Source organism: Schistocerca americana, chromosome 8, assembly GCF_021461395.2.
Source record: "Schistocerca americana isolate TAMUIC-IGC-003095 chromosome 8, iqSchAmer2.1, whole genome shotgun sequence".
NCBI classification, from domain to species: domain Eukaryota; kingdom Metazoa; phylum Arthropoda; class Insecta; order Orthoptera; family Acrididae; genus Schistocerca; species Schistocerca americana.
Genome location: NC_060126.1, coordinates 237,865,568 through 238,153,925, shown reverse-complemented (window position 1 = coordinate 238,153,925; position 288,358 = coordinate 237,865,568). Strand labels below are relative to the sequence as shown.

General features: G+C 41.3%; 2 protein-coding genes and 1 pseudogene across 2 annotated transcripts; 1 reads left to right on the top strand and 2 right to left on the bottom strand.

Moving 5' to 3' along the window:
- Positions 1–71,149: 71,149 nt before the first annotated feature.
- LOC124546158 lies at positions 71,150–71,267 on the bottom strand (annotated as a pseudogene).
- A 95,813-nt stretch (positions 71,268–167,080) lies between these two features.
- Positions 167,081–213,480, top strand: LOC124544983 (protein odr-4 homolog). The gene is made up of 9 exons (XM_047123732.1): positions 167,081–167,279; positions 167,356–167,523; positions 172,026–172,231; positions 182,886–183,063; positions 201,715–201,891; positions 204,913–205,032; positions 208,359–208,449; positions 212,257–212,439; positions 213,211–213,480. The coding sequence occupies exons 1-9, from the start codon at positions 167,184–167,186 to the stop codon at positions 213,417–213,419; spliced, it is 1,428 nt and encodes a 475-aa protein (XP_046979688.1). The 5' UTR covers positions 167,081–167,183; the 3' UTR covers positions 213,420–213,480.
- Positions 213,481–228,117: 14,637 nt separating this feature from the next.
- Positions 228,118–287,926, bottom strand: LOC124544772 (nuclear migration protein nudC). The gene is made up of 6 exons (XM_047123449.1): positions 287,755–287,926; positions 286,744–286,821; positions 278,080–278,301; positions 255,135–255,323; positions 231,545–231,942; positions 228,118–228,725 (listed from the first exon to the last, which is right to left on the bottom strand). Exons 1-6 carry the CDS (start codon positions 287,830–287,832, stop codon positions 228,674–228,676), a joined length of 1,017 nt encoding a protein of 338 aa, XP_046979405.1. The 5' UTR covers positions 287,833–287,926; the 3' UTR covers positions 228,118–228,673.
- Positions 287,927–288,358: the final 432 nt, after the last annotated feature.

Sequence of the window (288,358 nt, the reverse complement as noted above, 5' to 3'; positions counted from 1 at the left end):
GACTCAAATCTACACTTAGTTGAAGAAGCAACGCAGCAGCATAGATTTTCAATTGATGTAGGGGCGATTAACTAACAGCATTATACATCTACCAAAAAGATTCACTGGCGCAAGGTATCGTCAGCTCTTATCAAACGGCTCCCTTGTGCTACTAGATGAGGTACTATTCCGACAACGCCTGGAGATATGGTTCATGCATGATGGAGCACTAGTCCTATCCGAAGTGTCCGAGAATACCTCACATAAGACCTTTAATGGGCATTCGGGGAGGTCCAGTATGTTGGCCAGTCGTTCTGCCGGTCTTAATCCCATTGGATCTTTTGTTGTGGGACGCTTGAAATCTGGAAATGATGAGCGCGCGGGATTGGCCGAGCGGTCTTGGGCGCTGCAGTCATGGACTGTGCGGCTGATCCCGGAAGAGGTTTAAGTCCTCCCTCGGGCATGGGTGTGTGTGTTTGTCCGTAGGATAATTTAGGTTAAGTAGTGTGTAAACATAGGGACTGATGACCTTAGCGGTAAAGTCCCGTAAGATTTCGCACACATTTGAACATTTTGAGTAATGAGAAGCAAACAGTACAGTAATGCGTCATCAGTGCCTGTCAGGGAATTCATAACCTGAAGTTTTTCAGAGAGTACGTGACTACCTAAGACGTAAGGCAGAAGCATGCCTTAATATGAATGGATACTATACTCAGCACCGTCCTTAACTATGGCTCACAAGTGCAGTAGCAAGCAGATTACTCTGGAAGCTGACCTGTTTCGCAGTAACAGAATAATGTGTTCTCATTAGTTTATTACACACTGTAGGTCGTTCGTGATAGAAAACGGCTTGAAGAGGTGTCCTTCACAGCAACGAAGATGAACAAGTGCTCACACCTCTTAAGGTATGCATTTAACATCCCATGTTTACTATACACTTTTGTCTTGATGTGGTCTGTACTGCCACCGCTTAAAATAAAGAAAACTTTTTAACGCTTTGAATAAATATGTATATCATGAATGTCCAAATAAAGATCACGGTTCACGTCTCCGGAAACTTGGAGCAGACCCACGCTATGGTAAGCCTCCAAACAGGCGGATTAAACGCCTCATTGATCTGTTGCTGACCACTACGCCTTGCATCGTTCAGGGGAAAAAAGCAAAATGTAGACTCTTTGGACCGCACTAAACACCTCTTGTCTGCAACTGTTCGGTTTCTGTGTTATATGGCCCGTTTAAAACGTGCACAGCTTTATGTGTTCCTGTGAGTAATGGACCTCTGGCTGGTATCCTGCTCCAGATATTCACTGCATACACTTACGATCGCCATGCTCACTCGGTGAGTGGTTGAGATGGCTCTGCGTTCACTGAGAACAGCAGTTCTTGTCAGGTTTGAAACCAGTTGTCATCGGCATGTCGTGACACTGTCCGTTAGGATGTGCATTCGTTTTTCTCAGGTTTTGTGAGGCCGTTACCCCTGAACGAGATCATACAGCATCCAAGACGCCCAAACAAAATCTAGGACCAACTGAAACATTAGAGGGTAAAAAAAAATTTACATTTCTATCTTTAGAGCAACAAATTGTTTATAACAGTTGTCATTCAAAGTCATTTATCACTGGCAAGTAAAAGTAAATCAAAAAATAATATGTCAATGGTGTGTCTGGTTCTACTTATTTCTAAAAATCTTTTTTTTTTTTTTTTTTTAGCCTTTCCGTGCATCAGTCTATAGAAACGGAACCCTCATAGGATGGCTTCGTCTGTCTGTCTATCCGAATGTTCAAAACCCTTTTGCTCAAGAACGGTTAGACGTATGAAGTTGAAATTTATAACTCATAGTGAGGTCCGAGATCCCTTGGCAGTATATCGCATAGTGAGGTCCGAGATCCCTTGGCAGTATATAACATTCAAGCTTCTACGTCAGTGCAATCAAAAGATAAATCCATTTATGTCACACATTTTGATACTCGCAAACTCACTCAAAAAAAAGCTATAAGGTACTTCCCGTCGACCAAGAATAACGAAATTGGACAGAAAGCAAAGCTTCAGAGTAGAAGCAAAGGAAAATCCTAAAACTGTTACTTCTTAATTATACAGGGTGTCCCAGCTATCTTGTCCACCCAAAATATCTCTGGAACAATAACAGCTATTAGAAAACAACTTTCACCGGTATCAATGTAGGGCTGGGGCCCATGAATGTACATATTTGGAAACATTCTAAAACGAAAGCATATGTGTTTTTTAACACAAACTTATGTTTTTTTTTTAAATGGACCTCCTATATTTTTTCTTCAGCAATCCATAGCATGACAAAGCACATACAGAATGGCGTTGATTGCATCGCAATATTCCCATTACATCCCGAGATATTGAGACGCGAAGTTGACGCTTGAAACACCCGACATGCGCTGCTAGCGCACGTCCTGAGGCTGAGGCGTGAACCCCATGCTGCCCGTAATCGCGATGTGATTGACATGTGTACTCACACCTCCATACTTATCAAGAGGTCTGAAACGAATAATACGGTCTGCTGCCATCAACTCTCATAAGTACATAATGGTTTCCCTCTTGCACGTTTTACGTATCTACGTACACAATATGAACCAGTACCGATCGGTGTACACCCGTCAGGTTGTCTTATTTATCCTGCACACCCAAAATAAGGTTTATCTAATGCGTTATATGACCCATTGTGCCTGTCGCGCAGGGCCTGGCTCTACCTAGTCAAGTGTCCAACGTAGTTCGCACTACTGCCGCAGTTACCACTTCGCCTTGTTTATGATTTGCGACCCATGCAAACTCCTGTACTCCACCGCCCTCCGAGCATACCATTTGTTGTTGCTTTGGCGTGCAGTACACCGCTTGCCAGTGTAGTCGTGCATCAGAGTAATCTAGTGACGGCACGGAGGTAGTACACATTGTGAATAAACGTTGTGTTGTGGAACTTATACTGTACAGTATAATGTACACACATGAAGATATGGTAGAAATGCTGCTGATCTATGGAGAATGTACGTTGACGGGAAATACGTTATGAGATTGCTTGTTTGTTGATAGTACTGTTAGCGAACATTATGATTATTAAGTTAATATGTCTGTTTTCTACCCTACTCTACATATCTGTTCTGTACCCTGCTGTAGGTGGACGAAATGCTGTTCAGGCAGAACGACTATACAGAAGACGATTCCCTCACAAGCCATCGCCTTCGCGCCGGATGTTTGGTCGTCTCACATCTCGTCTACGAGAAACGGGAAGCTTAAATCCAAGACCTCGACATCGTCCTAGAACACGCACAGATGAACGTGCTGAAGTTGCTGTGCTCGCTACCATAGCTGTGAGTCCTCAAATCAGCACACGTCAAATTGAATGTGAAGTTGGTGTGTCGAAATCAAGTGCACAGCGTATTCTTAAACGTCATAAATTTCATCCTTACCATGTTCATTTACACCAGGATCTTCATGGAAATGACTTCCGCAGTAGTGTGACATTTTGTCGGTGGGCTCAGCAAAAACTTCTGACTAATCCAAATGTTTTTGCAGATGTTCTCTTTACCGACGAGGCATCATTCTCCAACAAAGGAATTGTCAATATGAGGAATATGCATTATTGGTCCGCAGACAATCCAAAATGGCTCCGTCAGGTAGAGCATCAACGTCCGTGGAAAGTTAATGTTTGGTGTGGGATTATTGGAGATACCATTATCGGACCTTTCTTTATAAATGGCATCCAAAATGGCAGACAATACTCCAGATTTATACGACACAATCTTCCTGTTCTCTTGGTCACCGTACCTCTGAACCGGAGAATGGTCATGTGGTATCAGCATGACGGATGCCCTGCACATAATGCCTTACGAGCACAACGACTTCTGGACCGTAAGTTCGCTGGTAGGTGGATTGGACGAGGTGGCCCAGTTAGGTGGCCTGCCTGATCTCCGGACCTTACAACGCTGGATTATTTTCTTTGGGGAGAAGTGAAGGATGCTGTTTACCAACATGAACCAACAACACCAGAGGACATGAAGCAACGAATTATTGGTGCTTGTACAGCCATCAAAGAGGAAACAGTAGCACGAAGTAGGGCATCCTTCATCCGCAGAGTGACCCTATGTATGCAAGCCAATGGGCATCACTTTGAGCATGAGATGTGAACGCTATGTTTAGTATGTAGTGCTGGTATCACAGTGGAAGTTTCTGCAAAGGGCCATTTTACCCAGTGATGTTAAGAAACATTTGTTTGCAACAATTTGTCATTTAACGCATTAGATAAACATAACATTGATAATTATGTGATAATAAAACTAATTGGTTAAACATGTTTACATTCATCTCCTATGTCCTACCTGAACTTCCCAAATCAAAACATTTTTACCTAAACAACGGTAAAACTTTTAGTCCACTTGCTCGTTTCACTAAAACCATCAACATGAATTTTACTATCACTTGCGCTAGATCTACAGTAAAGTAAAGTTTTAACGTTGAACGGCATAACCTTTTTAGTAACAAATTAACGATAAGCGAAGTTAACTTTGTGACTGACGTTGCGGTACACAGATATGTTACAGAACCGCATCACCCCTAGCCTATGGGATAAATACCTGCTGGAATGTAAGACGTTAATGCTGGATGGCAGGAGACCGTATTATTCGTTTTGGACCATTTGATAAGTATGGAAGTGTGATTACGCATGTCAATCACATCGCGATTACGGGCAGCATGGGGTTCATGTGAAAGTCGTTTTCCAATAGCTGTTATTGTTCCAGAGATATTTTGGGTGGACAAGATAGCTGGGACACCCTGTATATAAGAAAAAAATATTTCTTTTGTCATTCGTTATCCGTCGTCAAACTTGAAAATAAAACAACCAGTAGTTCTACATCTACATCTAGATCCATACTCCGCAAGCCACCTGACGGTGTGTGGCGGAGGGTACTTTGAGTACCTCTATCGGTTCTCCCTTCTATTCCAGTCTCGTATTTTTCGTGGAAAGAAAGATTGTCGGTATGCCTCTGTGTGGGCTCTAATCTCTCTGATTTTATTCTTATGGTCTCTTCGCTAGATATACGTAGGAGGGAGCAACATACTGCTTGACTCCTCGGTGAAGGTATGTTCTCGAAACTTCAACAAAAGCCCGTACCGAGCTACTGAGCGTCTCTCCTGCAAAGTCTTCCACTGGAGTTTATCTATCATCTCCGTAACGCTTCCGCGATTATTAAATGATCCTGTAACGAAGTGCGCTGCTCTCCGTTGGATCTTCTATATCTCTTCTATCAACCCTATCAGGTACAGATCCCACACTGGTGAGCAATATTCGAGCAGAGGGCGAACAAGTGTACTGTAACCTACTTCGTTTGTTTCCTGATTGCATTTCCTTACGATTCTTCCAATGAATCTCAGTCTGGCATCTGCTTTACCGACGATCAACTTTATATGGCCATTTCATTTTAAATCACTCCTAATGCCTACTCCCAGATAATTTACGGAATTAACTGCTTCCAGTTGCTGACCTGCTATATTGTAGCTAAATGATAAAGCATCTTCCTTTCTATGTATTCGCAGCACATTACACTTGTCTACATTGAGATTCAATTGCCATTCCCTGTACCATGCGTCAATTCGTTGCAGATCCTCCTGCATTTCAGTACAATTTTCCATTGTTACAACCTCTCTATATACCACAGCATCATCCGCAAAAAGCCTCAGTGAACTTCCGATGTCATCCACAAGGTCATTTATGTATATTGTGAATAGCAACGGTCCTATGACACTCCCCTGCGGCACACCTGAAATCACTCTTACTTCGGAAGACTTCTCTCCATTGAGAATGACATGCTGCGTCCTGTTATCTAGGAACTCTTCAATCCAATCACACAATTGGTCTGACAGTCCATATGCTCTTACTTTGTTCATTAAACGACTGTGGGGAACTGTATCGAACGCCTTGCGTAAGTCAAGAAACACGGCATGTACCTGGAAACCCGTGTCTATGGCCGTGTGAGTCTCGTGGACGAATAGCGCGAGCTGGGTTTCACACGATCGTCTTTTTCGAAACCCATGCTGATTCCTACAGAGTAGATTTCTAGTCTCCAGAAAAGTCATTATACTCGAACATAATGCGTGTTCCAAAAATCTACAACTGATAGACGTTAGAGATTTAGGTCTATAGTTCTGCACATCTGTTCGACGTTCCTTCTTAAAAACGGGGATGACCTGCGCCCTTTTCCAATCCTTTGGAACGCTACGGTTCTTCTAGAGACCTACGGTACACCGCTGCAAGAAGGGGGCAAGTTCCTTCGCGTACTCTGTGTGAAATCGAACTGGTATCCCATCAGGTCCAGCGACCTTTCCTCTTTTGACCGATTTTAATTGTTTCTCTGTCCCTCTGTCGTCTATTTCGATATCTACTATTTTGTCACCTGTGCGACATTCTAGAGGGGGAACTACAGTGCAGTCTTCCTCTGTGAAACAGCTTTGGAAAAAGACATTTAGTATTTCGGCCTTTAGTCTGTCATCCTCTGTTTCAGTACCATTTTGGTCACAGAGTGTGTGGACATTTTGTTTTTATCCACCTACCGCTTTGACATCAGACCAAAATTTCTTAGGATTTTCTGCCAAGTCAGTACATAGAACACTACTTTCGAATCCATTGAACGCCTCTCGCATAGCCCTCCTCATACTATATTTCGCTTCTCGTAATTTTTGTTTGTTTTCAAGGCTTTGGCTGTGTTTATGTTTGCTGTGAAGTTCCCTTTTCTTCCGCAGCAGTTTTCTAACTTAATTCAGGCTGACTGCCGCAGCGGTAAAAGTCAAATTTCAAGCAAGAAATTACCTTATCATTCATACGATGAATTTCGCAATCTATCAGTCATCACATATCCAAGAGCTATTACTGCACGTAGATACGGCGTTTCAATTTGTGCCGGTCGTAGTGGCCGAACGGTTCTAGGTGCTACATTCTGGAACCGCGCGACCGCTACGGACGCAGGTTCGAATTCTGCCTCGGGCATGGATGTGTGTGATGTCCATAGGTTAGTTAGGTTTAAGTATATAGTATGAGGAGGGCTATGCGAGAGGCGTTCAATGAATTCGAAAGCAATGTTCTATGTACTGACTTGGCAGAAAATCCTAAGAAATTTTGGTCTGATGTCAAAGCGGTAGGTGGATAAAAACAAAATGTCCACACACTCTGTGACCAAAATGGTACTGAAACAGAGGATGACAGACTAAAGGCCGAAATACTGAATGTCTTTTTCCAAAGCAGTTTCACAGAGGAAGACTGCACCGTAGTTCCCTCTCTAGATTGTCGCACAGATGACAAAATGGTAGATACCGAAATAGACGACAGAGGGACAGAGAAACAATTAAAATCGGTCAAAAGTTCTAGGGGACTGATGACCTCAGAAGTTAAGCCCCATTGTGCTCAGAGCCATTTGATGTTTTTAAGAAGTGATATTTTAACATAAAGACCATTTAAAATTAGAGTGTGGCTCGTCAACTAATGGAGAGATCCATATTGTAAATTAATGGGAGAGACAGGAAAGCAAATAAATGGATTAGGGAACAGACCAGCATGGGAGAAAACTATGATAGTGACTAATAACAGATGAAAGTAGGATGGGTAGTAGCCAGGGAGGTGCGTGGCAGATGACCAGGAGAAGATCTTTTCTGAATTCTAAGAAATAAGAAAAGACTGAGTAGACAAAGTTTGGAAGCTTGGAACTAGCAGACAGCATCATAAGATATGGAGAAACAACACTGATTCTTATTGCTGAACATTGCAATGTACAGATATATGTAGAGGTGAATTTTATCAACAGTGGATATCAAATCGCTGCTGATAATGATGATGTATTATGTAGCGTGTAAAAGGTATTGAGTGCAGATATTTTAATATGTGGTACCTTGATATGTAAAGTGTGCTGGTTGTTTTTCTCTCCATCAAACAATCTTCCCACGGACGCGTCACAAACTTTACGGCCTAAAGTTTCCTATATGGTCGTAACCGCACCACCTGTCTGTATAGACTACCGATTTGCGTCTATGTGTCCACACTTCAACACCTGACCTACTGTTCAGGGAATAATAAGCGTTAATGGTTTTCTCTTACCACGTGTACCTGGAGATACAAACCAACCTAAAAACATACTACTACTAATAGCTATAATTATTAGTCCTCAAATGACGTAATTACTGACGTAATGTTGCTTGGTACATCGTCGTCAGTCACCAATAGAAATACACCCATTTGTACCTGTTACACCTTGTATATTAAAATCTACTGAAAGTTTGATTGGCCGGCCGATGTGACCGAGAGGCTCTAGGCGCTTCAGTCTGGAACCGCGCTGCTGCTACGGTCGCAGGTTCGAATCATGCCTCGGGCATGGATTTGTGTGATGTCCTTAGGTTAGTTAGGTTTAAGTAGTTCTAAGTATAGGGGACTGATGACCTCAAATGTTATGTCCCGTAGTGCTTAAAGCCATTTGAACCACTTGAAATTTTGATAACGGAGATGATTTTTAGCAAATTAATTTTCAGTCCTCACAAAATCTTCATTGAACGCATTTTGTTTTTACCCCTCAGAAGTTTTCATTTCATCCTGAGGTTGATAACCACTGATCTACGTCCACTGCTCTTGCGGCATGTTTCTTGGCTGCGAGTGGCACACCATTCCTTGTGGGCGAGAACAAATTGGGCAGCTTCATTCACAGTGAGGTCATAGGTGTTAGCGCGATGTCTCCAGTGGGTGATAAATTTCTTGTGTGGTGTGTATGTCTCCCTTGAGCTAGACGCCCGCGCTGTTCGCACCTAGAAGGCAGAGGTTCGACAGAATATGCGGGTCCGCTGTGTAATCACAACGGTTGAGAGGGTTTGTTGTGAATCAGAGAGTACAGGGAGGAGCTGTGACGCAGGTGGCTGTTACCCCGCCCTGGAGAGCCGGTCTGCTGGAGGAAGCCATCGACCTCGCAGCGCCGGCGGTCGGCGGCGGGCAGCGCCGCATTTGCATAAGGAGAGACCTGCCGACACTCGTTTGTTTGCATCGCTCCTCGCAGGCCCCCGGCACAGATGCCTCCGCAACGGTCGCTGGAATTCTGCTCGTCCCACACGCCGATTCGGACAACTTCCTGGAATCCGGAGCTGGAGCTCGAAGACATTGCCTTTCGTGTCCACATACCTACTCCAGCATCCGTAAGGACTGGGCAAGCACTAATACTGAAGGACCATACAAAAGGAAAATAAAGGAGCTACTTTCGTAACAGATGACAAGTGCCTACTTGTTCGGCCGTAAATAGTGACTGCATTGGACAGTTACTTGCTGTTTCCTGTTGGTGTAATTTTACATCGTGTGGTATCCAGGAATTATATCTACACTACTGGCCATTAAAATTGCTACACCACGAAGATGACGTGCTACAGACGCGAAATTTAACCGACAGGAAGAAGATGCTCTGATATGCAAATGATTAGCTTTACAGATCATTCACACAGGGTAGGCGCCTGTGGCGACACCTAAAACGTGCTGACGTGAGGAGAGTTTCCAACCGATTTCTCATACACAAACAGCAGTTGACCGGCGTTGCCTGGTGAAACGTTGTTGTGATGCCTCGTGTAAGGAGGACAAATGCGTACCATCACGTTTCCGACTTTGATAAAGGTCGTATTGTAGCCTATCGCGATTGCAGTTTATCGTATCGCGATATTGCTGCTCGCGTTGGTCGAGATCCAATGACTGTTAGCAGAATATAGAATCGGTGGGTTCAGGAGGGTAATACGGAACGCCGTGCTGGATCCCAACGGCCTCGTATCACTAGCAGTCGAGATGAAAGGCATCTTATCCGCATGGCTGTAACGAATCGTGCAACCACGGGTCGATCCCTGAATCGACAGATGGGGATGTATGCAAGACAACAACCATCTGCACGAACAGTTCGACGTTTGCAGCAGCATGGACTATCAGCTCGGAGACCATGGCTGCGGTTACCCTTGACGCTGCATCACAGACAGGAGCGCCTGCGATGGTGTACTCAACGACGAACCTGGGTGCACGAATGGCAAAACGTCATTTTTTTCGGATGAATCCAGGTTCTGTTTACAGCATCATGATGGTCGCATCCGTGTTTGGCGACATTGCACATTGGAAACGTGTATTCGTCATCGCCATACTGGCGTATCACCCGGCGTGATGGTATGGGGTACCATTGGTTACACGTCTCGGTCATCTCTTGTTCGCATTGACGGCACTTTGAACAGTGGACGTTACATTTCAGATGTGTTACGACCCGTGGCTCTACCCTTCATTCGATCCCTGCGAAACCCTACATTTCAACAGGATAATGCACGACCGCATGTTGCAGGTCCTATACGGGCCTTTTTGGATACAGAAAATGTTCGACTGCTGCCCTGGCCAGCACATTCTACAGATCTCTGACCAACTGAAAACGTCTGGTCAATGGTGGCCGAACAACTGGCTTGTCACAATACGCCAGTCACTACTCTTGATGAACTGTGGTATCGTGTTGAAGCTGCATGGGCAGCTGTACCTGTACACGGCATCCATTCTATGTTTGACTCAATTCCCAGGCTTATCAAGGCCGTTATTAAGGACAGAGGTGGTTGTTCTGGGTAGTTATTTCTCAGGATCTATGCACCCAAATTGCGTGAAAATATAATCACATGTCAGTTCTAGTATAATGTATTTGTCGAATGAATACCCGTTTATTTTCTGCATTCGTTCTTGGTGTAGTGATTTTAATGGCCAATAGTGTATTTGTACTCACAGATTATTAAGAGCTTAACGCACTGATTGGGTATTTAGAATTTCTCTTTACTGAAACGTACCATATGATTGGTACCAAGCAATGCCTTCTACAGATAACACAGAGGAGATCCTCCTTTTTTTCCGAGGCACCCGTCTTCTTACTGGATCCCACTAATTCCACTCTTATGCGAATCTTTTCATCTCAGCGTATCGCTTGTACCCTGTGTCCTCAATTATTTGCTGAATGTATCCTGTCCTCCGTCTTCCTCTACAGTTTTTACCCTGTACAGCCCCATCTAATACCATGGACGTTATTCTCTGACGTCTTAACACATGTCCCGTCATCCTGTCTCTTCTCCTTCTCGGTGTCTTCCGCATGCACTTTTCTTTGCCTATTCTGTAGAGAACCTCTTCATTCTTTATCTTACAGGTCCACTTTATTTTCAGCATCGTCCTATAGCGCCGTATCTCATACTCTTCGATTTCCATCTCTTCCAGTTTTCCCGAAGTCCGCGATTCACTGCCATTCAACGCTGAGTCCCAATCGTAAAATCTCAGATAACTTCCTGTGATTCCAACGTTTGGTGCTAGCAGACTTCTTGACCAAGCATGCCCTTATTTTCTGTGCCTATGCGCTTTTAATGTTCTCCTTGCTTCGTACGTCGTATGCTATTTTGATTCTAAGGTAGCACAATTCCTTCAATTCATGTACTTCGTGGTCCTAAATGTCATCAGTGAATCTTATCAGCCATCTGCTATGACTGAGCGGTTCTAGACACTTCAGTCCCGAACCGCGCTGCTGCTACGGTCTCAGGTTCGAATCCTGCTTCGGGCATAGGGTCTGTGTCTTGTTCTTAGGTTAGTTAGGTTTACGTAGTCCTAAGTCTAGGGGACTGATGACCACAGATGTTAAGTCCCTTAGTGCTTAGAGCCATTTGAACCATCTTATCGTTGATATCCTTTCACTCTGAATTTTAATTCCAGGCTTGAACTTCATTGCTTCTTCGATGTAATTGAAGAGTAGTGGCCACAGACTACATCCCATCCTTAGATCGTTTTCCATCCAAGCACTTCATTCTTGTTCATTCTTATTGTTCCCTCTTTGTTCTTGTACATACCGTATATTATCCGTCATTCCCTACGGCTTACTTCCATTTATCTGAAATGTGACATAGATTAACACCATTGAAATTCTCACCTGTCATGTTATCTCTGAATGCTCGAAACTTCAGGAAGTTTAACAAATATCACCTCTTCTTGGTAATAATTAATTTTATCAGTTGAAGTTACATTTCAAAAAATGTGAGATGTTTGAATACTCAAACAAGCATAGATTTCATAACGCTTGGATATTCATCCATGTTCCGAAAACAACCAAACTTACCATAGTGTAATACAGCTATCTCTCTCTCTCTCTCTCTCTCTCTCTCTCTCTCTCTCTCTCTCTCTCTCTCTCTCTCTCTCTGACACACATACACACACACACACACACACACACACACACACAGGCACACATACTACCTACCTATCTGCTCGAGCGTAAGTGGTTAATAACACCGTCATGTTCAAGGTGCTAGAGGCATTCTTGAAACATATCAAATAAAAGATTTTCCTTATATTTTTGAACATCTTCGAAGGAAAATATGTGCTTCAAAGTACCTGCCTGCTATTTCTTGCAGGGATGCGATTACATTGTTACTAATGCAATGTAGGCTAAGTTTTTTAAAGAATATTGAAATTTAAAAGTTAATCAATTAGCTAACATAGCCAGTGGCAGACATGTTGCCGGGGACGTATCTGAGCCTTCTGCTTCTTCTCAGACGCATAGGTGTGCTATCACCAACGTCCAGAGAGTTCGGTACTTGTATATTAATTCGTTTTCCTATGCTTTCGATTTATGCAGTTTTAACAAATAAACGTGGAAACCTTTTAATCAGTATCACTGGCTATCTTTTCCGGCATGTTCTGATGGGATATAGAAAATTATTTTATTATCAGCTGCGTTTTAGCACTGATTACGTAAGATCTAGACCACGAAGTTATCGTGGTACATTGCTTGTGAAAGCAACTCCCACTTCGAACGTGGGAACTCGACCTGCAGCTGTATCACCCGCTAAACACTTAATGCAGATAACTATACTAAATCACCGTATGTATATAAACTATAACAGGAAGTAGTTTAAAAAGAAATTATGAAATTATGTGACTATCATATGAAATCATCCCCATTTGATGTTAGCTCCGAGACTTTGACACCAATGGTGATTTCATTATTTCTAGCAGCTTTTCATTTAGCCTCTCGAACTCTAGAAACTTCGGAGAATGTCATCTTGAATCATCGCACAAGCTGCATTGTTAGCCACTATATCATTTAGGTGCTCAATAAAAGAAAGGTAGCAAAATTAGGAAGTCGATGAGGATAGAGATGTTACACAGTGGATAACTTTCTAACAGAATTTTTAACTCTGAAGCGATGATCAAGGGACCTAACAAGAAGAAAAAGAGAGCAGCAGGCTTATAAATTTAAAATAAGTAACTGCCGTGAGACTAGGGCCTCCCGTCGGGTAAACCGTTCGCCGGGTGCAAGTCTTTCGAATTGCCGCCACTGCGGCGACTTACGTGTCGATGGGGATGAAATGATGGTGTTAAGGACAACACAATACCAAATCCCTGAGCGGAGAAAATCTCCGACCCAGCCGCGAATCGAACCCGGGCCGTTAGGTATAACATTCCCACGCTCCGGTCACTGAGCTACCACGGGTGGACTATAAGTAACTAACTTAACTATTTTCTTCGAGTGTTGCCACTGTGTACATCATCATTCCTCTCAAATTTCACGTATGCAGGATGATCAGTAGTTAGTAGCGAATACCGACACAGGTGAAAACCCTTCCATGTCTGTCAGCTGTAGTCAGTCGTACTTCCGCTGGGAATGGGGAAGAGGGAATGGAGGAGAGGTAGGAGAGAAGGGAGAAGGGGTGGAACTGGAGAACGGTGTGTTAAACATTTGTGAAAGGTAAAAGTAACATTCAAAAGTATTCCAATGTTATATGTCCATGCATGTAAAAGTTGTACCCTTGCACACCAAGAATTTTTTTTTTTTAAATCACAACATATTTTGCGCTCTCCAGTGCTTAAAATTTGCTTCACGTTTCTATCTTGGTTCATGTAGAAGACATAGTCATGTAATATCACGTGAATACTTTTGATACAGCCTTTGCATTTGAGTAATAAAGGTCTAATAACTATCCGTATTTAGATTTATTTACCTACTTGTACTTAATAGCGAACTCTGCATCGTCAAGGTTTACAAGTCACAATAGAGCTTCTGCATCTTTGGAAGACACATACAGGATGACAGTTACTGAACTGTATGAAAAAAACGTAAAGTACTTACAAACCACGGCGTGCACATACTTTATTCAACGTGTAAACGTGACTACATATATTTAGATTTAGGTTATGACATGGACGATATTGGCGTTGATGTGACGCAGACGAATAGCGAAATCCTGCATGACCCACTGAAGTGTGGGAACATCGATGCTGTCGATGACCTGCTGAATAGCTGTTTTCAGCTCAGCAAAGGTTTTGGGTTTATTGCTGTACACGTTGTCATTAATATAGTTCCACAAAAAGAGCGTCGCATGTGTTCAGACCCGGAGAATATGGCGGCCAATTGAGGCACGCGCCAGTGGCCTTCGGGTACCCCAGAGGCAGAATGCGGTCCCCAAAGTGCTTCTCCAGGACATCAAACACTCTCCTGCTTCGAAGGGGTCGAGTTGCGTATTGCATGAACCACATATTGCCGAAATCAGGGTCACTTTGGATAATGGGGATGAAATCATCTCCCAAGACCTTCACTTACAGTTCGGTAGTCACCGTGCCATCAAAAAATATCGTACCGATTATTCTGTGACTGGACATTGCGCACCACACAGTCACCCGTTCAGGATGAAAAGGCTTCTAGATCGCGAAATGCGGATTGTCAGTCCCCCAATTGCGCCAGTTTTGCTTATTGACGAACCCATCCAAATAAAAGTGGGCTTCGTCGATAAACCAAACCTTACAGTGCATACTAATTCCCATAATGCCCCTCGGCCAACCGTGCACTTTGAACGTCCTAACGCAAGTGGTTCAATTACTTATTGAACGTCCCTCGTACATCGACGCCGACTGTCTAACTTGTCTACCTCTCGCAGCCATATTACGCGGTATAAGAACAGTAATTATAAAAAGTAACCGACGGGCTATGGAGACGGGCGTCACACCCTGTCGATAACTGGTTTCAAACCTGAGATGAATGGCTGCTATCAGTGAATGCTGGACCGTCTCAGACTGTTCCCGGGCGAACACTGAAAAGCGAACGGCATACAGGTTCATTTGGGGACGAGTACGTGGCAGAGACCGCTGTCCACAGCGTCAAAAAAGTTGCACGTCTTCAATAGGTCATACAACGCAGATTGGAGACGTGTAGTGTGGTCTGACAAGCCGCTATGTTTTCACACAATGCAGAGCGTCGAGCCTATCGACAACTCATTGAGGCGTTCAACGTAGAGTGAGTGAGTGAGTGTGTGGGTGAGTGAGTGGGTGGCTGGGTGGGTTGGAAGTCCAAGTCAGAGGACGTTCTGTGATTTTTTGGGTGTGGTCCACACATTCGGGTTATGGTGAAATCAACCAGTATAATTAGTTCAACATTCTGGATGACTTCTCGTCTAATTCTCCATGACGAGTGTGCTGTGGACACATGTTCCAAAATGACAATACCCATGTTCGCAGGGCTGCAACAAACGTTCCTTGTTTGACGAACACTCCTGCACACTATCGCACGTCGACTGGACTGTTAAATCACCCGATCTTGATCGCTTAGAAAATGTCTGGGACTATTTAGAGCGGCGGGTGAAACGTAGGAGGGAACAGCCCCGCAGTCTGGTAACGTTACACGGTCTAATCATCAGTGAGAGCCTCCAGTAGGATATGGAATACCTGGAGGAACTTCTGGTCCCCAAACTAGGGCCTTTACCAGGGGTACGTGCACTTACACGGTATTATCAAGTCTCCTGTGGAGACAAAAGTCTTGTGCAGTGTGATTACTACATTGTCCACTCACATTAATGTGACCATCTGTCAATAGCCTGAATAACCAACTTTTGAAGTGTGAGCGGCTGCAAGACGTACAGGAGCAGAGTGAGTGAGGTTCTGGAAGGAACCGACAGGGATGTGGTGCCATTCTGACTCCAGTGCCGGTGCCCGCTGCACTAGGTTTCTCAGATGATGATCCATGACGCGAATAGCCCGATCGAAGTGGTCCCACAGAGTCTCGACCGGGTTCAAACCCGAGTAGTTTGAGGAGTTTGGAGGCCAGCGGAGGATGGTAATCTCATCGCAGTGCTCTCCGAATCACGTGTTTACACTGTGAGTTGTGTTGCACGTTGCAGTGACCTAATGATAGATGCCATTCTGTCGCGAATGGGTCGCGTATGTGAGTAGAAATGTATAAGGTTGCATAAGATGAACATGTAGGAAAGCAAGTTAATGTCAGCCAGGGCGCTGGGAAGCAGGAAGGTTTTGTTTTTGTGGCAAGGGACGCTGGAGCTACATCACCAGCTACGACAGAATGTTCTGGAAGGACGACAGAACACGGGAGACGCGGGTGATCACGGGAGATTGCATCAGACGAGCCTATATAAGCAGGGCCGCTGGTGCTGCTAGGGATTCGTTCGACAGTTGCCTCAGACGTTAGACCTGAGTTACTCTGCCCTCGGGACGGGACTTAGTTTCTCGTGACACTTAGCTGCAGATGGTACATGCAGGACTCTCCAACTTACATTCAATGTGTTGGTGCCTCTTAGGGTTCCACAGTGGTTTTATCCTACCTCGTGTTTCATCTCAGTTATTTCATCAGAAGTATACATCCCTTATCCCACCAAGTTCCCTTATCTGCAAAGAATTTCCAGCTTGTTTTCCAGCTCCAGGACTTCGAGTTGGACGAGCCACCTCATTACTGGATTTAGCGTCTACCTCCCATCCTGATCCCCTGGCAGGAAACTACAGACGCGACAATTGTGCCGAGGAAAATCAGATTGAATGTAGAGGTGGACATGGTCCCCAAGCAAAGATACGTACCTGTATCGATACGCTTCCTTCCAGAACGACGAGATCGCCCAGGAAATGCAGGGAAAACATTCCCCATACCAAAAGGCTCCCGCTTCCCACCTGAACGCTTCCGACGATTGATGCAGGATGTTTGCTTTCAGACATCTCACGTCGTAAACGTCAACGGCCATATGCCCAATAGAGCACAAAATGTGACTCATCTGGAAATCCCGTCTGTCGCCAGTCGACGTCCAGTTGGGATACTGGCAGCCTTCGACGCCCATTAACAGCAGTCAGCTTGGGTATATGAACCAGACAGCTGCTGCGAAGGCTCACACGGAGCAACTTTCACTGAACGCTCTTTGAGGAGACACTGTTGGTAGCCCCTTGGTTCATCTGGGCGATTATTTGCTCAACATCTGCACGACTATTCGGCCATACACATCTCCGCAGCTGTCCTTGACCTCCTGTCATCTGTGTCCCATGGTGCAACACAGTCGCCTCGGCGCCATTTTGCCATGTATGGTATACTTTCACAACCGCGGAACGCGAACAGCTCTACAAACTAAGCCATTTCGTTAATGCTTCTACCCTTGCCCCGAAAGCCAATGACCATACCCATTTGGACATCACACAATCGGCAACGACTGTACTGTTTTCTGCATCTCCCCGGTATGCATTATATAGCCTCCACTATCAGTGCTGCCAACTGCCAGTTGTGAGTAGTTGTTACAAGTTGACGTAGAATGTAGGCGGTGGTCACATTAATGTGACTGGACCATATGTATTGGATAAAGGGTGATTGCTGTAAATGACTTAACTACTTTCTGACAGTATATATGAAGATGGTGTCTGTTCTTTCGGGCATGTTCGAAAGAACAGATACAATCTTCATATACATAGTTAAGCCTCACCGATCATTTGACCATCTTCTTCTGTGCGGATTCACATACAGTGCCCAAACTCTTACGGGAATCGGCAAAAAGCCGTGAGTAATGAGTATAATGGGCAGGGGCACTATGAATAGAGTGTTGGACAATAAGTTGGGAATGTGGGTCTCACGGGGAGCGTGCAAGGGTTAAGTCTATGCAGTCGCACTATCCTATGTGTCCTTGGTGGCTGAGATGGATAGAACGTCTGCCATGTAAGCAGGAGATCCAGGATTCGAGTCCCGGTCGGGGAACATATTTTCAACTGTCTCCTGTAAGAAGCTAGGGGTATTCATTACATTGTACTTTCTGACAACTAGGAATACCGATGTAAATCATAATCAAAGAAAACAACGAGCAATTCTCATGTAAGTAGTCTTCGAAAAAATATTGACTAATTGTATTTAGGAAGAAGAAATGTAGACAAGAAAACCATGAAACAGGAGCTTAGAGTTGGCGAGATTCTTATCACCAAAGGTTCTTGAACTCCAGTTTATCGAATGTCCGTCTATTCATTAAGCTTGTAAAAGGGTGTGATTTTGTATTTGAAACTTTCAAGATGTTCTACAACATCCAGTTTGCGGCTTTTGTATTCAACTCGTAGGACCTTTGAGTTATTTTCTGTGTTATCTACAATGTGTCCAGTTTCAAGCAAACGAGCAGCTATTGCTGATTCATTTTGTTGTTAAAGATAGAAAACTGTGAGGTGTCCATTAAACTTCGCTGCGAAAGGTTCCTGTCACTTTGACCAACATTGAAATGATAGCAGTTTTGGCAGATAATTATATATACTCTAATGTGTGACAGTCTGTTACGTTATTTAATTTATTGAGTGACAATTTATTCTTTGTATAATTCTAATGCTTTTCTAGATCTAATTTTCCCTCTGCAGGAGAGTGTGCGCTGATTTGAAACTTCCTGGCAGATAAAACTCTGTCTGGCACTGGGACTAGAATCTGGGACTTTTGCTCTCAGGACTTTATTTTTGCCTTTCATTAAGTACTAGCTCGGCGTGTGAAGGATTGTTCTGTGCCGTGCTTGAATAGCTCAGTCGGTAGAGCACTTGCCCGCAAAAGGCAGTGGTCCAAGGTTCGTGTCCTGGTCCAGTGCACAGTTTTAATCTAATATTTATAGAGAGTTAATAGAAATTCTTAGTTACTTGGTATGAGAAGTTGACATTGTATTCCAGACTACAGCTAATGTCAGAGGCGTGTGAACTTGTAAAAACTGTGTCATTCTTTCCTTATTTGTGTGCAGTTGTCTCATGTCTTATTGCAAATTCATTTAATAATGTTAATCCTTTATTTTGTTTAATTAACTTCATTAGAGGGTGCCGAAAATTCTCTAATAGTACTTCCAAATGCTGAAGATTCAGTTTTCATCCTCAAATATGCAGAGGTATTATAAAATGGCTGACGGACTTTTATTCACAAAATATATGCCCTTATTAATGTTTAATAATGATCGCTCTAAAGCGCTGGATACGAATTCCAGACTGGATCCTTCTCGAAGGTCACAGCTAACTACATCCTCACTCGATTCCTCAATTAGGCAATGCGATACGTCTCAAAAGGGAGAAACACCACAAAGAAGCGAAATATTAAAATCAACAGAAATGTCCTAGCTTCAAAATGAGTGTATCTTCAAATCGAGACTTTGTACTCGTATTTAAATCTGCACACTTATGCTACTGAAATTAAACTGATATCAAAAATCAGCTGCTGAAAATAGCTGGATAAAGAAAATTGTGCCACACAGAGAACCGTATGGAGAACCCTATTATTCATAAGTCACACTACCTTGTATGAATGTTTCGCTCAGTAAGTACAATGCAGCACATGTCTAACTCTTGACAGTCGTTCCATTTCGCATAGCTTTATTTGCTATAAGGCGATGACTTCATCCCATCCTGCGAGCTTCAGAGAATAAACAAGCCTTTATTCACTACCTGTATCTGTCAAAGGTACATATCGTTTGTATGCTGGATATCTTAAGGCTTAGACGCTCCTGCCCAGTTATCTTCGAGAGTTGGCACGAGGGGCCACTTCGAAGATACTACTGCACCCACTCGAGAGAGCATCACATACGTATTGTACTTGTAACACATATTCGGTTAACGTTCTACAGTAAAATAATAGATGGAGAGTTACCGAGCTACATTTTTCCTGTTTGAATCGGCATATACCCACATGTGGGCGTTTTCTTTAGCTTAGGTTTCAACAACGATATGAACGCCCAAGAACGTGTCTGTCGCAAAATATATTCTACTTCTACATCTAACTAACTAACCAACTAACGCCGTCCGGAGAGGCTATGAAGGTCCAAAGGCACCGACCGGCCGCCGTGTCATCCTCAGCCCACAGGCGTCATTGGATGCAGAAATGAAGCGGCATGTAGAGAGCACACCGCTCTCCCGACCATATGTCAGTTTATGAGACCGGAGCCGCTACTTCTCAATCAAGTAGCTCAGTTTGCCTCACAAGGGCTGAGTGCAACCCGCTTGCCAATAGCGCTCGGCAGACCGGATGGTCACCCATCCAAGTACTAGCCCAGCCCGACAGCGCTTAACTTCAGTGATCTGAAGGGAACCGCTGTTACCACAGCGACAAGGCCGTTGGCCTATTTCTACATCTCCTCTCTCTAATCCATTGTACAACTGGTTAAAGACAATACCTTTTGTAGCAGAACATAAGCCGCTGAGGAAAGGTTTCCACCACATGCATATCTACAAAAATGTGTGTACGTCTATTCAGGTGTAGTAGTAATAGACAGAATAAGTCTTGTAGAAATAATGAAACAGGTCTTCTGTGAAACATAAACTATTATCAGAATACTATTCCGAAGGACACACCTTTGCATTCGAAGTGATAAATCACGCTGTACGCTGTGGCAATCTGAGCGATGGGTTTGGATTTGGTGAACGCTTGGAGAACGTCACCAAACATCATGTGCAGTGCCAACAGTGAAGTACGGATGATGCGGTATTACGATATGGTACTGCTTCGTTGTTCTTAAGAAAAGACTAAATACGGATGGATGTAAACGTATTTTACAGCGCTTTGTACTACGTACACTGTATGAACTGTTGAGAGACGATAATTGTTTGTATCAGCATGCCGATGCACTCGACCATAAGACATCATCTGTGAGGCATGGTTTGTGAGTAATAACATTCCTTAAATGGTCTGGAGTGCCCAGAGTCCCAACCTAAATCCAATGAAACGCCTTTGGGATGAGTTAGAATGTCGACATCGCTCCAGATCCCAGCGTCCAACATCAGTTCCTGAAAAAGAATGGGCTGATTTTCCTCCAAAGACATTCACAAACCTCATCGGAAGTGTCCGTAGCACAGTTCAAACCGTCACAAAGGCGAAGTGAGGACACACTCCTTATTTACTCTGAAGCGTGAAAAAGTGGTGTAGGCATGCGCATTGAATAACTCACGAAATAACCGTCAAACGAAAAAACTACAAAGAACGAAACTTGTCTAGCTTGAAGGGGGAAACCAGATGGCGCTATGGTTGGCCCGCTAGATGGCGCTGCCATAGGTCAAACGGATATCAACAGCGTTTTTTAAATAGGAACCCCCATTTTTTATTACATATTCGTGTAGTACGTAAAGAAATATGAATGTTTTAGTTGGATCACTTTTTTCGCTTTGTGATAGATGGCTCTGTAATAGTCACAAACATATGGCACACAATTTTAGACGAACAGTTGGTAACAGGTAGGTTTTTTAAATTAAAATACAGAACGTAGGTACGTCTGAACATTTTATTTCGGTTGTTCCAATGTGATCCATGTACCTTTGTGAACTTCTCATTTCTGAGAACGCATGCTGTTACAGCGTGATTACCTGTAAATACCACGTTAATGCAATAAATGCTCAAAATGATGTTCGTCAACCTCAATGCATTTGGCAGTATGTGTAACGACATTCCTCTCAACAACGAGTGGTTCGCCTTCTACAATGTTCGCACATGCGTGGTCAGTGGATCACGATAGCAAATATCCTTCTACTTTCCCCACAGAAGAAATCCGGGGACGTCAAATCCGGTGAACGTGCGGGCCATGGTATGGTGCTTCGACGACCAATCCACCTGTCATGAAATATGTTATTCAATACCGCTTCAATCACACGCGAGCTATGTGTCGGACATCAATCATGTTGGAAGTACATCGCCATTCCGTCATGCAGTGAAACATCTAGTAGTAACATCGGTAGAACATTACGTAGGAAATCAGCATACATTGTACCATTTAGATTGCCATCGATAAAATGGGGGCAAATTATCCTTCCTCCCATAATGTCGCACCATATATTAACCCGCCTAGGTCGCTGATGTTCCACTTGTCACAGCCATCGTGGATTTTCCGTTGCCCAATAGAGCATATTATGCCGGTTTACGTAACCGCTGTTGGTGAATGACGCTTCGTTGCTAAATAGAACGCGTGCAAAAAATCTGTCATCGTCCCGTAATTTCTCTTGTGCCCAGTGGCAGAACTGTACACGACGCTCAAAGTCGTCGCCATGTAATTCCTGGTGCATAGAACTATGTTACGGGTGCAGTCGATGTTGATGTAGCATTTTCAACACCGACGTTTTTGAGATTCCCGATTCTCGCGCAATTTGTCTGATACTGATGTGCGGATTAGCCACGACAGCAGCTAAAACACCTACTTGGGCATCATCATTTGTTGCAGGTCGTGGTTGACATTGCACATGTCGCTGAACGCATCCTGTTTACTTAAATAATGTAACTATCCGGCGAACGGTCCGGACGCTTGGATAATGTCGTCCAGGATACCGAGCAGCATACATAGCACACGCCCGTTGGGCATTTTGGTCATAACAGCCATACATCAACACGATATCGACCTTTCCCGCAATTGTTAAACGGTCCATTTTAACACGGGTAATGTATCACGAAGCAAATACCGTCCGCACTGGCGGAATGTTACGTGTTATCACGTACTTATACGTTTGTGACTATCACAAAGCGAAAAATGTGGTCCAACTAAAACATTCATATTTCTTTACGTACTACACGAATATGTAATAAAAAATGGGGGTTCCTATTTTAAAAAACGCAGTTGATATCCGTTTGACCTGCGGCAGCGCCATTTAACGGGAAAACCATAGCGCCATCTGGTTTCCCCCTTCAAGCTAGACGAGTTTCGTTCTTTGTAGTTTTTTCGTTTGATGCTTATTTCGTGAGATATTTGGCCCGGTCACTATCAATGGACCACCCTGTAGACGTTGCGGACCGCAGCGCCGTATTCTGCCTCTTTATATATCTCTGTATTTCAATACGCATGCCGACACCACTTTTTGGCTCTATCACTATCAATGGACCACCCTGATAATAAGACAACAAATGTCTGGCGCAATTAGATCGGTTATTGCTGCTACAACGCCAGGTTATCAGGATTTAAGTGAGTTTTCACATGGTGTTATAGTAGTCGCACGAGCGACGGGACACAGCATCTCAGGGGTAGCGATGAATTTGGGATTTTCCCTTACGACCATTTCACGAGTGTACCGTAAATATAAGGAATCCTGTAAAATATCAGATCTCCGACATCGTTGAGGCTGAAAAAAGGTCCTGCAGGAAAGGGACCAACGACGACGAAGAGAATCGTTCAACGTGCAGAACTGTAACTCTTCCGCATATTGCTGCAGATTTAAATGCTGGGACATCAACAAGTGTCAGGGTGCGAACCGTTCAACAAAACATCATCGATATGGGCTTGCGGAGCCGAAGGCTCACTTGTGCACCCTTTATCACTCCAGGACACAAAGCTTTACGCCTCGCCAGGGCCCGTCAACACCGACATTGGGGCGTTGATGACTGGAAACATGTTGCCTGATCGGACAAGTCTCGTTTCAAATTGTGTTGAGCGGATGGACGGGTACGAGTATGGAAACAACTTCATGGATCCAAGGACCCTGCATGTCAGCAGGGAACTGTTCAAGCTGGTGGAGGCTCTGTAGTGGTACGGGACGTGTGCCGTTGGAGTGATATGGGACCCTGAGATGTCTAGATACGACTCTGACAGGTGACACGTACGTATGAATCCTGTCTGATCACCTGCATCCATTCACGTCCATTGTGCATTCCGACGGACTTGGGCAATTCCAGCAGGACAATGTGACACCCCATACGTCCAGAATTGCTACAGAGTGGCTCCAGGAACACTGTTCTCAGTTTAAACACTTCTGCTGGCCACAAAACTCCCCAGACATGAACATTATTGAGCATATCTGGGAATCCTTGAAATATACTGTTCAGAAGAGATCTCCACGCCCTCGAACTCTTACGAATTTATGGACAGCCCTGCAGGATTCATGGTGTCAATTCCCTCCAGCTCTACTTCAGACAGTAGTCTAATCCATGCTACGTCGTGTTGCGGGAGTTGTGTGTGCTCGCGGGGGGCCCAGACGGTATTAGTCAGGTGTACCAGTTTCTTTGGCTCTTCAGTGTATTTAATTCCTAAATGGTTTATGTTACTTTAGTCATGTCTTTCCCTAAAATTTTTTGTGTTTCCTTCCCTCGTCGCTCAATTGAAATGGATCCTGCGCTGCGAAACCTTTCTCCGAAGTGCTTTCTTGTACCTATGTTTGCCTGTCCAGCTTCTGTGATTGCCCTTTGTACACATGTCGATTACGTTTCAACTAAACTACCTTCTGTGGTATTCATTACACTAGTATCTACAGCTTTAGAGAACTTCAAGCGCGTGTCATCTCTCTTCAGTACTTCAGTGTCCCACTTGCTTCCATATTGATTCTTCCGGACGATCTTCTTACACATCAGGTATAAATTGTGATCCAAGTCTATATCTTCTCCTGAGTTCGCCTTACAATCCAGTATCTGATTTGTGAATATCTGTCACACCACAATGTATTCCAGCTGGAATCCTCCCACGTCTCCGGCCCATTCCCAAGTAGACGTCGTCCTCTTCTGACTTTTCTGCCAGTTTATTTGCAGAACTCAGTGTTTGTGCCCTATTTTTCATACTAACAAACCGATTTCTTGCGTGGCTCTTCCTATTCCCCATTCCTTTACATCCTGAAATACCTGTTCAGTATCTTGTTATAGTTGCTCTATCTCTTCATCTTGTGCTTGTGGTGTCGGGATGTACACCTCTACTATTAAGTCTCCTTTAATTTACGTCTATGGTCACAAACTATTTGTTAACAGATTACCGGTTTCGGTCTATAATGACCATCATCAGATCTGCAGCAAAAAAATGGGAAAAAACATAAATACACTCGCAGATTGTCTACAGCTTAAAAACAATAAATAGACCATAATAAAAAGTACTACTGACATATATATGCGTTTGTGCGCTTTAAGTATGAAGAGGCATATATATTTAATAAAATCAAAGTCCTAATGTACCGCAGCGATAGCGGCATTGTCAAATGTTAAATGCAAAATCAGCACCTGCATCGTCAGATTTATGTAAATAACATCATATGCACGAGTCATGTTGTCAGTAGCACTACTGTTCAAAACAAGCTGCCGTACAGTAGCCACAATATGTTTGTGTTGTAAGTTCACCAGATGTCGCTAATGTAGGCATACACTAGTTTCCAGCGATTAATTGAACAGCGTGAAATAAAGGCGGATACATTAGTTGAGGTCTGTAATGAGCTTATAACGTATAAAAGGAAATACAGTAATAAAAACCTATGAAATAACGCGACAAAACTCAGATTATTAAAAAGAGGAAGAGTTAAGAGACGGTAGTTGGCATATGCTCAAGTGCCGATATTCTAGATAATGACATAAGTGCACGGAATAATAATAAAATTATTTGTGACCACAGACATAAATTAAAGGAAATTTATTGTATATACGGGTCACTGTTTTATTCTCGACAATGTCGCAGCTTGTAAAACCTCTACTATTGTTGTTGGCGTTGATTTGCTGTCGATTCTTATCAGAATAAGCCTACCACTAAGTTTTTGACAGAAACTCACTCTCTGTCCTGCCTTCTTATTCATAACGAATCCCACTCGTGTTACAGCACTTTTTCTGCTGTTGGCTTCATCCTATATTCCTCTGATCAGAAATCCTTCGAAGTTTCAATTTCATTTCACTGACTTCCTTTATATCTAGAGTGCGCCAATGCATTTCCTTTTCCAGATTTTCTAGCTTACCCATCACGTTCAAACTTCTGACGTTACAAGTTACGACCCGTGGAATGTCGCGTGGATATTCAGTATTTTTGTGATTGTTACCTTCCTCTTGGGAGTCCTCTTTGATATACAAATGAAGGACTAATCCGTAATATTTTACGAATGGAGAGATCATAATTAAACTTTTTCCATTACAGGCCACATGTTCTGTGCATACATACTGTGTGTCTTTAATGCAGTGGTTCCCATTGTCTTCTGCATCCTGATGTCGTTGATCATTGCTGATTCTTCCGCCTTTCAGGGGCAGTTTCCCGCTCAAAGTGTATATGAAGTTGTAGTGAAAGTTTGTCCACTCCTCTGTCCTGTTTGACAAGGCGGTTGGTAGAACGAGAGTGGCTCCTTCTACACGAAGTGCTTCTACCGTCTTTGCTGATAATCCTTCTTTTTTTTTCAAAATTTAAGAAGTGACTGGGATTGAACCTGGAACTAAAACGTTATAATTATTTGCCAAAGACGCTACCATTAGACAACGGTATATAGTTTACACGTCATGTAATCCGTATAGCGTACTGAACTAAATTCTGTTAAGTTTCGCGATCGGAGGCAAAATTTTGTCAAATTACGTAATTGATCAAAACAGCAAAAGCATAGCGTCTGGAAGGAATATGGATAACACAAGTTCAGTTAACGTAATATTAACGTGCAGGCACCTGAGTCCGGCAACATACTGACCCAAGACGTTTCCCCAGTTAGGTTTTACCTTTCTTTTCTTAAGTAAGTGAATGAAGCAATAAAGTGTGTAACATCATAAAAATTATAGAAGAGTGATAACAGTTCTTGCGGCAAACGAGTTCACACGAAAAGGTCTCGTAGTCCTCCCAGATGTCAGCCTCTAGAGAGGCGAGACGTCCCACCACTGACAATGAGACTTGTAAGCATTCCACTCCCCCGAATTCTGAGCGAGAAATCCGTGGTGCCAGTGTGTCTGAAAATACTCTATGGATACTTTGATTTCAGCAATATATGTCCATCTCAACATCAAGAAAAAACAGGATGTTTCAAAAAGATGCATCCGATCTCACAAGACCACATCTCCTACATGAATGAATATGGAAGCGTGGCATAGGCGTACGACAGTTTATTTTTTTTTTTATTTTTAAGACAGGCATCCGTTTTTTCAAAGATATATTTTCCAAGAGTATGCATACATTACCTTGGAGTACTTTTTAAGCTTGTGTTTAGGATCTAATTTTACATTTATCTTTCACAAATGTTCATTGTATCCTAGACTGAATGCACGACAAACAACCAGATAATAGTCAAAATCGACCTAAGCTTTTGCAGGTATGTTTAGAGTTACTATACTCACTGCTATTGTTACGTGACATCGCGGTTTATTCAAAGTTCGTCACAAATATTTTAGCACATAACCACTAATATTAGGAACGTAATCCAAAGAGACGGGTTTCGTGAGTCAAGCTTCCATCCTCTGCCTGTCTAAGTTAATCCTACACAAAATGCACTTAAAAGAAAGTTTTATTTGTTTTTATATTTTGACATCGAGTGCTTTTAAAGTGCATTTTATGTAGGATTAACTTGCCAGATGATGGGAGCTTGGCTTCCAAAACGAGTCGCTGTGAATTATGTTTCCAATTTTAGTGGTTGTATGTTAAAAAATTACCTTCACAGCCGCAGTCCTTGTTCCTTAATATGGCCACTATTAGACTTACTCAGAGTTGTTGGAAGGAGACACACAAAGACAGTCTACGACACAACTACTATAAAAATCATATGAGACTGTGGATCAGTTAACTTTGCAGTTCGATGGTGCACTACGTGATCCGTGCATTCCTTGAGGCCGATCCATCGTTGACTTGCACACTCTGCTAAAGGCACATTGTGTGATGAACAAACGAGCGAATTACTTGCACCAGGAACGCCACTGTGCAACCACAGGAACCGGCAGGTTACAATTGGCATCAACGAAACTTTAAGTTTCGAAGCGTAAGTTAAAATTTGCATCAAGTATTCGTCTTCATTTATGAGTACGACTAAGATATAATCTATATGAAGATGGTATCTGTTCTGTCGGACGTGTCCGAAAGAACAGATACCATATTGATATGGTAAGGCCACTGATCTTCAGTGCGGATGCACTCACTTTGCTCAAACTCTTACGGGAATCGGTAGACTGACTGCCGCGAATAAAAAGTATAGTGGGCAGGGACACTACAAATGTGGTGTGTGGACAGTAAGTTGGAAATGTGGGCCTCATGGGGAGCGTGCCAGAAATAACTCCCTGCAGTCGCGCCATCCTCTGTGTTCTCGATGGCTCAGTCGGTTAGAGCGTCTGCCATGTAAGCAGGGGATCCCGGGTTGGAGTCCCGGTCGGGCACACATTTTCAACTGTCCCCGTTGATATTTATTAACGCCTGTAAACAGCTGATGGTTTGGATTTCATTGTAATTTCATTCAAGATATAATCTTGTGGAATCGGATGAATCTCTTTGAAATATCAATAAATGTTGAAACGGCGTAACTATAAAATATTACTTTCAATTTTCATTAATTGGCAGAAGTAACCGTAGTAGTTGTGCCAACAGTGACAGCGGAAGAATATCTCGTAACGACAAGCAGTATGAACGTATATTTGTTAAAGGTTCAGTGTGCTACTGATGCTTGATATCTTAACTGCAAGCCGACTTCGGCAGTGGCTGTTTCTACAAGACTGCCAAAAATTACCTTTATTCTTCAGCTTAGACTGGTATTAATATTATTTTCTCAAACATTTGTAGCTGCTATACTTCCCCACATTTGCTATACGAGTATGCTGGGTATTTCTCTACTATAGGCACACACTAAAAGGACGAGCAGAGGATAATGAAGCAGGCAAATAATCCTAGTAAACGTACGTCTGGTAGCCAACGGTTTACCCAGTACGACATATGTACAAATGCAGTCTGGTCAACGCTACAAACCTGACAATGTGTAATGTTACGATTATTTCGAAAAAGTGCAAGTGAAGCGTAAATTACAAAGCGATATGATTTTTATCATAGCTCCAGATACCTATATAAGGGTTAATAACGTTTCGAAAATAAGTGTGTTACTCGTGGCTCGCCAATACCACGGACTCCCACATCCCCCGACTTGAACCCGCCGGATTGTTGCTGTTTTGTTTGTGGAAATTTAAAAGCTTTGGTGGATGCTAGCTCTCATTGAACTGCGGAAAGCAGAGTAGGCGGATATTTGATATAAATTTCAACTTGATACCTCTACTAGTTCCTGAGAAAAAGGAGTCGTAACATACGGACAGACACACAGAAAGCGAACGGCAAGCAAAAAAATTTGTATGATATAGTTATTTTTCCTTTACTTTTACCGTGAAACTTTGCTTCTTTCGAAAGTTCATGATTATAGTGCAACTTTCTGATAACTGGGTTTTCCAGTATCAAAATATGTGACATATTTGTGGTATCGTCCAAAAATCGCGGGCCGTAACAAAGTCGACACCTCGCGTCGATACCACAGAAGATAACGATGTCTCGCTACGTGCTGAAACAACGAATGGGAGGCGCAGACGGAGCCACGCTTTCGCTACCAGCTCTGCAGCGCCACCGCGCAGAGGTCGATAGACAGAGCAGCGGGAAACTCATCCCAGGTCGTGAACTTGGATCGAGCAGAGAATATCGTCTAGTTAGTTACTCATAGCTCAGACTGAATTGTCACTCTGAACTTTGTGACCTCTGTAAATCAAAAGAACAGTTGAGTAAATGTGTGCGTCAAGATGCTTTAATATTGAAAGACAGCCGTTAATATTCGGCACATCCTTGTGGCAATGGACTGTATAAAGTTAAGTAACTATTTTTGATTCGTTCGCCCCCGCCTTTCGTTTTTCCTCTCCTCCCCTCTTTTTTCCCCGCTACCGTGTCCAAGTCCCCCCATCTGCCCTTGCCTGTGGTATGTCATCTTCGAGCCGACTTTTAGTGCAGTGTTTCCAGTGATTGTTAAGTGTTGTGTGTCATTTCCGAAGTGTTGCCAACGGACGTCAAACCATCGCAGGGTGTGATTTTTGTATCTCTTGCGAACAGAAACCAGACTGTAACCGTGTTTTTTAATTATCTGTATACTATTTTTCCTGTCTGCTTCCTGTGTATTTTATTATCATAGCCCGCCATTTGTTTTATGTTTTAACTTTCCACAATTTTCCGCCGTTTTACAATTTACGTCACCATTTTATTGCCTGTTTTTATCGTCTCTTATCTCCTTACGTTTTAAAAATTCTGTAGGTTGAAGAGCAGCGTACTATGCTGGTGCCAGCCAGCCCCCTTGGGGGGAATCGAAGTCCAATAAAGGAAAAAAAAGGGGGGTTGTCATTATTGTAATAAAGTAAAACAATATTTCATAGTTGCATTCCACCATTTCTAAGAGCAATCAGAGAATCCACAGTTATACCAGACGATTGTAGTTTCGTCAGGTCTTGTCAACAAAGTCATATTTTTAATTGCATTAATTTAGACGCTTAAAAGATTTACGCCTGCAAGGCACCGTAGACCTTAGTATTTGACATAAATTTCGACGTGATAAGTTTTCCCCTACCTTTACCAGACAGACAAAATGGTTCAAATGGCTCTGAGCACTATGGGACTTAACAGCTGTGGTCATCAGTCCCCTAGAACTTACAACTACTTAAACCTAACTAACCTAAGGACATCACACACATCCATGCCCGAGGCAGGATTCGAACCTGCGACAGTAGCAGCCGCATGGTTCCGGACTGAGCGCCTTAACCGCTAGACCACCGCGGCCGGCCCAGACAGACAGATGAACAAAAATGTGATCCTGTAAGGGTTCCGTGCTTACTGACTGAGTTACGGAACGATAAAAGGGGGATATATCCCAACTGGGTCAGGTATGTAAATGGTCCCCCATGTTAGTGAATGTATGAGGGAGGCGATGTAGAAGCTGTCCTGGTTTGACCCTGACAATATTTTTTTATAATGTGCGATACTAAAGTTTATCTCACTTGAATCATGCAACAGAAAAATCACCACACAATATCTACATTTATTCATGAAAATATGTATTACTGTTTAGCTGATGCCTTAAGGATTTGATAGAACTGTAACACGAAAGACACAGTCTTGTTTTAAACATTCTGTTCAAATAATTTACTTCCAAGGTATGATTGATATGACTGAACCCATTCAAAGAAAATATACTTTATACCATTGCAATTGCATGGTTCTCACTTTCAATAAAGAATTAAATTTACCACAGTACAGCATGGAATACTTAACCCTCTATGCACAGTACGTTCTAGCGCAAAGGCCAATGTGGAGCGGGTAGCTCACTTGTCAAAGAAATAGGAATTCAAGTGAGTCTCAACTACTGATAACCACTATCAAGCCTAATTGCATAATCGGCAGAAAAGTTATGGCTGAAACCAGACCGCGCACCAAATTGTGAAAAATTCTTTTAATTACACATCACAAAAGAAAATTAATCCACACCAGTAGGTATTCGTTCTACGTCGCAAGTTTAGACTTATTTTATGTTTACAAAAGAAATGATATTTTATGTACTCTGGCTACATATGGTGAATGTACACATTGTGCAGACAAAGAAAACCCATATATTCACAAAAAATCTACTTAAATTCGGAATTGTACACAAATATCACCTACATGTTGAAGGTGAAATTGTTTACCAAAGATTAATGAAGAAATGCACTGGATGCCTACCATTGGTCATATGCAGCTGTAGCCAAAACGAAGCCATCAACCCTCAGCTTCGTAAAGAACATGAAAAATACGAAAATTCAGCCCGTGTTATGGACGACTATACCTCATAAATTTTGCTTATACCTTAAAATCAGTTCGATCTTGCTACGAGAAACAAAGTTTATTTCTGCTGTGCTCTACGTGGTAGCAAACCAACTCACATACGAAGTACTTCCTGCCAAAAACATACGCACACGAAATTACCCGTACAGTATGATTTCCCCTTGATGTCCAAAATGCTGAAATAAAGGTAAGTGAGAACAAATATCACACACTTAGTATATCCAAATATCTCAGTCCACAGACCACCCGCAAGACATACCTGTTCCTACCAAGTCTCAGACGAAGACTCTGCCAAGTCTCAGAAGAAGACTGTCCCATACCACACGAACCGTAACTGCTCTCGCTTTTTAATGAAGTGGATTTTGCCACCAAAGAGGACCACGTCATCTCCTGGCAACGTCATTGAATCTACCTGACCATGTGTCTGTCCTGACGGTGCAGTTGCATCACGTTGCCTTTCCGCCTATGCTACTATTAGTTAGCAAAACTGCAGCTGCAGCCTACCGATACTATCCAACCTTTAAAACTCACATCCATTCACCTCATTTATGCACACAAGGTTAGATTTCATCAAAGGGATATAGGATAGGAATGATTTAATACAGCATCAAAATACACTACTGGCCATTATAATTGCTACACCAAGAAGAAATGCAGATGATAAACAAATATAATATACTAGAACTGACATATGATTACATTTTCACGCAATTTGGGTGCATAGATCCTGAGAAATCAGTACCCAGAACAACCACCTCTGGCCGTAATAACGGCATTGATACGCCTGGGCATTGAGTCAAACAGAGCTTGGATGGCGTGTACAGGTACAGCTGCCCATGCAGCTTCAACACGATACCACAGTTCATCAAGAGTAGTGACTGGCGTATTGTGATGAGCCAGTTGCTCGGCCACCACTGACCAGACGTTTTCAATTGGTGAGAGATCTATAGAATGTGCTGGCCAGGGCAGCAGTCGAACATTTTCTGTATCCAGAAAGGACGGTACAAAACCTGCAACATGCGGTCGTGCATTATCCTACTGAAATGTAGGGTTTCGCAGGGATCGAATGAAGGGTAGAGCCACGGGTCGTAACACATCTGAAATGTAACGTCCACTGTACAAAGTCCCTCAATACGAAGAAGAGGTGACCGAGACTTGTAACCAAAGGCACCCTATACCATCACGTCCAGTGATACGCCAGTATGGCGGTGACGAATACACGCTTCCAATGTGCGTTCACCGTGATGTTGCCAAACACGGATGCGACCATCATGATGCTGTAAACAGAACCTGGATTTATCCGTAAAAATGACGTTTTGCCATTCGTGCACCCAGGTTCGTCGTTGAGTACACCATCGCAGGCGCTCCTGTCTGTGATGCAGCGTCAAGGGTAACCGCAGCCATCATCTCCGAACTGATAGTCCATGCTGCTGCAAACGCCGTCGAAACGTTTGTGAAGATGGTTGTTGTCATGCAACGTCCCCATCTGTCGACTCAGGGATCGAGACGTGGCTACACGATCCGTTACAGCCATTCGGATAAGATGCCAGACATCTCGACTGGTAGTGATACGAGGCCGTTGGGACGCAGCACGGCGTTCCGTATTACCCTCCTGAACCCACCGATTCCATATTCTGCTAACAGTCACTGGATCTCGACCAATGCGAGCAGCAATGTCGCGATACGATAAACCGCAATCGCGATAGGCTACAATCCGACCATTATCAAAGTCGGAAACGTGATGGTACGCATTTCTCCTCCTTACGCGAGGCGTCACAATAACGCTTCAGCAGGCAACGCCGGTCAACTGCTGCTTGTGTATGAGAAATCGGTTGGAAAAAAAAAGATTTGCACGGGGAACAGGACTTCCGACCAAAAACACCATATGCAACCTTTTTCTCACGTACGCAGTCGTAATACGCCGTATCGATCAAACCATAGAAAAAAATCTGTAGACAAACGGAAACCTAAGAATCGTATTTCCACTTAATGGTCACCTCTCACGTAATGGAGCCTAGCGCCTATGCTCCTTTCGACCAGAGCAGACCCTTGGCAGCGCTGTTACCAAGACCGTATTTAGTCAGCGCAACGACAGCAACGTGACTGAAGCAGTCCGCTGCTCTGGGTGCGGGGTCCGTGCCGGCGGTCACCGCTTCGATCCCTGGCGCCTCTGCACCCTCTGCTGCAGCCAGCACTGTTGGGTCCGCCTCCACCCACGTTATCAACTGAAAAACTAAATAAAATGTATGACGTCCAATTAAGCTGTCTTTCTCCGTCAGGCATTGCCCGACACAACCACCCTATCCACGCATTTGACTTGATCGCTAACCTTGTAGTCTACTGATAACGATGACCGTTATCAGAAGACTACAAGATCAGGCTCTAGTGATCGAATGGTATCCTTACGTATGTCTGCCCATCCGTATTGGCAGGATGCGAGCGCATTCCCGAACACTAATAACATTATTTTGCTCGTCAAGGATGATGATGATGAAGTCCCGTTGTAAGTAGGCTGTTTGGGTTTTTATGTTGGTATGTAAGTAGGCTGTTTAGGTTTTTATGTTGGTAACGGCACGAAGCGCTCCGTATGAAAACCACTGGCTGTGCTGTGTGCAGTCTGTGGTTGGTTGGCATTGTTGGAATATTCGCTATTGCGGTGTTCGGTAGTTGGATGTGAACAGCGCGTAGCGTTGCACAGTGGGAGGTAAGTCGCCAGCAGTGCTGGATGTGGGAAGAGAGATGGCAGAGTTAAGAGAGCGGACGATCTGGACGTGTCTCCGTCAGAAAAACGAAATTTGTAAGACTGGATGTCATATATATATATATATATATATATATATATATATATATATATATATTCCGTGACAGCGCGTAGGGGAACGATGCGGGAGACCCGCACCGCCGTACTGGGCAAGGTCCTAGTGGAGGTAGTTTGCCGTTGCCTTCCCCCGACCGTAATGGGGATGAATGATGATGATGCTGAAGACGACATAAGAACACCCAGTCATCTCGAGGCAGGGAAAGTCCCTGACCCCGTCGGGATTCGACCCCGGGACCCCGTGCTCGTCAAGCGGGAACGCTAAAGCGAGACCACGAGCAGCGGACCTCGTCAAGCAAGAAGGCAGTTAATAGGGCGCTAGTTGTGTGGAGGCAGCCATTACAGAGGCTGCCGCTGGCAATGAAACAAGGAAGACGTATTCTGCATAGGCCGGTATAAGAATGATGGAAAACGTACTAATCACCAAGGATACCCTTGACATGTTTACGATACGCTCGACGACAATAGATCTCATGTCATGTTAGACTGTATGATAGATCAGTAAATACGAGCAACAGAATAACACAATTTATTACCATCTGGCAAAGCACTTCATGGGAGGGACAGTTCGAAGTTTCACTAGTATGCTGGATTTTAGGCGATTGAGGTTAACAAATCCTAAAGGATATTTCTTTTTCTTCCACTTCGAGCAGTGGGTGTTGACTCTTCCCGAAACCAAAGGAATTTAACAAAGCTATTTTCTACATCTCTTCATTAGCTGTCCTATATTCCGTTTTACAGCCTTGTTAGAATGCCATGGCAGGCGCTTCAGTGGCATCCTTTTGATGTGATCACACCATTTTCAGGATTCCGTACCACAGTCGGTAGAAACGGAATGCTCATATAATAGGATAGGTTTGTTGTCCATCTGTCTGTCTGTGTGTCAGACTGTTAAGGCCAATTTTTCTCAGGAACGGGAGGAGGTATCCAGTTGAAATTTATATTACATACTAAGGTCTGTCGTCCCTTTGCGCTGTAAAAAAATTTTAAGATTTTAAGTCAATGAAATACTGCCATATATTTCACACCTTTTGAAACTGGAAAACTCATTAAAATCTGTTTAATTTGCATGTCTGAAGGAACAGACATTGCTGACGATTCACATTTGTATTAAATATTACGAAAATTATTCGTAGATCGTGAATTCATTTGACGTCAGCTGTACTAGGAACCGATATACTCCATCGGCGACATATGAAAGTCTTTAGCGGGCTGAGACTCGAACCTAGATTAACGTTTATCGCGAGCAGTCACCTTAACCACTTCAGCTCGCTGCCCTCACTGATCCAAATTTCCGATCAAAACTTATGTATGAACTATCTATACACATGATGAGCCTGGTAGTCTAGCCATAAGGGCAACCTGGAATGCGAGAGGTCGTGGGATCCAATTTCGGTCTTAATTTTTACCTAGCCTTCACCTCTCAACGACCTGAGGAGTCCCCATGAATAACACACTGTTCGGATTGCACGTTAAACTGTAGGTGCCCTTGCCCCGGTTGGATAAATGGGGTAGGTTACGAACACACAAGTCGACGACGTGGCGCCCAATAGAAAGGACTGCACTAGACCATTGAGACACACAAAATTATTGTTATCTACGTACAACTTTGTACGGGACCCTCAGAGCGCTTGTTCAGTGTTCTTTTTTTTAATGTCTAATCTCTTGTGTCGTTGTTGTTTTTACGTCTAGGTGGACCATTATATCTTCACCCCGCACCGTGTCTCTTAGCGTTAGTCCAACAAGTGACCTCAGAAACCTCATCTCAGTTGCATCAATTTTTCGTTAATCTGCTCTTCTAAGGATCCAGTTTCCATTACCACAAATAAGAGTAGGCTTAGATACCACGTTGTGTAGTTTTAGCGTTATATATATTTCTTCATAGTTCTACCAAGATATCTACTTATAAAATTCTTTATAGCATTATATTTGTGTATATTTTGAACCATATCTGAATTAGTTGTATATTGCTATCCGTTCCTAGATATTTAAGCAAATTTACAGTTTTATTATTTTATCGTTATCACTATTTTTGCTCTCCTTTTGTGTTTCTCTTTCACTGCCATTGCTTTTGTTTTATTTACAGGTACAACTATTTTATATGTTCCTAAAACGGTATTCAGTTTAAGTTCATTTACTTGGAAAGTGCTTTCACTATCTTCTAGGGAGAACTTGGTCGTCTGCAAATAAAACAGTGTTAGTAAATTTGTTCTCCGTCTTGGTGGAGAGTTCAGTTGTGTATTTGCTAAACAACAGAACCCGTTTGCTGATGTCGTATGTTTTATGTCTGTTCGTCTATTCATCACTTTTAAATATAAGTTACAGAACTGCATGTTTCAGTAAGAGAACCATACTTCACATCAGGTAAACGGCCAGAAAAGTATGCCAGCGATGTTTGATTCTCTCTATTAGCATCGTGCGTCGTAAATGTCAGATCCCCGAAGTTGAAACTAGTCAGTTTTCGGGCACTTCATACTACCAAACGGAAGAGAGACATAAAGTGGTTATGGAGTGGGAGATGGGGTGTGCCAAGGGGCAGAGCATCAAGGGCCCGTTACCAGTCCCACATGACTTTCTGACACACCTATCCAAATTTATGGGATTGCCTTAAATATCGTTTCTACTACTTAGTAGTAACCGAATCATTTAGAATTAAATGCTCGTGTATCAGATCAGAGTAGATATAATCTGCTATAGTTGCCTAGAACACAAGTCTTATCTGAAATGTAGCAACTCAGTGACGTTAAATTATCACTAAACTAAGAGGACAAATTCCTGTCGACGGAGGGTGCAGAGTAAATATGCCAGTAGCTGACTGCCTTGCGGAGATTCCGGCTCCTGTTTCTTTTGTGCCAAGGTAGTTCCTTCTGCAGGACACAAAAAGAGTCCAGTAAGCGTGTTGGCGACAACTGAAGAGAAAATGGAAGGAGAAGTAGCGGTTTCGAATCCGCAAACCGACACTGATCGTTTGAAGAACAGAGAAAAGTGTGTGCTACCAGTTTCACTGTCCGGTGATTCCCTGGACAGATGACGAATCAGCAGTCTGGAGATATCGTCGCCTTGAGTTCAGTGGTTGGCAAAGGAATTCAGTTTTACCTAAAAATTCGGTTCAGTGATTAATGAGTGCAACTGCAGATTATCAATTTTCCTTCAATAGGCAGTTATTAGAGGTTTTGTACAGATATCTCCGCAGATTATTCGCTCACAAAGTATTAACTAATTTACGAAGAAAAACCCGTGTAGATGCGGTTATCCATGAAGACGTATGTAGGCGGGTATTCGCAATAATAATTACTTTACGGCTAAAACTTATAGCATAGTGTGAGATTATTATTTTGGTCACAATTCAATAATAGCTATAACTTGTAACTTCTTAAATTCGCAAAACGGGTTTCAGCAATTGTGACAGAAAACAGTAACTTATGGGACGTACAGAGAATACGACCACGCTATGTTGTTTTCAAATGTGATCATGTTCGGCGTCTACAATTTTAGCCAATGGAATATAAACTACGGAGTACGACTTCGGCAGGCAAAAACTCCTGCCTGGCGCAACCTTACTTTCAGCGCCCGGAAGATTTGCTGATGCGTAATGAGCCGTAACCGGATGCGGTGCGGATGTGAGAACCATTTCTCTCATCCGTGAACACCGTTAACCGTTGTTGCTTTGGTATTCTTCACGTTTTTTGCGGTGTGACTGATAAATCCTTGTACGGCTGTTCGATGGTTCCGCTGAGCGTGCGAGATCCGACTTACCGGCGCTGGCCGCTCCTTCCTCTCCCACTCTGGTGTCCGGCGCCATTAGCGTCTGAGCGGCGGACCGATCAGTCCTTATGGGGAGAGCTATGCGCGCTCCTGCGCTTCTGCCAACACCGCAGTACTTAAAAGGACCTCCACAGCGAGCCGGCGTTAGGCAGCATACTGGCTCTCCGGCACAGAACACGTTCTTAGTTCTTTCTATTACGTTCTACCTGTTATTATAGCCTTGGATTTATTTATTCTGCTTATTATCATAATTTAAATACACTGGTGTCCAAAATTAAAGCAACAAACCGGAGTTTTGTGAGGTTGTGTTTATTTTGCCACAAAACACTATGATGAGTTGATAGTAAAGTAGAAACAATATAAGGAATATAGAATGTAAACAACTTCAACATGCGTAACGGTGGACAAGTGTTCTCCTTTCTTCCAACTTAACTGATTGGCACACATATTCCGACAACTGGATAATATACTCAGCATGGGATGTGACCACTTCTGGCAGCAATGCAGGCCTGACAACGATGATGTAAACTGTGAACGATGTCATCAGTCTCATCAATTTTATCCATAGTGGATGCTGTTGAACTGCGTGACTGTTCCTCTACATGGTGTATAAAAATTTTCGCTTCCATTCGCAATAAAAGGTTATTTATTTGTCACACGACTGGTTTCGGGCTTACGCCCATCTTCAGGTGTTTATACATTCATGTACATGTTTATATCCTGGAGATCTTTGTATAAATACAAAACAATTATTTGCTGGTGATGAAACAGATACAAGTGGGACAATTGTAAGTGGCAAGGCAGCATTTGTCGAAAATATATCTGTTCTTACTTAAAGCTGAAGCATCATTATTATAGTTACGCTCTGGTGACAGTTTTTCCACTTAGTTACACACTTATTATCATTTTCACGTCCATATTTCACTTTTATAAAGTTAAGCTGCATATTTCACTATTACGGTGTGCACTCGTGAAATACACTGTGTTTACATACAAACATGTGGGCTGTGGTCAAAGAACTCAAGACGTAGCAGGTGTAAAGATGTTGCTCATACAGAAACATGTAGGCTATGGTAAAAGCACTTAGCAACAGGATGTGCAAGGGTGTTTCACATATAGTAATTTAAAAAGCTAATACAGACTGCGAAGATTTTTGATACACATTATGAAATTTTTTGATCCACATTTTTGTCGGAGAACTTAGATGTGGGAAGTACAATGATGTTATATATATGAAACTACTAAAAGCAATTATAAATTAAAAAATGACAGCTAGAACTGTTTTGAGCCACACTGTTGTCAGAGAATTTAGATCTAGGAAGTACAATGATGTTACACACATGAAATTTTGAAAGCTATTACAAATTATACAATGACAGTTACAGCTTGTGTTTACAATATGACTGTTACAAATTACATAACGACACTTGAACTGTTTTATGACTGCTATATCGAATTTCCGCAGAATATTACTTTGTTATTATATCAGAGGATAATTAGTTTTTGTTTTTGAATATTTCATTAAATATGTGTAGATAAGATTTGTTTCCAAGCTCCACATGTTCGTTGAGATTAAAGTCTGGTGAATTAGAGCTGTGGATATAAATTTCTGGCTCTTCGAGTAGATTCATTCTTTCCTTTGTTCACAGTGTGTAGTATTTGTAGGTTGCCTGTAATGCCTGTGGCTGAGCGACCATGGTCTTTTAGATGCATTGCACAGGTGGATTTATCAAAGTTATTTAGCCATAAGGCATCCATATAATCACGGTATCTTATAGTGAAACTCCTTCCAGCTTGGCCTATGTAGAACTGTTCACGAGTGCACATCGCAATAGAGAAATATGCAGCTTAACTCTATAAAACGGAAATATGGGCGTGAAAATGTTAATGAGTGTTTAACGAAGTGGAAAAACGCTCACCACAGCCTAACTATAATAATGATGCTTCAGCTTTATGTAAGTACAAACATATTTTCGACAAATGCTGCCTTGCCACTTACAATTGTCCCATTTGTATCTGTTTAGTCACCAGCAAAGATTTTTTTTTGTTTTTATGCAGTGATCTCCAGGATATAAACACGTACATAAATGTATAAACACATGAAGATGGGCGCAAGCCAGAAACCGGTCGTGTGAGAAATGAATAACCTTTTATTGTGACTGGTAGCTGAAATTTTTGTACATCCCATCAGCCTCATATTTCAGCAGTGACGCCCACTCTTGCTACAGGGCTGCTCGTGGTCTTGAAGAGCGGATGGTGGATGCTAACATGATGCAATCCATCTCCCTAGTGTATCCCAGACATGCTCTATGGGATTCAAGTCGGGAGGGCGAGCAGGCCAGGCCAAGAGTGCAGTATCTTCCGTTTCCAAGTAAACATCAATCACCCATGATTTATGAGGGCGAGCATTATCACCCATCAGTACGAAGCTTGGGCCCACAGCACATCGCAACAACCATAAATGAGGTCCCAAGATCTCGTCACGATGCCTGACAGCAGTTAAACCTTGCCGATTTAACCGAACAGTTTCATGAAGAGGTATTCGGGTGGTCAACATAATCCCTGCCCACATCATTAGAGATCCTCTTCGCGGTCTTAGAGGGTGGTTGGTGGATGCTGACATGATGCGATCCGTCCGCTTGGGTCCCGAAACCGTCTTCCAGGTTCCCTCCAGATGCGATTCAATTGAGGATCACTTTCCAGACTAAACGGAGACTCATCTGTGAAAACAACATCGGCCCACTATTCGACTCTAGATGTTCCCTTCTGTGAAGACGCGTCAAAGGCAGACATACAGCAGGTGTACGACAGTAAAGGCTACTCTGCGGAAGCCTTCTGTACATTTTTTGCTTCGATACAGCACGTCCAATGGACATGCCAGGTGACGACCAGTAGTAAGGCGCTACCGTCGTACCCTTACAGTCAAATAACTGTCCTCTCCTCTGAACTCATACTTGGTCGGCCCTGTCCTGGCCTTCCGGATACAATTTTGGTCTCTATACGCTGTAGCTACATCCGAGAAACAACAGATCGACTCACGCTAAGCCATCGGGTCACATCAGTGTGTGACTGTCCTGCTTCCTTTCTTTCTCTGGCCCTCCACCGCAGAGGATCTGATAGGCAGCCTCTCTGTGCATTGTCTGTGACTGTGTACAAAGCGATTGTGGATGCTTGGTTACCCGGCAAACACTACCTCTTTTCATAGACGTCCTAACATGGTTGTCCATTGACCAGAATGCCATGCGCACATCTGGTTGAAAGTCTGTATGCAGGACGGAAAAATAGCGGTTTCTTGATTTAATTTTGAACACCAGTGTAAGCTGCGTACTGGTTAATGTCCCGTTACCAAACACTGTGAACACTTCTCAAGTGAATCTGTAGCACATTACAGTACCTTACATTAAGCATATTTAAGTACTCATCATTTGAAAAGCCACCCCCCGGCCACAATGAACCATGTACCTTGTCGTTGGTGGGGAGGCTTGCGTGCCTCAGCGATACAGATAGCCGTACCGTAGGTGCAACCACAACGGAGGGGTATCTGTTGAGAGGCCAGACAAACGTGTGGTCTGAAGAGGGGCAGCAACCTTTTCAGTAGTTCCAGGGGCAACAGTCTGTATGATTGACTGATCTGGCCTTGTAACAGTAACCAAAACTGCCTTGCTCTGCTGGTAGTGCGAACAGCCGAAAGCAAGGGGAAACTACAGCCGTAATTTTTCCCGAGGGCATGCACCTTTACTGTATGATTAAATGATGATGGCGTCCTCTTGGGTAAAATATTCTGGAGGTAAAATAGTCCCCCATTCGGATCTCCGGGCGGGGACTACTCAAGAGGATGTCGTTATCAGGAGAAAGAAAACTGGCGTTCTACGGATCGGAGCGTGGAATGTCAGAACCATTAATCGGCCAGGTAGGTTAAAAAATTTAAAAAGGGAAATGGATAGGTTAAAGTTAGATATAGTGGGAATTAGTGAAGTTCGGTAGCAGGAGGAACAAGACTTTTGGTTAGGTGAATACAGGGTTACAAATACAAAATCAAATAGGGGTAATGCAGGAGTAGGTTTAATAATGAATAAAAAATAATAGGAGTGCGGGTAAGCTACTACAAACAGCATAGTAGACGCATTATTGTGTCCAAGATAGACACGAAGGCCATGCCTACTACAGTAGTACAAGTTTTTTTTGCCAACTAGCTCCGAAGATGACGAAGAAATTGAAGAAATGTATTATGAGATAAAAGAAATTATTCAGATAGTGAAGGGAGACAAAAATTTAATAGTCATGGGTGACTGTAACTCGATAGCAGGAAAAGGAAGGGAAGAAAACGTAGTAGTTGAATATGGAACGGGGGGAGAAATGAAAGAGGAGGCCGTCTGGTAGAATTTTGCACACCGCATAACTTAATCATAGCTAACACTTGGTTCACGAATCGTGAAAGAAGGCTGTATATATGGAAGAAGCCTGGAGATACTAGAAAGTATAAGATAGGTTATATAATGGTAAGACAGAGATTTAGAAACTAGGGGCAGATGTGGACTCTGACCACAATCTATTGGTTATGAACTGTAGATTAAAACTGAAGAGATGGAACCTGGATAAACTGAATAAATCAGAGGTTGTACAGAGTTTCAGGGAGAGCATAACGGAACAATTGACAGGAATGGGGGAAAGAAATACAGTAGAAGAAAAATGGTTAGCTTTGAGGGATGAAGTAGTGAAGGCAGCAAGGGATCAAATAGGTAAAAAGACGAGGGCTAGTAGGAATCCTTTGGTAACAGAAGAAATATTGAATTTAATTGATGAAAGGAGAAAATATAAAAATGCAGTAAATGAATCAAGCAAAACGGAATAGAAACGTCTCAAAAATGAGATCGACAGGAAGTGCAAAATGGCTAAGCAGGGATGACTAGAGGACAAATGTAAGGATGTAGAGGCTTATCTCACTAGGGGTAAGACAGATACTGCCTACAGGAAAATTAAAGAGACCTTTGCAGAAAAGAGAACCACTAGTATGAATATCAAGAGCTCAGATGGAAACCCAGTTCTAAGCAAAGAAGGGAAATCAGAAAGGTGGAAGGAGTATATAGAGGGTCTATACAAGGACGATGTACTTGAGGACAATATTATGGAAATAGAAGACGATGTAGATGAAGATGAAATGGGAGATATGATATTGGGTGAAGAGTTTGACAGAGCAATGAAAGACCTGAGTCGAAACAAGGCCCTGAGAGTAGACAACATTTCATTAGAATTACTGTCAGCCTTGGGAAAGCCAGTCCTGACTAAACTCTACCATCTGGTGAGCAAGATGCATGAGACAGGCGAAATACCCTCAGACTTCAAGAAGAATATAATAATTCCAATCCCAAAGAAAGCAGGTGTTTACAGATGTGAAAATTACATGACTATCAGTTTAATAAGTCACGGCTGCAAAATACTAACGCGAATTCTTTACAGACGAATGGTAAAACTGGTAGAAGCCGACCTCGGGGAAGATAAATTTGGATTCCGTAGAAATATTGAAACACGTGAGGCAATACTGACCCTACGACTTATCTTAGAAGATAGATTAAGGAAAGGCAGACCTACGTTTCTAGCATTTGTAGGCTTGGAGAAAGCTTTTGACAATGTTGCCTGGAGTACTCTCTTTTAAATTCTGAAGGTGGCAGGGGTAAAATACAGGGAGCGAAAGGCTATTTACAATGTGTACAGAAACCAGATGGCCGTTATAAGAGTCGAGGGGCATGAAAAGGAAGCAATGGTTGGGAAGGGAGTGAGACAGGGTTGTAGGCTATCCCCGATGTTATTCAATCTGTATATTGAGCATGCAGTAAAGGAAACAAAAGAAAAAATCGGAGAAAGAATTATAATCCATGGAGAAGAAATAAAAACTCTAAGGTTCGCCGATGACATTGTAATTCTGTCAGAGACAGCAAAGGACTAGCAAGACCAGTTGAACGGAATGGACAGTGTCTTGAAAGGAGGATATGAGATGAATATCAACAAAAGCAAAACGAGGATAATGGAATGTAGTCGAATTAAGTCGGGTGATGCTGAGGGAATTAGATTAGGAAATGAGACACTTAAAGTAGTAAAGGATTTTTACTATTTGGGGAGCAAAATAACTGATGATGGTCGAAGTAGAGAGGATATAAAAAGTAGACTGGCAATGGGAAGGAAAGTGTTTCTGAAGAAGATAAATTTGTTAACATAGAGTATAGATTTAAGTGTCAGGAAGTCGTTTCTGAAAGTATTTATATGGAAGCCATGTATGGAAGTGAAACATGGACATAAATAGTTTGGACAAGAAGAGAACAGAAGCTTTCGAAATGTGGTGCTACAGAAGAACGCTGAAGATTAGATTTGTAGATCACATCACTAATGAGGAGGTATTGAATAGAATTGGTTCAAAATGGCTCTGAGCACTATGCAACTTAACTTCTGAGGTCATCAGTCGCCTAGAACTTAGAACTAATTAAACCTAATTGACCTAAGGACATCACACACATCCATGCCCGAGGCAGGATTCGAACCTGCGACCGTAGCGGTCGCTCGGCTCCAGACTGTAGCGCCTAGAACCGCACGGCCACAATAGAATTGGGGAGAAGAGGAGTCTGTGGCACAACTTGACTAGAAGAAGGGTTCGGTTGGTAGGACATGTTATGAGGCATCAACTGCAAGGGATCACCAATATAGTATTGGAGGGCAGCGTGGAGGGTGAAAATCATAGACGGAGACCAAGAGATGAATACACTAAGCAGATTCAGTAGGATGTAGGTTGCAGTAGGAACTGGGAGTTGAAGAAGTTTGCACAGGACAGAGCAGATTGGAGAGCTGGATGAAACCAGCCTCAGAACTGAAGACCACAGCAACAACAACAATTAAGCTCCAACACTCACTAACGAGACGTTAACTGACACTAGCTCTAAAGTTAAATTAGTATAAGCAGGATTAGCGACCTGAGGGTTCCGTTGGTTGGTTGATTTGGGGGAGGGAACCGAATAGCGAGTCATCGGTGCCATCGGATGAGGGAAGAACGGGGAAGGAAATCAGCTGTCCCTTTCAGACGACCCATCCTGGCATTTGCCTGAAGAGATTTAGTGAAATCACGGGAAACCAAAATCAGGATAGCCGGACGGAGGTTTGAACCGTCGTTCTTCCGAATGCGAGTCCAGTGAGGGTTCCGTACAAACTTACTTATATTTATGTAGAAAGTTCATTCATCTCACGAATCGAGAATCTCGACGATTTTTACTTGTTATCGATACTGATACAGGCAGGGTATTGGTTCCGGGAAGTCCTAGACTACCGAGAGTGTTTTAATTGTAAGTTTAAATTTTTTGTGTAATTTCGCATACACTATTGTAATTTTTCATTTATTTTATTAATATTGAGTTATATTAACATGCTGTTCCAATTAGTGGTAAGACTTGTCTGAAGTCTCCAGAGGCGGAAACACTACAGCCGGCCATAGGGCTATTGCTGTTGTACAGATAGATGTTGCAGTGTTCCGTGCAATATTTTAACGCATATTTTATGCGATATCGGAACATCACCGTAAACAATGGAAACGCAATCCCCCATCAGTTGCCAGAACTACTGTGATTTCATACATTACAGATGCTGTAAGCGTCGTAGGCATTCACTGTTAGGGGGATGTTTGTACGTAGAATGAGCAGTTAGTAAATGACCTGCATCGCTAGCGGTGGCGTTACACGGTAGTAAAAAAAAAAAAAAAAAAAAAAAAAAAAAAAAAAAAAAAAAAAAAAAAAAAGTTCAAATGTGTGTGAAATCTTATGGGACTTAACTGCTATGGTCATTATTCCCTAAGCTTAATACACTGCTTAACCTAAATTATCATAAGGACAAACACACACACCCATGCCCGAGGGAGGACTCGAACCTCCACCGGGTCCAGCCTCACAGTCCATGACTCCAGCGCCCTAGACCGCTCGGCTAATCCCGGGCGGCACCGTAGTCAGGCGGCCTTAAGCTTATTAATGTTAGACGGTAAAGGCATCTATTTATAGCAGCAGCGGACTTCATTTCATCGTGGCTCAGCCAATTAGCACGAAATATTTGTAAGGCCTTCCTCGTGAATCACTCCATATGTTACTAAAAACCAGTTCACAATCGCTACTTCCTGAGAATTTTGACAGATTACGAATCCAATGTAAATTTGCAATGATAAAAAAATATATATTATTCATGTGATATGTTTAGAAATCGAGAAACTTCAGACTTCTTCCTTTACTTGTTCTGTGGAAGCTTGCTTCCTGCTAAATTTTATGAGTCTACAGTATCGGAAGTAGTATATATGGTTTGGTGAGTGACTTTGCGAGTATCAAAAATGGCATCACATTTTGATTTCATTGACTCAGAAGTTTAATACACCGCTAAGGTGCCGTAGACATTAGTTTCTGACGTAAATTTCTATTCGATACATTTACCCTTTCCAGAAAAAATGAGATTTAACAGCCGCCAGATAGACACACAGGCACGGACAACAAACTGATCCTGTAAGGTTTTCTTTTTTCATAGTCTGGCGTACCTACCCCGAAAATAAACACTGAAATCTGTACAAACGTCTCCGTAATAAAATCTTATTATTATAACCTCTTCGAGAAAAATAATAGTCTCATCGTTAAAATAACAAGCCGGTCGATTCGGAGCGCCGTATCCGGAGTAGAACTGGTACAAAGCGCAATGTATGGATTAACAATCCACTATGGTATTTCCATAGTGAAAACACCCTCAAACCTAGTTTCGAGGTCTGTGTGAAGGACGCTTAAATGATGAACGTAGGTTGAAACGTCACCATCTTGACGGTTTATCTGTGAGAAAATGGGGAAATTTTGAAAATTTGCATCGCCCAGTGTTTAACTCCGTTAGTTTAATTCCCTCAAGGAAATCTGAAGTGCTGGACTTTCGTTTTATCAGATTTATATTGTCTCCTTGTAAATGTAAGTTAACCTTATTAAATTTAGTGAGCAAATGTGTTAAATAAGCACAGACTGGTTTCTACCTGATTAAATCTTATTTCGAAATTGGATGTTTAGTACATGAAACCTCTGAAGCAGTCTCTAAAAGTGAAAAAAATCTTGTCAGAACAAACCTTTTGACGCCACCGTTCTTCAGTGCGAAGAAGTAATCGATCAAAGTTCTTTTTATTTTCTTCATGTAACTGCGCAAACTATTGCTTCCAATTTTGTTTACGATGTAAATGACAAATTGAAGAGATTGATGCAATCTACGAATCAGATCCAGAATGAGATTTTCACTCTGCAGCGGAGTGTGTGCTGATATGAAACCTCCTGGCAGATTAAAACTGTGTACCGGACCGAGACTCAAACTCGAGACCGTCGCCTTTCGCGGGCAATTGCTCTACCAACTGAGCTACCCAAGCACGACTCACGCCCCGTCCTCACAGCTTTACTTCTGCCAGTACCTCGTGTCCTACCTTCCAAACTTTACAGAAGCTCTCCTGTGAACCTTGCAGAACTAGCAGTCCCGAAAGAAAGGATATTGCGGAGACATGGCTTAGCCACAGCCTGGGGGATTTGTCCAGAATGAGATTTTCGCTCTGCAGGAGAGCTTCTGTAAAGTTTGGAAGGTAGGAGACGAGGTACTGGCAGAAGTAAAGCTGTTAGGACGGGGCGTGAGTCGTGCTTGGGTAGCTCAGTTGGTAGAGCACTTACCCGCGAGAGGCAAAAGGTCCCGAGTTCGAGTCTCGGTCCGGCACACAGTTTTAATATGCCAGGAAGTTTCATACGAATCAGATGTTTAGCTACTAAATATTGTCGATGGCTGAGGCAGTGTATCACACATATCCCGAGTACATTTTCTATTGAATGAATCATCAATGCACAACAGCGCCCAAACTGCCACCGATGTTATACAGGGTGTTACAAAAAGGTACGGCCAAACTTTCAGGAAACATTCCTCACACACAAAGAAAGAAAATATGTTATGTGAACATGTGTCCGGAAACGCTTACTTTCCATGTTAGAGCTCATTTTATTACTTCTCTTCAAATCACATTAATCATGGAATGGAAACACAGCAACAGAACGTACCAGCGTGACTTCAAACACTTCGTTACAGGAAATGTTCAAAATGTCCTCCGTTAGCGAGGATACATGCATCCACCCTCCGTCGCATGGAATCCCTGATGCGCTGATGCAGCCCTGGAGAATGGCGTATTGTATCACAGCCGTCCACAATACGAGCACGAAGGGTCTCTACATTTGGTACCGGGGTTGCGTAGACAAGAGCTTTCAAATGCCCCCAAAAATGAAAGTCAAGAGTGTTGAGGCCAGGAGAGCGTGGAGGCCATGGAATTGGTCCCCCTCTGCCAATCCATCGGTCACCGAATCTGTTGTTGAGAAGCGTACGAACACTTCGACTGAAATGTGTAGGAGCTCCATCGTGCATGAACCACATGTTGTGTCGTACTTCTAACGGCATATGTTCTCGCAGTAAGGTAGAGTATCCCGTATGGAATCATGATAACGTGCTCCATTGAGCGTAGGTGGAAGAACATGGGGCCCAATCAAGACATCATCAACAATGCCTGCCCAAACGTTCACAGAAAATCTGTGTTGATGACGTGATTGCACAATTGCGTGCGGATTCTCGTCAGCCCACACATGTTGTGAAAATTTACTATTTGATCACGTTGGAATAAAGCCTCATCTGTAAAGAGAACATTTGCACTGAAATGAAGATTGACACATTGTTGGATGAACCATTCGCAGAAGTGTACCCGTGGAGACCAATCAGCTGCTGATAGTGCCTGCACACGCTGTACATGGTACGGAAACAACTGGTTCTCCTGTAGCACTCTCCATACAGTGACGTGGTCAACGTTACCTTGTACAGCAGAAACTTCTCTGACGCTGACATTAGGGTTATCGTCAACCGCACGAAGAATTGCCTCGTCCATTGCAGGTGTCCTCGTCGTTCTAGGTCTTCCCCAGCCGCGAGTCATAGGCTGGAATGTTCCGTGCTCCCTAAGACGCTGATCAATTGCTTCGAACGTCTTCCTGTCGGGACACCTTCGTTCTGGAAATCTGTCTCGATATAAACGTACCGCGCCACGGCTATTGCCCCGTGCTAATCCATACATCAAATGGGCATCTGCCAACTCCGCATTTGTAAACATTGCACTGACTGCAAAACCACGTTCGTGGTGAACACTAACCTGTTGATGCTCCGTACTGATGTGCTTGATGCTAGTACTGTAGAGCAATGGGTCGCATGTCAACACAAGCACCGAAGTCAACATTACCTTCCTTCAATTGGGCCAACTGGCGGTGAATCGAGGAAGTACACTACATACTGACGAAACTAAAATGAGCTCTAACATGGAAATCAAGCGTTTCCGGACACATGTCCACATAACATCTTTTCTTTATTTGTGTGCGAGGAATATTTCCTGAAAGTTTGGCCGTACCTTTTTGTAATACCCTGTATAAGCGGCGATCAAAAAGTTTCCGATTGACGGCGTTGCTGCAGCACATATGCAACGTAGCGCGACTCCGATGCGGGTCTATACCTACATGCAGGCAAGGGATTAGTGTGGAATTAGTTCCTTTCCGACGAGCATTCAGTAAATACGGGAACGTGGACTTCGGCGACGTTATTACCAAATGCTTCCAAAGAGGACCATCGTGCTGTTATTCCTTCCTCGTCTGCCGAAGGACTAATACCAGTAGACATCCACTGGAGAACAAAGAACGTTTATGGGACAGCATGTCTGTCGAAAACCACGGTTTTGGAACGGTGCACCAAGTTCAGTTCGGTACAAGACGCCGGTCGATCTGAGAGGCAGCCTCATCCATTACGTGCTAATGAGAGACTCTCGGGCACCTGCCGTATAGTCTTGATCTCTCCCAGTGCAGTTACCACGCCTTTGATCCCTTGCAAAAAGCCTTGAAGAGTCGACGAATCCTGTCGGATGAGAATGTGCGGCAGGTAGTTACGAACTTGTATCAATGCATGGTGTCTGTTCTTTCATATAACTGACTCGCCCAGATGGGGAATGGATCCACCTTCTTGAGTGTGGACACTTAGTTGCATGACAGACACATGGGTAGTTGTTTGGCCGACAATGATGGAATTAAGCCAAACTTCAAACAACCAAAACTGTACTGTGTACAGTTCTTTTTGGATTCGGTCATATTTAATATTACTTATAACTGAACAATAATTAAGTTATTGACGTAAAACTGATAAGACGTACCAATCACAACCAACCTTCTCATCCTTAAGTCATGAGCGGTGCGTTCCTATGCATAGAAAACATGATTGGGCCGTGGTAAAAATTGCTGTTTTGAAGAGCGCGCCGCAGCGCATAGTGTGAAGCAGTCGCCCTCCGTTTCTCCCGGTGGCGCCGCTGTGGCAATCGCAGCTTTGGTGTCTCCCTCTGGTGGGAAAGGGGAAAGGTTGCCTGTTCACGTGCATTTAAGGGGCGCTATGAGCTCGTCAATCAGTCTGTCTTGGTCAGTCAGTGAGTCTGGGGTCAGTCTCTCGTCTCCAGCTTGCTAGTCTGTCCCTCGTCCGCATTTGTTAGGCAGTTAGTGTCTGTCTATCATTCGGAGTGCTAGTATGTCTGTCGTGCGGATCAACCTTTAAAGCCCGGTCGGGGCTTAGTTCCTGCATCTGAGTCTGCGCGTTAGGTCGCCAGTCTGCTCTCGTTTGCTCAGGCAATGCTCATTAGCGGTTGGATCGATCAGTTGGTCGGTCGCACACTGAGACACAAGATGACTTGTCCGTCTTGAGCATCGGCGCATGTGAGGTCGCCACGAGAGTCCAGTGGGCCGCGGAGTATAGCGAGGGGTAGTGACTTCGCGGTGGACACGAGAGCAACAGGAGTCAAACCACGACATCAGTCTGGCAGGTGCGAGCTGTGACGCCGTGAGACAGGAGATAGGCGCGCCTTCCTGCGTCCGTTGAAGCGGCTGGCAGCGGACGGTTCGGGAGAGCGAGCTGGGGGTGCTGCGCCAGGACTTCTCGAGAAATCGCAGTTAAGTGATTGGTGATATGTTGTGTGATTTACTCTTGTTAAATTGTACTTTTTTTCTTGGTCAGTCTCTAGTCCCCAGTTTATTCGTCTGTCTCTCGTCCGCATTTGTTAGGCAGTTATTGTCTGTCTGTCGTTCGGAGCTGCCTCTGTCATGTTTGTCGGATTTGGTGTGTTAACGAATTTATTGCTTGGAGTGTAACCGCCTAATGCCTGAAATATGTTTCGATCTTGCCTATCACCTTGAGAGGCGGCATCTGTGTCCTGTAGAGCATCTTAACTTGTTTGGCCAACCTTGTAGAATTTTACATAAGATTGCATTTCATGGGCTTTTATTTAAATGATCATTTTAGTATATAACGTTGCCATCCTTCACCGTAAGACTTTTCTTAGAAGTTAAAATCAAGTTGCACCTTCGGTGGCAAAATTAACATTTTATTTGTTAGTGTTTTGTACCATTTCCATCCCTCCTACGGGGGCGCATAGTCCGTGTGCTTGTGTAAATCGTTAAAACTTTTAGTTTAAAGTAATCTGGTGTGTTGTAGATTTGCACCAGTGTAGTCTTGCAGAGGCTGTTGTGAGCGGTCGTAACTACGGCCGAGTCAAAAGGGAGTGACAAGGTTCTCTGCCTGAAAGCTCATACAGTCAAAACTTGTTTCTTTCTGCCTCTGAATAAATTGTAACCTTGATATTTAGTGGGTGCTTTCTGATTATAATTTTAAATGTTTCTTTTAAAAAATGCTTTTAGGCACTATTAAAGTGAATAAAATTTCCATTTGTCAAAAGGAATTTGGTTATGATTTCATCAGTTACTCCCTAGCAACTACATCCACGCTTACATAGTGTGATTAAATGTGTTAATGTTCTTGAGGAATCGCTAGTAAATAAAATAAATTCTTAAGAATATTCTTCGAAAATAAACCACGGTTCAATGATTTTTAAAAATTTACTCACTTTTCTCTGGCACTCTCAAACAACACATCATCACTTCAATGTAACTTGTATGGTATTTAACTATGTTCACAAACTGATGAAAGAGTGCTCCCTTATTTTGGATCAGCAAAAGTTCGTATTTTGTCCGGCCGCTGCCAGGTTCAGCTATGTAGCTCAGAATCTTGCGTATGTAGCCATTGCGAAGTGATTGTTGTACCGTATCGCTATATTTCGCAAATTAATACATCTCTCAATCAGTGACGAAGTAGTTCTTGGCTTGTCACGGGCAATGCCAGATACTGTTTCGATTCCTCGGAAAAGGGCAGGGGGTAGAAACTTACAGAGTGGAATTAGAAAAAATAATAACTAAAATGTTGCTCAATGTTGCGAGCAAGTGAGCGAAAATAGGGAGCTGTTCCACGCTCTCTCTTAGCCGATGAGACGAACAATCCCATACACGGGAAAAAGCTTTAGCTCTGCGAAAGAATTCGTAACTTTGATTGTGGCCTGGCTAATTGGAATCCACCCTTTTGTACCCCATTTACATTTAATGCATCCTCATTTTTTTCCTCTGACATGGACCCCTTGCAAGTATGAGTCGATATAGGCCAGTTTGGGAATCCTTGTTTTAGATTTTATTGTTATGGAAGTAGAATGGTGTGAAGCATTTAGTGATCAAAGCACAGTGGGGTTCCAGAAAGGCAGTGCAACCTTCATATATGTGCTAATGGGAACGTAATGAGAGAAATGACACGAACGTTCTTCAGTACATGGAAGTTTTACTTCGGAAAGGCCGAAATGGTATTTTACATCTGTGCGCGTAACCGTTGTACGTCGCAAGAAGCCGACCTGGACAGTCCCACACTTACTGACAGTGATTACTAACGTTCGAAAGCCTCTGCACCAGACTTCCCTGCAATTATACTAACGAAAGTACCGTAAGTCAGTGCGGGCTAGGTGTGACCCCGCAATTACTGAGAACTCTAGGTCGCGTTTTCGGCACCCTGACCTTTCACAACGGACGCGACCTCTTCTCCAAATACATAGGTCGCGCTGTGTAGAATCAGCAGGAACGAGGAACCAGTCGGCAACGGTATCGACAGCCCACGGCCGGTGCGTGTGACCTACAGGGCAGCAGACGCTTACCTAACTACGAGATAACGGACTCGTCTTCGTTTGGCATATGTGTGTGGAAAGAGCAAGGACTGCCCGTTCGAAAGAACACCTAATGATATTATTCCAGGACGTAATGGGCTAATAAAGTCTGTCGAAAGAACACCTAACGATATAATTCCAGGACGTAATAGGGTAATAAAGTCTGCTCTGACAGCAGCCAGAAGTACCATAAATACCATATGTCGATGGAAAGCAGGACAGATGGAGAGCAAAGGAAAGAAATGAAGGTTAGAGTTTAAAGTTTCATCGACGGCAATGTCCTGTTAATGATGTAGAATTTCGGATAGGACAAAGATGGGCAAGGAAATCGACCGGGCTCGTTTCAAAGGAACCATCCCAACATTTGCCACTTGTAAAACCCACGCGCTAAATCAGGTATTTATAAAAACAACGGTGGAACATACTCAAAATCTATGCAATCAGAACGGAAGACCCTGCAATACCAGTTACACTACGTGATCAAAAGTATCCGGACACCTGGCTGAAAATGACTTACAAATTCGTGGCGCCCTTCATCGGTAATGCTGGAATTCAATATGGTGTTGGCCCACCCTTAGCCCTGATGACAGCTTCGTCTCTCGCAGGCATACGTTCAGTCAGGTGCTGGAAGGTTTCTTGGGGAATGGCAGCCCATTCTTCACGGAGTGCTGCAGTGAGGAGAGGCATCGATGTCGGTCGGTGAGACATGGCATGAAGTCGGCGTTCAGAAACAACCTAAAGGTGTTCTATAGGATACCGGTCAGGACTCTGTGCAGGCCGGTCCGTTACTGAGGTGTTATTGTAGTGTAACCACTCCGCCACAGGCCGTGCATTATGAACATGTGCTCGACCGTGTTGAAAAACGCAATCGCCATCCCCGAATTGCTCTTCTACAGTGGGAAGCAATAAGGTGCTAAAAACATCAATGTAGACTTGTGCTGTGATAGTGCCACACAAAACAACAGGGGGTGGAAGCCCCCTCCATGAAAAACACGCCTCCGAATTTTACTGTTGGCACTACACACGCTGGCAAATGACGTTCCCCGGGCATTCGCCATACCCACACCCTGCCATCGGATCGCCACCTTGTGCACCGTCATTCGCCACTCCACACAACGTTTTTGCACTGTTCAGTCATCTAATGTTTACGCTCCTTACACCAAGCAAGGTGTAGTTTGGCATTTACCGGCGTGAGGTGTGGCTTACGAGCAGCAGCTCGATTATGAAATCCAAGTTTTCTCACCTCCCGCCTAACCATCAAAGTACTTGCAGTTTGGAATTCCTGTGTGATGGTCTGAATAGATGTCTGCCTATTACGCATTACGACCCTCTTCAGCTGTCGGCGGTCTCTATCAGTCAACTACGAGGTCGGCCTGTGCGTTTTTGTGCTGCACGTATCCCTTCACGTTTCCACTTCACTATCACATCGGAAACAGTGGACCTAGGAATGTTTAGGAGTGTGGAAATCTCGTGTACAGACGTATGACACAAGTGACACACAGTCACGTGACCACGTTCGAAGTCCGTGAGTTCCGCGGAGCTCCCCATTGTGCTCTCTCACGATGTCTAATGACAACTGAGGTCGCTGATATGGAGTACCTGGCAGTAAGTGGCAGCACAATGCACCTAATACGAAAAACGTATGTTTTTGGGGATGCCAGGATATTTTTGATCACGTAGTGTAGGTTCCTCTTAGAGTATGTTGATGTAATAGTTCCATATTAAGGAATCATATAAACTGCTAACTGGACAAAAAGTCCATACCTAAAGGCCACAGAAGTAAACAAGAAAGGAAACAGAGGTAATCAAATAAATTATAGCCTCATAACACTGATATCAATTTTCAGTAGGATTTTGAAACATGTATGGGGCCCTACTGTGTTCCAACACTTTGAAATACATGGAAGAAAACGATTTGTTGACACGTAGTACGTATTTAGAAAACAATGTTCTTGTTCAGCATTACTGTCTCTTCATTCACACGAAGTAATGAGTACTATTGACAGGGAACCTCCAGTTGATTCCATAGATTTAGGTTTCCAGAAGACTGAAAGTTTCTTATTATTTAAACTGTTGTTCGTAAGTGTTACGTTGGTATCTGAGAAATGCGTAAAACTTATTTTTGATATCGAAATATGTAAATCTCAGAGCAGGGCAACAGCACTAAGCGAAAATTTATTTTTGAACGGACAATATGTGGAGCTCATGCTACACGATTTGAATTCCAGACTAGCCGGAACATCAAACAATTCGTCTGCGAGAATATAAAAGTTAATGCATCTCAACTTCTGATAAAACTGATTGAAAAGTCACAAGAAAGCACTTTACTGAAATCTTTTACTGGTATTAACCCTCTAAAATGATTCTGATACTATTTTCACAAAAAACGCTGCCAATAGCGGTGCTTTACAATGGAAGTGAACTATGATGATAATTTAATTTATTGACCTACCTCTGCGCACGGAATACTCGTTGAGGTGAACCACGTACTGACACATGAGAGCCCGCCAGTTTTCTTTGAACTTCCAATGCACATCTGGTGTCGGTGTTTACACGTGTCGCGTTTTTCGTGCCGCTTTTTACCATCTTGCAAAAAGAGTGTCAAGTGGTCCGAAAGCGTCATGTTCAAATTTTTGGAACTGTACAATAAGCACGATTGCGTTTGGGAGCATAGTCTGGATAATTATATAAATAAAGATGCGCAGGAAATTGCTTTGAAATATATCATAAAAGAAATGGACATTTCTGGTTGAACCATTTTTGACGTAAAAAACAAAATTAAGACATAACTATGAACAAGAAAGAACATTTATTCGTGTGCAAGTCCAAAAAGTGGAATGGGAATGGGTATGTGCCAAATCAGTTTTGGTATGAAAGAGCAGATACACATCTGGTTTAACCATTTCTGACGTAAATAACAAAATTAAGACAGAACTAGGCACAAGAAAGAACATTCATTGGTGTACAAGTCCAAACAGTGGAATGGGAATGGATATGTGCCAAATTAGTTTTGGTATGAAAGAGCAGATACATTTCTGAACGATGTTACAAATGCAAGAGACGCGTCATTAAATCTTGGTTTAGTTTTTTTTTGTTTTTTTTTTGTTTTTTTTTTCTAGGGCGAAAGAACAACTAGGGTCATATGCGCCAATGTCAAAACTGTAGAACACGAAGACAACGAGAGGAATTAAAAACGACTACACGTTAATCCCAACCGACGGAAGAGAAGAGAGCTAAAAATAGGAACATGGAGAAAGGTCTATAAAATACACCATAGAGAAACGGAGGTACTGAACTAAAGATTAAATGTTCTGCGTCATATTGCTACGACGGGTAAAAAGTAAAACGCGGTCGACAACCCTCGCATCAGTCGCTAATACGGCCGGTAACTCAGACGGTAAACACAAATGAGAACGTAAGTGATTAAGTAAGAAAAGGGCATCCCGTCAGGAAATGGCGGAGCCGTCAAAGTTTGAGGGCAATGAGCACAAAGTGGTGGGGGAGCACCACTTAACAAATGGCGATGGCTAAAAAGACAGTGCCCGGTAGGCACCAAGCTAAAATGATCTCCTCACTGCGAGAGGGCCGAGAGGCGGTCGTCCAAGTCGCTGAGAGAGGCTTAATTACCCGGAGCTTGTTCCCGCGAAGGGAGGACCAGCGGCGATGCAAAGTGACATCACCTGCTGGCAGACGGCAACACAGAGAACAACTGAGGGAATGGAAGAACCACCGGGCTGAGGTACGAGAACTGCAGCCTTGAGAGTAGCGTCAGCCTCCCCGCAGGGTGTGAATATAACTGATTTAGAGCACATCCGAGCGTCCCCTGGTAACGGGGTAACAGCCAGCTAATCCTTCCACTCCAAAGGCATCAGCCATCGAAATGGCAACACAGCATGTTTCAAAATTGCCCGTATCAGGGCCAGCTTTGACTTCAGTTTCTGTCAATATAGCGAGCTTAAGCAACCAGAAGGAGGAACTCCTTAAGGAGCTGTGCCAGCGCAGTAATTGTGACGTGCTCTGCTTCCAGGAGACACATCGGGGCTTTCAAGACAGGCGCTTCAAGGCTCTTGGCATGACACTTGGCGCAGAACGACCTCATAGTCAGTATGGCAGCGCCAGTTTTGCAAAATCCAGCTTAGATATTAACTCTACTGGAATTACTGCAAAGAATCATAACAGTTGAGGTGTGTGGTGTCACGGTAACACCAGTTTATAAAACTCCCACAGAAGCCTTCATTTTTCTAGGAACACCTAATTTCCATAGCCAGCCAGCTAAGTATGTAATAGGCGACTTTAACAGCTATAACCAGTTGGCAACCAAAATGTAGACTGGCAATGGCAAGGAAAGCGTTTCTGAAGAAGAGAAATTGGTTAACATCGAGTATAGATTTAAGTGTCAGGAAGTTGTTTCTGAAGTATTTGTATGGAGTGTAGCCACGTATGGAAGTGAAACATAGACAATAAACAGTTTACACAAGAAGAGAATATAAGCTTTCGAAATGTGGTGCTACAGAAGAATGCTGGCGTTAAATGGGTAGATTACATAACTAATGAGGAGGTATTGAATAGAATTGGGGAGAAGAGGAGTTTATGACACAACTTGACAAGAAGAAGGGACCGGTTGGTAGGACATGTTCTGAGGCATCAAGGGATCACAAATTTAGCATTGGAGGGCAGCGTGGAGGGTAAAAATCGTAGAGGGAGACCAAGAGATGAATACACTAAGCAGATTCAGAAGGATGTAGGATGCAGTAAGTACTGGGGGATGAAGAAACTTGCACAGGATAGGGTAGCATGGAAAACTGCATCAAACCAGTCTCAGGACTGAAGACCACAACAACAACATAACCAGTTAGGGTTACAGTGAAGATGACAACGGAGATGAGCTACTAAACTGGGCTGATTCTGGGTCTACCACACTTATACACGATAGTAAGATACTACCACCTTCCAACTATGCACAATGGAAGCCTTGGTACCATCCTGACCTCATATTTGCCAGCGACACCATCACACAGCTATGCAGAAAGACAGTATGCTCGCCGATCGCTAAATCTCAACATAGACCAATCATGTGTCAGATCTCGCCTGCAATACGTCCACAGCCTGTTCCATTTCCCTGCTCTTTGTAACTTTAAAAAATTAAACTGGAAGAAGTTTACAACTCTTCTTGATCAGGAGGTAACACATATCAGCCCATACCCTGACCAAAAAATGGCTCTGAGCGCTATGGGACTTAACTTCTGAGGTCATCAGTCCCCTAGAACTTAGAACTACTTAAACCTAACTAACCTAAGGACATCACACACATCCATACCTGAGGCAGGATTCGAACCTGCGACCGTAGCGGTCGCGCGGTTCCAGACTGTAGTGCCTAGAACCGCTCGGCCACCCTGGCCGGCATACCCTGACCAATACGATCGTTTCGTAAGAGCTGTGAACAAATTTTCTGGAATGTCCATCCCTCGTGGATGTCGAACTATGTACGTACAAGGACTGTCCCCTGGGATAGCATCAGATTTTGATCGCTACTACATAGCATTTGAGCAAGACACTTTTGGCGAAGAAACAACATCTTGTGGATTGCAATTACCTGAATCACTATAAGCCGCCAAGTTGGATTAGTGGATCAAGCTTATGGAAGAAACTGATTTCAGCAAGAACAGTCAGAAAGCCTGGAAACTTCTCAGACGCCTTAATAATGACCCTGCTAGCGCGACCCTCCATGCAAACATAATAGTCAACGATATTGCCCATCAACTGTTATTAAATGGGAAATTGGATAACCGAAACATCAAGACAAAGTCTAATAACATGCGTACTTCTGTTACCGGCCTGTCTTTCTGCTCGTAAGAGCTGCAGAGGGAGATTTGTGTGTGTGAAACAGGAAAGGCTGCTGGGCTCGATGATCTTAGGAATTCTCAAACAAAATGTTTTGGACCTGCATCACTACAATGGATTCTAGATCTTTTTAACAACTGCTTATGCTCTGGTAGGATCCCCAAAGTCTGGCGGAAAGCTCATGTCATCGCTATCCTTAAAGCCAGTAAAGAGAGCAATGTTGCTAAGAACTACCGTCTCATATCACTTCTTTGCCATTTGTGTAAAATCTCGGAGAGAATGATTTTGAACCGCTTGACAGAAGCAATTGACTTTGCGCTCATACCTCAACAGGCTGGCTTTAGACCGGGTAAAAGCTGCACATCACAGATCCTCAGTCTCACTCAGTACACCGCAGACCGTCTTGAATCACGTATGGTAACCGGTGTGGCCTTTCTTGAACTGTCTGTTGCGTACGACACTGTGAACCATGAATTACTCCTGAAAAATTTTTATGACATCACTAATGACTCTACTTTAACCACCTTAATAGCCAACTTCCTTAGCAACAGGAGGTTTTTCGTGGAATATCAAGGACGGCGGACTAGATGGATACTACAGAGGAAGTGGCTACCCCAGGGCAGTGTTCTGACCCCTATACTCTTTAATATGTAAGCGAATGGTCAACCACTCCCGCTGTATACATCTTGAGTTTTCTGTATGCGGATGACCTCGCATTGGCCACCCAGGGAAAGGATTTCCATGACGTCGAAAATAAGCTGTCTGAAGCACTGGAAGAACTACGACGGTTCTACAAAAATAATAACTTAAGGCCTAACCCTACGAAAACACAAGTCTGTGCTTTCCACCTAAAAAACGGACAGACCAACCAACAATTAAATATTGCATGGAATGGCACTCAACTCGAACATTCATTTTCCCGAAAGTATCTTGGGGTAACCTTAGATCGGACCCCAGCGCTCAAAACGCATTGTCAAAACACCAAAGTAAAAGTGTCCAAAAGGAATAATATCATACGAAAACCAAAGGGATCTAACTAGGGTGCACAGCCAGTCATTATTCGGACTTCGGCTTTGGCGTTGTGCTACTCTGCGGGCGAATATGCAGCGCCTGACTGGCATAACTCCTGCCATGCTAGGCATCTACATCTACATCTACATCTACATACATACCGCAATCCACCATACGGTGCGTGGCGGACGGTACCTCGTAGCACAACTAGCATCTTCTCCCCCTGTTCCACTCCCAAACAGAACGAGGGAAAAATGACTGCCTATATGCCTCTGTACGAGCCCTAATCTCTCTTATCTTATCTTTGTGGTCTTTCTGCGAAATGTAAGTTGGTGGCAGTAAAATTGTACTGCAGTCAGCCTCAAATGCTGGTTCTCTAAATGTCTGCAGTAGCGATTCACGAAAAGAACGCCTCCTTTCCTCTAGAGACTCCCAAACGAGTTCGTGAAGCATTTCCGTAACACTCGCGTGATGATCAAACCTACAAGTAACAAATCTAGCAGCCCGCCTCTGAATTGCTTCTATGTCCTTCCTCAATCCGACCTGATAGGGATCCCAAACGCTCGAGCAGTACTCAAGAGTAGGTCGTATTAGTGTTTTATAAGCGGTCTCCTTTACAGATGAACCACATCTTCCCAAAATTCTACCAATGAACCGAAGACGACTATCCAACTTCCCCACAACTGCCATTACATGCTTGTCCCACTTCATATCGCTCTGCAATGTTACGCCCAAATATTTAATCGACGTGACTGTGTCAAGCGCTTCACTACTAATGGAGTATTCAAACATTACAGGATTCTTTTTCCTATTCATCTGCATTAATTTACATTTACCTATATTTAGAGTTAGCTGCCATTCTTTCCACCAATCACAAATCCTGTCCAAATCATCTTGTATCCTCCTACAGTCACTCAACGATGACACCTTCCCGTACACCACAGCATCATCAGCAAACAGCCGCACATTGCTATCCACCCTATCCAAAAGATCATTTATGTAGATAGAAAACAACAGCGGACCTACCACACTTCCCTGGGGCACTCCAGATGATACCTTCACCTCCGATAAACACTCACCATCGAGGACAACGTACTGGGTTCTATTACTTAAGACGTCTTCGAGCCACTCACATACTTAGGTACCAATCCCATATGCTCGTACCTTAGTTAGGAGTCTTGACGCCACTTCGGCGACTTGCGTGTCGATGTAGATGAAATCATGATGGCAAGGGCAACACAACACCGAGTCCCTGAGCGGAGAAAGTCTCCGACCCAGCTGAGAGTCGAACCCGGGCCGTTGGGTATAACATTCCGTCACACTGACCACTCACCTCACAGCGAAGTGATCGTACGGCACTGTTGGCCAGGAGACGGCATCTGGCGCTATTCGGCCTCCTAGAGCGAGTCATTTTATTTGATATCACTTCGGCGAATTGTGTGTTATCATGACAATGAAATGATAAAGAGAACACAACATTTAGCCCAGACTGAGCTGACCCGTTTCGGAATCGAACACAGGACCCAATGACACAGAGGCAGGGAGGGGGGGGGGGGGGGCGGTTGGCTTGATTTGAGGGGGACGAAACCAAATAGCGAGGTCATCGGTCTCGTCGGATTAGGGAAGGAAGTCGACCGTGCCCTGTCAAAGGAACCATCCCGGCATTTGCTTCAAGCGATTTAGGGAAATCACGGAAAACCTAAATCAAGATGGCCTGCCACGGGTTTGGACCGTCGTCCAACCGAATGCAAGTCCAGTGTGCTGACCACTGCGCCACCTCGCTCGGGCCAACCGTTAGACAACGAGCTGCTGACTAGTAGAAGAAGAAGAAATAAGGATGTGATAAGTTAAGAGCCTTTCATAGACGCCTCCCTTCACATATTCTTTTTAATATTTCTTTTTAATATTTCTTTCGACTTAATTTTTAGCATTCTTCGACAGAAGCACATTTAGAATGTTTACAGTTGCTGCATGATGATCGATACGAGAACAAATACAACCTCTGAGAAATAAGACAACGTATAGTTAAGCACCTCTCGGCTCGGCGATAAGTTTTAAGCGTGCTTGCTTTTGTACGCAGTCATTAAAGTGGAGCCTACAGATGTTGCCCATGACGAACACTCGGTTGGACGAAATATTCGAAAGAGAGTCAACAGTGTACTGAATTTTATCGTCTAACTTCAGCAGAATACTGAACACTGATTTTCACGTAAGGATTCACCTTCATGATTGGAGTATTCATGCAAATTGAAGCGTTATTCGAATCTCGTGGCTTGACTATGTTGCCATGACTCGTTAATGTCTTTCTAAAAAGGGTGTAACAATCTAACAGTGACAACTCAGTCCATTGCACTTAGTGAAATCCACCTAACCAATCTATGTGTGTCTGTACTGGTGCAGTCGAGAATTCGGCGCGCGAGCAGTACCGCGGCACGAGCGCCATAGCGCTAATCCCGGCTAGCACATTTTCCGCACTGCCACGCCACGATGTCCGGCCGCGAAGAGGGGGAAGAGGGGAAAGCTGCCGACCAATGCATACGATTTGGTTTTATATTTCGCGTATCTCAATAACACAGGTAACAAACAAAACAGGTTTTCTGTATTATTTAATTGTTTCCGGCGCATTAAGGCAACAATATAATTTGTATCTTGTGCAAAATGTCAACATACGGACAAATGCAGACAGTTTCATTCAGTATGCCATGTAAACGTGACTTATTTAGTTTCATAATCGTAAAAAGGTCTTTCATACAAATATGTTAATCAAAATATTGTAGCACTTTTTCACCCTCATTGTGGAGCTGTGGTAACTCTACCTGAGAAAAATAATGCAGATGTTAAATGGTTCAAGGAGCTTCCGTCTGGAACCGCGCGAACGCTACGGTCGCAGGTTCGAATCCTGCCTCGGGCATGGGTGTGTGTGATGTCCTTAGGTTAGTTATGTTTAAGTAGTTCTAAGTCTAGGGCACTGATGACCTCAGATGTTAAGTCCCATAGTGCTTGGAGCCATTTGAACCATTTTTTGAATCTTATCGTTGATATCCTTTCACCCTGAATTTTAATTCCAGGCTTGAACTTCATTGCTTCTTCGATGTATAGATTGAAGAGCAGTGGCAAAAGACTACAGCCCTTCGCACAAGTGGCTCTAAGCACTATGGGACTTAACATCTAAGGTCATCAGTCCCCTAGACGTGCAGTATATTAACAAGTTTTGGACGACGAACGGGAGCTGGCGCCCAGGCAAATTGTGCGAATCTATTAAATCATTCTGCAAAAGATTTTAATTGAGTTGAAATTATTGCTCAGCTAACGGAACCATTAGTATTTGCACCGTTCGGATTTTACGTGAAAAAACAGTCATCCTAAATTTATGGTTTAAATGTGGTCAATTGGTGTATCGGACCTTGATGTACTTTAAACTTATATACTTTAAACTTGTACAAATAGGTTCAAACTTCGCATGAAAGTAGATAAATGGAAAAGTATCAAAGAAATTTTTGTATCCAATAATCTTTATCCGTTTTCGAGATAAGGTGGTTTAAAGCTGAGTTAAATACAGCAAGTAAAATTTGTTCTTGGGTGAACTGAATGGGTGAAAACGATTTAAAGTGAATCAAATAAATAAAAAATGCATTCTTATCATAAAACTGAAAACTCGCTTTCCAGAATCTAACTTCATTCGGATTTTACGTAAAAAAACTTCCGAAGATAGACGTTGACTGCGGATATTGTATCACAGACACAGTCCCTTTGACCGTTCAGAGATGTGGCTAAACCCGTGCAAAGATGTAAACAACTATGCATGAGCAGCCCCTATTAGACGGAGGGGGTCCTACAGCCGAACAGTTCCAGTCATACCACCCGAAGGAGGTACAAGGCTCGCGTTGTTTGTAGTTCAACCATGCCTAGACGATCAATACCGCGGTTCGATCGCGTACGGATTGTTAATTTGTGCCAGGAACGGCTCTCAACAAGGGAAGTGTCCAGGCGTCTCGGAGTGAACCAAAGCGACGTCGTTCGGACATGGAGGAGATACAGAGAGCCGTCGATGACATGCATCTCTCAGGCCGCCTAAGGGTTACTACTGCAGTGGATGACCGCTACCTACAGACTATGGCTCGGAGGAACCCTGACAGCAACGCCACCATCTTGAATAATACTTTTCGTGCAGCCACAGGACGTCGTGTTACGACACAAACTGTGAGTAACAGGCTGCATGATGGGCAACTTCACTCCCGACGTCCATGGCGAGGTCCATCTTTGCAACCACGACACCATGCAGCGCGGTACAGACGGGCCCAACAACATGCTGAATGGACCGCTCAGGATTGGCATCCCGTCCTCTCCACCGATTAGTGTCGCATATGCCTTCAACCAGACAATCGTTGGAGATGTGTTTGGAGGCAACCTGGTCAGGCTGAACGCCCTAGACACACTTTTCAGCGAGTGCAGCAAGCCGGAAGTTCCCTGGTGATTTGGGGTGACATTATGTGGGGCCGACATACGCCGCTGCTGTCATGGAAGGCGCCGTATTGGTTGTACGATACGTTAATGCCATCCTCAGACCGATAGTGCAACAATATCGGCAGCATATTGGTGGCGCATTCGTCTTCATGGACGACAATTCGCGCCCCCATATTGCACATCTTGTGAATGACATCCTTCAGGATAACGGCATCGCTCGATTAGAGTGGCCAGCACGTTCTCCAGACATGAACTTTATCGAACATGCCTGGAATAAATAGAAAAGGGGTGTTTATGGACGACGTGACCCACCAAACACTCTGAGAGATCTACGCCGAATCGCCGTTGAGGGCTGCGACGATCTAGACCAACAGTGCCTTCATGGACTTGTGGATAGTACAAGTATGCCACGACGAACAGAGGCATACGTCACTGCAAGAGGACGTGCTACTGGGTATTAGACGTACCGGTGTGTACAGCAATCTGGATCACCACCTCTGAAGGTCTCGCTGTATGGTGGTACAACATGCATTGTGTGGTTTTCATGCGCAGTGAAAAGGGCGGAAATAATGTTTATGTTCATCTCTATTCCAATTTTCTGTACAGGTTCCGGAACTCTCGGAACTGAGGTCAAACAAAACATTTTTGGTGTGTGTATGACGTCATGTCGTATAACATGACACATGCCATCAAATCACAGTTACTATGGCTGGCGAATCTTCTGCATTTTGGATATAGGATCAGGAATTTTAGCCTATAAATTGCAAGATGCAGGTTTGCCAACACCTTGCAGCTAGGAGAGCTGACTGTGCTGAGGAAGTAGATTAATTCGTACAGAAAAGCGAGTATGTCAAGATGTTTTGATTTAAATGTCTTTGCAGAGCTTTAAGTGAACAGTGCGCAGTGAGCTGGAATAAGCAGTCAGCTAAATGCCAACAAGGGATCAACAGTGTGGGACGAGAAGACAGACGTTATTCCGTGCTAGCCATACAGCACTTGCACTGGCTGGCCTCTCTCTCTCTCTGCCTCTCACTCTCTTTCTCTCTCTCTCTGTAACGGCGTAAAGTCAGCGCCGGCGTACCAGTCGGGATCGACACAGAAGTTGTGGCTGTGGGAAGAGGTCAGCTAATCGCACACTGACTGACCTACCTCCAGGACGACAACGCGACAGCAGCGGCCCCTTGGTGAAGACGAGATAAGCGGCGCGCCCGACTGATGGAAGACACTCCGATAGCAGCTTCAGCATTAGCCACTTCGTTTGCCGACGCATCGTAGCCTCTTCATTAGCAATCTCTAGCACAGAGATCAGCAATCACTACAATTCACTTGACAGACTGTTGTTAGTGACGGTTGCTAGGACCAGAAGTATTTCTTGTGTGTGTCTACTCTGAAGAAGATTGTTTATTTTGTATGTCACCCTTTGCTTGCGACACATCTGTGTAATTGCAGCTGTGGATGATCGTATATAAAGGACTACAAGAATTCTCAGATCAAAGTTAAGTATTTTTACTTGTTTTGTTGTAATAAAAATCATTAATTAGAGTTGTTTGACTAGCGAACCAAGTATGTAGGATTCCTAGACGCAACACTATCTCTCCCTCTCCCTCTCCCTCCCTCCCTTTCTCTCTCTCTCTCTCTCTCTCTCTCTCTCTCTCTCTCTCTCTCTGGCTGGCTCTGAGCACTATGCGACTTAACTTCTGAGGTCATCAGTCGCCTAGAACTTAGAACTACTTAAACCTAACTAACCTAAGGACATCACACACATCCATGCCCGAGGCAGGATTCTAACCTCCGACCGTAGCGGTCGCTCGGCCCCAGACTGTAGCGCCTAGAACCGCACGGCCACTCCGGCCGGCTCTCTCTCTCTCTCTCTCTCTCTCTCTCTCTCTCTCTCTCTCTCTCTGTGTCTGTCTCTCTCTCTCCATCTATCTATGTATCTACCTCTCTCTCTACCACTGGAGTGTGTACTGAGGGCGGTGCGCTGACTGAGGTACGTCGGTGACTTTCAGTTAGGGGTCCACGAGAGATACGGGACCCCGCGTCGAACATGTGACGTCACAGCAGGCGCCTCGTCCTCCATACCTCGCGAACGTTCGGATCCTTACAAGACCCAGCGACAATCAATACGCCGATGAAAAGGTAACCACTAAAGGTCTTAACTTTGTCGTGTGCTGTCGAGTGATTCCATGCAATTAAAACTGCAGTGAAGAATTATTAAACTCATCTGAAGCAGTTACTTGCTCCACACCGTAGACAGCTCGTGGCGTTCGTAAGACCTGCAGTGTTAAATGCAGTTACGTTGGATGTGGAAGTAAGAGCTAGGCACCAGGTTGAGTGGCAGTGGTTTGAAGGAGAAATAGACGCTAGTATAGGCCAATGTGAAGTTTCTTGCAATTGAATGGCTCTGCAGACTTTAAATCTCACTAAAGGCCGTTAAAGATGGTTTCCTTCCAGTCGTGTTGAGAGACAAGAATGTGTTGAAGCAGTATTTGAATGGTGTTGTTTTTAAGATATTTTGCTTTGGTCAAGACGTCGAGTTTATCTGCAGTACAGACACGCGTTCCTTATTGTTTCATATGGTAATAGGTTGCATTCTAGAAAAGAATGTAGTCTTCCTGCTGTTTCAGATCATTTCATTTGTGTCCAGTACAAGTTAATGGACTCCCCGATTGTCAAAGAATAACGGGTTGACCCTCCTCTGGTTCCTGACAATGTAGTATTAACCGTACCAGTTCTAATGCATTTTCCATAGTATACATCACACGTTACTAAGAGGGGAGAGGGTGCATCATGCCCAACTTAAAAAAATGTTTCAAAAATTAATTGACTGTTGTTGATTTACATTAACAAGATCCTTTTCAAAGAATTACTGTGTAAGTAGAAGATCAAGGAACTGAAAATATACTTTTCAAAGAATTACTGTGTAAGTAGAGGATCAAGGAACTGAAAATATATTTTACCACACACTCAGTAATACCAATTAATTTTCAATAACGTGTACTACCAGGCTGGTAATGTTTTATGACCACCACAAAAAGTGAAGATAATTTTGTTCATTTTTGCAGATTTTTACTCATAATACAGAGAGATTTTAATTTGTAAGTAAGGTTCTGATTCTGAAAATATTGAGTAACATTCATTATGTCATTGTGGAAAGTGCCATCTATTACTTACACTTAAATATTTGGGTTCAGTTTAACTGAAAAACTTAAAACATTTATAGGACCCGGTAAGCAAATTCATTAAAAGCAATAACCGTTTTTCACTGTTTTAAAACATGAAGTAACTGACTAGATCACAATATTTTCAAAAGTTGTACACGAAGTACTCCCCACTCCCACTTGCTAATGTAAGGATTAACACTTTTCATTTAATTGGTTACGTATGTTGATACCATATAAATTTTAGTATAAAATTTAATCGAGTGTACAGTTCTATTAAAGGTGGCCACATATAATTGTGTCAAAGCATCCAGATCACAGTTGGCGCCCCATATTAATTGAAATTTTGTCTTTCATTCGTGTTGTTCAAGAAAACAAGTTTCCTTTTTGTTTTAAAATATGTAATTGAGGAATGTGTTATTCGGACTTAACTTCTGTGCATTGAACCCCATGTGGTAGGTGAATGTCTGTTGAACAACATGAATTGCGTTTGTCGTTTACATATTTAATTACTCTGAATGGTTACCTTGTGCTACCTTAACTACCGTGAAGTGCGTCTTGAAGCAAGACTAAAACTCTACATCTGGTTCTTATTAATAAATTTTTTAAAGCATTATATGGCAGTGCTTACTCCAGCACGTTCCAAAGCCAATCCCCATGCTCACTACCATTTCAGTTCGTCGAGCGATATCGAGTATATTGTTCTAACTACGCGCAACACATTACATTTCTTTACGCTGAAAGTCAGTAGTTAATCATTCCATTTAGTCTTCTATGTGCTGATCATCTTCAAGTCTTTCTGCTTGTCGTAACAACCTTCTAACGACCTCGCTTCTCTATACAGAACTGTATAGTTTGTGAAGAGCCTCAGAGAGCAACAGACACCGTCCACCATCACTGTAGTAACTTAACGTCCGAGATAATTAACAACCGATGAATTCTGCACTGCGCCATTAAAGTGTAAGTGCATGCGTCATCATAAAGAAACTATCATAGCTACTTTATTCTGCATCGTTAGGCTCTCACGTCTAGAGTTGTAATTTCACACCTAGCCGTACATATTTTATACGCTCGGTGAGTCTTTCCCAGAAGGTACAGATATGAAGTTGAACGTCTACTGCAGCCATTAATAATCCCAAACGCTGTCCGCATCTTAGGAGTGCAATGTTCCTAATTAGGCATCTGTCTCACTGCGTACACAGCTCACAAGTTAGTGCAAATTTCCACGAGCATCGTGTACTTTTTTATCATAACCGACTGGTAGGTTTCACATAAAATCGAGAGATATCGATTACAGACGCCTGAAAGAAAGCAACGCTATTCTGAAAGAAGCTTTTCACATAATACCAAGAATCATTTTTCAGTCCGAACCCTAAAAAATAATGTACCGTACACCTGAGCGTAGCGGCGCTGAAATTTGGATTTATTAGCGCTCGCACTGAAGGAGCTAAGCAGTCAATTTTACTCACGCTTCCTCTTCTGTGGAACTCAACGAGCAGCTGATACACATACAAAACGAAACTTCGTCAAACGGTTCAGAGTGAATTAGACCGCTAGTTGCCAGATTCTTCATTAATTGATTAATTGGTGGCACAGCTTTTTCATTAACTGGCTGTTCTGTTGGTTCTTAATAGAATATTTCATACTTTTTGTGTGAAAAAACTACACGATGCTGGTGTACTCTGTAATAGTTATTATTTTACAAATTTGGTTTCACATTTTACACTATTTGAAAAAATGATCTTTTCTGATCGGGGAATAGTCAGCTGATAGAATGTGATCCTGTACAGAGAAGAAAATGAGAAGCGTTAGGGAAATGCGAGAGTATCCAATGTATGTTTCTCGATTGACTAGAGATTTACGTTATACGCTGTTTAAGTGTATATGTGCAGATGACAGTAAGTTTTTCAGTTATCTTCGAATGTTGAAATCCTCGTTTTATGGGTTTCTCGACTACTTACACCAAGAATCAACAAAGAATTAAAGTGCTTACGTCAATCTTGGAGGATATAATTTATGTTCAGTTATTAACAGACAAACATAACACAATTGTTAGATTCTAAAGACTATCACTATCGTAATCTACAATTATTTTGGTTAAAACCATGAGAAAGGGGCACTCAAACCATACAGTAGCCTACGGACAGAGAACTGGTAAAACTTTCTACAGTATCGTAGCCTACCTATACTCCAGGAGCCGGTGCCTCGAAGAAACCTGCGTACGCCACGAGCGAGGCTTTGAACGTCGCCACCAATGGAGGGCCCTCAGGCGGCAACCTTGGCGCCAGTCTTCTAGTCAAGATTACTTCCATGTCGCTAGTTAGTGCCGACGTTACACCGAGTTGTTGATAGCTAGTCCTGCCGGAAAGAATTCAGTGAACATATCTTCACGCTCGTGTCGCGCCTCTGATAATAACTAGTGACGGCTGTCACCAGTTGTCAGCAGTGTAGCAGTTTCCTTCTCAAAAGTTGAATAAACTATATTTATTTAAAGTGAACTTTTGTCAACTAATGTTTTGCCTGCATGTCTATATTCCCTTTGTCTATAAGATCCCTTTGGCCACATTCTACCCATTTATAATTAACAGCCAAGACATTAACATTCGGTTCTTCGGTGCATAATGGTTATCGACGTGCATCATAACACTTATATCAAACCGAAGGCTTGTTTAAACGCCACAGCGACGTAGTAGACACGATATTCTCAGAGTGCCGTGCTTTTTGCCTTCCTCCGACTTATCGAGCTTACTCACCCTGCCTGCGACGTAACGCCGGCTCAGAACGAGGGTAAAACACGGAATTTTTTCTCATTAACAAGTCGGGATACAAAGAAAGCACACAGAAGGGGGTAAATGCTCTGGACAGGGACTGCACCGATGCACATTTGACGGTTTCTACTGGCTTTTGTAATTTAAATATTTAGTGAATGTCTCAAATTCTTTCACACAACGGCGTGCAAAACTTAAGGACGGGAGTAATTTTCACATGGCGTGTCACAATATAATAATGTAACTTCATTAAACTTGCACCGTCTTCAGGCCACAAGTGGCCCATCGGTACCATGCGACCGCCGTGTCGTCCTTAGCTGTGGATGCGGATAGAAGGGGCGTGTGGTCAGCACATCGCTCTGCCGGTCGTTATGACTGTTTTCTCTGACCGGAGCCGCTACTATTCGGTCGAGTAGTTCCTCAGTTGGCATCACGAGGCTGAGTGCACCCCGAAAAATGGCAACAGCGCATGGCGGTCCGGATGGTCGCCCACCCAAGTGCCGGCCACACCCGACAGCGCTTAACTTCGGTGATCTGACGGGAACCGGTGTATCCACTGCGGCAAGGCCGTTGCCCCCCATTAAACTTGGACTATACATAAAAAGAACTGCTACAAATTGCACAGAGGGTAACTGAAAGAAATACGCAGTGAGCTGAACAAAAATGGCAATGTTATTCAAAGATAATAATTACACTGAAATCACCGTGATTTAAGACGGCCATTTAGACGTTAAAAAAGGCAAGATTTGGAGGTCAGTACGCCCATAAAATATCATGCTTTCCCACACCACAACACGTGGACCACCGAAATAATGATGTTAGACAATGTTCTTGAATGTGTTACATGTTCCCACCTCTTCACCATATGAGGGTATGGTGAGCTTTGTCGAACGTGGTCGTTTTGATGGTCTGGGTGTTATGGTGTGGGGGAGACATAAAGTTTCATGGGAATACTGGCCTCCAAATTTTTGAACGTGGTACACTAACCACACAATGTTATTTTGAGACTGTACGCCTTCCTCATGCGTGTCTCGTCAGGGGTGTATTCGGCCCTCTCATCATTTTTATGGATGACTTTGAGCGACCGCATCGAACAGCACAGGCAGAGGATATCTTGGAACGAAAGGACATTTGGCAAATGGATTGGCCTGCCGGTTCCCCCAACTTAAGTACCATCGAGCACGGGCGTGATGCCTAGGGGGGACGTAGTGCGGCACGTCCACAGGCACTGTCGACCATCCAGCAGCCGTAGAACACCCTGGTAGAAGACTGGAAGGCCCTACCATAAGAACTCCTTTCCAACCTTGTGGCCGACATGGGAGCACGTTGCAGAGCATGAACTGCTTCCCGTGGTGGTCACACAACCTATTAAGAACTATTCCCTCATTTTGTAATGTCCAGGGACCATCACAAATCCCGCTGACTTCAGAGTAATTATAGTCTCTGAATAAAACTGTTGCTCTGTTCGTTTCATTGCTTATTTCATTCAGTCTCCTTCTGTATCGAACTGTAGCAGATCTTTCTATGTATAGTCCAACTTTCATGTAGATATGTTACAGACCAGTGACACATGATGCGAAAATTACTTTCGTCCTTAAGTTTTGCCCACTACTGTACAATTATCGAACACCTGCCAACAGCTAATACATGTAAATAAATTATTTCTTTTTTCTTCTCTCATTACACCTGACTACAGTTACTTATTGTTAGTTTTATAATTGCAGCTAAGGCTGTATAGTCTGTGATTATGAGTGTTCACATGCTGCAACGCAGTAGACTACAGCTGAAACCTGTAATTGTAAAAACAAATATTAATAATTGTCGAATGGTTTAATAAGAGAAGAAGAAAAAAATCATATTTCAGTCACGAGCCCTCCAACTCGAAATTTTTATCGTGTTGCAGAGAACTAAGCTTTTTCCACACTTTAAGCAGACTCTGTTCCATTTTCCTGTGTAATTTTTTAAATTATTTTGGAAGAAAGAAGTAACCGGGCAACGCTAGGTAATCTGATAGCTTTATGTGAACGAGAAATGCGGTGACCTAAATTGACTCTACGTCACGTGCTGAGGTAAGGGCATAACAGGGCTGGGGAATCGACGTATTGCCCCATAGCGAAGGGTCTCCTGGTTCCTAAGAGAAAGAAGCGAAGAAAAACCAAGGGAAAATTAAAATGGCAAGGACTGGAAAACTTATTAAAATTAAGTAACTAAATTAATTGCAAAAAATAGAAAAACGTCAACAAGACTACTACATGTTCAAATACAAATTTCATTTTCATTTTTTGGAAAATAAATCTTGCTAACACTTTTCAAAAATAATTCAAAAACACACTGAATTTCCGCTACACTTTTCCGCAATATACTCGACTAAATGAGACAGCAATAGCGACATTCGCCACTTCCCTCTCCCAATAATAGTTTTATTGACTCCTCCCCCCCCCCCCCCGATATCCCTCTATTGTATTTGAACAGGCCCTAAGTATTATATTCCTAAATTGATTCACTACTAGACACTTGTAACCAACCTCATCTAATTCCTTGCAACTCATCCACCCATCTGACATTGTGACAGACCCATAGGCTATATGCTTTCTTATTAGGTAAGGCTGTCCTATTTTGTACTGATTTGAATACAATGTCAAGACAAGGATCACCACCAGAAGCAACTGCGCCCCCGTCCACAGAAAATGTCAGTATCCCAGAACATCCTCTCACTCATCTTTTTTCCAAACTGAGACACGTCTATTTCAAAAATGATGCTTCCTCCCTCACCGCTATTTATCCACTTTTCCTTATAAACTGAGAACTAATTCCCCTTCAGAATAAAAACCAGTTATAAATGTTTTCTGTCTGTCTGTGTTTCATGAACAGAAAACCAAACTGTAGGCCTAAGACAAACAAGTAATTCAGAAACAGAAGGTTGTTCATGGTTTCAGTAGCCTTGATATCTCAAACCAAGTGCCTCGACGAATAGAACACCACAAATGATCCTTGCTTCAGCGCCATGTCCATAGTTCCCCAATACATTTGTTGGGAACCTTAGACTTCATTTCAATGCTACGTGCACTCTATTTACACTGATTAGCAATTAGGTTCAATTTCCTCATAAACTTAATGGTGCTGCTTGCATCCTTTAAGTCCATCCACCTATTTCACAAAGCCGCTTCAACACTCGCACTTGAAAGTTATTCACCACATCAGGCGCAGATCTTGGATTAACATTGGTTTCCACATTTTGTTACTGAAAGGACTAGAAAATGAGGGACTGATTATCAGACAACATTTTGTTTCTCATAAATATCAAAGATTAAGAAATTAGTTTCTCTCTAAATGAACGCGATTACGACAGAAAAAATGCTATAAAAAGTATAGCTCAAAATACGCACTAGAAGGTGACGTCATAGAAGCCATTGACATAACGTTAGTGGTCAAAGCCGAATACCAGAATGCAGCATTTCTCTGAACTCAACGTGTGTTTTAAGACACGACTGTGACACCCTCTACTTGTCTAGCAGTGTCTGTTATAGAGAGATTACAGAAATCGCTTTGCACGAAAACTTGGTAAAAGTGCAGTTACTGTATAATTTATAATATTACGAATTTCTTAAGATTTGTAAAATTCGTGTTTCTCCAGCATAAACTAACTCAGATCACTCCAGTGCACAAGATCTGCATTTTCCTTAAATACACACGTCTCTGAGAATTTATGTCATGCATCTGCAGAAAGGTGCACTCGATTTGACGCCTGTACTTTGACTGCCACGGATTGGTGGAGCTGGGATGGCTTACCTTCTGCCTGCTGTCGTTACTTCGTGCTCTGACTGCACTCCACGGTTTTCTTACAGCCTTTTTCTGAGCGGGGACGGACGCGTTCGTGTCGCTCGCTGGGCTCCTCGTCTCAGACTGGCGCTAAGCAACGTCGTGGCCCGCCACAGGGGATCACTGCATTGTTGGGAACCGCAGCACGACGCGACATGTTTGTTGTTTACTCTTAAGAGGATAAGCGGAAAATATAATGACTCAATGGCGGATAGAGATAAATCTCAAGGAATGGGCGCTAAGGATATCTTGAGTTTCAATTATTTTTATCGTAATAAAAAATAATCAAGTTACATGTAATGTTTAAGGAAGTTTTATTTAAACTGATTATACACATATACAAGATAATGCCATCTTATAATACAAAAAAGTTACAATTGTGGTTCTCTTCCTTAAATGATGAATTCTATGCGCCTCTCCTTCCTGGAAAACTGGTTAATTACATCGTCAATAAGACAATCAATGTCAGGGTGAGTGTGCAACAGAGCTAAGCCATTACGTCGATCGTATTTATAACGCTACGTATCGAAGGTTCTCTGTATAAGAAAACAGTAGGATATTCTGACTTTTCTCGAACAAATGCCAGACAGAATAACGTATCGAGATCACTAGAATGGCTGCGACTTTTCTCCTAGGTATCTATGTGCCAGGCAGAAACGTATAATATACGATGAAGCGGACGTGCGCGATACATAGGAAAGTACAACTACTCGTTAACTCGATTCAGTCGAGTCGACTGACGAAAGAAACGAACGAATAGCGTGCGGGCTGACTGGTGGGTGTCAATGTGAATGGCCTTGCAAGGGGGGGGGGGGCGGCGCCCCCCCCTCCCCGTATGTATCCGCCACTGTAATGACCTCAGCTGTAAACAATGGTAAGAGACAAGTGGTTATTTTGAGAAGTTATACACAAAAATTTCAATAAACCCTCATAAGACAATTCAAGTACGTGCAAAGCATTTTTTTTAATTCAGATAAGTCATTGTTTTGGAAGTAGTCTGTCCAGTCACATTAATGTGAGCACCTGCCGAAAGTCTGAATAAATACCTTTTGCATCTTGAACAGTTGCGAGACGTACAGGAAGAGAGTCAATGCGGTTCTGGAAGTTACCTGTAGCGGATATGGACCCACGTCGACTCCAGTTCTGTGGCCATCTGCGCTTGGTTTCTCCGATGAGGATCCATGGAGCGTGGAACCACCTCGATCAGATTTGATCGAGGTGGTTCCACGGATTTTCGATTCAGTTTAATGGCCAGGGGAGTACGGTATACTCACCCTATTGCTCTTCGATCCACGAATGTATACTTCGAGCTGTGTGACACGTTGCATTGTTCTGCTGGTAGATACAATCATGCCGAGGAAAGACAAAGTGCAAGTAGCGATGGGCATGTTTTCCGAATTTAGATGCGTATTTCTGTTGGTCGATTGTGCGTTCCAGAATGCCACGAGAACGTTCCCCAGATCATAACGCTCCCTCCTCTGGCCTGGACCCTTACGACGATTGTTGAAGGGTGCTCGCTTTCAGAAGTTCCACGCCGTACGTGCCAACGCCCGTCTGTCGGCTGAAAAGACCACCAGTCGCCTCTTAGCGGCCGTCCAGTTGCGGTACTGGCGTGCAAATACCAGCAATCGTTTCAGCCTTTCCAAGCAACCTCTCGAAACCACAAATTTAAAAATTCCAGATTGTTTACGTTTTTCACAATCAGATTTGCATTAGCAATTGTTTTAGTAATAAAATATAACAACCTCAAAAACTAATCAATAATTCAGTATAACATGAAATTAATCTTAGCAAATTACAGCAGGTAAAAAACGCTAAGGAGATCCTTAACATCTCTATTATCTCCCTGTTACTTAAATTCGCGTAAATTGTGGTAAGGGACACAATATTGTTTACTCGTTTAAATAAACGTTCACACTCACTCATTAGGAAAAACTTTTGAAGCACATTTGCGTTTAGGAACATGTTCAGGAACATTATCTGAGGCGTAGTTATCCGCATAATCCTCAGATTCTTACAAATCGTCCCTGAAAAGCGTTTTGCTGGCACATGCGTTACTATAGTCCGATTAAAATTACTTGATAGTTGGCACTTCACGTGTTGTAGCTGGTTTCCTCCATTCAGAGCGCTCGACGTCATCTCTGAATCGTTCGTTGTTGGCAAACTGCCGCAACATTCGTCATGGCGTACTATCCACAAGTTCATCAAGGCACTGTTGGTGCAGATGGTCCCACTCCTCAACGGCGATTCGGCGTAGATCTCTCAGAGTGGTTGGTGGGTCACATCGTATATAACAGCCTTTTTCTATTTATTCCAGGCATGCTCGATAGGGTTCATGGCTGGAGAACATGCTGGCCACTCTAGTCGAGCGATGTCGTTATCCTGAAGAATGTCATTCACAAGATGTGCACAACGGGGATGCGAATTGTCGTCCCTGAAGACGAATGCCTCGCCAATATGCTATCGATATGGTTGCACTATCAGTCGGAGGATGGCATTCACGTATCGTACAGGTGTTACGGCGGCTTCCATGACCACCAGCAGCGCACGTCGGCCCCACATAATGCCACCCCAAAACAGGGAACCTCCACCACGCTGCACTCGCTGTACAGTGTATCTAAGGCGTTCGGCCTGACCTGGCGGCCTCGAAACACGTCTCCGACGACTGTCTACTTGAAGAAATGTGCGACACTCATCGGTGAAGAGAACGTGATGCCAATCCTGGGCGGTCCATTCGGCGTGTTGTTGGGCTTATCTATACCGCGCTGCATGGTGTCGTGGTTGCAAGGACGGACCTCGCCTTTGACGTCGGGAGTGAAGTTGAGCATCATGCAGCCTATTTCGAATAGTTTGAGTGGTAACTCGACGTCCTGTGGCTGCACAGAAAGCGTTATTCAACATGGTGGAGTTGCTGTCCGGATTCCTCCGAACCATAATCCGTATGTAGCGGTCGTCCACTGCAGTAGTGAAACGTCCCCATAGAAAAATTATAAATGACTGTGCTTAAACTGAAATACAATATTTTTAGCGCAACGCAATCTGACTTTTAATAATCCCGACAAAAGAATGGCCCTCACTAACAATAACCTATACCTTTCATGAATCACTTACCTCACGAAAATATTCGTTACTCAAACTACTGCAATACAGCGAGCGCCAGTACTGCCAGCTAAATAAATGATTCTAACTACTGAAGGCACTAACTACTGATAGGGATAGTTAGCAAATGAAAGATTTTGATAAAGAACAAACAATGTATTTACCTTAACAGTGTTCAAAAGTCATAATATAAATATCAGTTCATGACATCCAGTCTTACAAATTTACTTTCTCTGATGGACACACGTCCAGATCACCCACTCTCAAAACTCCGCCATCTCTCTCCCCACATCCACCACTGCTGGTGACTCACCTCCAACTGCGCAACGCTACGCGCTGTTAACAGCCAACTGCCCAACCACAAAAGCAAATTCCAACAATGCCACCCAGCCACAGACTGCACACAGCACAGCCAGTGATTTTCATACAGAGCGCTACGTGGCGGTGGCGTTACCAATACAACAACCTAAACAGCCTACTTACAGTAGTAGCCCTTGGGTGGCCTGAGCGAGGAATGTCATCGACAGTTCCTGTCTCTCTGTATCTCCACCATGCCCGAACAAAATAGCTTTGGTTCACTCCGAGAAGCCTGGACACTTCCGTGTTGAGAGCCCTTCCTGGCACAAAGTAACAATGCGGACGCGATCGAAACGCGGTATTGACGGCCTAGGCATGGTTAAACTACACACAAAACCTCCTTCCTGGTGGAATGACTGGAACTGATCGGCTGTCGGACCCCCTCCGTCTAATAGGCGCTGCTCATGCACGGTTGTTCACATCTTTGGGCGGGTTTGATGACATCTCTGAGCAGTCAAAGGGACTGTGTCTGTGGTACAATATCCACAGTTAACGTTTATCTTCAGGAGTTCTGGGATCCGGAGTGATGCAAAACTTTTTTTGATATGTGTACGTACTGACTTTTCTGTTTGTTCTTATTTTTCTTCGTATCATTCGTTTCTCGTCTGGAATTTATCTTTGTCGACTATAACCAGCAACCAAGTGCCAACCTGGACTGCTCATGGCTTGTAACGCAGCAACAAATGACAGGTAGAAATTAGTTTGCTTTCACCGCTAATACTGAAATTTTGCGGGAGAAGATGGCTATACAAACAAGCATATTACGAAATTTTTCTGTCTTTACTCATAGAGGCTGGCCTCAAATGCCGTGAACAAGGCACTCGTGATTTTACTTCTGTCCTAGATTGTTAATCGCAGTTTTCTGGGATACATTGTACATCACGAGTTTGTGGTTAGATTAGGACATGAGTTTAAATACAGGGCTACAAAACCTGTCTTCTGCCGCTTCAGTCATTTGTCACTTAAAATCAGCTGTCGACGATTATCTCCAACTTCCGTCATATCTCGCGGTGGCCACTCCCAACATTCCTCCGCGTTTCATATTAACGGCATCTGTGAAGTGACCCGCCGGGTTTCTGCGTCGCCTGTAATCGACTGGTAGCCGACAGCGGGTGTGGTAATACTGTAGCGGCAAGTGAGAGATGTCAGCTACCAAGTAATTTTAATCGGACTACACTACTGTCAGCCCAGTCCTTGTCACTTACCCCTGCTCACATGCACACATCCTCACGAAGCTCTCATTAGTGATAATCAGACATAGAGCTGCCATGATTCTATTTACCTTGGAACTATCAATTAATATGGATAAAACATGTCATTTTCCATGTTTTACATACGATAACTGTCATTGACTGTCCCTTACCATAGCTTACAACCGAAGTCTTCTTACCTCCACATGGTTAAGGAAACTGTCCATCGATATTAAGTGGAGGTATAATTAGGCTGGTACGATCATGGCATTGTTCCCTGAGTATATATATCTCAGCAAAAATTAAAACGGGAAGGAAAAGTCGAAAAATTAGTAAAACAGATCAGTCAAGAGAAGTCTTTTCCTGTGTTAAAAAATGAAATCTTATTTTGTAAATCCTTCTAACGTAAAGATATGCCAATCGTTTATCTCCAGCACCTAGGTGAAAGATCAGTCTGCATCAGGATATGAACATCAGTTAACTAAAAGTAAAAAATGAGATGGACTAGATGCGAGGAAGTGTTTCGGCCAAGGATACGACAGAACACCCTCCCATGAACCATGGACCTTGCCGTTGGTGAGGACGCTTGGGTGCCTCAGTGACACATATAGCAATAGCGAAGGTGAAACCACAACAAAGGGGTATCCGATGAGAGGCCAGACAAACACGTGGTTCCTGAAGAGGGGCAGCAGCCATTTCAATAGCTGCAGGAGCAACAGTCTGGATGACTGGCTGATCTATCTGTGCTAGAATTTGCTGTGCTGGTACTGCAAACGGCTGTACATTTTCCCGAGGGCATGCAGATGCGGCTCTACTGTATGCTTAAACGATGATGGTATCCTGTGGGGTAACATGTTTCGGAGACCAAATAGCCCCCATTCGGGTCTCCAGGCAGGGACTACTCAGGAGATTATCATGGTCAGGAGAAACAAAACAGGTGTTCTACAGATCGGAAGGTGGTATGTTAAATCCCTTAATTGAGCAGGTAAGTTAGAAAATTTAAAAGGGGAACTGATAGGTGTACGTTAGATATAGTAGTAATTAGTGAAGTTCGGTAGCAGGAGGAGCACGACTTCTGGTCAGTTGAATTTAGAGTTATAAATACAAAATCAAATAGCGGTTATGCAAGAGTAGGTTTAATTATGAATAAGAGAATATGAATGTGGGTAAAATACCATGAACAGCACAATGAATGAGTTGTTGTACCAAGATAGACACTAAGCCCACATCCAACACATTAGCAAAAGTTTATATGCCAGCTAGCTCCGCAGATGGTGAAGAGACTGAAGAAATCTATGATAAGAGAAATTGTTCATATTGCTAAGGAAGACGAAAATTTAATAGCAGTGGCGTACTGGAACTGGGCAGTAGGAAAAGGGAGAGAAGGAAAGGTAATAGCTGAATATGGATATCGGGGAAGGAATAAAAGAGGAAGCCATCTGGTAGAATTTTGCACAGAGTATAATTTAATCATCGCTAACACTTACTATAACAATCATGAAAGAAGACTGTACACGTGAAAGAAACTGGAGACATTGGAAGGTTTCCCATTGATTATATAAGGGTAAGACAGAGATTTCGGCATCAGATTTAAAAATTATAAGACATTTCCAGGGGCTGATGTGAACTCTGACCCCAATTTATTGGTTATGAACTCAAGATTAAAACTGAAGAAATAGCAAACGCGTAGGAAATTATGGATATGGGACCCGAATAAGTTGCAAGAACTACAAGTTGTTGAGAGTTTCAGAGGAAATATTAGGCAGCGATTGACAAGGAAAAGGAATACAGTAGAAGACGGATGGGCAGCTTTGAGATATGAAATAATGAAATCAGTAGAGGATGAAATAGGTAAAAAGAAAGCCTAGTAGAAATCCTTGGATAAAGCAGGAGATATTGAATTTAATCAATGAGACGAGACAATATAAAAATGTAGTAAAAGAAGCAAACAAAAGGGAACACAGACGTTTAAAAAAATTAGATTGCCAGTAAGCGCAAAACAGCTAAGCAGAAATGGCTAGAGGATAAATGTAAGGATGAAGAAGTATGCTGGCCGGAGTGGCCGAAGGGTTCTAGGCGCTACAGTCTGGAACCGCACGACCGCTACGGTCGCAGGTTCGAATCCTGCCTCGGGCATGGGTGTGTGTGACGTCCATAGGTTAGTTAGGTTTAAGTAGTTCTAAGGTCTAGGGGACTGATGACCTCAGAAGTGCTCAGAGCCAAGAAGTACATTTCACCAGGGGAAATACAGATACCGCCTACAGAAAAATTAATATAGTCTTTAGAGAAAAGAGAAGCAGCTCTATAAATATCCAGAGCTCAGATAGAAAACTAGTCCTAAGCAAAGAAGGGAAAGCTTGAAGCCGGGAGGAGTATGTAGAAATTTATTAATATAATATTAATATTATAGAAATGGAATAGGACGCAGATGAAGATGAACTGGGGGATATGATGCTACGAGAAGAATTTGACAGAGCACTGAAAGACCTAAATCAAAACAAGGTCCCGGGAGCAGGCGACATTCCGTCAGAACTACTGATAGCCTTGGAAGAACCACCCTTGACATAACTCTTCCATCTGGTGAGCAAGATGCATGAGACAGGGGAAATACCCTCAGACTTTAAGAAGAATGTAATAATTCCCATTCCAAAGAAATTAGGTCCTGACAGATGTGAAATTACTGAACTATCAGTTTAATAAGTCACTAACATGAATTATTTACAGAAGAATGGAAGAACTGGTACAAGCCAACCTCGGGGATGGTAAGTTTATATACCAGAGAAATGTAGGAACATGAGAGGCAGTACTGATCCTACGACCTCTCACAGAAGATAGGTTAAGGAAAAGCAAATCTATATGTATACCATTTGTAGACTTCGAGAAACCTTTTGACAATGTTGACTGGAATACTCTGTTTGAAATTCTGAAGAAAGCAGAAGAAAAATACAGTGAGCGGAAGGCTGTTTACAACTTGTACAGAGACCAGACGGCAGCCATAAGAGTCGAGGAGCATAAAATGGAGGTAGTGGTTGAAAAGGGAGTGAGACAGGGTTGAGTTGAACAAAATGGTCACTGTCTTGAAAGGAGGATATGAAATGAACGTCAGCAATAGCACAACAAGGATAATCGAACATAGTCTAATTAGATCAGGAGATGCTGAGGGAAATAGATTAGGAAACCAGACACTTAAAGTAGTAAATGAGTTTTGCTATTTGGGCAGAAAAACATCTGAAGATGGCTTAAGGAGAGAGGATGTAAAAAGTAGACTGGCAATGGCAAGAAAAGTGTTTCTGAAGAAGAGAAATCTGTTAATGTCGGATATAGATTTCTGGTAGCATGTTTTTTCTGAGAGTATTTGTATGGAGTGTGGCCATGTATGCAAATGAAACATGGACGATAAACAGTTTAGACAAGAACAGAATAGAAGTTCCTGAAATGTGGTGCTACAGAAGAAAGCTGAAGATTAAAAAATGGCTCTGAGCACTATGGGACTTAACATCTACGGTCATCAGTCCCCTAGAACTTAGAACTACTTAAACCTAACTACCCTAAGGACATCACACACATCCATGCCCGAGGCAGGATTCGAACCTGCGACCGTAGCAGTCGCGCGGCTCCGGACTGAGCGCCTAGAACCGCTAGACCACCGCGGCCGGCGCTGAAGATTAGATGGGAAGAATACATAGGTAACGATGAGGTACTAAATAGAATTGTGGAGAATAGAACTATGTGGCAGGGCCTGACTAGAAGGAGGGAGCGGTTGATAGGGTACGTTCTGAAACATCAACGGATCACTAAGCTAGTATTGGAAGGGAGTGTGAGGAGTAAAGGCAGTAGAGGGTGACCAAGAGGTGAATACAGCAGAAACAGATTCAGAAGGATGCGGGGTGCAGTAGTTACTTGGAGATGAAGAGGCGTAAACAGCGCAGAGTAGCATGGGGAGCTGGATTAAACCAATCTTGGAACCGAAGACCACAACAACACCATGTAGACAGTTCATAAGAGATGTCCACGTGTGGATGAGCATTGTGCTGTGGAAAAATTGCATCACGATACAGTCACGTGTATTGTTGTGCTGTCATAGTTCGCTCAATTACTGCCAGTTATGACCTGGAATCATACCCGATGTCTCTCCACACAATGAAGCCACGTAGAATACAGTTGTGCCTCTCCAAAAGACTAAAATAAAGGGACGGTCCCCCGAGGTCACCTACGTACTCATCGACGCGGTTATCCACGGTAGTACAGAACCACGACTGCTCGTTGAACACAGTGCGATTCCATTCATCCCCTGCCTATGCTTCCCGGTGACCCCACCACTCCAAACGCAGCCGTTAGTGTTGTTTGGATAATTGCTATGTACTCCTGGACGGTAATACGCTAGCACGGCCGCTGCTATCCCTGATCAATGACGTGGGATATCAGTGTGTTGCAGCGAGTCAGTTATTTGTTCTCCGAGGGCAGGCACGGCTGTGGAGGGGTGACGTTGATATTGGTTCACAATACGGCCATTCTCCTTTTAAGGCGGGAAAACGAGGTGGAAAAGAAAAAATAATGTTTGTACAGAATAGACTACTGTTGAATGCAAATGCAACGATTTGATAGTAAATTAATGCGCATATGACTTCTATGGATGTGTAAATCATCATCATCATCATCATCATCATTTAAGACTGATTATGCCTTTCAGCGTTCAGTCTGGAGCATAGCCCCCTTATAAAATTCCTCCATGATCCCCTATCCAGTGCTAACATTGGTGCCTCTTCTGATGTTAAACCTATTACTTCAAAATCATTCTTAACCGAATCCAGGTACCTTCTCCTTGGTCTGCCCCGACTCCTCCTACCCTCTACTGCTGAACCCATGAGTATCTTGGGTAACCTGCTTCTCCCATGCGTGTAACATGACCCCACCATCTAAACCTGTTCATCCTGACTGCTACATCTATAGAGTTCATTCCCAGTTTTTCTTTGATTTCCTCATTGTGGACACCCTCCTGCCATTGTTCCCATCTACTAGGAGCTGCAATCATCCTAGCTGCTTTCATATTCGTAACCTCAACCTTGTTGATAAGGTAACCAGAATCCACCCAGCTTTCTACATCTACATCTACATTTATACTCCGCAAGCCACCCAACGGTGTGTGGCGGAAGGCACTTTACGTGCCACGGTCATTACCTCCCTTTTTCTGTTCCACTCGCGTATGGTTCGCGGGAAGAACGACTGTCTGAAAGCCTCAGTACGCGCTCGAATCTCTCCTCGGGAGGTATAAGTAGGGGGAAGCAATATATTCGATACCTCATCCAGAAACGCATCCTCCCGAAACCTGGAGAGCAAGCTGCACCGCGATGCAGAGCGCCTCTCTTGCAGAGTCTGCCACTTGAGTTTGCTAAACATCTCCGTAACGCTATCACGGTTACCAAATAACCCTGTGACGAAACGCGCCGCTCTTCTTTGGATCTTCTCTATCTCCTCCGTCAACCCGAACTGGTACGGATCCCACACTGGTGAGCAATATTCAAGCATAGGTCGAACGAGTGTTTTGTAAGCCACCTCCTTTGTTGATGGACTACATTTTCTAAGGACTCTCCCAATGAATCTCAACCTGGCACCCGCCTTACCAACAATTAATTTTATATGATCATTCCACTTCAAATCGTTCCGCACGCATACTCCCAGATATTTTACAGAAGTAACTGCTACCAGTGTTTGTTCCGCTATCATATAATCATACAATAAAGGATCCTTCTTTCTATGTATTCGCAATACATTACATTTGTCTATGTTAAGGGTCAGTTGCCACTCCCTGCACCAAGTGCCTATCCGCTGCAGATCTTCCTGCATTTCGCTACAATTTTCTAATGCTGCAACTTCTCTGTATACTACAGCATCATCCGCGAAAAGCCGAATGGAACTTCCGACACTATCTACTAGGTCATTTATATATATTGTGAAAAGCAATGGTCCCATAACACTCCCCTGTGGCACGCCAGAGGTTACTTTAACGTGTGTAGACGTCTCCCCATTGATAACAACATGCCGTGTTCTGTTTGCTAAAAACTCTTCAATCCAGCCACACAGCTGGTCCGATATTCCGTGGGCTCTTACTTTGTTTATCAGGCGACAGTGCGGAACTGTATCGAACGCCTTCCGGAAGTCAAGGAAAATAGCACCTACCTGGCAGCCTGTATCTAATATTTTCTGGGTCTCATGAACAAATAAAGCGAGTTGGGTCTCACTCGATCGCTGTTTCCGGAATCCATGTTGATTCCTACAGAGTAGATTCTGGGTTTCCAAAAATGACATGATACGCGAGCAAAAAACATGTTCTAAAATTCTACAACAGATCGACGTCAGAGATATAGGTCTATAGTTTTGCACATCTGCTCGACGACCCTTCTTGAAGCCTGGGACTACCTGTGCTCTTTTCCAATCATTTGGAACCTTCCGTTCCTCTAGAGACTTGCGGTACACGGCTGTTACTGTAGAAGGGGGGCAAGTTCTTTCGCGTACTCTGTGTAGAATCGAATTGGTATCCCGTCAGGTCCAGTGGACTTTCCTCTGTTGAGTGATTCCAGTTGCTTTTCTATTCCTTGGACACTTATTTCGATGTCAGCCATTTTTTCGTTTGTGCGAGGATTTAGAGAAGGAACTGCAGTGCGGTCTTCCTCTGTGAAACAGCTTTGGAAAAAGGTGTTTGGTATTTAAGCTTTACGCGTGTCATCCTCTGTTTCAATGCCATCATCATCCCGGAGTGTCTGGATATGCTGTTTCGAGCCACTTACTGATTTAACGTAAGACCAGAACTTCCTAGGATTTTCTGTCAAGTCGGTACATAGAATTTTACTTTAGAATTCACTGAACGCTTCACGCATAGCCCTCCTTACGCTAACTTTGGCATCGTTTAGCTTCTGTTTGTCTGAGAGGTTTTGGCTGCGTTTACACTTGGAGTGAAGCTCTCTTTGCTTTCGCAGTAGTTTCCTAACTTTGTTGTTGAACCACGGTGGGTTTTTCCCGTCCCTCACAGTTTTACTCGGCACGTACCTGTCTAAAACGCATTTTACGATTGGCTTGAACTTTTCCCATAAACACTCAACATTGTCAGTGTCGGAACAGAAATTTTCGTTTTGATCTGTTAGGTAGTCTGAAATCTGCCTTCTATTACTCTTGCTAAACAGATAAACCTTCCTCCCTTTTTTTATATTCCTATTACTTCCATATTCAGGGATGCTGCAACGGCTGTGATCACTGATTCCCTGTTCTGCACTTACAGAGCCGAAAAGTTCGGGTCTGTTTGTTATCAGTAGGTCCAAGATGTTATGTCCACGAGTCGGTTCTCTGTTTAATTGCTCGAGGTAATTTTCGGATAGTGCACTCAGTATGATGTCACTCGATGCTCTGTCCCTACCACCCGTCCTAAACATTTGAGTGCCCCAGCTTTCGCTCCCATACAACAAAGTTGGTCGAAAGATTGAACGGTGCACAGATAACTTAGTCTTGGTACTGACTTCCTTCTTGCAGAAGAGAGTAGATCGTAGCTGAGCGCTCACTGCATTAGCTTTGCTACACCTCGCTTCCAGTTCTTTCACTATGTTGCCATTCTGTGAGAATATGCATCCTAAGTACTTGAAACCGTCCACCTGTTCTAACTTTGCTCCTCCTATTTGGCACTCAATCCGTTTACATTTCTTTCCCACTGACATTACTTTCGTTTTGGAGATGCTAATCTTCATACCATAGTCCTTACATTTCTGATCTAGCTCTGAAATATTACTTTGCAAACTTTCAATCGAATCTGCCATCACAACTAAGTCATCCGTATATGCAAGACTGCTTATTTTGTGTTCACATATCTTGATCTCACCCAGCCAGTCTATTGTTTTCAACATATGATCCATAAATAATATGAACAACAGTGGAGACAGGTTGCAGCCTTGTCTTACCCCTGAAACTACTCTGAACCATGAACTCAATTTACCGTCAACTCTAACTGCTGCCTGACTATCCATGTAAAGACCTTTAATTGCTTGCAAAAGTTTGCCTCCTATTCCATAATCTCGTAGAACAGACAATAACTTCCTGCTAGGAACCCGGTCATATGCCTTTTCTATATATATAAAGCATAGATACAGTTCCCTGTTCAACTCATAACACTTCTCCATTATTTGCCATAAGCTAAAGATCTGGTCCTGACAACCTCTAAGAGGCCTAAACCCACACTGTTTTTCATCCAATTGGTCCTCAACTAATACTCGCACTTTTCTTTCAACAATACCTGAGAAGATTTTACCCACAACGCTGATTAAAGTAATACCTCTGTAGTTGTTACAATCTTTTCTGTTTCCATGTTTAAAGATTGGTGATTACTGCTTTTGTTCCAGTCTGATGGAACCTGTCCCGACTCCCACGCCATTTCAATTATCCTGTGTACCCATTTAAGACCTGACATTCCACTGTATTTGATGAGTTCCGACTTAATTTCATCCACCCCAGCTGCTTTATTGCACTGCAATCTATTGACCATTTTCTCCACTTCCTCAAATGTGATCCTATTTCCATCATCATTCCTATCCCACTCTACCTCGAAATCTGAAACATTCTGATCGTATTTTCACCTACATTGAGCAACTCTTCAAAATATTCCCTCCATCTGCCCAAGGCATCCACAGGATTCACCAGCAGTTTTCCTGACCTGTCCAAAATACTTGTCATTTCCTTCTTACCTCCCTTTCGAAGACTGCTAATTACACTCCAGAATGGTTTTCCAGCAGCTTGACCCATAGTCTCCAACCTGTTTCCAAAGTCTTCCCAAGATTTCTTCTTGGATGCTGCAATTATCTGTTTGGCTTTGTTTCTTTCTTCAACATAACTTTCTCTGTCTACCTGAGTTCTAGTATGTAGCCATTTTCGATACGCCTTCTTTTTCCTTTTACAGGCTGCCTTGACTGTGTCATTCCACCAAGCTGTTTGCTTCATCCTACTTTCACACAACTTTTCCAAGACATTCTTTAGCCGCTTCTAGTACTGTGTCCCTGTACCTTGTCCATTCTTTTTCCAATGACTGTAATTGACTGGATGTGCAAAGAGAACGGAATTTAATATGATATTTAAATATAAATGTACAAGTAGATATTTTGTGACTATAAAAGAAAATGCCAGATCGACGCTGTTATATTCTAATCAACCACACAATGGCTATTTTAACAGTGGCGTCACGGATGAGCAAGAGTGCCACCAAATCGTTATAGTTTAGCAAAAAGCAGGACTGCATTATTCAAATGTACGAAAAGTCATTCTCAAAACATAGCTGAATGGACAATGTGTTCATCACATATAACACATGGTTTTTCCTGGAACAGAACCATCAGGAATAAAGGAATCACTAACCACAGTTAACTAAATCTGTGTTCACTGTAGTTGTGCATTCAGACGATGAGATATATCATTCACAGATAATACAGAAAAGACAACGACAGGAATTCCTGCATGCATTTGCTGTGAAGACATTGTTTTGTAGAATTAAAATAAAAATGAGAACTTTCTAAAACTAAATCAATTAGGTATCAAATACGATTCCATGTAAACAAGTCATCATATATTCTGAATGTTAGATGAATTTTACTTTCTAACCAGATCAGGCAAAAACCTTGTCGTCTCTCTGGCTACCGCATGGTACGCAAACCACGAAATTAGTACACTCTAAGACAGAAAGAAACAATGTACCATGAAGTAATTATCCAAATGGGACGGAAACTGATAGCTGTGCTGGACGTGTAGAGAAAACAAATTACTACAATTTCAGAAGAAATGGATGATTTGTTCAGGGGAAAGACCTTCATAAACTGAGCTAGTTAGTAACACGGTAGACCGCCTTTGTTCTTATGGAAGCATTTACTCAGCTTGGCATCAATTGACAGAGTTGTCAGTGTGCTGGCGTATGCTCCCGCCAGCACACCGGGCGGTAAAGCTGTGGTAAGAAGATCGGCAGTAGGAAGATCGGCAGTAGGCACCAGATCAAGCATGAGTATCGGGAGAGAGGCCAAAGACTCGCAAGCGACGCGCCGCCAGCGCCCTCTCGATCGCCTCCGCTGACCGGAGGGCCTCAGTCTCAGTCAGTCTCAGTTACTAGCTCAGTCTGTCACTAGCGCTGTCGCTCAGTCACTGTGGCAGCAACTCGCATTCTAGCTTGGCGTCTCTCATTCTTCTTATAGCGGCCCTTGTACATCACCAGCTGTGAGACTAACCTTTTTAAGTAAGTAAGGAACCATGTTAATACTTGTGTGCAGTTGTGTTGTAGAAAGAGGACACCGGCCACCAATCAACGTCCTCTCCCTTGATTCCATGGAACAAGACTCAACAGTATCGATGAGGATAGGTTGGTTGGTTTGTGGGATTGAAGGGGCCATACTGCTACGGTCATCGGTCCCTCGATGAGGATACAAAAGTCGGATGTGCTCCAGAGGGATGTCGTGTCAAATTGCATCCAATTGGAGCGTTAGATCGTCAAAATCCTGAAATGGTTGGAGAGTCCTGTACGTAGTGAGATCCAGCAAGCACGAAGACAAGCAGTAGAAATTCTCAGCGTTTGGGCGGGCATTATCTTGCTGAGATGTAAGCACAGGATGGTTTACTATGAAGAGCAATAAAATGGGGCATAGAATATCCTCGACGTCTCACTGCTCTGTAAGGATGATGCAAATGACAACCAAAGGGCTCCTGCTATGAATGGAAATGACGCGCTCAGAACATCACTCCTGGTTTTTGGGCTGTGTGACAGGCGACAGGTGACAGTTCCACTGAAGAAGAGTTATAAAACACGGTTTTCCGAAACTCCTTCACCAAAGAAGACGAAGTAAATATTCCTGAATTCCAGTCAAGAACAACTGCCAAGATGAGAAACATAGATATCCCCGGTGTAACAGAGCAGCTTAAATCACTCAATAAAGGCAAGGCCTTCGGTCCAGATTGTATACCAGTCAGGTCCCTCTCAGAGTATGCTGATAAAACAGCTCCATATTTAGCAATTATATTCAACCACTCGCTCGCAGAAAGATCCGTACCCAGAGACTGGAAAGTGGTCAAGTCACACCAATACCCAAAAAGGGAAATAGGAGTAATCCGCTGAATTACTGGCACATATCACAAACGTCGATTTGCAGTAGGGTTTTGGAATATATACTGTATTCGAATATTATGAAGTACCCCGAAGAAAACGATTTATTGACACATAGTCAGCACTGATTCAGAAAATATCGTTCTTGTGAAACACAACTAGCTCATTATACTCATGAAGTAATAAGAGCTATCGACAGGAGATGTAAAATTAATTCCATATTTTTGGATTTCCAGAAGGCTTTCGACACCGTTCCTCACAATCGTCTTCTCACCAAACTGTGTGCCTACGGAGTATCGCCTCACTTGTGCGACTGGATTCGTGATTTCCTGTAAGGTAAGTATCACTTCGTAGTAACAGACGGAAAGTCATCGACTATAACAGAAGTAATATCCGGCGCTCCCCAAGGAAGTGTTATAGGCCCTCTATTGTTCCTGATCTATATTAACGACATATGAGACAACCTGAGTAGCCGTCTTAGATTGTTTGCAGATGAAGCTGTCATTTACCGTCTTGTAAAGTCATCAGATGATCCAAACAACTTGCAAAATGTTTTAGATAAGATATCTGTATGGTACGAAAAGTGGCAATTGACCCTGAATAAAGAAAAGTATAGAGTTATTCACATGAGCACTAAAAGAAATCAGTTATATTTCGATTAGGCGATAAGTCACACAAATATAAAGAGTGTAAATTCAGCTAAATACTTAGGGGTTACAATCACAAATAACCTAAACTGGAACGATCACATAGATAATACTGTGCGTAGAGCAAACCAAAGACTGCGATTCATTGGCAGAACACTTAGAAGCAGCAACAGGTCTACTAAAGAGACTGCTTACACCACTCTTGTCCGCCTTATTCTGGAGTATTGCTGTGCGGTGTGGGATCCGCATCAGGTGGGACTGACGGATGACATCGAAAAAGTACAAAGAAGGGCAGCTCGTTTTCTAATATCGCGAAAAATGGGAGATAGTATCACAGACATGATACGTGAATTGGAGTGGCAATCAGTAAAACAAAGCCGTTTTTCGTTGTGACGGGATTTTCTCATGAAATTTTAATCACTACTTTTGTCTTGCGATTGCGAAAACATTCTGTTGGCACCCACCTACCTAGGGAGAAACGATCATCACGATAAAATAAGAGAAATCATGGCTCGCACAGAAAAATTTTAGTTCTCGTTTTTTCCGCGTGCCGTTCGAGAGTGGAATGGTTGAGAGACAGCTTGAAGGTGATTCATTGAACCCTCTGCCAGGCACTTCACAATATGTGAATAGCAGAGTAATCACGTAGATGTAGATGTAGACAGTCGTGTTGGTATACCACCACTGTTCGGGCCCTCTCCAGACACGTCTGTTCCTGGAAGCACATTGGCTGGAGTAGAATTGTTTTCAGTGTTCGTCCCACTTCGAACTGAGCTCCATGGACCAGTGAAGACGGGTTTGAAGAAGCCCCAACAGCGTCGGGATACCAATCTGACTGTCGCCCCACGACCAAGAGCTATGAGCTGAGGTGCGATTTCTTTTCATAGCAAGATCCCGTTAGCTGTTATCCACAGCACCTGCAGGGTACGTCGACGAATTTCCATGCCCCGCGTTGCTTCCGTTCGTGGAAAGACAACCTGGGTTTCCATATCAGCAAGCTAATGCCAGCACGCACACGCCGAGACTTTCTACTGTTTGCCATACCCTACCTTGGCCAGCAACGACACCGGATCTTTCCCCAACTGAGAAAGTTTGGAGCATTATGGGATTTTGACGATGTAATGCGCCAGCTGGATGGAATTTGGCACATTATCCCTCAGGGGGACATCCAAAGACTCTCTTAATCAGTGCCATTCTGAATAACTGCACTCAATGATTTATTTTCGATATGACCTTGTATTGTAACAGATAATAGTGTCTCAAGACTGTCTTATACCTTCTGTCGTAGCTGTCGTAGTGAACGGATGTAACAAAAGGTTATTTCTTACAATGTTAATTTCGATTGGATGAATTACAATAACAGAAGATTTAGTTTATTCATTTGTACTTTTTAAGATACTCCTCTTCCTCACCTAACAATTTTTAATGCTTTTCAAGCTAACATTCGTTATGGATCGTCTTAATACGATGGAGCAATGAGTCGGTCGCCATTGTCGCTATCTTAAATGTTCACAGTATGTTCCAGAAGAAACCTATCTTCATTCAGTTTTATGCTAACGAAGTCAGATGCCGATTTATTACCGTCATTTTATTGCAAAGTGAATTCTGACCCACAAAACTGATCATTCATCTTCCCACAGTCACTCACCACCGTGTTAAAGACAGGCCTACAACAAAGGTTCAAATAGTTCAAATAGCTCTAAGCACTATGCGACTTAACATCTGAGGTCATCAGTCCCCTAGACGTAGAAGTACTTAAACCTAACTATCCTAAGGACATCATACACATCCGTGCCCGAGGCAGGATTCGAACCTGCGACCGTAGCAGCAGCGCGGTTCCGGACTGAAGCGCCTAGAACCGCTCAGCCACAATGACCGGCTACAAAAGAGGCTTTACCGATTTTTGTCATTCATCTCGTCATTATAATCGCCCTTATAGCGCCAGATGTTGACCAACGCGTTATTAACTTGTTCAGTTTGTGAAGCTCCTTGTCTTGAAGAAATAATCTAATTTTTTTTAGGAGAGCGGGGTCGTTAACCACTGATAATCGCTGAAAGAGGTTCAAGCAGCGGTAAATTGGTAAAATTGATAGCGATGCCCAAAATGAGGTGGTATACATAAACCAAGCAAGTATAAGGAAAAGCTCGCTTTTGCATGCGCCAGTAGTGTATCACCCATGTATTGCAGGCCCAGCGGTGCCGAATTTTGTGGTAGATACCGTACCAGTAAACACCCGATAAACAGACTCTCGCTCGGCAGACAGCACACCGAATCATCAAGCTACCGACAAGCTCGGAAAAGCAGAGACCTCCAGAGAGGTTGATACAGAACTGTTAAAGGAAGTGCAGAGGCATGAAGCTTATAGACAAGTACGAATGCCATTTAAACCGGAGTGCAAGACTATTCATACCTGGTTGGACCCTTTCATCCTTCGTGGTGGTCAGACACGGTCGACCCGAATGTTGACAAATGTACACCTGCTCTCACGTTCCGATGGAGTTCAGCATCTTGCCACTGTCGCATCTGAATGCCCCACAAAACTATATATTGCACGATTCGGCCAGCCGGCTAACTGGAGACCCATAATGAGGTCCATTTCAAACTCCAACACGTAATGATATCTGTGTCTAACGAGTAAGAGACTTATCCGTGTCTTTCAGTGATCTGACGCTTTTCGAATCCCTCATAGACACTACCAGGCCTGGTAACAAAATTAAACCTGAACGACAATATTGCACTGCGCTGTCCGTTCTACCTATCGAAATAGGGATTCATCTCACCGGGCCATGGTTTTCCAGTAGTGTAGGGTTCACCTGACAAGATGACATGCCAAGGAGAGGCGCTGCAGGCTATGTCGTGCTGTTAGCAAAGGCACTCGCGTCGGTCGTCTGCTGCCATAGCCCATTAACGCCAAATTGTGCTGCACTGTCTTACCGAATGCGTTCGTCGTACGTCCCACATTGATTTCTGCTGTTATTTTATGCAGCATTGCTTTCTGCTAGCACTGACAATATCCAAAGGCCGCAGCTGTTGGTCGTTAAGTGAAGGATGTCGGCCACTGCCTTTTCCGTGGTGAGCGGTAATACTTGAAAATTGGTACTGCAGGCACAATCTTGACACTGCGAATCTCAGACTACTGAATTCCCTAAGATTCCCGAAATGCAATTTTCCATACGTCTGGCTCCAACTACCATTCCGCGATCAAAGTCTCTTAATTTCCGTCATGCGACGATAATCACGTCGGAAACCTTTTCACATGAATTACTTGAGTACAACTGACAGCTCCACAAATGCATTACCCTTTTATACCTTGTGTAGGCGATACTACAGCCATCTGTATTCGTGTATATTGCTATCCCATGACTTTAGTCAGCTCAGTGTCTATACGGGGTGCTTAGGAACGTAGTCCGTATTTTGAACGTGTTTAGTATGGACCAAAGCAAGACGAAAGTGTTTAGCCAATATGGGCTCTAAAAAAGGTACCTTCAAACGTATGAGCACTTGTTTACCGTCGCTACTGTGAAACGCCTGTCCGCACACCGCCATAAATCTCTTAAACTTTGCCCTTTAGAATATTCAGTGTGTTACTCGCCGTGTACCACAGTATTTAAATATTTACTGATATTTATTTATTTATGGATCATAGACCTGCGACTGGTATGATATGCCACGCCACTATTCCTTCTCCTGCTCCAACCTTTTCACCCCATTGTGACGTTGCGTCTTTCATCTTCAATTATTTGTTGGATGTCTTCTGATATCTGTCGCCACTGCGATTTTTACTCTCTGCAGCTCCCTTTAGCACCGCGTAAGTTATTCCCTGCTCTATCAACCAGTCACGTCTCGATGTCAGTGTTTTCCATATCTTCCTCTTTTCGCCGATTGTTCAAAGAAACTCTTAACTGCTTATCATTCCACCTAATTTTCAACATTCTCCCGGAACACCACATCTCAAACGCTTCGATTCTCTTCTTTTCTGGTTTGCCACCTTCCCTGATCACTACCTAATGACGTATTCTAAATTCGCATTAAGGAAAACGTTTGATGTTCTTTCAGATTTTCGTCTGTTTCCAAAAGTTAAAGACGACCTTCGAGAATTTCAGTTTGATAGTGATGAAACGGTGCAAGCGGAATTGTGCTCAACAAACTTAAACAGTCTACTGTGAAAGTATCCAATAGTCTCTCGTTGGAGCAATGTGTCCGATGGCAAGGGGACTTTGATGAAGTAATAAATATATAGCTATGAAGAATAATGATATAGACTGTTAATAAGTTTTCTGTACTTAAAAAGCTTTAAGAGTTTTCAAATAAGAAATTCGGTGGCTTTACTTTTCATCGCACCCTCGTATTCTTTCCATTTATCCGGTCTCTCCTCCACTTTGAACAGCGGAATGCCTCCTGCACTCTTCAGGTTAATACCTTTGCATTTAATTTTACCAAAGGTTGTGTTGATTTTCCTATAAGCTGAATCAGTCCTTCCGATGACCATTTCGTTTCCGATTTCTTCATATTTTTCCTGCAGCCATTTTGTCTTAGCTCCTTTGCACTTTCTCTTTATTTTTATTTCTAAGTGATTTACCTTGATGTACTCCATTGTCCTACTGAGTATTCTCAGTCTACATATCCATCCACATCTTACTCTGCAAGGCACCTAACGTTGTGTGGTGGAGGTTATTCTGGTACCGCTAACTGATCGCCCCTTTCCTGTTACGCTCACGGATGGCGTGTGGGAAAAATGATTTTTGTACTTTCTTCTTCTGTCGATCTATTCAAATGGTTCAAATGGCTCTGAGCACTATGGGACTTAACATCTGAAGTCATCAGTCCTCTAGAACTTATAACTACTTAAACCTAACTAACCTTACATCACACACATCCATGCCCGAGGCAGGATTCGAACCTGCGACCGTAGCAGCAGCGCGGTTCCGGACTAAAGCGCCTAGAACCGCTCGGCCACACTGGCCGGCGTCGGTCTATTGAAGTACTTCTTCTTCTACCTAAGGTTTCTTCGCAGTTACTTTCCTTGTGCCTGTATTTGTCTTCAGCCTATTTTCCTTGGTTGACCATTTACAAATGAACTACTTACTGCACTATTCACTATCGCAGCATCTTGAGAGAACTTCAAACGTATGTCATCATTCCTCAGTACTTCAGATTCCCACATTTTCAATTTTCTTAAGTTTCTACCTCCTGTTCATCATTATTAAATTGTGAATCAGTCTGTATCTGCTACTGGGTATTTGATTTCGAATCTCTGTCTCACCATGATGTAATCCGCGTGGGATCTTCCCGTGACTCGATGCCTTTTGCAACTATGCCTTCTCCTCTTGTGATTTTTGAATAGTGTGCGTTCTGTTATGAACTGAAAATCACTACGCGACTCAATTGGTGTTTGTCCTCTGACATACTACCAAGTTCATCTTCTCGCGAAACACGGATTTCAGCTCCTTCCTCTGCCGCGGCTATGCGCTCCCCCATAGTTACTATATTATCATCTCCTAACACATGCCGAATTACCCGTTCTAAACGAGCATATATTTTCTGTAACTCTTAATCTTCTGCTTGTGACGTCTTGGTTTACTATCGATTCCTATCATTAAATTGTCAAAGTAATGCTATCTCTGACCTACCTTCCCATTCATGCCGGGCCATACTCCGGGTAAACTGTTTTCCACTGCTGTTAACGTTACCTTATTTTTATTTCACAAAAAAATTTTTCTTGTTTCCATTTCACTTCACTGACCCTCCATATCTCAATCGAGACTTTGCATTTCCCGTTTCAGATTTTCTAGCTTCCCTTCTACATTGACTTCTGACATTCCAAGGTCCAACTCGTAGAATATTATCCTTTGTTGGTTATTCAATCTTTTTATCACGGTTACGTCCTCCTTGACAATCCATGGGGTACTAATCAGGAATCTGTTGGCAATGGGGGGATCGTCTGATACTCTTTCTGTTCCAGGCCACATGTCTCGACCGCTACAAAATAAATGTCTTTACGTCAGTGATTTCCATAGGTTTTTGCATCATCATGCCGTTGATCAACACTGATTTTCCGCCGTTTAACCGCACTTTCCCATTTCAAGGACAAGAGGGATGGCGTATCAAAGTTCAGGTTTACGTCACTTGCTGAGATCTATGGTTCCTAGACAGGGTAAAACTGTAACCTTCTAAGTTAATGCAGTCAAAACATACGGCCATTTGTGTCGCATATTTTGATACTCGAAAACTAACTCAACAAACACTATAGGGTGCTTTCCCTTTCCCTAGAATCATTAAAGTTGACAAAAAGTAAGATTTCGTAGTAAAAGTACAGGGAAAAATCCGAAAATTGTTAATTTGTAATTACATCACATGGAAAGATATATCTTTGTCATATTTTTAACCACTTGTCTGTCTGTTCGTCTGTTAAGACCATTTTTCTCTGGAACAGTTCACCGTATCAAGTTGAAATTTATGTCACATACTAAAGTCTATGGTCCCTTGCTGGTGCAAAAAATTTAAGCTTCTGAGTCAAGGCAGTCAAGAGATTCGGTCATTTGTGTAACATATTTTGATACTCGCAAACTCACTCATCGGAACCTAAGAGTACTTCCCGTTGACCTAGAATCATGAAATTCGGCAACAAGCAATGTTTCATAGTACAAGTAAAGTAAAAAATCTAAAACTTGCTAATCTGTAATTATTTCACATGAAAAACACATTTTGCCGTCTGAACATACATCATCCGTCAGAAGCATAATAGACAAACATTACTGCATGCAAGTTACAATCATGTTTTAGTAAGTAAATAAAAATGTTTTATTAAATGTTTTCTAGATATGCACATGTAAACTGTAGTCCCCCGCTCGCTTCTTTTTGTAGGTATCCATAAACAGCCAAAATTCATTGAGGCTTTCGATTCCCATATGTATATGAAATAGTCCGCTGCTCGTGGTCTCGCGGTACCGTTCTCGCTTCCCGATGGCCAGCGGGTCAGGGATTTTCCCTGCCTCGAGATGACTGAGTGTTGCGTCCTCTTCATCATCATCATTCATCCCCATCACGGTCGGAGGAAGGCAATGACAAACCACCTCCACTAGGCCCTTGCCTAGTATGGCGGTGCGGGTCTTCCGCATCGTTCCCCTGCACTCTGTCACGTAGTGTGGAACTTCATCATCATCATGATGTATATGAATATGCATATATACATATACATATATAATTAATTATGTACGGAATCATCAGTGCGCGAGTCCTGCTCGCACTTGACCATTTTTTTCCTCCGATCTCCTCTTCAGCCGGTTTTGCGCTCACCAGACTGTGCCTGTTTCAGCCAGGTTCCTTCAGCTTTACTCGTTTCTTTCCATGACAAATCTTCTTTGAAATTAATGATAATTCACTTTTGTTCCTCTTAAAACAAAAAATTCTCCTTCTTATACGCTATTTATTTCTTATTTCAGAACATTTTAGAGAATATAAAATAAATTTGCCTCCTTGATAGGAATCTAAGGAACTAAAACCATTTTTCCGATACGACACATACCCTCTCTTTCTGTTTCTCAAAACGTCTTCCTCGTAGCATTCTCAGCAGGTGCTTTTTCCTTTTTCTGGGTTCTGCCTTGGCCTTCACTGCTACCGTAGTGGACATGGGGCGCTCGTAGTCCCTACCTTATTTCCCCCAGGCAGTAATGCCAACTTCTGGTTGACAACTAACTGTGTGAATCGTCTTGTTATGAATATGCTGGCAAGACTTCATTGCAATAATGTTAATAAGAAAAATAAAAGTTAAGGATAATGAGAAAAAAAGAAAATTTTTAAATAAAAATGAAAATTTTTTCCATCGAAGCTTACTTATTTATTTTGAAATGTCTGATTAAATTTTTCCTTTTACGTCACGGCATTATTAACATTAATTCATTATATTTGTCTGATTGTTGTTGTTATCCTATGCCCATTCTTTCCAATTCCATTTTTCGTGGTCTGAGTACTTAATAATTCTATCAAATCAGCACTTCACATACAGGATGTCCAGCCCAGCTTTACCATCTCATATATTTTCGAAATGAAGCATAATATGAAAAACGCTATTGGCTGGGGATGCACCTATGTCAAGGAAGCATAGCCCCTACAAGTAAAATGTCACATTCAACAAAGAGTTACATTTTTTATGGCCCATGTGCGTTTATATCTACCAAAATGAAAACTAGAATATAATTAGTGATTGCATATTTGGTTTCATTGCTGTAAACCTCATACTTTCTGGACTGCTTAGACTTTACCCTTTTCATGGTTAAAATTTATTTTGCATATATTAAAAAAATTGAAGAAAAAACTAGCTTCCTTTGTGACAAATATACTCATTAACTATCAAAAACGGTTTATGGTGACCGATTTTGAAAACTGGTAAAGTGGCTCACATGTTCCCCACGAACGGAACTAGATCCATGATTTCACGTAAACCTGGAATTTTCAGGTTGAAATTTTTAATTTTTTAATGATTTTATCAGGATGCCAGTTATGGAAAAGAGTATAACAGATAGTAGCAAAAGACATTTATTCTCCTGACAATGAAAAACATGAAAATAGCTCACGAGTTTTCAACATAAATATTTTCTACATCCCATGAAGCTTTCTAGAGAATATACGTCCCAATCTATACAAATTATGTACAAACCAGTAGAATTACCCAGGTGAATAATAACATTTCAAAATAATATCTATGATATATAAGAATACACAATTAATTACTTCAGACATTCTTGAAGTGAAGAAGATGGCTTTTTGATCTGATTTTCGTGGAACAAACATATTGTAAACACACGTCACCCCACGTGGTCGCTCACAGCCTTCTCTATATCCGCCCCATGGTCCATAATATTTTTCTCCAGGTGTTGGGGGCATCTTACTACATGGTAGCAGTAGGCAGATGTGTGATGTAGATATCCCAACCCTAAAAACTGCTAATTGCTTTACTGGGACATATGTATCCCATCAACCGCGAAAGGGTTAATAATGGAAACGGTGCCACAATTGCTCCCGTAATGCTGTAATGCAGTAATACGGTAGTCTGCACTGTCCTGAAGTCAGCTATAGGCAACCCTTGCTCTGCGCAGTACGGCAGAAACTTGACGCCGCTGCCGTCCTTTAAAAGACTACGTATTTGAGAAGGCATGATGTTTAGAACAGTGAAAACAAGTTTGCCGTCATAACTATAACTCTGATTTTCATTCCCGTAAAAAACATACATGTGCCATTTAAAAAAAAAAACGTAACTTTTGGTTGAAAGTTAAGTTTGTTGACATTGACGGATTGTACATTCGTGCCCATTGTGTGAACCCCTGACATACGTGCACCCCTATCGAATTACATTTCTAACATTTTGTTTCGTTTCGGAAAAATATGAGTTGGTAGCTAGGTGGGACATTCTGAATATGGCGACTTCAGTTGTGATATCATTTCCCAGGTGATTAATGAAGTAGCTCATTACATTCCTATTAACCAAGACAGGTATTGTTTCTTTGTTCTAGGACGGTATAGAGTCTGCGGAGTGTTGTTTATTTAAAAAATTATCTATCGTGGATCTTGTAGGTAAAGTTAATTGATCTCTGAGGCGCTTCCAGTTTTGTATATTTCCAGCGCATGTAAATCTCTATCGACGAAATTACAAGTCAGAAAAAAGTTTTTCTTGCTAATCTGGACTGCGCCTAGCCTTTCGTTTGAATGCTATTTTTTTTTTACCATACCTTTCCATGCGATAGCGTATCGTACGACACAATACCATATCATACCACTCCCATGTTGATATTGTTCCATACAGTACCCATTAACATTTCGATATTTCCTTTCTATTTTATTTCTCCTTTCATGTTTCTTTCTATGCAACATAAGTTCTCTGGGCATTATGTGTCGCAGCGTAGTTATATCGTTGCTGGGGTAACTTCTTTCCATGTTCTCGCATGGGGCAAGACGTGATTTATTTTTTACGCCTCTGCCTGTGTTTGAAAACTTTCTGGACAGAGAGTTTCAAATAATTTAGAAATAATACTGTCTGCATTTTTTTAGAGTAGCAGCGGCCCTTTTTATATTAAGTGTATAGGCCGTGTTTTTATGTCGACTAAACACAAACATCCATTTTTGGGCTCTAGGGTGGCAGTTCTTGTGTTCACTCTGAACATTTCTCCTTTGCACGGGTAGTTGTCAACGGTTGACATAATACCACGGTGCAAATACAGGGTGTTACAAAAAGGTACGGCCAAACTTTCAGGAAACATTCTTCACACACAAAGAAAGAAAATATGTTATGTGGACATGTGTCCGGAAACGCTTACTTTCCATGTTAGAGCTCATTTTATTACTTCTCTTCAAATCACATTAATCATGGAATGGAAGCACACAGCAACAGAACGTACCAGCGTGACTTCAAACACTTTGTTACAGGAAATGTTCAAAATGTCCTCCGTTAGCGAGGCTACATGCATCCACCTTCCGTCGCATGGAATCCTTGATGCGCTGATGCAGCCCTGGAGAATGGCGTATTGTATCACAGCCGTCCACAATACGAGCACGAAGAGTCTTTACATTTGGTACCGCAGTTGCGTAGACAATAGCTTTCAAACGCCCCCATAAATGAAAGTCAAGAAAGTTGAGGTGAGGAGAGCGTGGAGGCCATGGAATTGGTCCGCCTCTACCAATCCATCGGTCACCGAATCTGTTGTTGAGAAGCGTACGAACACTTCGACTGAAATGTGCAGGAGCTCCATCGTGCATGAACCATATGTTGTGTCGTACTTGGAAAGGCACATCTTCTAGCAGCACAGGTAGAGTATCCCGTATTAAATCATGATAACGTCCTCCATTGAGCGTAGGTGGAAGAACATACTGACGAAACTAAAATGAGCTCTAACGTGGAAATTAAGCATTTTCGGACACATGTCCACATAACATAACATCTTTTCTTTATTTGTGTGTGAGGAATGTTACCTGAAAGTTTGGCCATACCTTTTTGTAACACCCTGTATACACATCCGGAAAATGTTCCGAGTGACACTTTTTTGTGAAAAATAGAATTCTACGTCTCCAAAAGTACACTATTGTCACAATACGAGTGAGTCAACAGAATGTCGCCTCACACTGTCTTCGCAGACCCTTAAGTGTTTCCTTGGCATTACAAGTAACTCTCAGATTTTACCTTTCTCCTTGCCCGAGCCACAGAAATGCCTTTGAGGCACACTACGGATCGTTACCTGGAGAGATACTGCTCCTTCGGAATGCGGCAGCTGTGTGTTTAACTCCAAGGCTGCGTGCGAATCCCAGAGGCCTCTGCGACATGTTGTTAGTCGAACCAAGTAGCACTCACACCTTTGCCTGTAGTTAGCTGGTAGCTATTTATACAACAGAATTTGCCTTTGTGATTTCTCGCTTTCTTTGACGCAACTGGCGAGAACAATAATCCCAGATTGAGCTATAAACGTACACTGAAGCTTCAGCAACAACTGAGAACCCAGTGGAAGATAATATACTTCTTAAATGAAGGCATTTATTGTTTTAAAAGTTCGACGCCAATGTGATTCAGGATGGACCATTAAATCGAATGCCAATGGTCGTGGAAAGACCAGCCATTGTATTCAGAAAAATCTTAACGGCCATAGTCTGAAGCTTTCTTTGAACTATGTTCCTCCAGAAAATGAGTCTGTTTCCATATCTCTCGGTGAGTTCAAATGGTCTATACGATGTGGAATCTATAAGTACATTTAAAAGTAACTTAAAGTTCCTAAATGAAAATATGGATACTTGATCGTCATTGTCATAACTTAATTTTTACTTTCAGCTCAATCTACTATGAAATGTAATAAATGCAGCCCAACTATATACTCATATAATCTATATATAAATTCATTTACGAACTAGGAGCATTTGTTTTTTCTCCTAGCAATATAAATTTATAGTGGCGGTAGAGAAATCGTTACAGCATGGAAGCGCTGCAACAAAAACAAACAGAATCGCCGTTTGTGGGGTTTGAGCTACGTACACGGCGTATAAAGCAAACACTTTTTTGCCCGAAACAGTGGCCAGTTGTACAACCATTCGAACATCTTTCGTACTGTAGACAAGTTACAGTATATTAAGCAAGTTTTGAACGACGAACGGGAGCTGGCACCAAGACAAATTGTGCGAATCGAGTAATTCATTCTGCAAAAGATTTTAATTGAGTTGAAATTAATGCTCACCTAACGGAACCATTAGTATCTGCACCGTCCGAATTTTACGTGAAAAAACATTCATCCTTAAATAAGTCGCAAGCTACTTTTATGGTTTAAATGTGGTCAATCGGTGCATCGGACCTTGATCTAAGGTAAGTTTTAACCGTTTGAAAAAAATCTTGCTTCGTTCGGATTTACACACAAAAAAAAACGTTTTTCTCGGAGGCTTTTGAAGCGCGCCTCTTATATACTTTAAAACTGTACAAATACGTTCAAACTTTGCATGAAAGTAGATCAATCAAAAACAAGTAACGAAATTTTTTAATCCAGTAATTTTTATCCGTTTTCGAGGTAAGATGGTTTAAAGTAGAGTTAAGTATAGCACGTAAAATTTGTTCTTGGGTAAACTGAATGGGCGAAAACGGTTTAAAATGAATCAACAGGCCTAAATAAAAAATGCATTCTTATCATAAAATTGAAAACTCGCTTTTAAGAATCTAACTTCATTCGAATTTTACGTGAAAAAGCACGTGGTTTTTTTATTTTTTATTTACTTATTTATATGTAAATTCGTGAGAATAGGTACAAATTGACGGTAGACAAACACTTAATTATCTGGCAGCTGCAAAGACATTTAAATCAAAGAATATCGACATATTCGCGTTTCTTTACGAATTAGTCTACTTTCTCAGCACAATGAGCTCTCCTAGCTGCAAGGTGTTGGCAATCCTGCGTCTTACAATTTATAGGTTAAAATCCCTGATCCTATGCCCAAAATTCAGAAGATTCGCCAGCCATAGTAACTGTGATTTGATGGCATGTGTCATGTTACACGACATGACGTCATACACAAACCAAAAAAGTTTTGTTTCACCTCGGTTCCGAGAGTTCCGGAACCCGTACAGAAAATTGGAATAGAGATCAACATAAACATCATTTCCGCCCTTTTCATTGCGCATGAAAACCACACAATGCATGTTGTACCATCATACAGCGAGACCTTCAGAGGTGGGTGTCCAGATTGCTCTACACATCGTTACCTGTATTACCCAGTAGCACTTCCTCTTGCATTGATGCATCCCTCTATTCGTCCTGGCATACTATCCACAAGTTCATCAAGACATTGTCAGTCCAGATTTTCCCACTCCTCAACGGCGATTCGGCGTAGATCTCTCAGAGTGGTTGGTGGGTCACGTCGTCCATAAACAGCCCTTTATTATTTATTCCAGGCATATTCGACAGGGATCATGTCTGGAGAACATGCTGGCCACTCTAGTCGAGCGAGTTCTTTATCCTGAAGGATATAATTCACAAGATACCCAATGCCATGTCCTGTAAGCGATGACATCTCGGTCGGCGAATGATTCCAATCCAGGTAGAGAGGCATTCTCACATCGGACGATAGCGAGAGTACAGGTTTGTGACGTCATCCCTCAGAGATTAAGGCAGCAAAGTTAAAGTCCTTATACATTCGATGCCGTATGGGACATAGTCTGTGAGCTATATCTGCAACAGCATTGAAGCACTATGCCTCGTCGACGTGTGTATTATAGTACAGAGTTATACCTCCAGTTACAGTTACATTCTCAGCAAGTACACCAAGTCATTTCATCCATACATGTATTTTTTCATCAGTACTAACTTTACGACAAGAGCGGGTGTACAATGTAAAACGCATGTTACTATATATGTTAATAATTTGGTTATTTGTTAGTATAACTTGCTGATATTAAGAGTTAATTTCAGTCTTGACGTTACCACAGGGAGTACTGGAAGTGGATGGTTTACTCTCTCCGTCGTCCGATGTGAGAATGCCTCTCTAGCTGGATTCAAATCATTCGCCGACCGCGATGTCATTGCTTACAAGATCTGGTATTGTGGAATAGATGCTAAAACCCAATCTAGACCTAGTCATGTATATAGTATATGATATGTATATGTATATGAAAAAATACATGTATGGATGAAAGGTCTTGGTGTACTTGCTGAGAATGTAACTCCAACTGGAGATGTAACTCTGTACTATAATTATTAATAAAGTCTGATCTGTACCGTCAGCCACCAATCGCTAGACGTACATCTGGTGAACGTGGGGTCAAGGATGGAACAGTTTTTAAAAAAATCGAAAACATAGTGCCGCGTTGGCCGCTGAGCGCGTGCGAGGCTGCATGATGCAACCCGCACGAGGGGGGCGCGAATTGTCGTCCAAACACACGAATGCCTCACCAATATGCTGCCAATATGGTTGCACTATCGGTCGCAGGATGGCATTCACGTATCGTACAGCCGTTACGGCGCCTTCCATGACCACCAGCGGCGTATGTCGGCCTCACATAAATGCCACCCCAAATCTGCAGGGAACTTCAACGTTGCTGCACTCGCTGAACAGTGTGTTCAATATGACCAGGTTGCCTCCAAAACGTCTCCGACGATTGTCTCGTTGAAGGCATATGTGACACTAATCGGTGGAGAGAACGTGATGCCAATTCTGAGCCTTCCATTCGGCATGTTGTTGGCCCCAGCTGTACCGCGCTGAATGGTGTCGTGGTTGCAAAGATGGACCTCGCCATGGACATCGGGAGTGAAGTTGCGCTTCATGCAGTCCATTGCGCACAGTTTGAGTCGTAACACGACGTCCTGTGGCTGCACGAAAAGCATTATTCAACTCGGTGGCGTTGCTGTCAGGGTTCCTCCGAGCCATGATCCGTAGGTAGCGGTCATCCACTGCAGTAGTAGCCCTTGGGCAGGCATGTCTCTCTGTATCTTCTCCATGTCCGAACAACATCGCTTTGGTTCACTGTGAGATGCCTCGACACTTCCCTTGTGGAGAGCCCTTTCTCGCAGAAAGTAACAAAGCGGAGCGATCGAACAGCGGTATTGACCGTCTAGGCATGGTTGAACTACGAACAACGAGAGCCTTGTACCTCCTTCTGGTGGAATGACTGGAACTGATCGGCTGTCGGACCCCCTCCGTCTAATAGGAGCTGCTCATGCATGATTGTTTACATCTTTGCGCAGGTTTAGTGACATCTCTGAACAGTCAAAGGGACTGTGCCTGTGATGCAGAATCCACAGTCAACGTCTATCTTCAGGAGTTCTGGGAACCGGGGTGATGCAAAACTTTTTTTGTGAGTGTATATCACGTTATTTTACCTATGGCATAACTAACAAGTAAAAAATCGTGAATATGTCAAGAGATCATGATTTAAATGGTTTTGAAGCTGCCAGCTAATTCTCTTCTTTCACATCCCTAACTCTGACCAGGACATATTCACCTCTTTGTTGCTATGATAGGATCATTTTTCATTATGGTCTTATTATAGCTGCGTACTTGGCTCCCTTTATGTGTAAGAGTAAGGTTAGGCTGTGGATAGTGGAGGCTTTTTCTATAGCTGCTCTTATACACCTCCTGACAGAAAAAGGGATGCGCAAAGAAGACATGGTCAGATGTCAATGTAAAACTTCGTGCACGTGCACACCATAAGCTGGGGTGTACATGATCAGAGTTGTAATTCACCGTGACAGGTAGGGCGGTGAACACAGTGTGTTAGTGTGTCGTGTTTGGTGTTCTTAGCAGACTTGGTAGAGCATACAACAGACGTGAACAGCATCAAATGTTCAGTGATAATTTTGCCACGGATCCACCAAGGACGTGTGTCAATCAGATCCAGTGGAGCAATATCCTGATTTGTGGGACGCCGAGGTGTGACAGTTCTACGTTGGACTGCGTGGGAACGCGTGGGCAAGCGTACTCACCGTCAAGCTTCCGGTCGACCACGCCTGACCGCCACAGTATTGTGCACCAAGCATATTGTAACCCATTTATGTCTGCACCCGCCATCCTAGAACAATTAATGGACCCCTGGTACATTGTGTGTCGTCTCGCACTATCGGTCGAAGCGTTTGTAGTGCTGCCGCCGCCTGCCGTGAGGGTCGCTTGTCTCCCGACCGTCGTTTGGTACCGATGGGCATACGGTTTGCTGATTTGGGGGAAATGTGGGTGTAGCAGTTGTGGTAAAGCGATACATATTCTGGACAGCTCGTTACTTGCTTCCTTGGCCACAGAACTTGTTTGCTTAATCTGACTATAATTTGTGGCATCTTGTTGTATAGTTAGCTATGACTTCACGAGCTGCCCAAATGAGCAGTCCTTGTTGCGCTTTCTCCATACAGTCTTCCACAGTTTTTGGTACCTTTGCACAGTATTAGGCTTATATTATAATTTGATTTGAGTTTCAGGAAATCTTGCACCGCCTTAATTTTCATTGTGAATTTTATCTGTGACTAGATTAAATACTCTCAAAAACAGAATACTTTGAACGACTAGAGATAAGGTGTTTATATACACAGGACATGTACATTAGTATGTTCTGCAGAAAGGAGTAGCATTTCAGTCACGTCAGTTCACCATGCGCACTGTCGCCTGGGGCCCGGCCTGGACCTGATAACTTGTTTCAGGCTTGATAGCATCGACGAGTATAAAGCGCAAATGACGTCCTATACTATAGCCATTCATGCTGCTTTCACCTGGTTCCAAAGTTGTTCTATGGTGGTTGGCACTGAGTCACGGCACTGCACCCGTCGTATCACACAGTGCCACACATTTTCAATTGGCGACAAGTCTTCCATCTGACGGTCAGGGAAAAAGGCTAACATCGTGTGACACCAAAAAGGCACGTGTTCGTGCAGCAACATATGGTAGTACACTGTCTTATTGGAAATAGCGTCTGAGGTGTTGTGCAGAAAGGGAATCTTCACGTAGGTTACACTGTTCAGTGCCCTGGACACACACCGACTGAGATTTGTGGTTGCACCCAATAGAATCCCACACTGTAACGCCTTGCGTTGGTGCTGTATGTCTTACGCGATTTCTAATGTGATGCCGCTCTCCCTGTCCTTGCTGAACCAAAATGCGGCCATCATTTTCAAACAAACAGAAGCTGTATTCGTCCGATAACACTATCTGATGCCACTCCTTCCCCAGTGACGTCGTTCCACACCCCATGCCGTCTACCATGCTTCTGCACATTCGTCAAAAAGAGGAGGAGAAATGAACGAAGCGCACGTAATCCATGCCGTATAAACGGCAACGGACTGTCACCCCTGATAGTGTTCAATGTGTTACATTGTTCCACTGTTGCGCCAGCGTCGAGGAGGACGCAGATCTGCCGTGCAATGCCGTGCGGATGAAGTGTCGAGCTTCTCATGAGGTGCTTTGCGTGGTGTGATCTGACCCATCTTGTCGTGTTCTCCGGCCTTCCGTGAACCGTTCTGCACACACCCACTGCGCTGCCGAAATACTGCATCCCGCACGAGCAGCAATTTCTAGGATGGATGCATCACATTCCCTCATGCCAATAATGCGCCATCTTTCGAACTCATTGATTTGACGATACGGTGCGTGCATACGTCTGCGAGGCATCTTGCGCTTCTGCTCAAGTCGCACTGATCGTAGTTGCTGTTGTCATGAGAGATTTGCGACTTTCTCTCGTCATGTCTCTCATCTACCTGACTTAAAATTTTATGGCGCACTGTTTTCAAGTTTTCAGGACGACAACAATAATAGCCCAGCGGTATGTGCAAGTTATAAGACTGTGCTTAATATAGCGAGAGCTGGAAAACCATTTGCTGAATTAATAAGTCGATACGTTGCATTTCGTACCAGCCATACTCTGCATCCTTTCCGGATTTAAACCCAGTCGATAATCTGTGGGACCACCTCGATCAGACTGTTCGCCATGGATCCTCAGCATAGAAACCTGGTGCTGCTGGCAACGGCACTCCGGTCGGCATGGCTCCACAACTCAGTCGGTACGTTCTAGAACCTCACTGACGCTTTTTCTGCATGTCTCGCAGAAAACGCTGCAAGAAGCAGTCGGGCTGCATAAACAGTGAAAATGTAGTAAGCGATAAACTTCTTTCCTCTCATCATTTTATGGGGCCTGTTAACGAGAAAAATTTTGGCATTATGTGTAAAGTTTGTTGCACCGCACTATGTGCTCCCATTCTCAAATACTGGATGAATAAAATCTGCGTGTTTGTGCAGTGCGGTCTACATTTCGTTTTCACCCTCGCCTTTAAGCCTTTGATAGGTAGGTGACACTTACCCCACAGCTATTCTTTTCAGACAGTACGTGATATGTGTACCACGGCGTGTTGAAATCAGTCCCGTGGTTTCCAAGGAGATGTGGAACATACCCATATACAATATGGAAGAATATCTTTTTTCGTGATCCGATTTTGATGAAATATAGCCCGCATTGAGTCCCTAGCTACCCCGAAGTTACCAGTGAAAATCCCACAAAAATCTGTCAAGTAGTTTTCGATATTAGTGTGTTCAAAGACAAAGAGACAAGATAGGACAGTTTATCAGATGCATTATCATTATATATCAGGGCTGGCCACGGCATGCCAAACCCCACGCGGGCCGGGAGCATTGTGGTGTGGCATTTTTCGGTCAGCTCAACTCTCTACAATTTGGCAGAATTGTGATGTCGGCGCTGTTTACCCTTCGCTGTTTGTTCATGGTACGCTGGACATTCACAGGTCTACTAGCTGTTTGTGCAAAAAGAGGCAGTGTAGCCATCTGTCGTTGCAAGCTTTTCAAAATGAATCGGAAAGACAGAATAGAGAGATGAGAATCCTTAGTACATATTAGGCATTCGCATAAGCGCCACGAACTGCAAATTTTCTTTGAAACAATATTACGAGGGTTACCCAGTGGAAAACAATGCTACGAATGCGAAACGTTACGTATGTATTATGTGAAGTCTCCTGAGTGAGCGGACAAAGTTTCTCTGACTTTCAACAGATAGCTTAGCTGCAGAACAGTTTCAAAATGGCGTCTGTAGGTGATGTAGCCTACAAGCAACGTGCCGTCATTGATATTTCTCATTGCAGAGAATGAACCTATGGGGAATATTCACAAACGCTTGTACAAATTCTATGAAGCATCTGTTGTCGGCAGAAGTACAGTTAGTCGCTGGGCACCGGAGCTGGATCAGCTCAATGATTTGTTGCGGCCGGGAAGACCATCCATGACTGTCACTCCTGACATGGTACAGCGAGCTGATGTCATTCGCGAGGACAGACGCACTACGACTCGGCAGTTGCCGCTGCATCTGTCAAACAGCAAAGGAAGTTTGGATGCAATTACCCGCAAGATGTGTCCCACGGTGTCTAACGGTGGATCACAAATAGCACAAAAAAATGGCTCAAATGGCTCTGAACACCATGGGACTCAACATCTTAGGTCATAAGTCCCCTAGAACTTAGAACTACTTAAACCTAACCAACCTAAGGACATCACACACACACCCATGCCCGAGGCAGGATTCGAACCTGCGACCGTAGCAGCCTCGCGGTTCCGGACTGCAGCGCCAGAACCGCACGGTCACTGCGGCCGGCACAAATAGCACAGAAAAAAACGTTTGAAGCTGCGGCAGTGGCCTTCTTGTCCCGTTTTGTGACACGTGATGAAACCTGGGTTCACCATTTGAGCCCGAAACAAAACGACAATCGATGTAATGGCGCCATTCCCACTCCCCACAGAAGAAAAAATTCAAATCAACTTTCCGTCTGTAAGGTCATGATCACCGTGTTCTGGAACTGTGAAGGTATGTTTCTCACTGTTGTGATGCCAGGAAGTGGTGCCATTAATTCAGAAACATATGTCAGGACATCAACAAAACTCAAGATGCGCTTTTGGCAACTTCGTCGCCTCAGCAACCCAGGAGATGTTTTACCGCAACACAATAACGCTCGGCCCCACACAAGTCTGTGGACTGCTGCACACATCGCAAAACATGGTTGGACAGTTACCTCATCCACCCTAAGCCCTGACCTAGCCCCCTCGGACTTTCACTTGTTTGGGACATTAAAGGATGCCATTCGTGGAAGACATTTTGTGGACGATAAGGAGGTGATTCACACAGTGAAGCACTGGCTCTGCCACCAGGACAAGGACTGGTACCGACTGGGCAAACTCGCCCTTGTTTCGCGCTAGAGGAAGGCCATAGGTCGGGATGGAGAATACGTGGAAAAATAGGGTGTACAGATAAAACACCAATCTTTCGTGTGTGCAATTGTCGCTACGTTCAATAAAGAACTGTTCAAAGAAAAAAATGCGGTATATTACGTTCTGGGCAACCCTCGTACAATACCATGCACAAAGGATTTAAAGGTTCAGCTGACAGCAAAAGAGAAAAAAATTACAACGAGCGTCAGATGGGGATCATAGTTCTGTACATTAAGAGGCCCTTTCTGCTAATTTTGCAGGCTTGTATCATTAAAAGAAATTGGTAATAGGAATAGTAAAATTTCTGAAATCACACGCATTAACCGACTGTCAGTTGCAATCGTTTTCGATTGAACTGAACGAAGAGTTTGGAGTCTTTATTCATTATTTCGAAGTACGTTCGTGAAGTCAAGGGGCATGCCTGGAAGAATTTTTCGGTTTAAAACTCGCTGTTGCTGAATTTATGATCGAAAAATATCTGGAATGAACTGCATTTAAAGTAAACTTGCTTACACATTGCCCACAGTAAGGCATTACGGTGTGCGAAAAAACTTCTTGCTGATTCGATGCGGTTACATATAAAAGTAACATCGCACTATGGAAGATACACATTCTGACAAACAGAGTTCAGTTCCCTAAGCTCACTGCCGTTAAAAAAAAAAAAAAAAAAAAAAAAAAAAAAAAAAAAAAAAAAAACATGAGGTTTGAAAATTCACCGTAGCCTTCAAAAATTACAGGATCGTTTCCTAAATGTTTTGAGGATACTGACAATCTTACATGTGTTTTCGACTGGTTCTCGAGACCATTTTTCATTGAAACCTTCCTGTCTCCTCTATATCTCTTTTGTTACGCAACCTTCCCTTCTACAATAACCTATGAAACCTTCCCTTAGGATTTCTGCTTTTCTTGCTTAATAATAACAAATGAAATCTTCCCCTTGAAATTAATTCTCTTTCTCAATAATAATAATAAGTGCAATATTCATATACAAATTTAAATGCTGCTTATTAAAAGTAATTTGCTGATTATTTCGACGAAACATAGAATGTGTCGTCGTCGTGGTCCTCAGACGTTACCTGCAATAACCCAAAACTGTTTCTTACCTTTTTTACTGTTACTGGATCGCCATCTGACTGCTACAACGAACTGCGACATCAATATACTTACTCTGTTTTACTATACTCTATTAGGGGCTGGTGGGCTTTCATAATAAGTGGCTGTATTTATTACCAAAGCTGACGTTATTCTTTAATATCAAAGCTGACGTTATTCTTTAATTAATTTGTCTGAAGTTATGTAATTCATAGTTAAACTTTTTCTTGACAACAATACAATTTTGCAAAGTTTTATGTTGATGGTTTTTGGGATGGATTATAATCAGTAATGCAACATTGCTGGTAAAAATTAATTATGTTCTGAAACGTTTCTTCAAATATTTACTGCTGGTAATGAAATTGTTTTACAAACGTTCAAATGGGACTTAATTTTTACAATAATCTTACAACTAGAATTGCGCAAACATACCTTCAGTAGTCTTGAGTTTCTCAAGAAAAATAATTCAGTAATATTAGTTCCTCTTATGATAATAGTTAGCTGATGTCTCTGTACGTCCGTTTATAATCTCTTGTAAATCATAGCTAGTGGCTGGCAGGCACACTGCTCCTCTCAACCTCTTGCTTCAGACCTGCTACCGACTCGCTTCATATCTCGCATACTACTGACTTCCTACGAACGCTAAAGTGCGGTCTCTCCTGCCAACAATGCTTTCTGGTGCAAATAATCTCTGCTACCATTACAAAATGTATCAATGCGCTGTCTTTCCCGCTCTTTTCTTAAAATGTATCCATACGCGGATCTCCCGCCCTTTTTAAAATTATATCAATGTGCGGTCTCTCCCGCCAACAATACTTTGGTGCAGACATTCCCTGCTACCACAATTATTTCCAAAATGACAAATATTAATTATTCTTACTTAATCCTATTAATAAAATATAAACATCTTTCATAAATTGTGATTTGACAATATACAATAGAAATATACACGTCTTACACCATTTCAGATGAAAGTGAGCCTGTGCATGTGCAGATGCAGCTGATTTATTGGAAGGTATTTGCTCTTTTAATGACAAACGCTTTCATGTTACAACTGTTTAGGACATCTGCAGTATTTTTCTCAGGTAGAGTTACCACGGCTCCATAATGAGGGTGAAAAAGTGCTACAATACTTCGATCGACATATTTGTATGAAAGACCTTGGGTACGTGGATTTTACTAAGCATAATGGACCGAGTTGTCACTGTTAGATTGCTACATCCTTTTTCGATGGACTTTAATGAGTCTCGTCATGGACAACATCTATAGGCTCCACTTTAATGACTGCATACAAAAGCAAGCACGCTTAAAACTTATCGCAGAGCCGAGAGGTGCTTAACTATGCGTTGTCTTAATTCTCAGAGGTTGTGTTTGTTCTCGTACCGACCAAAATGCAACATCTATAAACATTCTAAATGTGCTCCTGTCGCAGAATGTTAAAAATTAAGTGGACAGGTAAGGTGTTACATGAAGATATATTAAAAAGAATATGTGAAGGGAGGGGTCTATGAAAGGTTCTTAACTTATCGCGTCCTTATATGTTCTTCTTCTACTAGTCCGCAGCTCGTTGTCAACTGGTTGCTACCTCTGTGGACCGGGCGAGTGGCGCAGTGGTTAGCACACTGGACTCGCATTCGGGAGGACGACGGTTCAATCCCGCGTCCGGCCATACTGATTTAGGTTTTCCGGAATTTCCCTAAATCGCTTCAGGAAAGTGCCAGGATGGTTCCTTTGACAGGGCACGGCCGACTTCCTTCCCCATTCTTCCCTAATCCTATGAGACTGATGACCTCGCTGTTTGGTCTCTTCCCCCCAAATCAAGCCAACTGCCCCCCCCCCTCCACCACTAAAAAAAAAAGGTTCAAATGGCTCTGAGCACTACGGGACTTAACTTCTAAGGTCATCAGTCCCCTAGAACTTAGAACTTCTTAAACCTAACTAACCTAAGGACATCATACACATCCATGCCCGAGGCAGGATTCGAACCTGCGACCGTAGCAGTTGCGCGGTTCCAGACTGTAGCGCCTAGAACCGCTCGTCCACCTCAGCCGGCCTCCACCCCTACCTCTGTGTCATTTGGCCCTGTGTTCGATTCCCAAACAGCTCAGAGATTTTACCCAATTTGGGCTAAATGTTGTGTTGTCTTTATCATTTCACCATTAGCATACAATTCGCCGAAGTGATGCCAAATAAAAAGACTTGCCCTAGGAGGCCGAATGGTTCCAGATGCCGTCTCCCGGCCAATAATTCCGTATGATCACTTCACTCCATTTCTAAACTTCTGAAAGGATCGGTAAGCGTGACATCTGTTACGTTATCCACAATAGTACTTGGTGGAGCAACGGACAGTAGGAGTAGTGAGGGTAGCAAAAACTAGAATACGGGAAACAGGTTATATAGAATGTTCGACGTATTAGGCTGGTGCATCAGGTCGTAGTATTTTTGTATCTGTTTAATAAGCACAATGGATGCACTTAACAAAGACTTTAGTCATCAGCAATACATTCTCCTTCACTATTTCAACAGTCTGCCAACGCTGGGGTAACTTTTCAGTTCAGTGACTGTGGAAATCACGTGGATTTAAGGCGAAGAACTCGTCAAGCCATGTTCGGAGCGCTTTTTCATCTGGAATGGAAGCTCCTTGAAGGCTGTTCCATACAGAGTGGAAAAGGCGGGTGCGGAATTACTTCACGGCTCAACTCCTGTATTATGTATTTGGTCAGTCTAACAGAATTCGGACAGGCGTTATCGTGGAGTAGCACCACTTCATGCAGTCTTCCTGGTCATTTGTAACTTTTTTTTTTTTTTTGATTACCGCTACCAGTCACAAACTTTGTCAACTATTCTATTACGTATTTATTTAGCTACATGTTTCGAGGGTTAAACCTCACCTTCAGGCTAAATGGCATTACAAGAACAACTTTACAATAAGGTCATACTGATATTACATAGACTTTTCGTAAATGATGTGGTCATCCTGTGGAAGAAGAGAAAACTTAGTAAAAGGCGATGTCACTTTGGAAGCTGGACTGATCCTTGCACGAAAATGTTATGTAATGGTCACTCACTTTGTTCGTCTGGCGTGGCAGCCTCGTTGTGAGGTGTTGCGGTGTATCCATTTCCGTGGCTCTGCTGGTCACTGTTCACGAATTGTCAGTAACTTAGCAGTAACTTGGAAACACGATCACAAACAGTTCTGTAGCGCAGAGGACAAGATGGCGGTCGAATTACAGCTGCCGGCCGCTGTGGCCGAACGGGTCTAGGCGCTGCAGTCTGGAAGCACGCTAGTGCTACGGTCGCAGGTTCAAATCCTGCTTCGGGCATGGGTGTGTGTGATGTCCTTAGGTTAGTTGGGTTTAAGTAGTTCTAAGTTCTAGGGGACTGATGACCTCAGATGTTAAATCCAATAGCGCTCAGAGCCATTTGAACCATTTTGAAATACAGCTGGTTTCCATTTTACTATCGATTTGTCGATCTATGTGGTGTCAGATGTGTACATGTCGTCTGCATTTCTTTTTATCGTATTACAGATGCAGGTTTACAAAATACATTACAAGTTGAGCACCTGTTACAACATTATTGAACACGTCATGATATAAACTATTTATTTTACATATTTCTAAGCTATTGGTGGGGCTAGAGTCAAACGACTGTCATATTAAGTATCTTTTATTCTAGGAGCTCTGTAGTGAAACATTAGTCCAGGAAACATCACTCCAGCTTCCAAAGTGACATCGCCTTTTACTAAGTTTTCTCTTCTTCAACAGGATTACCACAGCATTTACGAAAAGACTATGTAACATCAGTATGACCTAATTGTGAAGTTGGTTTTGTAATGCCATTTAGCCTGAAGATGAGGTTTAACCCTCGAAACATGTCGCTAAATAAGTAAGTAATACAATAGTTGACAAAGTTTTTGACTGGTAGCGGTAATTCAAAAAAATACCTTTACGTATTTCCTGAGACAGTCAGCGTCGAAAAGTAGTCAGAATGGCTTCAAATTCTTGGTCGTTGTTTTTCTTGTACGGCGTCTGCAAGAAAATTGGAAATTTGTTGTAAGGTCTTATGGGACCAAACTGCTAAGGTAATCGGTCCCTAAGCCTACACACTATGTAATGTAACTTAAACTAACGTACGCTAAGGACGACACACACAAACCCATGCCCGAGGGAGGACTCGAACGCCCGACGGAGGGAGCCGCATGGACCATGACAAGACGCTCAGACCGTGCGGCTACTCCACGGTGTCTGCAAGACATTTCAGTTCTTGACAGTCAATGTCAGCAGTTATGGCATACCTTGGGGAAGCAGTTCTTGGCACGCCACACCATTGCTGTCCCACCAGATGCATAACATTATTGTCTGTTGCTGGGTAGCTGCTTTGTTTGGCCTCACCCACCCCTAGTTTTTCCTTGTGTTAGCATAGAGACACAATTTCTCGTCGCCAGTAACGATACAAGGTAGCAATGCACGGTGTTGTTCACGAGCCAATCGATGACAAGCAAGCAGAGGTGCACATATAGCCACCAGCTGAGTTTTGTGATTCTGCCTAATATCCTAATCTCCAGATTTCATACACTCAGATCGGTACCAAACGTTGTGTGTCGATAGATTATCAACCAATAGTGTTCTGTCGTTCAGTTGGATGCGTAAAGATATTGAAAAGTAACGAGAACCGTGATTGTTGCCTACAAATGTGGTTAGTGCGGCAGATCGTCGTTCAAAAGATCCCGAGTTCGAAACCAGCCGATGGCTATTTTTTTAACAATTTATGCTTGAAATTGTTGTATGGGAGAACAGTTTTCTGACATGTAAAAGTACGTTATGGCGTTTTTTTCAATGTGCTTTTGGCAGTCTGCTTTCGCTTCAGTAGTTGAAAGTAGCAAACCTATAGAGAACGTTTATATAGATAGGTACAGTGCTATCTATACAAATGTACGCCATAGATCTGCTACTTGCAACTAACGAAGCGAAAGCAGACCGCCAAAAGAACACTCCTACTAACTCCGAAACGTCCTTGTCAATAAAATGTTCTCTCATTTTAAAAAAATCGCCATCAGTGGGCTTCGAACTCGGGACCTTGCGTACCACGAGTTACGGCTCTAGCAACTCACGTACCATGAACTTCATGGTCCAGCCTCACACAAACAGTTTCGGTTTACTCCGTACTTCTGGTGCTACTTTACCATTTACACACCTTCTACTGGACGATAGCACACAGCAAGAACTAAATCTTTATTAAAAATGAAACTCGTCCAGCTGTGCTTAAGATTTCATAATTATTTGGCTACTAGTTTCGACGTTGCGTCAACGCTATCTTCAGGCCCGTACAGTTTGATGATATCAATTGTGTATGGCTGAGTACTAGAAGTCCGCGGTGAGACAAATGCGTGCTCCACATGGATGGCGGGCCATACCAGCTGATGTCCCACCATCATCCAAGTTAAATTTGCATGTACGAAGAAGAACTAAATCGGTGTATTGCTTGATACTCTATCGACACGCAACGCTTGGTACCTATCTGAGTGTCTGACATCTGGAGGTATGGTGTAAGCCATGCGGTACCCATACACCTGATTTTTAACCTTCCCCACTACATGCAAATGCCGCATGATGGTGGAACGAGATGGTGGATTGATGACAGTTCATCACATTTTCCACTTTCGAGTACACCGACATCGATCATTGTGGATTAATGCGTTTAAACGGTCTTCATAAGACCCCGAAGGTCTTTCTGAAAGTCAAGAGCCACTGTCAAACCGGTCCTCTTTAAAACGAGAAAATCATTTTCTGGCCGTGCTTTATCCAATGGCGTTACCCCACAGACGGCGCAAATGTTTCTGGCTGCCTCCGCTGCCGTCACCCCTCTGATGGACTCAAACAGAAGAATACATCGGAAATGTTCCGATTTCTCCACTTATCCCTCCGTTTTCTAGCGTCCACACCTCCATTCAGTATCTTCATATGGCAAAATTACAATATATGGATTCAAATAGTAACAGTGAACTAGAAATGAAAACTGACAATCGATAATTAAAACCATAGCAACTGTAATATCAATATTAAAAAAAAAAGTTCTATGAACTTATGCACCAACCTAAAAGTAGTTATGTAGGAATGTACCAATTACTACCACATATGAAAATATAGAGGACAGTACCAGACAAAGACATGAAACACGTCGGTGACAGGCGCTCCGGCCTGTTTCATAATTCACACATTCCGTCCTAGCTAGCTTTGCGCGGGTCACTTGTTTACAGAATTACGTCACTCAAGAGCAGAAAGGCAAGCGGCAAAAGACATGGTCACACGGCACCTCATATTTTACTCGGAAGTTCGCTTAAGAACCAAAGCACCTATACACTTTGCAATGCCTCCGCTCGTATCTTTCGAACAAAAATTTCAGCAATCTGGTAAGTTCGGCGTTACGCAGATCCTGAGACGCAGCTTCGAGTAGATGTTCAATAATTTCCAGATCCACTATAGCTTGCTATCTACTAATTTCGAAGCGATATTATAACAAACGAGAAGCATCTACATCTACATCCATACTCAACAAGCCACCTGACGGTGTGTGGCGGAGGGTACTTTGCGTACCTATCGGTTCTCTCTTCTTTTCCAGGATTGTTCGTGGAAAGAAAGATTGTCGGTATGCCTCTGTGTGGGCTCTAATCTCTCTGATTTTATCCTCATGGTCTCTTCGCGAGATGTACGTAGGAGGGAGCAATATACTACTTGACTCCTCGGTGAAGGTATGTTCTCGAAACTTTAACAAAAGCCCTTACCGAGCTACTGAGCGTCACTCCTGCAGAGTCTGCTACTGGAGTTTATCTATCATCTCCGTAACGCTTTCGCGATTACTAAATGATCCTGTAACGAAGCGCGCTGCTCTCCGTTGGATCTTCTCTATCTCTTCTATCAACCCTATCTGGTTCGGATCCCACACTGCTGAGCAGTATTCAAGCAGTGGACGAACAAGTGTACTGTAACCTACTTCCTTTGTTTTCGGATTGCATTTCCGTAGGATTCTTCCAATGAATCTCAGTCTGGCATCTGCTTTACCGTCGATCAACTTTATATGATCATTCCATTTTACATCACTCCTAATGCCTCCTCCCAGATAATTTATGGAATTAACTGCTTCCAGTTGCTGACCTGCTATATTGTAGCTAAAAGTTAAAGGATCTTTCTTTCTGTGTATTCGCAGCACATTACACTTGTCTACATTGAGATTCAATTGCCATTCCCTGCACTATGCGTCAATTCGTTGCAGATCCTCCTGGATTTCAGTACAATTTTCCATTGTTACAACCTCTCGATATACTACAGCATCATCCGCCAAAAGCCTCAGTGAACTTCCGATGTTGTCCACAAGGTCATTTATGTATATTGTGAATAGCAACACTCCCCTGCGGCACACCTGAAATCACTCTTACTTCGGAAGACTTCTCTCCATTGAGAATGAAAAAGATTCGCCCGTCGCGAAGCGAGCTCATAAGGCAAAGTTTTACTAAACTTTTTGTTTTTGTTTGGACAAGGACTATCCGCTCTTAAACTGCATTACATAAAACAAACCCGCTATGCTTACAGAGGATCTATCACGTCTTCATACAGGTTGTACGAGTCAGATTTGTGTTATCGTAGTACACATAATAAAACTGATATAAATTTCAGGATGAAACTTATTAATAATTTATTTTAACATGGTGAAGGTTTTAACAGAAACATAACATTCTTTCAGACTGTTGATTTAAAATAAAATCTCCTACATGCTGTTCATTCAAACAGCGATAGGAAGGTGAGAAAAAGAAATCCACCTGTTTTCTATTCTGGGAACCGTCATCTCGCTGTATGAGAAACAATAGCGGAATGTGTGACCCGTTGCCTCCTATAGCCTTAACTTTTTATGAGGTCATCCTTTCGCGTACCCGTTGGAATAATAAGTATTCCGCTGACGCAGCAGTAGATGGGCTTTGTCTTAAAGAGAAGTAGTACAGGTCGTCGTGTGTCATGTCAACTGATTGGCACAAATCCTTGACGTCTCCCTGCGTGAAGCCAGTCCTCCGGAAGTATACCAATCACCATTTACCTCCAGATGCTAAATGCACAGTCCTTCCTTCCTCTTAATTTCCTTGAACCTAAGCGGAGGTTGACAGCAATAATGTTCCGTCGGTGAAGGTCTTAACTTATTCTCTTACCGAAGGTATCTACCTTAAACATCGACGAGAACTTAGCATTAGTGTCAGCGGCTGTCATCCTCAAATGTATAATTCATGTTGTCTATAGTACTGCCTGCACGTTCACTTAGTGCTAAAAAGGTTTCGCTGTTAAGCTTTCTTCCTAAATAGCTTAGATCACAGGCGGCATCTACGAGGCTGCATTCCACATGAAAATATCTTCTACCTGGAACTCACAAGCCACAATTCTACACCAGTTCCGACATTCACTTTGTAACAGTTTTTTCGTGGCTGCTTGCGCATCAGGAGACACCAATTTAACTGCGATTACTGTGGCGTACTTCACGTACACTCAATACGTAACGGTGGCGTCTTCTGCTGTTGTGTGACAAAGAAAAATTTATACGTTATCTGTGACTTGAAAGTACTAAAATAATAGTAAAAAAGGAAAAGCAATGTAAAATGTTATTATTGACCAGAACCGACTACCAACAATTCTATCTCTGTCATTCTCGTGTATTGACCAAAAGAATCAGAGTTGTCATAAAAATTTAAGTAATGTGTCAATATAAATATGAGAAACAATATTCAATTATGATTAGTCTCAGAAAGACATTTAAATAACAGATTTTCAAAAACGTATCCCAGTGTAAACGTACCTTTAGTTCTGCAGCAGCAACGAGCAATTCGTACTAGGCATCTTCTTTAATCATAAATGTAACAACAGACTTTGATGTCGATGCTACCGCAGACCTATTTGTATAGCTCTTCGTAGAAATGCGATGCCTCACCTCTGTGGTTTACTGAGATGAAACAGCTATAAATGTCACACATGCTTTCTGATCCATACGTCCTTTCTTGACAAAAGACCACTCTTCTGTGTAATCATCCGAAAACTGACACTTCCTCTTTCCATCCTTTGGCATTTTCGTAAGCTATGATAAGTTAAGTTTATTAGACGATAAATAGTCGACAATAACACTTTAGTCATCGAAGTACGAGTCACTATAGACTTCACACCCTATATACCCGCAGCAAACAATTCAAACATCACTAACTTGCATTCATTGTTCGTTTTATCTTTAGAAACAATTGTCTTATCAGATCGCTATACAAATGGGAACTACCTGACTTTTCGGCGTGGCGCTGCTTACACAGTTCCAGCCCCCGTATTACTGGAGAAGTCTGGTATTTTCTCGAACGATGGCGCTAGATCTGGAAGGTGTTTGCATCGTCAATACAGGATACACAACATGCCACGCCATCTGTGAGACGACTTTATCAACATTAGCTTGTTGACATAAATAAAAGTAATTGAGGCTGCGCTAACAGATGGCGTTACTTCAGTACTTGAGCCCAGCTCGTAACAGTATTTTGCGAAATCGGAACAAAATTATGCGAGCTAACATCCCAAAGATGTTCTGGCTCACATGCGGTTCCTCTTCGTCGAAATTCTTGGCTCAAACTCGTCTAGGGGTTGAATCTCACGTGTCGCATTACACGACCTAAATTAGACCCTTGTGACCCTTTGGTTAAATTGTCTGGCTGATGGCAAATTTGCGAAAACCAAAGTGAGAATAACATATAATAATAATATCGGGAACTAAATTAACGACCCATAAAAGATGTAGGCCACACAGTTGCGACTTGGTTAGAATAATGTTTATTCAGAAAGCAAACTAATATTGAAAGTGGTCGTATTTAGAGTTACTGTTACACCCGAGCGCATATCCATTTGACACAGTTCAATTATTCACAATCTCATCACGAAATACAAGTTATCTACGCGAAAAGTTAGTTCACACCAGGGGCGAGGCTGCTCACCGCTCAGAGGCTAAGACTCGCTATACCACAAAACGGGAAATTTTCTGTCGTTTCACTTCCTAGATGCCTAAAGACCGACTTTCCGCTTTCGCGTCTCAATCGCAACTGTACCCTTTGCTGTCGCCAGCCGAACTGTTCACTTTCACGCCTCCACCAGCACTGCCCTCTACCCGTCCCCGGCCGGGTTTCCAGCGCGCCGAATATCTTCGCTCAACTGACTAGGGCAGTTCCCTTCCCTGAAGTAGTCCATCTGATTGGCTACAGCTTATTCTACATTATTTTACAGTTTAACACATTTAAATAATCAAAGCTTGACCACTTTCACGTTTTAAATAAAGTTACAATAATATCCATTACATAACAAACGTTAAATTCTTTTACATAAAACCAATACAATTTCCTTCTTAGCTTTGAATGTCACGGCCAGTAGCCTTGCACCAATGTGCTTTCTAATAAATAAATAAAGAACAAAAGTAACTATTATGCACTAAATTTTACAATAAATATTCTATTACCTAATTATTCAATAAGGCGGCACGCTGTCATCGTTCAATGTGTTTTGTGTGGAGGAAATGATGATCTGATGCTTAACTATAAATATTGATAATTTAAATTTACTATATGTTAAAAAAAAGTTACAGAGTTGATATTTATAACGTTTGTCATTTTAATGATGCGCTTCTATATGAAATGTCGATACTTAAGGTCGACCAAAGCGTTCAGATTTTAGCCTTCAGGTCTTTGTTACAAAACTTGTTAATTTCACTTTAACAGTAAATCCTAAACTATTACAGATATGATCAGTATTCAAGTTTTATTGAGATCACCATGAAATTTTATGAAGGATGGTAGATTAAATTTACTGTGACTTCATTTCCTGCGCTACTACAGAATTAAATAGTTTTCACAAATGTTTCCCTTTATGGCCGATCTTAGGTCCACCATATTAACAGTGCAACGTCCCCTAGGCCACACATGGCTTCTGCTGGTTTTCCCTATGACGTAGGTTCTCGTCGGTCTCACTCGCACACTACAAGGCTCAGGCCTCAATAGACAATAGGCGCCTGTGAGTTTCCCCATCTTGTGGTGAATCTGCGCCCTTTGTGGCACGTGGTCCTGGGCGACAGGGTTCGTTTCACAATTCCTATAGGCTGACTCTTTCGGCCATATACAGGGTGGTCCATTGATCGTGACCGGGCCAAATATCTCACGAAATAAGAGTCAAATGAAAAAACTACAAAGAACGAAACTTGTCTAGCTTGAAGGGGGAAACCAGATGGCGCTATGGTTGGCCCGCTAGATGGCGCTGCCATAGGTCAAACGGATATCAACTGCATTTTTTTAAAAATAGGAACGCCCATTTTCATTACATATTCGTGTAGTACGTAAAGAAATATGAATGTTTTAGTTGGACCACTTTTTTCACTTTGTGATAGATGGCGCTGTAATAGTCACAAACATATAGCTCACAATTTTAAACGAACAGTTGGTAACAGGTAGGTTTTTTTAAATTAAAATACAGTACGTAGATACGTTTGAACATTTTATTTCGGTTGTTCCAATGTGATACTTGTGCCTTTGTGAACTTATCATTTTTGAGAACGCATGCTGTTACAGCGTGATTACCTGTAAATACCACGTTAATGCAATAAATGCTCAAAATGATGTCCGTCAACCTCAATGCATTTGGCAATACGTGTAACGACATTCCTCTCAACAGCGAGTAGTTCGCCTTCCATAATGTTCGCACATGCATTGACAATGCGCTGACGCATATTGTCAGGCGTGGTCGGTGGATCACGATAGCAAATACCCTTCAACTTTCCCCACAGAAAGAAATCCGGGGACGTCATATCCGGTGAACGTGCGGGCCATGGTATGGTGCTTCGACGACCAATCCACCTGTCATGAAATATGCTATTCAATACCACTTCAACCGCAGGCGAGCTATGTGCCGGACATCCATCATGTTGGAAGTACATCGCGATTCTGTCATGCAGTGAAACATCTTGTAGTAACATCGGTATAACATTACGTAGTAAATCAGGATACATTGCACCATTTAGATTGCTATCGATAAAATGGGGGTCAATTATCCTTCCTCCCATGATACCGCACCACACATTAACCCGCCAAGGTCGCTGATATTCCACTTGTCGCAGCCATCGTGGATTTTCCGTTGCCCAATAGTGCACATTATGCCGGTTTACGTTACCGCCGTTGGTGAATGACGCTTCGTCGATAAATAGAACGCGTGCAAAAAATCTGTCATCTTCCCGTAATTTCTCTTGTGCCTAGTGGCAGAACTGTAAACGACGATCAGAGTCGTCGCCATGCAATTCCTGGTGCATAGAAATATAGTCCGGGTGCAATCGATGTTGATGTAGCATTCTCAACACCGACGTTTTCGAGATTCCCGATTCTCGCGCAATTTGTCTGCTACTGATGTGTGGATTAGCCGCGACAGCAGCTAAAACACCTACTTGGGCATCATCATTTGTTGCAGATCGTGGCTGACGTTTCACATGTGGCTGAACACTTCCTGTTTCCTTAAATAACGTAACTATCCGCCGAACGGTCCAGACACTTGGATGATGTCGTCCAGGTTACCGAGCAGCATACACAGCACACGCCCGTTGGGCATTTTGATCACAATAGTCATACATCAACACAATATCGAACTTTTCCGCAATTGGTAAACGGTCCGTTTTAACACGGGTAATGTATCACGAAACAAATACCGTCCGCACTGGCGGAATGTTACGTGATACCACGTACTTATACGTTTGTGACTATTACAGCGCCATCTACAAAGCGAAAAAAGTGGCCCAACTAAAACATTCATATTTCTTTACGTATTACACGAATATGTAATAAAAAATGGGGGTTCGTATTTAAAAAAAAAAAAAAACGCAGCTGATATCCGTTTGACCTATAGCAGTGCCATCTATCGCGCCAACCATAGCGCCATCTGGTTTCCCCTTCAAGCTAGACGAGTTTTGTTCTTTGTAGTTTTTTCGTTTGATGCTTATTTCGTGAGATATTCAGCCGTGTCACTACCAATGGACCACCCTGTATTTAAATGAAAGCGCAATGCTCGTTAACTCACAATAAGGCCTTGTCGGGATGTCGGTACAAGAAGGCTCATAACGGTGACGGTCCCGATGTATCGGGACGGATGGCAGCCCCAGCTTTGACTAATAACATCATTACAAGTTCCAAGATGATACACAAATATGATTCCAAAATAACGACCAATAACATTACTGGAGAGGGTCTAATGATTAGAGCGATTAAGTTAGGTAAAGATAGTAGTTTCACAGTAAGGGAGTTAGTTAAAATGTGAAGGAATATTGGGAGCCAGATGTCTTATGTGTGTTACATTCTGCTTCGCAGCTCAGTGGTATGGTACCGTGACGTAAGTGGGTCGGCGGAGCGCTGAATTTCGCAACACACAGGAGAACACTGTGTCACCGAACAGCGGAGGACGTGAGAAGAAGCAGCTCGTCACACGCCAGTGTCAACATTGAGGGTAGCAATAGAGTCATTTATGCCTGCCGAGCAATACCAGAATATTCCATCGACATACTGAGGAGGAAGAACTGTGAACATATATGACAGAAAGCCATATTACCGGCTCGGCAGCCAGTTCCTCATCACCGACCGACGTGAGCCGTCGGCGATACACAGAGACTGTGTCACTCAGCGCCGACACCGGTTCACGTTCGTCACCGTCATCGCAGTCACCGTAATAGTCGTCATAGCAATGCAGGTCGTCGCCTAGGAGGCGCCGGAATGACGCTGCCGCTGTAGTCATCACCGACACTATCGTCGGACGCTGCCAGCAGGCAGTATGGGAGTCATAGCCTGTTAAAAGCGGAGGAGAGAGCGGATAGCTGGAAAGTCATATTAGAATTAGAATTTAAAAGAGCTTTGGAGGAATTAAGATCAAACAAGGCAGACGGGACGGATAACATTCCATCAGAATTTCTAAAATCATTGGCGGAAGTGGCAACAAAACCAATATTCAGGTTAATGTGTGTGTGTGAGTCTAGCGACAGACCATCTAGCTTTCGGAAAAATACTATCCACACAATTCCAAAGACTGCAAGAGCTGACAAGTGCAATAATTATCGCACGACCAGTTTAGCAGCTCATGCATTCAAGTTGCTGACAAGAATAATATACAGAAGAATCGAAAAGAAAATTGAGGATGTGTTTGATGACGATCAGTTTGGCTTTAGGAAAGGTGAAGGCACCAGGCAAGCAATTCTGACGTTACGGTTGATAATGGAAGCAAGACCGAAGAAAAATCAAGACACTTTCGTAGGATTTGTCGACATGGAAAAAGCGTTCGACAACGTAAAATGGTGCAAGACGTTCGAAATTCTGAGAAAAACAGGGGTAAGCTATAGGAACAGACTGGTAATATACGATATGTACAAGAGCCAAGAGGGAATAATAAGAGTGGACGGCAATGAAAGAAGTGCTCCGATTAAAAAGGGATTAAGCAAGGGATGTAGTCTTACACCCGCATTGTTCAATCTGTATATCGAAGAAACAATTATGGAAATAAAAGAAAAGGTTAGGAGTTTGATTAAAATTCGAGGTGAAAGGGTATCAATGATACGATTCGCTGATGTCATTGCTGTCATCAGAGAAAATGAAGAAGATTTACAGGATCTGCCGTATGGAATGAACAGTCTAATGAATACAGAATATGCACTGAGAGTAAATCGAAGAAAAACGAAAGTAATGAGAAGTGGTAGAAGTGAGAACAGCGAGAAACTTTACATCAGGATTGATAGTCACGAAATAGATGAAGTTAAGGAATTCTTCTACTACCTAGGCAGCAAAATAATCAGTGACGGACGCAGCAAAGAGGACATCATAAGCAGAATAGCATCGGCAAAAAGGGCATTCCTGACCAAGAGAAGTCTACTGGTATCAAACATAGGCCATAACTTGAGAAAGAAATTTCTGAGAATGTGAGTTTGAAGCACAGCATTGTATGGTAGCGAAACACTGACTGTGGGGAAACCTGAACAGAAGAGAATCGAAGCATTTGAGATGTGGTGCTACCGACGAATGTTGAAAATTAGTTGGACTGATAAGGTAAAGAATGAGGAGGTTCTGCGCAGAATCGGAGAGGAAAGGAATATGTGGAAAACACTAACAAGAAGATGGGACTGGATAACAGGACAAATGGTAAAACGCCAGGGAATGACTTCCATGGTACTAGAGGGAGCTGTAGAGGGCAAAAACTGTAGAGGAAGATAGAGATAGAAATACATCCAACAAATAACTGAGCATGTAGGTTGCAAGTGCTGCTTTGAGATGAAGAGGTTGGCACAGTAGTGGTATTCGTGGCGGGCCACATCAAACCAGTCAGAAGACTGATTATTAAAAAAAAAAGGACGCCTACGTGTTCCACTGCCGCCGCCGCTACGCCCCCCCTCCCCCCACCCCCCACCCCCTACCCCCTCCCACAGCCGAGCTGACAGCAGAGTCCAGCAGCGCCTGCTTCCAGCCACACGGTATGATCTAGTAAGGCCGTATTACGCCAGCGCAACCTCAGTCTACAACTACATTTATACTCCGCAACCCACCCAACGGTGTGTGGCGGAAGGCACTTTACGTGCCACTGCCATTACCTCCCTTTCCTGTTCCTCTCGCGTATGGTTCGCGGAGAGAACGACTGCCGGAAAGCCTCCGTGCGTGCTCGAATCTCTCTAATTTTACATTCGTGATCTCCTCGGGAGGTATAAGTAGAGGGAAGCAATATATTCGATACCTCATCCAGAAACGCACCTTCTCGAAACCTGGACAGCAAGCTACACCGCGATGCAGAGCGCCTCTCTTGTAGAGTCTGCCACTTGACTTTGCTAAACATATCCGTAACGCTATCACGCTTACCAAATAACCCTGTGACGAAACGCGCCCCTCTTCTTTGGATCTTCTCTATCTCCTCTGTCAACCCGACCTGGTACGGATCCCACACTGATGAGCAATACTCAAGTATAGGCCGAACGAGTGTTTTGTAAGCCACCTCCTTTGTTGATGAACTACATTTTCTAAGGACTCTCCCAATGAATCTCAACCTGGCACCAGCCTTACCAACAATTAATTTTATGTGATCATTCCACTTCAAATCGTTGCGTACGCATACTCCCAGATATTTTACAGAAGTAACTGCTACCAGTGTTTGTTCCGCTATCATATAATCATACGATAAAGGATCCTTCTTTCTATGTATTCGCAATACATTACATTTGTCTATGTTAAGGGTCAGTTGCCACTCCCTGCACCAAGTGCTTATCCGCTGGAGATCTTCCTGCATTTCGCTGCAGTTTTCTAATGCTGCAACTTCTCTGTATACTACAGCATCATCCGCGAAAAGCCGCATGGAACTTCCGACACTACCTACTAGGTCATTTATATATAGTGTGAAAAGCAATGGTCCCATAACACTCCCCTGTGGCACGCCAGAGGTTACTTTAACGTCTGTAGACGTAGCAGTGGGAGCATGTGTGAGCCTCCGCCAGCCACCTTTGTCATCACCAACAATATCATGAGCAGAAGCAAACCTCGCCAAGGGTGCCAACAACAAATGTATTGCAGTTGATCCATAAATGTTGTTATTCTGTCATCAGGAGCCATCTGTGGACACACACCCTCCATCCTCTTCCTCACCCGCAGCGGAGAAATCACATTCGAATCCGGCGACGGGCAGTGGACTCCCATGTCTGTTTTCAGGGGTGTCAGGAAGACTGCTGAGCGACATGGAGGACGGACCTCGTGGCATCTGCAGTATGGAGCACCTACAGCAATGATGTGCCACACAGAAAAGGTCGTAAGTGCCGATTTCAGTTATTTTGGTTTCGAGCCTGTTGGGTTGTCCCTTTTCCTGTCTTTCGCCTGGATCATTTTTGTATTCCTTGCGTATACTTTTCTCTTGATTAAATTGTAGTCATGGCGCAGGAACTTTCAGAGGCTAAGGTTATTGAGCAACTTAAGAATCACTAGATAAATTGCAAATAGTGGTAACTGAGCTCAGAGCTGCCGAGAGGGAAAAGTGGCACCCCAACCCACCCACCCTGGATGGCACTCCTGCGGGATTGGTTACCCCGTTTTCAGGGAAACAGGGAGAAGATGTTTTTATCTTTTTCAACAATTTGGCTACAGTCACCAAATTGGGAGGACGGTGTAAGGAGCATTTATTGTGTATTGCTAAACTGAAGTTAAGGGAAGATGCTAGAGCACACGTTATGTGTATTGAGATTCTGAGGTAGACTGAAATATTTCAGGATTTCCAGGAGAGTTTAATAGACGGATATCGGAAGAAGAACGTGGAAAGATATTGTCGCGAACACAATTCACTACGGCTTTTTGTAAGCAGGGTAAATCGTAAAATCAATGTAGGTGCCTATAAGCTCACGGATGATGATAGAGTTAACTGGGTAATTTTGTGGAATGAAGACCGGAGGGCTTTTATCGCATTTTTGAGGGGTTTATAACCGCAAATGCCAAGAAAGGTTCGTTTGGAATTTCCTAAGTATTTGAGTGAAGCAATGGATATTGCATTATCATTAGAGGAAATTGAGTCATTGGCTAGGTCACGTGAATGTTCGACAGTGTTTATTTAGTATGGACATAAACTGTTTTCGGTGTGGACGAAGGAGCACTGTACAAAGAGATTGCAGGAGCAACGTTGCAAGTATTGTAAGAAATTTGGTCACTCGGATCGGCAATGCTGTGACAGAAATCTCATAGGTCAGGAGTCCACTACACGCAACATGCGGCTACACGGGTAGCAGGGGTTGTGTGGCGTGGGCTGGGCGGTTTTTTAGGTTAGATGGCCTTGGGCAAGTACAGAAAGGGCAACAGCCTCAACGGGTGCGGGGCAAAGTCAGGACATGCGGGGACCAAGCAGCAATCGGTATTGTAATTGTCAACTGCGTGAAGCGTTCATTGAATTCGAAAGTGAAATTCTATGTACCGACTTGACAGAAAATCCTAGGAAGTTCTGGTCTTACGTTAAATCAGTAAGTGGCTCGAAACAGCATATCCAGACACTATGGGATGATGATGGCATTGAAACAGAGGATGACACGCGTAAAGCTGAAATACTAAACACCTTTGGCGCGTAATGGGGCCCCTTAGGGAAATGGCAGCAAGAGAGGGGAAGAAAACCAATGTGCACTCCGTGTGCATACCGGGGGGAGTCATTCCAGATGTGGAAAGGGTCCTTCCGGATGCCATGAAGGGTACAGGGTGCACCCATCTGCAGGTGGTCGCTCATGTCGGCACCAATGATGTGTGTCGCTATGGATCGGAGGAAATCCTCTCTGGCTTCCGGCGGCTATCTGATTTGGTGAAGACTGCCAGTCTCGCTAGCGGGATGAAAGCAGAGCTCACCATCTGCAGCATCGTCGACAGGACTGACTGCGGACCTTTGGTACAGAGCCGAGTGGAGGGTCTGAATCAGAGGCTGAGACGGTTCTGCGACCGTGTGGGCTGCAGATTCCTCGACTTGCGCCATAGGGTGGTGGGGTTTCGGGTTCCGCTGGAAAGGTCAGGAGTCCACTACACGCAACATGCGGCTACACGGGTAGCAGGGGTTGTATGGCGTGGGCTGGGCGGTTTTTTAGGTTAGATGGCCTTGGGCAAGTACAGAAAGGGCAACAGCCTCAACGGGTGCGGGGCAAAGTCAGGACATGCGGGGACCAAGCAGCAATCGGTATTGTAATTGTCAACTGTCGAAGCTGCGTTGGCAAAGTACCGGAACTTCAAGCGCTGATAGAAAGCACCGAAGCTGAAATCGTTATAGGTACAGAAAGCTGGCTTAAGCCAGAGATAAATTCTGCCGAAATTTTTACAAAGGTACAGACGGTGTTTAGAAAGGATAGATTGCATGCAACCGGTGGTGGAGTGTTCGTCGCTGTTAGTAGTAGTTTATCCTGTAGTGAAGTAGAAGTGGATAGTTCCTGTGAATTATTATGGGTGGAGGTTACACTAAACAACCGAACTAGGTTAATAATTGGCTCCTTTTACCGACCTCCCGACTCAGCAGCATTAGTGGCAGAACAACTGAGAGAAAATTTGGAATACATTTCACATAAATTTTCTCAGCATGTTATAGTCTTAGGTGGAGATTTCAATTTACCAGATATAGAGTGGGACACTCAGATGTTTAGGACGGGTGGTAGGGACAGAGCATCGAGTGACATTATACTGAGCGCACTATCCGAAAATTACCTCGAGCAATTAAACAGAGAACCGACTCGTGGAGATAACATCTTGGACCTACTGATAACAAACAGACCCGAACATTTCGACTCTGTATGTACAGAACAGAGAATCAGTGATCATAAGGCCGTTGCAGCATCCCTGAATATGGAAGTTAATAGGAATACAAAAAAAGGGAGGAAGGTTTATCTGTTTAGCAAGAGTAATAGAAGGCAGATTTCAGACTACCTAACAGATCAAAACGAAAATTTCTGTTCCGACACTGACGATGTTGAGTGTTTATGGAAAAAGTTCAAGGCAATCGTAAAATGCGTTTTAGACAGGTACGTGCCGAGTAAAACTGTGAGGGACGGGAAAAACCCACCGTGGTACAACAACAAAGTTAGGAAACTACTGCGAAAGCAAAGAGAGCTCCACTCCAAGTTTAAACGCAGCCAAAACCTCTCAGACAAACAGAAGCTAAACGATGTCAAAGTTAGCGTAAGGAGGACTATGCGTGAAGCATTCATTGAATTCGAAAGTGAAATTCTATGTACCGACTTGACAGAAAATCCTAGGAAGTTCTGGTCTTACGTTAAATCAGTAAGTGGCTCGAAACAGCATATCCAGACACTACGGGATGATGATGGCATTGAAACAGAGGATGACACGCGTAAAGCTGAAATACTAAACACCTTTTTCCAAAGCTGTTTCACAGAGGAAGACCGCACTGCAGTTCCTCCTCTAAATCCTCGCACAAACGAAAAAATGGCTGACATCGAAATAAGTGTCCAAGGAATAGAAAAGCAACTGGAATCACTCAATAGAGGAAAGTCCACTGGACCTGACGGGATACCAATTCGATTCTACACAAAGTACGCGAAAGAACTTGCCCCCCTTCTAACAGCCGTGTACCGCAAGTCTCTAGAGGAACGGAGGGTTCCAAATGATTGGAAAAGAGCACAGATAGTCCCAGTCTTCAAGAAGGGTCGGCAAGCAGATGCGCAAAACTATAGACCTATATCTCTTACGTCGATCTCTTGTAGAATTTTAGAACATGTTTTTTGCTCGCGTATCATGTCATTTCTGGAAACCCAGAATCTACTATGTAGGAATCAACATGGATTCCGGAAACAGCGATCGTGTGAGACCCAACTCGCCTTATTTGTTCATGAGACCCAGAAAATATTAGATACAGGCTCCCAGGTAGATGCCATTTTTCTTGACTTCCGGAAGGCGTTCGATACAGTTCCGCACTGTCGCCTGATAAACAAAGTAAGAGCCTACGGAATATCAGACCAGCTGTGTGGCTGGATTGAAGAGTTTTTAGCAAACAGAACACAGCATGTTGTTATCAATGGAGAGACGTCTACAGACGTTAAAGTAACCTCTGGCGTGCCACAGGGGAGTGTTATGGGACCATTGCTTTTCACAGTATATATAAATGACTTAGTAGATAGTGTCGGAAGTTCCATGCGGCTTTTCGCGGATGATGCTGTAGTATACAGAGAAGTTGCAGCATTAGAAAATTGTAGCGAAATGCAGGAAGATCTGCAGCGGATAGGCACTTGGTGCAGGGAGTGGCAACTGACCCTTAACATAGACACATGTAATGTATTGCGAATACATAGAAAGAAGGATCCTTTATTGTATGATTATATGATAGCGGAACAAACACTGGTAGCAGTTACTTCTGTAAAATATCTGGGAGTATGCGTGCGGAACGATTTGAAGTGGAATCATATAAAATTAATTGTTGGTAAGGCGGGTACCAGGTTCAGATTCATTGGGAGAGTGCTTAGAAAATGTAGTCCATCAACAAAGGAGGTGGCTTACAAAACACTCGTTCGACCTATACTTGAGTATTGCTCATCAGTGTGGGATCCGTACCAGATCGGTCTGACGGAGGAGATAGAGAAGATCCAAAGAAGAGCGACGCGTTTCGTCACAGGGTTATTTGGTAACCGTGATAGCGTTACGGAGATGTTTAGCAAACTCAAGTGGCAGACTCTGCAAGAGAGGCGCTCTGCATCGCGGTGTAGCTTGCTGTCCAGGTTTCGAGAGGGTGCGTTTCTGGATGAGGTATCGAATATATTGCTTCCCCCTACTTATACCTCCCGAGGAGATCACGAATGTAAAATTAGAGAGATTAGAGCGCGCACGGAGGCTTTCAGACAGTCGTTCTTCCCGCGAACCATACGCGACTGGAACAGGAAAGGGAGGTAATGACAGTGGCACGTAAAGTGCCCTCCGCCACACACCGTTGGGTGGCTTGCGGAGTATCGATGTAGATGTAGATGTAGATGTAGATGTAGATGTAAATCAAAGGGCAAATCTTATAGGCAACAATTAAACGGCGCAAGAGGCGGGGTGTCTACTGTGCCACGCTCCGAGTTAGTGCATGCAAGAAAGCAGAAGTGGCAGACTTTTTTCTGACCGGATATGTGGTGGACAAATTACGTATAATGTTGTTGGATACTGATTCTCAGGTATCGGTTGCAAGTAAGCGAGTATTTGGAGCAAATAGGTCAAGTGGGCCACGCTGGACGATAAGTGGCGTAGGTGGAGGGCGTGTAAATTCACTCGGGTGTGGAGTGCTGGAGTTCCGAGTGGGGGAGGTTAACTTCAAAAGCAGCGCGGGATTAGCCGAGTGGTCTTAGGCGCTGCAGTCCTGGAGTGTGCGGCTGATCCCGGCGGAGGTTCGAGTCCTCCCTCGGGCATGGGTGTGTGTGTTTGTCCTTAGGATAATTTAGGTTAAGTAGTGTGTAAGTTTAGGAACTGATGACCTTAGCAGTTAAATCCCATAAGATTTAACACATTTTTAACTTCAAAGTGGATGCAGAAGTTCTTCCCGTAGTTAGCGATAGGTACGGCGTTATTCTCGAACTCGATTTCCTAGTTGCACATCATGTCTTAATTAACCTGGAACAGCATACAGTAGAACTGGAGGGAACTTTGTTTTATCTACGCTCTGCAGCCACAATACCTTCACTGTCGCAAGGTCCGCTCCATGGTCAGGGAAACCAATTAAACTGTGTACAACATTCCTTAAGGTCGATTCGCGGGATCGCATGTCGAAAGATAAAGGAGAGGTAGTGTGGACTGAAGTAGGTACAGACCTGCCAGTGAATTCGTTGTGTGTCGTTGAACATTCCGCGGATGTCGAAGTAATAGATGTAGCTAGTTGTTTTATACGACACAGCGTAGCCGATGTTCGGGAGATAGACAGCATGAGATGCCTGTCACCATCGATATACCTGGCCTCAAGGTAGTAAACTTGTCGCAGGGTACCCTGGTTACAAATTTAAACGTGTTCGATGGCGATGAACTAGACCGTGATTTCACAGCAAGATAGACGATGCCAGAAGGGTTTGTCGGCTCCTTAGCACTAAGGAGTAAGGTAGCACATCTTTAACCACTGGAGCATTAGTGGAAAAACTGTTGAGTGAATACATAGAGTTATTTAGTCCATCGGGTCCATTACCCGCAACACCGCTTGCTCAGCATTAAATTCCAACTGGAAGTGAAGCACCGATCTAAAAATGACTGTATCGAGTTCCAAGGCATTTACAGCCGATTGTGGAAGATTTTATAGATCAGCAACTTAGAAATGGCATCCCTGATCTGCTCCCATTGTAATTGTAAGCGAACGCTCACCAGATTGTGGCAAAGCATATCGTTTTGTTGTGACTACTGGTTCCTCAACAAGAAAACGGTGTCGGCTAGCCCACGCCTAATATAACAGAGACATTGGACAACTTGGGTCAGTGTGTGTACTTCTCACCCCTGGATCTGCGTGGTGGTTACCACCAGTTGGAAGTGACGCCAGTATATCGACCGAACTACATTCTGAACGCCGACTGGTCAGTTTCGGTGTGTGTTAGATAGTGTTTTGCGTGGATTAAAATCCAAATTGCGTTAGAAGAAGTTCGGCATTTGGGTCACACTATATGGCAGGATGGAATTCGTACCGATCCAAAGCTGGTTGAGGCCGTTAAAAACTTTCCGACACCCACCAAGACAAAGGACCAACAATCTTGTTTAGGACTCGTGAATTTTTACCGAAGGTATGTTCCAAAATTTACAGAAATTGAAGACCTCTCACGCAATTGTTACAGAAAGCAGTGAAGTTTCATTGGATAGCAGAGTGTGAGGCTGCGTTCCAGAGTTAAAAGATCTATTGATTTCTAGTGCCGTTTTGGTCTATCCGGATTTTCAAAACCTGTTTATTCTTTCTTATCATTCGAGCGATTTTGCGCTAGAAGTTATTTTGAGTAAAAAAGTAGATGGACAGGAGCACCCTTCACAGTAGCTCAATAAATCTGAACAAAATTATTCCACTATGGAGAAGGAAATGCTTGCAGTAATTTTTGGAACTGGGTACTTTCGTTGTTACATGTATGGTAAACGATTTAAAGTGGTGAGTGATCAGGCAGTGCTTAAGTGGCTTTAAAAATCCAACGAGTAGATTGACGAGATGAGCCATGCATTTAAGCAAGTTCCATTACGAGATAGTACATTGGCCGGGAAGGTCGGACGCTAACACAGGCAGATTCAACCATAAGGTACTCACTATGGAATGCACAGGCATTGACGTAAGTGAATGAAGGACAGCACAAACTGCTGACTTGGTCTGTCAGCAGTTTGCTAAACAACGGGAGTACTGTATCGAATGAAACGAAATGGGCCAGGGTTAGTGGTACCACAGAGCTTGATGAGATGAAGCGTTGAGGAAAAGCATTACTCGATTTTGGTGGGACATTCGGGTTAAAGAGCAATGGAGAGAAGGGTAGTGCAGAATTGTTGGATGGCGTGTAAGCACGGCGTAGATCGTTACGTGAAAAGTTGTGTTCCATGTGCTCAAAGAGCGGAACCTAGCCGGCAGAAAATTAAACTATAGGGGTTACCAGAAACAGATTAACATTTCCAAATGGTAGTGTTGGACATCATAGGACCCCTAGTACAAACACCAGCAGTGAATCGTTACATATTAACCATTATACGCAATTTTTCTCCTTACGTTTCCATGATAGCTTTACCAGACCAGCAAGCCACATTAGTGGCTCAGGCACTAGTCAGACAGTGAATACTTCGGTTTGGGACACCTGAAAACATAATCATAGGCATAAATTATATGTCAGAAGTAATGCAGCAGCTACTGGGTTGTTGGGCATTAAGAAATTACGAACGAGTGCTCGGTATCATCAAGCTAACGATCGCGTGGAACGAGTCAACAGAGCAACTGCAAAAATGTTGAGTTTTTAGACGAAATCCCAGCATAACAATTGGGATATCCTACTGCCTATGTTGTCACTGTATACAACTTGAAAGTTCACCAGAGCACAGGGTTATCCCCGTATGAAGTAATTTTTGGGCTCAAGATACCGTCGCGCTTTGAGTTTTGCAAAGCCCCGGCGAAATAAGACATCTCGCCAGTGAAGAATTTCGCTAAGAGAGTGAAACTTATCTGGAGGCAAGTACAAAAAATGAATAAGAAGGCTTTAGAGAAACAGGAAACTGTACATACTGTGAAATCACTGTTATCTAAGTACCATGTGAGTCAATGGGCTATGTTAGCGAACCATTATGTGCCGAAGAGGAAAACGAAGAAGTTTGTGTCGCAGTATAAAGGCTCTTACAGGTAATAGAGATGATGTTGCTGGTTAACATTAAATTTCAGTTCCCAACCCACCTTTCTATAGTCCACATAAGCCACATGCAGCTGTTTAAGGGGGATATTGACAATTTATCTCATGTGACACCAGTTTCCATAGAAAGGGTGGGGGGGGGGGGGGGGGGTGAGGAGAGAAAGGAAAAAGCAAAGAGAAGGAAACAGGATAATATGGCGAACCATCAGTATGCGACAAGACCTAGAGCAGGGATGCGGGACTGACATTAGGATTTTCTTTCCCGCAAGATGCACATTCCTAACCCAGGGCAGGAGAAGACTGAAGCAGTATCCAGGAGCACATTCGGTCCATGGAGGAGTGATGGTGCATGGAATCTTATCGTGTTTGGCCTAATATACTACGGGTGTTTGGCTGAAGCAGTTCAGGTACGTTCTGTGTCGGGAGGTATCGTGTTATCCTAGCAGACGGGCGTGATTATATCGGGTCGCCAGTAGACGTTAAAGGTAAATTGCAGCATTTCGGCACTCGGGTACGAGATTCAGAGACTGGAAGAAACATTTGAGAAATTACGCAGAATGATGAGTAATCAGTAAGGATATAATGATACACAAGAAGAGTATCGTCTGTTACAGTCGGAGTTCACAAAGCTACAGGTGCAACTACAACAGACTACTGAGTTGATTCCGCAGGTTAGACGGAAAAGAGGATGGTTGGACGTTGGTGGTAGGATCCTAAACACAGTTTTTGGTACAGCTGATCCAGATGACATAGTTAACATCAGTAATATCAATTGAAGACAGTCGGAAAATGCGTCCGTGATCATATTTTGGCACTTTATTTGACAGGTCAGTCTTTATCACACAAACTTTTACACTTCACTATCACCGGTTTCGGCTACTCCCATCTTCAAATCATAAAATATTCTGATGTAGTATCAGCGTCATACCAAACATGTAGGTACATAGCAAGTGCTCAATAAAGCATTATAGAAAGTTCGGAAGGACGCAGAAAGCAACCAGGAGGCAATGAATTTGCACGCAACCCAGCTCACTAGTTTGGAAATCGATGTGCTGAACAACACTCTGCAGCTTCGTGAGTTGGCCGCTACTTTAATGTCGCATATTAGGTCATCTGCCAAAATCACCAATCGAGAATTGTGTGTTATTTGTAATCACTTGGACATTATTGATGCACAGCTAATGATTGCCGCATTACTACGCAATCTTACTGACAGCTTGGCGGATGTTCATATTGAAGGTGCGGAGCTGCAAAAAAATGGTTCAAATGGCTCTGAGCACTATGGGACTCAACATCTGAGGCCATCAGTCCCCTAGAACTTAGAACTACTTAAACCTAACTAGACTAAGGACATCACACACATCCATGCCCTAGGCAGGATTCGAACCTGCGACCGCAGCAGTCACGCAGTTCCGGGCTGAAGTGCCTAGAACCGCAAGGCCACCGCGGCCGGCCACGGAGCTGCAGGAAGCACTGTTGCACACCATGCACGGACACCTTACACCAGTTCTACTACCAATGGGGCGATTGCTGACGTGTTCGAAATAAATCCAGACTGTCGTGACCGAGCGGTTCTAGGCGCTTCAGTCTGGAACCGCGCGACCGCTACGGTCGCAGGTTCGAAACCTGCTCCGGGCATGGATGTGTGTGATGTCCTTAGGTTAGTTATGTTTAAGTAGTTCTAAGTTCTAGGGGACTGATGACCTCAGATGTTAAGTCCCATAGTGCTCAGAGCCAACTGTTGTGACAGCGCCTTTGGAACTTACTAAACCAGCAAATGAGGAGTACTTGGCTGTGTACTACCGCTTGGCTGCTGTTACAGCCCAGCAGAGAGGGACTCACCTGAAAGTTACCGTAAAAATACCATTGACTTGTAGACACTGCTATTTGAAGCGCTATGCGGTACACGCATATCCAGCAGCATGCGAATCTTGCGGAAGTACATCCGGCTACAGGTGAAGGACATCGTACTAGTGGTAACAGACAATCAAAATCGTGCATTAATGTCTACACAAGAGTTGTTATGCTGTCGCACTGGACTGGTTATCATCTGCCTGTTGTAGTTAGTGCATACATTGCTAAAGTCTTGTGAGTTCACACTGTTTGATTCCGAGAAGGGAATCACGGAAGGCCTTAAGGAAGTATTGTCGGAGAAGAGGCAAAGCTTCCAGTGGGGAGGCCAGCACTGGTTATATTCAGTGGCAGAGCCAGCAGTCGTTATTTGTACATGTTACAAAGAGGGCAAGTTAGATGGCACACAAAGGTTGGTTCGTCAGGGTCAAGGATTAATACTCAGTGGAACTCGTCGTGAGATGCCTGGACCCACTTTCTGCTTACCAGCTATGATAACATGAACCATGACCACCAGTACGGTCCATGCCTTAATTTATGTACCTGACCTACATTCCTTGGTTTTGCCCCCAGAACACCTTTCGTGTCTTAACTGTACGATTGACGAGCAGGCCTACCTGCTCATTCTCTGGATCAGATGATCGCCACGCAACATGTTCATATTACATGGAACATCTCTTAGAGCATGTGAAAAGCTACAGAAGTAAGCAGCAGCAGCAGCAACCGGTAGTCATTGGTTCATCAACATCTGCCACTTGTCTATTCCTTGTGGTGATCGGAGTCATACATTTATTGTTCAGGAGAAGAGTTGCCCAAATTCCACCCCTAGCAATATCCAACCTATGACTTTAAACCGACCAGAACAGCCCTCCCCCCCTGACAAGGCAGTGTAATGAGTGAACAATCATGAAGGCAAAGACCAAGTGTGCACAAGGACCATAATGAACAATGGTGTATAGCAGGGAGAACTGTGGTGTAATTAGCAGTGACAAGCCATAATATATAGTTTCAAAGGAAGTGAACCGTGTAAATATACAGGGTGTTACAAAAAGGTACGGCCAAACTTTCAGGAAACATTCCTCACACGCAAATAAATAAAAGATGTTATGTGGACATGTGTCCAGAAACGCTTAATTTCCATGTTAGAGCTCATTTTAGTTTGGGCCCCATGTTCTTCCACCTACGCTCAATGGAGCACGTTATCATGATTTCATACGGGATACTCTACCTGTGCTGCTAGAACATGTGCCTTTACAAGTACGACCCAACATGTGGTTCATACACGATGGAGCTCCTGCACATTTCAGTCGAAGTGTTCGTACGCTTCTCAACAACAGATTCGGTGACCGATGGATTGGTAGAGGCGGACCAATTCCATGGCCTCCACGCTCTCCTGACCTCAACCCTCTTGACTTTCATTTATGGGGGCATTTGAAAGCTCTTGTCTACGCAACCCCGGTACCAAATGTAGAGACTCTTCGTGCTCGTATTGTGGACGGCTGTGATACAATACGCCATTCTCCAGGGCTGCATCAGCGCATCAGGGATTCCATGCGACGGAGGGTGGATGCATGTATCCTCGCTAACGGAGGACATTTTGAACATTTCCTGTAACAAAGTGTTTGAAGTCACGCTGGTACGTTCTGTTGCTGTGTGTTTCCATTCCATGATTAATGTGATTTGAAGAGAAGTAATAAAATGAGCTCTAACATGGAAAGTAAGCGTTTCCGGACACATGTCTACATAACATCTTTTCTTTATTTGTGTATGAGGAATGTTTCCTGAAAGTTTGGCCGTACCTTTTTGTAACACCCTGTAGTAGCAGTATTGTAGGGAGTTCAAATCCATGTAAATAGAGTCAAGTGTAAATAGATAAAGAGGCACAGTGCGGGACGCATTCTTTCCGTAGGAGGGCGGAATGTAGAGGGTCGAATGACTAGAGCAATTAAGTTAGATAAAGGTAGGAGTTTTACAGTAATGAAGTTAGTTAAAATATAAAGGGATACTGGGAGCCAGAAGTCATATGTGTTTCACATTCTGTTGTGCAGTTCAGTAGTATGGTACGTCAGAAGCCGTCAGCGAGCAGCTGCCTGTAATGGGAGTTGTCGCCTGCGGTGTGTTGTGGTAAAGCACTGTCGCCGTGGCCCGGTATGCTGACTGAACGAACACCATGACGGGCCAGAGCCGTGGACCATGGGCTGCCGAAGCCAGACAGCCGCCGCCAGAGATGGACTCTCAGACAGGGCACGAACCTGTCCCACTGCGGCCGCCACCTCACTCCTCAGCCACGATCGCAACAGAGGCCCACAGCGTGCGATTCCAGCCGCGGCAGTATGACCCGGCAAGGCCGTAGCACCGCTGCTGAGACAGCGGATTCCAGTTAGGTCAGTTCAGCTTCAGTCGCAGCAGCGGGCGCTCGTGTGATCGTCTGCCAGTCACCTTCCAATCGCCGCTGAGAATATTACGAGCGGTAGCAAACCCCGCCCAGAGGGCCACCAACCAATGTATTGCAGCTGACCAACGTTGTTAGTCTGTCATCAGGAGCCATCCGTGGACACGCTCCCACGATCCTCGTCCTCACGCCCAGCAGAGAACCCACGTTCGAATCCAGTGACAGGCAGTGGAGTGCCATGCCTATTTACATTCTACATCCACATGTACATCCATACTCCAGAAGCCACCTCACGGTGTGTGGCGGAGGGTACTTTGAGTGCCTCTATCGGTTCTCCCTTCTATTCCAGTCTCGTATTGTTCGTGGAAAGAAGGATTGTCGATATGCCTCTGTGTGGGCTCTTATCTCTCTGATTTTATCCTCATGGCCTCTTCGCGAGATATACGTAGGAGGGAGCAATATACTGCTTGATTCCTCGGTGAAGGTATGTTCTCGAAACTTTAACAAAAGCCCGTACCGAGCTACTGAGCGTCTCTCCTGCAGAGTCTTTCACTGGAACCTATCTATCATCTCCGTAACGCTTTCGCGATTACTACATGAACCTGTAACGAAGCGCGCTGCTCTCCGTTGGATCTTCTCTATCTCTTCTATCAACCCTATCTGGTACGGATCCCACACTGGTGAGCAATATTCAAGCAGTGGGCGAACAAGTGTACTGTAACCTTCTTCCTTTGTTTTCGGATTGCATTTCCTTAGGATTCTTTCAATGTATCTCAATCTGACATCCGCTTTACCGACAATCAACTTTATGTGTTCATTCCATTTTAAATCACTCCTATATTGCAGCTAATGGATAAAGGATCTTTCTTTCTATGTATTCGCAGCACGTTACACTTGTCTATTCAATTGCCATTCCCTGCACCATGCGTCAATTCGCTGCAGATCCTCCTGCATTTCAGTCAAATTTTCCATTGTTACAGCCTCTCGATATACCACAGCGTCATCCGCAAAAAGCCTCAGTGAACTTCCGAGGTCATTTATGTATATTGTCAATAGCAACGGTCCTACGACACTCCCGTGCGGCACACCTGAAATCACTCTTACTTCGGAAGACTTCTCTCCATTGAGAATGACATGCTGCGATCTGTTATCTAGGAACTCTTCAATCCAATCACACAATTGGTCTGATAGTCCATATGCTCTTACTTTGTTCATTAAACGACTGTGGGGAACTGTATCGAACGCCTTGCGGAAGTCAAGAAACACGGCATCTACCCGGGAACCCGTGTCTATGGCCCTCTGAGTCTCGAGGACGAATAGCGCAAGCTGGGTTTCACACGATCGTCTTTTTCGAAACCCATGCTGATTCCTACAGAGTAGATTTCTAGTCTCCAGGAAAATCATTATACTCGAACATAATACGTGTTCCAAAATTCTACAACTGATCACGTTAGAGATATAGGTCTATAGTTCTGCACATCTGTTCGACGTCCCTTCTTGAAACGGGGATGAACTGTGCCCTTTTCCAATCCTTTGGAACGCTACGCTCTTCTAGAAACCTACGGTACACCGCTGCAAGAAGGGGGCAAGTTCCTTCGCGTACATGGAAACATGGCACGAAAATATTAACACCAAATGCAGAATCATACAAATTCCTAATAATAAATATTGCTGCTAACGGGACAAGCGCCGGAAAATGGGGGCTTTCGGAGGGAGCCAAACTAAAATCTAAAATAACAACCGTAATATCAGGGTAACAATAAAATATACGAAAAGAAGCAACCAGAGAAACATGAGACAATGGTTTGTTTCAAAGATGAAAAAACGCAAAAATAGCCAAAACCAACTACAATTAGTATCAGAAACATCACTTTATCTATGTAGCTGAGTTTGAAACGCCGATACAAAAACAGAAACCCAAAAACCAACAGGAATACAGAAAGCCAAAGGCGATACCAAAAGTCGCGAGAACTAATGAAACTAAAAGGAAGATACCATCAGAGAGGGTCAACCCGTCGCCTTTGACCAATGACGTCATACATCACTCAGATAATAATGTCTTCACTTTCGGCCATAGACAATAAAACAGTTCTGTGTTCCGGGTAAGCGCTATCATTGTACATTAAAATAATTGAATATGATTTTAAAAGAGATCGCTACATATTGCTTAAAAATATTCTTCGTGTGCATTTATTTAAATAATTGGTTGTTTGCAATTCATTCAGTACTTAATTTCATTCTTAGTGAAATTGAGGTAATTTGGGATATTAGTTTCTTATTTTAGAACAATTTTTAGTATCTCAATTTCGTTTGTAGGTATGGATTTATCTGTTCCGATGAACATGGATGATTTGAGAGAGGCTATGGGCGTAGACATGCTGGCCACGATTTGTTTTTTACAAATGTGTGGTCTCGTTGTCGAGTATGTTCGATGTCGTGAGTGCGGCGAACATATGCGCCTCACAAGTGCATATCGTCGCCGTACTCACGACTTATTCGTATGGCTCTGAAGCAAAGATCGGTTGCGGCGGTCCATTAGACGAGGGACGTGGTTCGAGAAATCTAAGCCTGCCTTGAGAGACATTATGAAAACCAAGTACTGACAGTGTTTGAGATAACCTGTGTGGCTGACTGTGTGTCCATGAATGTCGTGTGAGTAAGCGTACAGTTGTGGATTGGTAGGCCTACTCTTTTTGCGGGGAAGTCTGTGGAAAAAACATGACATACATAGGGGGCCATGAGGGGGGGAGGTGCTTTGGGCGAAAATGACAAGTCGCCTTTTTGCAAAAGGAAGTACAACAGGAGGGAACCTCCGGTAGGATTATGGGTTCGGGGGGCTGTAGTTTCAGTCAAGAGTGTGACGATGTAGTGTTTAAAGTAGTACCCAATCGAAGGAAGAAAGTTTTGGTCAGCTTAATTGAAGATCACATTGCAGAGGGTTCCACTGTAATTTCAGATGGTTTTTCTTCATATAGGCATTTAGGGGGAAGGGGTTATCAGCATCTCGTAGTTAATCACAATATTGAGTTCAGATCATTATCCACAGGGGCTTCCACAAATGGGAGGGGAGGGGGGGGGATTATGGGCGCTTAACGTCAAGGTCATCAGCTCCACAAATAGCATAGAGGGTTATTGGTCAGCTGTGAAATCTGTTGTAGGGAAGGGGAAACGCCGGATTTCCACACTTCAAAGTCACTTAGACGAATATTCATGGAGGCGTAGTATTCCCCAAACATATTGCCCGTTTAAATGTTTTGTTGAACGTGATGGGCAAATGTACCGTCCGAAATATGTTAGCTAATTTTACATTAGGATGGGGGTGGGGGTGAATGGTGCGTCTGCGTGTATGTATGTCAGTGTGTGTGTTTGTTTTCGAAATGTTTTGCTTGTTGTGTATGTGGGTATGTGATTTTTGTTGACGTCTTTCTAGGCAAGCCGAGCTTCGGTTCTTTTAAGTAGTTCCCATGTGGTAAGTTCAGTTTTCCATTTTTTTTCTTTTACTGCATTTGACTATTTTTACGTATTTCATTGTTGTATTTTGTCATTACGTATGTTTTCGTGTACTCCAGTACATAATACAAATTTAGCAGCTGACGTTCTTCTTTCCTTTCCCAGCAATCGTATTAGTACGATTTTTTCGCATCTGTACTAGCAATATTAAAGACGAAACGCCCGACACAACTAAAATTTGTATCCCGTCCATCAGCTGACCTTTACGCTGACGTTACCTACTCGAAACGAACGACACATGTAACATCAACGAGTCTTAGCTATGTATGTCAACTGGAGAGCAAGATAGAATTGTTGTGTATAGCTATATAGCTCAACTAAAGAATGGGATACTGTTGTCACCGCTGTGATCAAAACTATAGCTTTCGCTTGATACCATTAGCATCGAAGGTGAGAAAAAAAAACTGTACCCCATAATGAAGCACAGGATACAAATTGTGTATGTGTCGTCTTATTGCCTCTTCGCATAGTTCAACTGAGGTACAGGTTGCAAATGTAACGTACGTTCATTTCCACGCTTTCGTTAGCAGTGTAACATACATATAGGTCAACGGAAATATGGGATACAAATATTAGGCACGTAGCTCCTTCTGCCATCGGCAGTACTACTATCTACGTAGGAACAGACTATTAGTGGTAGCAGAGGCGAAAAAACAACACATGTAAAATTTGTGTCCCATGCTTCAGTTGACCTATATAGTTCAACTGAACAACAGGATATTAATGCTAACGAAAACGAAGAAATCGCCACAAGCTAAACTTGTATTCCATACTGTAGTTAACCAATACAGTTCGAATGACGTTCGAGATACAACCCATATATATGCGACGTGAGGTATTCTATGCTACCAATATTTTCATCCATTTTTCCCCTTCATTTTCCACAGAAATAACACGACAAAAACGCGATATCCTTAACGTGAAAATACTACTTGCCTTGATATATGTCAACTATATTTTTCGTCCGTCGCATTCCCTTGTTTCTGAACAGTTTTGTTAGCTCTTTCATCTGTGTAATAAAAGCTTTCTGGCCAATTCTAACATCATTGGTCAAAGCCGCCGGGTTATGTCCCCTGCTTCACTAGACCCCAAAAACGTCACATAACTTATCAGCACATCTTAACAAGACCCACACCGGCAGAGAAATCGAGAAACCTATAGTGTGGTGTCACCGCCAGACACCACACCTGCTAGGTGGTAGCCTTTAAATCGGCCGCGGTCCGTTAGTATACGTCGGACCCGCGTGTCGCCACTATCAGTGATTGCAGACCGAGCGCCGCCACACGTCAGCTCTAGTAGAGACTCCCTAGCACTCGCCCCAGTTGTACAGCCGACTTTGCTAGCGATGGTTCACTGTCTACATACGCTCTCATTTGCAGAGACGACAGTTTAGCATAGCCTTCAGCTATGTCATTTGCTACGACCTAGCAATACGCCATATTCAGTTACTATAAGTATTCTGAACAGATAACATTGTGAATCATGTACCCTCAAGAGCAATGTTCATCATTAATGGATTAAAGTTAAGTATCAAATTAATTACGTCCGCTTTCTGAATTCTAATTCCTTGTCATGTTCCAGACCTCACGTCAGTATAGTCCTTCCCTCCTCACGTCAGCCTGCGTGAGCTAAAACGCGTGCATTTCGGCCTCCATTAGTAACACGGTGTTGGCTCTTCTGCCAACACAACATGTAGCACTTCAGAAAGACAAAAAGCGATACCAATGAAAGCACCCAAAAGGCGATACAAATACAGATAGTCAAAAAACGCCATAACTAACGAAACATTGTGTTGAAAACATCACATAATCTATATAGCACAAATGAAAACACCATACAAAAAATCAAAATCTCCTAAATTAATGACACTTGATCTAACTTTCTCAAGAATTTAACATAGTACACACATCAAAAGAAGTTTTGCATCACCCCAGTTCTCAGAACTCCTGAAGATAGACGTTGACTGTGGATATTGTTTCACAGACACAATCCCTTTGACAGTTCACAGATATCACTAAACCTGTCCAAAGATGTAAACAACCATGCATGAGCAGCGCCTATTAGACAGAGGGTGCCCGACAGCCGATCAGTTCCAGTCATTCCAATAGGAAGAAGGTACACGACTCGCATTGTCTGTAGTTGAACCATGCCTAGACGGTCAATACCGCCGTTCTATCGCGTCCGCTATGTTTCTTTGTGCCAGGAAGAGCTCTCAACAAGGGAAGTGTCAAGCATCTCCGACAAGGGAACCTCTCCATCGCACCCCCCTCAGATTTAGTTATAAGTTGGCACAGTGGATAGGCCATGAAAAACTGAACACAGATCAATCGAGGGAAAGCTTGAACCAAGGACCTCTCGTTCCGCAGCTGCTCACGCTAGCCACGGGACCACTGCGCTCCTGAGCTCGCACTATCCTTGATGTTGCTTATCTTGCGCATGGACTACTCAGTTTGTATATTTTGTTTATTTTTTCATAGTTCCACACAACTTCTTCCTGTTTTCTCGATTGATCTGTGTTCAGTTTTTCAAGGCCTATCCACTGTGCCAACTTATAACTAAATCTGAGGTGAGTGCGATGGGGAGGTTCCCTTGTGAGTTAACCAAAGCGATGTTGTTCGGACATGGAGGAGGTACAGAGAGACAGAAACTGTCGATAACATGCCTCGCTCAGGCCGCCCAAGGGCTACTACTGCAGTGAATGACCGCTACCTACGGATTATGGCTCGGAGGAACCCTGACAGCAACGCCACCATGATGAATAATACTTTTCGTATAGCCACAGGACGTCGTGTTACGACTCAAACTGTGCGCAATAGTCTATATGATGCGCAACTTCACTCCCGACGTCCATTGCGAAGTCCATATTTGCAACCTGTAAAGAAACTGGCTCTCTACTTCTGAAAAAACAAAAACCTTTTAAATAATAAAACATGACCTATACAAGGAATCTGACTACCCCTGTTAGTCATGGACGAAAAAAAAAATTGGCATAGTCTTTGTCAGAACGTGCTGAATCTTATGTGGGGCCAATAAGACGTCAATTTTATTCTAAATATGGTATGCCAATGCTTACGTAATAAAAAAATAAATTAGGTAATTCAGTACAATTATGATGTAGATGCGATAAATCACTTTAACGGGGCCAAATGAACAAAGTCAATACAATTCCAGTAAAGACGCAAAAGTAAAAAAAAAAAAAAAAATATCGTAGGGGCCTACATAGACATCACGCATCTGCTAAATGCCCACGAAATACGTAATTTTGTTTTGAAGCTGACAGCCAATGAGAAAATAGGTGCCAAAGTACTATTGGTCAGTTTTCAAGCGGTAATGGCGGACAGCATCAGCTGGTAATATACGTAATTTTATAGTAGCTAATTTTACTGCCCAAAAAAAAAAATGTATTCCCTCCAAAAGAAGTTACACACAAACATCAAAATAAAATTATGATGAGCAGCAAAATGTCTGAGAAGGATTTTGAAAGAAAATTATTCATTGAATTTTAATTTGGCGGGTTTTCAACACTGTCAACAAGACGAAATAATGGAAAGAATATTTATTGGAACTAAACAAAATTGAACCTTGATATTGTGACAGTATTTTCAAAATAGATAATTTAACTGCAGTTGTCTTTAATTTTGAAATGAGAGAGAGCGTAATAATTTTCTTTTAATGTCTTAACTGTTGCTGCAGGCAGTGCGATGACGTCAGCGGTGGTCCGTGCAGACGGCCTGTGAAGTTAATCCTGGTCCGTGGCGTGAAGATACTGATGGATCCCCCTGTTTCATTATTATTCCAGTTACGGCGGTGGTCCACGTCTCCGTTGTAGTCGAATCAGCTGGCAGCACTAGCGTGATAATAATAGCTCCAATGTGTGCGTTGTCGTTATGCGCGCTGCATTTTATTACTAAAAGCTTATTAATCACGCGGTGCTGGTAGGTCGGAATTATGCAATGTCTTTAGTATTTACGATATATAGCCGGTTAATGCCAATACTTCGCACAGTTCTTTCACCGAGCTGCCACAGAAAAACAGTCACATGTGTTTATCACTATAACAGTCCGTTAAACATCAGTTCAATTTACGTCGTCGTCTTTAAGACAGTTTGGATGATATAAGAAATGTTTCTTGATCAAATCACGGCAGTGTTCTTTTACTCAATACTTTGGTTTGTTCCACTTTCACGTAATTCTAACAGTGTCTTCACACGACAATGGTGTCTGGTTCGTACTATGACAAGGTAATGCACAAAAGAAAAACAAAATATTATCGACTTTCGGGGAAAGCAATGTCTTTACAAACCACGACACCATGCAGCACAGTACAGATGGGCCCAACAACATGTCGAATGGACCGCTCAGGATTGGCATCACGTTCTCTTCACTGATGAGTGCCGCATATGCCTTCAAACAGACAATCGTCGAAGACGTGTTTGGAGGCAACCCGGTCTGCTGAACGCCTTAGACAAACTGTCCAGCGCGTGCAGCAAGGTGGAGGTTCCCTGCTGTTTTAGGATGGCATTATGTGGGCCGACGTGCGCCGCTGGTGGTCATGTAAGGCGCCATAACGCTGTACGACACGTGAATGCCATGCTGCGACCGATAGTGCAACCATATCAGCGGCATATTGGCTAGGCATTCGTTTTCATGGACGACAATTCGCGCCCCCTTCGTGCACATCTTGTGAATGACTTCCTTCAGGATAACGACATCGCTCGACTGGAGTGGCCAGCGTGTTCTCCAGACATGAACCCTATCGAACATGGCTGGGATAGATTGAAAAGGGCTGTTTATGGACGACGTGACCCACCAACCACTCTGAGGAATCCACGCCGAATTGCTATTGAGGAGTGGGACAATCTGGACCAACAGTGCCTTGATGAACTTGTGGACAGCGTGTCACAACATGCAAGAGGACGTGCTACTGGGTACTAGAGGGACCGGTGTGTACAGCAGTCTGGACCACCACCTCTGAAGGTATCGCTGTATGATGGTATAACATGCAACGTGTGTTTTTCATGAGTAGTAAAAAGGGCGGAAATGATGTTTACATTGATCTATATTCCAATTTACTGTACAGGTTCCAGAACTCTCTGCACCAAGGTGATGCAAAACTTTTTTTGATGTATGTATGTAAACATCACAGAAATATAACACACATAACTAAAAAATGCTCAATACTAACATCTCCAATTAAGAGATTTAAAAATTATAGCTTACAGAGCAAAAACATACCGTAACAGAACAAAAAATCCAACTTATCAGTCACAAATTTTTCCATCGAAAAGAGACAAAGACTCATTAACCGATATAAAGTCAAATGATAAAGAAAAACTGTCCAATATAATAACACAATTTAAAAAACTGAAACAACAAGAAAAACAAATGTAAATAAAACATCAATGCATTGCACGAAACCAACTGAACCAAAGTCTACCCCTCACCACACGCCAAAAAGAAATGAACGGCCACTGCCATTTAACTAACAATCATTGGATTACACATCGTCCCTACCATCTGCATCAACATCTAAAAATATGGGAACCCTGAGGAAGCCTGTTCTGTCAACAACATTTTAAAGATGAACCTGCAGGACAGAATAACGCATTTACCTCCCCCCCCCCCCCCCCCCCCCGCCCACAGTATCCCTCAACTCCTGCTTGATGTTAACAACAAAGCAGTTGTAGCCCTTCACGCCCAATACCCTATAAGAAGCCAACCTATCTGAAATAATCACCCAACCTTCTGCAATATACAGGGTGGCGCACGAAATGTGTTACCAATTGTTTCTTTCACAATTTACGACGCACATTAGATATCCCGCTGGGATCTCTACAGCAGTACCAGCAGAGCTTGGAAAAACAAATGAGTTATGAAATGACGTGTAATTCACGATACTGCCGCTAGGAGACTAGTAAGCAGCAATGGCTGACAATGGAAGACTGACGACACAGCAACGATCTGCAATTGTGTTACTTTTTCATAAAACGAAAAGCCTTGTTGCGACTCAGAGGCGTTTTCGACAACAGTTTAACACACGATGGGTCCCTTGCAAGAAGACAACCCACATGTTGTACGATACATTTGTACAGGAAGGAACGGTATTGGAAGTGAAGCGACCTCGGCCTAAGCTTGTTTGTTCGCCGGAGAATACTGAAGCGGTACGAGTTGCTGTACAGAGAAGTCCTGGGAAACCGCGTAGAAAGGCAGCAGTGCAACTGGGAATATCCAGACGCTCCGTTCAACACATTCTTAAAAGTGACCTCCATATGTACCCATACAAGATGACCTGTGCACAGAAGCTCACTGAAGAACACAAGCAGCAGAGACTACTGTTTGCTCAGTGGGCGGAGGGTAGGGAAGGAACTCTCAATAACGCTTGGTTTTCAGACGAGGCGCATTTTAGATTTAGACAGTGTGGTTAACAAACAAAATGTACGCTTTTGGGCCACTGAAAACCCACAAGTGCTTCATGAACGACAACATTATGCTCCGAGGATTGGCCCCCCAATAGTCGAGACCTCAATCCATGTGACTTTTTTCTTTTGGGGTACCTAAAGGAAAAAAAATTTCCCAAAACGTCCATGTGATTTAATGGAGCTCAGAAAACTTATTCTTCAAGCTTGCAGTGAAATTACAGAAGACATGTGTCGTAGGGTAATCACTAACTTCAGTGAAACTTCCTGACAGATTAAAACTGTGTGCCCGACCGAGACTCGAACTCGGGACCTTTGCCTTTCGCGGGCAAGTGCTCTACCAACTGAGCTACCGAAGCACGACTCACGCCCGGTACTCACAGCTTTACTTCTGCCAGTACCTCGTCTCCTACCTTCCAAACTTTACAGAAGCTCTCCTGCGAACCTTGCAGAACTAGCACTCCTGAAAGAAAGGATATTGCGGAGACATGGCTTAGCCACAGCCTGGGGGTTGTTTCCAGAATGAGATTTACACTCTGCAGCGGAGTGTGCGCTGATATGAAACTTCCTGGCAGATTAAAACTGTGTGCCCGACCGAGACTCGAACTTCAGTGTTCGTTTGAAGGAAGTTAGGAAACGAAATGGTGGACATATTGAGCATGTGCTGAGTTAGAACAATTCTCCGTGGACGGCTCTTCATTGTAGTATATGTTCCTTTCAGATTGTACTGACAATAAAGTTTAAATTCAAAAACAAAATGGTAACACATTTCGTATGCCACCCTGTATTTTAAAAAGTGAAACCAAAACCCACTTAGCACTATTTTCCACTATCCAAAATACAACATACAAAGAATTCCTGTACTAAACAAAAGCCCACCTCCAAATTCAAAGACTTGCAGCATCATGATTCCTCCTACACTAATTCATACCAAAATACGATTCGTCAGTTTCTGTCACCACACGACGTCCCCTGTAACCGCCCCAGATTTAATAAATTTACCGCATTTCAGTAGTATGGCTATGGCAAACCTGGCCCATTTGTTTACATTTACTACATCACTTATGCAGATCATTGCCCTACTGATGATACCACGAAACATGCACCTTCTCAATTACCCCTAAATCAAGACATCACAAGCAACGCCCCTTTTTCTGAGATGGCACCTTGGCGGGAAACTCAAACAATACTAACAAAACACTCAATCAATATTTATCTTTCATGTTTAATCGTAATAACCTAGTATTATCATCAAAAAACAGGTAAGGTCACCTGAACTGCGTGAAATGGAGCCACATTAAAAAAAATAGTATTGCCAATGTTACAGTATTTCAACGCAAAAAAAGAGCCACGTTCACAATTCGGGTCTGCAAAGTACATATTTCGCGAAAACATGAGGGTTTTGGTTCTGTTTTGCTTTAGGGCGCAAAAGCCAACTGGGGTCATACGCTCCCAAGTCACAACTACAGAACACAAAGACAGAGAGGAGTTAAACAACGACTATACGACAGTCCCAATGGACATAATAGAAGGCAGCTAGAAACAGGCACGTGGAAAAAGGGCTACAAAAAGACACCTTGCTGAAACAGAAGTCCAAAACTAAAAATTAAATGGCCTTCGCCATAAAAAAATAAAACGCGGTCGACAGCCTGCGCATCATTTGCTAAAACGGTCGATAACTCAGTTGGCAAACCAAAGTGGGAACGTTAATGGTTAAAAAATGGCCAGTCTGTAAGGAAGTGGCCGACAGTTAAAACTTGTGCACAATGTGTACAAAGTGGTGGAGTAGCGCCACTTAGCAAATGATGATGGCTGGGCAGTGCCCAATACGCAGCCTAGTTAAAACGACTTCCTCCCGGTGGGCCGAGAGGAGGTCGTCCAAGCCACTGGGAGAGGCTTAAGGGAGGACCATTGCCGATACCAAAGGGACACCGCTTCCTGACAGACGGCGACTCAGAGATCATTGGAGGGAATATAGGTACTCGCGGGCTGAGGTACAAGGACTGCAGCCTTGGCAGCAGCGTCAGCAGCCTCGTTTCCTGGCAGACTGACATGACTAGGAACCCTCAGAAACATCACACTGGCTCCACAAAGAGTGAGCAAGTGACAGTTTTCCTGGACCCACTGCACTAAAGGATGGGCGATGTACAGCACACAATGACTTTGGAGGGCTCTGAGTGAGTCTGAGCAGAGGACACAATCGAAACGGCCGGATGTACTCCGTGGCCTGATACAGGGCGAAGAGCTCGGCTGTAAATACTGAGCAGTGTGCCAGAAGCCGAAATCGGAATACATGGGTGCCAATGACGAAGGCACACCCGACCCCACAGTCAGTCCGAGAGCCATCAGTGTATACAGAATACTATTGCGAAGTTCCATGTGAAGGTCGTGAAGCCTAAAGTGACAGACCGAGGCTGGAAAATGCGAGGGTAAAATCATAACAAGTGTTTCACATTAATAGGTAATTTCACTATCAATCTCATTAACAAAATGGTTACATAAAGTAGTATAATCGTTACTGAATATATATATCACAAGTTGGGCTGTCACTGCCTGCTGTACACCTGATGGGTCAACTATGTAATCACTTTACATTTTTTTTTCATTTCCTTTTCGATGCTGCAATAGCTCTCACGTTCACTCGGCGATGCACTTTTTAGGCTTTTTGGATTCGTTTCGATGCAAGCTTCCCTCCAACTTGCTTTTACCATAATTACGAGCATATTTACGAGTCATGTGGGATGGCATATTTCATTATTTCTTAATTTTCAATTTAATGCCGATTTTCACCCACATTTTGAAAACTATTTTTATTGTCTCTTCTTTGGGCCCAGTAGTGCTCTGCACGTACTTTACAATGACACCCGAATCTATGTGCTCTCTAACCACATTTCTGTGCTACAACAATTTATAGCTTTGCACATAACAAGACGTCCTGTGGTTGCACGAAAAGCATTATTTAACATGGTGGCGTTGCTGTCAGGGGTCCTCAAAGCCATAATCCGCACGTAGCGGTCATCCACTGTAGTAGTAGCCCTTGGGCGGCCTGAGCAAGGCATGTCATGGACAGTTCCTGCCTCTCTGTATCTCCTCCATGTCCAAACAACATCGATTTGCTTCACTCCGAGATGCCTGGACACTTCCCTTGTTGAGAGCCCTTCCAGACACAAAGTAACAATGCGGACGCGATCGAACGGCGGTATTGACCATCTGGGCATGGTTGAACTACAGACAACACGAGCCGTGTATCTCCTTCAGGTAGAATGACTGGAACTGATCAGATGTCGGACTCCCTCCATCTAATAGGCGCTGCTCCTGCATGGTTGTTTCTTTGGGCGGGTTTAGTGACATCTCTGAACAGTCAAAGGGACTGTGTCTGTGATACAATATCCACAGTCAACGTCTACCTTCAGGAGTTCTGGGAACTGGGATGGTGCAAAACTTTTTGTGATGTGTGTGTATATTAATGCTAGAAAGATTTGGTTACAGCACGTGATGCGACCTATTAAGTAATACAATTATAACAAGTTTTAGGACTTTGATGTTAATAACAACCAATACAAGGTCTCTTAAATTTGTAGTTCAGAGATCATGTTCTACTGTCAGTTCCGTTCTAAAAATTCTAGAAGGCAAAGTTTTAATTCAAGTGAGCTAAAACTTTTTCTGTGATTTTAACCAACTTACCTACATGTATGCAAAAATTGTGAAGATTCGAAATTGATTCATAACATTGTAATTAAATATTGTGTGTCTAGACGAGGCTTCACTTCACACCCAGCCATCGTAAGATCTGCGTCAGTCAAATGCCGGAGTGCGCGCTGCCTCCGATGATGTCAGAAACAGGCTGTTGCAAAACTCTTATTATTTTCAGTAATAATAGGTAGTAAACTCGCGAGGACTGTACACCTTCCTGGATCGCTTAGATTTCGTAAAAGTAACTGTTAGTGTGCCGCCTGTAATATTAACAAATCCGCATGGCAAGTGGTGACAATTATTTTCCACTTTTGTGGCTACCATTTACTTTTGACTATCAGTGGTCAGGGCGAGACAATTTAGTAGGAAATTGACACAGGGGTCGCCTCTGAACTCCTGATAATGCTGTATATGATAGAGAGATTTACTGTCAGAATGAACATAATGAACATTACAGTGTAGTGCATGTGGAACTTTACCAAATATATGTATCAATTAGAATTCAAAATCTTCATTTACAATCACAATCCTGATCCTTCTGAGCAAATAGAGAATAGAGACATTTATTTTAGTGGCCTGGACAAGAATGTGGACTTGCAGACTGGGAACTATGGTCAGTATGTTCTCCATCGCTTTCTGGCTGACCACAGAAATAGTTACCAGGCCCTCGTAAAAGACGGCAAACAATATTTACTATAATTTCAATTTCCTCCAATGACTCACGATGATTATTATGATAACCAACCCGCCACCCCACAAGTAAACAAAGCACAACATATTCGTATTACTCATACCTTCATACAAAACCAATCTATTACCCTTCGTTCACGAGCACTAGTTTTGAGCATGGCATATATGTTACAGAGAACTCATAATAAAAGTAATATGTTACCATCACTACAAGAGGGAGACGGCATCCATCTCTCAAACCAGCTGCTATGCCAGACTGAGTGCTAAAAATTATCAGGATAACGTCTCCATATGTAACTGCTGCATGATCACTCAGACGATACCTTCCTAAAATGCATATGGACACAACATACAAGGCATAAAAAATATTCTCTGGTTACATCTAACTTTACACATATTTAATAGTCGACTCCTGAACTTCCATTTCCTGCCACAACATATAAATATTAAACATTACTGAAGGCTCCATGTTGCAAAAACTTGAGTGTTGGATCAGAAGCCAACAAAACAGAATAATAAAACAAGGAAATACAAAAATGGATTAAAATGTTATATCACTATAACACAGAAACTATGATTCAACCTGCCACCAGAACTAGCACAATGGCCAGAGGTTTTATTTTCGAAAGGAAAATTTATTCATAAATAATTCAAAGTTCACGTAAATTGAAATCACTGTTTTTGATAGCTTTTAGGACGACCAAATATATGTTTAATGTCTGCACAATTAGCAGCATCACCTTGTTAATGAATGATGTCACTAACGATATCAAGACTAAAAACTTATGGGCAGTATCGAAGGCTCAAGTTGACACAAAAATTTGTTCTATTAGCACATGCAGGATTTAGTCATTCTTATTTAAAACTGTGTTTTGATCATTTTGACTTGGCCTGCACCGATGACTTGTTGCAAAAATATAAAGTTTGATCAACACAGATTACTTTGCAAATGATTTATTTTCAGGTTATTCAGTAACAATACTAGTTTTAAAGAGTTCTTTTCTCAGATGAAGAATATTTCAAAACACCATAAAATAGCAATTTACTGTGAATTCTTGACTTTTTTTCTTTTATTAAAACATAGGCAAATACAGTAAACATGTTTAACTAAGACACTAAACCACTCATTGCGGTTTTTCTTTACTTTTTATCAAGTAAGTTATATTATGATTGTAAATTTGACAATGACAACTGATCTGAGTAAAGACATGTTCATAATAAACTGGAATGTTTAGTGTAGTACCACATTATTATTATTATTATTATTATTATGTTTATCACTATTATTTTCACACATTGTTGAATCATGGAGTGGTTTTAGTTTCGTTTTCCTGCTCTTCCATATGGCTTCCTATCTAAGCTCTCCTGATATCCTTCTTAACTTGTTGGGCCCATGGCATGTTTTTTCTCTGTCTTATGTGTAACCCTCGTTATTGGGAGTCTTTGAACATGTCCATAAAATTTTAATCTTCGTTTTTTAATTCGTGATAATTTCTCTATAGTTTTATGGGATTTCAGTCTCTGTCCTTCCTCCATTTTTCTGACATGTCACTAGCAGCAGAAATATACCAACCGGAAGTGTCGTTGATTGTAACATATGAATTACGGGCCTCTTCATGATCATTGCACAAGCTAGGAAATAAATAGCCAAATATTTCAGACAAGGAAGACTATGAATGTCATTGCTCCTTGTTTCACTTGTTTCACTTGTAGCAATTAAAGCTGTCTTGTTAGGGTTCTGACTAACCACACACTTGGAAATCACCACATATTTGGAAATAAGTAGCCAAATACTTATTTCAGTCCTCGTTTTCTAATCAGACGAAAGCGTAAATAACACCGAATTTTGCAGAATGTACTGATATTACATTCATAAAAAGGTCCCACTACAACACTAACATGAAAAAAATTTGCATATAATTCGACATGAACCTACAGTAGTTTCTTGGACTTTGCAATCCACAACATTATGCAGTCACTACGTTTACATGCGACACAACTCCTGAAAGTCGAGAAAGTCGTTTTTCTCTGTCTTGTGTACATGTTAATCTTGAAGCAGATTTGCTAGTCCAGTGAAATATGGCTTTTGGAAAACAACTGTTCCAGTTTCTGTTTTAGCCAGCACAATCGCTATTTCTCTTCAGTAAGATATTATTGGTATAGATAGCTTTATGCTCAATCTAATGTTTTTGCTTCTCCTTCATTATATAAAAAGTCACTCCATCCACATTAGTCGAATTTTTTTTAGAACAAGACGAAACCTGGCAACCCAAGCACATCCCAAAAACGGCTGTACATTTACGGGGTGACATTTATTGAACTATAGGAAATAAAATCGTCATAACTTCTGAACAGTTTGCGTTAGAACATTAAATCTACCCGGTTATCCGCAGGGGATGATTGAAATTAGTATGTGCATGTGCATGTGCCTTGTTGTTGTCAGCCACTTTCGTTTGGATAGGTTTGACAGTAAGGAAAACTGGCGCATTTGGGGGGGCTGAGTATTCGCATTTTGTGATCAAGAAGTCTCTTCACCCTCAACAGGTGAATGTGTGGTGCACAATGTCCAGTCACGGAATAATCATTGTAATATTCCTTAATGTCATAATGAGTACCGAAGTGCATGTGAAGGTTCTGGAAAATGATTTCAACCCCACTATACAAAGTGAGCCTGATTTCGACAATATGTGGTTCATGCAAAACGGAGCTCGACCCAGTCAAAGCAGGAGAGTGTTCGATGTCCTGGAGGAGCATTTTAGGGATCGCATTTTGTCTGTGGGGTACCCAGAGGCCACTGGCGTGGGCCTCAATTGGCCGCCATATCCTCCAGTTATGAACACGTGCGACTCCTTTTTGTGGGGCTATATTAAAGACAGAAATAACCATAAAACAACTGCTGAGCTGAAAATAGCCACTCAGAAGATCATTGACAACACTGATATTCCGACACTTCAATTGGTCATGAATAATTTCTATATTCTTCTGCGCAACATCATTTCCAATGATGGTGGGCATATCGAACATGTCGTAACCCAAATATGAATATCTATAGTGATGTTTACATGTTGAATAAAGTGTATGCACGCCATAGTTTGTAGCTAATTTACGTTTTTTCATATAGATTAATAATTGTCACCCCATAAGTGTGAGCAAGAATCAGTTGTCGAAGTGGAATACTGGGAGCCAGAACTGAATTTCCAGAATTGGTTTTAGAATGCTTGCATGATCATTCAGAAGCCCTACTCTTCTCCTGTCACCAAATATACCTTCACCCCTATTGTCTATCCCAACCATTCTTCCCTCTTAACCTGCCACATTTCCACTCTTTATGTTATCTTATTCAAATTCATATGCTTTTCTGTTGTAGCTGACACTTAATCAGTATTTGATGCATTTCTATTACAAACATCACTTCAACAACATTACTCAACAGCAACATCAGCTACTGCAACATAAATTTTATCTTCGCTGAAAATTAGGATTGTTGTTGTTGTTGTGGTCTTCAGTCCAGAGACTGGTTTGACGCAGCTCTCCAAGCTACTCCATCCTGTGCAAGCTTCTTCATCTCCCAGTACCTACTGCAACCTACGTCCTTCTGAATCTGCTTAGTGTATTCATCTCTTGGTCTCCCTCTACGATTTTTACCCTCCACGCTGCCCTCCAATACTAAATTGGTGATCCCTTGATGCCTCAGAACATGTCCTACCAACCAATCCCTTCTTCTAGTCAAGTTGTGCCACAAACTTCTCTTCTCCCCAATCCTATTCAATACCTCCTCATTAGTTATGTGATCTACCCACCTTATCTTCAGCATTCTTCTGTAGCACCACATTTCGAAAGCTTCTATTCTCTTCTTGTCCAAAACATTTATCGTCCATGGTTCACTTCCATACATGACTACACTCCATACAAATACTTTCAGAAATGACTTCCTGACACTTAAATCTATACTCGATGTTAACAAATTTCTCTTCTTCAGAAACGCTTTCCTTGCCATTGCCAGTCTACATTTTATATCCTCTCTACTTTGACCATCATCAGTTATTTTGCTCCCCAAATAGCAAAACTCATTTACTACTTTAAGTGTCTCATTCCCTTATCTAATTTCCTCAGCATCACCCGAGTTAACTCGACTACAATCCATTATCCTCGTTTAGCTTTTGTTGATGTTCATCTTATATCCTCCTTTCAAGACACTATCCATTCCGTTCAACTGCTCTTCCAAGTCCTTTGCTGTCTCTGATAGAATTACAATGTCATCGGCGAACCTCAAAGTCTTTATTTTTTCTCCAGGGATTTTAATACCTACTCTGAACTTTTCTTTTGATTCCTTCACTGCTTGCTCAATATAGAGATTGAATAATATCAGGGAGAGGCTACAACCCTGTCTCACTCCCTTCCCAACCACTCCTTCCCTTTCATGTCCCTCAATTCTTATAACTGCCATCTGGTTTCTGTACAAATTGTAAATAGCCTTTCGCTCCCTGTATTTTACCCCTGCCACCTTTAGAATTTGAAAGAGAGTATTCCAGTCAACATTGTCAAAAGCTTTCTCTAAGTCTACAAATGCTAGAAACGTAGGTTTGCCTTTCCTTAATCTTTCTTCTAAGATAAGTTGTAGGGTCAGTATTGCCTCACATGTTCCAATATTTCTACGGAATCCAAACTGATCTTCCCTGAGGTCGGCTTCTACCAGTTTTTCCATTCGTCTGTGAAGAATTCGCGTTAGTATTTTGCAGCTATGACGTATTAAAATGATAGTTCGGTAATTTTCACATCTGTCAACACCTGCTTTCTTTGGGATTGGAATTATTATATTCTTCTTGAAGTCTGAGGGTATTTCGCCTGTCTCATACATCTTCCTCACCAGATGGTAGAGTTTTGTTAGGACTGGATCTCCCAAAGCTGTCAATTAGCCTAATTTGAAAAATGTCATGGATAGGGCAGGCTCCTCTACACCTGCATAATCATGGTCAGCTTCATAGTGTGTGCCAAACCATGCACCACATGAAACATCTTGCTATCACATATTTCATTCCACTGATCAGTCAACACAGTAGAAAATTTTGTACAAAAGAACCATGCAACTGTAAGCCATGCCTTACATAATCGAGAGTGTAAGAAACACAGCATTTTAGAACAATACTTCGAGCTAAAAAACTCCTCCCATAAAATGTGAAGTGATCATTCCATCCAGTCTATCACCATACCACTATGCCCTAACAACTTCCTGTAACGCCACAGCTGCAATATCAACCTGCATCTTGGCTGGAGCAAAACAGCTGCCTCATCACAAGTAGCAATCTCTTATCCCATCTTATTCAACATGCACTGGTAATCACATAGGTAAATAAACGTATCAGGACCAGCCCAGTTTAAAACACAGTGCAAACTCATTATACCAGAATGGTTTGAGTTATAGCACTGCAAATTGCAATACGCTACAAGGATCACACTACCACTCTGAACTTTAACCGTAAATACCCTACTTCTTTGACTGATTACTGTTCCATTTACTATGACTGTTCCATTTACTCCTGTACTGGTAGTTAGCTTTTTGCTCCAGTAAACTGAACTGCACAAGTATCTGATCGATGTTATTTGCTGTATGCTAGTTTTCTGTAGCTTTAATGAAGATAAATATATAATACATAAGTGATATTTTTGGATATTGCATGTTATCCACTTTCTTATCACTATCCCTAAACATATTGCACTGGCTGGACAACCATTCTTTTCAACTGAATCCAGCTGCCACATCCTCCTTAAACACTCTCATGTAGTCTCCATACAACTGGATATCCCTGTTTAATTCCACTTTCATCATACCCCACACACCATACTCTATCCCACTCTCCACAATTAAAAATACAGCCACATCCTATGGTTTATGCTGAACTTAAAGGGATGTTTCTATTGGCAACACTGCTTGCAACTTGCTACACCAACACATTGGCAATGTATTTGTTGTTCATGACCCACCCCCACTTAACAAAAAAACATTTGTACATATGTAATCACATTGTCTGCTACACTGAACTAGCAGCAAACATTGCACATTATGTATTCCCATCAAGATCTACGCTATGACAAGTGAAGATGAAAAATTAATGACATGTTAATAATACTCAATGAAATGAACAGTCGAAGAAAAAGACAAAGACTTTGCTAGTTGACAAAAACATATTGTAGAAGATGTAGTGATAGGGATCAGGACTACAATATTGTGTGACCTGGGAAAAATGGCATCTACAACGAACCATACCAATGCTGGCTTTGTTCCTGCTTTCTACATCTACATCTACATGACTACTCTGCAATTCACATTTAAGTGCTTGGCAGAGGGTTCGTCAAACCACAATCATACTATATCTCTACCATTCCACTCCCGAACAGCGCACGGGAAAAACGAACACCTAAACCTTTCTGTTCGAGTTCTGATTTCTCTTATTTTATTTTGATGATCATTCCTACCTATGTAGGTTGGGCTCAACAAAATATTTTCGCATTCGTAAGAGAAAGTTAGTGACTGAAATTTCGTAAATAGATCTCGCCGTGACGAAAAAGGTCTTTGCTTTAATTACTTCCATCCCAACTCGCGTATTATATCTGCCACACTCTCTCCCCTATTACGTGATAATACAAAACGAGCTGCCCTTTTTTGCACCCTTTCAATGTCCTCCATCAATCCCACCTGGTAAGGATCCCACACCGCGCAGCAATATTCTAACAGAGGACGAACGAGTGTAGTGTAAGCTGCCTCTTTAGTGGACTTGTTGCATCTTCTAAGTGTCCTGCCAATGAAACGCAACTTTTGGCTCGCCTTCTCCACAATATTATCTATGTGGTCTTTCCAACTGAAGTTGTTCGTAATTTTAACACCCAGGTACTGAGTGGAATTGACAGCCTTGAGAATTGTACTATTTATCAAGTAATCGAATTCCAACGGATTTCTTTTGGAACTCATGTGGATCACCTCACACTTTTCGTTATTTAGCTTCAACTGCCACCTGCCACACCATACAGCAATCTTTTCTAAATCGCTTTGCAACTGATACTGGTCTTCGGATGACCTTACTAGATGGTAAATTACAGCATCATCTGCGAACAACCTAAGAGAACTGCTCAGATTGTCACCCAGGTCATTTATATAGATGAGGAACAGCAGAGGTCCTAGGACGCTTCCCTGGGGAACACCTGATATCACTTCAATTTTACTTGATGATTTGCCATCTATTACTACGAACTGCGACCTTCCTGACAGGAAATCACGAATCCAGTCGCACAACTGAGACGATACCCCATAGGCTCGCAGCTTGATTAGAAGTCGCTTGTGAGGAATGGTGTCAAAAGCTTTCCGGAAATCCAGAAATACGGAATCAACCTGAGATCCCCTGTCGATAGTGGCCATTACTTCGTGCGAATAAAGAGCTAGCTGCGTTGCACAAGAGCAATGTTTTCTGAAACCATGCTGATTATGTATCAATAGATCATTCCCTTCGAGGTGAATCATAATGTTTGAATACAGTACATGCTCCAAAACCCTACTGCAAACCGACGTCAATGATATAGGTCTGTAGTTCGATGGATTACTCCTACTACCCTTCTTAAACACTGGTGCGACCTGCGCAATTTTCCAACTTGTAGGTACAGATCTATCGGTGAGCGAGCGGTTGTATATGATTGCTAAGTAGGGAGCTATTGTATCAGCGTAATCTGAAAGGTACCTAATCGGTATACAATCTGGACCTGAAGACTTGCCCGTATCAAGCGATTTGAGTTGCTTCGCAACCCCTAAGGTATCTACTTCTAAGAAACTCATGCTAGCAGCTGTTCGTGTTTCAAATTCTGGAATATTCCATTCGTCTTCCCTGGTGAAGGAATTTCGGAAAACTGCGTTCAATAACTCCGCTTTAGCGGCACAGTCGTCGGTAACAGTACCATCGGCACTGTGCAGTGAAGGTATTGACTGCGTCTTGCCGCTTGTGTACTTTACATACGACCAGAATTTCTTCGGATTTTCCACCAAATTTCGAGACAGTGTTTCATTGTGGAACCTATTGAAGGCATCTCGCATTGAAGTCCGTGCCAAATTTCGCGCGTCTGTAAATTTTAGCCAATATTCGGGATTTCGCGTTCTTCTGAACTTCGCATGCTTTTTCCGTTGCCTCTGCAACAGCGTTTGGACCTGTTTTGTGTACCATGGGGGATCAGTTCCATCTCTTACCAATTTATGAGGTATGGATCCCTCAATTGCTGTTGCTACTATATCTTTGAATTTGAGCCACATCTCGTCTACATTTGCATAGTCTGTTCGGAAGGAATGGAGATTGTCTCTTAGGAAGGCTTCTAGTGACACTTTATCCGCTTTTTTAAATAAAATTATTTTGCGTTTGTTTCTGGTGGATTTGGAAGAAACGGTATTGAGCCTAGCTACAACGACCTTGTGATCACTAATCCCTGTATCAGTCATGATGCTCTCTATTAGCTCTGGATTGTTTGTGGCTAAGAGGTCAAGTGTGTTTTCGCAACCATTTACAATTCGCGTGGGTTCGTGGACTAACTGCTCGAAATAATTTTCGAAGAAAGCATTTAGGACAATCTTGGAAGATGTTTTCTGCCTACCACCGGTTTTGAACAAGTATTTTTGCCAACATATCGAGGGAAGGTTGAAGTCCCCACCAACTATAACCGTATGAGTGGGGTATTTATTTGTTACGAGACTCAAATTTTCTCTAAACTGTTCAGCAACTATATCATCGGAGTCTGGGGGTCAGTAGAAGGAGCCAATTATTAACTTAGTTCGGCTGTTAAGTATAACCTCCACCCACACCAATTCGCATGGAGTATCTACTTCGACTTCACTACAAGATAAACCACTACGACAGACACAAACACTCCACCACCAATTCTGCCTAATCTATCTTTCCCGAACACCGTCTGAGACTTCGTAAAAATTTCTGCAGAAATTATTTCAGGCTTTAGCCAGCTTTCTGTACCTATAACGATTTCAGCTTCTGTGCTTTCTGTTAGCGCTTGTAGCTCAGGGACTTTCCCAGCACAACTACAACAATTTACAACTACAATTCCGACTGTTCCTTGATCCAAGCACGTCCTGTATTTGCCATGCATCCTTTGATATTGCAGCCCACCCCGTACTTTCCCGAGGCCTTCTAACCTATAAAAGCGCCCAGTCCACGCCACACAGCCTCCGCTACCCGTGTAGCCGCCAGCTGAGTGTAGTGTACTCCTGACCTATTCAGCGGAACCCGAAACCTCACCACCCTATGGCGCAGTATGATTGACCCCAACTGAACAGCACTGTCAGGAGGGTCAGTATGGAGCTAGATCAGTTGCTTTGGGTGTCTACTTTGTAAAGCATAGGTTTGGTTCCTGTTGACACTACTGGTAGGTGGGACTTCACAAGGCATAATCTGCAATGCAATAGCAAAGGGAAGGGTAAACTGGCTGGGACAACAGCAAAATCTTTAATGGGGGACAATGAAACTCATGGGAGTACGTCTTTTTTAGACTAAGATCAGTGTCCAATGTTTCAGCATTGAATTAAATTAAGCCTAATGAGTAGCTCAGAGAGGCAGGTACTAGAGGTGTTAAAATATAACAAGATTTTCATAAAAGTACGGTGAAAAATAATGTTAGTATATCACAAGCTCCTCATAAAAGCAATGTGGAAAATAATATTAGTAATATTTCATCAGAATATCAGGGGGCTAAAAAACGAAGTAGATGAGCTTTTTGTTTGCTCACAAGATGTACAAACTGAGGATGGAGCAGATGAACTATGCCTCTCTGAACACCATATAGTCACAGGTATGGAAAAAGATAAATGTAGGGGCAGCTCTTGCAATTTGTTGACAACATATCTCCCCTGAAGTCGGTTAATGAACCCTGTTGTCCTTGATTTCTTTGCTGCAGAGCATTCTGCGTTATTTTTGCGGCTATGTTAAAACGCCAGTTCTTTCACCCTTGTTTTCCACAATTTTTGCGGAAGATGACGCACGCTTACCGGTACACCTGGACTCACAACGTCTTTCACATCTTCTTCAGATATGTTTTGTGGAAACTGAACTCAAACTTACTTGTTTTAGTTGCCTGTGATTGAATATGAATGGTTGCAAAAGAAAGTATGTTCTGCCAGGTACAACACTCCCAAATAAATCACAGAGAACTTCAAACACATATAAAGAAATACGTAACAAATTCTCGGATTACTTTGTAAGCCCACAAGGCAAAATAATTACAGCTGAATATTGTAGCATAGTACTGAATGCAAAAAAACATGAACAATCATAATTTTGTTTACCTCTTTGTCCACTGTAGCCCTTGTTTCATTTGATTCCTGAAAACCGAGGAGCCGGAAATAATCGAAAAAAAAATCCACTTAGTTTCATACAGTGAGTCGGTCCCACTTCCTAATTTCCTTCTTTCTTCTATTTTTCTTTTCTCACGTTTATCCTGTGGTATGTGAGACACGATTTTTGTCCACACCATTGCTGCCGGTGCCAAGTGCCCCAGCAATTTTTCTGAGAGAGTCACGCTTGAGCTTCGTATTTTTGTAATTGGAACTTCTAACGTTCCATAGGCACTCCTCAGTCTGATTGAGTGCGATAATTGCGTGAATTTTGTTTTTTGTCCACACCAGCCACAGGCTGGCAGAGTGGGGTAAGTTCGTGAACATTGCTTTTTTTCTCTATCCAGTTTAGAAAAAGAGAATCCAACCACACGGAAAACAGATGAACTATCCCGACACAGATGGTGGCAACATTTTGGCGAACATCGGTACTACAGAGCTGCATTAAACTGAGCTGGGAACATGTTGCAGAACATATTTTGAGCTCAGTGCAAACGTGCCTTTTACCCTCTCACATCGCTCATCTGATAATTTATTTTTTTACTCTCATGCCCCCAACATCAGCTCCCACACTATATTTCATTTCTACTTCGTTCATTGTGATACCATTCAGCCAACTGTTTAACCACAGTTGGTCTTGAAACCCGCAGTGTCATCTCTATGCGATTCACTCGTTATCCAGCTTTGTATTAACGACACAACGTTGCAATGAAAAATCATCGTTAGCACGTCAGGTACGCCTGTTTTTATAATATAATATATTTTATAATATAATGTATTTTAATGTTTGTTTAAATTACACAGACCTTACAACATTTACGTAGCTGAAGTGCAGTCACATTGTTGATGTGAACGTATCCCTCATTAGGGAAATGAAAATAAAGAAATAAATGAAAACATTATTATCCGACTGAGGAATTCTTCTCTTAAGCCGTAAATATTTGTAGTCTCTAGGTGTTGGCAAATATTCACAATGTCTTCTTGCGGTCTCCAGATTCAGCATAGCATTCTAGTTGTTTTTCTGTCAAACAGCAATTATTATATCGCTGCTATTAATGCCACAGATGCACATGAAGCTGTCTGCGGCAAAGACCACGTAGCCACGAAGTATGGAGTGCCGTATCCGTATGTCAATTTGAAACATAATGCAGACATCGAAATAGGTAACTAACAGAATGGGAAGACAAGTACTTGCCGAGGAAGGAATTTTGCCGAATCTTCAGGCACTTGCCAAACCAGATTGTTATGAAGTCGGTTTAATTATTGGCCAGGTGTGTGCGAATGAGATTTGGCTTGTAGTTTGTTGACATTTAATATTTGAGCAGTATAGGTTATGTTTATCCGTAGACATCTGGACAGCGAGATTATGTGATACACCTGGCGAGAACGCCAAGACCTGCTAATAAGGATGAAACTGAAGATACGCAAGATGAACGAAAGAGACCGAGCGATCATGTTGTGATAAAATCATTTAAAGATCTCCAAGAACATTGGATTGCAGAGCACGCAAAACATGTAAGTTCTAACAAAGCAGCTGTGTGCCGTATAGGGTAGGCAAAATGTCAATGTGACAACGGTATTATATTGTAGTAACCAACTAACAAATGGGTGAACACTTGGTACTAACAGAATTCGCGTTCTTTGTCTGGAAACATTGTCACTGTTGCTTAAAACATTATTATTATATGGACAATTTCCTTAAAGACTATTCACAAAACAACGAGCAGTGGTTCGGAAAGACAGTGTTCTTAAATATGTGCACTAATATGTTATTAACATATTGAGCTCCATAAACACACAATCATCTTCTTATTCGTGATAATAAATACTTAGTAGCAGGCTTCTACTTAGTAAATTTTCTGATGACTACATATTTCATTGAACTTGTAAGAATAAGTGAAACAAAAACGTGTTAACTTATTACATTATTGCTGAAACATGTTTCATAATGTTAGCTTGTGAAATATATTGGTGTACATTTTAGAGACGGTTGTATGTTAAAAACAGTAACTGTCTTGCAATAAATAAAAAAATTATGGTCCACATTGATGTTTGTGAGTCTAATTTTGTGTTGTCATTCTGCTCCATGTGTGTAGAGCTGTATACTATTATTTAGGCTACAGTTTTTAGGATGGTTTTCCAATCAGTCAATTCAGAGTCAGTCTGTTTGTAAAAAATGAGTTAACTGTAGCCTGTATGTGTCCAACTATTATTGTTGTTGTTGACATGTGGAAGACATTTGAAGAAATTCACTGTTAAGGAAGTAAAACATAATTCCCACCATGTACAAACACACCGGCACAACACACAATTTCTATTTTGCCATAATTAGATCTGTTCAAATTCATGGAGGACTATTTTAACCAAATGTAGCAAATCAGAATATAACCCCAATATTTTAGGGAATAAAGGAAGTTATCAGCTGAGCCATGCTGCCTTTACAGTGTCATTATATTGAAGCAATCTGCAGTCACTGCTAGAAATACTGATTTTTCTTAATGCTGTTGTCACGCCCTTATAAATAGTGTGGGACACAACATTAGTCATCTAAACCCGTGAATAGTGGGTGTGGTTTTGTTCTGTAACATAATGGTGATGTCCCATGTGATACCATGCATGTGCTAACAGAAGGAGAGCATGACACTGCTATTATTTCCTTGTCTATATACTATTTTTTAGAATATAGGTTGTGGTGACAGATTGATCTGTAGCATAGTCCAAAGTATAGGTTAGGTAGAAAGGGGACAGTTTGGTGAGAATTTGTGAAGCGGTATCAAAAGCTTCACATATTCCAAATATTATGTCAAACTAATTGAATAATTCAATATTGAACTGTTAGCTGGTCACATTAAATCACATTCTAAACAATTTTTTGTTTGTAATGAGAGTTAAAATCTTTTTTTTTCCTTAATCTGCTCTGGATTTGGAACACTGTGACTGTCTTGTTAAAGGTTTCAGGAATTACTGCAACCAATTTCCATTTTTTCTTCAATTTTTATTTATTCATGACCGTAATAAACAGTGATTGGTTGCAGTAATTCCTGAAATCTTTTTTTCTTGTCATTCAATCATTCATTCATCATATTACATAGATCCTATCAAGCTGGATAATTTTCAGTGCTGTAGCGTGAGTCAAGATATTCTTTAATGAAGACAGATAGCATAGTTAGTTAGTAGCATGTTCCATAGATTATAGATTCTTTTACCAAAATTATGTTGAATGAGCCAGTTTTCAGCATATGTTTGTATATTTAGTGTTAACATTAATTGAAAAACTTTATTTTTGGGTCTACTAGTACTGCACTGATTAATGTTATTTATTCTTACACCATTGCAATTTAAGTGGCTGCTTTAGTAAGGAAGGTGTTACTTTGGGGAAAAAAAGCTGTTATCTCCTTAATTATAATACAGTTACTGTCAGTCTGCTATTAGACAGTGTATATTCCATTAATGTGTAGTCTGCCATGAGTCGACCGGCAGCCACAGCAGATCCTCACATGTAACACCATGGCCTGGCATGGAAGTAAAACATCCATCACTATGCATGCAGCAGTCATCATTTCCCACACCATGAGTGTGGTCTTTCGGCACACATCACAAAAAATAAATTGAAGATATCTCCCTGAACATGTGATGGCTCTCACGAAGGAAACACATTAAATGGTAAACAACAGCCTTTTGAGAACAGTATTAATGGTTACCCCCTTCGAGAGAGATCTGAATAGTTGTATCCATTAGCAGTTAAATTGTGACTTAGACATGGAATATACCTCACCTGCCCTGAAGAGGGAAGTTTAGCTGGACTGTTCATCATGTTTATGTGATTGGCTACTGCTTAGTGTTTCTGATACAGGGTGATTCAGGACGTACGTCACATAATTTGTGAGGTCATTCTATGTGTGAAAATAAATATTAAAAGAATTCCTAGCAATGTGTGTCCAATTTTCGATTGTTACTGAACTGGGGTGGGTTGAAAATGACACACATCCATGGATGAATATTAGTGAAATGCTTTGTAGATGCTGTGGTGGACAGAATAATGGTGGGACAGATGACTGATCCATCCTTCAAAAGGTCTCCACAGTCCCATACCCATCTCAATGTACTTGTCCAAGGTGTGTTGTGTAGCACACCAAACATCATCTCAAAGGGCTTTAATGTGGGCTACAGCATTGGTGATACGAGCAACAAGTTCTTCATGTGTAGCCACCTTCGTAGCGTACACCTGCCCTTCAATTAGCCCCATAAACAGAAGTGTAATGGGGTTAGGTTGGATGATCTGGCAAGCCAGTTGATAGGTCTGCCATGATCAATCCACAGTTGAGGAAGTGTGTTATTCAGATACTGGGCTACATGTCTGATCATTAAATTGGTGACCCATCACATTGCAGGTACACTTGCCATTGTTGCTGTAATGTTATGTCTTCCAGAAGTGCAGACAGGTCCCAGCAAATGTATGTATGCTGTGACTTTCCTGTGATTTGTCAGGAACACAAGCCCTACCACCAGGTTATCAATCATACCACACCAGTTGTTCTCTGGCAGCCTAACTTTGAATCTTGTTTCCTTAGTGTCAAGAGAGTTCTCCATCACCCATGAATGAGAATTGTCAGCGTTTTTAATACCATTGCATGCAAATGTAGCCTCATCTGTAAATAAAGTGTGTTGCATGACACCTCTGTGTACAGCAAACATTTCACAAAATTATAGTCTCCTTACCGAATTACCTGGATGTACAAAGATGTTGCATGGGCTGCACATGGAATGGGTGCAAGCCCTCGGAATGTAAAGTTCACCACACTTGCAGTTGTGGAATATAGAGTTGACTGCTTAAGTGCCGTGTATTCTTGATGGGACTGAGTTGTACCATTGCAATAATGTCTTCCTTTTCCTCAGCTGACTCGACAGCCTCACATTCTGATGTTACTTGTATACTGGGTAGTATTTTGGATTTGTATAATGTTCAAAAAACCCTGGGAAATTCTCTGTCGCAGGGGGTTTGTTGATCAGGAAAACGTCTCTCATGTTCTGTCACAGCCACATGTGCATAACTACCATAACTACTGTAAACAAACAATACATCTTCGTGGGTGAACATATGCTTCATGTTGATATTCACGGACATGATGGACTTGTTCAATTAAACTCTCATGCATAACACGCACACGGCCTCACAACTGCACACTGAGTCAACCCACAATTGCACACTGGGTACGCATGCAGTTGTTGCCTTGGTGCAAGTGCTTCTATCTGTTGGAGAATCCCAACACCTCTTGTAGGAGTGATCAGTCATCTGTCCCTCCAGTATTCTGTCCACTATAGTGCCCACACAGCATTTTAGTAAATAATATTCCAACTTGTTTTCACAGTCATTCATGGAAGTGCGTAGTCTTCAACCTGCTCCACGTCCATAATGATCAAAACTCGGGCACATGTTCACAGGACGTTTTTGGTTTATTTTCACAATTACAGCAACGTCACAAATTATGTGACATTTCTCCTGAAATCACCCTGTATATGGTGTACATTGTAACCTGGACGTTGGGGTATGCTACAATAAGCAAAAAAGGGTGCAAATCTCCAACAGCTAACATTTTTGTATTCTTACAGCACTTGTATCCAAAAAGTTTTCTTTAACATGTCTGACTTTGGGACTGCCTCTAATAAGCATGGTGCATTGACACAAGGAATGGTTAACATTTTTCTTTATGTTGTGTGTTCTGGCAGAATTGTGTATTGTTCCTTTTTATGCTAATATGAGATGTGATAGATGTGCAGCAGGAAGAGAGGTAGTTGCAATAGTGGTTTCATGAAAGATAGCTATGGGAAGTTCAGTAATGTAGGGCACACAAATAAGCAACGAAAAATTAGTGAGAGGAGGTTAGTATTAGCATACCCATTTTATTGTTTCATAATATCATAAAGTAAGTTTTGTATTAATGTACTGTAGTGCCTTAAATGGAGATTTGAAGAAAATAGTGTTTAACTTGTTTACTTATGTGTTTGCTGTTTTACAGGTCACTCGGATGTTGCCAGGTGGTTTCTCCGTTATGGGAGTCTTTACAGTTGGCCCTGGTGATGTTTTTGCAGATTCATTAGGGCTGAAACAGCTGCGGCAAGTTTTGGTCCGCATTAAAAAACATCTTTCCACTAATCATTTCCTTTTTGGTGATGGCTGCTCAGTTGACAAGTTATTACTTCATTTTGACAGCAAAACACACAAGTATGTTTCCTGACTTGAGTGCCTTCATTATGTTTTTGCACAACTTAGTTAAGAGATTTCGCGACATTAATGATTCAGCATTCTGTTGTTCCCGAAATTTAATGAGACTGGATAAGTTTTCTTGTGGATATTTGTCATGTAAAAACAAAAGTTTAGTTGTTTGAGAACAACCGTAAAGAGAGTGTTCCCATATTTGACACAGAATGATGAACTTTCCACTCTCTTTTCTGTCTTGCCCCCGAAGGAGAATTGTATTTATTTTCTGTTTTGTAACCTACTATAGTACAGATTTAATTAACTGGTGTGTGTACAGTTTGATTAAAATTATGAATGTGGCCCTATCGTGAATCTAACCAAGCTATATATTTGTTTTGTAGAATGCATGTGATTTCTGTTCCTACAAATCGTATCACAATTTTAATATGGTGATAGAAAGTAATGAGTGGGATACAAACACCCTATATGAGGGTTGTCTGCAAAATAAGATTCACGGTTATTTTTCACAATGAAAAATGTGTTGATTGGCATTAAATAATACATGTATGGAAAGCTTAGATATTTACCTATTTTTGAGATCAATGCGTTTATGCATGCAGTGCACCATCTTCTGTATACTTTCATCATAGAGCTCTCTCACTGTGCCATGAAGAAGTCTTAAAACCTCTTCTTTCAGCTCCTTTCTGCTTGTGAAATGCGTCCCACCCAGGTGTTTCTTCAACTCAAGGAAGAGATTGAAAGAATTGGGGCTATGTCTGGACTGTAGAGCAGGTGTGTGACAGTATCCCATCCATATCTGTTGATGAGATCGGTTGCGTTACAGTCGATGTGTGGACAAGTGTTGTCCTGATGGAAATGCACTCCCATGATGAACATGCCATTCCTCTCGTTTTAGACGGTGCAGCGAAGGTTCTTAAATATTTCACAGTAATTATCTGTATTGATTGTTGTACTGGCAGTTAGGAATTTGCAGAATTATAGTCACTTCCTGTCCCAAAGCATTCTCACCATCACTTTGCTGGCAGATGGTGTTTGTTTAAACTTCTGCTGCTTCGGCGACACTGGATGTTTCCACTGACAGGATTGTTGTTTCATTTCTGGTGTTGTGTAGTAGACCCAGGTCTCGTCTCCAGTGACAATAGAGTTCCAGAATTCCTTGCCATCAGCTGTGTGGGCCTGAAGAAATTTGTGAGCTGCTTCCACACATTTCAGTTTGTGGACTTCCGGAACCATTCTCAGGACTCACCTTTGCACAAACCTTGGCATAGCCTAAATGATCCATCAAAATTTTGTCAATTCTGATCTTGCTGATATCAGGGATAATCCTGCAGAACTCCCGAACCATCACCCTTCAATCTCTCAGTATTGCTTCTCCCACTTTTACAGTTGTTTCATCCAAAACTCATGGCTGTTGAGAACAGTGTTCATCGTGGACATCTGTACTTCAATTTTTGTATTCTCTATATCATTTGCCCAAATTTTTATGCTCATACGAGTTTGTCCGAAGATTTCACACAGTTGGGAATGAATGTCTACCACCACAATCTGGTTTGCACACAAAAAATGAATCTCAGAGCAAAATTCACATCTTGTGTGAGACACAAATGGGATTTCCATCTTAAACAGCTGCCAAGCCAGGACTTAGTGTTGCAGATAGCTCACGAGTGCGGGAAATGAGAGAGGCAGAGCCAAGCTACACACCAGTTTTGCTGGATCCTGCATAACAGCGTTGCTTGCAAGTGCAGGTTCTTGGGAACCTTATTTTGCAGACAACTCAGATACATACATGTTCTTTTGGCCTTGGCTACATTGATTTGGTGCTCCAACTCGACTGATGAGATGGGTTGTTGGGTGGGATAGGTTACAGGTGAAAGGTGAGGAAATGTTGAGGGGCTAGTGACCATGGGTTGGGGTGGAGGGGCAGCAGCAGAATGATACAGGGTTGGAAGGGGGAAATAGAACATAGGAAGAGGGAGACTGGAGAGGGCTTGTGAGTGAAAGGGAGGGCAGGGGCTACCTTCCCACATAAAGTTCACAAACCACTTTTTGCAACCTTCTCCACGTTACTAGTATGTGGATCACTGTGGATGTTGCCTTTACAGGGTAGTCATAAATACTCTGAAAAAGCTTGTGAGGGTGTTGCAGGGCAGGTTGTGCCGAGAAATATTGTCAAGGAAAAAAACTGATACATTGTGCCATTTCAGAATTATTTAGCATTGGAGTTAGCCAATTAGGCCATTTTGCACACAAATTCAAGCAGCCTGCCAGAGGCAGTGTTTCGAGACACATTCTATGCATTCGAGGGACTTTTGTTAGCGAGTAATCACAAAAAAGAAAAAAATAATAATAATAATAATAATAAATCTGAATTTTTTATTTATAATTTCATGTGTTACCAATTCTGAATTTCATGTGATACCCTAGTGCTGTAAGAATAGTACTATTATAATAGTGCACAGAGTGGTGGCATAATGTAGTGGTTAAGGATATCATTAACATGCAGAAAGTTGTAGGTTCAAATCTTGTCAGATGATTTCAAGTTTTTTGTTCATTATTTGTGTGCAGTTAATTGCTTTAAATGTAATGTTTTTCATTTCTGCTTCCTTGTAGCATAATGTTAATCATGATACTAACATTTCATGCATCTATTTTTCTTCCTATGATTGTTTCACCTATTGGTATCTTTGTGCATAATATTGAAAAATTTGAAATGGGCAGTTTGTCAGAAACCCAAATATGAAGTAATTTAATTATAAAGACTGTGCAGTGGTATCAGAATTTTAGTTTTTGTTAAAAGTTGTAGAGGGTAATTGTCAGTCAAACATTTGAAACATAAATTCTTGTTGTACTATGGAAAAAATAATGCAGATGAGGTAATGGGAAGACGGAATTATAAGAAAAATTAAATTCAGTCACAATAAGGGACAGAAATAATAAATGCAGTAAAATGGACAGAAACACAAAATGTTAAAACAGCTGAAATGAAATAGACAATATATAAAAATAATCAAAATCACTTGAACAGAGGTCATGAATGAAAAAAGAATGTAAATAACATTTAGACAGGGCGGTGATTCTTCTGGAAAATCTGGAATTCTCAGGGAATTACATTTCATCAGGAAAATTTGGGGAAATCTCAGGGAAGTTCAAGAATTTCATAAAATGTCAGGATATTCTGCATTTGTAACTTAACACTGAAAATGAATTTTATAATGTATTATAAATCACAAATTTTAAAATAATTAATACTTAAACAATTATGAGTATTATTCCATATAAATTACTGATGTTTAAAAACTGAAGTTAGAATACAGCTTATGGCAGGTACAGTAGCTTAGCTGAGAGGAAAGTAAAGTCATTATGTTGTATGCTGCCTCCTCTCCCTTTCCCCCCACGCACCATTATTTTATCATGAGCCTCTTGACAGCATCTTCCTCCTTACACCTGGAATTCTCAGGTATTCCCCTCTCCCATCTCCCCCCACCCCTAAGTTTGAGTAGCCACCATGTGAGAACAAATGAGAAAGTGCATGTTGTGATTACAATGATGTGACAAAGGAATAGAAATAAAAAATTAAATTTAAGAACATAATTGAATAAACATGGTGATCAAAGTAATTTTGATGATGATTTAAAAATAAAAAAAGTTAAAGCAGCCGTTGAGATTCATACCCACAACCTTCTGTGCATAAACAATGAGTTATCATCAATCTAGGCAGTACTATTATGCTTAAGGCACTAATGTATCATGCGAAATACTGGTGCTTTCAAAATAGAGATCCCAACCCTGGGGACCTCTCCTTGTTAGTAGACACTCAGAAATGTAATAAAAAACATGAAGCAATATTCCCAAGTCGTTCATTTAACAACAAAATAATCAACAATGAAAAGTAACTAACTATTCACAACAGCTGCTAGTGTTCTCCTCCAACCCAAACGCACACATGGCACTGTTGTGTCAAGAAATCTGCAAGTTTTCTGAATTCAGAAGTTTCCCTGGTTTCATCAAAGCCTAAATTATTCTCACAAGACACTCTTTTACAATGTCTGCTGGTGTCGCTTTGACAAATCTCTGCATGTGGCCACACAGATAAAAATCTAAAAGGGCAAAATCTGGGGCTGGACCGTATTTCCCAATCCGCCTCTGCGGATACAATGCATCTAAATGCTCCTGTACCCCATCAGCGAAGTACAGTGATGTACCATCATCTTGGTACACATTACGTAACAGACTACTAGAGGAACGTCTTCTAAATACAATGGAAGGATGTTTTTGTGCAATGCTAAATACATCTATCCATGGAAATGAGGAGGAAGTAGGACAGTACCCAACAAACAGTCTCTTATATCTGCCCAAATGTTCACACCTATTTTATGCTAATATGATTTCGCATATATGCTATGTGCATTTTTGTCATTTGAAATGAGGCTGTTTCGAGGGCTCAATGGCCTTTCTCTGGTGAAACATACTTAACCTGTCCACAACACTATCCTTTTGAAATTTGGAATTTCGATGCATTGTTTTAAGTGCCACAGGGAATACTGATTCCAAGAAAGATAGTCCTCTTTCATTAAGTTGTACACTTTCTTTATGTGATACAGACATAGGTTTTTGTCATGTAGCATGTCCAATACTGCAGCGTGCAAAACCTGTAGTGACAAACAGGTGGATACATTTTACCATGATTAATTTTCAGGCATAATTTATTTCTCAGCACAACCTCACCACCAACACTCTTACAAGCTTTTTGCACTGTTTCTGAACACCCTGTAGACCATGGTCTACCACTGTCACACACTAAATATTCTGCTGTACTACTGACTCCAAACTTATCACCTCACTCATACATGCAGCTAAGTTTATGCTAACCCATAACTACTTCATGTTAGAGGGGAACTGATAGTGGTATCAGATGTGCCGTCTGCCACACACTGTAAGGTAGCATGCAGGGTGTAGATGTAGATTTAAAAGATTTACAAATAAATTTGTGCATGGCCATGAGACATCATATGCAAACCTGTTCAAGTGCAGTATTCATAATTGGTTTGTCTCTAAAACATAATTGTGATAACCCATTTATATATCTCATATCTACCAATGAACCTGGCCCCAGCTGTTAATTTAACTATAGAAACAACTATTACTCATGTCAGATGTCAAATTTTTATGTTGTGTATATAATCAGATTTATTTATGTGCTACTAAATGCAGGAAATATCCCATTGCTGTACTGCCAGGAGTAGCAATTGGTTTCGTATCACCTCAAACACTAAGAATATTAACAGTAAATAAAAAGTTTGTCAATTTAGGAATGGAATCCTTCTCAGCACGTAAATAAATCAGTTTTCCTGACACTATTATTATTTTCATAATTCTAATTTCAAATATGTATAAGGCAGTCATCTATGAAAACCAGTGGAATTATTTAGATCAGTGCATACTTGAAAGATAGTTTCAGTTTGAGTATTTCTGTTGTGAAAACTTTTTTTATTCATTCATTCAGTTTGTCTTTCATGAATCCCGTCAAGATGGGGAGCATTCAGGGATGTAGAAAGAGTCGAGCTGTACATTAAAGGGGCAGAAGCTGCCAGGGAATGCTACTTCTGTAATATACTGATAAGGAATTATGATTAGCGCTAATGTAACCACACTATGAATTATGGAAATTTTTGTGTGTATATTATGAGAAAATGAGCTACTGTTGTTTCTCTTACTCTACTCATCCTGTTTTATCTAATGTTTTAAACAAAGTGTTTAGGTAACTTTACACCGACAGCTGTCAGCAGTTTGCATATCAGCATAGTCAGGATCTGTTTGTATTAAAGATTAGAGATCACATATATCAGAACAGATATTTGGAACATTATAAGAGGAGGGGCTAATGCAGTATTCTTTTACTTTTTCTTTATATCTAGGTATTTTAAATTTCTTGTCTCCTTTCTGGTGGTTACATGTTGTCATAAACTTCTGCACTAGAGTATAAAACACTCTTCTGAGCCATAGAAAGGGATGCATAGCCTATATGAATTTTTTATGCCTTATGAAATATGTACCTGCACATCTAAAAAGCTTTAGATTATTTGCAATCATACATCCAGTTTTCTCAGATTACTATCATGGCACATACTCTTTTTATTAGACTACCAAGCAAATTACAGATGCCTACCCATCTTCCTGCTGCTTAGTAAGTGTTTTTGCTGCACACCTTTATGCAGTGATGACTTCCTTTCTGAAAGATGAGTTGCTTGAATGTAAAAACCTTGGATAGTATTAAATGATAATAAGCAGAAAACTTGAAGCCCAAAATTGGTTATGCTGTATTACTTAAGATGGTCAGAAAAATGTTTTTTTTCTCTCTTCTTTTCAAAATTGTTATAGTTAGTTGAGCCAGTTTATTTTTTAAGATGCTTCCTTACTTATTTATAAACTTAGACCAAGTACCAAATTTATTAAAGTCCATGTACCCTTTGGCATTCAGTAATGGAAATAGTGAGTGAGCTACCATTTGCAGAAAATGATTTGGTAATTATCTCAAAGATATGATAACTATTTCTTCCATTACAAATATATTCCATCAGATAAAAAAAACCTTCTCATGTTTTATTAACTGGAATACCTTTAACTGTTAAGAAACAGTATTGGAATTGTAGTAACAATTTATTGATCAAAGATGTCTGTCATATCAGGAAGCAATATTTATTGCTTGTAAGCTTTTGTTATTGAAAGTTCAACTGGAACCAAGCAATGTTGGAATGCAACGAAACCATAAAAGTTTGATGCAGATTTGTGAGTAAACAGATGAAGGTAAATAAAATAACAGAAAAAGTTAATTTTTACGTGGTTTTGAAAGATTTTCTCTTGAATGTTTTTTTTTTTTTTTTTAATAACACAGTTTTAAATTTGTGTAATTAGGCCCAAGACTATATCTACCACAGCCGCAAAATAAGTGGGGTATTTTTCCCCTAAATGCCAAAACTTCAGTTTTTAAACATATTTGAACTGAGCACATTACTTGTGCCAAAATATTTTTTTTTGTGCATATGGGTAATTAGTACCCTGCACAATTGTTTCTCTCTTGAACGTCAAGTAGTCGAAGGGGTATGTGTATCCAATCGCCATATTATTGAGACACTGAACAGCACCTGGCACTGTCTCCCATGTGTGTTTATCTTTTTGACAATCTTTAATTCAATCATACATGTAAGCTTATGCATTTGGAAATATTTAACAGTCATTCTTTATAAGACATAATACCATCAGTCTTTCATTTTTTATAAGACATAATACCAACAGTATTAAATAGTCACCATACAATTACTGTAAATCAGGTCCTATATGTTTGTACATGTCTACCACAAGATGTGAGGGACAGTAAATACATAAACAAGATGGAAATATTCACAAAGCTTTTGGACTGTGTTTTTGCTCAGAGCTGACGGACTAATAAGAACATATGGTTGCTCGACTAAATTGTCCTGGCCAGCTACACTATACCAGCAAAGTGACGTTGGGTATCCAGTTGAAGTAACTGAGGGCAACAAGAGTAAAATAAGGGATACAGAATGGAGGAGGGAACAAAAGGGTAAGAACTGGGAGGGAAAGAAAGCAACACAGTGGGGTAGGTATGGCACAGGTGAAGCCATCCTATCACAGGCCAGAGAAATTGCCTGTGGTACACAACGAAATGTTGATGGGCGAGACTACAGAAAGAATAGCGTTTGTGTACTCAACCAGCCCAAAATGTTCAGAGTTTGGATTAATAAGAAGTAGAGAAAAGTTAATTTGATGATTTTAATGTTTCAGGAGTACCACAAAGTCTCCCCCCTTTTGCATAGAACTTTCTGAACCATGTGAAACTGTAAGAAAATTCCTTCTTTGGGCTGCTGTTCAACTCTTGTGTCTCAGTGGTTTGGATGTCAATTATGTCATCAAACCATTGACCCTTCGTGAATTTCTGCATTTCAACATTTTGTGGTAGGTTTGTACTGCTAAAACTTCAACACACAACAGCTGAACATTTGCTGCTTAACACTACCTGCTCAGAATGGAGTGGTTGAATGCACATCCGTTCATTACAATTGTTAGTTCAAGCTGCTACCATAGTTAATATGCTAATTTCACTTAAATGTCAGGAATAAAATCAGTCTCAGAACTTTTTGGATGGGCAGTGTAGGTTAATGGAGAGAAGTGGAAAGTGTGGGGACAGATGTGGAAATAAGTGACAGGTAGGGGCTAGTGGATGTTGGGACCAGGAGGATTAAGAGATCAAAGAATATGTTGTAAGGACAGTTCTCATCTATATGAATTGGACAGTCTAGCATTGTAGGGGGGGGGGGGGGGGCTATACATGACTTACATTGTGAAGCAGCCAGTGAAGTAGAGCATCTTGTGCCCATCATAATGTTACGTCATTGAAAATCATCTCTGCTCTTAGCCACAGTTTGGCCTTGGCTATTTGTTTAGGTGGACAGTTACTTGGCAGTCCAGTCCACAGAAAAGGCTGTGCAAAAGTGCCGATTGAGCATAAGGTAACTTCTTTCGCAGATGGCCCTGTCTCACTTAGGATAATATGTGTCTTTGATATGCTGAGTTGTTGTACATGATATTTCTTGCACCTGGATATGTTACGGGGCTATGGTCCATGCACCAAGGGATTAGGGGTATACATGACGTTAGGATGGACCAAATACTTTGTAGATAGGGTGGAAGCATGCCATACTGAATTGGAGGGAACGATGTTTCTCACTCAGAGGCCTGTTGAGGAATGATGATAGGATTTTGGTCCTGGCTCCAAATTGTGAAGATACGAATGAACTTAAACCTCCGGGTAGTTAACTACCTGGTGTGGCTAGGGACATTTCTCCGGATTGGCCACAAGTGGCATGTCATTTGATGATTTCATATGGGTGCACATGGCCATGCCATGGATGTAACTAACTTTTATTTTTGTCATACTGTTAGAGAATTGTCACACTGTACCTTCTGTCCAATATTCGCAAAGGTGCTGGTGCCTATGTGTCCAGTGAGCATGATCAAATTAATATGTTTTAAAATTATGGCTTATCTTACCACTGTAATACACTTGTGGTCTTGTGAATGGACCTAGGAAAGGTTGGAGACAAGGAGTTCCTGGAAAGTAACAAGAGAGTGGCTGAATGGCGGAGAGGGAAGGGTTATGGTTCAAACCTGATATGAATTGGGAGAGGCAACGTTTTTGATTTCAGAGGTATTATAGCAAAAGTGTTCCCTCTAGTTATCAGATGAATGAGAGCAAACTTGGACCAGTGCACATGACTAGATTCATGTGTAATGCTGAAATAGAGAACTCTGGAATATACTGAAACTTCTGTATGTGATTGAACTTCTTGTTAGATAGGTTGATAGATGTACTGGACATGTTCGGGTTCTGGTTTTTGTGAAATTCTGGAGACTGGGGACTGCACATATTAATAGTAACTTGAGAAGGAAGAGATGTAATGAAGGGATGCATGTGCATGGGTATTTTTTGTAGTAGTGTGTTTGACTATTTGTTGAGTTGACATGAGTAAATGCAGAACGGTTCCTTAGGAATGTTATGTAGCCGTAGACATGAAGTAAATGACACTGGGTAGTTGTTACTGGTAGTAAAATGAAAAATGTGAAATAAGGATAGGAAATATGAAAACATATGAAATGACTGTATATAGTTCACTGGAGAACTATTTCAGGGGATTGAGATATGATGCTGCAAAAAGAATTTATACTGTGAGCTGTAAGATAGTTCGGTAGAAAGAGAATATTTTGTTGTATATCTTTGACTAGCATATGCAAAGAAAACAATGCTTGGTTGGCCATATTAATCTAGTCATATGTAGAATGTGAATAATTATGAGAACAATGTGTGTTAGAGCTGGACAGGTTAAAAGGATAAAAGGAAGCAGTTTAGTAATAAAATGACATTTAACTGAGGTCCTGTAAAATAGGCACCTGACACTGTGCTGTGCAGGCAGTGGCTATTACTGATGCTACAGGGTGTGGCTATTACTGATGCTACAGGGTGCCAAAAAGTTCAGTCTAATTCTGCTAGTGAGAGATGATAATACATATATGTAAAGAATGGCAAGGAGAGAAAATACAGATGGGATAGAGAATAAGACAGAATGCAGGACAGCAACAAAGGGCAGAAGGCACTAGGTAATTTGATGAAGAGAGCCACATAGTCATGATGGAAAATACTGGGAATAAAAATTATGTAAAGAGTAAGTTGACAACTCACTGTATGGCCAGTGTTACTGAACATACAATGTCTCTTCTTATTTAAAGATACTGTGTATTTACCTTATTTGATTAGGACACAATAATTACAGACATTTCAAACATATTCAGTTCAAACTATGTTCTGTCACACTTCCCTACATTTGCTTGATGATTAATCTCAAAGACATCTGGAATTTAGGGTTATGCACACATTTTTATTATTGTGAATAATAATCTCAGAAGTGTACTGTTTTTATGAAACATTTGGAGCATTCTTAGCTGTTAATATTCAGTCAGGGTGTGACAGTAAAAGAAATGAAACCTAAGACTGTAACAGTTCATATTCATATTCAGTATTTCGTGTGCATGTGTATTTTGTTACACATAAAAATGTAGCTATTTTGATCTTTCCGATCTTCAGGCATACATGCAGACTGTTTAGTGCCGACAGCACCACACCATCTTCTGGCACTTCAGTAGACTGGAAATTTCAAACAGCACCTGCTAGATGGCACCAAATTGAATGCCAGTATGAGTTAGATCAGTTTTTCCCAGTCACTGAAGGCAAAGTTGCACAACCTATCAAAAAATCATTGCAGGTTTGTATTTTGATGGTATTCTATGTTTTTTAGATTTGCTAGTTGCAAACCTTCAATTTTACTTTTTAAGATGCAAAAATTATATGTTACCATTTTCATCTGTGTTTTTAATACCATTCTTGTTCCTCTGGTTTATGGCTACAAGCTTTCAGTCTAGCCTGTACCCACTGTAAGATGATATAAATAATTCTGCTGGTAAGTGATCTATAATGAAGCTTACATGTATCTCCAAATTTGCTTAAAAATTTAGACAGTCAAACAGCATTTTCTCAATATCTGAAAATCCATCAAAAGTGGATGATAAAAATTTGATTAAAGATTTGAAGAGGAAAAAAAGAAAAAGGTTCTGTTAGCAAAGGAAAAAAAAGGGTTATAGCAGGATCACCTTTAAATTGAGTTTCAGATGTAGATTTCAAAAAATGTCATGTTCAGCAACAAAGAATGAAAATAATGTTACAGGCAGGAACATGGAATAATAATAATAATAATAATAATAATTCCCGTGGAGGCCCGGGAAAAGAATAGGCCTCCGGTATGTTCTGCCAGTCGTAAAAGGCGACAAAAAGAACAAACCACTAATAGGGCTAACCCCCCTTTTAGTGTGATTAATTGGTTCAGGACAGAACGAAAGAAGCCTCGGACAAGCGCTGTCATGGTCGGGGACGACACTTGAACCCTATGCCCGCCCACAATGGTAACGACACTGCTAGCCAACTGGAAAATGATTTAAATCCAAATAGAGGTGTTTTGCAAGATATGCTTCCTGCAACCACCCTAGAAGGAAAACAGACAGAGGATGAGATGGTCAGATGAAGTTAATCGACACCTCATGTTCTGTTATTACCAAGCAACAAACCTAGGAACCAACACAACTGCATACAGATCACAAGTATACACAACATTTATTATCAGATACCCAGAATTAAAATTTTTAACAGAACAACGACTAGCTGATCAGATCCATGTAGTAATCAAAAATAACAGGATACCCAGTCAGAATTATAAAACATCAAACAACAAGTACAACAAATACTGGAACAAAATAATGTGCAATCAGAAGAAGAAGAAAATACAGTAATGGACTCAAACATCCCAGAGCAAACAAACAAAGAACAACACGCATCAATTAAACAGTCAGAGGAAAACAAAATCTTAAGACAGCCACCAGAACAAGCACAAATAGAACACGAAGTGACACACATGTTAGATATAGAAGAAAAATTTCAGCTGACATATATAGAATACAAAGACACAAATACAGACATTAGACCATTCTTGCATAGACCGCCGCCGGCCGCGGTGGTCTCGCGGTTCTAGGCGCGCAGTCCGGAACCGTGCGACTGCTACGGTCGCAGGTTCGAATCCTGCCTCGGGCATGGATGTGTGTGATGTCCTTAGGTTAGTTAGGTTTAAGTAGTTCTAAGTTCTAGGGGACTGATAACCACAGCAGTTGAGTCCCATAGTGCTCAGAGCCATTTGAACCATAGACCGCCAAATAACCCACAAGTCGAAACGACAATAAAAACTATCAACAAAATCATACACAACAAAATAAATGAAAACACAACTATGGAAGAGTTACAACTACTGGTTTATATAGGAGCACTCACTACACTAAATATACACATTAGGCAGAGATCAGAACCAACCAACACACAGAAGAAACCCACAAAACCAGCATGGCAACACCGGCTACAGATCAGAATAGAAAAACTGAGAAAAGACATTGGACAGCTAACACAATTTATAAGAAATGAAAGGTCAGAAAAAAATGAAAAAGATTAGGTAAAATCTCACAACAAGAAGTGATAGAGCAATTAGATGAAAAGAAGCAGAAATTGCAAGCATTGGCCAAACGACTTAGAAGATACAAAAAAAGTGAAAATAGAAGGAAACAAAACCAAACATTCAACACAAGCCAAAAGAAATTTTACCAGACAATAGATAACACACATGTTAAAATAGACAATCCACCAAACATAACAGACATGGAACACTTCTGGAGCAACATATGGTCAAACCCGGTACAACATAACAGGCATGCACGGTGGATACAAGCAGAAACAGATTCATACAAGATGATACCACAAATGCCTGAAGTGATAATTTTGCAACATGAAGTCACCCGAGCAATTAATTCTACTCACAATTGGAAAGCCCCTGGAAAAGATAAAATAGCAAATTTCTGGCTAAAGAAATTCACCTCAACACATTCACATCTAACTAAATTATTCCATCCTTCATGAAATCCTCCCCACTCCACCAAGAGTGTCTTTCCGCCGTCCACCTAACCTTCGTAACCTCTTAGTTCATCCCTATGAAATCCCCAAACCACCTTCCCTACCCTCTGCTCCTACCCTTGTAACCGTCCCCGGTGTAAAACCTGTCCCATGCACCCTCCCACCACCACTTACTCCAGTCCTGTAACCCGGAAGGTGTACACGATCAAAGGCAGAGCCACGTGTGAAAGCACCCATGTGATTTACCAACTGACCTGCCTACACTGTGAAGCTTTCTATGTGGGAATGACCAGCAACAAACTGTCCATTCGCATGAATGGACACAGGCAGACAGTGTTTGTTGGTAATGAGGATCACCCTGTGGCTAAACATGCCTTGGTGCACGGCCAGCACATCTTGGCACAGTGTTACACCGTCCGGGTTATCTGGATACTTCCCACTAACACCAACCTATCTGAACTCCGGAGATGGGAACTTGCTCTTCAATATATCCTCTCTTCCCGTTATCCACCAGGCCTCAATCTCCGCTAATTTCAAGTTGCTGCCACTCATACCTCACCTGTCATTCAACAATATCTTTGCCTCTGCACTTCCGCCTCGACTGACATCTCTGCCCAAACTCTTTGCCTCTGTATATGTCTGCTTGTGTCTGCATATGTGTGGATGGATATGTGTGTGTGTGCGAGTGTATACCTGTCCTTTTTTCCCGCTAAGGTAAGTCTTTCCGCTCCCGGGATTGGAATGACTCCTTACCCTCTCCCTTAAAACCCACATCCTTTCGTCTTTCCCTCTCCTTCCCTCTTTCCTGATGAGGCAACCGTTTGTTGCCAAAGCTAGCATTTTGTGTGTATGTTTGTGTTTGTTTGTGTTTGTTTGTGTGTCTATCGATGTGCCAGCGCTTTCGTTTGGTAAGTGACATCATCTTTGTTTTTAGATATAAATTATTTAACAGTTACATTGCAGACCCACACAAATTCCCTGATACACTTACACATGGAATAACTTATCTGAAACGTAAAGACCAAGCAGACACAGCAAACCCAGCAAAATATTGCCCCATAACATGCCTACCAACAATATACAAAATATTAACTTCAGTCATTACACAGAAATTAATGGTACATACAACACAGAACAAAATTATAAATGAAGAATAAAATGGCTGTTGCAAAGGAGCACGAGGATGTAAAGAGCAACTGATAATAGATGCAGAGGTGACATATCAAGCTAAAACTAAACAAAGGTTGCTACATTATGCATACATTGATTACCAAATAGCTTTTGATAGTGTACCCCACTCATGGTTACTACAAATATTGGAAATATACAAAGTAGATTCTAAATTGATACAGTTCCTAAACATAGTAATGAAAAATTGGAAAACCACACTTAGTATCCAAACAAATTCAAATAACATCACATCACAGCCAATACAGATTAAGCGTGGAATATACCAAGGAGACTCATTAAGTCCTTTCTGGTTCTGCCTTGCTCTGAACCCACTATCCAACATGCTAAATAATACAAATTATGGATACAATATTACTGGAACATACCCACACAAAATCACACATCTGCTATACATGGATGATCTAAAACTACTTGCCAACTCAACCAATTACTAAAGATAACAGAAGTATTCAGCAATGATATAAATATGGCTTTTGGAACAGACAAATGTAAGAAAAATAGCATAGTCAAGGGAAAACACACTAAACAAGATTACATATTGGATAACCACAGTGACTGCATAGAAGCAATGGAAAAAGATGCCTATAAATATCTAGGATACAGACAAAAAATAGGAATAGATAATACAAATATTAAAGACGAACTAAAAGAAAAATATAGACAAAGACTAACAAAAATACTGAAAACAGAATTGACAGCAAGAAACAAGACAAAAGCTATAAATACTTATGCTATATCAATATTGACCTACTCATTTGGAGTAGTGAAATGGAGTAACACAAACCTAGAAGCACTCAATACACTTACACGATCACAATGCCACAAATATAGAATACATCACATACATTCAGCAACTGAAAGATTCACATTAAGCAGAAAGGAAGGGGGAAGGGGATTTATCGACATAAAAAACCTACATAATGGACAGGTAGACAATTTAAGAAACTTCTTTATAGAACGAGCAGAAACTAGCAAAATACACAAAGCAATCACTCATATAAATACATCGGCTACACCACTGCAATTTCATAACCACTTCTACAACCCTTTAGATCACATAACATCAACAGATACGAAGAAAGTAAATTGGAAAAAGAAAACACTACATGGCAAGCACCCGTATCATCTAACACAGCCACACATCGATCAAGACGCATCCAACACATGGCTAAGAAAAGGCAATATACACAGTGAGACGGAAGGATTCATGATTGCAGTACAAGATCAAACAATAAACACCAGATATTACAGCAAGCATATTATTAAAGATCCCAATACCACAACAGATAAATGCAGACTTTGCAAACAACAAATAGAAACAGTAGATCACATCACAAGTGGATGTACAATACTAGCAAATACAGAATACCCCAGAAGACATGACAATGTAGCAAAAATAATACATCAACAGCTTGCCTTACAACATAAACTTATAAAACAACATGTTCCCACATACAAGTATGCACCACAAAATGTACTGGAGAACGATCAATACAAATTATACTGGAACAGAACCATTATAACAGATAAAACACCACATAACAAACCTGACATCATACTCACCAATAAAAAGAAGAAATTAACACAATTAATCGAATGATCCATACCCAATACAACAAATTTACAAAAGAAAACAGGAGAAAAAATTGAAAAATACTTCCAACTGGCTGAGGAAGTCAAGGACATGTGGCATCAGGATATAGTTGACATTATACCAATTATCCTATCAACTACAGGAGTCATATCACACAATATCCACCAGTACATCAATGCAATACAGCTACATCCAAACTTATATATACAACTACAGAAATCTGTAATTATTGACACTTGTTCAATTACCCGAAAGTTCCTAAATGCAATGTAACCTATACCGTACAGTTAAAAGGAAGTCACACTTGATCAAGGTCTCCGTCACCTTCCATTTTTAACCAGACGTAACGTCTGAGACAAGAAAGAAATAATAATAATAGTTCAGAGTAAGTTAAAGACACAGAAGCACCAAAGAAACTGGTATTGGCATGCATATTCAAATACTGAGCTTTGTAAAAAGGCAGAATATGGCACTGGGGTCGGCAATGTGTATATACGTGTAAGACAACAAGTATCTGGCGCAGTTGTTAGATCGGTTACTGCTGCTACAATGGCAGGCTATCAAGAGTTAAGTGAGTCTGAACTTTGTATTATAGTTGGTGCACGAGCAATGGGTCACAGCATCTTCGAGGAAGTGATGAAGTGGGGATTTTGCCATACAGCCATTTCACAGGTGTGCCGTGAATATCAGGAACCCAGTAAAACATCAAATCTCCGACATTGCTGCGGCCGGAAAAAGATCCTGCAAGAACAGGACCAACGATGAGTGAAGAGAATCACTCAACGTGACAGAAGTGCAGCCTTTTTGCAAATTACTGCACATTTCAATGCTGAGCCATCAACAAATGTCAATGTGAAAGCAATTCAACAAAACATCATTGATATGGGTTTTTGGAGCCAAAGGCCCCCTTGTGTACCCTCGATGACTGCACAACACAAAGCTTTACGCCTCACCTGGACCCGTCAACACTGAAATTGGACTGTTGATGGCTGGAAACATGTTGCCTGGTCGGATGAGTCTCGTTCCTAATTGTGTCAATCAGATGGACGTGTACGGGTATTCATGAATACATGGACCCTACATGTGGGGTGTGTGAAGTTGGAGTGATATGGGACCGCTGATACGTGTAGACAGGTGGCATGTGCGTAAGCATTCTGTCTGATCACCTATATCCATTCATGTCCATTGTGCATTCTGATGGACTTGGGCAATTCCAGCAGGACAATGTGACGCCCCACACATCCAGAATTGCTACAGAGTGGCTCCAAGAACATTTCTGCTGGCCAGCAAACTTTCTAGACAAGAAAATTATTGAGCATATCTGGGGTGCCTTGCAACATGCTGTTCAGAAGAGATCTCCATCCCATCGTACTCATGTGCTCTGCAGGATTTATGGTGTAAATTCCCTCTAGCACTACTTCAGACATTACTAGAGCCCATGCCTTATTGTTGTTGTTGTTTTATTTATTGGTCCTGTTGTCTACAAAGCAGCTTATGCATAAGACATGGGACAAGTCAAGTTATAAATATACAGCTGACAGTCGTTTCTAGACATACATATTTAAGGTTACAATAAATACACTTATGTATAAGTATTTATATAACACACTTCATAAATTTAAATATTCTTCAATGGAGTGAAAGCAGTGATGCTGTAAATATGACCTAAGAGATTTTCTGAAGGTATTGATCTCAGTAATAGCATTTATGTTTTCAGGAAGTTTGTTATAAAGCTTAACTCCCATGTGAAAAGTACCTTATTGCCACAGAGCTATGCTGATTTGAGTTATATGTAAGTGTTTGTTTTGTCTGGTAAAGTGGTCATGTATATCACAGTTTTTTTGCAGCCAGCAGTCCTTACCTGTTACATTTATTTTAAAGAATAAAAGGGTTCCTGTAATCTATACACATGGTAATGGAGGAATACCAGATTTCTTAAACAGAGGTTTATGAGAGTCTCTACGCTTGCACCCAAACAAGATTCTAATGGCCGTTTTTGTAGTTTAAAAGTGCTATTAGCTGTTTTAGAGTTTCCCCAGAAGGTGACCTCATACGAGACGAGAATGAGAGTAGGCACGATACGCATTCATTACTGTTTTCTCACTGCAGCATGATTTTAATGAACAAATAAGGTAACATGTTTTGTTCAGTTCTGCATTGAGATATTCAATGTGCTTATTCCATCTGACGTTGCTCTGCAGCTGAAATCCTAAGAATTTGGTTTCAGTACTGTTACCAACTAGTTCGGCATCAAGAAAGAGCAATGAGATAAACATGCCCTTGTTAGGAACATTGTGGAATTTTAGTGCAATGGTGTTTTTTACTGTTTATTACATGCTGATTATTTTGTGCACAACTGCAAAGTTGTTTCGTGACCTCATTTGCTGTCTCCTTTTAGCAGAACTGGGGTGTCATCTGCCAATATGATTGTTTTATGTACATCAACATTTAAGTTTTATATCATTTATGTACAGAAGGGGTCCCATTACTGATCCTTGGGGTACATCACATTTAATTTGTATATACAGATGATGAGACTTACCGAACGAAAGTGCTGGCAGGTTGATAGACACACAAACATACACATGAAATTCAAGCTTTCGCAACAAACTGTTGCCTCATTATCAGGAAAAAGGGAAGGAGAGGGAAAGACAAAATGATGTGGGTTTTAAGGAAGAGGGTAAGGAGTCATTCCAATCCCGGGAGCGGAAAGACTTCCCTTAGGGGGAAAGAAGGCGTATACACTCGCGCGCGCACACACACACATATCCATCCGCACATACACAGACACAAGCAGACATTTGTAAAGGCAAAGCTATAATGACAATGTAAAATGTTGCAGAGGAAAACAAAAAAATTGATTATGAATGAAATATTTAAAGTATGACATGGAATGATCATATTTATTTGCTTCCAGGCAAAGCAACGGCATGTTACTGTTCATTGGTATGATACTGGGATACTGCAGTTTGCTTACAAGAGGGGCTGCATACAAAACACTTGTATAGTACATACCTGTATACTGTATATATAAGTGTGTGGGAACATGGGGTAGTACTTTTTAAAATGTTCAGTAATATATAATCTATTTCCTCTCCCCCAGCAGTGTAAGGGAACAGGGTGTCCTTGGGGCTTCAGAAATGGAAAAATTTAAAGAAATGTAAAAATAAAACCACAAACTTAACAGGTTGCTACTTCGACACGAAAAATTCATTCAACACCTAATGTAGGCAGTTTGTTTATGTCAATTTCCTAAACTCAATCTGTTTCCATTTTACATTTCACTTAGGCTAGAAGACATGAGGGATCAGTCACTTAGTCTAAACAAGCCTTTCACTTTCGAAGGATGGTAGCAGTCTTGGAAAGTACAAGTCCTTGTCGTCAGTTCGTTTATGAGAATTAATTTATTTGTTCTGGTATAACTTGCATGAAATAAGTGCAAGTCAGTTGTCATCCATCAAATAAATGCTAAGGTTTCTTTTTTACAATTTGTGGGTTTGTAAATAAACTCACTCTACATCAAAGTAATGATTTATTGGGAAAAAGCATGAATTCTGACACAGTGACTGTAAAAGTGCATGTCAAAATTAGTAGTGTTGTATCTATAATAAAGGCTGCAACAAAACTATATTGGAAGATTGTCAGCTGTTCATATGGCAAAAGCAGCCTTTAGTTATGTCAAAGACTTGAGGACAGCATCTGTTATTGCTCTCAGTATTATTGAAGAAACTTTCTGGCAAATTAAAACTGTATGCTGGACTGAAACTTGAACCCTGTACCTACTGGTGGAAGTAAAGCTGTGAGGACAGGTTTTGAGTCTTTGTTGGATATCTATCAGTAGAGCACGTGCTCGTGAACAGGCAAATTTCACAAGTCAGTCTCAGCCCGTCACATAGTTTTAACATTCCAGGAAGTCATATCAGTGCACACTCCATTGCAGAGTGAAAATTTCATTGTGGAATCACTGATGAAGATGGCAAACAAAGAGTTGAAAGGAGGGCCAAAGTTGTCATACATGCATGCAGTCACCATACAACAGTGTCCTATAATCTAACCTATTCAATTCTTTTCACATACAGAGAGTGTCAACCTGGGGGTACCATTCCGGCAAAAACACTTGCTATTGGTTGGAACTGTCTGACAGCACAGCGAGACTGCGTAGTGCAATGTGGCATTGTGATAATATGGCAGATGTGCTGCACTACAGAGACTGTTGCATGTTACACATTTATTTTGCTTTTGGCTTGGTTCAGTACACAGTTAGACAAATCAAATCAAGTGACATGACAGATGTATTAACATTAGGACTAAAGAAATGGTAGTTAAGACAAAAAATAACTTCCTCATTTGATGAAGCAGCAGATATATTAATATAGCCTGCTCCTGATTCCTATTGCTGTTTACCAGATGAAGATGCAATCGATAGCTGCTCCCTTCTTGTGGCACTTTTCTTCATGGCTTCCAGCTTTGGTTCTTTATTCAAATAAATGTGTAATTCTTATAAATGTTGTTGTTCCGACACAAAGAGCAATTTCAGGACACTTTCATTTCAAAATAGAGCGACTTTGAAATCTCTCTCTCTCTCTCTCTCTCTCTCCCTCTCCCTCCCTCCCTCCCTCCCTCCCTCCCTCCCTCCCTCCCTCCCTCCCTCCCTTTCTTGGACTCCATTTCCATGAGAAGCAGATAATTCTAATTCTTCTTCAAACTGTAACACTGTTTTCCATGCTAGCATTGCAGACTGAAGAGCAGCACAAGATACAACTGATATCCAGTATTCATTAAGCTCTCCTACTTCAGTTTTTACTGCTGGCAAACCTGATGATTTATCAATGCTTTGGTATTTAAATGCAATATAGTCTGCAATGTATTTCACCTCATCTGGTAGAATATCAGAATATCAGAGATTACAGAGTTATCACACACTGTTACCATATCTGTAAATAAGGTTTTGTAGACATTGACAGCTTCTGGTATTTCTACTACTGGAAATTCAACATCATCATTTATACAGAGCTCACTGGTAATGAAACTTAGGGAACAGAATCTTATTCAATGTGACATTGAAAAGACTCTGCATTTAACACTTCAGTAACTGGTCTGTTTCCAGAGAAAGAAATGTCGCTCATTACCCATCAGTATAAGGAGATGCACCTCTGTTCCTTACTATATATGATGTAGGGTTATTATAAAATACACCTAATCCTCATACTCTGGGATAAAAAATTCCAAGCAATCTTCATTTAATCAGAAAGTTAATATGTAGCTGACTTTTATACTTTTTAGGCTTTTGAAAAGACCAAAGAGAGATTTTATTGACATAATGAAACTGTTGTGGAAAGGCAGCAATCTATCTGCATCACTAACTCGCATTGCTGAGCAAATGTCTACGTATCTCTTTAGAGCATTCTCCTGAATTGTGAGATTGATTAAAAATCCATTACACATCTTTTGGAACTCTTTAGAGTTTGAGATTGTCTCTTTGTGAAGAAAATACTTTTAAAGTGTTTACTCTTTGTGTCATCCTTACAGTCTGCCTTGTTAGAGAAGTTACATTTAAGTGTGATTCAGTAATGTCGTGTGGTATTGTTAACTATTTTGTGTGTATCATGTGTTTTCCATGTTAAAAACACGCAAACTTTATAAACATAAAAAAAATTCGCAAGAAGAAAGGGCAGGATGGTAGGAATAACTTCCTTGGTACTAGAGGGAGCTGCAGAGGAAGACAGATTGGAATACACCCACCAAATAATTGAGGATGTAGTTTGCAAGTGCTACTCTCAGATGAATAAGTGGCAAAGGAGAGGAATTCATGGCAGACCCACATCAAACCAGTCACAACACTGAGGACTCAAAGTTTGTGTATTGGTGCCTTATTTCCTTTGGACCCATCGAGTAGTGTAATGACCCTATTCTATGAAATGGATCTGCAACAATTTGTAACAGGTGCCGTACATCAAAGAAAACCATTAAATTCCTGGTATTGTTGCCTGGATTTACAAAAATGTTTAATCTATATTGACACACAATTCCTTCCAAACTTTTATATTTTTCTCACCTGTATCGTGACACCGCTGCAGGGTATATTACCAATTTCTCAGCTGCCTTAATGATCCTCTGAAGCAAACTGATAGTCATAATTGTGGAAATTATAAACCAGTTGCTTCCACTGCTAACCCATGGACCATGCAAGCTTAAACATTGGAATGTGGATTGACGAAGATACCCTCCGACGAGATGTAACGTCTACGACCATCAACATTCATTTCGTCAAATGTCGAAACTGCTGGTCTCGTTACGGTAGTAAATGTTCTACTTAGCTTTCAGTAAATATAGATATCTTCAAGAGTACCAGGTTAACATTTAAATTCTTTCATCTGTTTCTGAAGTGTTGCCCTGCACAGCAAAGGAACTTTTTGCTTTCCCAAGTAAGTGTATGCTTTTTTCGATGGAGCTCTCAAGTCATTGTATTGTCATCTGATTCCATTTTACCCTTCTGTTTTTGTTCAACAGACATCATATTTGCACCAGGGTAAAACATTTTGACAACAGATTGTTTACGTTTTTGTGCAATTTGGCTTTTCCTTATGCTGCGGATAACTTTGTTTGCTTTAATGAAAGGTCATGGTGAAAGGCATTTGTTTTGTTTCTCAATGCTACAGAAGATCTTTTTTAATGCTGCTTCTTTTTGTGCATTTAGTTTTTTAGAAGTTCAGTCACAGCAACCAGTCCCTTTAGCTTCCAAATCCTTATTCACTATTTCACTGATGGGATCTATAACTGTAGTCCGGTCAACTTTTTTATGTTAATTCAGTTTCCAAAGTTGTGGAAGTTTGTTTTTGCAAAATTTCTTACTTAGCAGTGTTGTGCATGACTTCCGGATACTTAACTCATTAATTTACTTTCATTTTTCATAGAATTATTTACTAAGCACTGTACAAATACATTAATTTCTCATTATTAATCAGATAAATAATACACAAAAGTGACAAAATATTAGTGGCATGAATTGCTACAGTAGCTTATTTTGATGAAGTTTCAAAGTAAAAATTCAAAAAGCAGCCAACAGGATTTGAACTCTCAACTTTTAGCATCTCAGGCATGGATCTTAACCACTATACTATGCGGTTGCTTGCAAGGGAAACTCACCATCACATCCCCTTCATATTTAGTGGCAAGAGGGCCCAGTGCACATTGAAAACCGAACACAATTCAAGTATGAAAACAGGAAGAAGTTGTACTGAATTGTGGAAAAAAGCAAAATAGAAACAGTGAATGGTCCAAGCACATGATGTGCAACATAGTGCAGTGTGGAACAGCTATGGCATCGTGATTAAGTGGTCATTGTGCTGGATTGCAAAGCAGGCGAGCCGTGTTCAATACTTCTCCATGCTTTTTTTTTTCCCTGCTGTATTCAAACTTCTCTCTTTGTCATGGTGCCATGTCTGTTTGCAACAGCAAGGTGTAAGGAAAAGCTCTATAATGAATGTTGATTCTACATGAATACTCTATTAGCAACCGAAAGGAAGTGGCTTTTGAAAGGGAACTGCATACATTTGAAGTAAAGGTGACAAGTCATCCAAATTTCCAACAGAAAATACGTCTTGGGTGTTATACATGGCATTAGTAACTACATTTGCCATATTGTAGGAATCTCTTATCAATGCATCTAATTTGTATGCCTAGTGAGTGAGGTATGCCTCCTCCCCTGATTTAGGTGTTCGTGTGAATGTGATCACTCCAAAGGAAATGAGGAAAACATAATAATTTGTCACATAAGCTGCATCAAATGAATGCAACAGTTTCACAATCACACAGTTTCTCTGTGCTGTGTCAAAACCTATGTTTTTGAAGTTGTGTTTTATTTTGGAAGTTTTGACTCTCAAATTCCTTTGTTGTAACATAATTCACACACATTTGTTGTTTTTCATTTCTGTGAGATGTCTAAGTGGTGTTTTGCCTGCTCTCACTATTCATCACATTCACTTGTGACAGTAATGTATTCTTACCACATGAGTCATATTTTATAACCAATGTACAGTATGACAACTGCCAATACTACAGAAAGGGAACAAACTTTTCGATGACTGGATGGGCAGTGTATAATGTGGGCAGTTCATAGTGTTGTGAAAATAAATAAATAAATAAATGGCTCGAAGGAGTTTCGTACCCGGCACGTCCGCTTAGCAGACAGACACCATGATCACTTAACCACAATGCTGTAGCTCTTCCACGTTGCTCTAGTTTGCACTTCTTGTACTTGGACCTTTCATTGTTTCTATTTTGCTCTCTCCCTCTCCTTCCTCTCCCTCTCCTTCCTCTCCCTCTCCTTCCTCTCCCTCTCCCTCTCCTTCCTCTCCCTCTCCTTCCTCTCCCTCTCCTTCCTCTCCCTCTCCTCCCTCTCCTTCCTCTCCCTCTCCTTCCTCTCCCTCTCCTTCCTCTCCCTCTCCTTCCTCTCCCTCTCCTTCCTCTCCCTCTCCCTCTCCTTCCTCTCCCTCTCCTTCCTCTCCCTCTCCCTCTCCTTCCTCTCCCTCTGCCTCTCCTTCCTCTCCCTCTGCCTCTCCTTCCTCTCCCTCTGCCTCTCCTTCCTCTCCCTCTGCCTCTCCTTCCTCTCCCTCTGCCTCTCCCTCTGCCTCTCCTTCCTCTCCCTCTGCCTCTCCTTCCTCTCCCTCTGCCTCTCCTTCCTCTCCCTCCCCCCCTCAATTTGTGATGAGCTATCCACTGGGCCATCTTATCACTAAACCGGGGGGGGGGGGGGGGGGGGGGGGGGCAGGCAGGCAGGCAGGCAGGCAGGCAATGGGGAGTTTGCCTTGTTAGACTATCATTGTTACTTGTAAAGCTCCAGAAAATCATGCAAAATGTGCAGGTATAAGAGTTACGTCACAAGTTGTACTATTTTCTTACACTGAAATAGATAACACATCTTCAGAATACAAACAAAATAAAGGTTATTTCCATAAGAAATGAAGCTATGCCACCTGGGAGCAAAAACCTGAGCAACATAATTTCTGTATTTGCTACACAGTTTTGTGAATCATTCACTGTCATAGAGTAATCCAGTAACATGTGAAAAAAAGCATTAAACTGATGCAAATTGATTTATGTTAAGGTAATTTTGGTTTTAAAATTATTCTGTAATTTCTTCCCCATGCCAGTTAGAATATTTATACTGGGGTTTGCTGTGAATAGCAGCTTCTTTCTTGAAGGTAACCATAGTACTTTATTTGTCAAATCTCATTCATAATCTTCAGGTCGAAAATGAACTGAAAACACACATGCACAGTTTTCACATTCATTTTGTTTGTGTGTTTGCATCAAACTTTTCATTCACAATGCAAGTACTGATGTTTGGGAAAACCATGATAGTTAAAATTTGTCATCTTGAGCAGTATTCATGCGTTGTGCTATGGTGCAATTGCAGTGACCCCTGCTCAAGATTGACACAAAACAACTGATTTTCCTTTGCTGCTCACCACGACTTCTGTGTTTTGCTCTATGCACAGCCACCACAGTCCTCAATGTGACTTCAAGGCGCGCAGGGATGTCTGGGAATTATTTTCTTGTCTGGGACCAGAATGGCCTACTTCCTTAGGCACACAGACACAACTTGATACCAGCTCCCCCGAACTTGGATGCATGTCTCAGTTGGAATGTGCATCAAGTCCCTTTTCTGGGACCATAATAGTGTGCTCCCTGTGTGTTTCTGTACACTCCTTCCTGGTTAGTATCCTGACCGTAAATTAGGACCAATTTATTTCAAACACCTGAAGTTTGCCCCCCTCCCCCCCCCCCCTGAACTGATTGATGTTACTCTTGTCGTCCTCTGATATCTCTTATTCACAATCTACATCTACATCATTACTCTGCTATTCACAATAAAGTGCCTGGCAGAGGGTTCAGTGAACCACCTTCAAGCTGTCTCTCTACCGTTCCACTCTCGAACAGCACGCGGGAAAAACGTGCACTTAAATTTTTCTGTGTGAGCCCTGATTTCTCTTATTTTATCATGATGATCATTTCTCCCTATGTAGGTGGGTGCCAACAGAATGTTTCCACAATCACAGGAGAAAACTGGTTATTGAAATTTCATAAGAAGATCACATCGCAGTGAAAAACGCCTTTGTTTTAATGATTGCCACTCCAATTCACGTATCATGCCTGTGGCACTATCCCCCCTATTTCGCGATAATACAAAAGGAGCTGCCCTTCTTTGAATTTTTTCAATGTCATCCGTCAGTCCCACCTGATGCGGATCCCACACCGCACAGCAATACTGCAGAATAGGGCGGACAAGCGTTGTGTAAGCAGGCTCTTTAGTAGGCCTGTTGCACCTTCTAAGTGTTCTGCCAATGAATCGCAGTCTTTGGTTTGCTCTACCCACAATATTATCTATGTGATCATTCCAATTTAGGTTATTTGTAATTGTAATCCCTAAGTATTTAGTTGAATTTACAGCCTTCAGATTTGTGTGACTTATCGTGTAATCGAAATTTATCTGATTTCTTTTAGTACTCATGTGAATAACTTCACACTTTTCCTTATTCAGGGTCAATTTCCACTTTTCGCACCATACAGATATCTTATCTAAACCATTTTTCAAGTCATTTTGATCATCTGATGACTTCACAAGACGGTAAATGACAGCATCATCTGCAAACCATCTAAGACGGCTACTCAGATTGTATCCTATGTCATTAATATAGATCAGGAACAATAGAGCGCCTCTCTCTTACGTTAATCATACTACCAGCTCAGATACTTTACTGTGGGTCTTCACTCATGTGGGTATCGAGCGACAGCTCATTTGGCTAAAGAAGCGATTACTCGCCCAACATTCACTTTGTCAATCCTAGGTGTGGATTTGCAGGTGCAAATAAGACCTCTACTCATTTGGAGTTGGAAAAACTGGTGGACTGCTGCCTTCTTTAATAAACTGTGCTCTATCAAAGAGACCACAGCTACGTGCCATTCTTCTGTAATGCATTCTGCATCCTCGACACTACCTCCTCTGACAGTTTCTATTATAATCCATCTTTTACTAAGTTTTTAATTGCTTTCAATGCAGTTAGCTACCTTTTTTTGCTGCACTGTAATGTACTATTTTAGGACTCCCTTTGGTAAAGCACTCTGGTGAAGCAGACCTTTAAGATTCCTTTTCCTTGATACTAGCCAATGATGAAAGAACTGTTGAATAGGTTTTTTCTATTGCTGTAGTTAACAATTTGGCTGTATCAGATTAGGGGTGGGATGCCTGCCATGACATGCTCTGCCCAGGACACGCTAGAGTGCGCCTACACTCTAATCAACCTGTTAGTTCTCACATTTTCTTTCACTGTAGTTGGACCTACTGCTATGCTAATGGAGCTTGTCTCATAGGTACATGCCATTATTTGCAGACTGGCTTAAATTGGTCCCCCCCCCCCTCCACCCCTCTCTGGTGGTTGTCATGTGAGTAGAAATCAGTAGTTGTAATTTCAAAACATTATGTTATTGGACTTTCAACTTCACACACACTCATTTTGGCATTCCTAGTGCTGAAACTGATTACACAGATGAAGCTTCAATTTAGTAACATTGATTGCAGAAAAAATTGAAAAAGTGCCCTAGTATTCAAATACGTAAACAAACACGTGATATTTCTCCTTAAATTTAATTAGCCACGTACATCACAAACAAATAAGCACACAGAACACATCATAAAAATAAAACTTAGCTTCATAATGGAGTATGGTGTGATAAACTTGAAACAATGAATATACATGGACTTTGCCGCACTCATATGAAGTGTCCTTTCCACCTGCCTTCCATGTTTTTTCCTTCTTTTCTCAGCATACCACACACATTCATCCCCTTTTCCCATCTGCAATGATTACATGATGATGGAAGTATTTTTCTGACAGTTGAGCCACTTTTCCTAATCCTTGAGGAAAGCTCTCCATTGACTGCCGAGCAGCAGGTAACAAGATGCTTGTACCAGAAGGGTCAGCTTCCTTAGACTATTACAGATTCTTTTGTGTAATAAATATTTTGGAATTTTTCTGTGTATTGAAGAGAGGTGTTACTTTAAAAAGTGCATCAAATCCTTGTTAACCTTTCGTTTTTGGCGGTGTTATTCAACTGAAACTTGGATAATATGTTTATAAATCTGTCCTTTGACAAAAAACCGGGGCAAAAATTACAACTGACAAGGTGATTCTTCAAGTCAGGACTCTCACTTAATGCTATATGCAGCAAAATAGCAAGGATATTTTTCTTACACGTCTGCTGCTGTTACAGTTTTCCATTGTTTGAACCTAGTAATAGGCATGATCTTATTTCACCTTCAAAGGTTTTGCATTATATAATGATTCTTTTGTCCATTCATGTCTGTTATTAGTGCACTGTCGAAGAAATAAAAAGAACAAACTTGAAGGTTCGCTTAATTCATCAACTGCTCCATTCTGTTTCAATCAACAAAGGTCTGTGTATGCAGTTATGCCTAAAATTCGTCATTTTTATGCCTTTTTCCTACTTTGAATAGGCATAAGTGTAAAAGCTGAAGTATGCTTGGGTTCCTTTTGTAATGTTCCTATAGAAGAATCAGTGATAACACACAATCTGTGAAAGTAATACATTAAACATATGCAGCAGTTCAGTTTTAAAAAAAGTAGCCTATCACTTTTTTTCAGATAAATTGTAAAATGAATTTTCATCAGATACTTCATTTTCATTATCTGTAGACTCCTCAAGGACTTCATAAATAATTTACTCTGAACACTTCTCATCTTCACCCTATATTCTGAACAAAAAATTAACACAAGAGCAAATAAAATGCACCTAACAGAGAGAACTTCCATGTCAGCTAATGCTTATGAAGCAAGTGACAATATCACGTTTCAAAAATGAATACTTACAATGACGCTGCTACTGTCATCTAGCAGTCACAGCAGGAAATAATCGTAACTGTTGTGGCATAATATTACATCTGCTGCACATTCCTATTTCCCACAGTCACCTTAAGATTGCAGCAGCCACATGCCAAATGTTAAGCACCTCCTTTCCACCTAATGAGAAGGAATTATTTACTCCATTACTGTCTTACTCCTGCATTGGGTCAAGGGGGATTGAGATGGGGAGGTGCCTCTCACTATAGGTGAACCCTTGGGGCCCTTGCCTGCTCCCTAGTCTGCGCGCACGCGCGAGCGCCCCCCCCCCCCCCCACACACACACACACACACACACACACACACACACACACACACACACACACACACACACACACACACACACACCTACCTGACCCATATAGTTTCATGTCTCATGCATTTATTTCTCATCTCTGGCATCAATGTTGCTTTCAGTACCACTACCTTATACTATCACGAATCAATCATATTTCTGGCTGATGTCAGATGTCACTAAATCTAGATGGACTAGTCCATGAATGAGGGATTGATGACCTCACTGTTTATTCTCATATTACCACCCACCAACCAACATGTAATTTCTTGAATTAAAATTATTTTGTTAATTCTTATGTTGTATTGGGTAACACTGAGAAACTGTGTTATTGAAGTAGAGATGACAGTCAAATTATTCCATCCTGGATTTTCCATTGTTTGATCAAATTATTGTTTAATATTTTTGCAGGAAATTTTACAAACCGTGGAAGAATCTGTTCAGGCATCAGCCTGCATCATAGAAGGTCAGGCACCAGATCTGTCTGATGGTATTGAAGCTGTGGACTGGACTGGCACAGGCCACAAGGCAAAAGGAAAGAAAGAACCATTGACACTGTCTGCAGTTTTGTATCAACCATGCAAATTGGTAAGTTTCCATATGTCAGATTGGTAAATTTCCAGATTTTTGTTATGAATGAGGTAGTACTAAGAACTGATCTCTTTCCTGTGGGTTGATGATGGTGGAAGTCTCTCTCTACTTTCTCTAGCTCACTCTCATTTGTGTGTGTGGTGGGGGGGAGTGTGGAAGAGAGAACAATTTAGAGAACTTATCCAGCATTTCTGTAATATTAGGGGCACCCAAAAGTGATGAGAACTTTTTACTGTTGCTGTAGTGGTGATAATGATGTACGAGGGTCACTCCAAAAAAAAAATGCACACAACTTTTTTAAAAATACAGTTTTCATTCTGCATGTGTGAAAGTTTTACAGTGTGTAGATACATCCTTCCCGCTTGTTTTCAAACTTAGTTCAACCTGTTCCTGAGAGTGGCGCCGTCACAGCATGCCTTAAAGATGGCTGCTACACTTAACATTCATCAGAAGCAATGTGCTGTCATAGAATTCCTGTGCTATGAAAACGAGACACTGGAAAACATCCACAAGAGGTTGAAAAAGGTGCATGGAGATGCTGCTGTCGATCGCAGTACAGTTAGTCGGTGGGCAAGCAGGTTACGTGATGAAAGCAGGCACGGCAATATTGAGGATTGTCCTCGCAGCCGCAGGCCTCGTACTGCACACACACTCCAAACAGTATGCAGAGAGTCAACGAATTGGTGACTGCTGACAGACGCATCACAGTGAACGAATTGTCATGCTACGTTGGGATAGGGGAAGGAAGTGTTTGCAGAATACTGAAAGTATTGGCATTAAAAAAGGTTTGTGCTAGGTGGGTTCCCAGGATGTTGACAGTGGCGCACAAAGAAACAAGAAAAATGGTATGCAGCGAACTTTTGGAATGGTACGAGAATGGTGGAGATGAATTTCTTGGAAGGATTGTGACAGGTGATGAAACATGGCTCCATCATTTTTCACCAGAGACAAAGAGGCAATCAGTGGAGTGGCATCATGCAAGTTCACCCAAGAAAGAAAAAAAAAATTCAAAACCCCACCTTCTGCTGCAAAAGTTATGGCTATGGTGTTTTTCGATTCCAAAGGACTCTTGCTTGTGGACATCATCCCAAGTGGAACCACCATAAATTCTGATGCATATGTGATGACACTGAAGAAACTTCAAACTTGACTGAGTTGTGTTCGACCACATCAGCAAACGCAGGATGTTTTGCTGTTGCACAACAATGCACGGCCACATGTCAGTCAAAAAACCATGGAAGCGATCACAAAACTGAGATGGACAACACTGAAACACCCGCCTTACAGTCCTGACCTGGATCCATGTGACTATCATCTCTTTGGGAAACTGAAAGACTCTCTTCGTGGAACAAGGTTTGGAGATGATGACTCCCTTGTGCATGCTGCCATAAAGTGGCTCCAACAGGTTGTTACAGAATTTTACCGTGCGGGTATACGGGTGCTGGTTCCAAGATGGTGTAAGGCAGTTGAGAGGGATGGAAATTTTGTGAAGAAATGAAAATATTGTTCCTAAAGGAAGTATCTACACATTGTAAAACATTCAAACATGTAGAATAAAAGATGGATTAAAAAAAGTGTTTATTTCTTTTGGAGTGACCCTCGTATTCTCTAGCTGGCTGATCTGTTATGAAAAAACTACCAACTGTCTTCCATCGAAAAGCATAAGTTTCGTCAGAGTTCCTGTTTTAATAAATGCTCTTTCATGTTTCAGGCAATTTTATTTTGCCTGTAGATAATAAATACGCTTACCCTAAAGCCTCTCTTCATTCTAGGAATTGGGAAAAACATTCAAAAGGGATCAGAGCCAATGAGTTATGTGCAGTATAATTATTGTCATTCTGCGTTTGACAAAAAACTACCTGAGCTCATTGCTGTGCGACCAGGAGTATTTTTGTGGTAGAAGAGCCAATCTTTTGATCACTATAATGCAGGATAATTTTCTTCTACAGTGGACGGTGCAGTCATTTTAGCTGTTGGAACTGATATTACAGTTGACTGTTACGCCTTGGGGAAGAAATTCATGGTGGATTATCCACTTTTGTAAGTTAGATTTTCTCGCTGTCTTTTTGAGTCTTATAAAAATATGTGTAACAACAAATGATTTTTTTTTATGGAAGTTTAGTGAACAGTTCATTAAGATTCAGATCAGTGAATAGTAGATATAGTTATAGGGATAGCCCCCACCACTTGGCCCCTTGTTAAGTGTGAAAAGATTTCTCATTACTTTTTGGTACCACTTCATAGTTTAAACGTACTTCCTGCCTTCCACTACTCATGTGCAGAAAGGGTGATGTAATTAAATGCCAAAAGATTTGTCAAATGCTGTTCTGTGAAGGGAGGGATAAAACTGGTAAATATATGAATGAGCACCATACTAAAGGTTTACTAGCAGGGAGGAAATTCCAATGTACAGGAAGTGCAAACCAGTGTTCTCCTCGAGAGAAAAAAAAATTGTAAATCAATTCTAAGTGTTATTAAGCTTAATAATTCTTCTTTTGAATTTAATCACATAGGTATCTTTTCATGTTTACATAGTCCTATATCTTTCATTTGCATGGATGTTGATGGGTGCAATGTGAAACTTCCACATCTATAGAAACTGCAATGGCACAAAGAAAGAGACTGGAAGTATCAAAGTGGCTGGTTTATATCTTGATATTATATCATATTAAATTTAAATCACAGATGTAATCCCTTTGGATCCTGGAGCGGAAGAAAATTCTACCGGTAGCTTTGTGCCATTGAGGGCACAAAGATGCCTTTGGTATAACATATAGAATATCTGTAGTCCCCCATGTACTAAGACTAGAAGACACAGTTGATGAGTGTCCACTTAATGGGACACCTGAGTTTAGCAGACTCCTTGATGTTTTGTGAGAATAGTAGGCTATGAGACAGTACGTGCTTTTGATCCAGACTGAAGAAAGACTAACTTTGAATTGAGTACAGTGACAGGCTTATACTGTACAAAGTTTGGTAATTTTACTACTCCTGAATTTCTTTATTCTATCATTACAGGGAACTGGTGATGAAGAAGAAATGCAACTTTTGCCATGTGGAGCCAGTATGGAAGTTTACGGTACCTTGGCAAGTCGTGTTTTTGTTAATGAGAAGGCTACAGTTGGCGATGCAGTACAGGTTGGTAGGACAGTTTTTCATACCTTTTAACTTTGTTGTGGTGCATTGAATTCCTACCAAAAGATGCTGTTAAGTGTCAAAAGTGAAATTGTATTGTGATTATACTTCAGTATAACCTGGTGTTCACATTCCTGGACTTAACATTTTTCTCATTGTTGTTGACACTTTTTATTGGTCCCTTCAGAGTGTTAATTTGCAGACACTTTTGCATTATCATAATTATAAATTTCCCACAATGACACCTAATGAAACAATATTAAAGGAGAGAAACAAAAAATAAAACAGAAACATGTAATTGAAATGTAATTTAAGTTTGCAAGGCATTGTCCTTCATGTAGTGTTTCCAGACATCCCACAGAAAACTTTTTGAGTTCTGGTCTCCATAGTTGTAAATCGGTAGAAGTTGGAACAGTCGGTGACGCTAGAATTTTGTCTCTGAACACTGCCAACCTTAGAATACCTTTACTGTGTGTAGTGGGACTGGGCTGCAACTTCAGAATTAGCCCAATCAGTACAAAACTTGTCAACAATAAACAAGAGTTGTCAACAATAAACAAGAGCTGTGGTAGCACCTCTTTCATATAATATTCTGCCTTCCTCCCAACTGTCCCAGATGTGACACATAATGTTAAAAAAGTACATACTATGTGGAGATTTTGTTAATATATTAAGTTTGATCTTCAGGGAGACATCATCAAGTGCTCTACAGTATATGCTTCTCTCTTCCCCATCCGCTCCCCCCACCACCAGTTCCCAGAGTTTGTAACGATTTTTGAAGTGTTGGGAATGAATATCAGCCACCCCCCCCGCCCCACCCCCCAAAAAAAGGAAAGAAAAAAAATATATATATATATATATATATATATATATATATATATATATATATATATATATATATATATATATATATATATATATAGAATGTAATTCTATTACTGGGTCCACCCTATTATGCCAAATCGCCAAATGTTATCCTTTATTTCATATAGCAAAGGCTACACAATATAAATACGACTTATAGAATGTAATTCTGTCATTGTATCCACCATATTTTATGCAAACCATCACCCATTACCAACTGCTATCATATATATATTTTTTCAAAATATCCTTTTTAACATACGATGTAGCAACTTTTATATTTTGAAGTTAAATACACTTATTGTCTACAGGTTGACTTTATGTATGTATGTTTGTAATATATTTCCAGATTTTGTGATTATGCTAAATATTTGTTGTTGATAGAAAAAATGCAGTAGAAGAAATTGAAGAAACTATAATTCTGGCTTTATTAATCAAAAAGTATAAACTATTGGTGTGCTCATGAAATGTAAAATGTATTATATGCTTGGAAAATTTGGCACTATTTACATTTTCCCACAATTTATACCATTTTCTCAAAGTCCCATGAAAAGTTTAAAAGAAGAATTTTACTGTATTAGATTATAATGCAGTGATGTACTACGTATAATGCAATGAGTGGTGAATTTGCTGCTGCTGCTTGGTCTTGTAGCAATAAAAGCACAAAATGTGCTTTTGCCGTTATTTCTGACAACCAAAAATTTTGAACACATGCTGTGTCACTACATTCCTTATTTCTAGCATTACATTATGTTGTGATCAATAACATTTGTGACAGATATTGAATTTTAAATAAGTGACTAAAAACATCTGCAGCTTCCTGAAAATGAAATTCTGTTCAATGTAGGTCATGCGAGTTCAGAAATCTTCTAATAAAGGTGATAACACTTTATTTACTTACTACTTTTTACAATCATTATCAAGCATTTATAAAATATTTTCACAGGCTCAGAAACAGTAATTGTAAATCATTCAGCATTTTAAATCATTGTTTTTTTGTGACAAGTTATGTTTCTTCAGTGTATTTTCATTTTATAAATGCAATAAATATCAGTTGAGTGTATTAGTAATGAGCTAAAGGCTCATAAGCAATTATATGCTAGATGTTACATAAGCCGAATAACAACTAGGCATAATGAGAGGAAAGAGAAATCTGTCACTTTTTTCCATCACTTGGATTTGAAGATAATAATATAATGGAATCATTATTGTCATAACAGCAGTTTTTAGTAGTCACATTGCTTAATTAAAACTGCTATGTATATTAGACATTAAATTTCTCATATTTAAGGCTTCGTATTATATGGACACCAGGCAATATTTACAGAGAATTGACTTCAATTTTGTGCTGAGTTCATTTCCACTTTAAACTGGTGCAATGAATTTCAGCACGTTTAAACATATATCAGGTAATATTCAGGCTGTCTGTGTATATTTAAGGAATATCCAAATGAAAAGATAAAAAACGTAACAACTAAACCATTTGAAATTTGCATATGCAGCTTTGAGATAACATAGTGAGACATCTAGAGACACGAATGTAGCATCGTCATCTCCCACTAAAAATCCAGGCTGTGCCCTCATCATGCAAGGTGATGCTTACCATCTTTTTTTATGTCTGAGGTCCGCTACTCATCGAATTCCTTGAGCACGGAAAAACGATTAACAGTGGTGTGAACTGTGAGTCACTCCATAGTCTGTGCTAGTCCATCAAGAGCAGACAGCATGGGCTGATCACAGTGTAATGGCCAAGTTGAAGTTGAAGTGGGAGTGGCTTGAGCATCAGCTCTACAGCCTGGACGTGCCAATCTGCAAATTCCATGTGTTTGGTTCATAAAAAAAAAAAAAAAAAAAAAAAAAAAAACCACCACATCTGAAAGGGAAGTGCTTCAACTTGGGATAAAAACTGGCTCTTTCTGGAAACGGGGAATCCCTCAGTTCATGAAACACTGGGACATTCGTTGATTTCTTTTGAACATACTTCAGTTATACCCACAATGTTGTTTCATACCTTTGGTTTTGAACAGCCCTCATGATGTTGAGATGCATATGCGGGGTGTCATCGTAAAATGCTTTTCGCCGCAGTACTAGAATTGTAAAAAGTGAGTTGTGGATTGTTCTGTGTTCAGATGAAATATGTAGTTTACAATGGAACTGGCTGAAAGCATTTTTTAATGTATGGTTGAGTTGATTATTACGTGCTATATTTTGGCAACTAACCTAGTTGTCTTTGTTAGGAGTTGAGTAGTAATCTGAATTACGCTGTCTATACCACAACTATCTATCACCCTGGAAAAACTTTGTAAATTGCTTGAAAGTGCTTTTTGTAATATTTGTGTATTTATGATGAAGATAAGTTTTTGTTATCCAGCATAGCTCCACGTCACATAGAATTTGAAATTTTTAAAATATGGTACATATCTAAATGAATGAACAAATGTTGATTTTGATTTTAATACTTCTAGGCACTTAAAGAAGACATAATACGGTCACTGGCTGCTAGACTTGAACTGCATTGGGACAGCCTAATAGAAGAGGAGCAAGGGTCTCCTGAAGGTATAACATGTTTGTTAGATATCTTCAGCAATGACTTGCATGAATACATGCAAAATAGAGGAGCGAGTAAAAAATGATTGTATTAAAGGATTGAAATAACACAACCCAGGTAAATGGAGGAGAGAATTGGCAAGAACAAGGACTTAATAAACAGTGGAAGACTAATCCAGTCTTTTTATAGCATTTCACTGTTGATTGGAATGTACTCCTCACAAATGTAGTGAGGAAAGTTTTGGCAGAATGTAAATAATTAAAAAGTAAAGGATACCACTCACCAAACAGCAGAAGTGTTGAGACATCAACGCATTCACGAAAAGAATCAAAACTTCACTACCTTTTCAAATAAATCTTTTGATTACAATATAATGGAAGGAAACATTCCACGTGGGAAAAATTATATATAAAAACAAAGATGAGGTGACTTACCGAACAAAAGCGCTGGCAGGTCGATAGACACACAAACAAACACAAACATACACACAAAATTCAAGCTTTCGCAACAAACTGTTGCCTCATCAGGAAAGAGGGAAGGAGAGGGGAAGACGAAAGGAAGTGGGTTTTAAGGGAGAGGGTAAGGAGTCATTCCAATCCCGGGAGCGGAAAGACTTACCTTAGGGGGAAAAAAGGACAGGTATACACACGCACATATCCATCCACACATACAGACACAAGCAGACATATGTCTGCTTGTGTCTGTATGTGTGGATGGATATGTGCGTGTGTGCGAGTGTATACCTGTCCTTTTTTTCCCCCTAAGGTAAGTCTTTCCGCTCCCGGGATTGGAATGACTCCTTACCCTCTCCCTTAAAACCCACTTCCTTTCGTCTTCCCCTCTCCTTCCCTCTTTCCTGATGAGGCAACAGTTTGTTGCGAAAGCTTGAATTTTGTGTGTATGTTTGTGTTTGTTTGTGTGTCTTATCGACCTGCCAGCGCTTTTGTTCGGTAAGTCACCTCATCTTTGTTTTTATATATAAATCTTTTGATTAGATAGAGAGGTGTTCATGCCTGCTCCTGCTCCCCCCCCCCCCCCCCCCCCCAAAATCACCGCGCGCGCGCTCACACACACACACACACACACACACACACACACACACACCTAGGCACCTACATTGTGCTGACTGGAAACAGTGTTGGAACTGCAGTTCAGAAGGTTGACTGGGATGGAGGTTATCAGATGGGGTGGATAGAAGGGGGGGAAGGTGGGAATACAGAGGGGAGGTTGGGGATGAGGGGCTAGCAGTTTCGGAGGCAGCAGGTATGCAGGATAGGAACGTGGGAGGGAGAGTTGGCAGGTGCAAATGCTAGGCATGCAATGTACAGCTGGTGAGATGATGATTTACATCTACACTTGTACTCCACAAGCCACCTTTTGATGTGTGGCAGGGGATACATTGTGTCACTTCCTCCTGTCTTTGTTCCATTCACATATGGCTAGTGGGAAGAATAGTTGCTGGTAACTCTCCATATAGGCTCAGATCTAATTTTATCTCCATGCTCTTTTCACAAGATACATGTCGGATTCTTTTCACAAGATACACGTTGGATTCTTTTCACAAGATACACGTTGGATGAAGCAGTAAGCTGGTTGACTTGTCAAGTAATGTACACTTTCATAACTTTTAACAGTAGACCACACCATAATACAGAACACCTCTTGCAGTATTTACCCCTGGATTGGCTAGCACCTCCATGGCACTTTCTGCTTACTAAATGAAACTGTAATGAAAGTTTGTGTTCTTTGGATCCTATTGGTCAATTGATTGTTTTTTAAGAGACATGATTTGTTGAAAGACAACATTTCCTGAGGATTCTTCCAATGAATATCAGTCTGGCGTCTGCCTTATGCACAACTAATTTTATATGGTTGTTGCCCTCAGTCACTCCATACGCATGCTCATGAATATTTTAAGGAAGTAACTGTTTGCATTGATGGTTCTACAATTGTGTAATAATTCAGTAAAGTTTCTCTCTGTCTGCATATTCATAATATGTTACATATATTTACTCGTACATTGATGATTGCCATAGCTTTTAATTCTGCCTTTTTGAATTAATTTGATAATGTCTTAAGAGTGCAGAATATGTTGTTATTTGATAAACATTACAGCAGAGACTCTTTTATTTGGAAAAATAACAGAGAGAAAGTTAGATAAATATCATAAATTTCCTTAAGTTTTGTATAGTCCAAGAAGCACAGATAGTTAATAATAAAAATGATATTTTGGAAGTACTGCCAGACTATGCTTATGAAGAAAGCAGAGGGTAAATCTAGAAGCAAAGTAATATGAAAGGCAATTGCAAAATTATTTGCAGAATGTCTGAAGAATCCAGAAAAAAATTTGTAACAAGATAGACAAGGCAATAAAAAACCATAGGCCAATTAACTTCCTCTCTTGCGTACTGAAAAAGTAATGCTTACCAAGGCAAAGCAGTGAACTTTCTTTAGAAGTGGGTATAACACAGTGTAACATTTGCAACTAGTAAACAAAATTATAAACTGAAGCAATTTGTGTGAACTCTATTTGTAATACATTCATAGATTCTTTGGAAAGTGTTTGACTAAATTTCAGTGAAATGTGTAGTAACTGTTCTTAGGAAACTTGGCAGTGACTTAATGTAACACGTTTCCAACAACCTTTGATTTGTTGATGACATTTTACTGTTTGCTTCTAGTGTAAATAAACATATACAAAGCACTGCTTACTAAAGAGCTAGTCTGAAGTTAGGCCTAAAAATGAATTGCAATAACAGTAAAAAAAAACAAAAAAAACAAAAACTACACATTAGCAATGAAGTTACGAATGTACTAACAAAACTTAATAATTAGGGCCACTGCAAGCAACAGTAAAAATAGATAGTGCTTTTGGTACACTAAAAGCTTCTGATGGGTCATAAAATGAAAGTTCACAATAATTCATTGTGTGTTGTTGTGGGTTACAGCAGTGATATCAGAAATGTTCATGTGAAAGCCATTCAAAAACTGAGGATTGTTCAGCAGCAGTGGAGAGATGGATCCTGGCAAGTTCTGAGAAACATGAAAAGAAACAAGAGGATCAGGGAACTGACTGGAGTTGAAGACATAATTATAATGAAAATTATGTCAACCTTGGGATGTAGTAGCCTGGTTGGGTGATAGATGGACAAAGGAAGTTTTTCTGTTGGATTTGGAAAGATATGCAAAGGCTCAGACAATGATGTAATAGGAGGTGGGCAGATGAAATTAGAAAATATACAGGAGCATGAAGCCAAAGACAACAAACCATCCCTTAAAATCCTAGAGGAGGACTTAATTTTGTAATGGATGTCAAATGCCTGACAATGATTAAAGTCATTGTGTAGCTAGTTGAGGCAAAGTAATTTAGCTTTGAAACCAAAGTCATTTATATAGAAATGTTTCAAATATTTTTGTGATACCTGTTATCTTGGTGTATTTGATCTGTATGTTTCCTACCAGAATTTGACAAAATAATTTAACTGGAAAGATAAAAAATCTACTCGCTAAGCTGTGCCAGAACGCACACAGAAGACGGTTGTAACAGGCAAGCTTCTGGAGCCAGTTGCTCCTCCTTCAGGCAGAAGGGTTGAAGGGGAAGGAAGAGGGGTAAGGAAAAGGATTGGGGAGGCAGAGGCATAGGAAAAGGGTAGATTTCGAGAAAGTCACCCAGAACCGCTGGTCAGTGGAGACTTCCTGCATGGGATAAGAAGGAAAGACTTTTTGTTGCTTGTAAAACATGTCATCTTAGATCTCATAGCATCAGTGAGCATGTTATAGTTCCATCTACAGGTTTACTTTCCCATTGTTTACAGAAAGAGTCACCTTACATGAGCCTCCACGAAGAGTATTAGTGCCATTACCTCATTGTCGAGTGGCACTTTCTGACTATTTATTCCCTGGTGAAGGTCCTAGTGAGGCTCTTGTATCACTTCAGGAGCTGCTAGATCTTGATATGAGTGAGGATGATGTTCAGAAGGATTTGGAACTTCAAGCAGGTAATTTATTCCTTTGCTTAATGCTTTTATCTCCAAATGTACATGTATAAAAATTCATATATAAAAACAAAGATGAGGTGACTTACCGAACGAAAGCGCTGGCAGGTCGATAGACACACAAACAAACACAAACATACACACAAAATTCAAGCTTTCGCAACAAACTGTTGCCTCATCATGAAAGAGGGAAGGAGAGGGAAAGACGAAAGGAAGTGAGTTTTAAGGGAGAGGGTAAGGAGTCATTCCAATCCCGGGAGCGGAAAGACTTACCTTAGGGGGGGAAAAGGACAGGTATATACTCGCACACACAGTCCTTTTTTCCCCCTAAGGTAAGTCTTTCCGCTCCCGGGATTGGAATGACTCCTTACCCTCTCCCTTAAAACCCACATCCTTTCGTCTTTCCCTCTCCTTCCCTCTTTCCTGATGAGGCAACAGTTTGTTGCGAAAGCTTGAACTTTGTGTGTATGTTTGTGTTTGTTTGTGTGTCTATCGACCTGCCAGCACTTTCGTTTGGTATGTCACATCATCTTTGTTTTTAGATATATTTTTCCCACGTGGAATGTTTCCCGTGTGTGTGTGTGTGTGTGTTGTAAATGCTCTCACCTGAGCTGGTGCAGTTTGTACCTTCCTATCCCTTAAGTCACTGATTATGTGCATGAGAAATTTATATTAATACCATGGCCTATAGTATCTCTCAAGTAAAATGTTCTATAAATTATATATAGGTCAACAGTTGAATCAAATAACTGCAAACCTTATATATGTGTTTAGATCCAGAGGATTTCTGTCCCCCAGAAGTGGAGCGAGAATCTTCAGATGTGGCCTCATCAGCACCTTTATCCAAAAATCGAGGAAAGGCTTCATCTTCACAACAACACCAACAGCAGACAAACGTTCTTCTTGCTGGACTAATTGTAGCAGCAGCTGTTTTAATTCTATCTGTGACTGCACAGCTGACTGGATGGTTTGACAGAACATAAGAAAAGTCTGAAGATATATTTGTAGAAACTGACTAATAAAGTTTGTTATACCTTTCCAGTATTCATTGTGGCTATTTCTTATTTAAGTGTAGCTCCTCAAATTCCTTCTCCTTTGTACAGTCCAGGCAAGATGTGGAACTCCAATCTCAGATAAATATTTCTGTGCCATCCATAAATTTTCCAGGGAATGACTCAAAACTCCTATTGTCTTTTTGAAATTTCTCCTGTGTGTTCATGACTATTCAGGTAATAAACTGAAAAATTGGGTGAGTTTCGTACTAGACAGAATAAACAATCCAGCAGTATGCTAAGAACAGCATTGAAAGGAAAGTTTTTAAAGGGCCAAGTGCATAGGTTTTTATGAGGGAGATTGTCACAGCAGATACATCAGAACCTTTGAGGTTTTAATGTGTCTGCTAAGGACTAACCAAAAGGCACTGCAGTCACAAAGGCTGTGTAAATGGGATAGATTCTGAACTATACACTCCACTTAATCACAACGTGAACATTGATGAAGCAGATCTAAAACCAATGGGAATTTGCAGTTTTTTTTTTAATTACAAAGGCCATTCAACATTGTACCTTCACATTCCCCTCCCTTCCTGCCCCTCTTTGTTTAATATAATTCAGATCCTTTTTTTTGCAATTGACCACACACAGTAGAACAGGCTTCCTCAGTGATAAATTAGAATTGCAATCAATGTACTAAAATGTTAATTTACTTGTATAGTGTAAGTATCTTACAACTATGATCTTAAATACTGATATCAACACTGGCCCTATCACAGAACTCTTCTATTGTAACATGGATTTTTGATCATCCAGTCAGAATTTTATCTGAATTTTTTAAAAGGAAAGGAAACATCAAAAAAATTTGAGGGCACTAACTCTACTGTTATTGTTATCCTGTACCTTGGAATATCAGTGTTTGCATTTCTTGTTGTTTATGAACCATTCCCTGATAACATATTCTTTAATGTTGTTCGTGACAGAAGACAGACATGAGCCTGCTAAAAAGAAGGTTGCAGTGCTCTATACGACAAGCTGTGCACATGATCTAGACAGGTTTTTTCTTTACTTTTTAACTGTTACTAATATGAAAAGAATGTCCCCATATAAGATATGACAAAGTGAAAAAAAGGGCCATTCAGAGACAATTATTACTGACCATATATCTGTTTCCACATGAGGTACATCACTGATATCTTTTTACAGTCTTAGTTGACTCATAGTTAATTATTCATGTGAAATATACAGTATGTTACTCTTTCTTCTTATATGCATATTGAGTCAGCTATTTCGTACAGCTTCAACTGCTACTTGTCTTGTAGCATACACTGATAAGCCAAAACATTATGGCTTCTGCCCACTGTGATGTTGGATGCCACCTGGTTGCATTGAGGCACGTGATGTGGTAAAAAAAGTATGTAAGTGGAGCAAACGCAATCGAGGGATCACCCTAGCAAAGATATGGGTTGCAGATCGGAAAATCCATGTGACTGACAAAGGGCAGATTATTATTACACAAAGCTGTGAACGAGTATGTCAAAAATGATGAAGCAGGTTGAATGTTCATGTACTTCTTTTGTGAACATCTATGGAAAAAGGTAGGACAGTGAAACTACCAATGGTTGGATGTCCGCAACTCTTCACAGAATGTGGGGCTCAGAGGGTTGTTTTCTCTATAAGGCAGGATATAATGTGATGTGTGGCATCTCAGCTGAAAGAGCACCATGCCGGTACACGCACAAGTGTTTTGGAGCACACCATTCATTGTAAATTGTTGAACATGGAGCTCTGAAGCAGACCACCCCTGTGTGTTCACATGTTGACCCATCATCATCTACTACTATTCCACTGTGCATGGAACCATTGAGATTCAACCATCGATCAATGGAAATGTCGGCTCTTCGGGCAAATCGCATTTTTGCTTCACTATGTTGCTGGTCATCTCCACAAACACCATGATCCAGGTGAATGGTGGCTCGAAACATGCAGCGTGCCATGGATGAAGGCTAGTGGGAGCAGTATTATGCTATTGGAGATATTCTCCTGCACTTTGCTTGGGACCTGTGGTAGTAATCGAAAACTCGCTCATAGCTGCAAACCAACTGTACTGCGAAGTCACTTGCAGTGTGAATAGAAAATTAAATCAGTTTCATTGGCTGTGGGCAAAGGACATACAGCGTGCATTTTTGTATTGTGTGGCCCTAGTAGTACAATGTCTAGTGACTATTAGTGATGATGATATTATAATACAGTATTATTATTACCACCGGTACAGAAGGAGAAGAGTGAGAAAGTTGTGGGTTCATCATTACACTGAGAATAATATAAATTGTAGGTTACCAGTTGCCTAATTACTTGGGAGCATTTGCACAGGAAACATATCCGCATTGAAAAATTACCTGGGACAGGCTCAACCAACTAAACAGAATCACTCCATAGTATTGTTGGCATGCAGAGAGGCTGATGGCTTATTTATCATCATTTAAACTGATTATGCAGGTAGAAATAGTGATGGAGGAATATTTCGTGCTTCAGCAACCAAACAGTTGACTACAAATTGAAGATTAAACTTGCATTGCCTTTGAGATAACTAGATAATGAAAATGAATATGATTTCCCTTATAATTTTGTAGATGAAGTGTTTCCATTATCACTCTACTTGATGCGACCGTACCCACAAAGAATACTTCATAATGTGAAGAGAATTTACTATCATAGATTAAGCAGAGGGAGAAAATCTGGGGAATGCTGACACAGAAGTTCCAAGTCCTGATCAGTCCTATTCATTCTCGAACTACAGAAAGAGTGGTGTGCCGTGCATACTGCATATTTTCATTCGAAAACATGAAGGTATCCAGTACAATTGTGGTGAACAACACTGCAACAACTCCAAAATGCCAAGTCAGAGTACAGCCAAGGAAAGACATTGCACTGCGTCCCCATTCTACTGCTAATGAAGTAAGGAATTATTTAGCCAACTATTTTCTGACACCTAGTGCTTCCTTCGATCGCAGTGGAAGTACTGTATCAATAATAATCAGGATCTACTATAATTATCTTTCTCTACAATCTTTTTTGGTGCGAGATGTGTATTTCAGCAAAAATTATAAATGAGTTTCTGTATGTTTTTATTTATGTATTAATAAGTAATTAAAAAGTTTTGTTACATATTTATTACAATTACTGTATAGTGGGTGCTTATAAATTGCTTAGTTTTTCAATAAAATGTATCTTAAAGCATAGTGTGTAGGGAGTATTTATTTTATGTTAAATATTTTAACTACTGATAATGAACTTATCTGATAGATTAACCTCCTTGGTTACTTCGTGCCATACTTTGTCACCTCCTCCTTTCAATACGCTTTCAAATTTGCAATTTTATAGTTCCAGATATTTCTCCACTTCTCCTACGAATTTCAAACTAAACATTTGTTCGCAAGTTGTGCAACTCAGTAATAGGAATGCAACTGGGAGACTCAGTAACTAGCATGTCGGGTCACGTAGTATCCAAGTTGCGGCTACATGGGACACCACCAATGTAGTATCCCTGTGTGAACAATTCCACCTAATTATACATGCTGGGTCTCTTGGTTGCAGAGTATCTCAGTTGCTCGGAGCATTAATTCTGTGTGAATATGACCTAAACCATCCAGGCAACAATTGCTGTGTGTGTGTGTGTGTGTGTGTGTGTGTGTGTGTGTGTGTGTGTGTGTGTGTGTGTGAAATTCATCCCAAACTCTCAAGAAAATCATCACTGATTTACTCTAAAAGCACGTATAATATATTTTGATTGTCCTGTTGCTGATCAAAATAAACATTTTGCACATCATATTGTCTGCGTAACTTGTTCTACTACTTAAACTGAATGGCTGAAAGAATGTGGAGCCATGCCCTTCACTGTTCCAGTGGTATTGTGTGGTGTGGTGTGAGCCTAAAGCCCATTTTTCAGACTGTTACTTCTCCCTCACAAATACTGCAGGGCACGCAAGCAAAACTAGACATTAAATATAGTATCCAAATGTAACTTAAATGCATTTGTCTATGTCCTGAGATGAAGGGGTGTCTTTTCCTATCTGTACTTGCATGCCACAGATTTACAGGACGGATTCACTCACAAATACTGCTGTTTTTTGTGCCTATGGAACAGCCATTACTACAAGAACCATCATACAGCGAAGGAATGGGCTAGATTGAATTCATATGTATCTGGAAAAGAAAATGTAAAAAATGCTCCATTGGTTGAGCCCAAAAATTATTTCAACTCCTCTTCCTTTCAAGTTGTGCCTGATTAACTCTACAACAGCTATGGACAAAGGAGGTTGGGCCTTGTCATTGGGAAGGGGGGAGGGGGGGTGCCAACAGCTATGGACAAAGAAGGTTGGGCCTTGTCGTGTGTGTGTGGGGGGGGGGGGGGGGGGGGGTGAATTTCCTAAATTGCGTGAAGTACATATTTGTACTTTCTCGGCTATTTCTCTCCCTTCACCAAGTCCACTTCATGGTTTAGGTGTTCCATGACAGATGGATTATACGTCCAGTTTCCTTGGTGGCTATTATACATTACACATGGTTTTATGACCAATGGGTCACGTATTTTAGTTCACGTTGTCTGTGTAGCTGCGCAAGACAGGACCATGACCTTTTCCTTCATTTGAATCTAACTGACTGGTTTCTTGTTCTTGGGGACTATCTGATGATCCCCCAAAAAGGGTGAAATGCGTCATTGACATTAATAATTTTGTAACCAAGACTGTTTTTGTTCAGAAATGCCGAAAGAGTAAGTATTTGTTGGACCACAAATAACAAAACCGATGAAATGTCCTACGGTTGATACCAAACTCTCAAAAAGAATTAGCTGCTTGGTCTTCTTTCAAAGTAGTTGTGAAATGCTTTTTGGGCAGCAGAAGAGACAATAACTACATTCCCACTGAGAATGATCTGTTTGGCAGCCACAAGGACATGGGGTGTAGAATGTAACTTAAAATTCATTTTTTATAATTCCACCATCAGTTCTTTCCAGACAATTTGGGAGCTGCAAGTGATGAGCACGGTGAACGCTTTCACCAATACATCCATACTATGGAACACCATTATTCAGGCCATTGGAACCCTTCAGTGAAATGAAAAACAGAAGACAAGCAAGCATAGTTGTTACATTTTTTAAATATAAAAAATGATTAAGTTGAAAATACGTTGTGAACTAATTTAGACCTCCTACAGGTGTCATGTCATATTACTTAGTTTTAAAGTTCTGAATGTGTGTTTTCTTCTTTTAATTCTGGCCATGTTCGCCAGTACTATTTTTGGTTCTGCTGTGTATGTAGGAAAAGTGACAGGATAGAAAAAAAACTGATTTTATGAGTGAATCTACAAACCAGAAGCAGAAAAAAAGTTTAAAGTTGATCTACATGAGTACTTTGAAATTCACAATTAAGTGCCAGGTAGAGGTTTCATTAAACTACCTTCAAGCCACTGTTCCTATCTCTAACAGCACGCAGGAAAACCAAACACACAGTTCCTCTCTATGTAAGCCCCGACCTCTCCCACTTCATCACACTTATCATCCCTCTGTACAAAAACATATAATCTGTGGAAGACCCATAATGTTATCTCTGTGGACTACCTGTAAGAAGATCTTTGTAACTGTTTTGTTTATATAAGATATTTTTGATGTGTAAAGTGTACAACAAGTTGTGTGTGTGTGTGTGTGTGTGTGTGTGTGTGTGTGTGAGAGAGAGAGAGAGAGAGAGAGAGAGAGAGAGAGACTGCACAAATGGACCATTAGAAAACTAAGTAAAAATTCTTCCAAATTTCACCTCTAACTTCACAAAAAGAATTGATACCCAACTAAAAATTTGTGTGTTTTTATGTATTGCAGTAAAAGTCAACGAAATGAAGCAGGCTCACACACATGGACAACATCAAAAGAAATGGCTTAATACACACAAAAAACACACTTGAAAATGGGAATTATTTCTCAAAACGCGTTGTGCAAAAAGTAAAATAAAGAAAAATCGTGACTGGTACCAGAAGATTGATTGATTTATTTATTTATAAACAAGCCTATTGTTTCTACAGTCGCAGGCTTTCAAAAATCATTTATAACGTATCAAATCAGATCATCATCCCTCTCTCTACAGGTGGGCACCAACAAAATATCTTGGCATTAGAGACTGAAATTGCCACTGCAACAAAAAATGCTCCTGTACAAACAATTGCCACTCCAGCTCACACATCCCACCCATGACACTGTCTCCCCCCCCCATTTTGCAACACAAAACAAGCCGCCCTCCCCAAAACCACCTTGACATCCTCGACCAATCGCATCTGATGCAGATCTCACACCACACAGCAACACTCCAGAAGAGGACGGACAAATGTAGTATTGGGAGTCTCTTGAGTACAAGTGCTGCATCCTCTACATGTCCTCTCAATAAATCGAAGTCCCCAGCTAGCCGTTCTCACGTCATCTATGCGACTCTGCCAGTATAAGTTATTCATAACTGTAATCCGGAAGTGTTCAGCTGAATTGACAGCCATCAGACCTGGGCAATTCATCATGTAAATGGAATTTAACAGATTCCCTTTAATACTTATGTGGATGGCCTCAAACCTTTCAATGTGCACAGTCAATTGCCACGTGTCAAACCATACAGACATCCTGGCCAAATTGATTTTCAGTTGCTTTTGATCATCTGATGGCTTTACCAGGTGGCAAACCACAGCCTCATCTTGAAACAATGCGTGATAGCCTCCTAAATTGTTTATACGGATTAGGGAAAAAGACACCCCCCAGAGAGTGTCGTATCTGCTCCATCCAATCACTACTACAAACTGTGACCCTTCTAACAGGAAGTCACAAATCCAGTCGCACAACCAAGATGACACACTGTATGCATTCAGTTCAATCAGAAGTTTCTCACTTCGTAAGGTGTCAAAAGCCAGAAGTGGAATCAATCTGAAAATCCATGTTGACACCATTCATCACTTCTGTATGAATAAAGAGCCAGTTAAGTTTCACAAGAATGGTACTTTCCGAATACATGCTGGCTATCTGTCAATAAACAAAGACTTGAAGTAAAAGGGACACTAGATTTCACAATCGGTATAATCTGTATCACTTCAGGCACTCATTTAGCATATGTTAAAATTCAGAAGTAAGAAACATGTATTTTTTTGTTTTCTGCAAAAAAAAAAAAAATCCCTGCCCAAAGATACAGGCCTCCAAAGATGACACTGTGAACACTAATTTCTTTGTTACAATGTTTATTTCTATTGTCTTTGTTGCAGTTATTTCTTATCACTTTCTCTGTTGCGGTTATTTCTTTTCACTTTCATTGTTGCAGTTGTTTCTTAGACTTTGTTGTAGTTTCTTGTCAGTTTCTTTGTTGTGACTGTTCAGTGTAGGTTTCTATGTTGTTGTTGTTGTTCAGTGCTAATTGGTTTCCTGAAGAGGCTTCTAAGAAATCCGAGACCATCCAATGAGTTCTGTGTTTTCGGGAAGAATTTGCCAGTTGACATATTTGCAGTATGTTTTGTGAAAAGGACTATTTGAAATGTCTTCTGACTGTGGCCACAAGAGAGTGAAGTGTGTTGTCTATTTGCATATCCATAAAAGAATGACAAAGACAATGCAAAGACAAATAACAAAACAGACTTCGTTCAGGTTGGGACTAAGTGTTCTCATTTGAAGACTGTTTCAAAGTGAAGATGTTTCCAGTGACTTGTTTTTGTGTTCTAAATGTTCTGACAGAATAACAACAATGATAGTATCTGAACAAGGTAAAGTATCCAATGGTGCAGATTTTGCATCAGTGGAGGAAGAACTAAATACCCTGAATCAGTCAACTACAGAGGCAGGTGTTAGTCCTGTTAAGAAACGGTGGTCAGTGAAGTATAGTCGTAAGCTCTATGCATCAGAAGGTGCAGAGAAATTACTAAAGCTATGGATGAATACACTACAGCAAAACTGACCACACTCTTCAAAGTAGAAAAACCATCTTCAGAAGAAAATGAACAACAGCACTCCTGCACATCTTACCAGGAGTTTTTGACAAATATCAGTTCAGCTGTTGAACATTGTGCATCCTACAGTGAAAAGGTGCATGGTTTAACTTTTATTCCAGAGACATTTTTCAGAGAAAACAATTTTTAATCACATTCCATCAGTATCAAAGTAGATGGTAGACAAATCACGAAATGTGAGGTCTGTCAAAGGAGTCTTTGGAAGACCAGATCCCTACTATGGTGATCCATAAAAGCACTTCAAGTTCAAATTGTGCAGTCATTTTATCTGCAAGATAAATCACTGTTCTCACTAGAGTGCCAACAAAAAAGACTCTATAACTGTAACAGTTGAAGTTCAAAAAGTCTTGAAAGTGAAGAGGTACATGACTCACAGTATTAAAGAAACTTTTGCAATTTATAAGAGCAACTATACAACTTCACATATTGGAAGATCAAAATTTTATGCACTATGACCTAAATTGGGTAGTTCCACACCCACCTAGAGACGTCTGCTTACTGTGTGAATTTTGAACTTTCTGTGGTAACTTTGAAGAACTTACTGGAGCATGTGACATATGACGCCTTGGTTGGGCGTGTGTTGTGTACATAGTTATGCGTAGTCAGCGCGTACACAACTTTCTCACTAGAGTGCACCCCGCTAAGCACAACAGTGCAGGCGCAGCGCTCGCTGTCTCCGCACTACGAGATGGCTCTGCCTTAGAGACGGACCAAATTCTGCTTCCGCTGATCCGCCTATTAATATGTAACGCAGCCAATGAGATTGCTGCTAATGTAGAACCTTTTCTCCTCGCGGATCACACTCGCGCAGTGATACATGAACGCGCAAGGTATTCTAACGAGTGTACAAACCTCCGAGTAGTCAGTCAGCATTTGTCTACACCAGTCTGCATTAGTCTGTAACCAGTCTATAGTCAGGTTTCAGTCTGCACCTAAGAAGATTATCATATTCCTGTACATAGCCATGAAGATAAATGAATAGACACTTTGTCAAGTATCAGAGATATGTGAGAATAAGATTAACGTACCAAGACCAAAGGAACTTCAGATTGTCAATTGTAAACAGCATCCAGAATCAAGTTACGTAATGTCTACGCTTTTTATTATTTTAATAAATGTGTGTGAAAATTAATCAAGTTCTGTTTAAAGTTGGTCACCGTCAATCTGCTATTCTAAGCGTGCAAGTGGCATTTCTATCATCTGACCTAACGGCAGAAGATAAACACGCCACGATTAGACCACGAGACATATTGCTCACACTCACCTACTTCGTAAGAGCGGCAAGTCAAATAATCTGATGGTGTGTGTGCCGAAAGTCTTACAGTACGCACACCACAGCATGTGAAGTCATTAGTAGTCTGCGACGTAAAGTGAGATACTTGCTTGTTTCAAGAATGTGGTGACTACCCTGGAAAGGGAGGGCTGTCTTTACAGACACTTGGCCTGGAAGATGTAGCAGATAACTCTGCAGAAATTAACATATGCAACATGGGAGGAAAATAAACTAATTAAGAAAACTTGCCTTTGACAGTTCATTGATGAACTTTGTACATGGTCAGTGAAAGCAGTAACACTCCAGCACCTGAAGAAATTGCAACAACAACACATTGCAAAAGTGAAGGAGTGTGTACAGGCTGAAGAGCTATGTTTAGTGATTTTGCTGAGAACTGGTCTGTAATTCTCCCACAAGAAGTACAAGGGTATCATTGGAGTAATGACCAGGTTTCAATTTTTACAGGAGTGACATATTTTCAAAACAAGACCAAAAGTGTTGCAGTTATAAGTGATGACAAGACAATGTGCAAAATTCTTCAGCTGCAAACAGGGGCAGAGAAGATCATCATTATTTCTGAGGGTGCTCCTAGTCATTTTAAAAATTGTTACCAGTTGTTTGAATTGAGTAAGTCGCTTGTGCCAACTGAATGGGTATACAGTGCTATTGGTCATGGGAAGGGGCCTTGTGATGGTGTAGGAGGCCTGCTGAAGCACCATGCTACAAAAGAATCTTTCCAGACCAAATACAGCTGTGATTCAGAATGCTGAGGATTTTACGAGTCATGAAATCTTACACATCCAAAGCCCTCATTCTTTTGTCCAAAGAGAGAATCAAAGAAATCCGTGAGCAGAAAAAAGGAGAATGGTCCAAACAAACTACTCCTGTGAAAGGAATTCAGAAGACACATTTTTGGACTCAAAGTGATGGGCGAACTCATATTGCACGCACTTTAAAGAGCAAGAAAGAAGATACTCAGAAACAGCAGGGTAATATTCAGATTCACAATCTGAGAAGGGGGATGTTTGTGGCGTGTGTGTATGACTGACTGGTGGATTGCAGAGATTATAGACACTAGTTATGAGTTAAATGAAACTGAACTTTATGCTACCGCATGGACCAGCTGCTGGATACAGGTTTCCAGTTGAAGGACAGCAACAACGCCATCAGTTCTCATTTCTGTTCACAATGTTTTGAAGATTGTAAGTGCTCCAGTTCCTATTGGTTCAACAGGAAGGCATCACTTTATATCAAAATAAGATACTGAAGCAGTGGAGCACATTTTTAGTTCATTGACTGGCTAATTTCACTATAAAACAGAGGGCACAGAAGTTGTATAAATTGAAAATAAGTCTTTGGACCTTTCACATAAGTTGTAATTATTTAAAATGCTTGAAAAAATGAGTCTCTTACTCACCTTTCAAAACTAAAATTACATTAAATTAGGATAAAACAGGTTTTATGTATGGTAAAAATTTCAGTTGTTTATAAAATCTGTTCAACCTAAAAGTGGAAGCTCTCCTTTTCAGGGAATGTAGAACTATATAGAAAAAAATCAAATGTTATGGATTGGCTTTATGAGTAAAAAAAACCCTCTTTCCATAAACTATAAAAAAGTTCAGAATGCTATAATAAAAGAACTTTGCTATAGTAAAAGAACTTTGACAGGTAAGTCCAAATGGGGGATTTCTTTGTAATCGTAAAGCAATTATCTTTCAAATAAAAAGAAACCCAAACAAAATACCTAGAGCTGTCCCAGAAAATTTTTCCAAAATTCGGTCTTCAAAATGGTATGCACAGTGTTATCTTTGGACGGCTGTATCTCGGAGCAGAAATTTGTCTGGAGAAAATAAACAAATATGTGCTCCTTACTTAGTCCTTTATTTTAACATATGCTAAATTCAATAACATCCGAGACTATGAAGGTAAGATTCTCTCCTAGTTTGCCTGAATTGGTATGGAATATGCGATCAGGAATTTGAGGACAATGAATTAAGTATAATACATAATTAACAGTCATAATTGCATTATTGATGTGTTTTGTTTAAAAGCTGATCATAGTATGGATCTAGTTTCCGAAGGAAATTAGAGACACTGTATTGTAATAGTATGAAAAACTTGCTGAAAATGGAAATGCAAAGAAAGCTGAAAGTGATAGTTCAACACTTGGCAAAAAGACAGTAGAAGTTTATTGTGCTTTTGTAAAACTGTATGTGGTCAGTATTTATCTCATACTGCAGCATTTCAATCAAATCTTTCTTTTTTTTCACATATATGGCTTGTTACACCCAGGGCAGGTAGTTTCATTTTCTTGATCTCCTGCATTCACACACATTTTCCTCAAAATAGGAATACCTTCCCTGGCCTTAATTTCATTTCAGCTTCTCTTCGTCTTAATCACATGAATCTTATGTTTGTCTAACCATAGCCACTGTACCTTGAATGTCATCAGATCTGCTGTGTTTATATTACAATCTGCTGCTTTCTTTAAATCTAAAGTAGTCAGATGCATTCATGTTCCTGATGATCGATGATTTCATTTGTCTTGACTAGGGTATCACATCCTTTACATCTGCTGGAACCATACATCTGGCAACTCAATAATACTCAGTATGTTCAGTTATAGCGAGGTTAGCAATCAATAAGGAGACTTACCTCCCATGTAGGATGAGCTTTTGCAGGCATGCATTTATTACTTGAACTTTTGTATCCATCCCTCCACTTTTCAGCTTTTCCTCATTGCTCCCACAAGATCTTTTTTAATTCACTGTTTCTTACCACTCAGATTGTTACAAACATCTGCTGTCTCCGCTATTTTATTTAAAACCAAGGACTACTTGCACAGAACACAGAGCCTTACTATACATATTAGCAGCAGTGGCTGTTTAACTGCATGCTGTCTGCTGATTGCATTTGGTACTAAATTTTCATTTGTGGCAGTTTGACCCATTTATACATTATTGGGCTTGTCTTGAAGACCCCATTCCATACAACTCTTCAAAATACATTATTATGGCACTTAGATCCTCTTTCATCTCAAGTCTTAAAATCATCTGATTTCTCCCAGTACAAAATTTTACTTAAGCTTGTATTTAATCACATACTCATCTCGACACCTTTTGCTCCCTTCCTCCACTATAGAGCTGGTCTCTTTTGAATCAGATTTTGAATGGCTGTCCTGCACCCATTCCCAAATTCCTTTCTCCCTGGAGAAGGAATAATTATACTGAATTACAGAAATGCTGTGATCACTTTTCTGTGTTTATATCTGCTGTACCGGTAAGTACTCCCCAGTCTTTCTGTTTGTGAATAAAATCCAATAACTGACAGACTCATGTTCTAATATAACACACAATTCTTGGGAGATAAATAAGATAAATGCAATAATGAGATAGACTACCAGACAAGAGATCTACCAAGAACCATAGGAAACGAGCAACACAAACTGCATCAGACAATAATGAACAATAAGAAGCCAATTAAGTCTAATGGAAGCTCCGCACAAACAACATTAACAATTTGAAACCAAAATATGGTTCTATTATTGGTCTTTAGTATTATTTCACACAATTCCAATTTATGTAATCAGCCTTCTTATGAGTCTAAGTCCATACACACGTAATTAATTGACTTGAATAAAGAGATGGATCAGGGGGAGCACAATCATTATACTTTAATCATCCCATGGAAAGCTTCTAAAGACAAACAACACAAAGTAATCACTGTCATCTCAAGAAACAATGAGCCAAGCTTAAAGTCTGCTCTCTCACTTGTATCAGGATGATGTGTCAATACATACATCACTTTTTAGCTTCGCTTTTTAGTTTCCATTTCACATACCTTTCTAGAATGTTTACCTTCAGTACCTGGTGTTGACTACTTAACTGCTTTAGGTTTAGATGCAAGAAGTAAATTATTATGTGTGAAACATAGCATTTACGAATAACTTCCTCTGGTCGAGGGTTATTTCATGTGGGTAGCCGTCCTTACAAATGCAGCAACTGAAGGGATTTGTTTTACACTGACCTTTGTGTGACCTAACACACAAGAAGCAGGGATCTTAAGTCTTCACTCTCCATACCTGTTAAGTGAACTGCTGCTTCTCACTTTACACAGAGTCAAGATGGGAGCCTTCAGGCAGCAAACAGCCACTTGTTACCAGTCAGGCGCACTAATACTTCGACCGTCATGTATAATTTCAGTACACATTGTCAGGTCTGCAGTTTTAATGTTTCTGTCCATTGCGCACTATTTATCCTTAGTGTACAGTAGGAGACATTTTTTTGTGCATGTCTGTCAATGGAGAAAACTGCGACTATATTTGACATAATGTGTCACATTCTGGTGTGTAAAGTAGGCTAGAACTGTGAGATTGTTTCATATCTGACCTTGCAAACACACTAGGAAAAGGCTGAACCCTCTAATGAAATATGTTGATCATAAAAAATGGATTTTGATACCACAAGGGGAGAAAAGGTAAGTATCTGTAATATAATAATTCACATTAATCTTCAGCAAGGTATTTATCATATAAACATGTCTAGCAGATATATGGAGTTCTTTCTGTGCTAAATTTTGTTCTTTGAGCCACCACAATTTTTCAGGCATAAAGTATAGTACATTGTTGCTGGAGATCACCAGTATTGATGACACAGTAGCCTACGAAATTATTTTAAATAGTTTTTGCTGCACTCAATCTGCAGTGTCTAATTGAGCCACATTCTGTATATTTAATGCCACCACACTGCAACACATCAAAATTTCATGCCACAAATGTGTAAAAATTTAAGTGCAACACAACATTAGATATCTTCCACACCCTCAGAGTAGACATTGGAAGGTTGAATAAGTTTTCAAATCATTCAATAAGACAACTTGCTATTAAAACACTTTTCCAATAGTAAGTGTCTCCTAGCAAAAAGACAAATTACATTGGTAGACAAACCAAATGCCTTGATCTGCAATAGGCATAGGCTAAGAACATCAAACATCCTTTTTTCCCAAAAATTTAGCATTCTTAGTGAGTAAAAAATTTATGCCCACCACATCTACTTCTTCTATGCGAAACATTTTATGAGTCATTTTTCAGCAAAACAAAGACAGGCAGCAGTTCAGCTACCACGAGCAGTATTTCAGCTGTAAGCACCAAAGGAGGACTACAGGATGTGTCTCACTGCACTCAGATGAAACGACCTTACTCATGAAAAGAGCCTTTATTGTGAAAACAGGTGTTTCAGGCATTTGTTACTTCATTTTTAAAAACTGAAAATATGAAATCTAAAGCTTACTTCCCACTTTGCTTTTAAATCAAAGGTGAAGGAAAGTTCTACCTGTAAAGGTGAATACAACAAAATATTAAACATTTTGCTAGTAACATCTGAACGTACAACCATACGTCTTTCATAAACTTTTATTAAAATTCACACATGAAATGTGGTTTTAAGTGTAAATCCTTGTAGGTATTGACCAGTAAATGTGAAGTGACAGAAAAACAAAACAGAAGTTTAAATCACAAGCCTTTATACTCTAAGCACACAGCTTTGAAATTTCTGAAAGACGGTTGCATTTTGACATATTTGAACCATATTGAGCAGCAGAGCCAGAACAAAGAGTAACTGCATGGAATAAGAGTTAAATTTCCATGAAGCAGTGGTGATTCAGTATGTGAGTTTTTCTCGATTACTAGTATTTGGAGCAGTCCTCCACGTAATCTTGTCCTCAAACAACTGAAAAGCCAATTTCTTTAAAAGTCTTCTGTCAGAATCATATATACACACCACAATAAAGGACACAGACAACAACTTTCTGTGAAAGAAACAAATATGCTGATCCTTTTCATATTCTTACAAAATTATACTAAAAAGAAAAAAAAATATATAATTGAACTGTCCAGTCTCTCAGTCTTAGTAACACTTGCTGTAATCAACAATATTCACTTTCTTTCACAATATTAATTAAATTTGCACTTTGAGAAGTCCATTTCTGGATGCTGTTCCATAAACCTGGAAAGACAAAAACAAATTAATTCATCCATAGGTAATATTGCATTATAAAAATAATAAAAATAGAGACACACAAAAAAGTAACACATATGTACCTATGATATTATGAAAAGGATGGACTGTTACTGATCACATAGAGGAGACATCGAATAACAGACAAACCTTTCTGTGACTCATGTCTCCTCTGTATGGTGAGTACCAATCTATCCTTTTTCATAATATTGTTGTTATTCCATCCTGGTCTTTCCACTGTTTGATTTGTACCTAGGGATGTATAGCTGAAGCAGGGCAGATAAACATGTAGGACATATGACTACACTCACTAAAAAGAGCCACATGAGGCAGCTCCACCTCAAACATTTTGATTACTTTTCAGTTTATCTGCACTGCCTCAGCAGTTACAGTTTGGGCAAATTATCTTGACTTATTTATTATCAACATATAATGTTAATTCGGTCTTGATGAAAACATAATAAAATACAGTATAATATTAGAAAGGAAAAACACTTCCTATACAGCATAGTACTGTAGTAGTATTATGATGATTTAAGTTTTGCAATAGTTTCATCTGATGATGATTTTTCCACAACATATATATGTAACAACTGGTGTTCTGCACACAAATAACTAGGTAAGCTATTATTTCTGTTAATTATATATGTGACCATTCATTACCTACACATGTCGAAATACCCAGTGCTATTACATTTAAAAGTGTTACCACTCTCTCTACAACACATGTCCTGTTTCTAAATGGGCACTTCACTTTTAGGTGTATACAGACATTTAGCACGTGGCAGTACTCCACTTAAGAGTACTGTAACATATACTATTACTACCTTAGCTCGTTACTTTCCAGGTGTAAACATGGAGGTTCTGCCACCCTGGCAATATTATCTGCTAGCCTTGCCAGATGATACATAGACAGCCGTATGTGTCAAAAACAAGTCTGTCAGTTTTCACGTGTGTCAACACTGCTTCACTTGTTTAGTTGAAATAAAAGCAAAACATAATAATGTATGGTGCTAAATGAACCTCAAATAATGTTACAGGCAACAGTGTAATACCATAAAATTTTTCTTATATTTGTAACACTGTATATGGATGTGGTAACTAACACACTTTTTCATAAAATACTGGTTCAAAGACTTACTTGACATTTTCTCATGTTGCCTTGAATGGCTACAGCCTTTGAAATAATAATAATAATAATAATAATAATAATAATAATAATAATATCAACAATAGCAGGGAGATATGAAATACCTTCTGCTTTGGGATAGAAACCCTAACAAATATCTACAAGAAGTTAGTTAACTTATGTTATTACACATTACTTTGACGGCTTGTTTCATGCTTAAATAATGCTTCCCAAATTGTTTTCTACAGGATTCAAAGGCGAGCAAACTGCAACAACATAACTGTAACAGAATTATTAATTGTGGAATGTATTTGGAAGATTAAAAATAAGTCATGAATATGTGAATTGCTCATAAGATTTGCACTTATCAAATAATTTCACATTTGCTAATTAATCTCCTCTTTGTGGAAATTTAACACTTGTAATAAAACCACAGTTAAAAAATTGAAGATATTATATTTTACTGTATCTGAGTTGCTGATGTGTTATATTGCACTGCTTATATTATTTCAGTTACGCACTGAAAACATCGAGGACGATTTAACTTTGGTCCATTATCACACTTCGAAGAAAGTTACATAAAAGCAAGCAAACTAATCTATAGTTTAAATTTTTAATAATGCAAGACCACTGGAACTTTAGGACAGATAACAGAATGGGAGGAACACACACACACACACACACACACACACACACACACACACAGTAGAAACAAAGCAATGTATTCTCACTTCAAAAGAGACAACAGTATTGACTGATCTCATGACAAGCAGAAATTAAATGTTGTAGCAATTTCTATACACCTGGTACAATGTCAGGCACATCTACACATGGTAAGACACATTCCCACAAACTTTTGTAAAACCACTAAGCTGGTGGGAACTACACTTCCCAAAGTTCAAAAAAGACATGTTAATATTGTAGTAAGTATACTTCCCATGTTTCATGGGGGAAATACTGTGGTGAAAAGCAAATTTCCCAAGGGCCTTAACAACAACATTATGTGGTTGTATGTATACTTCCCACAGTCTTAAAAGCTGTATTTAACAACAAACAAAAACTGCAGCTGGTCAGCAGACTGTCACTAGCTGCCAGAAGCACACGGAAGTGGTATGATGTATTCCCATAAATGCATAAAGAAATACTGTTACTGGCAATTACATTTCCCACAGCCCATGAAAGGGTTAGTGTCTAGTAGGCACAATGTCGTTACAATGATCAATGCTCTGATTGGGCAAGAATGAGATACAAATTAGTTGTAACCTTACTGAAAGAAATATTTCAGCATTTGTGATAATTGGTTGAGCATTTGATCCTCAATCCTTCAAAAAGTACAAAAGTACAAAAAGTATACAGGTGTACACTTTCTAACTGTGCAGTACTCTGATGCCGAAAAATAAACAAAATAAAGTATATCAGAATGTATAGACAATGGTGTCCTTTCCATCCATATACTTTTCAGAGGAACTGCACCAGCATTGCCTTGAGTGATATAGAGCAACCACGGTAAAACCTAAATTAGGGGGACCGGATAGTGATTTGAACATTGCTGCTTCCAAATCTAAGTTCAGTATCTTACTCATTGCACCACATCTCCTTTAACATCGATAAACAAATAGGAGATTAATCATTTGAGAAACCTTCAATGAAAGACTCATTATCAAATGAATGAACTTACTTTTTAATTACATCTTGTTTCTTCTGTTCGTCTGATGTTGGAAGGCCCATTTCTCGTTGTCGCTGATCATACATCATTTTCTCTACAAGTCCACGTGTCTCTCCATCTAAATCAGACAACTTGGATGGTTCTGGATTGATTTTACGTGTAGATATTTCCGGGTCTGTCAGTACTAGTCTGCTCCACCATTCCATTTTGTTCACTTTTTCAAGACTAAGAAACAGTGTTCGTCCATCCTCTAGCACCCATGTTGATTCTTCTATTTTTATTTCTGAATGTAAATCTCCATCTATAATCGGAGGCTGGCCACGGATTCCACACACCAGGTGCTTCTTTGTTATGCTCACCACCAGATCTCGTGGGCGTAGAGGATTTGGAGTATTCAGAGGTACACGTAACTGCAGATTAACAGAACAATGAACTTTTGTAATATCCACAGCAACAACAAAGTAACAACTGACATAGCTAGTAATTTGCATAAAAAGTAACATGTTCTTTAAAGAATTATGATTTTTCCACAAGACGCCTATCTGGTGCACTCACACTCACAAATGTCTTATAATTTATTCTTCTTGTGTTTGATATATGAGATTTTTAAAAAACGAAGAATGTTTCACTGAACTTGCAATAATGATCTGTGCAACTTTCAAATCCCCAATAGGAAAAACCTGAGCAAAAACCATTAAAATCACAAATCACAATGCTTGTTGGTTACTACGGAATATCAATAAGAACTGAAAAGCAACTGCAATATGGATTGGGGAAGGGGGGGGGGGGGGCAGAAATTTAGATACAAGAAATTATATGTAAAAGCAAACATTTGCAACTGACACCACATAATCCATTGAGTATGAATATGTGAAATACTGTTTATGTTTTTTGGGTCAAGAACACAGTGCCTATTTTGACAAGGCAAGCATACACTCAACAGGTCACTCATCTTTCACAAAACTGCACAACATACTTAGACGTAAGAGATACTGCTCTAGTACGGTGTGCTTCCAAGTGTTTCAGAGCAAGGACTGTTCGAATTTTTTGAACCTGTTGAATTCCGTAAGATAGTACCAGGTGATGAGCAGCAGCATTAGTACAGCAAATCGGAGCAGCATACTAGAATCTTGTTTGTACTGCATTTGAGTCACATTATTTTCTTTCTTTTTGACCCTCTTATCTTCCACCAAAAAGTTGTATCACTACAATAAATGACTTTTCTTCGGACAGGAAAACGCAGCAGCAGCAGCAAGAGTAGTTGTTGTTGCACAGTCATGGCAAGATATAATAAGATGTCATGATGAAATAAACATTTATTTATTGATACATTCATGCAAATCTTGCAAGAACATTATACATTACTTAAAACAGTTACAGCCAACCTTGATCCAATATGTGCATACACAGTATACACCTAAACAACAATGAACTGTGTCAAAATGAATATTTACTTAATGGTACACCCATGTACATACAGTGTACACATCTCGAAGCAGGAATAGATTAGTATGACTTCACTGTGATATGCACATGAAAGTGTTAAACAATAAATGATCTTTACTTTGTGAGTCCTTAATACAGGGAACACTTTCAATTATTTATTGCACAAGAAGCAAACATTGTACAGATACAGATATGTCTTGTTGAAGAGAAACCTTGAAAGTTTTTTTCATGTATACCGCCACAGCGTAGCTTGGCAATTTGCCGATAGTCAGCACTAGTCGCAAACATGGTGAGTTCAGGTGCGGAGCGAGTTTTCTGTGTGATGGAGTTCGACAAAAACAAGTGTGCCACAGCTGGTCAACGGATGTTTAGAACCAAGTACGCTAAGAAGCCACCAAAAAGGAAGGCCATTTACCACTGGCACATCAAATTCATTATGACGGATTGCTTGTGCTCAGTAGCGGACGTCCCAGTGTGAGAGAAGTGAATGCAGAGCACAGGCATGTTGTAGCAATGGCTGAGGCCTCAAATGCAATCGGACTCTCCTTTCATCTTTCAGCAGGATGGGGCTCCACCTCATTTTCATTGTGAAGTTCGTGGGTACCTGACCACGGAGCTGCCATATCAATGGATCAGCCATGTTACAGAGGGGACAGCTGTTTCAGGAAATGGCCTCCCCGATCATTTGATCTCACTCCGTGTGACTTTTTTCTGTGGAGACACATTAAAGATCTGGTGTATGTACCGCCTTTATCACATGATATTCAAGAGTTCCGGGAGATAATAACAGAAAGCGACTGCTACAGTCTACGATGCCATGCTGGGACGGGTATGGCAAGAATTCGATTACAGTGTTGACGTCTGCCGAGTCACTCACGGTTCACATATCAAATGTTTGTAAAAAAAACCTTTCAGAGTTTCTGTTCAAACTGCAATATGTATGACATCTGTACAATGTTTAGTTCTTGTGCAATAAATAACTGAAAGTGTTCCTGGACTTTATGTACACAGTGTATTACCTAGACTACCTTGGCATGGATGATGGATGGACCACAACGATTATCATTATTCCTCTTGCTCCTTTCCACAGAAATATGTTTCGTTATAGTGACAAGTATTTGATTGAAGATGAAAGGGATGAAAATAATAAAATAAAAAATGATCTGATGAATGATGAGCCAGCAGACTTCTAGTGTGCTACTTAAACATGTTACGTTAAAACCACTGTTCACTGACTGGAACTCTTATATGGCACAGTCTAAGAAAACTTTCAACTCTGATTTCTCAAAAATGCTTAAGAATTATATCATACTCTAGCTGTATTTTTATATCTGAGTATGTGCTACAACTGTGCAAAAGATGACCCTAATTGATGATCTGTTGGGTGTATACTTACATTGGGATTCACTGTACTGACAGAAGAAAAGGTTACTAACATAGTAAAATACATAAAATGATAAAAAATGTTTACAAAACATGTAACTTCAAAAATGGAAATGATTAAGTAGTTACACCTACTCAGGGACAAAGCTGCATATTTCCTCTAAATAATTTAGAGGCAAGCTGCGAAGATTAACAGAAATTTGAATTGAATTGAATTTTATTTGATCCTGTAAGATTACATCGTGTACAGTAAATGTACGTGTAATATAGGACATGTCAAAGTATTAAAATTCTTTATCAATTATTTTTCTACACCTTTAGCTTACATTTTTACATCACTGATAATGAGTAACAATATATACAAATTTAATGGCATAAGTATTCTGCAACACTGTAAAACTCTTTTTCAATGAGATAGTCTTTAAGTTTCTTTGTAAATTCATTGTGAAGTACACTATCTTGCAGGGTTTTGGGCAGACTTCTTAGTAGTCTGATACCAGAGTACTGGGGTCCTTTTTCTAGCATTGCCAGTCGGTGGGGTATGCTCCGTAATTCATTCTTCTTTCTTGTATTGTGGGTGTGTATACTAGCATTTGTAATCCAGTCCTCACTACCTTTTGTGATGTACATTATTGTTTTGTATATATATAATGATGAAAAAGTTAAGATACCTAAATCCTTGAAACAGTTTCTGCATGTTTCAGAGGTCTTTCTTCTTAAAATGGTCCTAATTGCTTTTTTTTGTAATGTGAACACTCGTTTTGTCTCTTGTTTGTTTGAGTTTCCCCACACCGTCACTCCATACTGTAAGTATGGTTCGAAAAGTCCATGATACACTGTACACAGAAGGTTCTTGTCTGAATACTGTGATAGCTGCATCATTAAGAATATGACAGAGCTCAGTTTCTTACAGACATTATTAATATGTTTTTTCCATTTCAGTTCATTATCCACAATTTAACTAATACATGACGACAAAAATTGTTGTCACCCAAATTAGAGGGCAACTGCATAGCGAAATTATGGCTTGCCTCCCACATGTTAACAGTGTATGCTCTTCTAAAGTATAGTATGCATCTAGCTGCATGCCACAAGCAGTGCATACTGGTGGGCTTACTCACGGGACAATAAACCCATGTGTCAGCAGACAGTGTCAGGTCAAGAGGTGTGTTAGCAGCCTTTGTGTAGCTGACAGTAGCTAGGCCAATGTAAGTCACCCATTCTCTCACTGATACATGACCTGAAATGTTTCTTCCTGTCCATCCTCAGAGCACCCTAGACATCACACAAAAATCCAAGCAACCATAGCAATGAGTGGTGTGCAAGACCAATCACACTATGAATTCTTCCATAGATTTTTTTAAAAACCTTTATTGGTGGGCTCAGATTAATTCTGTGCAATGTTACACATATGCTAACAGTCTAAAGGGTCAATAGACTCACTTTGAGCTCTGCGGCAGTGTTAATATTATTACTACATGACACCACTAATCAATGCCTTGTAGCAATTCAATTGCTTTCGAAAGACTCTCAGATTCAACCAACGGATTGGGACACACAAACCCCAGTCACTACACTGTCCCAAACTGCTATTCAGTCTCTTCTGCCAATAATCTCCCCCATAAACTAAAATAGGATAACAGCCCAAAAAGGTGATGTCACACTTCAAATTTCCACTGGGGGAAAAAAAGACAATGAAATTATCTTCTGATAAACTATGCCAAGTCTGCATCATTCATGAAACACACCGTCAAGCTAGTTAACAGCTGTAATTTCTGATATGTGGTGTCTTCCTATGAAATAAGTGTACACCCACTGAATAGCACCGCCCATCTTATACACAGGAAAATGATTATGCTGGTTCCTACGCCTGCACTCAGGTACATATCAGTGAACTCTTTAGAAACACACCTTACAACACTACCTCTGCAACAGAGAATACATGACTCTGTATGTGCCCATGAGGACTGTCAACTGACTCTAAAGACTGCCTCACAAAATTATCTTTACATTCAAGTATTTGGCCAATCAGCTGTAAGTGCAGATTACAGGCACTTTACTAAACAGTTCCCCTCAGGGGCACAATTCTCCTAGATATGTCACCATGAGAGTGCAATGCCAATCATGAACCTGAAGTACTGCCCTGAAAGGAAGCATCATACTACAATGATAAGACATACCCAGAAGGCCCATTCACAGAGTTGTTGAGCATTATTTTATTTCCAAGTAATGCCAAAAGCCTCTTCAGAAAAAAATATTCCTATCTAAAGTTGCAAACACGAAACAGCCTCTTGTATTGCTGCCTCTGGGAGTATAATATTGTTGAGTGCAGGATACTGGTGGGAATCACACTGAAGGTGACAGAATTTCTGGTTTCTACAAGTCAAACTAACTGTCCTCTTGAAGTGCACAAGCTTCCTATTTTAGATGTTATGCGCTTCCATTTTATGTTTATTTTGTGAACTAAGACATTTCGACTGTATAGCTATTTTCAAGCAAACTGTTCACCCATCAACTACATATATTTTGTGGGTTATAGTTGTACAATTTCACGGACAGTTTGAGGTTAGCAACATCATCAAGACAGGAAACTTCTTTCTTTCAAGAAGTTTACCACAGCCTTTGAATATGTCTGCTTGTGTCTGTATATGTGTGTGTGTGCGCGCGAGTGTATACCCGTCCTTTTTTCCCACTAAGGTGAGTCTTTCCGCTCCCGGGATTGGGATGACTCCTTACCCTCTCCCTTAAAACCCACATCCTTTCGTCTTTCCCTCTCCTTCCCTCTTTCCTGACGAAGCAACCGTTGGTTGCGAAAGCTTGAATTTTGTGTGTATGTTTGTGTTTGTTTGTGTCTGTCGACCTGCCAGCGCTTTCTTTTGGTAAGTCACATCATCTTTGTTTTTAGATATATTTTTCCCACGTGGAATGTTTCCCTCTATTATATTCATATACAATTTAAAGTAGACAAAAAACACACACACACACACTTTCACATAAAATTAATTAATTTCAAGCAAGCCGTAACTGTTTCAAAATCTTAATTTATGCATAAATATTTTGTCTATATTAAGTTGTATATGGTTGCAAATGACAAACTGTAAAAGATAACAGGTACTGTAAAAACGTAATACAACAGGAAAACCACACCACGTCGCAAAAAGGTATGAATACATAATTTTATGTGCTCTTCAAAATCTGTAATTATGATTTAAAAACTAATATTTACATGTATATAAACAGTAAACAAACATTCTTTATGTTTAACAGCCATAAAATAATAAAAACAACACAGATGATGCTGCAACTGCAGTGAAACATGTTTGGGATTAAAAACAAAATTGTGTTCTGCTAAAGGCAGACCCCATCCAAAAACAAATGTATTGTTAAAGCAAAAACAGACAAAAGAGCTTCAACCTCAAGGAGAAAAAAAACTGGCATTCTATGGATTGAAGTGTAGAATGTTAGAACCCTTAATCAGGCAGGTAGATTAGACATTTTAAAAAGGAAAATGGATCAGTTGAAGTTAGATATAGTGGAATTAATGAAGTTTGATTGCAGGGGGAACAGGGCTTCTGGTCAGGGAATTCAGGGTTATAAGGACAAAATCAAATAAGGGTAATGCAGGAGTCGGTTTAATAATGAATAAGAGAACAGGAATGCAGTAAGCTACTATGAACAGTATACTGAACTAATTATTGTAGACAAGATAGAGATGAAGCCCACATCCACCACAGTAGTACAAATTTAGACACCAAACCAGCTCCCCACATGAAGAAGAGACTGAAGAAATGTATGATGAGACAAAAGAAATCATTCAAGTAGTTATGGGAGACAAAAAATTTAATAGTCATGGGGGACTGAAATTCAAAAGTAGGAAAAGGAAGAGAGGGAAAAACAGTAGGCGAATATGGACTGGGGGAAAGGAATGGAAGAGGAAGCCACCTGGTAGAGTTTTGAGCAGAGCATAATTTAACCATTGCTAGTACTTGGTTTAAGAATCATGAAAGAAGGTTGTATACATGGAAGAGACCTCAAGACATCCAACTGTTTCCGATTGTTTATATAATGGTAAGGCAGAGGTTTAGAAACCAGATTTTAAATTGTAAAACATTTCCAGGAAAAGATATGGACTCTGACCACAATTTATTGATCATGAATTGTAGACGACCTGAACAAATTTGAAAAAGGTAAGAAGTTAAGGAGATGGGATCAGAAAAGTTGAAAGAACCACAGGTTTTAGAGTGTTTCAGAGGGAGCAATTCCACAATGGTTGAATGGAAAGGGAAAAGAAATACAGTAGATGACAAATAGTTAGCTTTATGAGATGAAATAGTGAAGGCAGCAGAGAATCACACAGGAAAAAAGACAAGGCCTTGTAGGAAATCTTAGATAACTCAAGAGCTACTGAATTTAATTGATTGAAGGAAAAAATATAAAAATGCAGCAAATGGAGCAGGCAAAAGGGAATACAAATGTCTGAAAAAATCAGATTGATAGGAAGTGCAAAATAACTAAGCAGGAATGGCTAGAGGACAAATGTAAAGATTTAAAAGCATACTTTGTTAGGGGAAAGATACATACTGCCTACAAGAGAATTACAGAAGCCTTTGTGGAAAAGATGAGCAGCTGTATGAATATCAAGAGCTCAGATGGGATCTCAATCCTCAGCAAAGAAGGGAATCTGAAAGGTGGAAGGAGCATACAGAAGGTCTATACTTAGGACATAGACTTGAAGGCTATATTATAGAACGAAAAGAGGATGTAGATGAAGATGAGATGGGAGATATGATACTATGAGAGGAATTTGACAAAACTTTGAAAGACCGAAGTTGAAACAATGCCCTAGGAGTAAATGATATTCCATCAGAACCACTAACAGCCTTGGGAGGGTCAGCCACAACAAAACTCTTCCATCCAGCATGCAAGATGTATTAGATGGGATAAACACCCTCACACTTCAATACGAAGATAATAATTCCAATTCCAACAAAAGCACGTGCTGACACGTGTGAATGTTACTGAACTATCAGATTAGTAAATCAAGGCTGCAAAATACTAACATGAATTTTTTACAGAAGAATGGAAAAACTGGTATACACTGACCTTGAGGAAGATCAGTTTGGATTCTAGAGAAATGTAAGAACACATGAGGTAATTCTGACCCTCTGACTTATCTTAGAAGATAGGTTAAGGAAAGATACACTTAGAGGAAGCTTTTGACAATGTTAACTGGAACACTCTTTGAAATTATGAAGGTAGCAAGGGTAAAATACAGGTATTGAAAGGCTATTTACAACTTGTACAAAAACCAGACAGCAGTAATAAGTGTTGAGGGGCATGAAAGGGAAACAATGGTTGAAAAGGGAGTGAGACAGGGTTGTAGTGTATCCCCCAACACTATTCAATCTGTACATATTGAACGAGCAGTAAAGGAAACCAAAGAAAAATTTGGAGTAGGCACTAAAGTCCAGGAAAAAGAAATAAAAACTCTGAGGTTTGCCGAAGGCACTACAATTCTGTCAGAGACAGCAAAGGACTTGGGACAGCAGTTCAACAAATGGACATTGTCTTGAAAGGACGATATAAGATGAACATCAACAAAAGCAAAGAAACGATAGTGGAATCTAGTTGAATTAAATAAGGTGGTGATGATGGAATTAGATTACGAAACGAGGCACTTAAAGTAGTAGATGAGTTTTGCTATTTGGGCATCAAAATAACTGATGATGGTGGAAGTAGAGAGGGTATAAAATGTAGATTGGCAATTGCAAGAAAAGCATTTCTGAAGAAAAGAAATTTGTTAACATCAAATACAGATTTAAGTGTTAGAAAGTCTTTTCTGGAAGTATTTGTATGGAGTGTAGTCATGGTTTTTTTTTTTGTTTTTTTTGTTTTGTTTTGTTTTGTCCCCCCCCCCCCCCCCTCCCCGTCAGTCTACTGACTGGTTTGATGCGGCCCGCCACAGATTCCTTTCCTGTGCTAACCTCTTCATCTCAGAGTAGCACTTGCAACCTACGTCCTCAATTATTTGCTTGCCGTATTCCAATCTCTGTCTTCCTCTACAGTTTTTGCCCTCTACAGCTCCCTCTAGTACCATGGAAGTCATTCCCTCATGTCTTAGCAGATGTCCTATCATCCTGTCCCTTCTCCTTATCAGTGTTTTCCACATATTCCTTTCCTCTCCGATTCTGTGTAGAACCTCCTCATTCTTTTCCTTATCAGTCCACCTAATTTTCAACATTCGTCTATAGCACCACATCTCAAATGCTTCAATTCTCTTCTGTTCCGGTTTTCCCACAGTCCATGTTACACTACCATACAATGCTGTACTCCAGACATACATCCTCAGAAATTTCTTCCTCAAATTAAGGCCGGTATTTGATATTAGTAGACTTCTCTTGGCCATAAATGCCTTTTTTGCCATAGCGAGTCTGCTTTTGATGTCCTCCTTGCTCCGTCCGTCATTGGTTATTTTACTGCCTAGGTAGCAGAATTCCTTAACTTCATTGACTTCGTGACCATCAATCCTGATGTTAAGTTTCTCGCTGTTCTCATTTCTACTACTTCTCATTACCTTCGTCGTTCTCCGATTTACTCTCAAACCATACTGTGTACTCATTAGACTGTTCATTCCGTTCAGCAGATCATTTAATTCTTCTTCACTTTCACTCAGGATAGCAATGTCATCAGCGAATCGTATCATTGATATCCTTTCACCTTGTATTTTAATTCTACTCCTGAACCTTTCTTTTATTTCCATCATTGCTTCCTCGATGTACAGATTGAAGAGTAGGGGCGAAAGGCTACAGCCTTGTCTTACACCCTTCTTAATACGAGCACTTCATTCTTGATCGTCCACTCTTATTATTCCCTCTTAGTTGTTGTACATATTGTATATGACCCGTCTCTCCCTATAGCTTACCCCTACTTTTTTCAGAATCTCGAACAGCTTGCACCATTTTATATTGCCGAACGCTTTTTCCAGGTCGACAAATCCTATGAAAGTGTCTTGATTTTTCTTTAGCCTTGCTTCCATTATTAGCCATAACGTCAGAATTGCCTCTCTCGTCCCTTTACTTTTCCTAAAGCCAAACTGATCGTCACCTAGCGCATTCTCAATTTTCTTTTCCATTCTTCTGTATATTATTCTTGTAAGCAGCTTCGATGCATGAGCTGTTAAGCTGATTGTGCGATAATTCTCACACTTGTCAGCTCTTGCCGTCTTTGGAATTGTGGGGATGATGCTTTTCCGAAAGTCAGATGGTATATCACCAGATATGTATGGAACTGAAATATGGACGATAAACAGTTAAGACAGAAAGAGAATAGAAGTTTTTGAAATGTGGTGCTTCAGAAGAATGCTGAAGATTAGATGGGTAGATCACATAGCTAATGAGGAGGCACTAAATAGGATTGCGGAGAAAAGAAATTTGTGGTACAAATTGGCTAAAAGAAGGGGTCGATTGATAGGACACATTCTGAGACGTCTAAGGATCACAAATTCAGTATTGGTCGGTTGGTTGGTTTAAAGGGGGGGGGCGGGGGGAGGGGGGGGGGGGGGATCAAACTGGTCATCGGTCCCTTGTTCCTGGTAAAATAATTACAGATGGGAAAGAAGAAAAGAAAAGAGACATACAGCACAATAACAGTAGATTGGAAGAACCAGACAAAGGACAGGACAACCAACACTACTATGGACAAAACAAGAAGAGAAAACCACAGAGAGAAGCAATATACAGGTAGAAGGGATAAGAACAAGAGTGCAGGTGACCGTTGCTGGCTGACCACAAGACTAAAAAGGAAAAGCCAGCCACTCTGCAACACAATAAAACATCCAGCCTTAAAGCATTAGAATGGAGAACACAAAGGGACAAAGGACATGTGCGAAAACTTATACAGATTGTATAAAAAGTAAAACTAAATTAGCCGATGAGGCGTTGTCAGCTACAATTAATGGCAACGAGACTGGTAACTGAAGAGTCTGTCGCAGGGCAGCCAAAGGGGGACAGATCACCAAAATATGAGCCACTGTCAGCCGAGTGCCACACCAACACTGAGGTGGGTCATCATGGCGCATGAGGTAGCCATGTGTCACCCAAGCGTGACCAATGAGGAGCCGACAGGGAACCACAGAGTCCCTGCAACAGGCCCACGTGGAGATCTTCCACACATTTGCAGACTCCTTAATGGCACGCAGTTTGTTGCGTATACTGAGGTTATGCCATTCCGTCTCCCAATGCCGCAAAACCTTGCAGCATAGTACTGAACACAGGTCAGTTGCAGAGAAGCTGATCTCCATAAGCAGTTTCCGCGTAGCCTGTTTGGTCAGCCTGTTGGCAAGTTCATTGCCTAGGATTCCAATGTGACCTGGGGTCCAGACAAACACAACTGAATGACTGGACCGTTCCATGGTATAGATGGACTCCTGGATGGTCACTACCAAAGGGTGATGATGGTAGTACTGGTCAATAGCTTGTAGGCTGCTCAAGGAGTCAGTACACTGAAGAAACAACTGCCCAGGGCTTCAGCGGATGTGCTCAAGAGCACTAGATATAGCCACCAGCTCGGCAATGAAAACACTGCACCCACTGAGCAAGGAATGCTGTTCAATATGTCCCCCATGGACATACGTGAAGCCGACATGATCATCAGCCATCGATGTAAACCACTTCATGGCCTTGGTAAATGTCACGAATGGAGAGGAAGTGGCAGCAGAGAGCCATGGGGTTAACTGAGTCCTTAGGGCCATGTGAAAGGTCCATGCAAAGCCGCAGCCTACGTGAATGGACCTCAAGTATAGGTGGTAAAGGCAACGACTCCAGTTCAGAAAGAAGGGATCGGACACGAACTGCAATTGGAAGCCCTGACCAGGGCCACCGATGCGGGAGATGAACTGCAGTGGGTGTGAAAAAGAGATGGTAATTTCGATGTGCAGGAGAACTACAAACGTGCGCAACGTAACTGGGCATCAGTTGTGCACACCTAACACGCAATGGAGGGACTCCGGTCTCCATCAGGACACTGGTCACCGGACTCGTCCTAAAAGCTCCTGTCGCTAGGCAAGCGCCACAGTGGTGCACTGTGTCAAGTAAACACATTGTGGGCACTGCCTAACCATAAGCCAGACTCCCACAGCCAAGGTGGGATTGAGCAAGGGCTCTGTAGAGCTGCAGCGCAGAGTGATCTGTACCCCAGTTGGTGTTGCTCAGGCAGCAGAGGGCACTGAGGCACTTCCGCTTAAGCTGACGAAGGTGAGGAAGCCAAGTCAATCGGTCATCGAAAATCAGTCCTAAGAGTCGATATGTCTCCACTACAGTGAGTGGATCGTCATTACAGTAAAATTCTGGTTCCGAATGAACGGTATGATGCCAACAGAAGTGCGGCTGAAAACTGGAAACCATGCGTTAGAGCCCATGACTGCGCCTTGTGGATGGCTACCTGTAGGCACTGCTCAGCAACACCAGTTACTGGTGGAGCAGTACGATATGCAGAAGTTTTTGGCATTCAGAAAAGGTGAGATGGACGGCCCTACAGCTGCTGCTAGACCATTAATGGGTACTAAAAATAAAGATACACTTAATATAGAGCCCTGCAGAACCCCATTCTCCTGGATGTGGGGGGAATTATGTAGGCACCAACTTGGACACGGAAAGTACGAAGCGACAGGAAATTTTGGATAAAATTCAGGAATGGGCCCCTGAGACCCCACTCGTATAATGTGGCAAGGATATAATGTGGCCAGGTCATGTCATACACTTTTCATAAATCAGAAAAGATGGCAACCAGATGTTGGTTTATGGAAAAGGCTGTTTGGATGACAAACTCGAGGGACACAAGATTAGCAATGGTAGAACGATCCTGGCGGAAGCTGCCCTGACATAGAGCCAGTAGGCCACGTGACTCCAGGACCCAACCCAACTGCCGACACACCATACGGTCCAGCAGCTTACAAAGAGCATTGATGAGGCTGATGAGCCAATAGCTATCCACATCAAGTGGGTTTTTACCAGGTTTGAGCATCGGAATGATGGTGCTCTCCTGCCATTGCAAAGGAAAGGCACCATCACACCAAATCCAGTTGAAAATGACGAGGAGATGTCGCTTGTAGTCAGATGAGAGATGTTTAATCATCTGACTGTGGATCCAATCTGGCCTAGGAGCAGTGTCGGGGCAATGTACAAGGGCACTGAGGAGCTCCCACTCTGTAAATGGGGCATCACAGGAGTCACTGTATCATGTAGTAAATGAGAGGACTTTCTCTTCCAGCTGCCATTTGAGAATGTGAAAGGCCGGTGTGTGTGTGTGTGTGTGTGTGTGTGTGTGTGTGTGTGTGTGTGTGTGTGTGTGTGGGGGGGGGGGGTATAGTTCTCCGACGAAGAGGCTCGTGCATACTGCTCAACGAAGTGCTCAGCGACAGCGATAGCGATTGCATCGGTAGATAACACGCCATCCATGTTAGCACTGGGAACACCTGTTGCGGTCTGGTACCTTGTCCAGGCTTGGGTAGGTGACATATGGCACCCAATGCTCAAGACGTATCTCTCCTAACACTCCTGCTTCCATCATCTGATGAGTTGGTGAATGCGGGTATGGAGCCGTTTAAATGCCATGAGGTGCTACAGGGAAGGGTGCCGCTTATGACGCTGTAGAGCTCGCTGACACTCCTTAAATGCTTCAGCGACTTCCGGCGCCCACCAAGGGACTGCCTTTCACCGGGAGCACCCTAAAGAGCGAGGGATTGCTTTTTCTGCTGCAGAAAGGATTGTTGTTGTCACCTGCTCAACCATCACATTGATGTTCTCATGTGGGGGAGATTCAACAGTGACAGCAGAGGTGAAACTTTCCCAGTCCACCTTGTTTACAGCCCATCTGGGCAGGCGTCCGTGTGCCTGATGCTGGAGCAGTGACAGGGAGATGGGGAAGTGGTCACTACCACACAGGTCATCATGTGCTCTCCAGTGGATAGATTGGAGAAGTCCTAGGCTGCAAATTGATAAATCAATGGCCGAGTTACTACTGTGAGCCACACTGGAATGTGTGGTGGCTCCAGTATTTAAGAGGCCAAGGCTGAACTGAGGCAGTAAAGTTTCGACATTTCTGCCTTGGCCAGTATGCACGGTGCCACCCCACTAAGGGTATGGGCATTAAAATCTCCCAAAAGTAGGAAAGGTTTAGGAAGTTGGTCAATCAGTGCAGCTAAGACATTCAGGGGCACTGCACCATCTGGAGGAAGATATACATTGCTGACAGTTATTTCTTGGGTTGTCCTTATTCTGAACAAGAGCTTCAAGAGGGGTTTGAAGGACCACATTTTCACTACAGACCGAGTTTAGGACAAACGCAAACTCCACCTCACACTCGATTATAGTCACTAAGTTTCCTGTAACATCCCTTATAGCCGCTGAGGGCAGTGGTCCAGATTGCTGGGAACCAGGTTTCCTGGAGGGCAATGCAGAAAGCAGGTGTAATGCCTAACAGTTGCTGTAGCTCAGCCAGGCGGTGGAAAAAACTGCCACAATTCCACTGGAGGATGATATCATGAGACTGGGCAGTTTACACCTCAGGGTCACCTGCTGCCACTGACTTATTGCCTGAGCAGTCTATATCCATTGTGTCTGAGGGTCGGGCAAGATCTAGGCCCTCAGCGGGCGTCAGAATCTCCACCTCATCCACAGACGTAGAGCTTGTAGGTAGAAGTGGTGTAGGTGCCACCACAATTCCCTTGGTCTTAGGGATCTTCGTTTTGGATTTCTCTCACTGCTCCTTGAGTACTCCTGGCTGGGAGGACTTCATTCTTCAGTCTCCAGGACTGAGGATGAGCATGAAGCCCTACGACCAGCTGTTTTTGGACTCTTCAGCCACTGGTGGGTGTCATCTTGCCCATTAGCAGAAAGCTGGGAAGGGAGTGTCCCAAGGGACTCCTTCCTAGCGAGAGGAGCTGTAGAAGACTTACGCTTCTCCGGCACAGAAGTGGGGCCCGATTTCCCTGATGGTTGGGTGGGTGTTGCTTCCGAAGTAGGTGGTGCAGGAGCAACAGGGAGGGAAGTGCCCCCCACCATCAAGGGGGCAGGTGTAGTCTTCTGACTCTGAGAGGTGACTGGAGTTGGCTGAGCTAATGGGGCTAGAACTGTTGTAGCAGCAGCATAAGACGATGTCATACATACAGGATGTAAGCGTTCAAATTTCCTCTTAGCCTCAGCATAGGTCAGTGGGTCCAGGGCCTTGTACTCCATGATTTTCCTTTCTTTCTGGAAAATCCTGCAGTCAGGCGAGCAGGGCAAATGGTGCTCTCTGCAGTTTACACACATGAGAGGCAGAGCACATGGAGTTATTGGGATGTGATGGGCGTCTGCAATCTCGACAAGTGATGCTGGAAGTACAGTGGGAAGACCTATGGCTGAACTTCCAGCATTTAATGCACTGCACTGGGAGAGGGATATAGGACTTTACATCACAGCGGCAGATGATCTCCTTTACCTTCTTGGGTAATGTATCACCCTCGAAGGCCAAGATGAAGGCACTGGGGGCAATCTGACTATCCCTCTGACACCGGTGGACACGCTGAATGAAATGTACACCTCACCGCTCTGAATTGGCACGCAGCTCGTCGTCAGACTGCGAAGGAAGGTCCCTGTGAAATATGATACCCTGGACCATATTTAAGCTCTTATGGGGCTTGATGGCTACAGAAACATCTCCCAGCTTGTCACAAGCAAGAAACGCCCATGACTAGGCAGAGGATGCTGTTTTGATCAAGACTGACCCAGATCTCATTTTGGACAAGCTCTCCACCTCCCCAAACTTGTCCCCTAAAAAAAAAAAACTGAGGCTTATCATTTTGAAAGATTCCCCATCTCTCGAACGTACAAGGTACCAGGGCGAGTAAGAGTCACTGCCATCCTTAGCCTGATGTTCCTCCCATGGTGTGGCCAGAGAGGGGAATGATTTGGGGCCATACTTCTGTGAGTTGAATTGAGCCTGTGAATGCTTAGAGACTGCTGGTGTTTGACCACCAGCAAGAGATGATGTACTACACTTCAATCGCATGTTATCCGCCCTGATGCTACCACTCCGACCAGGGGCCCTCCCCACGGGCGCCACCCAGCCACAGCAAAGGCCACCTGGCAGGATGGCCATTGTCGGGAGTCCCGATGCCGCAGGGTGACGGGCTCTCTACTCCTCAGCGTATGTGGGGAGTTAATGGTGCAGGCATCTGCAGAGCAATCCCTGTGCAGTCAGGGGGCTACAACCAACAGGGTACATGGCAGCACCACCACAATGGACTGGCTACCGTGCTGGGTATCAGGTGCAACCAAGCAAACAAGTCCATTATCATCGTCAGCTTAGAAAACGATAATGCACAGCTGATGGAAAAATACGCACCCAGGAGGGTGATCTTGCCCAACAGTTGGAGAATGAGCTGAAGTGCAGATCCACATTGTTGAAGGATGCGATAGGTCTCAGCACATGATGGACACGATGCACCATCAAGGCGCCCTTCCTGAATTGGCTTGTTCTTCGGGAACATTTTGAAAAATGGAAATCAAACCCCACAGGGGACCATCACACGAAGGCCAAAATGTGTGAGACTCCTTTTAGTTGCCTCTTACAACAGGCAGGGATACCTCAGGCCTATTCTAACCGCCAGACCCGCAGGGGGGAATTCACTATTGGAAGGAAGTGTGTGTGGTAAAAATCATCAAGGGAGACCAATGCGTAGGTAGAGTCAAAAGGATGTAAGTTGCAATAGTTACTCGGAGATGAAGAGGCTCAAACAGGGCAGATTACCATGGAAAGCTGCATCAAACCAGCCTTTGGACTGAAGACAACAACAACAACAACAACAACAACAACAACAACAACACACGCAGTATACAGAGCTAGGTCCAACCATGTCTTCTTGGTTAATTCCCATGTCAGCTGGAATGTGAGATCTTGACTGGCACTAAATGTAATTTATTTCACGTATTTCACCACTGGGCTACAGCTACTGGTGCAATGATTAGAGCACACTGTCTTACATGGCCACTCAATGCATGTATTATATTTCCCCACAGATCCTTCTCATTGTCTCCCATACCTTTACTGGTGGTATGAAACAGTTAACAGTTGTACAAATACTTTCCATGACTGCTTTTTGCTCTCTCTGATATTGTGTTCAGCTTTTATTAGAACAATGCAAAAAGCTACAAGAACCTCAGCAAATTGATTATGATGGAACCTTTGTAATGCTGCCCACCTGTCCATGTCCCTGTCAATCCTTGCTCCACACAGGACTTGTCGCTTGCCACGTTTAACAAATGACTTCTTGACATAGAAATTGGCAGCCTTGTGGATGACAGTAGTTATATGATTTATCATGTCCTGGATGCTGTAAAGCAGTCATTTTTTAGCACCCATTTAAGTGGCCTACTCAAAGGTGATCTCCGGGCGGGGACTACTCAAGAGGACGTTGTTATCAGGAGAAAGAAAACTGGCGTTCTACGGATTGGAGCGTGGAATGCCAGATCGCTTAATCGAGCAGGCAGGTTATAAAATTTAAAAAGGGAAATGGATAGGTTAAAGTTAGATATAGTGGGAATTAGTGCAGTTCGGTGGCAGGAGGAACAAGACTTTTGGTCAGGTGAATACGGGGTTATAAATACAAAATCAAGCAGAGGTAATGCAGGAGTAGGTTTAATAATGAATAAAAAGAATAGACGTAGGGGTAAGCTACTACAAACAGCATAGTGAACGATTTATTGTGGCCAAGATAGACACGAAGCCCACGCCTACTACAGTAGTACAAGTTTATATGCCAACTAGCTCTGCAGATGATGAAGAAACTGATGAAATGTATGATGAGCTAAAAGAAATTATTCAGATAGTGAAGGGAGACGAAAATTTAATAGTCGTGGGTGACTGGAATTTGGGTGTAGGAAAAGGTAGAGAAGGAAACATAGTAGGTGAATATGGATTGGGGCTACGAAATGAAAGAGGAAGCCGTCTGGTAGAATTTTGCACAGAACATAACTTAATCATAGCTAACACTTGGTTCAAGAATCATAAAAGAAGGTTGTATACATGGAAGAATCCCGGAGATACTAAAAGGTATCAGATAGATTATATAATGGTAAGACAGAGATTTAGGAACCAGGTTTTAAATTTTAAGACATTTCCAGGGGCAGATGTGGACTCTGACCACAATCTATTGGTTATGAACTGCAGATTAAAATTAAAGAAACTGCAAAAAGGTGGTAATTTAAGGAGATGGGACCTGGATAGACTGAAAGAACCAGAGGTTGTACAGAGTTTCAGGGAGAGCATAAGGGAACAATTGACAGCAGTGGGGGAAAGAAGTACAATAGAAGAAGAATGGGTAGCTCTGAGGGATGAAGTAGTGAAGGCAGCAGAGGATCAAGTAGGTTAAAAAACGAGGGCTAGTGGAAATCCTTGGGTAACAGAAGAGATACTGAATTTAATTGATGAAAGGAGAAAATAAAAAAATGCAGCAAGTGAAGGAGGCAAACAGGAATACAAACGTCTCAAAAATGAGATCGACAGGAAATGCAAAATGGCTAAGCAGGGATGGCTAGAGGACAAATATAAGGATGTAAAGGCTTATCTCATGAGGGGTAAGATACATACTGCCTACAGGAAAATTAAAGAGAAAAAGAGAACCACTGCATGAATATCAAGAGCTCAGATGGAAACCCAGTTCTAAGCAAAGAAGGGAAAGCAGAAAGATGGAAGGAGTATATAGAGGGTCTATACAAGGGCGATGTACTTGAGGACAATATTATAGAAATGGAAGAGAATGTAGATGAAGATGAAATGGGAGATACGATACTGCGTGAAGAGTTTGACAGAGCACTGAAAGACCTGAGCCGAAACAAGGCCCCGGGAGTAGACAACATTCCATTAGAACTACTGACGGCCTTGGGAGAGCCAGTCCTGACAAAACTCTACCATCTGGTGAGGAAGATGTATGAGACAGGCGAAGTACCCTCAGACTTCAAGAAGAATATAATAATTCCAATCCCAAAGAAAGCAGGTGTTGACAGATGTGAAAATTACCGAACTATCAGTTTAATAAGTCACAGCTGCAAAATACTAACACGAATTCTTTACAGACGAATGGAAAAACTGGTAGAAGCTGACATCGGGGAAGATCAGTTTGGATTCCGTAGAAATGTTGGAACACGTGAGGCAATACTGACCTTACGACTTATCTTAGAAGAAAGATTAAGGATAGGCAAACCTACGTTTCTAGCATTTGTAGACTTAGAGAAAGCTTTTGACAATGTTGACTTGAATGCTCTTTTTCAAATTCTAAAGGTGGCAGGGGTAAAATACAGGGAGCGAAAGGCTATTTACAATTTGTACAGAAACCAGATGGCAGCTATAAGAGTCGAGGGGCATGAAAGGGACGCAGCGGTTGGGAAGGGAGTGAGACAGGGTTGTAGCCTCTCCCCACTGTTATTCAATCTGCATATTGAACAAGCAGTAAAGGAAACAAAAGAAAAATTCGGAATAGGTATTAAAATCCATGGAGAAGAAATAAAAACTTTGAGGTTCTCCGATGACATCGTAATTCTGTCAGAGACAGCAAAGGACTTGGAAGAGCAGTTGAATGGAATGCACAGTGTCTTGAAAGGAGGATATAAGATGAACATCAACAAAAGCAAAATGAGGATAATGGAATGTAGTCGAATTAAGTCGGGTGATATTGAGGAAATTAGATTAGGAAATGAGACACTTAAAGTAGTAAAGGAGTTTTGCTATTTGGGAGCAAAATAACTGATGATGGTCGAAGTAGAGAGAATATAAAATGTAGACTGCCAATGGGAAGGAAAGCGTTTCTGAAGAAGACAAATTTGTTAACATCGAGTATAGATTTAAGTGTCAGGAAGTTGTTTCTGAAAGTATTTGTATGGAGTGTAGCCATGTATGGAAGTGAAACATGAACGATAAATAGTTTGGACAGGAAGAGAATAGAATCTTTCGAAATGTGGTGCTACAGAAGAATGCTGAAGATTAGATGGGTAGATCACATAACTAATGAGGAGGTATTGAATAGAATTGGGGAGAAGAGGAATTTGTGGCACAACTTGACGAGAAGAAGGGACCGGTTGATAGGACATGTTCTGAGGCATCAAGGGATCACAAATTTAGCATTGGAGGGCAGAGTGGAGGGTAAAAATCGTAGAGGGAGACCAAGAGATGAATACATTAAGCAGGTTCAGAAGGATGTAGGTTGCAGTAGGTACTGGGAGATGAGGAAACTTGCACAGGATAGGGTAGCATAGAGAGCGGCATCAAACCAGTCTCAGGACTGAAGACAATGACAACAACAACAACAACAACAACAACAACAACGACTCACAGGTGCTGATGTATCTGATAACTAAGTCTAAATGAGAAAATGACTCCTAGAGTGCAAGCCACCCCCCACACCTCAAAGAACAGAATCAACTAGCACGGGACAGCAAAGCCAAAGGTCAATTGCTATGGACAATCTATTTGCAGTGCTGAAATGTGTCACTTTCTCTATATCAAGGAGGCAAATAATACTGAACAAGAGGAACCTCTCCACTACTCGACCCTCAGAAAAAGTATGTGTAGAGCCTTGCCAGATGTGACGCACACTGAGAACTCTGAGGAAGATAAAGGTACATGGGAGTCCATGACTGACATTATCAAGGACCTTATTATCCAAAAATTCATGAGGTAGGAGAGACAGGAATCCCAAAGTTATTCTCAGTGGCGTACGAAACCCAGCCAGCTGCTGCCTGAAGGTGGATGGTGAGGGAAACAAGTACAGAATGACATCTACTGTGGATAAATACTGCCACTTCATCCTTTGTCCTGTCACAATCTGCATCACCCTTCCTGTGCCTGATGTAACCCAACACAGGATTGTCTGAAGGTTTGAGATGTGTGTCTCATATGCACAAGGGCTTATCCTGTGTTAAAAGTTTTACTACTTCTGCATGTATTCTGGAACTATCCACATTCCATTAATTAGAGTTTTTTCTCTCTTCTTTTTCTGATCACACCAGCTGAATAGTGTGAGGAGAAGCCGTATGACCACCCACTTTGACAACATATGCATCAATTTCCATTTTGGAATCACCTTATTCAATTAACACAAACATTCTCTTACCTGATGAAACAGGTTTCTTTGGATTCTGAATGTTGTGGATGTGGATTTTGGTTTTTGTTGTTTTGATGCAAGCAATTTTGAGAAGACTGAGCTGTGTAGTGTATCTAGTTTTGTCACTGATGGTTGTCTCTACAGTTTGGTAATGAGCACTGGTGGAAGTGGTTTACAAGGAGCTGCAGTGGTAGATCTCAATCCCGTCTCACACAGAGTAAGGTTCACCATAAATATGTTAGGTGGTGAGCTTGACTGTTGGCATTCAGGGAGGGGAGATGGCTAGCTCATATGGCCAAGCTCTTACACAGTGTAATGTTCAGTACAGAAGCTAGCTGGCTCACCAGAATGTGTGAACAGCAAAAAGTGCTAGATCTGCAACCTGTCTCGGATCTTAAAGAAACTATTCCATAAAATAATTTAATTCTATCATGCCTCATAACAACATTAGTCAGCATCACAATGAATACCTATCATTCCGTTAACAGCCATAGTTATTGCGATATTTCAAAATTAAGTAAACTACTGTAAAAAATTCTAACAGTTTGCAATGAAAACTAGTGATTGGTATGAATCTACATTTTGTGCATGTTAGAGCACTTATTATTGTTAATGAAACTTAGGTAAGACATTGAATTATTCTTTAAACTTGGAAGGATGTCACTATCTTAATTTTGAGAAAATGGATTGTTATGTACACACTCACTTCCAATCACATGCCAGGAATACAGCCAGAATGAAACATTTGTAACACCCCTTGTATCTCAAACCGTGTGATATATCGAAATTAGATTTTTGGAAACCAATAGCATGCAAAGGAGAGTGTTTTTTGCTATATGGTTCAAAACAAAATTTCCTTATCTACTGCGATACTCAGGTAACTACAGATTTTTTTTCAATGAAATAATGTAATTTTTAATGGCCAATGACAGCTGGTGAAATGAAATTTGCTGAGGCTCATGCAGCAATATATATATTTACTTTTGTACTGAGAAAGGGCCTTTTCATAAACTATTTCCCTCAGTTGCTATTTTAATGATACCCTGTTTCAGGATTCTGTCAAAATTTCTATTGCATAAGAATGTTTGTGAGATGAATATTAGTGAACTCTGCTGTGTTTTGCCTAAAGAAGCACATATTAACAGTCAATCAGACTGGTTACATAGTAATCCAATTTCACATGTAGGTTCCCTAATATATCAAACATTTTTCTCCAACTGATTTAACAACCCAAAATTAAATTTACTGCTGCTTCTAATCTCTGAAGTTTTCAAATTTAATAGTTTTCTGAGTGTGGTTTAAAAAAGGAAAATTTTTTATTAATAAAGATGTCAAATCATCACAATTTCACAAATTTTATCAGATCCAGCTTATATAAGCATCTTCAAATTGTTTTCAGATTTTAGCACACTGATGCTGCACACAGCAAATCAATGCCACAACTTTCTATTTCCAAGAGCTGGACTTCAAGCAGCATCAAATACGAACTTTATCAGCAAACCCCTGCCATCTTTTGCCACTCGGTAGATGAGAATTTTATTATTAACAGTATTAAACAGATTGACTCTTTGCAGCTGTGTGAGGAAACAAGCAGTAGAGCATGATAGCCTCTTCTTTGAAATCACCCGAAAATCATACAACTATACCAGTCTGTTGGTATTTAGTCACTTTAAAAACGTCCTTAGCTCTTACATCAAACTGAAATTTAATCAAGTTACGTACATAACCACACAGCCAATTTAATCTATTAATTTCATCTATTTTCAATTTCTACAATGTCTACATTTAAACATACATATACATAGTGACAGGACAAAAATATGGAAACACTGCGAGAAATGTATGCTTGAACAAAAATACAGATGCTAATCAAGACTGCAGGTTGCACTGTTGTATTTGATCCTGAACAGCAGCTGTGCAATGTCCTCAAAATGTTGCAAGTGTCAGCCGTGGTCAGAACAGTTTCCTGTGCAGTTGTGAGTGCATTATCCTGGAGCTAACAAGGGGACCGTACACACTTGCTCTAACCGATTTGATTCATATTGATAGGGTGTGTAAAGTTTCAGCCATCCATATATACTAATGTGTGGTCACTAGCAGCCATGGAGTCCATAGCCGACCGAGTAAGCACTTGGTTTCACAAGATGGAGGACTCAGATCGAAAATAGTATGATGGGATAATTGCACAGTGTCTGAACCAAAACTTGTGTAAAAAATCAGTATGCACAAACATCCAGATGATAATGTACATAAAACTGATCTTAATATTTATGAACTTCCAGCATGCTGGAGTAGCTTGGGTCAGAAACTTCCGTTAACCACTAGAACAAAACACCAGACCAAAGTTGGAAATTGTACTTTTTTATTCACTTGATGACTAGTTTCGGGCCAAGACCCCATTTTCAGATCATCATAACGTAGTCAAAAATGGAATTTCCCAAGATGTCACAAATATGCAACGAGCAGTTACAGCACTGTAACTGTTTGCTGCACATGTTGACATCTTGGGAAAGGCCATTTTCAACTATGTTATGATGATCTGAAAATGAGTCTTGCCCAAAATTAGTCAGAGTGAATAAAAAAGTACAATTTACTTGGAATGGTTTTTTGTTCTATTGATATTAATATGACACGAACCTCCACTTCTGACAGAGTCTGTGTCCACCGGTAGTTGGGAAGATCGCATCCATTGCCAGAGTTTGGTTTTAGTTTTCCTTTTTCTTTTGGATCTTCTTCCTCCTCAGCTTCACTAGCCTTGTCCCCAGAAGCATCCACATTCTCATTACTGATTTCCATGGGAGTCGAATTGGTCCTTTTGTTTTTCTCCTGTAACAATGAAAGTAAAAAGTCTTAGACACAACAATCTTAATTACAGGGCACAAAATACTGAAATACATCTTAAGCTACACTCTTACACAGTACAGTGTGTGATTAGATGTACACAATGTAACAATCATTCTTCTCCTCTCTGCAGATGGTACAAAGGGCAATTATCTATTTGTTTTTTGACTCACGTTACAACAGGGTCACTCGAAACTGAGTATAACGCTTATTGGAATGTGCACCATCTTCCCTGTACCATCTCCCAAGTACTTCTTTGAGCATTTCTGTGATTCATTCACACTCAGTGTACAAACTCCCTGTTAATTCAATTTGGAGAGCATCTCAGATGAATGAAAAACATTCTGCAATTTCTTCATTTATTTCTACAAATAAGCCATTCACTTAGCATCTAAAAGGAGGCACACTAGAGTCTAGACAATAGCTATTTAATTTATTTTTCACTGTGGTTGTCGTATTGGTCTACTTGGCTATAATTTTACATTACATACAACACACGCATTACTAGTACTCTCCATCCAACAGCACAAGCACCTGTCCCAGGCCATGTGCTGGTGCGTGGTCCACTATCAACAAAACAACTGTACACACAAACTACTACTAAACAACACACTGTATTTTACATCAAACTAAAAATCCATTTTTAAGTAGAACATTTTTAGAGGAAGAACATGAAGAACCAGTTTTAAATTTAAACTGGGGATGCAGCTATCTGCTGGCAACAATCTTTTACAACATTTATTCTATTTCTCAATATAGGTAAGGTGCCACTGACACTCCATTCATAACATTTTACATGTTCCCTGCCAACCCTGTAGATAACAAGCACAAATCCATCTGACTGGACCTAAACATCCCTGTTCAGACTTATGCTAAGTGGCAGCCCATGTTAATGACTAATTGGTTACTTGGCTCCACATTACTGGATCCATTTCCAGCCTCTCCACTGATTATGACGGATTTAGGGTGCAGAACAGCATGGTCATCAACACCCTTAATGGATATAAACAAACACGCATCCTGGTTCAAACAATGTCTATTCTCACAAAGAAAATTGCTACAATAATAACCCAGGAACATATAGTAGCCATCCTCTCTATCACTAATATTTTCTCCCCAACACTTTACATTTTTACTGTTGACAGCTAGGATGGTGAACACATCTCCAAACAAGCTGAGGGTTGATCTGAAGTCAGCATGTGAATCATACTGTATGTAGCTAAAATGTGTTGTGCCAAGAGTGGTATTCCACAAGCTTCACATGGAGATGGATTGTCATGCTAGAAGAGGAAACTGTGTGTCAACAGACACTGTCCTATTTGTAGCCTGGTGAGTGGTAAGCACTACTTCTTTTCATTCGTATGGCAGGCATGAGGTTTACCAAGCCCGCACGGTCAATTTGATAGTCTGCATTTTTTACTTGCAACCATTCATCTTTCTACTGCCACATGATCCATATATCTTATGATAAAGTGTTCAGGGGGACAGCACACTGAATCATAAAGCCATCTCTACAAGCTTCCTTAGATGGTTTGTTGGCTGCATAATTTTCCCATATCCTTGCCCTGGTGCTCAACGGGTGGCAGGGAAAGAAGATCGGAAAATTTCTACTTTGATGGCTTAGGCAGCAGCTCATACATAAATGAGGCAGTCAAACATTATGAGCTTCGGTGTTTTCTCTCCAACACCTTGGCCATATTCAGAGTTTGGCCCATCTTTATCAGGTCTACACAAACTCGATTGCTTTTGAGGATTGAAAATGCTCCATTTAACAGATTTCTATAGTCAAATTTTTAATTTCCCATTCATTTTGACAGACAATGTATTATCTTTTCTGTGATGTGTACTTTTTTTCCTCCACCTACTAACCAATAGATGGCAATCTTAATATTAAGAGGACAAAATCCCATTGTCAGCAATAGTCCATCTACAGATGAGGTGCCAAAGACACCTATATTTCCTAAAATGATTTATATACACCCCCCACCTGCATGACCAAGTAATTGACCTACAGCCACACTGGAAGGGAGATGAATCTCTTTTGACCTACACTGAAAATTTCATTTTATAACAACATTCCCATGTTGCTTACTTGCTCAGTATGTGGTCCTGAAGTCAAATCTGAAAAGGGAAACGCAAAGGCTCAATCTAGATATAGTAGGGGTCAGCGAAGTTAAGTGAAGCGAAGTGGAAAGAAGACAAGGATTTCTGGTCAGATGAGTATAGGGTAATATCAACAGCAGCAGGAAATGGTATAACAGGAGTAGGATTCACTATGAATAGGAAAATAGGGCAGAGAGTGTGTTTCTGTGAACAGTTCAGTGACAAGGTCGTTCTTATCAGAATTGACAGCAAACCAACACCGACAAATATAGTTCAGGTGTACATGCTGACGTCGCAAGCTGAAGATGAAGAGAGAGAGAATGTGTATGAGGATACTGAAAGGGTAATACAGTATGTAAAAGGGGGATGAAAATCTAAGTCATGGGGAACTGGAATGCAGCTGTAGGGGAAGGAGTAGAAGCAAAGGTTATCAGAGAATATGGGCTTAGGACACGGAATGAGAGAGGAGAAAGACTAACTGAGTTCTGTAAAAAGTTTCATCTAGTAATAGCGAATACCCTGTTCAAGAATCACAAGAGGAGGTGGTATACTTGGAAAAGGTTGGGTGATATGGGACGATTTCAGTTTTATTACATCATGGTCAGACAGAGATTCGAAAATCATATACTGGAGTGTAAGGCATACCCAGGAGCGGACATAGACTCAGATCACAATATAGCAGTGATGAAGAGTAGGCTGAAGTTTAAGACATTAGTCAGGAAGAATCAATACGCAAAGAACTGGGATACGAAGTTCTAAGGAATAACGAGATACCCTTGAAGTTCTCTAAGGCTATAGATACAGCAATAAGAAATAGCTCAGTAGGCAGTACAGTTGAAGAAGAATGGACCTTTCAAAAAAGGGCCATCACAGAAGCTGGGAAAGAAAACATAGGTACAAAGAAGGTAACTGCGAAGAAACCATGGGTAAAAGAAGAAATATTTCAATTAATTGATGAAAGGAGGAAGTACGAAAATGTTCCGGGAAACTCAGGAATACAGAAATACAAGTCACTGAGGAACGAAATAAATAGGAATCGCAAGGAACTAAGACGAAGTGGCTGGAGGAAAAATGTAAAGACATCGAAAAAGAAATGATTGTTGGAAGGACAGACTCAGCATATAGGAACGTCAAAATAACCTTCGGTGACATTAAAAGCAAAGGTGTAACATTAAGAGTGCAACGGGAATTCCACTGTTAAATGCAGAGGAGAGAGCACATTGGTGGAAAGAATACATCAAAAGCCTCTATGAGGAGGAAGATTCGTCTGATGTGATAGAAGAAGAAACAGGAGTCGATTTAGAAGAGATAGGGGATCCTGTATTAGAATCAGAATTTAAAATAACTCTGTAGGACTTAAGGTCAAATAACGCAGAAGGGATACATAACATTCCATCAGATCTTCTAAAATCATTGGGCGAAGTGGCAAGAAAATGACTATTCACGTTGGTCTGTAGAATGTACGAGTCTGGCGACATACCATCTGACTTTCGGAAAAGCATCATCCACACAATTCCGAAGACAGCAAGAGCTGACAAGTGTGAAAATTTTCGTACAGTCAGCTTAACAGCTCATGCACCCAAGTTGCTTACAAGAATAATATACAGAAGAATGGAAAAAAAAAATTGAGGATGTGCTCAATGACGATCAGTTTGGCTTTAGGAAAACTAAGGCACAAGACAGGCAATTCTGACACTGCAGTTGATAATGGAAGCAAGATTAAAGAAAAATCAAGACAAATTCATAGGATTTGTTGACCTGGAAGAAGCGTTCCACAATGTTAAATAGTACAAGTTGTACGAAATTATGAAAAAAGTAGGGGAAAGCTGTAGGAAGAGACATGTCATATATTACAACAACCAAGAGAAAAAAATAAGAGTGGATGAACAAAAATGAAGTGCTAGGATTAAAAAGAGTGTAAGATGGAGATGAAGCCTTTCGCCCCTACTGTTCAATATGTACATCGAGGAGCAATGATGAGAATAAAAGAAAGGTTCAGGAGTGGAATTAAAATTCAAGGTGAAAGGATATCAATGATACGATTCTCTGATGCCATAGTCTTACAGTGAAGAAGAATTACATGGTCTGCTGAACGGAATGAACAGTCTAATGAGTACACAGTATGGATCGAGAGTAAATCGAAGAAAGACCAAGGTAATGAGAAGTAGTAAAAATGGGAACAGCGATAAATTTATCAGGATTGATGGTCACAAAGTAGATGCAGTTAAGGAATTCTGCTACCTAGGCAGTAAAATTACCAATGACAGACGGAGCAAGGAGGACATCTAAAGCAGACTAGCTATGGCAAAAAAGGCGTTCCTGGCCAAGAGAAGTCTACTAACATCAAATATTGGTCTTAATTTGAGGAAGAAATTTGTGAGGATGTACGTCTGGGGTAGAGGATTGTACAGTAGTGAAACATGGACTGTGGGAAAACTGGGACAGAAGAGAATCGAAGCATTTGAGATGTGGTGCTGCAGACAAATGTTGAAAATTAGGTGGACTGATAAGGTAAGGAATGAGGATGTTCTACGCAGAATTGGAGAGGAAAGGAATATGTGGAAAACTCTGGTAAGGAGAAGGGACAGGATGACAAGACATCTGTTAAGAGACTTCCATGGTACTAGAGGGAGCTGTAGAGAGCAAAAACTGTAGAGGAAAACAGAGGTTGGAATACAGCCAGCAAATAATTTATTTTATTTTATTTATTTATTTATTTATTGTTCTGTGGGACTATTAAGGAGAAGTCTCCATGGTCATGGAACGAGTCAATACATGAAATTATAACATGATATTAGAAACAGATAAAATGAAATATAAAAAAAATATATTCAGGTGACAAGTAAGTTTAAATAAAGAAAATCAACAATGTAACACTGGAATTTCCTTAATTTTTTAGCTCTTCCAGGAGCTTCTTGACAATAGAAGGAGTGAGCCATGAGGAAACTCTTCAGTTTAGACTTAAAAGTGTTTGGGCTACTGCTCAAGATTGAGTTCTTGTGGTAGCTTATTGAAAATGGATGCAGCAGAATACTGCACTCCTTTCTGCACGAGAGTCAAGGAAGTGCATTCCACATGCAGATTGGATTTCTGCCTAGTACTAACTGAGTGAAAGCTGCTAACTCTTGGGAATAGGTTAATATTGCTAACAACACACGACAAAGAAAATATATACTGTGAGGGCACTGTCAGAATTCCCAGACTACTGAATACGGGTCGACAAGAAGTTCTCGAACTTACACCACATATAGCTCGAGCCAAAAATACCCTTTTTGAATCAGAAGAATTACGCCAAAAAATAATACAATACAACATAACCGTATGAAAATATCCGAAGTAGACTAATTTTCGTGTTGAAGTGTCACTTATTTCAGATACTGTTCTAATGGTAAATAAAGCAGCATTTAGTTTCTGAACAAGATCCTGGACATGGGCATTCCACAACAGCTTACTATCTATCCGAACGCCTAGGAACTCTAACTGTTCCGTCTCGCTTATAATATGCCCATTCTGTCTGATCAAAATATCGTTGTTGTTGTTGTTGTGGTCTTCAGTCCTGAGACTGGTTTGATGCAGCTCTCCATGCTACTCTATCCTGTGCAAGCTTTTTCATCTCCCAGTACCTACTGCAACCTACATCCTTCTGAATCTGCTTAGTGTATTCATCTCTTGGTCTCCCTCTACGATTTTTACCCTCCACGCTGCCCTCCAATACTAAATTGGTGATCCCTTGATGCCTCAGAACATGTCCTACCAACCGATCCCTTCTTCTGGTCAAGTTGTGCCACAAAGTTTTCTTCTCCCCAATCCTATTCAATACTTCCTCATTAGTTACGTGATCTACCCATCTAATCTTCAGCATTCTTCTGTAGCACCACATTTTGAAAGCTTCTATTCTCTTCTTATCCAAACTATTTATCGTCCATGTTTCACTTCCATACATGGCTACACTCCATACGAATACTTTCAGAAATGACTTCCTGACACTTAAATCAATACTGGATGTTAACAAATTTCTCTTCTTCAGAAACGCTTTCCTTGCCATTGCCAGCCTACATTTTATATTCTCTCTACTTCGACCATCATCAGTTATTTTGCTCCCAAATAGCAAAACTCCTTTACTACTTTAAGTGCCTCATTTCCTAATCTAATTCCCTCAGCATCACCCGACTTAATTAGACTACATTCCATTATCCTTGTTTTGCTTTTGTTGATGTTCATCTTATATCCTCCTTTCAAGACACTGTGCATTCCATTCAACTGCTCTTCCAAGTCCTTTGCTGTCTCTGACAGAATTACAATGTCATCGGCGAACCTCAAAGTTTTTATTTCTTCTCCATGAATTTTAATACCTACTCCGAATTTTTCTTTTGTTTCCTTTACTGCTTGCTCAATATACAGATTGAACAACATCGGGGAGAGGCTACAACCCTGTCTCACTCCCTTCCCAACCACTGCTTCCCTTTCATGTCCCTCGACTCTTATAACTGCCATCTGGTTTCTGTACAAATTGTAAATAGCCTTTCGCTCCCTGTATTTTACCCCTGCCACCTTTAGAATTTGAAAGAGAGTATTCCAGTCAACATTGTCAAAAGCTTTCTCTAAGTCTACAAATGCTAGAAACGTAGGTTTGCCTTTCCTTAATCTTTCTTCTAAGATAAGTCGTAAGGTCAGTATTGCCTCACGTGTTCCAGTGTTTCTACGGAATCCAAACTGATCTTCCCCGAGGTTGGCCTCTACCAGTTTTTCCATTCGTCTGTAAAGAATTCGTGTTAGTATTTTGCAGCTGTGACTTATTAAGCTGACAGTTCGGTAATTTTCACATCTGTCAACACCTGCTTTCTTTGGGATTGGAATTATTATATTCTTCTTGAAGTCCGAGGGTATTTCGCCTGTTTCATACATCTTGCTCACCAGATGGTAGAGTTTTGTCAGGAATGGCTCTCCCACGGCCGTCAGTAGTTCCAATGGAATATTGTCTACTCCGGGGGCCTTGTTTCGACTCAGGTCTTTCAGTGCTCTGTCAAACTCTTCACGCAGTATCATATCTCCCATTTCATCATCATCTACATCCTCTTCCATTTCCATAATATTGTCCTCAAGTACATCGCCCTTGTATAGACCCTCTATATACTCCTTCCACCTTTCTGCCTTCCCTTCTTTGCTTAGAACTGGGTTTCCATCTGAGCTCTTGATATTCATACAAGTCGTTCTCTTATCTCCAAAGGTCTCTTTAATTTTCCTGTAGGCGGTATCTATCTTACCCCTAGTGAGATAGGCCTCTACATCCTTACATTTGTCCTCTAGCTATCCCTGCTTAGCCATTTTGCACTTCCTGTCGATCTCATTTTTGAGACGTTTGTATTCCTTTTTGCCTGTTTCACTTACTGCATTTTTATATTTTCTCCTTTCATCAATTAAATTCAATATTTCTTCTGTTACCCAAGGATTTCTACTAGCCCTCGTCTTTTTACCTACTTGATCCTCTGCTGCCTTCACTACTTCATCCCTCAACGCTACCCATTCTTCTTCTACTGTATTTCTTTCCCCCATTCCTGTCAATTGCTCCCTTATGCTCTCCCTGAATCTCTGTACAACCTCCGGTTCTTTTAGTTTATCCAGGTCCCATCTCCTTAAATTCCCACCTTTTTGCAGTTTCTTCAGTTTTAATCTACAGGTCATAACCAGTAGATTGTGGTCAGAGTCCACATCTGCCCCTGGAAATGTCTTACAATTTAAAACCTGGTTCCTAAATCTCTGTCTTACCATTATATAATCTATCTGATACCTTTTAGTAACTCCAGGGTTCTTCCATGTATACAACCTTCTTTCATGATTCTTAAACCAAGTGTTAGTTATGATTATGTTGTGCTCTGTGCAAAATTCGACCAGGCGGCTTCCTCTTTCATTTCTGTCCCCCAATCCATATTCACCTATTATGTTTCCTTCTCTCCCTTTTCCTACACTCGAATTCCAGTCACCCATGACTATTAAATTTTCGTCTCCCTTCACAATCTGAATAATTTCTTTTATTTCATCATACATTTCTTCAATTTCTTCGTCATCTGCAGAGCTAGTTGGCATATAAACTTGTACTACTGTAGTAGGTGTGGGCTTCGTATCTATCTTGGCCACAATAATGCGTTCACTATGCTGTTTGTAGTAGCTTACCCGCATTCCTATTTTCCTATTCATTATTAAACCTACTCCTGCATTACCCCTATTTGATTTTGTGTTTATAACCCTGTAGTCACCTGACCAGAAGTCTTGTTCCTCCTGCCACCGAACTTCACTAATTCCCACTATATCTAACTTCAACCTATCCATTTCCCTTTTTAAATTTTCTAACCTGCCTGCCCGATTAAGGGATCTGACATTCCACGCTCCGATCCATAGAACGCCAGTTTTCTTTCTCCTGATAACGGCATCCTCTTGAGTAGTCCCCGCCCGGAGATCCGAATGGGGGACTATTTTACCTCCGGAATATTTTACCCAAGAGGACGCCATCATCATTTAACCATACAGTAAAGCTGCATGCCCTCGGGAAAAATTACGGCTGTAGTTTCCCCTTGCTTCAAAATATCGGTTCTTGTTGAATTGTGAGTTAGAAACTGTAAAAACTGAGTCTTACTGTGATTTAACATCAAATTATTTTCCACAAGCCACGAACTTATTTCATGAACTACATTATTTGATACTGTTTCAATATTACACACAAGATCCTTCACTACCAAGCTGGTGTCATCAGCAAACAGAAATATTTTTGAATCACCTGTAATACTAGAAAGCATATCATTTATATACATAAGGAACAGCAGTGGCCCCAGCACCGACCCTTGGGGAACACCCCACTTAACAGTGCCCCATTGGGACTGAACATCACTACCACTCTCAATATTGCGGAGAATTACCTTCTCCTTTCTGTTCTTAAAGTAAGAGGCGAACCAATTGTAAGCTATTCCCCTTACTCCATAATGGTCCAACTTCTGCAGTAATATTTTGTGGTCAACACAGTCAAAAGCCTTCGTTAAATCAAAGAAAACACCTAGCGTTCGCAACCTTTTATTTAATCCGTCCAAAACCTCACAGAGAAAAGAGAATATAGCATTTTCAGTTGTTAAACCATTTCTAAAACCAAACTGAACATCTGACAGCAAATTATGTGAATTTAAATGCTCCAGTAACCTTGTATATACAACCTTCTCGATAACTTTCGCAAACACCGATGGCATAGAAATAGGTCTATAATTGTCAATATTATCCCTGTCTCCCGTTTTATAAACTGGTTTCACTACCGAGTACTTTAATCGGTAAGGAAACCGACCACTCCTGAAGGAAAAGTTACAGATATGGCTAAGTACTGGGCTAACATACATAGAACAATACTTCAGTATTCCGCTAGATACCCCATCATATCCATGAGAGTTCTTGGTCTTTAGTGATTTAATTATTAACTCAATCTCCCTCTTGTCAGTATCATGGAGGAGCATTTCAGGTAACAGTCTCGGAACACTTTTTTCTAAGAGCGCTATATGATTCCCTGTTGGGACTAGGTTTCTATTTAGTTCACCTGCTATATTCAGGAAGTGATTATTAAATACTGTACATATCTGTGACTTATCAGTAACACGGACATTCCCACTACGCACTGACTCTATACCCTCGACCTGTCTCTGCAGACCAGCCACTTCCTTTACGACTGACCATATGGTTTTAATTTTATCCTGAGACTTAGCTATTCTATCTACATACCACATACTTTTTGCCTTCCTAACAACATTTTTAAGCACCTTACAATACTGTTTGTAATGGGCTGCTGCATTTAGATTCTGACTGTTTCTAACATTTTGATATAATTGCCACTTTGTTCTACAAGATATTCTTATCCCTCTAGTCAGCCACCCAGGCTGCCTGTTTGTGCTAGTACCCTGTTTTGAACGTTCTAACGGAAAGCAACTTTCAAAGAGCACGAGAAAAGTCTTGAGAAAAGCATTATGTTTATCGTCTACTGTATCAGCGCTATAAACATCTTGCCACTCTTGTTCCTTGATAAGGTTTACAAAGGTCTCTACAGCAACTGGATCAGCTTTCCTAAACAGCTGATGACTATATTTAACACGTGTTGCAGCACAAAAATCTTTTAAAGTTAAAATTTGTGCATCATGATCTGAAAGGCCATTTACCTTTTTGCTAACAGAATGCCCTTCTAGTAATGAGGAATGAACAAAAATGTTGTCTATGGTTGTTCTACTGTTCCCTTGCACTCTCGTTGGAAAGAATACGGTTTGCATAAGATTATATGAATTAAGGAGGTCTACCAGCATCCTCTTCCTTGCACAATCACTTATACAATTAATATTGAAGTCACCACATATAACTAACTTTTTGTATTTCCTATAAAGTGAACCAAGAACCTCCTCCAGCTTTAGCAAAAATGTTGTGAAGTCGGAGTCTGGGGATCTATAAATAACAACAGTTAGAAGTTTATCTCCATTAAATTTAACCACACCTGCACAACATTCAAACACCTTTTCAGTGCAGTACTTTGAAACATCAATTGACTCAAATGGGATGCCGTTTTTCACATACATGGCTACTCCCCACACTGCAAAGAGCTCCTCGAAAAGCTGCCAGCCAACCTGTATCCTGGTAAAGGAAGCCTCTGAATTATCTTCTTATTTAAGAAGTGTTCAGATATACCAATAATTTCAGAGTCAACATCTATAAGCAATTCACTAACTTTATCTCTAATACCTTGTATATTTTGATGAAATATACTAATTCCCTCATTACTCGGATACCTAAGCTTTGTCAAAAGTGGTTCCTTTGTTAGAGAGACTTCCCTTAAGCAGGAATACCTATCAGCTGACTTCAATCTAAAAAAGGTGCAGCTCTAACACCCACTACTGCAGGAATTTTCCCATGAGTGATCCCACCAACCCCACCTATGCTGTCATCTATAAGCTTTGCTAACCTTCCCTTCCCATATCTGCTGAGGTGCAGGCCATGTCTAGTGAAACCTGTCCTGCTGATAAACTCCACCGACACCACTGAAATGTGACCCATGCTTTCTGTCAACAGCGCACCCCTAAGTCTCATGTTATTACGCCTGACGGCTGTATTAAGATGAGGCCGATCGTGACACTGAAACAGTTCCACGAAATGCACATTCGTGTTGCCAGTGTGAGTGGCTATCTTTTCCAGGTCACCATCTATGTCATACTCACCATCCCTATCAATACTATTACCAGCCTCACCCACAATCACTACCTGATCCTCTTTAGTAAAATCACTACATAACCCCCCTATGTTAACAGTCACCTGAGCCAATCCTGCATTAGGCTTCACAATGCTGGTGACCTGGTACTCACTCCCCAGTACTTCCTGCAACTGCTGGCCTACACCTCTGCCATGAGAACTACCTAACAGCAGAACCTTCTTCTTCCTCTTCGAGTTTGCAACTGTTCTAGCCAGCGTACCTACTGAGGTCTGCTGCATACTTCCTACATCTACAGCTACTAGAGGTTCCTCTCCACTAGACTGACAGTTGGTCATATCTATTGTAAACACCAATAGTAAAACTATCTGAAAATCTTCTTCTCCTAGCAGATCTCTTGCCAACAGCCAGCTCCCATTCCCCCAACCCCCTTCTCCCTCCTCATCCTATCTAGCTGCTCCTGTGCGGTTTTCAACTGCCCCTGAAGGGCACAGATCTTACGCTCCTGCTCCTGTATCAACTTACTCTTGCTACATAACCTGCAGTTCCAGGAGAGGATCTCACCAGAATGCCCACTGGCTTCCCCACTGCATTCCCCCCAGTGAAAATACTTCGAACAAGTCTCACACCGCAATCCACTACTCACGAACCTACGGCAAAGCCCACAATTCTCACTCGTGGTAAAATTTTAATTTTTTTAAGTTTCGCTACTACAATAAGAAGATGTTAAAAACCTGACTACAATAATCACAAACTTACTCTACAAGGGAAGTAACTACAATTATTAACAGTATTAATAAACAACAAATGTGAATATAACAAAGGACTAATACAGAAAGAGAATCAAACATCTAATGACACAGTAACGAAGCTGAAAACAGTTCCCAAAAGGTTCTTCTGAAATTATTTCACCAGAAAACACAAAAAACACCGGTTGAAGACTACTAAAGTTCCTAAATAAACCACTATACACAAACAATTAATCAGTACTTAGCTTTCGATGCGCCGCTACAGCTGCAACTGGTCAGCTCGGAATGTAAACACAGCTAAGAGGTTACGTTGCTCGATACGAAACACTCACAAATATCAGGTCACAACACAAGAAAAGCAGAGGCGAATGAAGAAACCACTAATAAGTCACTTATATAGTAAATATTATCACAAAAACCGTTAAAATATGTATCCGAGACGTAAAAATATAAAAAAACTTAGAGAGCGATCTCACACGCAGTCACTCGCTTATGACCAATTGAGGATGTAGGTTTCAAGTGCTAATCTGAGATGAAGAGATTAGCACAGGAGAGGATTTTGTGGCGGACTGCATCAAACCAGCCATAAGACTGATGGAAAAAAATCGAGATTAAATGATCAGGTAGACATATATGTATCTTGACACATTTTGGCCTGTAATGCATTCACAACGTACATTAATTATGGGATCTCATTAAAATTTTCCCTAATAACACAATATTAGATGTGTTTTAATTTGGTTACATCATATCTTGATTATCCAAATTTATTCAATTTGTTTTCTCGAATTGACCAGTGCCAATGGGAGATTGTTGGCATAGGCCACAGCTCTAAGAACTGCTACCTCTGGCTGCAAGGTGTTCAACAGTGCTCTATGTGGAAAGATTAAGAATTAAAATTAGACCTCACACCGCAACCTGGTCACACTTTCACAACCATCTTTTAATCCATGTCAGGTGAACTTAGCCTGGCGTCGCTGATTTTGTAGTAGTCTCACAGACAACCATACAATGACTGACGAACCTCCATCAATGGCCACCACACATGGTCAAAACCTCCTGCTTTCATGACCCCACCCACTTAGGCTCACTTGGAGTGACTGATCAGCTCAATGACTTGATTGATTGCATCCTCCATAAACCTGCATTCGGAAATTACCGTTTATTCATTCCATTTAGCTTAGACCTTAACACTGAGTTCTTATCCAGGAGGAGAAAAAATGTGATGGTCCCTCAGATCCACGACCAGTGGTCGGCCAAACTTTTGAAGCTTCTAAGTTTTTTTAAAAAAAAATCCTATTGTGAGGTACCAAAAGAATAAGAACTTTTTAAAAATCTTACATTTGTTTATCTCTTTGTTTAAAATGCAATGTCTCAACTGACTGACTAACTTGCTGACTCATCATTGCCCATCCCAAACCACAAAGGACAAGAACTTTAAATTTGTAGATGGTGTTGATCTTATACTGTCGGCATCATTTAAGAAGGAATTTTTTGAAATTCCACCCCTGAGAGGATAAAACGGGGGATGAAAATTTGTTACTATTAAGGCAATTCTGAAGCTAGACCGAAAACTGTCACTTGGTTTCTCCATCAGAAATTAAGAAATACTGCTACAGCATTTTTACAAGTTTAATACCTATGGAGATCAAATAACTGGTGAAAGAAAAACAAAACAAAAACCTACGCAGACCATACAATCTACGCTAATAAACTCGCAGGCGCTAAGTTAATAACAGCTACAGACTTACATTTCTAGTATACATGAAATTAATTTTTAATTAAACTGAATGTAAGAAAAAAGCTGAACTGTACATACGGAAGAACTTTAAGAGTAGTTAGTAATAAAGTACTGTAAAAACACACTTTTTCATCAGACTTATTAACTTCAAATAAAAGGACGGCACTCTCTTCTCTCCTCAATGTTTTTTTTATTTTATTTTATTTTTAATGTTGGGAGAATAGGCAGGGGCTGCCTTTCCTTAATAGGTGTTAAGCTCAGATTCACCCCCCCCCCCCCTCCATGAACCATGGACCTTGCCATTGGTGGGGAGGTTTGTGTGCCTCAACGATACAGATGGCCGTACCGTAGGTGCAACCACAACGGAGGGGTATCTGTTGAAAGGCCAGACAAACGTGTGGTTCCTGAAGAGGGGCAGCAGCCTTTTCAGTAGATGCAGGGGCAACAGTCTGGATGATTGACTGATCTGGCCCTATAACACTAACCAAAACGGCCTTGCTGTTTTGGTACTGCAAACGGCTGAAAGCAAGGGGAAACTACAGCTGTAATTTTTCTCGAGGGCATGCAGCTTTACTGTATGATTAAATGATGATGGCGTCCTCTTGGGTAAAATAGTCCCCCATTCGGATTTCTGGGCGGCGACTACTCAAGAGGACATCGTTATCAGGAGAAAGAAAACTGGAATTCTATGGATCGGAGCGTGGAATGTCCGATCCCTTAATCTGGCAGGTAGGTTAGAAAATTTAAAAAAGGGAAATGGATAGGTTAAAGTTAGATATAGTGGGAATTAGTGAAGTTCAGTGGCAGGAGGAACAAGACTTTTGGTCAGGTGAACACAGGGTTATAAATACAAAATCAAATAGGGGTAATGCAGGAGTAGGTTTAATAATGAATAAAAAAAATAGGAGTGCGGGTAAGCTACTACAAACAGCATGATGAACGCATTAATGTGGCCAAGATAGACACGAAGCCCACGCCTACTACAGTAGTACAAGTTTATATGCCAACTAGCTCTGCAGATGATGTAGTTGATGAAATGTATGATGAGATAAAAGAAATTATTCAGGTAGTGAAGGGAGATGAAAATTTAATAGTCATGGGTGACTGGAATTCGACAGTAGGAAGAGAAAGAGAAGGAAACGTAGTAGTGAATATGGATTGGGGCTAAGAAATGAAAGAGGAAGCCGCCTGTAGAATTTTGCACAAAGCATAACTTAATCATAGCTAACACTTGGTTCAAGAATCATGAAAGAAGGTTGTATACATGGAAAAACCCTGGAGATACTAAAAGGTTTCAGATAGATTACATAATGGTAAGACAGAGATTTAGGAACCAGATTTTAAATTTTAAGACATTTCCAGGGGCAGATGTGGACTCTGACCACAATCTATTGGTTATGAACTGCACATTAAAACTGAAGAAACTGCGAAAAGATGGGAATTTGAGGGGATGGGACCTGGATAAACTGAAAGAACCAGAGGTTGTACAGAGTTTCAGGGAGAGCATAAGGGAACAATTGACAGCAGTGGGGGAAAGAAGTACAGTAGAAGAAGAATGGGTAGCTTTGAGGAATGAAATAGTGAAGGCAGCAGAGGATCAAGTAGGTTAAAAATGAGGGCTAGTAGAAATCCTTGGGTAACAGAAGAGATACTGAATTTAATTGATGAAAGCAGAAAATACAAAAATGCAGTAAGTGAAGCAGGCAAAAAGGAATACAAACGTCCCAAAAATGAGATCGGCAGGAAGTGCAAAATGGCTAAGCAGGGATGGCTAGAGGACAAATGTAAGGATGAGGGGTAAGATAGATACTGCCTACAGGAAAATTAAAGAGACCTTTGGAGAAAAGAGAACCACTGCATGAATATCAAGAGCTCAGATGGAAACCCAGTTCTAAGCAAAGAAGGGAAAGCACAAAGGTGGAAGGAGTATATAGAGGGTCTATACAGGGGCAATGTTCTTGAGGACAATATTATGGAAATGGGAGAGGATGTAGATGAAGATGAAAGGGGAGATATGATACTGCATGAAGAGTTGGACAGACCACTGAAAGACCCGAGTCGAAACAAGGCCCCGGGAGTAGACAACATTCCATTAGAACTACTTACAGCCTTGGGAGAGCCAGTCCTGACAAACTCTACCATCTGGTGAGCAAGATGTATGAGACAGGCAAAATTCCTTCAGACTTCAAGAAGAATATAAGAATTCCAATCCCAAAGAAAGCAAGTGTTGACAGATGTGAAAATTACCAAACTATCAGTTTAGTAAGTCACAGCTGCAAAATACTAACATGAATTCTTTACAGACGAATGGAAAAACTGGCAGAAGCCGACCTCGGGGAAGATCAGTTTGGATTCCGTAGAAATGTTGGAACACGTGAGGCAATACTGACCCTACGACTTATCTTAGAAAATAGATTAAGGAAAGGCAAACCTATATTTCTAGCATTTGTAGACTTAGAGAAAACTTTTGACAATGTTGACTGGAATACTCTCTTTCAAATTCTAAAGGTGGCAAGGGTAAAATACAGGGAGCGAAAGGCGATTTACAATTTGTACAGAAACCAGATGGCAGCTATAAGAGTCGAGGGGCATGAAAGGGAAGCAGCGGTTGGGAAGGGAGTGAGACAGGGTTGTACCCTCTCCCTGATGCTATTCAATCTGTATATTGAGCAAGCACAAAAGGAAACAAAAGAAAAGTTCAGAGTAGGTATTAAAATCCACTGAGAAGAAATAAAAACTTTGAGGTTCGCCAATGACATTGTAATTCAGTCAGAGACAGCAAAGGACTTTGAAGAGCAGTTGAACGGAATGGACAGTGTCTTGAAAGGAGGGTATAAGATGAACATCAACAAAAGCAAAACGAGGATAATGGAATGTAGTCGAATTAAGTGGGGGATCTGCGGGAATTAGATTAGGAAATGAGACACTTAAAGTAGTAAAGGAGTTTTGCTATTTAGGGAGTAAAATAACTGATGATGGTTGAAGTAGAGAGGATATAAAATGTAGACTGCCAATGGCAAGAAAAGCGTTTCTGAAGAAGACAAATTTGTTAACATCGAGTATAGATTGAAGTGTCAGGAAGTCGTTTCTGAGAGTATTTGTATGGACTGTAGCCATGTATGGAAATGAAACATGGATGATAAATAGTTTAGACAAGAAGAGAATAGAAGCTTTCGAAATGTGGTGCTACAGAAGACTTCTGAAGATTAGATGGGTAGATCACATAACTAATGAGGAGGTATTGAATAGAATCGGGGAGAAGAGGAGTTTGTGGCACAACTTGACTAGAAGAAGGGATCGGTTGGTAGGACATGTTCTGAGGCATCAAGGGATCACCAATTTAGTACTGGAGGGCAGCGTGGAGGGTAAAAATCGTAGAGGGAGACCAAGAGATGAATACATTAAGCAGATTCAGAAGGATGTAGGCTGCAGTAGGTACTGGGAGATGAAGAGGCTTGCACAGGATAGAGTAGCATGGAGAGCTGCATCAAACCAGTCTCAGGACTGAAGACAACAACAACAACCTCAGATTTTTAGCTGTCTTATACTTCCTTTCTTTGAAGCAGAATCCATTGGGAAATTCACTTCAATCCCCAAATGAATGGTTTTGAAGGGACAATTCATGTTTCCTTTCCTTCCAAACTGATACATATACATAGCACGGAAACTGCACACATTTGTTCTTTATGTGGGTAAAGAAGTTATCAGTTTCCCATTTAGAAAGAAAGCGATAGGATTTTTGTTTTTTGCTTGAGCATGCTATCATTAGAAAACACCTAGCTTAGTATCAATGAATAAATCGATCTTCATGAGATAGTTAATATGTGATATACCTGGTAATCAAAAAGTCAGTATAAATTTAAAAACTGAATACATCATGAAATAATGTAGATAGAGAGGTACAAATTGACAGACACGCTTGGAATGACATGGGGTTTTATTAGAACCAAAAAAAATACAAAAGTTCAAAAAATGTCCGACAGATGGCACTTCATCTGATCAGAATAGCAATAATTAGCATAACAAAGTAAGACAAAGCAAAGATGATGTTCTTTACAGGAAATGCTCAATATGTCCACCATTATTCCTCAACAATAGCTGTAGTCGAGGAATAATGTTGTGAACAGCACTGTAAACCATGTCCGGAGTTATGGCGAGGCATTGGCATCGGATGTTGTCTTTCAGCATCCCTAGAGATGTCGGTCGATCACAATTCACTTGTGACTTCAGGTAACCCCAAAGCCAATAATCGGCATGGACTGGGGTCTGGGGACCTGGGAGGCCAAGCATGACAAAAGTGGAGGCTGAGCACACAATCATCACCAAACAACACGCGCAAGAGATCTTTCATGCGTCTAGTAATATGGGGTGGAGCACCATCCTGAATAAACATTGTACGTTCCAGCATGTGTTTATCAGCCAGGCTGGGGATGATGAAATTCTGTAACATATTGGCGTACCTCTCACCCGTCACGGTAACAGTTACACGATTGTCATGCGCAGTCACTGACGTTTTGCTGTCCAGCACCATCTGTCAGACATTTTGTGAACTGTTTTTTTTATATTTTTTGTTGTTTTTTTTGTTCTAATAAAACCCGATGTCACTCCAAGCATGTGTGTCAATTTTTACCTCTCCATCTACATTATTCCATGGTTTATTAAGTTTTCAAATTTATACTGACTTTTTGATCAGCCGGTACAAATGAAAAACAATGTGCATACCTTATGCCTATACAGGGTTCCTGGAAGGAAGCTTACAGTATTTACACATGATGTAGTGTGCAACACAGGAACAAAAAAAAAAAAGACACTATAAACACTGGTTGTAAATCTTATATCTTAGGAATTACAGTTTACTACTGTCAATGACCCCCACGTCTCTGTGCTACACTTCACAACTTGTGCTCAACGTGACAATCATCTGTTGCAACACAGCCTTCCACCCTATGTCTCATGAAATCTGGCATTCATTGGAACATCCCTGCTTGTTGCTGGATTGCGTCGCAGGTATTGAAGCGTATACACACCACTTACGGGGACCACATACAACAAGGTCTTTACAAGTCCCCAAAGCAAAAAATCCACAGGGTTAAAGTCAGAAGAATGGGCAGGCCATGGTATTGGCTCTCCCCAACCAACCCATCGCTCCTGAAAGACTCATGCTAGGTGATGCCTCAAGCAAAGTTGACAATGGGCCTGTGCCACATCATACATGTACATTTGCAGTTTTCATGTAATGGCAAAACAGTTAATTGGTTCTGAAGGAAATGACAATATTTAGAACCATTGAATTTGCTATGTAGAACCTAGGGACCTAAAAAGCTGTCCCTGTGATGCCTGAATGCTTGGACTCGCTGCATATGTTAGGGATAGAGTGACAGTTCATGGAAGACTGTCCAGACAACAGATTTAGCAGTACCTTCTGCTGTAGCTATCCTTCAGACACTTGTTCCAGAGATGTCCATCCTATTTTCTAATACTCACTGCAAGTTGTTTGAGGTCTGCCATGATCCCATGTTCATGGTGCAAAGCCACTGGAAAAGGGTACAAAACATCTTTACAGATGGTGTATGGCATTGTGGACATTTGGTGACATAGAGGTTAAAAGCCCGTTGGCTCCTTCCATCTGCTTCTTCATGGCAGAAGACCGTACCTCCCATCTCTTGTGTTGAATAGTAGGCCTCCATCGAGAGCTGTACAACCAGTGACAGACACGGAAATAAATTACAGTAATGTACTGCTGTCACAACAAATGGTGTGCTGTATGAACACTATGGGTACACTAGATAAAAGTAACATACTTGACCGATACATTACATACCGTAGTATGCTGCTGAATACTGCAAGTGTTCCTCGGTTGGGTGCATGGTTGATACCATTGAAAACACATTGTGCTGCATATCAAAGTGATTGGTATGCAAGATAGGTTCCTCGTCCACATGCAGGACATAACTCTGAAGATATGAGATTTATGACCAATGTTTATAGGACCTTTTTCCTTCCCTTAATGCAAACTACATCCTCTGTAAATATTGGAACTTTCTTCCAGACGTCTAATAGTGTAGCTCAAGTAAGGGCAAGCACATTCGCTGCTAGCCCTCTAGTGCTTATCGCCAACACCATTCAGAACACTTCATGTCCACTGTTTTGTTTCAGATTCCAGCCAAACACAGTGACTCTGAGGTTGTGACACTGTAATGGCCTGGTGAAGTGGCGTTGTATCGTATTTGTGTGCAGATGATTAAACTATCAACAAAAGTACTTATATTTAAACAGATTATGCAATATGAGAGATGATCGCAAATGTTTTGATTGTCATTTTTATTCTATTCATTAACTTGTACTACAGTAGACTTAATTTAATTTCATATTCCTTGCTACAAAAGCAAGGTGATTCCCTGATAATATTACAAACTTTCAAGGATGAATGAGTGTAAATGTATCAATTCGAGGTAACTGACCCTGGTCCGGAAAAAAGGAAGCCAAAAGTTTTACACAAAAATCATTCCAATACCTCTGACAGTGAAATACTTGAACCGCTGCTGTTACTAAGATCGCAGGGTAGGCAACTTTCAGGGTAGACCAAAACAAGGCAAAAATGTATAGTAAACATGTGTTCTAACATTAATACCTTGAGACCTATGAACTCTTGTTCATCTCTGCTACTGTGAAACACATCTCTTCTACAGAAGAAGTGCTCATAGCTCTTAAGGTAAGCATTTTAGAGATCATAATTGCTGGACTTTTTTTCTTGCTTTGACCCATACTACCTCCACCAAAAATACAGAAACCAAAGAACTTGCAGTGGAAGTGTTTCACAGTATCAAAGATGAACAAGTGTTTGTAGTTTTTAAGACTTGCATTTTAGAACTCATGTTTACTAGACTTTTTTTCATATTCTGATCCATACTACCAACCTCTGTACGTTGCCTACCCTACAACCTTTGCTAAAACAGTACCAGTAGATGTATTCCACGATCAGAGGTATTAGAACGATTTTTGCTTGGAAGTTTCGACTATCCTTTCTGCTCCACAATACTTTACCTCACATTGATACATTACCCTTCTCCATCATCCCTGAAAGTTTGTAACGTTACAGAATGACCATTTATGTATCACATTTGAAGATGACCATCTCCATAACATGCATTCAAGAATCCTGTTACTTCCATTTGAAATTTATAACGTAACTGATCAGTATGAGTAATGCACACCGGGGAGTTTGCAGTACTGGAAGACGGACAATGAAAGATTCACCCTCACACAACCTTTAACCCACAGTACTTACCCCCTACGCTCCTGAGATCAGTGACAAAATTTATCAACATCAATTAAAATTAGCATATCTTAAAATACTACTGTCTCTGTTAAGTATTTTTGTTTATTACTGAGCAGGGAAATTACACTCTCATGAAGTTCTTAACACCAGTTCATGTTTCTGGATTTGGATGTGCATTATTACATGTATACAAGTATCAAAAAATATGGCCGAGAGCTGCGGGCCACACAAACACTTGATTTGTGCCACATGCAAACTGAGGGCCAAAGTTTAATGATTAGAGATGCAGAGTTTCTATCTAATGTCACATCTTACAAGGGCTTTACTAAAGCAGGTTTTGCTTGAACATGAAACTGCACTTAATGTTGTTATAATTCTTTTTGCAGAGTACTGTGTACAGAGGACAATGAATTTAAACTTCTGAGGTTGCGTGTGGTGCATTGCAAATTCAATACTAGTCTACATATTTGGAAGTTTCACAAAAAAATTAATGACAAAGAACCAGACATATAAGTGATCGTATACATCTCAACTCTGTAAAGTGTATGGAGAAATTTGATGGCTCATGTACAGACTCAAATACTGATTAGCATAAAGAGTTTGTTGACTTGACATGCTAATAGAAACAATGCTGATTCAAATAGATCACTATGGCAACAGTGAGACCTCACACAGTGCAGAAAGTGATAACAATAGGTTCTTTCCATTTCATTCTTTTCTGTCTTGTAAAATTTATTCCAGCTAATTGATGCACCTACCAGTTCAAATTTTTACTTACTGTTACAAATTTCATTACTCATTTATTGACAACTGCTTGTATACATCCAATTTCCATTTTCCTGCTTCTTGAAAGTCTGACTGATGTTCTTCACAAGTAATATCCACTAACAAGACAAAGCTACACTGGTACACAAGCAGTATGTCGCCACTCTTCGCTGGTGGAATACGCACTTATTCTGCATTACGACAGTGGCAGTGCACTGGTATGACTTCTCTGTTCAACCACAGCTACTAATGCAAATACAAACTCTTAACCAAAAAATGTAGGAATTATACATTATTAATGTATGTGACATAACCAGCAAATTTTCAGGCTTTAAATTTGCAATTTTTCTACGTCAATAGCTGCAGCAGCAAGCTTCATCATATGGTCTTGCATTGGCATTATTCTGCAGAAACGACTAACCAGAAAACAATGAAAATCTGCCAGTAAATAGAGAGGAGTTGTAGCTATAAACTGTATACAATGTTTTTGAGGAAACTGCAGTCTGGCTTTTGTGACTCTTCAATAACACCTCTACGCAAAATAACACTGGGACAAGCTATAACACAACTTTTAATACACACATGTGAAATAAAAGTAGACAGTGAGGTGCTACGCATCAACATCATGCGAGAGGAGCCTGAAGCTAGGAGTCAATCATTAGGAAACAGATGATAGAATTTTTATCACATTTACAGTCCAATTCTTGCCCACTGGTGGGCACAGAAGCTTAAACTCCAACTCTCTTTTATGAAAGAAGTTCTAAATGCTGGCAGGACCAGCAATATCTTTGCATTTCTATAAAAGTTCAAGGCTGTAGTGACGAAACGAGATGATGCAAACAAACTGCACAATTAATCTATCAAACTGACTCGATGCATATACTAACCTGATCGATTTCATCCTGCAATTTCTTGGCCTCTTCTTCGGTAAGTTCAGTAATGGACGCTGCTTCTTCAGCCTGTTGTTGCTTCTGTAGTTCCTGTTCCTTCTTTCTCTGTGCTTCTGCTTTTTCACGGCGTCTTTTCTCACTGGCTTCTCGTTCCTCAGCTTTCTGTGCTTCCATGTCTAATGCCACCTTTTCATATTTCTTGAACTTTTCCATTACCAACTACACAAAAAATGGAGTCACCCTTCAAGTTAATGTATCATGTGCTTTAAAATACTTCTTTTCAATGCATATAAACGGAAAATACAGGATACAATATAAGTAATGGACGGAATAACTCACCACATAGCTGACACTTTGTGCGGTTAATAAACAGATACAAAAGACTAAAAACCAACATCGCTCACCCATCCTGTGTTTATAACACATCCCAAAATATCTTACTTTGTGACTTAACATATGGTTTCCTGGAGATAGCAAGTGTTTCCTGATTTACATTTATCCTTTAAATACACAATGAAGTTAGAATTATGTTTACTGATAGTCTTTCTCATGCAGGGCTTTATCACAAACTTGAAGTGACTATATTTATCCTTTCTCACAGAGTCAAAATGTGTTTCCAATCCCTCTTTTCTCAGGTACCTAGCTTAGGTATTTCTTTTCTACCACATAACACAATCATTTACTAACACACACAGACAAGGTGCAGTCAACCAACAAAATTCAAAATTTGTTCCCAAAAGTTCTGCGCACTATAAAATCTTATAAAAGGTCAAATAATTCACAGTTATACTTACAAGGACTATCTGAATTATAATCTCCACTTTTACTTAAGAAATGTAGCAGTATAGAAACATAAGTCGCCACTGACACACACAGTTGGTCAACGAGCCCAGAGCTACAGCAGTTGGAAGATCAGACTACTGCTCATTTGCCTACAATAGCTCTTTAAAAGTGTTATGCAACTCAAGTGTCCCGACATATATGCAATTTGTTCTTTAACACAGTTTTTAAAGGTATAAAATCACAAAATTGTTGCTAATCACGTTGAAATGTAAGGAACCTCGAGTTTCAGAGGACTACTACTTAAACCCCCCCCCCCCCCCCCCCACACACACACACACAACTCTGCGAGTTTCAATTAAGGTATACATGCCACGGTGTTATTGTTGTACTAAGGTCAAAACATGCGGACAAAGGTCACAAAACTTGAAGCCTGCAGGTTGCACTCAGCCCTTTAAGGTTATTTCTGCAGACTCCATCACCTATTATGCTACGTAAATACTCTGTCACCTTGAGCGGAAGTGCCAAAACTCAACTAGACGTTAACATTTTGAAAAGTGACTACCATTTGACAGACCCTAACGAGTGCACTGCTGCGCATTCATGAATCAACAATAGATCAATCCTGATCAAAGTTTTTGTCAGTAGTCTGTCATCATCATCATCATCATCTTGTCGCTCGACATGTATCGGTAAGCTGGTAATATTAAAAGACTATGACATCATGATGTTTTCCACTGGTGCCAACAGCAGCACCACAACTGCTGCGTCCTGAAAAGTTTGGCACACAAAATTTAAGTTTCTGAAGTTTAATTGCAGCTGTGGGTATGCAGTAGAGGCGAGGTCGGGCAATAACATAGGTTAATTAAGTAAGACACTGGGCAGTATTGTTGAACTTATATCAAAACATTCCAGGCAGACATGGTTGCTACCCTGGTCATGGCTGAAGCACTGACACACTGTGACCAAAAGCGAAGTAATACTTTGTACCTCAAGAGCACTTGCACGCTACCGAGGAACTCACAACTGCAAATATAACACGGCCTAACAACCTGTGCTCGGCACTGAGTGAACTAAGAAAAGCTAGCAGGCAAGTAGTATGGTGAACCCGCTCCCCTCAACCCCATCAGCAGAACTATGTCAGAAGTGTGGCTATAAGGGCATAAATAAGAGAACTACAGAGTTTTTGAGTTTCAGAGAAACCATGTCTATAGCTGGGTGAAGAAGACCAGAAGACTGGATGGCTACCTGCCCGATTAACACACTGAGTTCTGGCACAAGGTGCTCCATACGTGTGGTGTGGGGCCTGCAGGACTTGAGGGAAACTGAAATGGGGAGCTGGTGCCCAGCCAGCCTCCACCCTCTGAGGGTCTTCCAACTGATGGACTGTAAACCCTGGGGAGTGATGGGGACGTTCCTGTTTGGCATTAGGACATCTAGTGTCGGCTACTGCAACAAAGTGCACGACATGGGGCAATGGTGCCTAATCAACACAACTTCGGACGGCCTGGGCAGATCGTGCCCACCTTTCAAGGCTGGCGACCCACATGGCACCTCAACATCTGCCACCGTGACGGACAACAGGCCTCACCAGCATGATCGAGGTGTCAGTGTATCCAACTGTTGGCTACATAAAAACCTGTAAATACTAACTAATGTTTAACTGCATGTTGCAACATGAATCTGTCCTCTCCCTCACCATTTCTCTTGCCCATCATGACACATAGCTGCCCAGAATAGGATTGGTCCTTGCAAAACAGCTGTATTGCAGCTGCTCAATGAACAGGTGTCCAGTGTTAATAAAACAATTGATGAAGCTATTCCTGGTCCATTAGTCATTTTTATTACCACAAAAATTTAACATATATGAACACGAACTTCTTTATAATACGCTTCCACGAAACTTATTGCACCTATGTACCATTTCTGCCATAGCTGCTACTGGTGCATGGTGCCCAAGTTAGTAGCAATGCAGAAGAAAGAGAAACATTTTCCCCACCTCACACCCTTCTAAATTCCGCTGTGGCCTTCACACCCCACCACTTCATGCAACAGCTGCAGCGACAGATTTTAGTTTTGTACGGATCAATTTGTTTAGTGGGTGAAAATAAGTTCTATTTTCCTTTTGGAAAAGAGTTATAAATTTGTGTAATTATTCTGTGTCTTAATTATTCTGTATCTGGTATGTTTATATACATAAAAATATTATTTATTACTAAAATGTTTTATTGTTTTAATAATTTTAACATAGATTCATTTATTTCAATGCTTTGTATTCAGCATTTTGACTGAAACCAAGTGGTAGAAAATTTAAGGAAGAATTGGAGGCAAATATCAAAGCTTTCAAAAAAGTGGGAATTTGAATTCTTTTGCTGTTAAGTAAATAATAAAATAATTGCCTTGATATGCAATCCTGCTATTAGTGTACCAAAATTATGCTATTAGTGTTCCAAAATTATGTAACATTAGTCATCATTATAACAACGCAGGTCAACACACAATAATTACGAAGGATTAATGAGATAAGAAAGGTTTGAAGAGCTTGAGTTGGGATTGAAGAAACATGTTTTAACCAACAACACAAGACAGTGAAGTGGCAGTGCATGTAAGTTACAGCTTGTTGGAGTTGATAACTAAATACTCTAAACCTTTTACTGAAGGTGATCATCTAAGAGAATACATAATAAAAACTGCAGAAATTGTTTGCCTAGGAAGTGTGAAGACTCTTCATCAAGCAACCCCTTTGTCTTGGAACACAGTTACAAAAAGAGTTACTGATTTGGCTGACAAAGTATTCAGATCCAATTTTAAAAAATCTTCATTTCAAAACTTTTACCATTTCCTGTATGAGACTACTGACATTTGAGGCGTACCTCATTTGGTTATGCTTCTTCATACTTGTAACACAGATTTCAATAATTCTGAAGACTTGTTCTAATAAGTTTCTATGCAAAACACTTGTATAGGATGCTACAGTGGAACTGCTTTATTGACTACAAAAAAATCATGGTTTTGTTTCATTACTGTCAAAAAAGGAAGTAAAATCCACGAGTCAAAGAGTCATCACCAGCATTGGATTAGAAATCAGTAAGTATTGTGCATAAAGGCAACGTATACTTGAGTTTCGAATCAGCAACAGTTCTTTCACTCCGATCATTTGCATATGTCACATTACAATGCGGTATGTTGGCTATTCTTAAACAATTCTCAGACTGAAAAGGGGTAACATGTCAGTTCTTAACAATTTAAAATAAAGATACAATACAGTTTTTAGAGAAAATATGGTTGCAATGTTTACCCTTTGTGGTTGATATAACAAAACACTTGCACAACTAAAATCTGAAACGTTAAGGAAAAGATCAGATCATTATGGACAACGTACTCTAGTTTTATGGGGAAAACAGTTGAAAAATAAAGATTTAATACAATTCCCAACATGGAGAAAAAACAAAAGAAAACTTGTTAAGGTGAAACAACATCAAACAAAAATATATTCAGAAAAAAATCTTGAGCCTCAGAAATGAGTTTCAATCAAGATTTGCAGATTTTAAATCATTGTAAAAAAAAGTTTTACATGTTCTTTTTGATTTGTATAATAGATATGGAATTAGTACCCAATCAAATACAGACTGAGACCCTGTGTGACCCACATCTGAAGATTGATTTAATGACATTGCATGTCTATATTTCATACATATTTGTCTGCCCGAGCAACCGTAAGTGGAATGACCATGTAAAATAAATGGGAAAATCTCATGCCAGATTCATAGGAACTGTAACTCATCAATGAAGGAAATTGCTTAGAAGGCTCTTCTGCAACCGATTATTGAGTACTGTTCATCAATATGGGGTCCTTACCAGGTAGGACTGATAAGAGGACAGAAAGAAGATCCAACGAAGAGTGGCATGTTTCGTCAATGGATCATTTAGTCGTCATGAGAGCATACTGAGATTCTCAATGAACTCCACTGTCAACCATTACAAGAGAGGCATTGTGCATCACGGAGAGATTTATTACTAAAAATTCGAGAAAGAGCTTTCTGGGAAGAGTCAGACAACATTACTTTCAGCCACATACATCTCGCGTGACAACCACAATTTGAGAAATTAGAGCCAATAAAGAGCCTTACTGACTACCATTCTTCCCATGTGTTGTTTATGAGAGGGAGGTGTCAGTTAGTGGTACCAGAAGGAACCTGCACCCCACCCACCCATGAGATGGCTTGCGGAGTATGATATAAGGGCAGGAAATTTTTGAAACTTTGCATTTGAATTATTTCCTTGTTTGGAAGTACTTTTCAATCTAAGCAGCTATTGTCAATCATTAAAGGAAATAAATCTCCTGCCAGATCTAAAATTTCAGGCATTAACCTTGGGGCAGTTTTTAAAGCACTTACTGTGAATAAGTTCTGAAATAGGGACGAGAGTAGCCGGGAAGAAAGTGCCGGGCGGGAAGAAAGTGCCGGGCGGGAAAAATACAGAGGATACTATGAATGTTCACAAATGACTTGACACATTACAATACATATCATCATTAGCTAAGTGAACTCCTGGTGTCATCTAGGAAATGCAAATTGTTAAACACATAGTACCACGCAATTAAAGTAAACAACTTCGCAATAAAGAGTGCCACTGTAAGGTAAATACTGGCAGATTCATAAGGTGTCACTAAGAAGCTTGAGACCAATAGCAAGAGGCCTGTCAGTAAACAATAGAGTAACCAGATGAAGGAGCTGAATCATGTAATTTAAGCAACAGACAAAAAGCTGGATTCAATGTTAACACAAGGCATTTGAGTTTGATGCCTTAGCAATCTCACAGTCATTACGAACAGAATACCATCTCAGTGGAGCAAAAAAAAAAAAAAAAATCAGCAGCAGTCATTTAGAAAGTAGTATTTATGGACACAACTCAATTTGGGGAACTGCAAAAAACCAATGTCAAGAAGGCTAGAGGGACAACTGAAACCTGACCGTCCAAAATATGAGGCCAGTATTTTACACACACTGTTACCTTACATACTACAAGCTATGGTTTAGATATGTGAGATCATCAATGAAGTAGTTATAATATCAATCTACAAATTGGTTTAAACAATAGCACTTTACTAGGCAAGGTCCTACTGAGTGTGGTATGCCCTCATCTTAACTTGAGCTAACTTACTCAGCTAGTTGTAGGAGGATTTACCAGTCATCACAGGCTCTGAACTGTGGTGCAGACAACTACAAGAATACACTGTTTCAGTGGGGAGTTTTGTGGAATTTTTGGTCAGAAAAAAGGTAAAATTCATGGCTTGGATGATTTAGGAAAACCACAGAAAACCTAAATCAGGATGGCTAAAAGGGGGACTTGAGTCAAGTGCCTTATCACTGCACTACTTCACCAAGTGAGATAACTTTAAGTCAGCAAAGCAAGTCTTGCAAATGATTTGGGCAAGGGCCTATATCAAGGGCAGAGCCATTACATACAGTGTGTTTCTGTCAGGTCATTGGAAGTGTCTGATTCCATCCACTTGCTTTAAGTCAAGGCTTAATGGTGGTGTGACATCACTACGGTGTGGTGGTGGTGGTGGTGGTGGTGGTGGTGGTGGTGGTGGTTAGTGTTTAATGTCCCGTCGACAATAAGGTCATTAGAGACGGAGTGCAAGCTCGGTGGTGGTGGTGGTGGTTAGTGTTTAACGTCCCGTCGACATCGAGGTCATTAGAGACGGAGCGCAAGCTCGGGTTAGGGAAGGATTTGGAAGGAAATCGGCCGTGCCCTTTCAAAGGAACCATCCCGGCATTTGCCTGAAACGATTTAGGGAAATCACGGAAAACCTAAATCAGGATGGCCGGAGACGGCATTGAACTGTCATCCTCCCGAATGCGAGTCCAGTGTGCTAGCCACTGCGCCACCACGCTCGGTGCTACGGTGTGGTGTTTTTGAGTTAGTTCTTGTTTGTAGAGGTCATGGTTTTATATTTGATAGTGCACAACAGTGGTGGATGTTGATGTGTGGAGTTGTTTAACATGCAGCATTGGATTCATTCGAGTCTTATTTATCACTGTGGTAACGTGTGTTTATTTGAGTCTGGATTTGGAAATGTCTGCTTTGATTTCAGTGAGTTGTTATGTTTTCATGTGTTTGCGATTTTATTAGGTTTGATTAGTTTGGTGTTTGCTGCATGGAATGAAATGTGGTATTTATTTCTCTTTTTTTGTTAGGCATGGATATGACTGATAAGTTTACTAGCTTATGATTATGTGCTGCTTTGGTTGAAGATCTGCTGTCAATAATAAAATTTCTACAGTTGGATTAATAGCAGAATATGTTAGGTGATGGGCCTGTGGGCAGTGCATGAAGTTGATGAGAATCCTGGTGTCCCTAACCATAGACCCATATATATGGTGTTGTCTCCATGATATTATATAGTGTTTGGTATAGTGTGGTACGTGGTAGGCCATAAGGAAGGTTGTTTTGCTCATATATATATATATATATATATATATATATATATATATATATATATATATATATATATATATATATATATATATATATATATATATCTGTTAACCATAGTATTCAGTTGATTAATATAGTGATAGCTTCATTAATACACACATCAAAAAAAGTTTTGCATCACCCCAGTTCCCAGAACTTCTGAAGATAGACATTGACTGTGGATATTGTATCACAGACACAGTCTGTTTGACTGTTCAGACATGTCACTAAAACCACCCAACATGTAAATAACCAAGCATGAGCTGCGCTTATTAGATGGAGGGAGTCGGACAGCTGATTAGTTCCAGTCATTCCACCAGCAAGGACGTACATGCCTCATGTTGTCTGTAGTTCAAACATGCCTAGACAGTCAATACCGCGGTTCAATTGCATCCACATTGTTACTTTGTGCCAGGAAGGGGCCTCAACAAAGGAAGTGCTCAGGTGTCTCGGAGTTAACCAAAGCAATGTTGTTCGGACATGGAGGAGATACAAAGAGACAGGAACTGCTAATGACATACCTCGCTCAGGCTGCCCAAGGGCTACTACTGCAGTGGATGACTGCTACCTACGGATTATGACTCAGAGGAACCCTGACAGCAATGCCACCATGTTGAATAATGCTTTTCATGCAGTTACAGGACGTCGTGTTACCAAACCGCACGCAATAGGATGCATGATGTGCAACTTCACTCCTGACGACCATTGTGAGATCCATCTTTGCAACCATGACATCACGCAGTGCAGTAAAGATGGGATCAATAACATCCAAAATGGACCGCTCAGGATTGGCATCACATTCTCTTCACCGATGAAAGTTGCCTATGCCTCCAACCAGAAAATCATTGGAGATTTGTTTGGAGGCAACCTGTTCAGTCTGAATGCCTTAGTCACACTGTCCAACGAGTGCAGCAAGGTGGAGATTCCCTGCTGTTTTGGGGCGGCATTATGTGGTGCCGACATAAACCACTGGTGGTCATGGAAGGCACTGAAACAGCTGTACAATACGCGAATGCCATCATCCAACCAATAGTGCAATCATATCGGCAGCATATTGGAGAGGCATTCGTCTTCATGGACGACAATTCACACCCCCTTCGCGCACATCTTGTGAATGACTTCGTTCAGAATAACGACATCATTCGACTAGAGTGGCCAGCGTGTTCTCCAGACATGAGCCACACTGAAAATGCCTGGGATAGATCGAAAAAGGCTGTTTATGAATGACGTGAGCCACCAACCATTCTGAGGGATCTATGCAGAATCATTGTTGAGGAGTGGGACAATCTGGACCAACAGTGCCTTGATGAACTTTTGGATAGTATGACTTTGAATTACCCACAGGAAAATTGTGTTATAATTTGTTTTACTACTCTATACATTTAAATTAAGACTTACTTTTTCTCCTGCTCCTTTACCCCCACCAGTAAAGAAATCAGTTTTCCTTGCTAGGAAACTGAAGATGGTGTCCAGTAGCTGAAAGAAGTATGATGTATTAATCCTTCAGAACAGCAGTGCAGTGTTTGAATACAATTTACACTACCGCAAGATCACTCTTACCAATCCTAGAGGTAGGCCACTAGCACAATAAATGTTGAGCAGAGCAAAACATTTTTTCTTTATGTCTATGGCCTTTCGGAGTCATGAACTTTAAATATGAAATACTAATGTATATCAGCATTCATATCTGACTGACTTAGATGTTTACAGGCTAAGCATAAATTTCTTAATCTACAAAAATTATCACCTCACATTCCTGTACCTTATTGTCAAAGACTGGGGGAAATTTTTATTATCTAGTGTTTTTCGCTCAACCAATTTAGATAGGCCTACTCAGGTTATTAAATAATAGGCAGAAGTGAAGAAAAAAAATTACTATCACTAGGCCTATAATTCGGGCAAAATACCTGCTTACCACATTTTGCAATTCCATCACCTAGTATCTCACGCATGACATTTTCTAATATTTCTGACGTTCATGTAAACTGAAAACGACCTGCCAACCCTGAACACTACGTTTGAAAAGCAGACAACCATGGTGACAATATGTATTTCCCACATGCTTGCTGATAAGGAAGCCAATAGTTTCCTGTTCTAATTTCAAATAGTGCGTTTGCAGTATTTTTGAAAATATTGAGAGTATAGAAAATATAATATTCCGGTAGAGTTGCACATAAAACTGTGTAAGATCCAGGTTCTTAACAAACTTGACAACATATTCCTGAGCTGCACGATCGATGTTTCTAGAATCAACAACCGTAACATACGTAGTACCTTGCTATATTGTTAAAATACATAGAGTCACCAAAGCATTGCAATCTGGAATGCGTACACAAGGAACTAAAAAGCATTAAAGGAAAATAATACAAATTCAGTGACATAATATACACACGTTGCATTTGACTGTACCTCTTGGACACCACCTTCATGTTGCTGTGCCATAGCAAGCAACATTCCATCAAATTTTTCTGGATCATTTGGTTGCATTTTTCACACACCAACAACAAAAACAAAATCCACAAACACCGGCAACTCCTAACCCACCAACTCGTTGCTACGCGCAGTAGAACTTCGAATTCAACAAAGATACTATACAATATACATTGAAATCAAACTCAATCTTCGACTGAAATCGAATATCGAAAAATCCGTCATTGAAAGTAGAGTATCTTTCAGGCCAAAAGAATATCGAAATGAATTGAGCTGTGTTAAGCATACGCCACAGCACAGAGCAAATTTCGTTTCCACAGGCAATGAAATCTTGCACGTTCATTCCCTCAACATAATCTTGAGAAACAATCCTCAGGCCGCAAAACGGAAACCCTGGATTATTAAAGGGATCAGAATTTCCTGTTGAACAAAAAGAAATTTATATGACTCCCTAAGGCTACCTAATGATACCATCAAAAAGAAGGACCACTGATTGTACTGTAATATTTTAAAAATCCAAAACTATGTACATAACATCTGAAATTGATAACACAAATAACAAATCAAAAACCATCTGGTAAGT

Excerpts from the sequence above, each read along its gene's own strand:
- LOC124544983 (XM_047123732.1), top strand. The coding sequence starts at position 167,184 with ATGGGAAGACAAGTACTTGCCGAGGAAGGAATTTTGCCGAATCTTCAG. Across the intron at positions 167,280-167,355 it reads TCGGTTTAATTATTGGCCAG|ACATCTGGACAGCGAGATTA; the intron begins GTGTGTGCGAAT and ends GTTTATCCGTAG. Across the intron at positions 208,450-212,256 it reads GGAGCAAGGGTCTCCTGAAG|AAAGAGTCACCTTACATGAG; the intron begins GTATAACATGTT and ends CATTGTTTACAG.
- LOC124544772 (XM_047123449.1), bottom strand. The coding sequence starts at position 287,832 with ATGCAACCAAATGATCCAGAAAAATTTGATGGAATGTTGCTTGCTATG. Across the intron at positions 255,324-278,079 it reads TGCAGGATGAAATCGATCAG|GAGAAAAACAAAAGGACCAA; the intron begins GTTAGTATATGC and ends TCATTGTTACAG. Across the intron at positions 228,726-231,544 it reads AAACAAGATGTAATTAAAAA|GTTTATGGAACAGCATCCAG; the intron begins GTAAGTTCATTC and ends TTGTCTTTCCAG.